General features: G+C 38.7%; 3 protein-coding genes across 4 annotated transcripts; 2 read left to right on the top strand and 1 right to left on the bottom strand.

Annotated features, from left to right (window-relative positions):
- Positions 1 to 12,477: 12,477 nt before the first annotated feature.
- On the bottom strand, positions 12,478 to 78,555 carry pdss2 (prenyl (decaprenyl) diphosphate synthase, subunit 2). The gene is made up of 8 exons (XM_041813362.1): positions 78,090 to 78,555; positions 57,543 to 57,677; positions 45,592 to 45,790; positions 26,233 to 26,307; positions 21,785 to 21,958; positions 20,398 to 20,529; positions 17,042 to 17,077; positions 12,478 to 12,858 (listed from the first exon to the last, which is right to left on the bottom strand). Exons 1-8 carry the CDS (start codon positions 78,335 to 78,337, stop codon positions 12,703 to 12,705), a joined length of 1,155 nt encoding a protein of 384 aa, XP_041669296.1. The 5' UTR covers positions 78,338 to 78,555; the 3' UTR covers positions 12,478 to 12,702.
- Positions 78,556 to 92,144: 13,589 nt separating this feature from the next.
- On the top strand, positions 92,145 to 189,009 carry sobpa (sine oculis binding protein homolog (Drosophila) a). Its single transcript, XM_041813384.1, has 8 exons — positions 92,145 to 92,240; positions 124,304 to 124,424; positions 127,687 to 127,896; positions 135,598 to 135,749; positions 140,210 to 140,233; positions 166,321 to 166,416; positions 178,992 to 181,038; positions 188,890 to 189,009. Exons 1-7 carry the CDS (start codon positions 92,145 to 92,147, stop codon positions 181,035 to 181,037), a joined length of 2,745 nt encoding a protein of 914 aa, XP_041669318.1. The 3' UTR covers position 181,038; positions 188,890 to 189,009.
- Positions 189,010 to 216,650: 27,641 nt separating this feature from the next.
- rock2a (rho-associated, coiled-coil containing protein kinase 2a) lies at positions 216,651 to 288,144 on the top strand. 2 transcript variants are annotated; one of them, XM_041812208.1, is made up of 32 exons: positions 216,651 to 217,524; positions 250,276 to 250,357; positions 250,461 to 250,561; positions 250,726 to 250,863; positions 251,044 to 251,304; positions 251,509 to 251,653; positions 253,336 to 253,474; positions 255,901 to 255,992; positions 256,176 to 256,335; positions 256,458 to 256,512; positions 259,137 to 259,225; positions 259,335 to 259,383; positions 259,772 to 259,907; positions 262,435 to 262,526; positions 264,052 to 264,298; positions 269,980 to 270,086; positions 270,335 to 270,494; positions 270,635 to 270,795; positions 270,999 to 271,183; positions 271,281 to 271,350; positions 271,682 to 271,785; positions 273,686 to 273,872; positions 274,012 to 274,105; positions 274,196 to 274,290; positions 276,398 to 276,589; positions 276,694 to 276,862; positions 278,488 to 278,558; positions 278,642 to 278,730; positions 278,838 to 278,916; positions 279,019 to 279,283; positions 279,904 to 280,117; positions 285,793 to 288,144. In XM_041812208.1, exons 1-32 carry the CDS (start codon positions 217,426 to 217,428, stop codon positions 285,794 to 285,796), a joined length of 4,131 nt encoding a protein of 1,376 aa, XP_041668142.1. In that variant the 5' UTR covers positions 216,651 to 217,425; the 3' UTR covers positions 285,797 to 288,144. The 2 variants fall into 2 exon arrangements, with proteins under 2 accessions (XP_041668142.1, XP_041668143.1); XM_041812209.1 differs by having other exon boundaries at positions 217,485 to 217,524; positions 250,276 to 250,371.
- The last annotated feature ends 214 nt before the right edge of the window (positions 288,145 to 288,358 follow it).

Raw genomic sequence — 288,358 nt, 5'->3', positions numbered from 1 at the left:
GGCTGAACAAAACTTTATAACGCTGCCCCTTCATCCCTTTTAATAGTTCCACCAAATAATTTTCCCACACTATTACAAAGCTTAGAAGTAAATGCGTCAGATGAATAAAGTGATGTTTATTCCCCCTATTTTTAAGGTTTCTTTTGTTCTCAGAGTTGAATAGGGTGGACACACTATCATTATGCAAGTAGAACTACTTTAAAAGTAAGAAATTCTAACAAAATAACAACAAAAGATAAAATCATGCTGACTGGGTCCCACTAGGTAAATGCCATGTATGCCAAATGACCAGTCCAAGCCTGTGCAGCCGACAAATCTGCAGCAACTGTGTGATGCTGTCATATCAATATGGACCAAAATCTCTGAGGACTGTTTCCAGCACCTAGTTGAAACTCTGCCGTGAAGAATTAAGGCAGTTCTGGAGGCAAAACAGGGTCCAACCTGGTACTAGCGAGGTGTACCTAATAAAGTGGCCAGTGTGCTACTGGAGTACAGTGAACTCACTGTTATGTTCAAGAAACCAGTCAGAGATGATTTGAGCTTTGTCACATGGTGCAATATAGTGCTGGAAGTAGCCGTCAGAAGATGAGATCACTGTGGTCATAAAAGGATGGACGTGGTCAGCAACAATACTCAGGTAGGCTGTGGTGGTTAAAAAAATGCTCAGTTGGTACTAAAAGGCCCAAAGTGTGCAGAGAAAATATCCCCAAAACCATTACACCACCAGCACATGTCTGAATCACTGATACAAGGCAGGATGGATCCATGCTTTCATGTTTACACCAAATTCTGACCCTACCATCTGAATGTCTCTGCTGAAACAGAGACTTATCAGACCAGACAATGATTTTACCATCTTCTATTGTCCAGTTTATGTGAGCCTGTGTGAACTTTAGCCTCAGTTTCCTGTTCCTAGCTGACAGGAGTGGCCCCAGTGTGATCTTCTGCTGCTGCAGCTCATCTGCTTTAAGGTTAGACGTGTTGTTTCTTTAGAGATGCTATTCTGCGTACCTTGGTTGTAACTAGGTTAGTTGAGTTATTGTTGCCTTTCCATCATCAGAACCAGGCTGCCCATTCTCCTCTGACCTCTGCTATCAACAAGGTGTTTTCATCCACACAGCTGACGCTCTCAGGATAATTTACCTTTTTCTGACTATTCTCTGTAAAGCCTAGAAAGCCTGTGTGTGAAAATCCCAGTAGATGAGCAGTTTCTGAAATACTCAGACCAGCCTGTCTGCTTCAGAGTCACTTAAATCCCGTTCCTTCCCATTCTGATTTAGTTTGAACTTCAGCAAGTTGTCTTGTCCACGTCTACATGCCTAAATACTTTGAGCTGCTGCTATGTGATTGGTTGATTAGCTATTTGTGTTGACAAGCAATTGATGCATAGTGGTGGCAGCACCATGCTGTGGGGGTGATTTTCAGCAGCAGGGACTGGGAGCCTGGTCAGTGTCGAGGGGTAGCTGGATGAAACAAAGTACAGAGATATCCTCAATGAAAGCCTGTGCTGTGGCTCTCAGGACCTCAGACTGGGCTGAAGGTTCACTTTCCAACATGACAATGACCCTCAGCACACAGCCAAGACAACACAGGAGTGGTTTCGGGAAAACTCTGTGAATGTAAATTGGCCAGTGGGTGTACTTCACATTAATCTGGAAAACCTCCCATATGAAGTGTTTGGAAGGTCAGGACTTACCAAAATAATTCTTGGAAGGTGGTTAAATGGATGTCTTTTCTGTTGCACTTATCACCGGCCAATCAGAGCGACAGGGCAAAATGAGGTAGTAGACATTCACAGCTGCAGTATCATAATATCGCCTTGCCTTGCAATACATCTAAACCCGACCTGTAACTCTCATGAACTCATGCTAAAGCAGGGCAGGAGAAGAGCAAAAACATCTCCATTAGGAAAAGCTTTCAGTGCTGTTCTTTGCTCTTCTTTAATAAAGAAATGTGGTCCAGTTCTCATGAAACTTTGCTGTACTACAATGACATCTGAGCTAATTGCTACTCCTGTGGCAGACATTACTACCAGCTTCCAATTAAACCCTGATTTACAGTGCTTAACGAATTTATTAGAACACCTGTCATATTTGTCTCAAAGACCATCCAGCATCATGATGTGCTTTAATGCAGACTCATTCATTTTCAGTGAGCTCTCCATGTTTTACCATTTTGAACAGGAATGACGAATTTCAAACTGAATTCACACAAATTTGAGCTGGCTCACTGGGGTTCTCTGAGAAGTCAGAAATTAATCAAGCATAACATTCAACCACTAAAACTAACTTTTCTCTTCAGGAACGCAAGTAAATAACTATAATTTGACATATTAATCAAGAAATAATAATGTGCTTTACTATTTTTTCATTTTTTTATAAATCAGTGAATTTGAAAATTTATGGATAACAATAATGATTATATTTTAGCATTAAAAATATCATTTGGGTTAAAGAGCTTCTACATATTGGTGTATTAACCATTGCAGAAACATAAAAAATGATTTTGGTAATTACCAATGCTGTTAATTTAGGGCAGCTGTTGCATAAACCTTGCTTTGGTCAGGGTTAGGGTGGTCTAATAAATTTGTTAAGCACTGTAACTACCGCCATTTGCTCCTCAAATTTGCTTGTTTAAATTTATTTAACCAGGAGAACCTCACTGAGATCAAGAATCTCAATTACCCTGGCCAGGAAAGGCAGCAGCACAATCAGAGTGACAGACATAGAACAGAGAAACTATTACAAACACAAATCACACAAATCAATTTCACAGAGCAAAAGTCATCAGTCAAAACATCTACAACCAGATGCATCATCCTCCAACACCTTTAATTTACTTTAAATTCTTTTTTTAAATTTAAAGAGCTCCCCTAGACACCAAATCTCCTGTACACTGTAAAACGCAACATCAGTTGAAACATTGAGTTGAATTAACTCAGTTTTTTGTAATCTGTTCTAAATACTTATTATAAACAAGTTACAAGTTACTTGTACTCCTTGGCCATAGCTTAAGCTCAATTAACTTTAATTTACTTGCTTTAAACAAATTAAGTAAATAGGAGATTAAAGTGGAGTTGTGTTTACTTAAAAATCCAAATCAGCGATTTCAACTAGTGTTAAGTAAACAGTACTCAACAATTTAAGTATTTTTGTTAGATTTGTCGTAACAAATTATTTGAGTTATGATAAATCTACAGTTTTCCCAGAATGCCTTTGGGCACTAAACCTTTATGCACTCAGTTCGCTGCTGCTGTCTTGGCCAGGACACTTTTGAAAAAGAGATTTTTAATCTCAAAGAGGCTTTCTCCTGGTTAAATAAAGGTTAAATAAAATAAATAAATAAAGTGCACCATGAGTGAAGTTGTTTTCTCATTTACATAGGGGGCGATGTTAAAATTATTAATGTCTATGTATGTTGGATGGCACACTGACACTAATAAAATTTCAACTGCTGGTTCAGCGGGTCACCAACAACCATTGTTGCAAATAGTAGCTCAAGTTAGTCCACTTAATGTGAGATGATAACTAAAAAAACTTTTACAGTGAGTACTATTTGATGTTTTAAGGTAATCAGTTGACTATGATAATTGGAGTGCTCTGAAGTTATCGGAGTTTACAGTGCACTAAAAATATTAAGTAGATGATTTAGCTTAAGTGTACAAACTTTAATTAACGTTTGAATCTCAGGTTTGAGCACCTAAAATAATTGATTTTAAACTAGGAGTGAATACTTAAATAGTTTATGTAGAACAAGTCCTGCACACTAAAAATAAACGTTTTTTTAAGTCGAGTGCAGTTTACTTGTTATTTTTGAGGTGAATTTCCATAACATTTTTAAGTAAGCTCAACTAATTTTGTTTTACAGTGATAGCAGATTCCAGGCTGTAGGAAACTCCTTTAACCGTTTCAAGATGGAATTTGGGCACAGAGAGCGAAAGTAAAATTTGTGACTGAGTCACAGAGCAGAGACAATAACTCCAGAACTTTTCACATGAATGTAATCGCACGAATATGACAGAAGCAGATTTAGAAGAGCCTGAAATATACGGATATGCCAATGCTTTTGTGTACGTGCGTTCAAAGAAGGTCACCCTACTCAACCATACAGAATACAATGATGAGTTAAGGACTTAAGACTCCATGGCACACAGTATCCAAAGATTTAATGCATTAAGAAGATGCACACATGTACAGAACATACGACAATCTGGCCAATCTGCTTCGCAAAGTTAGTAATTTTATGGGAAAAATAAAAACCCTCTGTATCCACCCTAGTGTTTGTGCATGCGTGTGCATAAATGAATCTGAGTGTAATGGAACCTATGTAATTCTCTCCACTGGACCCTGCTGTAATTACACCTCTCGTCGTCTGGGCCGGGCACACTGAGCTGTTACCCTCGCCATGTTTTGCATGTAAACTGTCTGGCCAACTTCTTACTAATGACACCCAAGACTGTAAGAAAAACTATTAGCAAACACTTCTCTTTCCTCTCTCTGCACTTCGTGCGACCATGTTGGCAGGGAGGAGAGTAAGACTTAAGTCCCCATTCTAGATTAAACATTTAACTCTACCACTGGAAAAAATGCTGTTTTCCTCTTCATGTCACAAACAAAAAAACTCATTCCATCAAATCCGGTTCTGCAGTGCCTGGTTGATTTCTACTGGGAGGGTCTAGGCAACAGTTTCATTGCTTGGGCCAGACCTCATCTCTAGAAAAAGTTCTGTTTAGTAACTATATTTGTCATTCTGGCAGTGCCCCAGCCTTCTTCCATGTTTGGTCCTTTTAACTTTCCATGTAACTTTCCTCATGTCTCCTCACGGCGAGAATAAATATTTCATGGAGAGCCTGAGGCGTTCCCTGGCACATGCTGTACCTTCGCTGTACCCAGGAAGCTCTAGCAGTGGAAAAAAAACAGAAGATGAAGTGGACCTACAGCCCTGCAACAGACAGGAGCTTGTTTTTTTGAATAGTTCACTCTGCCCCACCCTCTTCTGTTAGATATGTCATTTCCTCCTCCCTTCTGTCTCTTTCTCATCCCCTTTTCACCCTCACAGTCTCTTTCTCCACCACTGCTGGTCTGCCTAAAGGGTTTTAAAATGTTACTGATTCATGTATCTGATCAGAAGGTTCTCACTGGCATCTTAAAAAACATAAAAAAGCAGAACCATCTTATGAATAGCAAATATTTTTGAATGTTGTTTTTCAGAAGTCCATTTTGAAGCTATGAATACTTGATTTAAAGACTAGAATGGAGTAAAATCTGCTTTAAAAGGAGAAAAAAGAATGAAACTTCAAGTGCAAAATGGGGTTTTCTACAGAGTCCTTATTTCACACAAAAATTGCATACATTTAGTGGGTCTTTAGATCTGTAAGTAGGAGGGGTGTTGAGTTTGTTGCCACAGCCTTAAGCCTGGTTTACACCTCTGCATTTAGTCTATGCTATACATGCTGAAGCCATTACAACTGCACTGATGCTTTGGTGTGTCGGCAAGATTCTTATGTCATTTCCTAGCATGGGTGTGGCACAGAGGCGAAAAGGGTGCTGCACTGTTAACCCGAAAGTTGTTTGTGATCAAATAATTTAAGTAAATGTTACTTTAAAAAACTAAGGTTTTTTTTGCATTACTTAAGTCATTTCAGTGTATTCTACTATTATAATGTGACTGTAGAGTGTACTTGTTTTGAGTTGAATAAACTTAAAATTTATATTTTTTTTAACTTACACTTTGGGTTTACTTATAATATCAAATGCTTTAAGGTGTTGAATTCTGGTTAGCTGGTTGAATTCAAACTTGTCTTGGCTTGTTTGAAACAAAATTGTGCAATTTCCTTGTTAAAGCATCTAAGACAGAAGCTAAGAAGACCGGTTTCTCCCTCGCTTGGTTCTAAAAATCTTGCACCGTAAGCACAACATCCATTTTACTCAGAAACACTGAGTTGAATTAACTCAGTTTTAACCTGTTCTAAATACTTTAAATAAACAAGTTACCTGTACTTCTTTGCCATAACAGCTAAAGGGATCAATTGACTTTAGTTTATTTGATTTAAACAAATTAAGTAAAAAGGGAGTAAAATTAAGTTGTGTTTACTTAAAAATCCAACACAGCAATTTCAACTCTATTTTTACAAGCTAATAGAAGTTTTTTTTTAGTTTTGGAACCAAAACAGTACTCAAACAATGTACGTATTTTTGTTATCACTGAAATTATCTGAGTTATGACAAAGCTGCAGTTTTCCCAGAATGCCTTTGGGCACTAAACCTTTATGCACTCTGTTCGCTGCTGCTGTCTTGGCCAGGCCACTTTTGAAAAAGAGATTTTTAATCTCAAAGAGGCTTTCTCCTGGTCAAATAAAGGTTAAATAAAATAAATAAATAAAGTGCACCATGAGTGAAGTTGCTGTCTCGGTTACATAGGGGGCAACGTCAATGTAACTATTGTCAATGTGACTAACGACAATGAATGTTGGGTGACACGTTCCTGTCCTGCAAACTTAAATCTAACTAAATTTTGTTTTACAGTGTACACATTTTGAAAACAATTAGTTGACTTAATATAATTTTCCAAATTATTTTCAATTAAATCAACTTGTAGTTTAATGCAACAGACTTAAAATATTAAGTTAAATAATTATGCAAAGCAATTGACGTTGCAAGAGATTTTAAGTTAAATCAACTTGGCATTTAGTTTGTTGTACTTAAAAACTTAAGTTATATTCACTCAAGTTTACATTTTACATAACTTAAATTTTTAGGGCAACCAGTTTCCTCAGATTTTTTTAAAGTAAATTCAACTAATCCGGGCTTACAGAGTGATTACTCAGGCTGACAGTATGAGGGGGCCCTTAACAAGCCTGGAATTTTTTTTTTTTTAGTAATTAATGTCATTAATTTAATTTATATTAATTTTTCTTAATTTTACTATTTAATACTGATGAACTCTTGTTTTATGTTTCGCTTTTATACTGTGAAGCACTATGGTCAACCGTGGTTGATTTAAATGTGCTATATAAATAAGGTTGAATTGAATTGAATTGAATTAATTAGTCAAAGGCTAAGCTAAACTGAAGGAGTGAACAAACTGAACATTTTACCGTATAGAGTACAATAAAATACTGGGGAGCCCCTGCTCCTCTGATCAAAAAATGTCTGAATGATATAATCTCCCCATTGTGTGGGACAGCAGAGTCTGGAGTAGAGGAGCAAGGTAGGATGATGGAGAGGAAAGCAGGGGTGTAAAGCAAAAAGAGAATGATGGAGGAGAAGAAAGCAGGGACAGAAGTGTAAAGAAAAGGACGGCTATAGGTGGCCCTGTGTAATTGTAATTGCTTTGCCCTGCTTCCCAGTCCCACCAACACATTTCCTGCTTGTGTGTGTACAGGAAACCATGGCAACTGAACATAAGCGCACTATGTTGAAGTTGGAGCTGAAAAATATCTTAATATATTAAACTTCAGTTATTTCACAAAAGAAATGAGATACCAAAGATGTAAAGAACAGACTCAACTGAGGGAGAGGAGGACCACGAATGAGGAAATACACATCTGATATTTCTGGATGTCAAAAGGTGTATTTGACTAGTTGTATCAGCATATGCAGCCATTTTTCTCACACTACATTACATTATACCTGTAAACATTCTCAGGCCCTGGCCATCACCAGTGCTAACCAGCAGATCAGTCACAGGGCTTTCAGTCTGTGTTGTTTCAACTTTTCATTTTAAGGAGGTGCATGACATCTACATGCATAGGCCCAAGCATTGACTTCAGGGTGAGTGGATCTATGGCATAGCTTCAACATAGAAGCATAAATCAGGCTTTAGCATGCTAACATGCAACACACTAAGATATTAAAGCTACTGTAGAGAACTTTCCATGCTCAAAGCAGTACCTCATATCTCTTCACTGATTTTTTTCCTATTGGTGGTTTTGCCTAGGAGGCCTTAAGACAGGCCTAGCTAGTATATGGTCAGCCACTTCCCTCTGCAGGGGCAATGGCGTGAGGCCTGAATAATTTGACTTAGCCCAGAATATACTGTAAGATGTATATCTACTCCACAATTTCATTTCGTTTTGTTTCATTGCTGCTCTCTCTCGCTGCTTAACCACTCACTACACACCCCAGAACAAAAAACAACAGGAGAGGTGACATGTCAAAGTGTTATGACTGCATGAAAAAAACACAACTTAGAGTCATCTGAAACCCCCCCAAAATAGTATTTGAGACACTGAAGACACGTAACATAATCAATGGATCTACTGACTGATTAGCAAAAATCACATGAATTATATTTGCCCCAAAACCACCTAAAACCTTCCTCAGAACTTTAAGCATGTTGTGATATGTTGACAATTTTACAATAATTCTTTCTGGACTTTCATGTACTGTCATTTAGGTAGAAAGGAGAGTTTTGGAAAAGTGGTTATACATATAAATCCTATATAATCTTTCACAATCTCAAGTGTTTCACTCATTTTCAACCAGGGGAGAAATAACATATCTTTGAGTCTATATTTATCTAATGGGGGCATAATTGTGCATACCATGAAGAAGGACATCAATCCAGGGATCATGAGAAATTTTTATTCAAAATCTTAAAAGAAATAGGATGACTACTGTCAAAAATGTTATTGCTCATCATGTCATATTTAAAAACATTTTTGTCTGGACCAAAGAGATGGACATTTCACTTCCCAAGCCCACACCATTAGGCTTAAAACCATCATGATAACCAGGTAAATACCAACCTTTAACTTGTTCAGCACAGTTTTCCAGTTATTTAGAGAGAAGATTCCATCTCGGAACATAAAATAAATGCAGCCACATTCATATCCAAAATAAAACACTTTTTTCCTGTGGCAAGTATCAAAGAATTTCTTTCATGGTGGTATTTCCAACCCATGACGCTTGCTTGCGTCAAACTTCTGCCTCAAAGTCTCATGAAAGATGTCCTGATGTGGCGCCGTCACCTCTGCTCTCTGGACCTACACTGACCCTGTTGTTAGCTCTGTACCCTCAGTCCTCTTTCTTCATCCGTCTGTCTCCTGAGCTGTCCGTCCTTCAGGTGCGGCCTGGATGTGACAGACAGCTGCCAGCAGTGGCACGATTTCACACCTTGGCTGCCCCCCCCTCCCCTCCGCAGACAGCAGCCTGGGAAACCACAGGCCACCAGGCTGGCGCCAGCCTGCACGGCTTAGAGCAGGGCAGCCGGCCCAATCAATACCTCTGCATTTCCTGTCCATTTGCTCAGGTCTCTTCATTAATAATTACTGCTTGGCGGAGCTTCAATGCGCTCGCTGGCTGGGCCGAGGGGAGAGGCTGTGTGACCTTTCCCCGCCCCTGGGTTGACTTGGATCAAATACACAGGGCATGGGGACAAACTAGGGCTGGACAATAAATCCAAATCTTAAGACAGATCAATATTGTTTTGTTTTTATTGCTATAATTAATATTACAAGCATAATAAAGGTTTGATGTTGAATGAAATTTTAAAAAAGATGACTGATCTAACGCTCAGTGAAAGATAGTTCACAATGAGAACCACTAACAGTAACATACTTACTGACAACAAGAAAATCTATTTGAAGTGTTTGGGCTAAATGGGGGATTATTGTTTTATTAAAAATTATGAAGCATGCATATCATTAGTGAAAGCAAATGATATTGACATCTGTCTGATACCACCGCAACAAAAATAGTACAAAAGGAGTTCTGAACACTCAGTATTAGATGTTTTTCTGTTCCTAATCATGAGAAATAGCAGGCATACTGTTTTTATTGCACAAATAACATCTGCAAACATGGCTGGAACAGGCAAAGAGTGTTTTCTTCGCTCCTAACCAGTTCCACCCACTTTTTAAAATGGTGCTCACGCATTTGTGCAATTCAGATGGTCGCTCTTCTAAGTAAAAATAATGACTGAAGATCAGTGAGATTATGTACGTTTTGATACCACTGATCATTAAACAACTGAGATTTTATCTATTTGAAATACCTGGTATTTAAGGAAAGAGTTCTGACATTTTCATTGGACATAAATGCTGTTAATGTTTTTGTATAACTTAGACAGTGTGGAGCAGTTTGTCTTCTATTTTTTGATTGTCTAAAACAAAAAAGGCCAGCGTTGACTGGGTAAGACTTCTATTTTTTAGCTAGGGTGTCAAACAGATTCAAGTCTTGTTTTAAGTTTCTAGAATGTAAACACTGAACAGTGAACATCCTCTCTGCCATGAAAGGTTGTTGCAATAACGTGCTGTACTAAATCATTAAAATAAATGGATCTAACGAAACAAAATAGGTAAATATATAAAATATATAAATGATAAAATAGATAAAAATAATAAAATACCGAGTCAGATAGATTATGTAACAAAAAAATATATACATTAAAGCAGTCTTTCGCAGTTGGACTTATTTTCTGTAATGTAGGAAATGACAGAAAAGCTATAAAGTCACAGAGAAATAGATGGTATTTTGGGATATTTCCAGAGGGGTAAAATAAGTAACACATTATTTTAGTTGACCCTAATTACCAAGTAATTCCTAGTAATTTTAGAGTAAATAAAAACATTAATTTTATAGTATGATTATGTAGTAATTTCTTAAGAATAAGGTGGTAAATACCTAGTAATAACTTGGAGTCTTACCAAGTAATAACTCAGAAATATGACAATATCATGGCAGTATTTACCTAGTAATAATGTATCAAGTAATTCCTCATGAAATTGTCAGGATTTTCTGGTAATTACGTGGTATTTTACCAAGTCATTTCTCAGAAAAAAAGATAATTTTCTATATAAGTTGCTCAATAATTCGTAGGTAATTTCTTTATCTTGGCTTACTAAATTAAATGGGTCTTTCTGATATAATTTAAAGTAACTTTTAGGTAATTTCTGAATGCCTTCATTTATAACTTAAAAAACAAATTCCTTCATAATTCATCAGTCATTTTTAGGTAATTTCTGCATATCAGCCCACTAAATTAAAGTGAGTAATCTAAGTAGTGTCTTAATGCCTTTCTTTGTAATTGTAAGCTAATTTCTTGGTTATTTCTAAATACATTCCTTCATAATTCCAATATAGTTTTAAGTAATTTCTTTATGCCTTCCTTTAAAATTTTAAGGTCATTTTTTTGTTATTTCTGAAAACATTCCTTCATAATTCCCAAGTAATTTGATATGTATTTGCATATCAGCCCAGTAAACTAAAGTGAGCCCTTCCTCCATAATTCCCAAATAAATCTTATATAATCATAAAACAGGCTTGTATTATGTTACACTTTAGGTACAATACCAGGCTGATTTTTTATAAAACATGGACATCTTTTGGGAATGATGGGGGATAAGCTCACTTTAGATAAAAAAAAAATCACCTAAAAAATTATCAAGCAACTTTATATATATATATATATATATATATATATATATATATATATATACTTACTTAATGTTACCATTCTTGTTGTATTATTCTTAAGAATTAACAAGATAACTATAATTTTTACTACAAAACTACTGTCATTACTCTAAAAATAACAAGTAATTACTGGGTAATTAGGGCCCATTAAAATGAAGTGTCAAAGGAAAATATGATATCTCACTAGACCAGATGTACGCTTTTATTTTTTATTGTAAACAGTTCATTCGTAATTGGTGAGACTCTGCCAAAAAAGTAATAATGAAAAGGACCTTCTTTATTGGGGTTTGCAGAACTTTTGAAGTTATGAAAAGCCAATCCAGATTTTGTGCAGTCTGGGACAAAAAAATTAAACATGGCCTCCAGCTGCAGCCTGGAGAAAGGAGTAAATGATTCTACACATGAGTTTATTCCACCACTGATTTGCGATTTGTGATGTCTTTAAAGAAAAAGAATCAACATATATATTCTGTACTCCCATTCAGCTAAACATATTGAGATTTGATTTTTGGTAGTATTGCCCAGCCCTAGGACAGCCCTCATAAGGTAACATAGATGACATTACTCCTGATTCCAGCCTTCTCCCCACTGTTGAGTTGAAACTGTGCCAGACACCACAAAAATACTTAATTTTGCAGCTGTGCTTATCAGCAGGAGAGCATACACGGTAGAACACGACTTTGAGACATTTTCACAACTGGTTTAGAGCTGCTCTTCAATTTGGCAAACACCCACTACATCCAGCAGCTATGATTTCAGCACCATCTGAGGTGTGCAGTAATGAGCAGGGTGAACCTGGGTGATTCTCAAAAATGAAATTTTGTTAGAATAAGTGCTGCTTGGTGCATCATTTGCACTTCATGGCACATTTTCCAGATGACAATAACAATTCCTCAGAACATCTTAAATTACGTTCTGCCTGGTATGTGCCTTTGCTGATAAGCGAGGTAACAATAAAGTGCCAGGATTTAAAATGCAGCTTGGCATGATATTTTCTCCACACAGGAGAGGAAGGGGATGTACTAGAGCCAACACAACACATGACATGATGCTGAAGTAATGTGTTTTTAATTCTTTTTTTAATGATCACTTAAAGATTGAGTCATTTCATTTCTGATGCAAACTGTCACCACAGAGCAGAGCGGTTCTTCGGACAGAAGTCAGCCCCGGTTCAAAGGAAGTTCATTTGTCTGTGACGTGTTTTGTGATCCTCCTGCAGGCTCTGCAGGCGTTTAGAAGCAGAAGTATGTGTGTGTGTGTGTGTGTGTGCGTGTGTGAGTCCAGGTCAGAATTTGGTGATGGCGGAGGCGATGTTCTCCAAGGCAGATCTCGCCTCGGAGGAGGGGAAAGCCTGGATGGCCTCTAGAGCCTTGTTGCCATGGTAACAGCATAAGTCCACCGCTGTGCTGACGCCTTTCTCTGACTTAACTGCTGCCAAGAGCTGTCGAGGGATGAAAACACATGTTAGTTTGCCATGTTTGTGCCACTCTGTCCAGCTGTCAACTCAACATCCTGTGAGCAGCCAGAGAAAGTTAGTGCACTCACACAGTACAGGCATAAAGATGGGATGTAGGGACTAGAAGTATTTCTTTTTATGACAGAAGACAGAGTGTGTCATTTATTTTGCATGTAAGAGGCAGGTAACTTCATTTATCTATCCACCATATCTGAAAACTCTCACCTCTCCTGGTGTTGCAGGTGTCTGGGTTTAGATATTTACATTTGTATTCCATATTACAGCATGACAGTTACTGTGTTCAATGAACTCAAATCTATTTAATCCCATCAAAGGAAGATTTAATCTCTAGACTACCATTTGAAGAAAGTATATGGTATATACTTTTAATACATAAAGAGATATCAAGTCAAAATGGCCCCACACAACAGCTTATCTATACAGACAAAAAGTGAATTTCGGCATCTCCTTGTTCCTCACTGCTGTTGTGTTGGGACATCTTTTTGCTGAGGGCGTTTTACCTCATGAATTCTGGAGGTGGAAAGCCCCGCAGGCCTTTCTTCTCAAAAGAAACTGCAAGTGTCGAACTTGGCATCAACCAGGCTGCTTATTTAATTGAAAAAAAAAAAAGGTTCATATTCACCCCCATTTCACCCCATCTTATGTGCAAAACTTCTAAAAAATGTGTTCTTCCCTCAACCTTTCTTTCTACACACACATCTGCATGATTTCTTCCTTCTATACAGCTTAAATCTCCATCTTCTGTATTCTCTTTGTAGAAATGTTCAAGTTTAGTACACCAGAAATAGTGAGCACTCCAAGTGTGATATTTCTAAATTTAAAAAGTACAGAAAATTATCAAATACACATGAATAATCAGAAAATACATGTGAATAATAAAGACTTGGTCTACATATTTACATACAACTAACAGTGACAACATCTTTGCCAAAGACACAAATGAGCCAAAAATCTAGAAAGTAATGGACTGATTGAAATGAAATAATCATTAACATCTTATTTATATTTTTATTTGAAATGCCTTCTTTTTTAACTTTGGGTTAGTTAAGCTTTTTCCAGTGTGTTTTGACACCAGAGACATTTTTACACATCACACAGTCTCCCATGGATGTATTCTACTGGTTTTCAGTCTAAGGCCAGGCCATTCAACTGGAAGCCCTGGGGCCAGATCAGGCCCCCAAGCTCATTTTTAGTGGCCCTTTAAAGATCCAGTATGTAGAATTTTGGCCCCTAAAATCTATATTAATTTAAAAAGTGACATTCCTATATTATATAATTTTAAACTGAGGTCTTACAGTATCTCAGATATTTCCTAAACCCCCTTCTCTTTTCTAGTTCTAAGCATTGCTCCTTTAATGCAGGACTTGCTGGTTGTACTGGCCAGGAAGCTAACAGATGGGTACAGTTTTTGGTAAAAATGGGCCACAAAATAATGTTGCCTCAAATTAATGCACTATCAAAATTTTTTGAAGTGTCAACCCAGAAAGCCTCTGAGTTTTTCTCACTATTTTACAGTGTAAGAGCATGCAGCCAGTAGCCAAAGCATGCTGGGAAACCCTCCAATGTGACTTGATTAAAACAATTCTGCAAAGAAGAGTGGGCCAAAATTCCTCCACAGACTCGTTGTGAAAGACTCGTTGACATTAATCACAATGTTTGCTTGCTGTTGCTGCCACCAAAGGTGGAACAACCAGTTATTAAGTTTACGCGGCAATGACTTTTTCCTTAAAAATTAGGACGGGGGTGAATACTTGTTCACAGCATCATGTCATGTCTCTCAGGCCCTTCTTATGGATGCTTCTTCAGGAGTGGCCCACATTCCAAACTATTTGAATAGCCCTGGTCTAAGGGGTTAACAAGGTAGGCACATGAGGTTTACATGATTTAAATAGGGCACTTATGAGTTAACGGCTTACAAAGATCAAAGGGGAGGGAGGATTACAAAGTGTATTCTTCTTCCAACTCCTGATTTTCTTTTTGTTGTTTCTGAATAATATTTTCTGTCTCTTGGCTTAATTGTTTTGCTATGAAATTCACTGAGATGGCGATTTTGGCTTCCCACCGGCATTTAAACAAAGTAACTAAGAATAAATGATTACTGACGTGTTGCACTTGCTCTGTCCAGGTTTTATTATGTGTGCTAAATGTTCGAGAAAAGGATGCCTTCTTCTTCTCCTTATATTCTGGCCATAAGAGTTCATCAACACCTCCTAAAAAACATGGTTTATTTATTTATTTTCATTTACTATTATCATGATTATTATAATCATTATCATTATTATTGTTAACATTATAAGTTATATTTTATATCACTCAAGTACTTTGATGTTACAGTTTTTCAATTTCAAGCAGATACTTTTGTCCAAAGCTTGTTTTCTTAAGGGGTTCAGAATTTTTTTAACATTTGGTTCATATTCAGTCAATTCATGTGATTCAGATGTTGTCAAATCAATGAATAAATATGTTTGATTAATATGATCTCAATAATAATCAAACAATAGTGGTAATGATTTCTTTCTTTCTGTGGATCAGAAGAATCAGAATATGTGCGTACATGCATAAACGCGTCTGCATATCTAAATTCTGTGCAATAGGGCTATGTGCAATCACAACAGCACTTAAACTAAAAAGGCTAAGGGCAAATGTGCAATTTCCTTGCACACATTTATGATCATGTGCAATACATCAGCACTTTAGCGCTATACCACCATTTGCCTTATGCACTTTAATACCTTTAACATGTTAACTGCAATGGTCCTTTATTCCTGGTAAGACTTAAGCAAAGTCATATGGCCACCTTCTGTATTTTTATAAGTGGGTCTTTGTATAACATGCACTGCTCATGTTGTTTGTTCTCTGCATGTTGTCTGATTTTATCTATATTTTTATTTTCATCTTGTACATACTTGATGTATACTTCTACATATACACCATCAACCTGCCTGGGACTACAGATGGAAATCTGGCACATTTCAGTGCCAGTGTTCATTACAGTGCACTGTCCCCTACAATAAATGATTAAATCAATAAAATAAAAGAATCAGAACTGAGGCAGCCACTACAGTGTCAGTGAGAGAGAGAGTGGGGAATAATACAATAATAATACAATAACTTTATTTATTCCCACAGGGAAATTCAATTCAATGACATGCTGGAAAGGAGCCAGAAGCCAGGCTTGAACCCAGACTGTCTGCTTGGAGGACTATAGCCTCAGTACTGGGGGTACGACCCGGCTATAGGTCCATTAGCGCCCACATTTTGGTTATTTAATTCAAAGCCCATGCACTGAAATTCACACAATAAAAGTGCTGTGAGAGGTCATTTTGTGCCATTTGTTTAGGCTTTCTGTGATGGTAATATTGCAGCCGGCTAATTTGCTCTAAAAAGTATCTTTTTAGAAATGTTCTGAATTACACACGGAATATAAAACAGTAAAAAAGGGAGTTAGTTTAATCATGTATGGTTATGTATCCCAATTAATTGGATGAAAGCACATGCTTAATTATTTAGACAATTAGTGAATTCCAAAACATTTGCAAGGTTTTTCTAATTTCACTTTCCTGCAATATTAAGGCAAAGTTTGAAACTCCTGAGCTCAAGGTCTTTCTTTCCTCTCCTAAATTTCATCCCTCGCTCTCTCTGATCTCAGCTTTCCTCCCTGTGTCCCCTCATCTCTCCCTCCCTTCAAACTTCTCCTCATGTCCCCTTTTCGTCAGGTCTACTGAAGGAGATTCTCTCACAATGCCACTGTCTCAGAGCCTCGGTGTCTCCTCCACAAATAGGCCTCGGTAAATAATCCTTCCTGCTCCGGTTTCAGACGGGACTAGATAACCCCCCAACACCATCAGACCCCCTACTCTGTAGCTTCAGGCTCTTCTTGCACCCCTATCGGCCCCCCTCTGCTCTCACTCATTGACTTTGGAAAGCTCATCTCTCAACTTTGATATAAGTTACAGTGGAAAGACGTCCTGTTTCTCTTTGATGACTCGATCAGATAATGTGCCAGAGAGTAAATAGATGAATTCAACAAGAGAAGACAAAGAAAATGCAGCTTTTTACAAACTTAAGTCAGAATTCTGGATGATAAATCAAAACCTTCCTGAAGGGAAAGTCATGAAAAGTGTATTTTATAAAAAAGTGGGCTTACCTGTGAGTAATCCAGTTGGTTTCTTTGTGTTTGTGCCTTGCAGAGATTAGAGAAAAGAGAGTGATTATTAGTCAAATCACAAAAGTTTTCATGGTCACCTACACTCTGTGATGAAAAACATCTTATTTATGAACTTCAAAGGTAAAACTGAATAAATTCAAAGAACTTAAAATATTCTGCTCAGAGTAGAAATAATGTGAAATTACAAACTCTAAAAGAATAATGCTGCTACAGAACTCAAAGAATGATGTCCCTCAAAAACAAATGACAATATGCTAAGAATGCAGAAAAGCTTATTTAAAAATACAGAAAATAAATGAAAAAGGGGTTTTAGGATGACCATACATTCACTTCATTCCATTTTTTATTTTCAACCTTTTCAAGGCTGGAATCTTAAAAAATCTTGTAAATAGATTAATTGAAATATTTTGGTTTGGAGCATGCTTATAATCCAACTACACCCCACAGGTCAGCACTAAATAAATGCCAGCTTTTCCCAGGAATGAACTAAACCAAACACAACATTCTAACTGAAGGTCTAAGGCCATTTTAGCTGCTGTATAAAGTAAAATTCTGCTTTTACTTAAATCAGGGGTGTGCATTTTTTCCACTGAGGGTCAAATACAGAACTATTAAAAAAAGTCTGAGCCACCTTCATTTACCTTTAGTGTATGAGTAATCTACTGTAGGACATCTGCTTTGATTTGAATATGCTTAGAGAAAAACACAGCCATCGTCACCTTTCCCTGAATGGCTGTGAAAGCAAATAGCCAAACATTGTGAAGAATTTTTTTAGGTGGCCAATCAGATATAAGGGGGGCTCTGGATGGCCCTGGCTATTACTGGATCTGCCCCTGGTCAGGATGAACAACAATTACATTCAGCAGAGAAGGGAAATGCTGACTGCTCATCCCCACATTCTGATGCAAAACAAGAACAAACAAAGCCACCGGACTTCAGAGGAGTGTTGATGCAAAAAGACGACTAGCGTGATATGCATCATAAATCTGAATTTGAGCTGGAGCAGATGGAGCAAATGAGTGCTATTTGTGGTGCTATTTGCTGCTGTAAGCCTTTTGTCTATACTAAATATTGCACCATGAAGTTATATATCAATATTCATATAGTTTTATGGTAAACATATATGTTGTCATCTTAATTTAGTAATAAAAAAGGCATGCAAACAGCTATTGTTGTCGAAATGTTTGTTTACAGATGTCTGTGTAGGTTATCATTCCTCCAGGTCATGGTTATCTAAAGCTTGGTCCAAAGGTGGCAACTGGACATGATTGAAGTTCTTGAAGATGTTTGACTTCTTCTCTGAAAGACTTGCATTTTGAGAGGGTTACCCTTTGATTAGTGTGAGATTTTGAAAAGACCTAGCAGACTACAAGAACCATCTCTGCTTCAACCTGAGATGCTGATAGCAGAAAATTGTCCCTGACAGTCTTTGCAGTGGGTCAATGGTGAAAAGACATAGAGCCAAGGTATTAAGAACTGAAGAAGACTTTTAGAGTAGAGGTAAAACATCTTGAAGAACCCAGTCAAGGACCAAACTTTAGTTTGTTTAAAGAATTAACAAAGCAGCACTGCTACATGTCAAAACTAAGAAGTACAGCACAGTCACGCACGAAGTTCATGTTTCACTTTGGGCAATACTTAATTATATTCTAAAATTTCCTGTGTGCCAATTAAAAATGGACCACAGGCCACTGGAAGAAATTCAGACCAGTTAGAGAGCGGTTTTCTCACACATCATAAATAAGTATGCGATGATCTCCTACGGAACTCCAGGAATAGTAGCTACAGCCATGTGCAGTGCTAATTGGGATCCCAATAAACAATAAATAATAAACTGATACATGACTACAGAAAAACAAACAAGGAGTGAAAATGCCTTTAACAGCTCATTTATGCTTTACCTTTGAAATGCATATGGATATGGACGGACCTTTCTGACCATGCTCCGTGTTTATTTTGTCTGTTTTACGTCTTTTCTCTGACAAAACGTAGCAAAACCACCACCAATCTTGGGGGCAGTGTTGAGCAATGCAGCCAACAGTTTAAACCAGAATAGCAAACACAACAAAGAAGAATCATTTGAATAAAGCTGTAACTTAATCAAGTTCCTGAGGAAATATCCCGGAGTCAGTGAGTTGCTAGAAAATATAAACTTATCAACGATGTTAGCTCACCACAAAGATAAACAACACAGGTGAGCAGAAGACCAACCGTTCTTTCTTCAGCTTATGGGACGGACAGAGCGGCATGAATGTAGCTCAGTGAGAGACAGCGATCCCTAGTGGATTCATTTTACAGATGCACACAAATATGAGGGCAATAATGGGTGGAACATTTAAAATGCACAGATCTATTTTCATACGTGCGTAGAGTATAAATGAGCCTTTAAACTACTGTTGATGACTTCAGTAAGCTAAACCTTACAAACTAGTGTGCAAGAATAGCAGAGAGAGATATTTTCATACTGTGACAATTACACACTGCACACCTCAGGCCAACACTCTCCTGTAAATATTGCCAGTATAAGGAAGAAAAAGAACTTTCCCTAAGTTTTTTAGCATTTTGGTTGGGGCCCTTAATGATTCAGCTTACATTTTCTGGTCTGCAATGATGCCTATCCCCAGGTCGATAAAAAACATTCATACTTATTCTTTAAGGTTTTGTTTCTTACTGTTATAGATCTCATGGTCTTCCCTGATCAGCTGTCCCTTCTAACCAGTAAGAAGCCTGACATCCTCAGGCAGGAATCTCCTGACTGTTCACATCTCAAACTTAAAAACTAAAGGCCATCAAGCATTTTCTGTTTGGGCACCTCGGCTGTAGAACGACTCGACTCAGGATCTCAGACGAGCTACATCATTCTTTTTTAATCACTTATGAAGACATCACTTTAACCAAAAAGGCTTCCTTTGAATTCTGTTTAATCTATGGTGCTTTATTTATTTAAAGTGATTATTTAATCAACCACTGCTTGAGGTTTTTATCTTTTGTGATCTTATTTCACAATAGTTCGAAGTGGTTCCACTTTTATTGTTTTATATAATCAGTATTTAAATTTGTTCTTATTCTATTTGATATATTTTCCTTTAAAATCCCTGTTTTATTCATTTATTTTTTTGATTATTATTTCTGGGCTTTGATGCTGTTTACAGCACATTGGTTTTGATAAATGCTAAACTAACATTTTAAATATTTTTACTCAGTATTTTTATTACGGGACTTGTCAGCTGAGAAATCCATTTTTATGTTTAAAGAGAGGACAATTCACAAGTGGCTGAAAGGCTCATTCCTAAACACAAAGAATCTGCTAACTGGTGTTATAGTCCATGTTTTACCTGCTGTAGCTGCTGATGCCATCTCTCCTGGCCAACAATCTGACGATGGAAAACCACCGGGGCGGCACTCAAACTGAACGATACAGGCTCCCCCATGCTGCTCTTCACAAACGGCTGCAGGTCAGAGTTCAGCTATAGAGGAGAAAGTTTCACTCAGACATCAATCAGGCAGATTTTTTTAACTGTGTTACTAAAAACCCAGTGGTGACACCCTGGTGAACAGGTGTTGGTGTGTGCTGCTTTCCTGCAGACTGAGTGACCCTGTTAATGAGCAGCATGATGAACAGTTCATGACAGAGCAGGCCTGATGAGGATGGTTCTCCTTCAAAGACCTCATTCCTGGTTCCTCTCCTGCTGAGATTGCCTGTAGCTGCAGAGGCCTGCAGACAGGCAGCTACAGGGAGCCTCAGCATGAGAGGACGTACTGACAGCACAGGGATGTGATGGGAGCATTGTGAATGACTTTCGACCAGCACTAGTAACATTCAGCAGGACGCTCTGAGCCTAAAAACATGGTTAAGCATCTACACTGTGCAGCAAAATTACTTTAAATACTAATAATGTAGTATGGCATGAAAACATCAACTTGGCTCTACATTTTGCCTCTTTTGATGGAATAAGAAGAAACTTCAACATAAAATACAGTGAATATGTCATAACAACGACATCTTAAAAGGGAATGATTTTAACACAAAAAATTGAGTTCCTTGCTTTTTCTGCATGTTTCATGCAAAATTTTTCCAGCTTTGGAAGTCCTCTATCAGCACCACTGATCTATTAAATTAAGGTTAAGAGCGGCATGTTTGAACTAAAGAAAACTACTCTTGTAAAATTTTAATGAAGCCAATCAGACTGAAAAATAAAGGTTAACATTAGGTGAAAAAAGCAACTAATCAGCACCCTGCTTAAAGCAGATGTATTTATATTCTCATATTCTACTAAATCAAAGACAATCAAAAGGGTACAGTGGTTCAAGAGGGACAAACTTTACAAGTGAGAAAGATTTAAAATTGTCTTAAAGACTTGATTTTAATCTCTGATAGCCTGAACATGAGAAAACACAATCTTCTGAAAAACATAAAAACTTTGTTTTACTGTGTGTAGTGAGAAACAGTATTAAAATGGATCAAACAAAGAGTGTTCCTTTAAATGTTGCTCAAAGCCTATAAGTTGCCGTGCTAGCTAATTTCTTCAGGTTCATTTGTAGTGCATCTATTGGATTTTAATCAGCCTGAAAAATGTTACATAAGCCCTGCTGGCACAAAGGTTTATTGAATTTGGGGCTTCTATGTCTTGAGCTGGGTGGGCTGGGATGATTTACTTTCCTGTTTCTGCCTATCAGTCATGTTAGAAAAGCTATAGTGTTGGATAGTCAGATCAGACTTACCTTGTGGCCCAGTGACAGGTGCTTGCCGTACTTGTAGGCCAGTCTTTGGGACTCCTTGTCATGTTGGGCAAGCTCCATTGCAGCTTGACAGCTCTTGGCCAGCAGTGCCCCATGGGACAGGAACGTCTGCTCCTCCCAGGATGTCACATTCACGCCATCCATGAGACTGTTCTCCTGTTATTTAGAAAAAAAAAAACACTTTAAAGCCTGAACTTTTATGGCCTTTGCCATTTAGATCAAAACCTAAAGAGCATGAATTTACCATCAATGTACACGTCACATCTACAGTTATTTGAAAAAATACTGAGTGTTTTAAAAAAGTGGACATAAACATGAATAAAGTTCAGTTTTACTTGAATAAACAGAAAACAGAAGATACAAAATTTGTCTGAAGCGTACAGGGATACTGACTGAATACCAAGACTATCTTTACATTCTTCTTTCTTAAGATTTTCTCTTTTCGTGCCTTTTTTTAGGTCCAATGTTGGCACAAGGAATAATTATGTTATGCTTGTGGGGACATTAGGGGCCCTGGGCTAGGGTCAGAAACAAATACTAAAGATGGTTAAAGGTGGTGATGCTGTTTGGGCTACATTTTCCATTAATAGGTATGATAAAGAGTGTTTGCGTGTTGGTGTGGCAGGCTGGAAGAGCTAGCATGGTGGTAAATGGCTCTAGAGAATCAGAGCTCACTGTCCAGCCTTTATGAGGTGTCATAGGACCTACTGGATAAAACACCACTGAAGAGAGGTTTCCCAACCCCAGCGATGTACTTGCTCCTGGTTCCCAGCAGTCTACATAGATGTCTGAACCTGGAGCTTGTATGTACAGAGCAGGTCTGTTAAAGCTGGTGATGCTGTGGTAGGTAAGGTTCATGCGGCAGGTTATGTAACTCATCAGTAATGCACAGGAGTATAACTGAGATGAGGGTCCTCTTCACTGAGCCTTTATTCCTCCATTAGGGGACAAGTATCTTGTTCTTATTTCAAATGATGTCTATTCGGATCTCATCATGAAAAACATATTTAGTCGGAACTACATTCAGAAATATAATTATCATCTTCCTTGCTGTGCACAGAAGGCACCATTTTTGGACCATTTTTGACTAAATCAACTTAATCAAGAGAGGATTTCAAACTCTTAACTGTTTCTGAAAGCATGGTGACCAGAGAAATTTCTTTGTAACCTGCCTCAAATCCAAATCCTCAGCTGTTCTTTTTTTTTTTTTTTTTGGGGGGGGGGGATTTAACGCAATCATTCCTAAGTATGGGCTTACAATAAGACATTTTGAAATGAAACCACATCTCTCAATATCTGCAACCACTGGAATGAATTCCATTACAGTGCTGTTACCTTTATCTGTGGAAGAATATTTACATTGAAATGTTTTCTGTTTTTTTAACCATTAAAAAAAAAAGAAAATTATTTTCAATGCAGTGTTTGTCACAGTGCTGCCTCTTATGTCCAGTTGTCTACAAATACAATAATGTCTAAAATTAACCTTTTTTGACTTCAGTTGATGAACAAACAGTGTCAAACATGATTGCAAAATATGGCAAAACTTTAGTGGTGAGGTGATACAAAAGCCTACATCTGAACTCTACAGCTGATCTAATATAATAGCAGTGTCATTTAATGGTCATATCCTCGATGACTTGTGATTATTTGTTGGCTAAAAATATGTTTGCACATGGTAAACTAGAATGGCCATCTAAAGCGGCAGACCCACACCTAAGCAGCGCCACCGGGGAACTCACGCTACCATTGATTACTATGGTGTTCAAAATTTCTAAGTCCAAGTGTGCGGATCATGACCAAAATCTAATCGATTCTTCCCTGTCACTATCCCAATATTCCCTGAAAGTTTGGTGAAGATACGACTTTCCATTCTCGAGTTATCTTGTACACATACAAACGAACGAACGAACGAACGAACGACCAAACAAACAAACAAACAAACAAAGATACGGAACCCTTTACATAACCCCCTGCTGATTTCATCGGCCTGGGTAATGAATAAAACAGGGATTTTAAAGGAAAATATATCAAATAGAATAAGAACAAATTTAAATACTGATTATATAAAACAATAAAAGTGGAACCACTTCGAACTATTGTGAAATAAGATCACAAAAGATAAAAACCTCAAGCAGTGGTTGATTAAATAATCACTTTAAATAAATAAAGCACCATAGATTAAACAGAATTCAAAGGAAGCCTTTTTGGTTAAAGTAATGTCTTCATAAGTGATTAAAAAAGAATGATGTAGCTCTTCTGAGATCCTGAGTCGAGTCGTTCTACAGCTGAGGTGCCCAAACAGAAAATGCTTGATGGCCTTTAGTTTTTAAGTTTGAGATGTGAACAGTCAGGAGATTCCTGCCTGAGGATGTCAGGCTTCTTACTGGTTAGAAGGGACAGCTGATCAGGGAAGACCATGAGATCTATAACAGTAAGAAACTAGAATGGCCGTCTGAGGCGGCAGACCCAGGCCTAAGCAGCGCCACCGAGGAACTCACGCTACCATTGATTACTATGGTGTTCAAAATTTCTAAGTCCAAGTGTGCGGATCATGACCAAAATCTAATCGATTCTTCCCTGTCACTATCCCAATATTCCCTGAAAGTTTGGTGAAGATACAACTTTCCGTTCTCGAGTTATCTTGTACACATACAAACGAACAAACAAAGATACGGAGTCCTTTACATAACCCCCTGCCTATTTCATCGGCGTGGGTAATAAAAGCTCAATTATAGATTGCCATCATTTACAATGCTGTGAAAAAGTATCCACCCCCTTTCTGATTCCTGATTTCTCTGCATATTTATCACACTTAAATGTTTTGGATCATCAAGCCAATTTTTATATTTAACAAAGACAACACAAGTAAATAGAAAATACAATTTCTAAATGATGATTTTAGTCATTAAGGGGGAAAAATCCAAACCTATCCGGCCCTATGTGAAAAAGGAATTTCCCCCTGAACCTGAACCTTGTGCCACCCTTGGCCACCCATCGCTGTAGAGGAATTTTGGCCCACTCTGCAGAATTTTTTTAACTCAGCCATATTGGAGGGTTTTCCAGCATGAACTGCCCATTTAATATCACACCACAGCATCACAATTGGATTTAAGTCCGGACTTAAACTTGGCCACAATAAAACCTTGATTTTGTTTATTTAGAGCCATTCAGAGGTGGACTTGCTGGTGTATTTTGGGTCATTGTCCTGCTACTTAACCAAAGGACGCTTGAGCTTGAGGGCATGAACTGATGGCCGGACATTGGTCTTCAGATTTTTTTGGTAGACAGCAGAATTCCTTGTTCCATCAATCACAAATGGTCCAGGTCCTGAAGCAGCAAAGCAGCCCCAGACCATCACACTGCCACCACCATGTTTGACTGTTAGCATGATGTTCTTTTTATCAAATGCTGTGTTATTTTTACGCCCGATGTAGCGGACCACACACCTTCCAAGAAGTTCAACTTTTGTCCGGTCAGTCCACAGAATATTTCTTCAAAAGTCTTGGGGATCATCAAGATGTTTCTTGGCAAATGTGAGACAAGCCTTTGTGTTTTTTTTTTGCCAGCAGTGGTTTTGGCCCTGGAACTCTCCCATGGGTGCCATTTTTGCCCAGTGTCTTTCTGATGGTTGAGTCATGAACTCTGACCTTAACTGAGGCCAGTGAGGCCTGCAGTTCTTTGGATGTGGTTCTGGGTTCTTTTGTGACCTCCTGGATGAGTCGTCGTTGCACTCTTGGAGTCATTTTGGTTGGCCATCCACTCTGGGAAGGTCCACCACTGTTCACAGTTTTCTCCATTTGTGGATAATTGCTCTGATTGTGGTTCGCTGAAGTCCCAAAGCCTTGGAAATGGCTTTGTAACCTCAATCACTTTGTTTCTCATTTGTTCTTGGATTTCTTTGGATCGTGGCATGATGCCTTTCTTTCTGAGATCTTGTAGCGTACTTCACTTTGTCTGACAGCTTGTATTTAAGTGATTTCTTGATTCAACAAATCTGGTGGTAATCAGGCCTGGGTGTGGCCAGTGAAATTGAACTCAGCTTTCCAAGAACTGTGGTTAATCACAGTTAACTCATGATTTAACAAGGGTGGGGCAAATACTTTTTCACATAGGGGCCAGATAGGTTGGGATATTTTTCTCCTTAATAAAAAAAATCGTCATTTAGAAACTGCATGAAAAAAAATCAGGATTCAAAAAGGGGGCAAAAACTTTTTCACGGCACTGTATCTGGAGTGTGCACAAAAATAACTTTATCGGAAGTTGCTGAGATTGTACTGATGTATTGAGTATAATTGACTCCTGAATATTTTGTGTGTTTTTTTTTTTTTTCTTGTGTATGGCTCGTTGCCTCCCCATAGACATTTTTACAGAATATACAACTTCAATGTCACAAATCAAAGTTTGACTTTAGAGGGAAAAAGATGCTTTACCTCAGGATTACTGGAATTTTCATAGTAGATTCCTTGAACTAAATCTCCAATGGCACTAGAGATCAGCTCAACAACCTGAAAGTAGAGCAAACACATGAGACATATGGGTTAAAAACTCATTATGAGAGAGACAAAGCTCAGTAATGAGTTTGATCAGCAATCATCATGTCCATCAACAGACACGTGTCCTGTTTAAGTGTCCTTGGACTCAGGCACTGAACCGATAACCTACTCCCTCATTATAAATTAATCTGCCTAAAATGTAGATGTAAATGAGGTTGATCAAAACTGACATGCTACTCAGTTCACCCGTGACATTTGTAATTAAAAACCATAATTTTCCCCTGATTGAAGCACGAGCTAACAGCGCTCTCATCTGAACAGCTGGTTTGGTGAATAAATCAGAGGTGAGATGAGGGTCTGAAACCAGGTGAACTGCTGCAAACTCAGCTGCTCATTACGGGGCCGTAGGGGAGCTCCCGTTGATTTCATGAAGCAGATCAAAGCTTCCTTTCATTCATTATACTCTGTATTTATAGAAGAGTCCGGCTGATACAGACGGATAAGGTGTCTGTCCACTCTGTGGGGCTGAAATGGAGCTAGAAGACAGATGGTGAGAAGAATTAAGACAGTGTCCAGAGGACGGAGGAGTTAACAAGGTTTGGGAGAGATGATCTGACATCAGGGTCCTCTGAAGTCTCATTTTCCTCCACAAAATTCAAGATTAGTTTCACTTAATGCCTTTGGATATGCATCATTATTCTGTTGATATCTAAAATATCTCATATCATATCAAATATGAATCAAAAGTCAAAGCATTGCTACATTTGGCTGTTATAAAGATGATACAGCACGACAAACCTGCTTTTTGAGCGTTTTGAGACCAAACTTGAGCTCTTTTGTCAGAGATATCGCTTATGTTTGGGAGAAAGAACAGAGAGGCGCATCGCCCAAAGACCACCGTCCCTGCGGAGAAACACAGCGGTGGAGGTATCATGCTGTAGGGATGTTTCATTGAGTCTGGAACCCGGAATTTCATAAGGTGGAAGGAATCATGAAAGAGGAAGGAAATGTTAAGATTTAGTAAGAAAACATCAAGCAGTCAGCAGCAAAGCTGGGTCTGGGTTGTCACTTTGTCATCCAAGACGATGACGACCCAAAACAAACATGGTTCCTGAAGAACTACCTCCAAAAGACTAATGGGAATGTTACTGACTGGAGAAATCCCACTAAAAATCTGTTGGGTGAGCTGAAGACCAAGGTCCGTGTCAGAAGACCATCAAATCTGGAAGAGCCGAAGAAGAATGGTCTAGGATTCCTTAGGAGACATTTCTGAGACTTGTTGAAAACTAAAACAAATGACTGCAGGCTGTTATCCAGCAAAAAAGAGACACAGTTGACCGTTAGTGTCAGTTGGGGGTAATAATTTAGACCAGGGACCCCTGAGGGGGGGTGCCAAAGCTCTCCGGGGGGCTGTCTGACTGACGTTGTCAAAATTAGATGTTTATTTAAAGAAAAAAAAAAAACAAGATAAGAAACATAATGTAAAATGGCATATAAGGACCAACCTAGACTGAAATGAAAATATAAGGAAAGTCTAGATTTCTAATCAAAAAGGTCAAAAATTGTTTGGGGAAAAAAATCCAAATTTTTGAGATTATAAAGCCTTATATTTACAACTTTCACAGTTTCAAAAGTCAGGAATTTACATGAAACCCCTCCCCCAAAATTTCAGAGTTTAAGTCTCAAATTTTGACATTAGAAACACTAAAAGTTTTTTAAATCATAATTTTACAGCAGTGTTGTGTCAAAAAAATTTACAAGAAAGCAAACTTAAAACAGTGGTCAGATTTTGACTTCTGGGCTTTACAATCTGAAAAATTCTAATTCGGGGTTTGGGGACATTCACCGCTTTTAAAGTCATAAAAATTGCCTTTTTTTTCTTATAAATTAAATACATTTTTGAACTGGATTTTTTTTTCTTGAATTTAGCATGTCTTTTTTCCTATAGTGACCCTAATACGCTGTTGTAATAATGGATAGTTTGGATACAGATCTTTAGTCAAAAACAAGTCTATATAGGTCTGTTATGTTGGGATTTTGTCAATGGCAACAATTAGAAACAATGTGCACTTTACCCAAGTGGCTGCAAGGGGGGCTTAGCTTTCTTTGATGTGAGTAGGGGGGGCCCTAAGGAAAAAAGGTTGGGAACTAGAGGTTTAGACCCTGGTAGTTTTTGTTTTTTGTGAAATAATTTGCTTTCTGTGCACAAAGTAAAACTAGGATGTTTAGAAAAGCTGTGTGAAAAGCAACCCAGGTCTATGTTGTTGATCCGCCTAAGTCTGAAAACGGTAAACCTGACAGTCTTTCACAATCCGCACTTCTTGTGACGTCATATCAATGCCTACCCCTCACGTTGGCACCCCCCCACAGCCACAGCGGTATGCAGCTGTACTCATACTGGGCACCCCGTGAAATAGAGGGGTGTGTGAAGGAGTTCATTTGCATTTAGAAAGACAAAAAACAAAACAGACTGGTTTTAAGAGACAGTTTACAGTGTCAAAAAAACTCCTCATGATCTTGAGCCATATTATCTTTTGACCACAACACAGATGTTTCATTTGGATCACAGAGGGCTGTGGTAAAGGTGGAGGAGAAGTATGATACAAAAAATGATACTTGATGAGGGCCCATTTGGGAGGTGGCTGTTATTACTGAGTTTAGCCAAAATTATCTGAATCATTAGAAAAAGAAGAAAATCTGATTTTGACTGTAGACCTCTCCAAAACTCACTTTTTTCACAGCCAGTGTTGTCTTGTACTTCTTTACCAAGACTTTGTCAATATATAATTGTTGATTTGGTTTTATTTATTCATGTATTTAATAATTTCTAAATTAAATGATGTAGCCTATTCATTTAACTATTTCAGCTGCCAAGAACATTGTACCATTTTTTAAAAAGTGCTTCATAGATAGTTTTTTTCTCTTTTCATTAGACAAAAAGATCTTTAATTTTAATATTATACTGATATAAGCTGTCAAACTGGGCTTTATGGATGTAGAAGTAATGATTTTTGAAGGCTGCAGTTGCCTGTTTCCTCTTACAGGGGGCATGCATGACTGCATTTCAGCCTACAGAAACTCTCCAAGCCCCTTATCAGCTCAGATTAGAGGATGCCTTTTTTCTATTGATTTTTTAAAGTCCCACTTGAATGAATGAGTAAAAATCTGACGTCTCTCTCTCTCTTTCATTCACAGCCTTGGAACAGCGTAGATGAGCAAGCAGAGACTGTGCTGTACAGTTCAGATGAATGAGGTTAAATTTCGAGCTCCTTCAGCTCATCCCAGACATCCTTGGTTCATCAGAAAAGTCTGGTGACGCTGGCCTGCTCCGTCAGCCTCGCAGTGCCCTTTGGGTAACTGAATCCACCGGGGGAAAATATTGAGGAAACCCGAGCCGCGCCCACAGACCTGGAAGGACAATGTGCCTACAGTATTACCAGATGTGGTGTCTCTGCCTGCCTTGGGAAGCGGGGGCCAGTGGGGGTCTTTTTTTGGAAAGTATCAGATAAGCCCTCCCCCTTACTCCATTCCCAAATCCAGCCAGATCGTGTTTTGCCGACAGGTCTGCGAGGGGGGAGAAATCGGAGCTCCATGGTGAGATTATTTTACAGTTTATACAAGTAGCAGCATAGGTTTCCTCTCAAGGCCACGATACATAATCTCCCCAGCTTTGAGTGCCTTTAAAGAAAAACGGCGGGTTTATGAAAGAAAAACTTTGAAAGATGCAAGAAGTCTTTCTTTGTCATCCTGTGTGTTTAAAGGTTGTACAGTGACCAAAAACAGGCTGATGTAAATAAAAATAAATATATGAGCCAATCAGCTGTTTAGTCAGTTTTTCATACTAGCCTCAAACTCTTCAGTTCACACTTTAAATGTTCTAATAACAGAAGAAATATCAGACATGCTGGGGATTTTAAAAATGATTTTATACACCCTAGGGGTTCTAAACTGCATTGATTCTCAGTTATCTGTGCACTTACTGAGGGAGGGGGGGTTCAAATGAGTAGATGTTTGTAACCACTGGGATTCTAAAGAAAGATCTGACCAATTTACTGATTCATTTACCAATTACTGAATATGAAATGAAGACAACAATTTTGTGTGGCTTGGCCCAAACTATTCTCTATAGGTCCAAGATACATTTTTGACATTGAAAATATTATATCCTGTGCAGTCCATGAGAAAGTGACAAAAAAGACATGAGCTATTGAGCCTGTGCTCAAACAGTTGATGCCAGTGTTGACACATGCATCTTCCCGATACATTCTGCAGATGCTGCAGAATCGATATAAACATAAATGCTGTGATGGGAATTTAAAGTCCACCGTCTTTAAAGGCACAGTTCCCAAAAAAGCCAACAGATGGCAGCAGATGCCAAACTGCATGATGCAGCACATGCCTCACACCAAAACAAGTTACAGGTACTCACACTGGTAACATGGATCAAAAATACTGCTAGCAAGACTAAAAGCAAAGCTAATGGATTATTTTGCATTTCTTCAAACACCAGAAAGTCATGGGCTGGACATGAATCCTTCAAGCTGTGCAGTAAAAACGGTACAATCCTGCTTCAACACCAGTCATCATCAACACACTAGTTAGCGGTTAGCAACAACTACTAGGCCCCCTGGGTTAATATGTGTCATCCCAAACAGCATTGAATGATGCTAAAATGTAATCAATTTTCTAAATGGGACCAGTAGATGATAAGAACTTCTATTCCTTATTTGAACAGATATGAGCTGGAAAGCGCTGCTGATAATGGAGGCTTCAGACAGCTGCTTAAGAAATATGAGTAACGCTGTTTTATCACTCATCAGCTTATTACAGAAACTGCAGAGCCTCCGTTCTAAGCTGATGTAAAACAAAAAGTCTTTCTTACATGCAAATGTCTATATAGTAAAGTGAAACAGAATATAATGATATAAAAAGTCTGAAAACAACAGGAAGAGAGACAACAGAAAGAGCCATTTCAAGTTTAAAAAGTTTAATAGTACTGTGTTTGCATTTATAGATAGCTTGTTGAATATAATAGACTTAATTTACTTTGATAAACGAGGATGTAAATGATTGCAGTGTGTAGGACCGTTAAAACTAAACCTTTTCTATTATTGTCTATAATAAAGAACAGGAGCTGTGCTGAATTCTGTGCAGGAAATATTTATCAAGACATGTATTAAGACGCGTATCATTTCATGAGGCTGTGGGAAAAACCTCACCTTACGAACTATCATCAGATGAATATTAATTTCTGATTCATTTCTATTAACCGATATCTACATACTAATGCTGGTAGCAATTCAGTCATGGACATTGTTCCTCAACTCCAACTTCGTTCTCACTTGTCAACAGCGACCTCCACACCTGAAAAACAAAGCCACTCCACTAGTGTAAAGAAACTGCTGTTCCTTAAATGTCCACTAGAGGTTTGCTACTAAAGTCCAATTAACAACTAACCTTGCAAAACAGATGGAGACGCCTGTTTCCTTGTTTTTCACTGGTGAATCTATCTTGCAAAGCTCCCATCTGAACTGTTTTGGCCCGGTTAGAAAGTGACAGGACCAATCAGCAACGAGGGGCAGTACTTTCATGCGCAGCAGAGTCATGACATAAACATGCAGCGACAAGAGGCCGGTGCAGTTATGGAGGAACAGATTAGTGTGGATGCTGCTAAAGCACCACTTAAATCGGAACTTGACGATATTTCTTCGTTAAAAGAAGAACAAAGAACAGCAGTGTTTTGTTTTCTTATCAAAAATGACAAAAACATGTCTACAGCCACCATGGTTCACGTTACGCAGCTCTCTATGGAGTCTTACTCCTTTGGTAGAGGCGCAGCTTGTTAGCGGCTACGTCACATGTTTTGTTGCTCTGATTGGCCCGTAAAGATGTGACAGACAGAACATTCATCCAATCACCCTCCGAGTTGTTTTTCAAAGGCTCTACCCTTTCCCAAACACTGTCTATGAGTGGGTTACCAGACGGATGTGTGAGACAGATCCATCTTGTGTGCCAGGTTACCAACTATGACCACTGATGTCGAAGTTACAGCAGCTGCTGAAAACAGAAAAAGCTTTCCTGAATCTCACTTTGTACATTTTTCAAAATTGTGTCAAAATATTTTCATCAGGTTGTATTTAAATTAAAAAAAAAATAGCAAAAAGAACACAAACACAGCCATGGACACTCTTAGCTGGAAGTCACCAGTTTACAGGGTCAGTGGGTCATTTCTTAAAGATGTGCACAGCTGTCATACCTGACGGAAGCAATTCAGAAAATTTTCAGGAAATTTGGGCAAGTGTGAATAAGGCTTCATATAGGCTTAGCCTAGCAATGTTGTCACGCAATAACAGTGGAGAAAGATAGTTTGTAGTATCAAAGAATGGCAGGTTTTGCCACCCTCTCTGCAACTTCCTTTTGTGGTCTGTTCTACATCATAAGAATAGGCTGGAGGTTAATAGTTTGGTAGTCAGAAAGGCTTTAGCATACTTTTCAGCTGGGTACTTTAAAATCTAGCTCAGTTTCTTCCAAATGCACCCAAACTTGAAGTTGATTAGAAAAAGTGTGTTAAGATGTCCTACAACAGTCAACAACACTTTCTGCTATCAGCTGATAGTGTTTAACTACTTGTCAGTTAAGTGTGGGTTTTATGAGAACCTCAAAGTGTTCCTCTTCATGTGGCTTCATGTGTGAGATTCACATTGATTTCTGCCAACCTTGCATGTTATGTAGTTGAAAGCATCAAAACAGGCATAAGGTAACCCTAAAATTGAAGCTATTTTTTAGGAATTATTTTACTGCAGAACATCTCTTCTTAGAATAACATCTATTGTATGAAAAAACCCAAAAGGAAACATGCATAAGGGTTAAAATTAAATGAGATTTGGTCAAAATCTTTCTACTACTTTCAGTAAACTTTGGTCAAAACAACCCCACTCCGGGTGGGTTAGCTAAGCACAATGATCTTTTTTTTCCTCTTTGCAGTAATCTCATTTCCATCCTGCTCATTAATGAGTAAAAAACAACTCTGCAAAAACACTGCTGAATATGAGCGCACTGTGGTTTGCCCTCAGTTCATTTTGTTTTGCTAACCTTTTCAAACATGAGTTACTGGTGGGTATCGGATGTCCATCTCCTTATTACACTAAAAACTTCCTTTGGTGCATTTCCTCTGGTTTCTTCAGATTACATTAATGTCGTCATTGTTGTGAAGAAAAATAGGAGACAGTTTTGAGAGATTTCATACCACTTTTGACTGGTATTTTCTCATATACACCACAAACCAAACTGGTTAAAAGATATTCAGAACTTATTTGGAGGTGTAGATGGACACTGGATGTGATGAACTCATCATTAAATCAAGTCAACAGCAGATACGCTGTTCATTCATTTTTGCTGATTATAAGGAGAAAAACAGAAATGCACAACTGCTATTGCAATCTCTTTCCCCGACATGTAGAATCTGCACACAGGGGTTGAGATTTTCACTATACTAAGTTTTCTAGTTTAAATTGTAGTACATTTCAGGTTGAGCAGTACCGACCAATCACATATCAGCAAGACTTGGTGTATACAGGCATTTAGCCATAGTTGTCAACTTCTCGATATCCAAACCAGTAAGATATGAGTGACTTTATGGTCACTCTACTCTTTCCCCATACATCGGTTCCACCTTTTTAGCCATTGTTAGCTCTGACGGTGGCTTTAACTCTGGTTTAAAAATGTCATCGGCTCATAGAAGCCTTTTCCCTCCACAAAAATTAATAAGAGCATATCTCCTGTGACCAGTTTTTTATTAGCAGGTTAATCTTCTCTGGTATCATCACAAAGCTTAATGTCCCTTGAGAGTTACCATAGCTTTTGTTAAGCAGTTGATATTAATCCATCTCCCCAATGTGCCAATGTCCAATTCAAGGTCATTTATAAAACGCATTTTAAGAACAACCAAAGATGGTCAAAGTGCTGATAATAAAGCAAGAGCCGTGGCTGGAGGAGGAATACTGTTCATTATTTTCTTATTATTTCTCACCAAGTTTATTCAGTTGGAAAAGTTTGATAAAGTTTGAGTACATACAGTGCTTAACAAATTTATTACACCACCTACCCTAACCAAAGTAAGGTTTATGCCACAGCTGCCCTAAATTAACAGCATTGGTAATGACCAAAATCATTTTTTATGCTTCTGCAATGGTTAATACACCAATATAGAGAAGCTCTAACCCAAATATTTTTAACGCTAAAATATAATTATTATTGTTATCCATGAATTTTCAAATTTACAAAAAAACAGAAAAAATAGTAAAGCACATTATTATTTCTTGATTAATATGTCAAATTATAGTTATTTACTTGTGTTCCTGAACAGAAAAAATTGTTTTAGTGCTTGAATGTTATGCTTGATTAATTTCTGACTTCTCAGAGAAGCCCAGTGAGCTGGCTCAAATTTGGGTGAATTCAGTTTGAAATCCCTCATTCCTGTTCAAAATGGTCAAACGTGGAAAGCTCACTGAAAATGAAAGAGTCCGCATTAAAGCACTTCATGATGCTGGATGGTCTTTGAGACAAATATGACAGGTGGTCTAATAAACTTGTTAAGCACTGTATGGAGCACTAAACCAGTCAAAATATTGCTGCTTTTAAAAAAAAACATAACATTTTTACTTTTTAAGAATCTGCAAAATATTTCCTTGTCAAACTTTATTCTTCTTAATTGTAAGAAAATCCCTTTTTATGGGTTTATTCTGCTGCATTGAGCATTTAAGTTACAGTATTTACATTCAGTCAGCTGCACCAGATGTACAGCCCTACTACTGGAAAAAAAGAAATCTTAGCATTACACTGAAGACTTAAAGGGGATATATTATGCAAAAATCACTTTTTCAGGCTTTTCTAACAAAAATATGTGCCCCTGGCCTGTCCACAAACCCCTCAAGTAGTAGAAAAATCCATTCTGTCCCACTCTCTTTCTCCACCTTTCAGAAAATGTGTGCTGAAACAAGCCGTTCTCAGATTTTCCCCTCATGATGTCATGTGGGGAGTTACTCCCGCCCCCAGGTTCAGGTGGCCCTTTCTGCTTGGAAGAATGTTCCGTCCTCCTCTCCTGATCGATCAGGAGAGCCACATCCACTGAGCTACATTAATTTCCTGAAAGGGGCGGAGTCAGACAGCTCATTAACATTTAAAGCCACAGACACAGAAACAGCTCGTTCTGAGCAGGGCTGAGAGAGAGGGGTTTTTAGACATGCAAAAATCCAAAACTGGAGTGTTCCTTCCGCAACAAAATTCCCAGGCATGTTTTGAGGACCTCTGAGACCAAACAATCTTAAAAGGGTAAAATATTTAAGCCACACAGAAAAGTGAATCTTGCCTGGAAGTTGTTTACCATTAACATAAAAATAAAGATAAATTCACCTCGATTTCCAAAAGTCTGTATCAAATAATGAAAGATGATGATTTTCAGTGGGTACAGAGATTGCTATTTGAAATTTGCCAAAAAGAGACAATTCTTTCCCACATTACTATTATAGTAATAGAGTTAAAACAGACTTTATAATGACATTGTTGTTGTTTATAAGTCCTAATCAAGCACTTGATTACTGCTTACATAATTCTAAGAAGAAGTCTCCTGGCTGCCACAGATCAGACACGAACCAGACTGTGCTGAATAAGAAGCGGCAGGGAAAGCGATAAGGGCTGGTCCCACCAATGGTGCGGGGGGGGGGGGGGCAGAGATGGTTATTTTGATCCACTCGGGCAAACCGCATTCTGACGGAGTGGCGTGGTGACAGCATCTGTCAGCGGGGGGTTACCAGGATACACAGTAGATATGATCTGTGGTGCATTTACAAGACCACCACGCATGCAAACAGATACAGACACAGATCAAAAAATGGAGCACTCAAAAGGAAGGATTCCCATGTCCATTCTGTCCCCCAACCACTTTCTGTTTAATACGTGACGAGCCATTGAGTTTTATAGCAGAGAAATTCAAGACTAAAACTTCAATCAAAGATGGCTAGAAATCATTTTGGAAAAGAAGCTCACCAGTATCTAAGAAGCTAAGCTTCTTCCTTGTTAGCAGAGAGGTACACTACCAGTCAAAAGTTTGGACACACCTTCTCATTCAGTGTTTTTTCTTTATTTTTACTACTTTCTATATTGTAGATACATACTGAAGACATCAAATATATAAAGCAAATAATATGGAATTATATAGCAAAGAAAAAAGTGTTCAATAACTCTAAATATGTTTTATATTTTAGATTCCTCAAAGTAGCCACCCTTTGCTTTGTTGACGGCGTTGCAAAGCCTTGGCACAGGTGTGCCTTGTCAGGGTTCATTAGTGGAATTTCTTGCCTTCTTAATGGGCTTGGGACCATCAGTTGTGTTGTGCAGAAGTCAGGTTGGTACACAGCTGACAGCCCCATTTGACAACTGTTAGAATTCATATTATGGCAAGAACCAATCAGCTAAGTAAAGAGAAATGACAGTCCATCATTACTTTAAGAAATGAAGGTCAGTCAGTTTGGAAAATTGCACAAACTTTGAATGTGTCCCCTAGTGCAGTCGCAAAAACCATCAAGCGCTACAATGAAACTGGCTCACATGAGGACTGCCCCAGGAAAGGAAGACCAAGAGTCACCTCTGCTGCTGAGGATAAGTTCATCCGAGTCACCAGCCTAAGAAATCGCAAGTTAACAGCACCTCAGATTAGAGCCCAGATAAATGCCACACAGAGTTCTTGTAGCAGACGCATCTCTACATCAACTGTTCAGAGGAGACTGCGCGAATCAGGCCTTTATGTTCAAATAGCTGCTAGGAAACCACTACTGAGGAAAAGCAACAAGCAGAAGAGATTTGTTTGGGCCAAGAAACACAAGGAATGGACATTAGACCTGTGGAAATCTGTGCTTTGGTCTGCCGAGTCTAAATTTGAGATCTTTGGTTCCACCCCCTGTGTCTTTGTGTGACCCAGAAAAAATGAACGGATGGTTCCTACATGCATGGTTCCCACCGTGAAGCATGGAGGAGGAGGTGTGATGGTGTTGGCGTGCTTTGCTGGTGACACTGTTGGGGATTTATTCAAAATTGAAGGTACACTGAACCAGCATGGCTACCACAGAATCCTGCAGCGACATGCCATCCCATCCGGTTTGCGTTTAGTTGGACCATCATTTATGTTTCAACAGGACAGTGACCCCAAACACACCTCCAGGATGGAGGCCTGGCTCTCAGTCTCTGCTCTAGTTCATCTCAAAGGTGTTCTATCAGGTTGAGGTCAGGACTCTGTGCAGGCCAGTCAAGTTCATCCACACCAAACTCTCTCATCCATGTCTTTATGGACCTTGCTTTGTGCACTGGTGCACAGTCATGTTGGAACAGGAAGGGGCCATCCCCAAACTGTTCCCACAAAGTTGGGAGCATGGAATTGTCCAAAATCTCTTGGTATGCTGAAGCATTCAGAGTTCCTCTCACTGGAACTAAGGGGCCAAGCCCAGCTCCTGAAAAACAAGCCCACACCATAATCCCCCCTCCACCAAACTTTACACTTGGCACAATGCAGTCAGACAAGTACTGTTCTCCTGGCAACCACCAAACCCAGACTCATCCATCAGATTGCCAGATGGAGAAGCGCGATTCGTCACTCCAGAGAATGCGTCTCCATTGCTGTAGAGTCCAGTGGCGGCGTGCTTTACACCACTGCATCCGACGCGTTGCATTGCACTTGGTGATGTATGGCTTGGACGCAGCTGGCCATGGAAACCCATTCTATGAAGCTCTCTACGCACTGTTCTTAACCAATCTGAAGGCCACATGAAGTTTGGAGGTCTGTAGCGATTGACTCTGCAGACAGTTGGCGCTGACCCCGCTCCATCATTTTACATGGCCTACCACCTTACGGCTGACATTCCCAATCACTTCCAGTTTGTTATAATACCACTGACAATTGATGGTGGAATATTTAGGAGCAAGGAAATTTCACAACTGGACTTGTTACACAGGTGGCATGGCAGTGTCTTTTTTTTTTTTTTTGGCTAGGAACGAAATCTAAGAACACTCAAAGTCACTCTTAGAAACATTTGACAGTAAGAGTATAAATTGTACCTTTTATCAGCACTCAAATACCAAATTAAGAAGCAAAACAACATGATTTTCAGTTGTATTAACTTAAATTTTTATCAATTTAGCACTTTGATATTACTGAATACCAAAGGCAAGGCAAGACCTTCATATTGTCAGATTTTAATTGACCATAAAATGTTTGATCTGAAACTGAAAAATGTAAAATTCTGAATATAAACTTGGCATGTTAGTAGGATTTTTTTTTATGATGATTTAGCTTATTTAAAACAATGAAAACCTACCTTCACACACATGTATTTAAATAAATTTCATCATTCAGCAGCATCAGTTATTAGAGTAATTTAGGTTTCCATCAAATGTTATTTCTTGTTCTGATGATAGCACTGTTTGAACAGGTGATATATGTCTGTAACATATTTAAAGGCACTCACATAGGTGTAAATGATAGAAAGAGGAATTTCTCTATGCTGATTAGTTTGCATGTGCACAAGCTTTTAGCTTATGAGTGCAAGTAAATAACTATAATTTGACATATTAATCAAGAAATATTAATGTGCTTTACTATTTTTTTCTTTTTTTTTTGTAAACCAGTAAATTTGAAAATTCATGGATAACAATAATAATGATATTTTAGCATTAAAAATATCATTTGGGTTAAAGAGCTACTACATATTGGTCTATTAACCATTGTAGAAACATAAAAAATGATTTTGGTCATTACCAATGCTGTTAATTTAGGGCAGCTGTGGCATAAACCTTACTTTGGTTAGGGTTAGGGTGGTCTAATAGACTTGTTAAGCACTGTACCTCCTTCAAAAATCCTGACTTTATACTTAAATGTTTCAGATCATCAAGCAAACATTGTTTTTTGAATAATTATTTCATTTATAAAAGGAAAGAAACCATCAAAGCCTACCTAAATACATATTGCTATATTTATTTGTACTGCTATTGACATTTCAGAAGCTCTAACTGATTTTGATTATTTTTTTATGTTTTTTTATTTTTTTTTTTAATTTTTTTTTTCCATTAAATGGAAGGGCGAACCGGAGCACCCGGGGAAAACCCTCAAGGAGTTGGAGTTTAGGTGGTGGCTCAGGAGGTGTCAGAAGGTGAAGAAGAAGACTTATGCTCCTCCTTTTTCTTCAAACATTCTCGTGTCCCCCGTTCGATGGTGTGTCCAAACATTCTGAAGCATGAAGACCAGCTGGAGCCTACTGGTCTGCATTGTCCAAGCATTTTGAAGCATGCAGACCAGCTGGAGCCTGCTGGATCTGCAGCGTCTTCCTGGATCTGTTGTGCAGGTTCATGGGGGACAGGCCTTTCCTGTTGGGTTGGCTCAGTCTCTTGCCGCTCCATGTGTTTCTCTCTCTCAACCCTGAGCGCTGTGGAGAGCTCAAGATTGATAGAGGACTGGAGTGTGAGCTGAGCTTTTAGTTCCTCAGTGGTTTTGGAATAGGTCTCCTCTTGCAGGATCTTTGCTTTCAAGAAGTCCATTTCCTCCGCCATCTTTCTAAAGGAAGCCTGCTGTTCCACCACCAGGGCCATGGCTGCTTTCCGCTCTTCATCAGCCTGAACTTTCTCCTCAAGTTGATTTTGGAGAATGCTCATCTGATGTCGGGCAGCTGCAACGTCTTCATCATATCTGCGGCCCAGTTCTTCATGCATCATGATGATCCTGCCCTGTTCCTCCAGGAGAAGCTTGTTCTGGTCTTTTTCCTGCTGGAGATCAGCAGCAAACTTCTCCTGGCTGATTCTTTGTTCCTCTCTCAGCTCCTGTATCTCTTTTTGAAGAAGGCTTTGGCCACTAACCTGATTGTTTAGGGCCTCCACCTCATTGAGAAGATAATTTTCTTTTTTCTCTGATTTTTCTCTCAGGGCATCGATCTCTTCCACCATCTTTTCATGATCAGCCTTCAATTTCATGATCACTTTCTGGTCCTCCATTGCCCTGTCCTCATAAGTCTCGATAACCCTCCTCAGTTTAGTGAGATGGATATCAGCCTGATGTTGGACAGCGACAACATCTGTTTCATACTTCTGACTGAGTTTTTGGTATGAAACCTGGAGGTTCCCCTGATCATTTTGGAGACAGCTGGTTTTCTCTTGTTCCTGCGCTAGGTCAGCAGCAAACTTCTCCCGTTCACATTGGAGTCGCTGGTTCTGCTCCCTTTCCTGCGCTAGGTCAGCAGCAAACTTCTCCCGTTCACATTGGAGTCGTTGGTTCTGCATCCTTTCCTGCGCTAGATCAGCAGCAAACTTCTCCTGTTCACATTGGAGTTGCTGGTTCTGCTCCCTTTCCTGCGCTAGATCAGCAGCAAACTTCTCCCGTTCGTGTCGGAGTCGCTGGTTCTGCTCCCTTTCCTGCGCTAGATCAGAAGCAAAGTTCTCCGGTTCACATCGGAGTCGCTGGTTCTGCTCCTGTTCCTGCGCTAGATCAGAAGCAAACTTGTCCATTTCACGTCGGAGTCGCTGGTTCTGCTCCCTTTCCTGCGCTAGATAAGCAGCAAACTTGTCCCGTTGACGTCGGAGTCGCTGGTTCTGCTCCCTTCCCTGCGCTAGATCAGCAGCAAACTTCTCCCATTCACATTGGAGTCGCTGGTTCTGCTCCCTTCCCTGCGCTAGATCAGCAGCAAACTTCTCCCGTTCACATTGGAGTCGCTGGTTCTGCTCCCTTTCCTGCGCTAGATCAGCAGCAAACTTCTCCTGTTCATGTTGGAGTCGCTGGCTCTGTTCTCTTTCCTGTTTGAGATCGGCAGCCATCTGGTCTCGCTCTCTCTGGAGAAGCTGGTTCATCTCTTGCTCCAGCATGAGATCTGTTACAAACACCTCCCTTTCCTGCTGGAGAAGGTCGTTCTTTTCTCGTTCCAGCTTCTTCTGATCCTCCTGATGACGACGGTCTTTGAGGCTGAGCCTACTCTTAAGCTCTTTCACCTGCCTCAAATGTTTCCGCTCCCTACTTGCTAAATTTTGCTTCAGGGTGCAGATCTTTTTGGTCATGTTTTTATAGAGAGCTCTCCGCTTTGCCCACAAGGTTTGGGTGGCCCTCTGACTGTCCATCGTCCTGTCCTGGGTATTCTGGACTTCCTTTTCCAGTTGCCATTGAAGTTTGTCAACCTGATGTTTGTAAGTAGTCACTGTTGTTTCAAACATTTGGTTGACTTCATCCAATGAAACCTGAAGGCTGTCCTTTTCTTCCTGGAGAAGCCGATTCTTCTCCCGTTCCAGTTCAAGGTCAGCAGCCAGCGTCTCCTGCTCCTTGTTCTGGTGTGGAGCCATTTCTACAAGGAGGTCGTCCTTCAAAGCTGGGGCTGAGATCTCATCTCTGTCCTCCAACACCCTGTCTTCTCCGGACTTTACCTCTTCCTGAGGTTCAGATTGAGGGATTTTTACCTCCTCAGGTTCACCCTCATCGACCTTCCGTTCTTGATTTTTCTGGGCCTTTTTCTTCTTTTTCTTCTTATTTCCCTTGTTCTTATTGGTGGCCATCAAAATCTCCTCCTCCTCCACGCTGAGCCAGATTCTTGGTTTGGTCTTCTGGCTGTCACTCATCTCTTCATCCGAGACTTCGTCCACAATGACAAAGTCCGGTTGGTGTTTGTCTCTCATCACAAATTTTTTCATCTCGAATATAAATGTTATTTAAATGACAAAAAATGGGTAAATTCTGATAATCTGGATTAGAGACCGTATCAGAATAATTGTGAGCACCTGACTTGCAGATTTCAAAGCTCTGTCTGAGTAAAATCACCTCTGACTCTGAAATTATCACAATGAATAACCAGTGGATTGTTTGTTGGTGTTCTAACATTAAATGGCTTGGATGTCTGACACCTAAGCCACGGAATGACATCAAAGCCATGGAATGTTAAAACATTCCATGTGACATCACACCAACTGACCAATCAGCAGTGGCCTAGAGGAAGTCCCACTTCCTGATTCTTCCAGAACTGGAAAAATACAGTAATAGGTCTATTTTGGTCCCAAACAAATGGCCCTGAAATTAAAACTAACCTGTGACATGAAATAAAGCTTTGCTTTAATTAACAGTCCAATGATCAAACATTTTCTCTCTTTCTGTTTTTTTTTCTCAGACTCACTTAGAAAAGTAAATAAAATAAGTAAACAGTCATGGGCTGCAAAACATGTATTTTAATCTTGTAAAAAAGGCAATCTAGATTTATTTTGGGATATTTTGGTCTTCTTTCAGGGTTTTTTTTTGGTAGTAATTATTACTTTCCAAATATATATTTTTTCTTGATCAGTTCTGTTGTGAAAAAACAAACATCCATACCATTAATTAAAGCAATGGGCCTTAGTTTTCTATCATTCCTTTCATAAAATGTCCTCCTTTTCTAAAGTTCCTACTGAGTTAAGAAGATTCTGACTTGCACCAAAGTTTTCTTTCTGTGATTTTTTTTTTGGCTGGTGATGGCTGAAAAACCTTTGGCCCGTCTTGATCCATCATTCATCATTCAGTACTGGAGTTGGAGGTACTGAGCAGCACACTAGGGATGCACAGATGCGTCAGTTTATTGTCAGTATTGGCTAATAACAGCCTTTTTGACAAACTCTGGCCTTTAGCAAATAATGAGGGGAAGGAACTTATGTCTATAGCAGGTGTATACCAGTTGTGGCATATCAATTTAATGGTGGCATTTAGCACAACCCACAGCTGATTCAGAGAAAGATTATCACTGGGCAGAAGATCTGACCTGTTGGGCAAACTGTGTTTTGTTTTTGTGGTCAAACACGAGAAGAACATTACATATGATTGTGCTACACCAAAAGAAATCATTAAAAAAAAAAAAATATGCGCATCTGCTATCTTGGGATTTTTCCTCATCTGGGACAGCCACTCTTACAAATGGTGTTCCACAAGGCTCTGTGTTGGGCCCTATCCAAACTGTGTGTTTATGTTGCCTCTGGGGGTCTATTTTCCAAAAATATGCATCTTTCCACTGTTTTGTAACCTGGCATGCCAGATGGATTTGTTTCACACATCCATCTGGTAAACCACTCATAGACAGCATTCGGGAAAGGGCAGAGTCCTAAAAAAAAAAAAATTGGAGGGTGATTGGATGAACATTCTGTCTGTCACATCTTTACAGGCCAGTCAGAGCAGTACAACACATGACATAGCTGCTACCGTGCTGCTCCCCTACCAAAGGAGTAAGACTCCATAGAGAGCTGCATTATGCGAACTTTAGCCTGTAGACATGTCAGTACACGACTTTTGTCTTTTTTGAAAACAACTCACTGCTGTTCTTTGTTCTTCACTGAACGAAGAAATGACATCAACTTCCGATAAAACTGGCACTTTAGCAGCATCCAAGAGGTCTTTCGCCATGACTGCACCTGCCTCTTGTTGCCGTTTGCCTGAAAGTACTGCCCCTCGTTGCTGATTGGTCCTGTCACTTTCTAACCGATCCCAAATGGTTCAGACGGGAGCTCTGCAAGATGGATTCACCAGTGAGAAACAAGGAAACGGACGTATCCATCTGCTTTGCAAGGTTAACTGTTTTGCAGATAAAGTTCAAATCTACATGCCGCTGAGATGTAAAAATAGGGGTAACCCCACAGCCTCTATTTTACGGATTTAAAGATGTTTAAACATGAATGACCTTGAATTTTCTAAATTTGAATGACAGCAACACAGAGGTTAGCCTGATCTGTTAGCGAGTACTCTTTGGCCACTAGTGAACTACTTCATACTGACGCTCCAGTCAGAGCTCAAAACCAGGGGTGATAATGCTTTAGTAGTAGCTGCCCCAAAACTGTGGAACAGCTCACCCCTTCATATAAGATCTGCCCCAACACCTGAACATTTGAAATCACTGTTGAAAACTCATCCTTTCTATTTGTCTTTTTTTTCCAAGATGAGATTGTTTAATCCCAACAGATTTTTTAGATTTTACTGTTGCAATTATTTTATGATATATATTTTAATGGATTCAATTTATTTACTATTATTTTTAAAAGATTTATTCTTATGGGCGTGCAGATGGTCAAGTGGTTTAAGGCGAACAGCATGTAGGCGGGCGTGGGGTTCGAACCCAACCTGTGGCTCTTTGCCGCATGTTTCTCCCCTCTCTCATCCCTGTTTCTGAGTCTATCCACTGTCCTCCATTATCTAACAAAGGCATGAAAAGCCCAGAAAATAAATCTTAAAGAAAAAAAAAAATTTATTCTTGTTTCATGCTTTGCCTTTTATACTGTGAAGCACTTTGGTCAGCCCTGTTTTTTTTTTAAATGTGCTATATAAATTAAGTCGAATTGAACTGAATTAAATCAGTTAATTTGTTATTGTAAACACTGGTATCAGCATGGGCCCTGATTTTGTCATTGGTGCATCTTAACAGCACACCATAGAGAATGTAGAGGCTGACCAAAAGGTCTGTGTGCCACATATTGGTATTTTATAGTTGTATTTAGCAAGAACTCGAGCACTCCTTCATCATGTTGTGAGCATACTTGAATAATAAGACTACTAAAAAAAAATCCCACCTCTGGCAGAAACATAGCAAGTTTTATACTTACGAGGACATGGCATTCATATTCAGTAGTTTAAGAACAGCCTTTTGAATCTGTCCAAAACTTTAGAATAAGGAAATATGATCAGGAATGTGTTACATTGTCATTGTGCACATGATAGCTAAAGGTTGGGTATGCCATAAAGGATGGAGAAGATGCAAAGTTGAAAACCAACTCTGACTTTAGTGCAGTAAACACAGATTGGACACCTCAAATACTTGGTTATATACTGCCTTCAAATAGAACTAATAATCATGAAGTAGTTTTGTGAAGTTGTGTACTGAGAGGCTTGGCCTTAAGTGGTATCTGCATGGGAACACTGCTGCTCTGCAACATCAACCAATGCTGCTTGCGCTTGTCCTGGTTTTCTTTATGAAAATGTTAACATTACATTATTTTTTGTGTTAAAATGCCACAAGGAGGAACAAGACACAAGAAAACAAAGGTAGTGATCTAGAAAAAATATATCTAAGTGAATTTTTATTCCATACATGGCAAAACTGAAGTCCATAGGCTCTGCCAATTGTGACAATCCCTAACACGTCAGAACTTGTGAGCTTGAAGCTTTCAGGAAAATTCTACTTATAATGTAAATACCATAAGAGGGGGGTGTTTTATTGTCTGTACCAATACATTATATATCACCGGGCGTTAGTAACTTATTGACAGGCATCTTACCTTTGTGTTATTCAGCTGTGCAAGTCCCGTACAAGCATTGGCCAAGAGGAAGTCCCCACTCAGTACGGCCATCTTATTACCAAACTGCATGTCCTTCATTGGGCCGTCTGAAACTGTCCACTCCTTCAGATTGACAATCCCACGATGCACCAGGAAGGCCGTGTGGATCAACTCTGTGATTTCTGCCAAGTTCCTCTGGCTATGAGACACAGAAAAAAAGAGGAATATATTTGAAAATCACAGCTTTTTTTGTCAACAGCTTTTAAGAGAGGCGTTCCAGAGGCTTGACAGTTAGAGAGCTTTTTGACAGAAAGCTTTTCATTGTCTTTATGCTGCTGAAATATGCAGGTTTGACCCGTTTGAGGACTCATTCAGAGCATCATGTACAGGTAGGCTTACCAGAAGGGAATCAGACAAAACAAAGGAAGAATTCAGCTTCTTTATTACCCACTAGATATAAAGAAAAGACTTTTAATTAGCTGATAAAACTGCAGCATTCAAACAGTGGAGTCTTGTTTTTTATTTGACTAAAATATACAGCAGTACTGCAAACACAGCCTGCTGGGATTATCACAGTTAATTAAACTGCTCACTGAAACATTCATTGACTAGAGATGGAGAAAAATATGAATGTTAAAATGAAAAAAGATTTAATACAAATAGTCTTATTAAAAATACTTCAAAGTCAACATCAGCATACTTTAAGTAAGATATGTAAGACATCTTTCCACTCAGCGTGTTGGAGGTTGTGTAAAAGAAAAAATTAAACTTATCATTATCAAATAACAGCCATTCTTGATTATGAGAGAAAAGACATAAAAGATGTCTTTGAATAGAGCCTTTCAGCGCAGCCTTAGGGAGGATATAATCAAATGTTGATTCAGCCATTGGTGGGGGATAATTAGGCCTCTCTCTCCATATGGAAGCAGCTCGCCACGCTGCGACAGGAGGGATCCATCCAGACGGGGTTGGGTGCGCTGATAGCCACTTACGACCTTCTTTCAGCCGCTTTGAGAACCTGATGAGCCAGTCGTCTGCCTTACGCTCCAAACCCTTTCTATACACACACACTCAAGCACACACAGGTCTTGTAGCCAGGTAATTGCTGTGTTCGATGTCAGCGTGGAAAAGATGTGATTAAAATTCAATAATGTCATCTCTTCGTCTCTCAATCACACCCATTGTCTGGTTGGCTTCTTTGCTAGGTGATGCAGAGTAACAACACGTTCACCCCGAATGGTGGTTAATATGTTCAGGGTTTAAATAAAAGGAAATTAACAGATTGGCACTTGTGTGTGCTCAAGGTGCCTCAGAGTGATTGATACACTCGGCAGGTTTCAAGAGGAGAACTCATTGTTACAAGAAGAGGAAAAACCAGAAGACGCTGTGCCTGACTAAATGTCACATATGTCACTTTAGATTTAATATCAAGTACAAAGTCAGCCTTAGGGCGATTACTTACTTCCTTAAGAATAAGCAAACAAATAAACTTCAGAAAACCCACCAACTACAAAGAGAAATGTTAAGAATATCACTAGGCTCTCTATTGTTTTTAAGTACATAAAGTTGTGTCCCAACTACTGAAACAAAACAAAACCACCCCTATTACAATGCAAAAACTGATATGACGCTAACAAAGTTAACTAAATATGATCATGAACCTTCTACATGGAGTTCTCTGGAAACTCCATCCGGGCTTTCATGTGTTTTGCATTGAGGAGAGGCTTCTGCCATAAAGCCTAGATCAGTTGAGGGCTGCAGGGATGGTTGTCTTTCTGGAGCTTTGTCAAATCCCCACACAGGATCTCTGGAGCTCAGTAAGACTATCAGGTTCTTGTTAATCTCTTTTACTAAGACCCTTATCCACCAATCGCTCAATTTGGCCGGATAATGATTCTTCCATTTGAAAATAATGGAGGCCACCTACTCATGGGAACTTTTAGTGAAACAGATTTTTTTGTAGCTTCCCCAGATCTGTGCCTTCCACCAATCCTGTCTCTGCCTGGCTCTTCAGGCCATTTCTTTGACCTCATGGCTTGGTTTTTGCTCTGATATGCACTGACAGCTGAGGCCTTCCAGAAAGCTGTATGCCTTTCCAAATCATGTCCAATCAGTTTTATTTTACCACAGGTGGACTCCAATCAAGGTGTAGAAACAACTCAGCATCCAGATATTTGGGAGGAACTGAACCTGAAATTTAAAGTGTGTTTGCAAAGGGTCTGAATATTTAAGTGAATGTGATATTTCATTTTTTATTTTTAAATAATCAGCAAACATTTCTAAAATTCTCTTTTGACTTTGTCATTATGGGGTACTGTGTGTAGATTAATGAGAATATTATTTTTCTTTCCAAAGGCAGCATCAGCCTCCAACAAAAAAGTGACAAAAGTTTAAATACAAAAGTTTTTGTTGTCATTTAAACTTATGGATGGTATTGTGTCTCAGGGCTCTTTGGATCACTGAAATCAATCTCAGACACCTGTGATAATTAGTTTTCCAGGTGAGCCCAATTAAAGGAAAACTACTTAAGAAGGACATTTCACATCATTATTGCCTTGGACAAGGTATGAAAACATGAGATATTACATGAAAACTTAAGCATGGTCATCATACTGTGAAGAAATTTGTGTCTGATTCAGGGCACAGACAGGTTTGTGCAGATAAAGGCATAATGAGGAAGGTTTTTGCCAGACAAATTCATCAGATTAAGAGAAATGGTTACAGTGAGTCCAGAAATACATGAAGACTCATTTTAAAACAGTCTTGTTTACTGATAAGTGCCGTGCAACCCTGGATGGTCCAGATGGAGGAGTAGTGGATGGTTGGTGGATGGCCACCATGTCCCAACAAGGCTGGGACGTCAGCAAGGAGGTGACGGAGTCATGTTTTGGGCTGGAATCATGGGGAGAGAGCTGGTAGGCCCCTTTAGGGTCCCTGAAGGTGTGAAAATGACCTTGGAAGAGTTTCTGACTGACCACTTTCTTCAGTGGTAGGAAAACACAGGAAAGTCTGGATCAAGCAGTATGGCAGACCACACAGTCAGGTGAGCATGAAAAATATCAAGAATGTCTACTTTTGTTCTAAGGTAGTTTTGGTAAAGCGTTTCAAATTGCTAAGTATATAACCTCATACCGTACATTAGGTAACGTCATGTAGAACACCGCCTTGCTAAGTAACATTACTGTAAGATGTCTAATCAACACATTTTGCAACATTATGGCCAACTCCAGCTTTGTAACCTTAGTTCATCATATCATCTTTTCAACTTAGCATTTCTGCTCTTTGACAATCAGAAATCAGTGTTTACTGTAGTCAAAGGTTGTAGCTGAAGGCCAAACAATTAAAAATTTGGGCAACGTGCCCAGTGCTCATTGTTTAACCAAGTTCGATAAGGGGTTGGGGCTTAGCCATTTAAGTTAATTCTTATCTCACGAAGCACCCGGCCAAACAACATGCTTCAATAAACAAGCTGTCAGAGAATTCAGTGTTGAAAACACCAGAGACCCAGGTTTAGCTAATGTTAGCTCAGCAGACAAAGAAGGATCTACTCCATTCAAACAAACAACGCTTGATTTTAAAGCAAGCTTACAGTCTGCACAACTTAGCCCTATCCCTATGTTTTACATGTCCACGGCAGAGGTTACGATGAAGTGGAAGGGGAACACGACCATCCAGTGTTTGATCTTCCAGAATGCTTTGCAAATCATTTCAAGATTTGAAATTACAACAACAATCTAAAATCACAGTTTAATGTTGTTTCAACATTTATTATTGCATACTACTCACACTCAAAAGTATCGAAAATGGGTACTGTTGTGTACTGGTATTGCTTTACAGGCACTGGGAATCGGTACGCACCGGTTCAAATGTCAAAGGTACCCATCCCTACTCTCCACTGTCTGATCTGATTGACTTTACATAGTTCTAAAGCAAATATCAAACTGTAGACTGATAGCGGTGCATGCCACTCTTTCCACATTCTCCTCTCTCTCTCACGCTCAATTAACAAACAATAATTCACACCTATCATCCTAAAGAGAGACTTTTCTTGTATCAGCAGCAGAAGGTATAAATCCCCCCAGCCAATCGCACCCTGTGAACTGCTTTGATGTCAGCACAGCGCACCTGGAGGTGGAGCTGTCTCGTTTTGACCCTGCTCTAGAGCAGAACCCTTTGGCTCGGCCAAACTGGTGATGGAAAAGTAAATCAGCTGGTTTGGCTCGGTGCAGCCAAAAGTCATTAAAACTTCCAGTTTTAACACAGACCTACTTTTATAGATAAAATTAAGATTTTAACATTAAGATTTTAACCTAACAACAGAAAACTGAACTTTTTATGTACTGAAAAGAAAACAAGTGAACAGTGAAAAGTAAATATCTGATAACACATGGTTCAGGTGACTTCTGACTTGTCTACTAAGTTGTCTGTGAGTTTTTAAAGTGAAATGAGACGGTGAGGATCAGTTGTGGACTTATTCTACATCACTGTTGCTGCAGACAGCCATTGCAGTGGCCTAACCAAGGTCTGCTGAGGCAAAAATACAGCATGCGATTAACCACAACTAAAAAATATATCTGCACTAATTGTGGATCGTAGTTGATCACAATTGATGTGATTAATCTTGAGAGTCCCACTTCTAATATTTAAAAAATATCTCAGGGCCATCTATCGAGCTTTGTCTGCTCTGAGGTCCAAATTAGATTTGCACATTTAAACTAAAATCATGAGAAAAATCAGTTGATTCTTTTTGGAATCACACTGGTCAAACCACCAAACCCGAGTTCAGAGAGTTAACCAATTAACCTGAAATTTTACATAAGTACGGACAAATGGCACAAAGCCAGAAATAAAAGCAAATCAGTGGAGCCCCCATACAGACACATCCCAAAGCTTTGCCTCCAATCTAACAGTCCTGATCAGCAGCAGTGGAGTCTGGGGAGGAAAAAGGGGGACAAGGGGGCCGATGTATAAATAGCTTTGGTGCCCAGTTGCATAGCAACCGATGCCATCTCGCCGAGGTGTAACGCCCATTACCACGCCCCTTGTCCTGACTGTTCTGTTCCATTTTCCTCCCTCTGCAGACTGCCTCGCCATCAAACACAGCCTCGCAGATCTGAGTGTGGCCCTGTGTGTGATTTAAAGAGGGGACCTGTCCATCAGACGGCCTGCGTGATGTGTTCAAAGACATGCCGTTCATTTTTTTCACAAAGAATCAAGGTGTGCTGTGACTCTGTTGGATTGTATGAGAACATGTGCTTAAATACCTGTGTATCTATCTATCTATCTATCTATCTATCTATCTATCTATCTATCTATCTATCTATCTATCTATCTATCATGGAGGTGCTCTGGTGAATCATCAGTGTCAAGCAGCAGAGTGGGAAATGTTTTACAAATGCTGCCTGTCAGAAGGGAGGAGACCATCCCCCGGAGGTTTCAATCACCCCCCACCTTCACCCCCCGAACTCGCCCCACCCTCCCTCCCTCCATCTCTTCCATCAGAGGTGCTAATGAGCCCAGGAGAGATGGGGGGATTGCCGGGAGGAGAGACAGAGCGAGAAAGATAGTGCAAATGAGGTGATCAAGTCATGCTGTGAGTGTGTGTGTGCGTTTGTGTGTTTGGGTTTGGACTATCCATCACCCACCAGTGAGGGAATGCTTCATGTTGGACTCGGTGATCCAGTGTCACAGTGATGTGAGCGCCAGGTTGTGACAGGAGGTGAGTGTGTAATGACTCGTCCTGTAGTGACTCACAACCTGTCGACATGGCTCGGCCTCGCAGCCTGAAGAGTACCAAACTCGTGCCTTTCATGGTGCACGGGTTACTCCAATTAATTCTAATATTAGGATGTTTTTGCACAGACACGGCTCCACTACACACATATGCCCCGTGCCAGCAAGCAGCAAGAAAGAAACCTTTCAGGCACCCAGCACACAGCCATGCCAAATACAGCAGTCACTTCTGGAAACCACTTGGCACACACCCACACCCTGTTCAGAGCTGCATGCTGGTAGTTAGCACATGTGAGACAGCTAGAGAGGACCTTGGGGTGCTACCTGAAGCCTTTTACTGACAGAAACTGTTGAGTAAATTAGTTCAGTATGCTAAGAAAGAAGCAAAGTAACATGTTAATTACTCAGTAGTTTAATTTCTACTACACAATACCACATCAGCAAGTACTAATGACAGAGAAAGCTGAGGTTGATGGGAATGCTGTACAAATTGCTGCTGTTAAAGGGCATTTTTAAACCTGGAGTGTGTTCATTTTTCAGCAGTCTGCCAGCTAAAGAAATCTACTGCAGAAAATGTTTTTTAAGGAAATCAGACTCCAAAGCCTATAAACTGCATCTGGATTTTAGATATACAAAAATTCCCTCGAAGTCATTAACCACAACACAGTAGAGCTGATGTTTTGACCTTACATAGAGGCCAGAAGGAATGTCAGTGTCAAAGTTACAATAGTTAGAAATTTTCTATTTGGTTTTTGTTAAAATTCTGTCCCCACCTTTTTGTTTTTTTAATTAGTAGTTTTTACTGCTTGTTTGTTAATTTACTTTCATAATTTTGTAATTGCTTCAGTTTATCTTAACTTTCATTAGTTTTAGTGTTAATATTAGTTTTCATTTATACGGGAAGCTTGTCAGGTACAAGAGAGTAGAGTGCCAGGAAAGATAATCATCATACTATTTTAAAAACGTATTCAAATGGGCTACTCTCCACTTCTTAATTTGTTTTGTAAAAAAAAAAAAAAAAAAAAATGATGTTTGAATACAACTTAATACCTAAAATTATAAGTGTGTGGAGTTTTTACCAAACTAATTGGACCATTTCACGCTCCCCAGGTTTGGGTGGGTGAAGAAAGGGCTGGGTGGTTCAACGAATCTACTTTGACCTGAGCTTTTGTTTGGAATGCATCTTTAGTTTCTCCCACTTATTTTGGATAAGTGGGACCGGATCAGTTTAAAAGCTCAGCCTTCTTTTTGAAGAGGAATTAGTTCTGTCCAAAAATCATCTCTACAAATCTCCTATTTGGTCCCGTTTCTGCAGAAAATGCGGCTCTGGATAGGTTTTCAAGCATCCGTTTGGGCTGTGTGTTAGTGAGTTGGTCAGCTGTTGGGGGTCTTCAGTTAGTAAGAAATGATGTTAGTCATTAAGGCAGGCATGGGGAGCTATTTCTCTTGTTATTTCAATGATGGACCACAAAGACTTGTTAAGCCTGGGCATAAACTAAATTTCCACTAAAATTTCCTTTTTCCATGTGTACTTTCCTTTTCAAAATCCACACAAATTCCCTAAAATATATATTAAAAACCTCCTAACATTTCTGTGAAAAATTGTAAACAAATTTTTAAAGTATCCTAGAAAAAGTACCCTGAAATTTCTTTAAATCTTCCCTAAATGTTTCAGTATACTTAAACATTACACCTAAACATTAAAAAAGTTAAATGATATTGAATTGAAAAATTGAATGAAAATTCCTGAAAGTTTCAATGAAAATTTCACTTGAAATTTCAAATCAGATTCCTAAAAATGTATAAAAACATACCCCAAAGTTCCATGAAAAGGGCAGAAAATTCCTACACACATCCAAAAAAAATCTCAAAATTTAAAATGAAAGTTCTTAATGTTTTACAAGGAACACCACCAACCCTTAAATTCATAAATAAATTCCCCAAATTTCCATGAAAACACCTAAAAATTTTAAATTTAAAAGTTGTAAAAATTCAAAACAAAATTCCCTCAAAAATGTATTTCCAAAATTTTCATGAAAATACCTGATATTTTCAAATTACCCCAAACATCAAAACAAATTTCCTAAATTCCTAAAAGATTTCAAAGCAAATCCCCCCATATCTTCCAATGAAACTATCTAGAGCCTGAATACTACTGTCAGTCTAATGAACTACTAATAACTGGTACTGATAAGTCCTAGAAAAATTTAGATCAGTTGACCCCTAGTCATTACTTTGCAGTGGTTCCCAAAGTGGGCCATGGGCTGTGGGCACCCCAGGGGGGCGCGGCAAGGCCAGGCTAAGCAGCACCAGCTGATGACTTCAGCTCTACAGAAAAGAAGTTTACTGAAGTCTCCTCAGGTTCAACAATACTATTGCAGTTCTAGTCCAAGACATTGTCAGCATTGGAGTGGAAAAGGAGTAGTAGTTGCTAAGCACAAGAGCCTTTCCTTTGCCACACTTTCCTTTTGCATCATCCTACCTGTGTGAGGATGCTGCAAAAGGCTGTTGCCTCACAAAATCAAATCATTGCTGGACATTGAAAATGAACTGAGTGGCAGTCTCACAGCTGCACCTGAAACACAAAAAGATCTGCAGCACCAAATAAGCCCACAGTAGTCAATACAATTATTGCAGGACTGGGTGTATAAATCTTAAAGATGCTCATTAAGAGTTTATTTTAGGTTTTATGTTGTGGTAAATTCTAAAAAAACGAAATTTGTTTGTAAAAATTGAGAATAACAATGTGTTTGTCGTACATTGACAGGTTTTTACATGTGGATATGTATGGTGAGGGATGCGTGGGCTGAAAATATTTTCATCTGCCAAAGGGGAGCCCAATAGAAAAGTTTGGGAACTACTGTTTTATAGTTTGACCCATGATATGTTAGCATGGAGAAGAAGGGGCTTATAATTTATATTCCTGCCAGTCAGCAGGAAGGGCACTTCATATTTTGGCTTCAATTCCTACAGGCTGTTGCACAGTCTATCGTAATATACAGTGTATAGGATGAGCTAATCCCAGTACAGTGAGGCAGCACAATAAAGGCAGGATCAGGAAAATATAACACATCCTTTATTAGGGTTTCAGATATTTCAGTGTGCCCTACACTGTTGGCAAGTCTGCCATTGCAGAGCCTGAAGCCATGCTACTAGCATGTCTTCAGGGGTGAGACAGAGCTTAGTCCGTATTCAGGTGGTAAGGCTGCTGTATTTTAGTTTCCAGTCAAAGCAGGAATCACTGTGTGGAGATTGCTGAAAAATAATCAGCTGTTTAGTACGTTTGCAAAATTATTTTTGACATGCTTCAGGATAATACAACTACATCTGATGTAGCTATAGGGCAGTTTAAATGCAGAGGACTAACTTAACAGTGTACAAAGGGAGGCTTGGAGGGAACTATAAAGTACTGTTCCCAATTAATAACAATGTAATTTATATAAAGGTAAATAAATAAAACCGTCCCAACTTGAAACTATGTCTTTTGTTCTCTCTTCATTCCATCATATTTACAAGATGATGCAGTGCTTCTTTTACAGGAATTGATATGGACAATAACCACAGAGGACAAGATAGAATTACCTGATGCACAGATTTTATTTCAATATTTATCCTTCAGGAGCCGTGTAACAGGGACAAAAGCAGAATCGCCTTTCATGGTCTGCTTGCCATGCACATTTATGGCTCTACAATGCAATTTTATCCATGTTTACTGCCCACTGTTGTCTCCAAAGCAGCTCATACATGAGACTGGAAATGTGCGGAAGCCAGAGATATTGTGTGTGGTTATAGATAGGAATAAACAGCTGGGGATTTAAATTACCAGCTTGTATATTAAAGAAGCTTGGCGGAAACTAGCTGTGGCACAATATGGCCATTATTCCAGGGATGACACTGTATGACTGTGATTAAAGTTGGTGGCCTCAAGGGGATAATATCTTTGAATGCATTGTTTTTCCAATTAGCTCCCTAAATTACCACTAAAGCAATAGCGACCAATTAGATTTTGCATAGTTAGACTGGCTTTTGGGAGCTCCCTGCAACGTAGAAAAATGTATCACAACCCCGTTTAGGATGAAACTCACAACATTTTACCGTGCAAAGCGGATTTTAAAATCTGAAACCACTAAAGAATTACTTTTTTCCATATCATGTACTTTAAGAGAATGAAATATCTAAATTCAACATAAATATTGGCTGATGGCATTGAAAAACATACAGTAAATGTCTTTTTTAACAAAATGTTAAGGACATAATTTCAAAATAAACTACATTAAGACAGAATGTAAATCAAACTGTCACTGGAGTCAAGAGATCTATTTTATTTCACAGAAATAAATCTCTGTGAAAACTTAAGATAAACCTGCAATTATCCTTAACTCAGCGTGTCTTTTTGCATTGAAGCCAATCTATTCAAGTCTTAATTGATTTTCAGCACAGGCACACTTCATTCTACTTACTTAAACCCTCAGACCACTTTTATTCTCAGCTAAAATAAATGTATATTAGTAGCACTGTAGATCAGGTTGGTTCAAATCTCCACATTTATGGACAAAATATTTAAATTCTACATTTTGTGTGAGAGACAAGCAGGTACTAGCCTTCTGGTTGAAACCAGGCGACTGCAACTGAATCTTTGTAATGACTGATTCGGAAGCAGCTGATGTATGCAGTGCCAGCTTTTTTAACTATAAATTTTAGCCACTAGCTGAAGTTCATGGACAACAGTGAGCTCCACCACTCAGAGACATCTCTTTGATTACCTAGGATTCTGGAAAGTGCAGATCTTTTCCCCATGATGGACAGTAAACCCAGTTTTTACTCAGACAAAGATAATATGCAATTCTGTGTCTACCGGTCCACCTAGCATAGATTCTCAAGTAGGTCTCAGTTAGTTTACCTTGAACGTAGGGATGAACAATAGTGGATGTTTGCAGATATTTCAAAACTTAAAGTAAACTTAAAATTTGCAAAATGATTAGCAAAACATTAACTCCCATTAAATATGGCTGCTATTAGTGTCATGTTCATTCTTGAATGTACTTCCACTCGGTAAAATCGATAACAGACTACGTGAGTCAGAACACACAGGGTCCAGATTTTTGGAGAGACTGTAAAAATAACCGGCCAAATGTTTGCCTGTGCAACCTTTTATTGTAAAATGCTAGTTGACCTACAACAAGTAATGTACTTCCATCGTATAGAAAAGTGGTTTTCAACTGGTGGGCCGGGATCCCAAAGTGGGTAGCTGAGCTCTTTTCACTGGGTCGTGCTTTGTTCCATTGTTTAAGTTTTGATGCTAGAAAGGAAATACAAATTGCTTTTCCCAGAAACTTTAAGTAAACTTCTCAAGTTATATTTCAGAAATTTTCAGTGGAAACATCAGGAAATTTTCTCTGAAAGCCTTTCATCTGATATTCTACTCAGAATCTTTCAGAAAACGTATTCTTTATACGTCTTATTTTCTTTATTATCTTTGTTCTTTCACATTTCTACCTGTGGTCTAAACAACACCATCTTTTGTTAAAAAGTCAGACTGATTGTCAAATTCAACAAAAATTTCATTATGGAACTTGTGGTAGATCCCAGGGATAAACCAGTAGAGAACCACTTGTATAGATGTGTACCATGGTGGATTTGTGGGCGCTGCCATTTTGGCTGCTCACCTTATGGTGGGATTAAAAACAGTAGATGCTGATAAAGGCACCATAATCAGGGGATTTCTACTTCATTTATGTTTTAACGGTTACTACACACTTTTAAAAATCACATTTAAGAATTTTTAAGACCTGAACTTGAATAATGAATAAAAATAAATAGCACTTTTTACACAGCAAATAGTCAAAAAGGAAAGCTATGTGAAATTTCTTAGAACACCAGATAAGGGCTTAATTTTCTAACTCAATGTACTGTTTATGAAATGTCAAATGGTATAAATGCTATGATTTCTGGCACATTTAATGCCTCTATTCTATCAGTACAGTATACCACAAGGTGATATTTATCACAGCCCATTTTTGCAGATTTGCTGAGCTGATTCTTAGAGCTTAATTATTAAAAAAAAAACAAAAGAACAATTTTTGATATCACCTTGTCAACTTCTGTTTTTTCTCCAGATTTGTCTACAGCCACGGGAAGTTAGGATGCTACCATTGCACCTTGTTGCTTTTCAGAGCCCTTTTCAGTCATGCAACCCTGATTTTTCTGGTATAGTTTACCTTGGGTAGATGCCGCTGACCATGTCCTGGGATAGGAGATCAGAGGCTGCGTGACTCGGCCCTGCAGCTTTTGACAGCAGCAGTACGATCAGTCCTCTCATCTGCAGGTTGTTTCTGCTGTCATAGACAAAACCCCTGCAGAGAAACAACACTAGATTATCATACAAATACACAACAAACATCGAAACCTTTCATTAAACAGCAAAGCTTAAAGTAATAGAGACACACAGTCCAAAAATTATGAAAAAAAAAATACTACTTCTACCACTTTTGATGAAATGCCATCATAAAATGGGTTCATTTTCCTAAACAGCAAATGTTTTCTCTTTTAAATGGCCGTGTAGCATTTAATTTTCTAACACCTTCCTCTAACACTTTCCTGCATTCATCACGCTTCCAGCTACACCTGCTGCTGGTGCCATACTTCAGCCCATTAGAGAACCAGTAGAGGCTTGAGAGCAGCCAGCATGAGAACCACTCAGTTCTAAAGAGTTAGGGAAAAACTTTTACTATAAAATAGAAAAAACTATGCACCTAAAACTGATTTCAAGGAAAGTCAAGCAAGAGGAACTCAGCGTGAAATACAAATTAAAAGGTTGGCATGGGCAGAAATTCTTTAAAGAGGCTGTAATAGTCTTACTGACTCAGTGACAAACAGTTACTCATTTAAGACCATCAGCAGACATGGAGAAACATCAGTGTTCAATGGGGCTGGCCATGGTCAATGATGAAAGCTCTGCTTTGACCTCCTGTCCACAGACTTAAAAACTGACTGGCTTAACTGATTATTCTGTCATGTTCTCAGGCTGGGTAGAAACTAGGCCTGGGTAAAAAGTAGGGCTGGGCAATTAATCGCAAATTAGATTAAATCGCAATATGGCCTGCTGCAATTTTGAAATCACAGAAGTTGCAATATTTTTTTTTAACTTGAAATGTGTCAAAATAACAGTTTAATAAATCAATTCTTGCAGTGGCAGAGATTTTATGCACATTGTGCAAACATTCAAGTGTAATTTTTTTTATAATCGTTTACAAAAATTCTCCTTTTTGGTTTTTATGTATGTTTTTCTTAATCAAAATGACTGACATGAAAATGATAATGCCCTTAAACAAAACAAATTACATCACATTTGCAGTAAGAGCAAAAATAGTTAGCTCATTCTATCAAAAACTGATGAAGCCTAGTGTTACTTCACAAAAGTCACACCCCAGTTGTGATCAGCTGGTAGCCAGCCTAACCTCCTCCACCCCAGCTGCCTCCTTTATAGCTTACAGTAAAGCTTGCTGCACCCTCAGATTCATGCTACTATGGATAAATTGCTTCTGAAATAATTACACTGTTTTCAATACACATGGTCTTATTTATGGAATTATATTTATTGCTTGAATTTGTCCACAAATACACAAGATTAACCCAAGAATAATCGCATATTAAATTGCAATCGCAATATTTGTGGAAAAAAATCTCAATTCGAATTTTTTGCTAATCGTTCAGCCCTAGTAAAAAGTCAATCCACCAATCAATGCTTGTTTTCTAATAACGATACCATTTAAATAATCAAAGATTGATCTATAACATAGGCATGCTTCTTTTCCTGATGACTCCCTCCTCTTGCTCGACCAGCCCTGGACTTACATGCCTCATATGCTATTTGAGATTTGACCTGCACTCCCCTCTGAATACGGACCCCTGTATGCCACAGACAGTAGTGTATGATGGAGAGACAGATAAAGTCAAGACAGTCCCACGCTGTAAAAAAAGGAATAATTCAGAAAAAGTAAAATTTTAAGGCAACCTTTTGCAGTAAGATTTTTTGAATTGTGTCAGTGATTTGCTATGTCATTGTCCTACGTGACATTTCATCGTTGTACCAATTACATTTATGTTGTTCTGTGATTGGTCACTATTATTAATTCTTCGTTTTGCCAATATAAACATGTTTATTTGCTCAATAGTGTCATTCATATAACTAGCAAAAGCTAATTAACTGCACGCTCATTACTTATTTACCTGCATTTCAATAAATATACAATCCTAAACGGTGTTTCCATACTTTTATTTTACTTAACTGTGTAACACTGTAACACTTTGGTGGTAACACTGTCAAGAATGACACGCTTACCCAGAGGAATACCACAACAGGTATGAGGGCATTCATTGTATAAAAAAAGGAACACTTGAAAACCTGGCACATCGTCCAGGACAACAGCCTCCTCCAAAATCACAGCATGTTCTGCATCATAGCTGATGAAGTTGGTGCAACAGCTTCCTCTTCACTTCACTTCACTCTCAGAAAAATGGTGCTCAGTACCTTTAAAGGTACAAAAGCTTGTCACTGTGGCAGCCCCCTAAAGGTACAAGTATAGGATACAATTTTGTACCTTTACATTTTGTACCCAAAGGTACATATACTGTACCCATACCCTTAGATTTTGTACCTTATGGGAACCAAATGATCTAGGTAAAGAAATGTACCTTTAAGAAAAGGTACGAATTTGTTCTTCTAAAGGTACCACCACAGTGACAAGGTATTTGTACCTTTAATGTGGCAAATTTGAACCCATTACAACAAACAGTCAAAAAAAGTTTCATAATATTTATTAACATAAAAATTATTACATTACACACTTTGACAGAGAATAGCAATATTTTGGCTATTACAATATCACTTCAATTATTAACTGTATAACTTCAACATAATTCACATTTAAAGTAGCATTTCAAAAACTGTTTTTAAGAATATATGTAAATAGTGCAAAGGCACACAAACCATTGATTAATCTTTTTTTAAAGTCTCTGTTGTTAAAGGATTTCCCAGGCAGCATCAATGAGTGTATAGATCACTCATAAAAATCACATATAATCTATTTTCCATTTTAAATCACACACACAATGCCATTAGGAGCAATGTAAAATAGAACGATGCACCATTGAGTTTAAACAAAGATAGAAGTGGGTCCATACTCTCCTACTGTGTTATATGTATGCTTCAGTACAGCAGATAAAATCCCAGTAATGGTCAGTGAAGTCCTTTAAAGAAGGTGTGTAATCTTCATGTAAGGTGTGTAAACCTAGGTGAAAACAATGAAGGCGCAGAGGGCTGCAGTTACCCAATCTTCAACTCCTGCTCCTCAGCACAGATCCATACAGTCCACCTTGACTGAAACTGTAACATTCCTGGTATGGACATCTTCTGGACATTGTTGATTGAGGGTAAAAGCTGGGTAGGAACTTCCAGTTCATGCTGTAAAAATACAAAAACAAAACAGAAGTCAAAATGATGTGGAAGCAAAAGTAGTAAATGTAAATAGCACAGACCCAGATTTATTGTCTAAGTTCCAGATCCTCAAAAATAGAGTGTATGTATATATTAAAAATTTCCAAGTTAGAGATACATATAAACATCTTCCCTTTCATTAAAAACTAACTCCATACCTGCTCCACTGTAATGAAATGGTCCTCAGTCCCTCCAGATATGGGCAGGACTAACACAGCACAGAGGTTAATATCTGTAAGAAACGACAAAAAAAGGTCCTTTGAGACATTCAGACTATGCAACACCTCTGGGGATTCCCAATAAATAACTGGAAGAGTGCTGAGCTACTTGTTCTATCAGCATGTATGACAAACTTAAATATAATTTCAGGACTATTATTTACTATACAAACAGACCATATTATCAATATGCTTGAATAATTTACTTATATCCAAAATGAAACCGCAAAATACCTGGTAGACCAAATCCCAGTGTTTTGTTGCCATAGAGTACATTTAGCCATTGGAGATTTTCATCCTCAGCTTGATCACGTTCAGATGTATGTGGTTATAGCCCTCTCACTGGCACTGGCACAGGTTCACAGCAAATGGATGGATTACATCAACCTCTCCTTAAAACTGAAAGAAGTGATAGAGGGAAGATTCATGACTTCTTTTCCACACCATCTTAACAAAGAGAGTAGGAACCAGATAATTTCAGAAACATCTTTCTTGCTTTCATTGCAGCATTATCTTGTACTGTTAAAAGTGCTAAGTTTGCTTACATAACACAGACTGTGTCTTTCAACAGATGGAAGCAGACTGAAGTACCACAACTAGTGTCACTTACATGTGAAGCCAGACTTAGGAAAGGGCATTTCTTCAGTACATCATCAATTGTTATGCCATCCGGGATCTCCTTTTACCACCTTGCAAAGGTCTGCAATACTTATCTTGTTGCAATTTTTTTTTAATCATTTTAAAGTGAAAGATTACAAGAACATTTTTATGATTATTATGGTAATAATCTATATTCATCACAAGGACATTTGTATCACTGACATAATTTCAATTCTTTGTTATTTTTATGTTGGAGGTTTTGTTTTAAGATCAATGGTAGATGTTATGGTAATTATTTAATGCCAACGTAACCACATGATAAACTGACTAATTAGATAACAATCAATACATGAAGCTATGAAATAACCATTGACAACCGAAAGCCCAAAACACACTGGCACTGTCAAACCCACATCCAAACGACCGCCCCCATTACTTTCTATCAGCACCAGAGCATTTTAAGCCACTGCTCTATTCCCGGGTGCAGCCGGCTGCAGCTGGCAAAGTGTTTACCTGAGAAAACCACTTTCGGTTACTGTTGTTGAAGTGTAAAATTGATGGCATGGCAATTGAGGTGTGTCATATCATATAACACAATGCAGTGGTCTGGTGTTGGTGTTTTGGGCTTTAGCCTTGTCCCAGAAACATACAGTTACATGTAATTGTGAAAAAAACATTTGTAATAAATACATGCAGCTATATCAATCCACTCACCCCTGGCACATATCTGCAACAAGTTCTTGCAGCACTAGGAAACTCTTGGTGTTTGGTACCCAAATTTCTTTTTACTTCCTTCCACTTTGTCAAGAGTTCAAGGTATCTAAAACAAAATAATAAAGCAAAATAAACATTCATTATCAAATGATAAAATAAATATATACAATAAGTTACTTGTGATGTTTTGAAATCACAATATCAAAAGATACCCATATATAGTTATACTGATCCAATAAAAAATGCTGTGGGTTAAGTTACCCAGCAGTGTATAAAAAGTGCTAAAAGTATGTGAATTTTTTACTTTCTATAACATCAATTAAGAATGAAGATTAATGACACAGTATGATGGATCTAGAATATCATTTTTACAAATACACTAGGAACCATTATAACTAATGTGTACATGTACTTTTCAGTGTTTTGCTGATCTTACCCCTACATCAGTCAGTTTTTTTTAAGTAGACATGCACTTGCAGTGGAATAGTTTAATTGTGTGGTGTAAATTCAGGGTTTGAATACTTACATATTTTAATTAGTAGTTAAAACAACAATAAATCCACCTTCTATTCAGATGAGATGATATCTTTCAATATATATAAAATATAGACAATATCTTTCCAGACTCAAGGATTTTTTTGCATTACAAATGTTACCCTTCTCAAGCCAACACTTCATGAAGAATTCCCCAGGATCTGGTCATACTGTCCTACAAATACTGTTGGCCTGAACTTCGCTTGCTTCTTGAATGAACCAGTAAAAGAGTTGTGACACCAAGTGTTCTGTGATGCCAGACTGTTGTTTGCCATCTACTCCATGACCTACAAGAATGATCACACAGAAAAGGAGAGAGAACTGTCATTTTTACAACACACATTAAAGGTTAATTCATCACTTCTTTCAAAAACGTAGGGTTAAACTGCCATGTACTAGTATGAGCAATATTTTTTCTGGCTTAACTAAACACCTAACAGACTTAACTGATTGGAACACTGTTGATCTGGCCAATAAATCAAAAACATGGGATATGGCAGCTTGCATTTTTAGCTGCTGTTGTGGTGTAACTGGTGATCGTGTTAACCAGTGACTTACTTGCTTTACATAAATGCATCACGGACTTTCAGCTGGTGCAAACGACTAAATCTGTCCCAACCGCTATATTTAGCCTAAAGTACACCAAGAAAATACTCTTCTGATATGAACTGGGTGAAAAAGGGAAAACAGAGCGAATTCGTGGGGAAAGTTTCCGTTATTAACATCCGTTTGGCTGAAAGTCACTGATTAACACGGTCGCTATTTACAACGTAACATCAGTCCGTGCAAATGCTACGTTTAATAATATTAAAAACAATCTGCGACCAATAAACAAACACTGCATGAGCACGGAATGGCAGGAAATTAAAAGACAAACGGCAACGGGTCCTTTTCTTCTGACAGTCTCCTGTTGGAGGCGGAGAGGGAAACGCACGGGAGCTTCACTCATTTAAGTCACGTTAGCCTAAAAGTAAACAAACAAGCCAACTGATAGCCTGCTAACGGTCCGATGGTCGACAAAACACTCCGATAAGACCCATATATTTAACAACTGAACCATTAATGCAGCAAAGAAGCGTTACATTTTATCAGCCTTCTACCTTACTGGTGTAGTTTTTAGCAAAGGGCAGAGTCAGCTCACCTGTCTGCATACACCTCTGTAAACAGTAACGGCATACCACTGCGATGACGCCATCACAACTACGTAAAATAACGTCACAAACGACCCAGATAAACTACAGTTTTATTCACTTTAAGACGTAAGAAACGTTTAACAACCGATTTAAAACAGTAACAACATGAAAGGGGATATTTTAAATAACATGTGAACCCCTTTACTCATCAGTTCTCTACAATCTAACACAATAATAAGTTAAAGCTCTCAGTACACCAGCTAACCAACAGTCCTTATAAACTGTCGGGACTTTAGAGGTACAGAAGTGGACCCTGAGAGGACATTTTCTGTCACACAGACACAAAGGTACAGAAATATACCCTCAGGTAGCATTTCAGTTAGCCAGGCTATGAGTTGGCATTTTTTTTAGCTTGCTCGCTAGTTACTGTTCCACCAAGCTACGAAAAAAAACAAAAAAAAAAACAAAACAAAACAAAACAGAAAACCTGTCGATAAAACTTAAAATCTACTGGTAATTGTCACAAAAGTCATACCTGCTGCCATGGTCATAACTTGTTTCTTTTCACTGCCTCAAGCTTAACGGCTGACTTAAGCTAATATCTAGACAATGCTAGCAAGCTCTTCAGTCACTCGTTTTTTTCAATTTAGATAAAAATTTGGCTGCATGGAACAGTTCAAGAATTAAATTCACAACTTTAAGTTTAAACTGACATTACCTTTGAATCTTGGTGTCGTCCTCCATCAAGTTTATTCCAGACTCCTCCAGAAAAGTCTTCCAAAAATTGCGCGCCAAGGGCTAAGGTCCAGTGAGGGAGAGGACGCGCACGCGCGTGCTTGTGCTGAACCAATGCGCATGTGTGAATTCATTCAACGTCAGAACTGCATTATGGCTATTTTTTCCTACTTTGTTGTGCCAACAACAAATTGCAAATTCTGCTAATTTACAATTACATATTTGGTCATTGAGGTGCACATTATTGGTCTAACATGTATTTTCTAGTTAAATAATAGCTATTTTAATTTTCATGTTAACACAATTAAGAATACAAACTCTGGTGAATAGATTGTCGTCTTTTTAACAGTGCAGTTTATAAAAGGTGGACATTGCAGCACCAAAATGCATGACCTGTATCTGAAAACATGTAGTATGGAAATATATTTTATTGACAAAATAACTATTGCTACTACCTAATTCTAATCATTAAGGCCAAAACACAATGGGCACGGGTTTAAATGATTGCCCCGATTATTTTTTATGAAGAAGCCCACACCGGCAAACACGTGAATGCCCCACAGCAGGCTGGCCACAGCTGGCAGGTGTTTTCCAGAGTGAACAGCTGTTTGCCCCTCTCAGCTGCTGTAGTAGCAGCTCTGTTAAGAAGCACAGAAATTTAGCACCATCTTTTGTTCAAGGTGTAGAATAAGTGGGAGGCCTCGGCTGCTGATAAAATACCACTGCTTTTATCGTCTTTTCACTTCAATGGTAAAAAAGACTTGAGCTCGTACAGCTCCTTTCTAGACATCTGACTAATCAATGCGCTCTTACATTGCAGGTGTACTCCATTCACTCCACATTCACACACTGATGGCAGAGGTTGCTATAGACCATCAGTATTAACTAATCCCATTCAAATGCCTAGGGGACACACCGACGTGTCTACAGGAGCTAAGGATCGCACCTACAACCTTTCAATTGCGGGACAACCGACCACAACTACTGAGCCACAATTGCCTGAAAAGGCGGTGAACCTGGCCATGAAGTGGCTGGCGGGAAGCTCAACTGTCGACGCGCTGCTGCCAGTGAGTGCTAGGGATGGCAAATGAGGTGCGCCATATGACGTGACTTACCCTAAGAGACTTGAGACTGACCTTGGAGCCGCAATAAGTGACTTGTGCTGATATCTGCCTTTAAAAAAACCATTATGGAACCTCATGTGGCAGCTCTGCTCCACTGAAGTTGCCACCAAAATTTACAGAGGATGTGTGGCTGCATTGTGGATTTAAAAACTATAAGGACTGAGACAAGATGGACAAAAACAAGGCCATATGCAAGATGTGCTACATTGAGGTAAAAGTACAGAAACACAGCTTGTCTGGGGTAAATTTTTAATGAACCTCTTAATATGTTTTAATAATTTGCCCAGTTGGAAGGTTCCTTGTACTATTTCCAACACAAGTTTGGTAATAATGTCTTTCATATGATGCAAGTTTATAACTAAAATATCCCTGGATGATTGATTTTCAGTTGTATTGAATCACAAATTGTGAATGGAATCAAATGGATTCAGGCAATCCATAGTGATACCCAGCCTAAGTAGAAACTGCACATGCCTGGCTTTGTGGAAAGTGTTAAATGGAGTTTATCAGAGTGATTTTGTGGCACCTACACTGATGCGCCTGAACCAAAACAATGATAACCTTTGAGGGCATAGGCTTACATACATAAATATGTATAAAACGCAGTTTGATTGGTTAAATCTGTTGCTTTTCTTTTACCATATTTAGCTGTAAAAGTGCTATAAAAATTTTGATGACTAGCCTGTAAGGAAAATTAATTATTTTGTTGACATGAAGCTTAATTAAGCACATGGCATCTAGACATGCTATAATTACTGTATGTCCTGTTAACAGTAAAATGTTAGTCATAAACATCTATCTAATGTTAATTTTCTAAATTGCCCTTATATCTATGATACATCTATGAGTTTCTTGCTGGAATTGTGTTTTCATTAACAAATATGACCAATACTTAATAAATAAATACATAAAAAGATAAATAAAAACACTAACACAAGTGAAACTTGCTGACACACGGTAGATTGTGCTTTAAAAAGTAAAAGCATTTTTGAGCTTTATTGTGCATGGTAAAAGAATATACAAGAGGAATATAATTGATCAGTTCTGCTGCAGGACTGTATTTTTCTTTTGGGTTGGGGGGGTTGAACCGCCCCCTTGCCAACAACCTTCTGACAAATTCACATTAACACACACACACACACAGAGCACACAGTGCAGTGCCTGCGTGGTGCACAGATTAAATATCTTTTTACTCTCTCTGGGGAGCGGTTAGACAGAGCACCTCTAATCCTGTCCCTATGGGAGCCCCGTGTGCCATGAATCACGCTCTCGTTAGGGGCTCGGAGGCAGACAAGCAGCCACGCCCCCTCCGCTCGATGCCCAGACACGGGCTTCACCAGCCCACCATCATCCCCGAGACCCCACCTCCACCTCCCCCCCCACCCTCTCTGACCCACCCCTGCACCACGGGGGGAGGTGGAGCAGCCCGAGACAGAGAGTGGATGTGGGAGATAAAGCATGAAGAGAGGGAGGGTATAGAGAGAGATGGAGGGAACAGAGGCCAGACTGAAATAAGAATGTGAGAAAAGATACCAGAAGAAATGCATGTGTAGTTCACAGTGTCTCTGTGCCGAAAGGAAAAAAAAACCCAGACAAATCTTGACGCTTTGTTCATTCCCTGAAAAATATTCAACACAGGGGGCTGCTATTCCCCCAAAAATTATAATCCACATGATATAACTGTTATGCTCTTTTCATTGGCTTTATCTACCATCACTGTAAATTTTTACTCAGTTGTCAAAGAGGAACTAGGAATCTGATGCAGTCATGAACACAGAGGCATCACCCATTCAACAGAAAACGACTAGAGAGCCAAAATGATGAAGCTGCTCTCCTCTTGGGGAGTCCGGGTAAGCAAGTGGCCTGAGGGTGGCAAATGATTAATATTTATGTCACTACCCACACCAGCATACATCAATCAATCACAACCGCCCTCCCGCAAAGGGGTGGGGCGAGGATGATGTGGAAAAGGAGAGATAGTGGGTGCTCCAGGGTGGGAGAGAGGGAGTGGAGAGAGAGAAATGGGCTGCTGTCATTTTTAAAGGGTTGTGAACAGGTCACCACACCTTCTGCTCAGCAATTGCAGTGCAGGAATTTGGAAACTTTAGCCACGGTATGCAGAGGCTGGAAATAATGCATGCAAATATATGAACTCATGCAACATATTGATCCTCTATCTTCCCTTTTACCCCTGAAGCACAGAGAGAATAAATGGATAAGTCTGAGAGGCCTGCTTTCCTTTAGGACAGAATCTTTATGATGCATGTTTAACCTATCAACCTATGAACAAGCGGTCTGTTTCAGGATCAAAAAGGGATTCTTTATGGTAAAGGGATGCATGTTAAAACACTGCAAGGATCCTGATAAGATATGCAGCTAACTTTAAATACCAGCTTTGTTCTTTCTATGAGCAAATGATTCAGTTCTCCCCAAAAGTTTGTCAGTTATGGCTAAGTCAACTGACAGTGTTTTGATGCTCTTCCCACGTTTTTGCACAGTTTGGGGCTCAGTTGTAACAGAGCCTAAAACATTAAATATCACAATCAGACAAAATTAAAAAGTGAATATCAGATTCCAAGGAGCTATGATTTAAAAAAAAAAACAATCATACTGAAGCACTTGAGGGCCTCAGCAATACCTACTGTAAGTCAACCAATCTCTACACATGGTTTGATTTGTAAAAAGAAAGAAATGCCCTCTCACTGAGCCAGTGCATGGAATGGAGGGTCCTAACAACAAAAGATAGGCAGTCTGGATTATTTCAAGCTTGTGGTGACAACTATTTCTATTACTACCACTTCTATTTATGCACCATTCATGTTTGGAGGCATGGTGATTTGATGATGAGTTTTAAAAAATGAAGCAGGCAGATGAAACAAAACATAGCGGGGCAGTTGATTTGTTGGCTACATTGCAAATACAGGGGGAACTTCTTGCAAAGCAACAAAACACTAAAAAACAGTTGGCAGCACAGAAATCATTTCCAAAGGCGCTTTGTCTGGCCTGTAAAAGAATATAGAAGAACATTTATCAGCTGAGTTAATGGATTAAAGATAGCTGGAGCTAGGATGTTGACACACACACATACACACAGCATCTTTTCTACAGGCTCCTAACTTTCACAGATCACACACCAGTGACTCCATTTTAACTGCATCTAAGGAGATGTTTTATCAGTTTTCAAAACTTTATGACATTTAAGAAACAATGCTAACAACATGAAAAACCAATGGACAACAGACAGGAGTGGACAGCTATAGTTGCTTTGCACATACAGAGCAGCGAAATAGTGGTTCACTGTGACAGCAGAGGGCGAGTGATGTTATCAAGTGGTACACAGACTAAAGGGCAGTTTGTGAGAACAGTTTCAGTTTGTATAAATCTATTTATCAGGGCCTGAGCACTGCAAGTGCAAGGCAAGTGCATCAGGCCTGATGAAAAAGGTGATATTTTTTCAGCGTTATCAGCTAACCTCCAATTTTCACATACAGTGACAGCACTGTGATCCGGCGGCGAATTCTACTGCGTAGCAAATCGCTCCCTCTCTAGTCTATCAGAGCATTTCCACAGCCGGCGCTCCAGTCTGGCAGCGGCGCGTCCCTGGAGCGCCCCACCGTTTCATTTCAGATCCGAGGCAGGTCTATTTTCAGCGCAGGCCACTGCCAAACCGTGTCAATACCTGTCAATCAGAAAGCTCCAAAAAGGAATTCACAAGTTTAGAATATCCTGTTCTTTTAAATACAACACAATGCATGGACTCCTGTTTGTAAATCATTACTATATCAACATTACATCATCCTGCAGTGAGAGCAAAGGGTCACCGAGAGGTCAGTGGGTCACAGAGCTACAACAGTGCAATTGACGAGGAAAAGTTAACTTTTTGAGGACATTTAGCCAAAGAATTTTACATAAAACCACAGATCCTTTGAGCAAACATTAACCTTTAAAGTTGTGCTTTGATTTGCAGCTAGAAGAGACCTTGATGATGAAAAGTTAACCAGATGTTGAAGAAAACGTCCCTGAGCCCTTACATTTTCAGACCGTTCAGAAAATAGGAAGTGCATAATGAGGGACGAGCCATGTACACATTCAAGTGGGAATATTTCGTACAGATCATTGTGCCTCCCTGTGGCAACAGGAAATACCATGTTTTACACTACAATTTATAGTGTTCTTAAACTATTCAAATATTCACGCCAAATTAGTGTAAGGAAGGCCTCAAGATGTTGGTTCAGCACTGTTTTGAAGAAACAAAAATGTGAGTTTTGGTAAGAGGGAGTGAGGTTTACAGCAATGCAAATATTGAAGTTTCCATGTTCCCTCGCCATAAATTTTGGACCATTATAACTCAGTCAAATTTAATCAAATCTGAACAGGATGTCACATGCTTAACGAGAGTACTGACCCAAACACATCGACCTATGTATTTATCAAAATATGCAGTGCCACTTTCTAGTAAGAGAAAGTAAGATGTATGAAACAGGAAATAGATTTTTCATGCACCTAATGCACTTTTTAAGATGTGAAACTTGCTAGCAAAAAAGCCCAGTGAGAAATTGAGATAAATGGTGTGTATTTTGTTGGTGGGCGTGGCTAAAGGCATCAGTGGCGCCCCCTACAATACCTAATAAAATTAGCCCCTGCAGCATGTTGAGCTTAAAATCTTGAAATTTCTGTCAACTTTCCTTCTCCACTCTATGGTGGGATTTTCTAGATGTAACATCATAGTGCCATTCTTGCTCTCTCCACATCTCTACCAGTTGCTCCTTGCCTCAGTCACTTAACATCAAATTTCCCTGTGTGCTATAACTGAATGTTGCGAGGGCTGACCTATACAAGAATGATTCCCAGTCTCATCGTCACAGAGTGGAATATAGGTTATAAATTTAATTCTGGTGTCAGATCAGAGCAGATGCCCAAAGCTTATCGGTGTCAGAGCTCAGAAAGATGGAACTGGTGAATCACTGCAATGATAAAAATAATACAAAAGATCTTTTAGTTCCAAATTCATCCATATCCACACTGTCCATTCAATATAAGGAAAGTCCATTTAAAGTATCTTATCAATGAGGCTTTTGAAGATGAAGCTTGAGGTTGCACATAGAAAAGGTAACAGAACCCCAGAAGGAAATACTAGACTGAGTCAAAGTCTCAAGGACTGTCCTTAAAGCAAGCAAAGTTTCCTCTCCAGGGCCACAGTCCCCTCGCTGTAACTCCAGACTTTGGGGCAAAGTTAGCTGAGCTGCAGTTTTTGAGAATGAAAGGAAAGGAAAAACCGAAACCCAACTCCACGAGGGTCTGCCTGTCTGCTATTGTGGATATTTTTATCTGCAGCGTGTCTATGGCGGAGACACAGAGGGAAATACGAACCAGCCAACCCAAGCTGACAGTGAGGAGTCAGACTGTCAAGAGGTCTGCTTCACCCCCTCACCATCACCACCTCCCTGCTACAACACCCAAATGGATTGTCATATCAAATTTAGGTGTATAGGTTATTACACCCTTGGGCTCCTGTTTCCAACACACCCGTCTGCATGGCGGTGTTGAGTTTGAGGACTCTCTTCCAGTTCTCTTTCCTTGGATCTCTAAGTTCCTGATTTCTTTGATAAAACAGAAGACAGGCCGGGCAGATAAAGTGATGGAGTAGATAATATTTGGCAGATGTGACCTGTTGTAGCTCCTCCTTCATCAATACTCAACTCCTGCTTCACAGTTGCATCACAAATCAGCTCTATTGACTTTGTGCTATTACAAATGCTGGACATAAAAAATAAGTCTCTTTAGGGCTGTAACCCAGTAAACTGCCGTGTATTATGCCCTTGCCTGCTGGAAAAATCAATTTACAGCATTTCCCTTAATCCCGGTATTTACATCAGCGAGAAAAAAAAAAAAACAGGATTTATCGACCAAACTGGGAGAGGTGGAACAAACATTAAGTGATGCACTTGAATAATCATGTCTCTTTGACCAGTTTGTCTTTGAAATTTTACCTCTAATTAAAGTATTCAAACAAGGAAAACACATTTCATGATGAATCTGAGCCAGAATGCTTGATAAATTCACAAATTCTTCAACACATAAATTATTGGGAAGTGGCTCTGATATTTATTATGGTCTGGTTTACATCTTATTGATCATCTGTTAAATTGCAATAAGATAACATTGCATCTGTCTGGAAGAAGTTATTTATTGCTTCTTTGTCAAGTCAAATTCATCTACATGGACCAATTTCAGAAGTATCCTCAAGGGACCTTACAATCTGCATAGAAAGCACATTTTATTCTCAGGCCTATTGTATTAAACATATTCCATCAAAGCTCATTGCTACAGCACAGTGTCTTGGTGCACTTCTTCAGAAAACCTGATTCTTGAAGTTGAGTCTGTTTTAGTGCTAGCACATTTTTCAAGTGTCTGTCAAAAGGGTACATATAAAAAAGCATATAATAGCCTCAGGTCAGGGAAATTTTGCTTTTCCTGGTGAGAGGAGCATCCACACTATTGATATTCGTGTAGGCCATTTTGTGTGTTGTTCTTCTTCCGCGCCGACTATCTCCTCCTTCATACTTTGTCTTATTCACACCGTTTAAACTTTAAAAAATTAAGTTTCTTCGTCATTCGACTGCTATGACTTTTTTCATTTCTAACTGTGGCGGCCGTCCAATTGTATTGTGCTGTATTTTGTATTTAATATTTATTTTACAAAAAAATAACATTTGTAATACAATTTTCAGATGTCTTTTGTGTCATTGAAGGCAAAATTATAACATTCAAATCACTGTTTTGCTTGATAGACTCTCTTCCAGAAAAATGCATTTTTCTCAGCTTTCTAGAGAAAAAGTGGTCTTTTTGGTGAAACTAGCCTCTATTCAACTTTGGATAAATCAAGAACAGAACAAGGCACAAACAAACGGTTTGTTCCATGATGAAATAGAGAGTTTCTTCTTTCATTTGAGCTATTCTGTGTGTTCAGAGTCATAGTACAAAATATTCTGTGGGTCTTGAAAGATGACTCCAAATGGCCAAAAACGCTGGCACAAGCCACTTCCCATTTTATAAGAGGGCTGGCACTCAATGAGTTCAGCTATTTTCAGTATTTTCAGCTATTTTTAGGCTACTCTCAGCTATTTTAAGCTATTTTCAGCTTTTTAGGCTACTTTCAGCTATTTTTATCTTTTTTAACTACTGAATGCCATTTTCAGCTACTTTTGTGCCATTTTATGCTATTTTTATGCTATTTTGGGTTATTTTTGTGCTTTTGGCTATTTTCAGCAGTTCTTCCACAATTCATCTCTCAGCATCCCTATGCAATTTCAGCTGAAATTGCAGTTTTAATCTAGTGTACATTGATCACTTAAAGGTGGTAGGCACACAATTTCAATAGGGATGCACGATATTGGATTTTTGCCATTACCAGTATGACAGTTTATAGATTCATTTTAGCTGATACCGATATCAATAGATATTTAAATATGTTTCTCATAACTAAAAAAAATCAGTCCTTTGAACACAATTTAAGGTTTGAGGATGAAAACAGAAACAAACTTTTTTTCTTAAAACACACTTTAAAGTTTAAAGAATGAGGATAAATAAAGATAAAGACCTCAACTTACATAGGTCTGTTGGCCAAAACTCCACTAATTTATAAGTATATATATGTCCAAATTTTACAGTGGATATATGCAGATATTCACAGCCAAAATATCAGCTCTAAATAACAGCAGAAATTTTGATATCTGCTGATATTTACCTTTTTTTACCTAATATATCAGGCTGATAATATCATGCATCCCTACTTTTTAAATGCTTATTAATACAAATATCTAATCAGCCAATGGTACAGCAGCAACAGATGTGTTTAAGAATGTAGACATCAGAGCTGAAAGAGAGAAGAAAAAAAGTTCCACAAATTGTCTTCATGTACAATAAACAGCAAATGTTCAATAAAAAGCAAACTAATGTAATTTTCAATCAAACATCTTCCTCTTTTTTTTTTCTTTATGTCACTTTTGGATTACAATCTAAACCCCCTCCTCTGTTCATCACACACTGGGTCCAGCCCTCTGACAGCAGCTGTGACACCCACACTGAGGAGGAGGAGCAGCTGAGTGAGGGTTTGTCATAAACTGCACAAATAAACTTTTTGCTTCTTGTTGTGTTACTTTATCATCAACCATTTGTAATGGTGTTCAAAGTTAAGTCTTTGAGACTCACCTCAATATTATGTAACTTCTCAGCCAATTAACAAGTTACGTCACGTGTTTCTGTATTTTGTACACTGTTTGGCAGTAACAGATCTGTTCATGCCGATAAAGCAAATTTGAATGAAAAAAAAAAAACAATGCTCACATCTTCAGCTGCCTGCTGTGATTCTCACAGACTGCAGCACAATCTTTAAGTGTGAACACCAGTGATATGTCTGTTCCATTAACTGACTAATTATCTTATTAATTATCTGATTAATTGGCCACAGCATTAATGAGCTCTGACAAGAAAGGCTGCTATAGCAACAACATAAGGAAGGAAATAACCAAGACCAGCAGTATCAATGTCTATGAAAGCTAATGAAATGTAGTGAACAATGTCTGTTTGATTAACAAATTTGAATAAAGAAAAAATAACATGTCAGGATTTGAGCATTTGTCCTATAATCTGATGAAAGCAATGAATTTCCTGCTAACACAGTATTTTTTTCAAATTGCTTCTGTAACTTTTTTCACTTTTAGCATCTTTACAAAACTGCTCTACTCAACTTTACTTGACTTATAATCAAACAGATTTAAACTGCCCTGGACGGGAGAACATTTAGCTCTGACAGTTTTTAGCTTACACCAGCAGCTGACAGCTGATTAAATACGACATCATTGTATGTGCTAGCCTTTTGTCCCTTTTTATAACGTTTTTTTGCAGAAAAATGTGACATTCTGGAGCTAAATGCAGCGATCTTCTTGTGTTTAAGAGCAAAACGAAGAGGCCTTATCTATGGAAATTTTGTTCCCTTTATAAATTTACTCTTAAAGGTGTCCTGATTAATCTTATTTGCCATTTACAGTTTTCAAAAACAAAATGTGTTTCTGACATTTAAAGACTATTTTTACCTTGTCTTTAATGGATTTTTTACTATAACTCATCACCACCAGCCCTTTATTTCCTGTATTAGTGTCTATTTTTATTCCATAATTTATAGTGCAGTTTATATTTTATGTTTATTAGCCTAAATAGAACACAATCTATTTCAACAACGCATTAATTTAAGTTTCTGTTAAGCTCTGCACGGCACAGCTCATTTGCATGTACCGTTCTCTGCTGAGCAGACCGACATTGGCTTTTTGAAAAGGTTATGCTGGTGGGGCAAATACGACTATGGCAATACAAATTAGACAATGGCAATACAAATTAGACTATGGCAAAATAAATTAGACTATGGCAATACAAATTAGACTATGGCAATACAAATTAGACTATGGCAAAATAAATTAGACTATGGCAATACAAATTAGACTATGGCAATATAAATTAGACTATGGCAATACAAATTAGACTATGGCAATACAAATTAGACTATGGCAATATAAATTAGACTATGGCAAAATAAATTAGACTATGGCAATGCAAATTAGACTATGGCAATACAAATTAGACTATGGCAATGCAAATTAGACTATGGCAAAGCAAATTAGACTATGGCAATACAAATTAGACTATGGCAATACAAATTAGACTATGGCAATATAAATTAGACTATGGCAATACAAATTAGACTATGGCAATGCAAATTAGACTATGGCAATACAAATTAGACTATGGCAATACAAATTAGACTATGGCAATACAAATTAGACTATGGCAGAGTGCAGTGGTCTAGGAAATTGACTGGATACTTGAACTTATATTTTCCAATATGCCTGTCAGGCTTTTTACTGCAAGGCTAGGGTGATAGCAGTGTACTTTGTTTACGCTTACACTACATGTATCTTATAATTTAGCAGCCCATCATCTTCCTACTAGTGGGCAAGCTAGCTTCCATGCTAACCTGTTGTGTTTTCTACTCTTCAGACAGGTCCTTTGTTTGTCACTGAGGTGGTGGCCTTGTAAGTGTGCCGTTATGACTGTTTCCTAGCACCTTTAGCAAGTTTGTTGGTTCAGCTCTGTGGGTATAGAAACATCACTGGAGATGTTGGTAGCCAGTTCTGTTCACCTGTTCAGTGGTTGTTGATGGTAGCAGACATGCTCCCTCTTGTAGCTGAGGCTTGAGCTGTATTAAACCGAATGGTTGACTGGAGCCAACTTACTGCCGTCTACTTCACTATTGACACTGAGCCTGCCTACCTTGCTCACAATGCCATCTTGAGAAGATCCATAAAATGTTTTAAATGATCCAAGCCTGCTTGATACCGATAGTGATCAGCCACTCGTACTGGTATTCTGGTATTGCACTGTTTTCAAGAAAAGGAACAGAAAAAATACTGAAATTATGGTGTTTGCAACCCTAGTCTGAGGTAAAAAAAGTAAGCACCATTCTAAATAAAAAAAAAACATCTCTGCAACAGTTAATGATATATTAGAATTATTAATTTGAATATATCTAGAAATTAAATAGGCCTACATTAAATATAAATATTCACAATGTGCAGCATCACAAGGATTGCAGTCTTTACACTTGTATCTATTAAAGTGTTTGTGATAATTTTACTTACAGAGCCTACATACCGTTTCGTTCTGATATTCAATTTCTTCCATTTTTGAGTGGGGCAAACAGAGTGGGGATGGGAGGGCTGTGGGCAGCCCTACAGCAGACAATGTGACTGGGAAAATGCCCAGTATTCCAGATTACCAGTCAAGCCTTGGACCCAAGTTTAGATGGTGTCAGAAGAACAGTATAAACTGAATATGTCATAATCAATGCCACAGTAGAAACAAACCACTGATAATGACTTATTGATTTCACACAACTGTTGTTTAGAAACATATGGGATGATGAAATGTGATATCCAACATGCATCTGCAGGAGAGGTCAAGGTTGTTCATGTTTGAGTGACTTGAATTAGTCTTGCACAATTAATCTAATAGCAGCTGCAAAGTTGGGCCATACAATTACAGAATTGTATAAAAAAAATTCAATAATTCTTGTATAAAGTATAGTTCAGTTTATGAAATGCCTGCAAAAAGACCTCTGTGTTTAAAACAGTTTACAATGTATTATCATTATCACCTCCGCCAAGGAGGTTATGTGATCGTGAGAGCTTGTTTATTAGTTTGTTAGCAACATAACTCAAAAACTTATGCACAGATTTTGATGAAATTTTCAGGATATGTCAGAAATGGCATAAGAAAGAACTGGTTAGATTTTGGGAGTGATCCGGATCACTGTCTGGATCCAGGAATTTTTTAAAGAAGCTTTACTATTGGGAGATAGGGCTAATGGCGGAGGTCTGCGCTCTCAGAGTGCTTTTCTAGTTATTATTATTATTATTATTTTGATATATGTTTTTCTGAAATTAGCACTGTAAAAACTTTAGGTTTAGTATCTTTTAAACTACTTCATATTTGTATGTTTTGAGTTGAGAAATAGACACTTCAAAACTATCATTATTCTCTGCACCGTCCTTGTGACCAAGCTCTCATGATACCATTTATGTATTATGTCACAATCACAACTGCAAATTGCAGTACCAGCCAGTATAATTGCAAATGCACATTTCCAAATCGTACAGCACTAATTTGACTTATCTCTACATTCTAAAGCCATCCTCTATCTTCACCCTCAGATCCCTCTTAAATTCATAGCAGCCAAAGTCTATAAAGTACACGAAATACACTGCAAGATTTGTTTATGGGCCCTTAGCACCCAAAGTCTACAAGGTGGACACATCCAAAAAAACACTGGCTAAATTATTATATTAACATAAATCTCCAATTAAAGCAAATCTATCTTTTAACCAGTTTCATAACTCCATGTCTATTAAAATTTAGACATTAACAGACATTTAACGTTTTAAATACCACTTTGTGTCCACAGTACCAAAACCATTAATTATAACTCCACTATATTTGAGTGAAGTGTCTAAAAATGCTTACAGCTTAATGACTTACTGACAGTCTGGATCATACCAACTCTGGTTTATTCAGCATGGAGGAAGACAGCCATAAGCAGTAGTGTAGAGGACACAAGGGTGATTTGAAGAGGTTGTTACAGCTAACTATGGGTTGTTACCTTGCAGTGTTGAGTAAAGGGTGTTGAGTCCCGACCAGCTTCCTCACGTGCATGGCGACATTGCTGAGTTCGTCACTGAGCAGGCAGCGGAGACTCATGAATGAAGTTGGATATCCGACTATTTTCTCTGCATCCGAGACCACTTTATTCCAGTTAGAAGGCCCGGAGCTGGAGAACAGGCTCAGTGTCCTCCGTCCCTGGCTGCAGAGAGCCTGACATGACCGTCTCGACCATAAAGCTGAAAACATTTTCTACGACTATATCTTGTCTTTCCACAGTAGCTTTGAACACCTTTCAAGTAATCGTTAGCATCCTTAAATGTCACCACCGGGTTAAACTGATAACGTAGCAGCAGCACATTTTCATTTAATATAAAATATAGTTATCTTATATTCTTAAAACTCTTAAATATTAAGGAATAACCGTTTCACAACACACGACCTGACACTGCGAGCCGCCATCTTTAAAAAGCGTCATACGTTACGTTGGAAAACGTTATGACGTCTGACGTCAAAACCCGACGCTCTCCTCCTAGAAAACGCCCAATTCAGCAATAGAAGTTCAAAATGTTCCAAAAAAAAAAAAAATTAAAATATGCATGCGTCAACGTATTTTTAAATAATGAAAGTGAGAAAATGATGGAGGGCATTTCAGTCAATCTCAGCTAGAAAAGCAGATTTATGATTCTGTTCTTTGTCAACACGTTCAGCTCTAATATAACATGACAGGCAGTCATTTAGACTTTTTAAAAAATATTTCCATTGCTTCACTCAGCAAAAAAGACAGAGCTAGCACACACTGTCATACTGTCCGCAGCTGTGAAAGCATCAAAAATGTCTAAAAACATCCAAATAGCATTTCCAGGGAACATTCAGATTCTAGTTGGGTGAGCGGGGCACAAACTAACATAGTAGACCTTTAATGGTGTTTAACGTTGTTAAGTGGAATGTGTTTTTAGTTATCTAACCACAACACCAGCAGGCCATCACCTGCTATTTGTTTTAAATTCAGTTTTGAATTGGTTTTGGCAGAGATTTCTTGGGGAAGTGTATTGTTATGGCATTACAGTTTTTTTCTTGATTTTTTATTTTTAGCACTTGTGTTTCAGTTACTCAGACATATGTAGAAGTATCTAATCCAACCTTACATTACTCTAATAACTATATTGTATTTAATATAGCACTGATTTAAAAATATGTTGTTGCTTAATAGCTAGGGTTAGGTAGACTAAAAACTTCTCACTGCGAGGTTAGTTTTAACATTGTGGTACAACTAATGCAACTTATGGTGCAGAAGGATAAGCAAATTAAAGAATACAATTGTACAAGTATTAAAGTCAATACAATGTTCCATACTATCTTCATATCACATATTATTTTTTTATTGATTTAAAAGATCTATGAACTAATATAATGATGATTAAAAATGCATTTAATATAATTCATGTATAATATACGCAAATAGCACATAAACATATGTAATAATAATGAGAACAAGTGCAATTTAATGTATTTTCTTGATTACAGTGTGGTTTCTCTATATTATTTATATACTTAAATATTTTATCAGTGAAAAAGTACTATCCATACATGCATAATATCCATCTATGAATAAATCTTCCCATACCAGAAGCTCGTCCATGGAAGGCTTACTTCTAACATTTCACTTCAGTCACTTTCAGTGCACTTTTCCAAAAAGCAGACAAACATAAAAACATATTCAGTTTTAATCTGTGGCAGAGATGAGGAGGTTAGTCTTAGACTCAAATATTCTTAAAATTATTGCACCCCCATAAATCAATGAATTAAAAAACACATCATAGTAAATTTTGCAAAGTTTTGTGCAGTTTGGGTTGTTTTAAAGGAAAAGACTGAAAAACTTTTGCTGCAAGCAAAGGAAATGAAATGGTCACACTAAAACAAGGGCTGAAAACAGATTATCCTTAGATTTGGACAAGCAACATTTAGTTTTACTGATCAAAAAATGATGTAAAATTTTCACTTGAAAAAAGTTATATTGAACTGTCAGATTTTTAGGTGTAACTATGGCCGATTAAGTAAAAAAGCTCAAATAGCACACACAAATATCTAGTTACTGTGGAAATCTGGGACAATTCATAGGCCTACACTAAAGACAATCACCACGAGGAACAAACTGTGAACAAATTACAGCTGCATGAAGATATTTTGGTTTCAGGAAACTGATAAAGAAAGAATAAATAAGATTAAACTTTATAAAACTGGCAGCCAGTGTTTTTTTTTTATTCTATTCCTGATGGTTTTTAAATAAGCGTATTTTGGCACAGACATTGTTCACTTGTGTTTGATTAAAAGACTGTCAGAATAAGATTTTTGTTTCTCCTGCTCCTTGTAAACATGAATTGAAGCATAGGAGTGATTCTTTTAAAAATTTCTTTACTGAAATATTTTGAACATTTTTATGGCTCGAGCAAATACAAAAAGGAAAACAGCAAGTGCAGTTTTAAAAGTACACCATAAAGTAAGATAGATTACAAACATTAATAATATAGGTTTGTAATGAGAGTTAATCCTTTAATTAAATCAATTTATTATCACAGGTCAAATTAAAGAGTAAAATATAAAACAGCCACATATATAAACACAAGACTTTAAAACTAGGTTGTTTAATTAACCTCTTTTGTCTTCCTCTCCTCTCGAACTGCAGTTGTTGACCAAATTTCACATCAACATATGCTAGTTTAATTATTTCCTATCTGTTGTTCATTACATAATTTAAAAAAGACAGATATCTTTGAAGACAAAACATTAAACTAAACTGTGACCATCTCTATTGAAATTGTATGGTATTTATTTGTGAGCGTTCTCTTGCTGAAACTATATACCAACATGTTGAGATCAATAATGTTCACTCCTGCCTCCCACAAAAGGGCAGAAGCTGTTTATAATCTTAGATTTATCTAACATAGGTAGAAGGAATTTGTTTATGAGTTCATAATTGTTAGTTTGGAAAGAGAACAGAAAAAGGAAAATGTTTAGATTGAGATTTATTCACGAGAAGGCAGAAAAAGTTGATGATCTGGTATAATGTTGAATAGTAGGTTTTACATTGCATTGTGTCACCGATGTTGACAGTTTTAAAAATGGTTTGATTTCGCCAGTTTGACTTTTACAACAGTTTTCATGTTGTGATCAATGGGGTCCATTTGTTTAAAGTGATTTTTTGCATTTATCTATCACAACACTCATCAGTAATACTCTTTTTACCAATCTATGATATTCAGAACTGTTGAGAAAACATTGGGGGCTTAAGCCCTGTGACCAGCCCGCCCACAGAATTGGCTGGGCACTGAAAAAACGAGCAAATGGACCCTTTCTAAATTATGATTTATTGATGATATTACTGTATGTAAAGGATTAGTAGCACTGGTGCTAGTGTCCTTGGCTGGCAGTTTACTCATTTAGAGCTGTAAAGTGTGTAAAACTATTATTGGGTTCTGATGCTCTTATTACTTTTTCACTTTTAGATCATTTTTCATCATTGTTTTCACCCATATTTATATTTATGTCAAACTTTCAAACCATTGTTGCCTCTTTTTACCAATTCTTCCCACCTTTGGTCTATTTTCTCTTCTTTTTTTACCCCCTTTTCACTAATTATGATGCCCACTATTGCAACTTTTTGCTTTTTTTTTGCCAATATTTGCCTCATTGTTGCTACTTTTTAACCACTTTTCACCATTCTATCTGCCCAATTTTGCTCCGTTCTGCCTTTTGTAGCCCATTTTTGCAGCTTTTATCCAATTTTTCCCTCTTTTAACCAACTTCTGCCACTCTTTAGCTATTTTCATAACTTTTTCCACAAACTTTTTGCCACTTCTTTGCCAATTTTCGGCATCTTCACCATTTTTTTTGCATTTTTAAAAATTTCCGTAGAGTTATTTCAGTTCATCCTACCTTATCTTCTGGCATCCTGACTTTTGTACACATCAGCTCAGCCATGAAGACTGAACTGTACGTGTCCTGATGGTTTATATCAGTGTACCAATCCACATAATCACCAAAAAAGGACCCTTTTTTAAAAATTTTTTTTTAAGAAACAGGATTTACATATTGAAAAAGAATATACTACAGCATGAATTGATAGATTAATCAAATTATTTTTCATTGTTTTGCTAAGACTGGTTATTATTTTGGTTGAATATAAGTTATGGTTGTCACAGAGGAATGGATCAAATTCCCTTGCTCTGCCGTATAGTCCATTTTCTCCAATGCCTCCTCTCTTATTCTTTACAGTAACTTTGTATAATCAACTTCTGATCAATATGTATCAGCTCCAACATGATACACTTGGTTTCAGCTTGGTTTCAGGGACAGCCAAGTAGTTTTGTGGGCAGACTATTGCAAAGCAACATGGCCACACCAATGCAGACGTATGTAGAGCTGGCTTAACTAACTGCTAGTTAACAGGGAATGAATCTGCTTATTAAACCACGCATAAACCAGCATAGTTACTAGATAACAAATGAGTAACCAGAGGAACCAGGGTGAGAATGAGTCATTATCTGGTGGTTACTCAGAAATTAGGATAGTACAGCATGCTAACGAGGAAACAAACAAGGAATTAACTCCTAGTTAACCCTCAGTTAACATGTAGAAGGTCAGTACTCCTCATATATGTATTGTGTACTCAATGATGACATAATTCTCAATCAGTCAATCAATGTGTGCATGTGATGAAATGACTAAAGTTATCCGTTCATGTTTTCAGTATTATGCAGTAACATCTGGAAAAATATTTTGAGGAGTTTAATTAATTTAAATTGCACAAAATGAACTGCCATCAAATCATTCAACGAGAAATTAATATTCTATGAAAACTACTTATCCAAAGAGTTTTGACTGTAAGGGTTCCATCCCAAGTGTTACAACCAACTAAACCAAACTGCTGTAGCTGGAGGGACGGATTAAAGAAGGCGAGCTGCTGGTTTGGAAAGCATGAAGAGAGCAACACTGTAACACACAAGTCGTCTCACCCTGACCCTCCATCACGGTTCACAGCTCCTGTTCCCCCGCTGATTTTCCGGCTCAAATGGGTGTCACAATGCCATGAGCAGCATCCCCCAGCACTCTCTGTGGCTTTCCACCTGCCAACTCATTGTTATTCCAATGGAAGTAAGAGGACAGCACACAGCATGGACAGGTAAATCCACGCCAAGAGCAAAAACATTTATTTAAGGGGTCTAAATCTGCTTCATGTGCCAATAATGAGTTTATCTTTTATCAGCAGCTTGTGTGAGATAAAATGCCCTGTGATCACTGTCAGAGCATTTTTACTGAACATTTTGAAAGAGCTCTGTGCATATATACATCTGAATGGATATGCTTGTAAGTACATGTTGAGATATGTGCATATGAGGCATAATAAGAAAGGTAAAATTATTAAATTAGCAACTTTCACAGCGCAAATTTAAAAAGTGCTGCTTTTATTTTAATTTGTCAAAAAGAATCTGGGCCACAACTTCAGAGGTAATCACCTTTTTTTCTAGTCAGTCAAAGGGGAGAGCTTTCTGGGGCCCAGCAAAAAGTGGGGGGCCCATGGAGGTCAGCACAATCACAGTCCATTGTAAAGTTAAGCTGTGATAACTTTTTTTAAAATATTGAACCTGAATATTAAACACTATTATCAAAGCAACATTTATGCTGGAGTGCAATAAAGCATTTTCAAAATGTAAACACCTTTTCTGAAAACAAAATTACCTTTTTTATTTGTAATGGTAATAATGTGGAGGGGCATGTCAACTAAACATTAAGGGGGAAAAAAGAATAATAGCAAATAAAGGTGGAAAATGGGCAAAGTGGATTAAAAGAGGCAAAAATAGGCGGAAATAAGTGGCGGAAAAGTGGTTAAAGAGGTCCAACAATGGGTAAGAATTGGAAAAGAGTACATTATTAGAGGCAAAAAGCATGATAAAAGTGACAAATGTGGTCTACAAAAGACAAAAAATGGACAAAAATTGGTAAAAAAATGGTGAAAAGCAGTTAAAAAGTAGCACAAATGTGCTAACAGTGGCAAAAATGGGCCATTTAAGTAAGGGAATTCAGTAAGGGGAAACATTTGTTAATAGAGGCAAAAATAGGTTCAGTGGGGGAACAGATTTGGAAAAAATGGACAGAAACAGTCATGAAAATGAGTTAAAAAGTGGCATCAATAAATAACTTGAACATTAGAACCCAATAATAGCTTGACACTCTTTTCAGATCCAAAATACAGTAGCCAGGATGCAATCACACATTCTACTGATCGAACACACATGCATCAATATTATAAATACATCACAATAGGGAGGGACAATTCACTGGGTTTTCAGAGGCCTAGCCAACTCTGTGGGCAGGTTTGAGACGGGGACAACAAAACGGTTTAGTCAGAGGACCTGAGGGGTCTGCTGATGGTGTGAGGACGGAGCAGGTTAAAGAAGTACCCAGGCACCTGATCATGCAGGGCTTTACAAACTAGCACAACTGCATGGTAGTGAAATGCTCCTGCATGGTATAAAATGTTTGGGCAGTGAAAGTACAGTGGTGGATACAAAAGGCTTGTTCTGTTATGAAGTAAAACCGTAACTATAAAAGGCAGGGGTACATCTGTTTTTAAAAGGCTCATAAAAATCTACAGTATCAAAGTCCCTGTGGCCTCACAATAGCTAAGATTGCAGTGACCTTTGACCTCCAAAATAACCATTTAAGCCTCAAGTTCAAGTGTTTGTGTAAACTTTGACAAAAATCCATCAATGCATTCTTGAAATCCGAGAGTCAGAGATCTTTGACCTATGATCTCTAAACTCTGTTTAGTTCAGTTTTGAATCAGAGTGGACATTTGTACAAAGTTTGAAGAAAATTCTTTTTCAAAATTGATTTTTGAAATGTCTCGTTCACAAGCAAGCAAATAAACATAAGGCCCAATTACCTTGATCTTTAAACTTTGACCACAGACCTCCAAAATATAATCAGCTCATCCTGGAGGCAGAGTAGATATTTGTACAAAGTTTGAAGAAAATCCCTAAAAGCATTCTTGAGATACCACACTGTAAAAAGTGGACTGGATGGACTGATGGAAAATCTGAAACATAATGTCTTCAACTCTAGCAAACATGACAAAACACGGACCTTAAAATGCATATTGAATTTAATGGAAGTGTTGAGAAAACAAAGTCAGTGTACTCTGAGTTGATCTGCTACACAGTGCTGCAGCAGCATCTCATTTCAAAGATGAGAGCGTCCAAGAAGCATGAATTATCATCATTCTGTATGTAGATATGTACTTTCTACATGTATAGACCATTTTCACAGCATTGTTTAGGCAAATTGAATTTCTCTGTTCCATAAAGTGTTGATTATACCCTGACAATCAACCAGCATGACTTCACCAGAACCCTGATGCAGCTCACTTGAATGGATTGGACAGAAAAATCTGTACTATGAATCCGTATTCCATATAAGAAAGACAGCCCATTTACAAAATAGCTTTTTGCTGAATCTGTCCCATTACCGCACTGCAAAGCCATTATTTTGGAGCATATTTTGTGTGTCTGTTATGTAACCATTCCATTTGTATGCCTCTGTGCTGGCAGTAGCTGAGGCCAGAGGCATTAATGCCAACAGTTGTCCTTCAGGGCAGCTATAAGTACATCCGTACGCATGTCCGTCTGGCCTATTGTTGGGAACACGATATCTCAAGAACACTTTGAAGGATTTTCCACAGAGTTACTACACATGTCCTATCTGACTCAAGGATAAACAACTGTTAATTTTGTCAACTAAAATATGGCTAAAAATGTTCATAGACAGACTTTTTCAATGGCAAAAACTAGACAAAGACTAACAAAAATAGATATTTGACGAATAAAACTGATAAAAAGTAAGTTTAGTTTTCGTCAAAATTACTAAAATGGGACTAAAATGTAAAATAGTTTTCACTGGACATTCAAAATCCGTGATATTTCTCCACTGTGGGTAAAACTGTCAAAAACACATCACCATGATTTGGTTCCAGATTTAGGCAAGAGAATAAATGCTTGGACTTAAAGTAAAGCTTAAAAAGTGAGGACTTTTTATGGACTAAAACTAGACTAAAATGTTTTTGAGTTCTGTTGACTAAAACTAGACTGAACTAAACGTCATTGTTTGGGTAGAAATAACTAAAATTTGACTAAAACTATAAGACGTAATCAAAAGACTAAGAGTAAAATTCAAAATAGCTGTCAAAATGAACACTGGGATAAAACAACCAGATTTTGGAGGCCATGGGTCAAAGGTCATGGTCATTTGGTGTCCTGTTCACTCCTTGCTTGCGAACATATCTCAAGAATGCTTTGAGGGATTTTCTTCAAACTTTGTGCAAATGTCAACTCTGACTGGAGGATGCACTGATTCAATTTTGGAGGTTTTCTTTCTTTCCTTTCTTTCTTTATCGGATCCCCAGTAGCACTAGAAGGAGCATTAGCAATTCTTCCTGGGGTCCAACACACATAAGGTCATACACATTAACACACAACACAACATTAACAAACACACAAACATGGCCAAAGCAAAAATAAATAAATAAATAAATAAATAAAATACATTCAAATAAAGTAAACAAAAAACCCCAAAATAATACATAAAATCAAAAAATAAAATAAAAAAAAACCCAAAATATTTTAAAAAATACATTTAAAAAATCAGCTTCTCTCAAAGTATAAAAAAACATATACATACAGAAGAGCAACAAAATGGCCATCCATATAAAAAGTATAATGCAACATCACGTTTTGAACTCATCAAACTTAATATCTTTCTACCATCAGATATCACATGCATGCACATACATAGATTTACATGCAGGTTAAAGGTTAACATCCATGGTCTTCATGGTAAGGGGTTTTAATCAAACAGCACACAAATGTCTGATCTGCCTTAAGGGTGAATCATTGGTTAAAGGTCACTGGGAAGTCATTGGGCCTCATGTTCATCATTTGCTTTTAACATTTTTAAAAATCGCATTACAACAAAAAACACCCCAGCCCTTCTTTTTAACCCTTTTTAACCCAGTTGTAAAGCTCGTGAAGGCATTCAGCTGTCAGGTGCTCGTTGGTCTTATAACCTTTCACTGTCAAAGAAGAAAATCTAAATGACAGTTATTTCTTATTGAGCTCCCAGATGTGTGTTAGCTGTTGTTGGTATAAACACCAATTAAACACTGCCTGGCTTAAAGTTTGAGACTGCGTGGCTTTTAATCTGGTCTACACATCTAATTTATTTATTTGCACGTTTGTCCCCAGTTTTCTTAGTGTCATGTACAAGTCAAAAGAAAAAGCTGTGGGATCCTTGCTCACATTTAATTAGGAAAAATGTATGCAAATGAAAAGTGAGGCACCTGAAGGCTTTATTATTGCTGTGCACATTGTCACCTGAGGGAAAATCTGATGGAGGAAAAGTAACACTTGAGGGCAAATTGAATCTTTATTTCAGGCAGGATGTTTTAAAACAACACACCTAATAAAGTTTCCATTGGCCTAGTAAGAGTATTTTTCTCACTGCAGTGATGGGTTTGTTTTAGGCTATTTTTCAGATTGCATCAACTTGCTTTCTACATTGTACCGACAGTGAATGCTGTAGCATATATTTGTATTTTTTATAAGTTAAACCTGATTTTGAGGCATGTTAATGTGTCGAGCTTGAATGTTGATGTTCTCCTGAACGCATTTATAACAGCCTGTGAGAGGTTATCAGCATGTATTGACTGGTAATTTGGTATTTACAGTGCCTATAAAAAGTGTTCACCCCTGTTGATGTTTTTTATCCTTTCATTGATTTTATAAATCAATCATGATCCATTTAATTTGATTTTTTTTTACAAAACATAATAATAAAGACAACCCCTTAATGTCAAAGTGAAAACTTGTTTCTACAAAGTAATTCCATTTAAACAAAAAAGCGAGGTAAAAGAGTGATATAAAAAGACACCTGTATCTGGAAGGTGCAGCTACTAGCTAATCGGTATTCCTGGCAGCCATTACACCATGAAGACAAAAGAACACTCCGAGCAACTCAGAGAAAAGGTTACTGAAAAGTATGAGACAGGGGATGGATACAAAAAACTTGCAAGGCACAGAACATCCCCAAGAGTTCAGTGAAATCAATCATCAAGAAATAGAAGGAATATGGCACATGTGTAGATCTGCCTAGATCAGGCCGTCCTCACAAACTGAGTGACCGTGCAAGAAGGAGACTAGTGAGAGAGGCCACCAAGACACCTATGACTACTCTGAAGGAGTTACAAGCTTCAGCAGCTGAGATGGGAGGGACTCTACATAAAACAACTGTTGGCTGGGTTCTTCACCAGTCAAAGAATTATGGGAGTGGCAAAGACAAAGCCACAGTCGAAGGACATTCATATGAAATCCGGACGAGAGTTTGCCAGAAGGCATGTGGGAGACTCTATGGTTCTTTTTGGCCATCAGACAAGATGCCATGTTTGGCAGGCACTAAACACTGCACATCCCCACAAACACACCATCCCCACTGTGAAGCATGGTGGTCGCAACATCATGCTGTGGGGATGCTTCTCAGCAGCCAGCCTTGGAAGGCTTGTAAAGGGAGAGGTTGAAATTAATGCGACAAAATAGAGGAAAATCTTGGAGGACTATCCTGTTCATTCTTCAGAAGAACTACAGCTTGGGAAAAGATCTATTTTCCAGCAAGACGATGACCCAAAACATAGACAGAAATGGTTCAAAGACAACAAGCTGAATGTTCTGGAGCGGCTGAGTCAAAGCCCAGACCTCAATCCAGTGGAGAATTTGTGGCTGGACTTGAAAAGGGCTATTCACTCCCACTCCCTGTGCAATCTGACAGAGCTTGAGCAGTTTTTCAAAGAAGAATAGAGTAAAATTGTAGTGTCCAGATATGCAAGCCTGATTCAGACCTATCCACACAGACTCAGTGCTGTGATTGCAGCCAAAGGTGCATCTATTAAATTCTGACCTGAAACTGGTGAATATTTGTCCATTTACTTATGCCATCTAATTACTTTTTATTTGATTGGCATTTCTTTGCAAAAATCTTTCACTTTGACATTTAACAGTTTTTGTTTTTTTTTCTGGGGGGTCATAAAGTAAAATTACATTGACCATGACTGATGTATAAAATCAATAAAAGGGGAAACATCCAAGGGGGTGAATACTTTTTACAGGCACTACTTATGTCAGATTTGGTATGTCCTGTCATTCTGTGGCATTGCTATGAGAAAAGAGGTGCTTCCAAATTTCCCGTTCACTTGCTCTGATTGCTTTAGTGCCACCCACCCATGCTACTAGCTGAAGTGCTTGATTGATGTGCAGCTTAACAGAAGCAGTCAACCAATCAGTGAGGAGCACCTGCCTGCACCTGCAAAAACCATCAGTCGATATGCAGCTTGGCTTTGAAAGCAGCTCAGAACAGTCAATAGATAGCAATCTATTGTTAACATTTGAAACTGCTCTAAACAAGACTTAAAAATGTAGTGTGCTACTCTTGGGCTCAATGCCATGCCATCCCTTACACAAACCAGTTGGGCTGTGTGGGCTATCCCAGTTCTTGTTTGAATGGAGGATTAGAGTCAAACAAATATTTTCCAGATTTCACCACTTCCCTTGTAACTCTGTTTCAAAGGTCAAAGGGACACCTGAGAACAAGGGGTAGGGCTAAGTGGTAGAGAAAAGGATGATTTAGGATTGAGCCTTGGTTTTTGAAAAATTTTCATAGAACTTGTGTTTGTTCAGAGGGACTTGTTACACTTTTTTATTAAAAAAAAAAAAAGATTTTGGGCTTCTTATGCTTTTAATTTGAGAGAAGGACTGTGGATAAAGTTGGAAACAGGGATGAGAGAGAGTGGGGGAGACACGTAGGAAAGAAGCCACAGGCTGACCCAAGCCCCCTCCTGCCTGCACACATGGGCGCCACCTGACCACTGAGCCATCTGTGCTCTGATTGGACATTCAGGTTGGATGTAGCTGAATAAAAAGAGCTCCATGAAAGCAGGATAAAATGTAAATGCATAATTTTTTTAATAGCGACAATATGAAGAGCACCTTTTATGCGCTAAAGGTCCCAAGTGGGAGTATTTATCTCTGCAAAAAAAAAAAAAAAAAAATGCATGGAAATCAATGTCACTGCTAATCATTGACATATCACAGGCTGTAATAATCCAAAACAAAAAAAATCTACTTTGCATGTAGTATATTGAAAATACTTCATATTTTCCATTTTTTCCATCTGAAAACATTTTAAAGGGTTAAAATCATAAAAAATTCAAATTATTTGATATCCATATTTAGGTCAGATGTAGCTGAAAAAATGAGCTCCATCAAAGTAGAACGAAAACAAAAAGAGACAATCTTACCAAAATTCCTGCCTAATGCATGAACTCAGCAAAATTATCGAAAAATGAAAAGCGCATAAAATGTGCACAAGTGTCCCAGAGGGTTAAATCTAATTTAGAAAAACATGGTCCAGATTGGATTTACAATTTGATCCGTTTTACAGAAATCCACCTGTTAGCTATTATCAGCAAATATGATGCATGATAGAGACAAACCTACTCGTCCCATCTTAATTACAATTGTTTTCTTTTGATTTTAGGTGTTTTAAAGCCTGAGAATCAAAACTAAAGACCAGTCAGGAAGCTACTTATTAGCATTAAACTTGGTGATGGAGAACATAAAATCCTCAGAAATATTGAGAAGCCCCTGACTGCAGTGTGCAGTTCGGGCGGTGCTCAACGTTCGGGGTGGGTCCAATGTTTGACTCCACCCATCTCAATGCGCTCAACGTTCCTGAGCTTCGCTCTCATTGTCAGATGATGATGAGGAGGAAGTATCGTCGCCATCAGCCTCTTCCAGTTCAAAAGACAGGTCGATGGCATGACTGTCTTTCATAAAAAAGCGTCTCCTCCCTCCCCTCATCAACACACAGCTGAAACCTTGTTTCTGTCTCTCCCCGCCTCTTCCCTACTCCTTTAAATAATAACTCCTAGTTAGCTAAAAAACATCTAAATTTCTCTCCCACTCATCTACATAAACTCCAAATCAGTAAATACCTTTCTAAATACTGCTAACTCGTGGGTGGAGTCAAATGCTGGATTCAGCCAATAGCATGCCGACGTTGAGCTCCAACTCAGCCAATGAAATGCTGACGTTGAGCGGCATTGAGCCGATCTGCACACTGCAGTCAGGGTATCTTGGAAATATTCAGCTAAAATATCTCAATCGCCCCCTTGTGGCTGGTTATGGCATAGGCTCGTTTTTAGGGGCTAAAAATGACAAATTTAATTAGAACAAAATGTCTATGTATTTTGTTTTATTTGATAATCTGGTACCAAGGAAAAGCTGGCCCTTGTTCAAATGTGGTTAAGAACCCCTGGGATACAGTTTAATACAATTCATTGATTGAAAATATAGCAATAATAAATGTGGTGTGCTGCCCAGCCCTAACACAGTCTTCACAACTTCAGGCAGTGGAACTTCCAAACTTGAGAGAGCACTCGGCGACAGAAGCAGAAAAGTCAGTAAAAGCTAAATGCACATTCTCCCGTCATCAGTAGGCTGTTAGACTCCCCTGAAGAACAAAAGCGTTTCTGGGTGATTGTGTGGGCACCTGTTTGCTGCTTCAGATGGTCGGCATGAGGAAGCAGCGCTAAGTGGATGTGACTGCTCTGATTGCACTCCCTGGGAAAGCGAGAAGAAATAGCCTACCTCTGATCATCAACGCGTCATATAATGTTTCAGCGCACGCCCCTCCCCCTGTCTCGTTTTTTCCCCTCACTCAACCTCTCCTTTGACTCACAGAGGCGGCTCACCACTGGTGCACGGACCGTGAAAGATACGGGCAGAAGATGGCTGACTTAGCCGGGCACCGCGAGCCCTCGGCGGCATCACCAGCGTCACTCGGGCCGCTGAAAAGCTGCAAGACATCCGCCGTCTGGCGACTGTAAACAGCTGCCTCTCTCTCTCAACCCCCTCCTCACCGCAAATATTGACAGAAGTATCACAGAGAAAACATGGCAGAGATGGAAAAAGAGGGCAGACCTCCGGAAAATAAAAGAAGCCGAAAACCAGCTCACCCGGTGAAGAGGGAAATAAACGAAGAGATGAAGGTAAAGAGGCTGTGTGTGTGATTACGCGTGGAAACAGAGTGGTTGTGAAGAGCATGCGTGTCTGTTGAAGCACTAACAAGGCGTCCTCCGTGGAAATATACGATGCACTCAGGTGAAATTGGCTGCATGATAGTCAAACTTTGATTTATGATTTTTCTACTCAAGTTCTATTGTCATGTATCCGCGCTGAGTGCCAGCCTCAGCAGCGCACCCTGCCAATACGCCTCCTGCACAATGGATGCGGCACCCATTCACTGCTGCTGGTCTACGACTAAGTTTTGGATCAGTCAGAAATACAGTGCACGTTCCTGTCGCTTCATGTCATAATTTCTCCGTTTATGTGCCCTGCCTTTCATGGCTTGCCCAGAGTTAATGGAAAATCCGGTGCGTCAGTGAAGGCGTCAACAGTGCCTCTACTATTACTATTAATACTGTTACACTACGGCGCAGCGAAAAGAGCCAGTGTGCATAATTAGTATAAATCAATGGGGGAACACTCGCCTATCCAAGATGCTTCTGCGTGGATTTGTGCTCATGCATGCGTGTTTGTGTGTATGTGTGTATATGCGTGTGTTGCCCAGCTGCCCAGAGGCGTGTGATCCAGATGTGCGTCTGTGAGCTTTACGCACTCGACAAGAGCACATTGTCTCGGCCTGCACGGTTCTCTCCTGTAATAATCACACGCACGTTGTTTCTGTTCGTGCTTTTTGCTCTCTCTCTCTTCTCGCTGCACATTGTGATATTTGAGCTCCGCGCGGTTCATTGTGGAGAAAGAAAAAAAAAAAGTGCTCCTGGCATTGGTGTATGTGAGGCACAGGCTTTGTCTTCATCTCGTCATTGTTTGTACACATTTGGCCGGGGACACTCAATGTTGGGCTGTTACGGGTGGAAATGCAGGTGATCACAACGAGGACAGGAGAAGAAATTTTGATTTTTAGGGGTCTTTAGAGGGGGAACAAGAGATGGAGGCTTAGAGCTGAAACAACCCTGGAATAAAGCATTTTTGTGCTTAGAGCTGAGCTGCGTTCATGTGAATCTGCTTGTTTTATTTTACAGTTAAATAGAAGAAAAAGAAGCAGGTTTTATTGATGAAAATCTGGATGCTTTGTTGTTGGGCTCAGCTGTAGATGCTTCTATGATAAGAGGCAGGAAACTACAGTAATGTTGCTTTATAATGTAGCTTATTAAAAAGATGCACAGCACTCATTCAAAGCTTTTTTAAATCAGAGCCAGGGCTGGGTGATATGGGCCAAAAATAATTCCTCAATATTTTTTTTTTTGTTTAAGAAATTGTAATCAGCATACCAGAATTATTAACTTTAATATAATTCTATTTAGTGATGCAGGATATCTTAAATGTCGATATTTCCAACCACATTTTAGCTGATGCTGATATATACACACATCTTTTATCATGAAGAACACCAAACCTCTTGTTCCAGGAGAGTCTGAGTCAAGCAGAGCTGAGAGAGGAGACAGTCTGGTGATTGTTTTATACTTGGGGCTTCATTCAAAATGTCCAGGGCTCACAGTGGACCACCTTCAGAGTGTGGCACCCTGGGCCAGTATTCCCAACCTTTTTGTCCTTAAGGCCCCCCGTACTAGTATCTAAGAAAAGCTGAACTCCCCAGGACCCACTTGGAAAAGTACACATCAATTATAATCGTTTTTATTGACAAAATCTGAACATGATAGCAAGCTCCTTAAGTTCATGTTTAAATCTTCGATCTACCTTCAAAAGTAGGTCTGTAGCCCAACAGGGAGTAGTGTTAATTTCGTTGACTAAAACTATGACTAAAAATGTTCGACAGCCTTTTTCCCATGACAAAAACTAGACAAAGACTAACAAAAATAGATCTGTTATGACTAAAACTAACAAAATAATTTCAATAATTTTCATTTTTGACTTAAACTAGACTAAAATGTAATGGCGTTTTCGTCGGATCTTCAAAATCCATGATATTTCTCCACTGTGGGTAAATCTGTCAAAAAACAATGCAGCTGTAGCTATTCTGCCTCTCAGCTGTAGAAAGCAGGGACCCCAGGTTTGAAAGGGTGTATAGATCACATTACCATGGTTTAGTGTCAAATTTAGGCAAGAAAATAAATGTCTGGACTAAAAGTAGACTAAAATGTGAGGACTTTTATGGACTAAAACTAGACTAAAATGTTTTGAGTTTTCATCGACTAAAACTAAAAAGGATGGAAATTACTAAAATGTGACTAAAACTAAAATGCATTTCATTCAAAGACTAAAACTAAGACTAAAACTAAAAATAGCTGCCAAAATTAACAGTGACAGGAGGTCAAATACCCTTAGTTTAAGACAGTAGAAAAATCTGAAGTGACACAAAAACAGTTAAAAATGCAAAATAGTGGCATTTTTAAATGCAAGAAAAGAGTGTAATTAATCGTGATTAACTACAGAAATTCTGAGATTAATCACAATTAAAAAATGTAATCTTATGGCAGCCCTAATATGAACCAAACTTTGTATTTTTGAGATAATGAAGTCAAAAAAGAAAAAAAAAAAAATCCAACCACTGTTTTCAGTTTGGTTTTGTTATTTTATAATTTTAAAAACTTGATTTTTATTTCTAAAGTCAAAAATTCAAAACTTTTTAGACTTGAAAATTTCAGTTAGTTTTCTCACCACTTTTAAACCCAGAAAAATTGTTGCTTTAAACATGCCATTATACATTATGAGTCATGATTAAAAAAATGTACATCTAATTTTGACAGTGTCACAGCAGACAGGGTGCTGTGCCACCCTGGGAATCTTTGGTGCCCCCTAGGGGTGCCTGGACCCCAGGTTGGGAACCATTGCCCTAGGCAACAACTGCACTTGATGGTGCGCAGGTGCATAAGCTAGGGATTTACAAATATCTCTGCATTTTAATGTATTTTTGAACCTTAATTTAACCATTTATGAGCAATCATTTTACTATGGTTAAACCAACTTTAGTTGCATTATTATGCAGCGCTGGACTAAACCATTTTAGTTGCTTTTGATTCAAATACCAACTCCTGAGAGAAAAATGAATAAAAACACTATCATTGCAGGCTTCACAAGGGCCCCTCCCTACTGTGGGTAACCAGTACCCTTTCCCCCTGTGCTACACCCATTAGTATATGTATACATATTACTGATATTTAAGGCTGATATATGATTCATACTACTGATATTTATGATTAATATATTGGCTGTAAATATCAGCAGAAATGTTCTTATCTGCTGTTATCAGTATTCAACCATTCAGGGTAATATCTGTCATTACTGATATCTACCGATGATATCATGAATCTGTAATTCTATTAAAATTAAATGATATCAAACAAAAATAGAAACAAAGTCCCTGTAACCTAATACTGGTAGAATTATGTTTTAAATTACAAATAATGAAGGCAAACTCCTAAAAGTCTGAATTTTACATTATTTCCTTTACACTTAAATATTCTGTGTTTCAACATGATCTAATCTCAATTTTCTTAATGACTGGTAGTGGAAAAAAGTGCAAAACTTACTGAATTTCAGCCATATTCTTTTAAAGATATATATTTTTTATGTCTTTATTTGGAGAAGAATTATGAAATGAGTCAGAAACAGGGATGAGAGAGTGGAGGAGAGAAAGGAGCCACTGGCTGGACTTGAACCCGAGCTACCAACGTATGTGAGACATCTGCACCCCAACTTCAGCCATGTTTGTACCCAAAAGAGAGAGGGCACTGTCAAAGTTGCACAAATACACAATTGATCAGGTGTACCTAATAAAGTGGCCAATGAGTGTAAGTAAGTAAAGTTTGTGAAAATTGGTGGAACAGGCAAGCACTGAGAATTTTCCCTGGCCAATAAGCATATTACTGTTGGTAATTCATTTTCAAATATCAAAAACTAACTCCTACACACTAAAATTGCAAAAAACATTGGAAAAATGTATATATTTTGAGATAGTTTAAATTTCCTATACTCTATTATATGTTACCATGTGATAAAATCTCCAATATTTAAAAACAGGTGGTATCAAAAAGAACAGAAACCTAATGATCAGTCTTATATTTACCTTAAAAGAGAGAGAGCGTGCTGTTTACATTGCAGAAATATGTTGACAGCATTTTGAAAACTGTGTGGAACCCTTGCTCCTCAACGGTTTCACCCACTTTTCCAAATGTTGCCAAAATATTGGTGAAGTTTTTCATAACTAAATAAAGATAATCTTGGATGTTTCAGGGCTCTTTTTGTGGATGTAGCATCATTAAGTCATTAATTTAGTATGATTTTTCACATTATTTTTTTTTAATTAAGGCTGTTTAACCATACATTTTTATTTAATTCCAGAATACAGGTAGTACATTTCAGTTGAAGGCCTGTTGATGGCATTTTGAAATTGGACTTGTTGCATTTAATTTTAGATTTTTGGACTGTCTTGAACTAAGGGTATTGGCATCCATTTGTTTTGACAAAAATAGCCCCCAAAAAAGGAAATTTTACTAGATTGAATATTATGGCATGAACCTAATCACAAAAAGAAAACTTGTAATGGATTTGAAAGGATAAAAGGGAACAGTAAAAAGTGAAATGTTTGATATCACAAGGTATGGATGAGGCTTTGACTCATCCACTGAGCTGCTTGTGAGTTTTTTTTTTAAGTGAAATGAGACTTTAAGGAATAGTGGTGAACTTATTCTACATAACTGGCTGACAGGGAGACGTGTGCTAAAAGGGACAATTAAGCATGATGTTAATATAATAGAAACATAATGCACTAATTGTGGACTTTAACTGCATTGCATTTCATGCATCAGTGCTGACAGCCATAGTAATGATTATATATATGCTCCTACATAAAGACATAAAATTATGATTTTGCATTTACACTAAAAGTTGCAAGTATTTAAATTGCAACCAATAAGCAAACCACTGTTCGGGATTTTTAGTGTAAATCTTTTTCCAGCTTTATCTATATCATCTATTTCCCCCCAATCTACATCTACATCATCTTAAAAGCTAAATAAACTGTATATCCCCTGCCTTATTATACAGTACTAAATCCACCCATTTTCCTTTTCTTGCCCTGCTGCAGCTTGAACAGCTGTCCTTGTTTCATAGAAATACAATGAAGGTCTACTGAGAGGGAATTTCTATTATGAGCTGAATGTTTGAGGAGTGGATGAATTATTTTTTCTTGATTCATTTAAAAAATATGTTGTTCATTTAGTAAAGGATTACAGCTCATCCATCCTCCTGCTGTCTGAACCTGGTGACCACAGGGAGGGATGCAGGGTGATGGGGGGTGTTAATCAGGACCTGTCCATGGAGAGATGTCCTTACTTTTTATCAGGGGAGCACTTGAGGTTGTCTCAGTGGAGCATTTAGAAGAAAGGAAGTCTTAAAGTGCCATTTCAGATGTTCTCTGGGCACATTTTAGCCAGAGATGAACAATACTTGAATAAAGTGTTATTGCAATATATTTGCTTTTTCAATATTTAAAGCTGTATGAAACAATTATGGCTGTCAAATAACTAATTTTACATCACAATCACTTGCTGAATTGTAATCATTAATGCCATGTTTTTAAAGCAATTATTTTGCATTTCAAGACGCACATTTCCCAGTCTGTATTGACAATGTGAAGTGATTCTCAGCAGTGTGTTGATTTGGGAATCAAATGAGGTGTAAAAGATGTTTTTTTATGATCTTGACTGTTAGTATTGATATTAAAATGAGTGCTGCATTGCTACACATTTAGCCTGAAAGCATGACTCATAGGAGACAGCTTCTAAGTGCTTATTCTGTCAAATACAGTGTTTAACACTGTGATAAACTAAGAAAGGAGTGCATGGACAAAATGACTCACTGATGTCAAGAGATCAATGTGACAGCTTTGCATTTTCTGGGAGTTATTTTCTATGTGTAGGTAACCCAGCTAAAGCTAATAGTTAGGATATCTTTTCATCCAAAATAACAGTTTTGTCTTGTGCTTTTACTTTTTAATTTTTACTTTCTTTTGCCAAGAATACTGAAGTTCCTGTTTGGAAAAAAGTGATTTTATTTTGAAAGAAAATAATGTACTTCTGTTAAATCAAACATATGGACATTAGCAAAACCACATAGAAAAAGGAACTCTCCATAGATAAAAAAGGAAAAGGGAAACGGTGACACTCATGTTGACACTCAGAAAGGCAGCAGTGTCCTTAATTTCCATCCCTGTGAGCACCAGAAGCCACTACTGTGAGAAGTATCTGGCAGTCGCCTGTACGGTAGATTAACTATGCTGTGCCAAAAATGACAAAGAGTATGCATTTTAAAAACTGAGTTAATTATAGACTTCATTCTCAACATCATTAATGTGTTAATGCTGACATTTCTCAAACAATACAGGAAGATAAACCAAATCCATGCAGTTGATTTTGTTGGCCTTATGGGTAATTAACATTGGAATAGTCCAACCTAACAACTTTTTTACACCCATGCAGTTTTTTTTAATGCCTGAATGTTAAAAAATGCCATGTGGGGTAACATCATTATATGAAGTACCATGATCCAGTATTAAAGGATTCATGTTAGCTTGAGCTTTTGCAGTTTGCAACATGTTTAAAGTCCCTGTAAAGTGATATAAAACACCTTGAAGTGTGTAAAATTAAGCCTCAAAATTATGAAAAATGAGGCAGTAATATCTGCACTAGGACGGTGTGGGCGTGTCAGTTGAATGAGCTGAAGCCACACCCACTAACGGGAAAAGATTCTCTCAAATAAAAAAATGCTTCTGATCAGAGCCCAGCAGCCTGGATCTGTGCCAGAGCAGAGAGAGAAGTGGGGATTACATTTACTGTTTTCTGGTACGTTTATTGACCCAGTGTGGCTGATAAATTCGGGAAATTTACCCCACAGTGAACAAAAACACAGAAGGTTACTGGCTCTTACCTTTCAATGAAGGCTGACTGTACAGAGATGAACTGCTTGGGGATTTTATATTGTTGTAGCATCAGGGGGCGGGGTTTGGTGATGTCAGGAGCTCCTATATTTGCCCTGCTCAAATAAAACCAAACCAGGAAATAGGTGAACAACTTTCTAATTGTCTAAATCAAAAACTGTCTCTCCCAGATCTCAGTGTTTTCACATGTTTACAGCAACCATATTTAAAGATATCCAGAATATTAAGACATAAAGTTTGGATTTCACTTACAGGGACTTTAACTTGGAGCCAAAATAAATCCAGAAAACCTCCTTTTCATCTCTAAATTATCACCACCGAGGTTAGCTGCTGGCTTGCTTGAGTTTCATCAGACTGCATTAAAATGTTATGAGAGAATGGCTGTAATACTGATCTGCATTTAAATCAATGTACACATGCTGAGTACAAAAACATAGCTGTTTTTCTGATTTTGGATTCAGGCTTTTGTGCTCAGGTTTAAATTTGTAATATTCTCAGAGAAAAAAAATAGGCATAAATCTCTTTGGACTGACCAAAAAATAATCAAACATCTCTTATAATAATACATCAGATCGACTTAATAGTTGAATGATGTCAACAATCAGTCAAAAATGATGTTTTCTTTGGCAGAGCAGTAAGTTTTCCTTTTAGTTGATAGAGTGACAAAGTTCATTAGTTTTGCTTAAGTGTATTGATTTCTCTGCCAATAAGGTAAACATTTTATTTAATAAAAGCAACTTCATTGAACTTTATCTGTGCAGTGTTCAGTCATCATTAAGACTTTGGATCTAACTAGCTAAAAAGTAGTTTGTGTGATTTTTGAAATTTCAATACAAATATAGTACATATAGCTCTACACTAATGATGTGCAAGTTGAATCCCTCCTATAAAATGTCCTGCATCTCTCATCAGCACGAGGAGGAGATACTGAATGGAGCAGCAGATGTGGTTAAGGTGTCAAGGCACTTTTATAGGCTAAACAAGTTCGATTGTAGCTCATTACGCAATCTTGAATTTCATCTCCTATTGCACACAAGCACACGTTCACACACACAAGTGTCTGTCTGCAAATTTAATTTGGGAAAACACTGATCCAGAAATAGAAAGTAGGGAAGTTACAGAGAGCTGAAGTCTCTCTTCAAGTATCTTCATATTACTGAAGCTAAAGAATCAGGATGAAATGTTCAGGTTCAAGTTCAAGTTACTTTACATGTATCTATAAGTAGATTTGTTTTGCAGCCTTTAAGATCCGTCCATTATGACTTAACCACTATAAACTATAGGGCAGATGTGACATGAAAAACATAACTAAACACATTAAAAAGGATTCAAACAATAAAAGTGCTTAAAAATGCTTAATGTTCCAATCAAGGCATATGGCAGGGAGAGATATCAACCAATAAAGTCATTTAATAGGATCACAAATAGGCTAATTAAACCAGGATAAAAGCAAGTTTGGGACTTAAATAATTCAACATGCACATGCTAATACTGCTGCTCCTTGCTCAGTTCAGTGATAGCAGCAAGAACAAAGCTGGTTTTGTGCAGTTTTGTTCTGCACTTTGAGACTAAAAACCCCCGTCTGGAGGGAAGGAACTGGAAATCACTCAGCAAAAGGTGGAAGTCACCATCTTAATGAGATATATCTATCTTCTGTCAAGATGCTGGGTAAAGCTGTGACTCACCAGTCAGCCAAGTAGACCATCTAACTACCTGATTCATGGAACTAGAGCAGTGGTTCTCTGGCATTAAACTTCTGGTTTGGGAATTTGGATACCAAGTTAACTGCGCCAATGCGTGTTTACTCTATGAATTAGCACTATGTCTTCAGTGGTGACTTAGATTCCCTCACTTACCCTCCTCTTATACAAATAACAGCCCGCACACCAAATCCATTGCTCTTAGGCTTTCAATGGTTCATTTTGCCAATTGAATAGGGATCAGTTAGCCACAAACTAAATCACAAACATACTTCTAAATGAAACAGTGATGTGCTTTTTGTAGAAATGCACTGATTGTGAACAATGGGGCCAATATGTGTTTGGTGTAACATTCCCACTATGCCAACATTTTTTCTTGCGTTTGACCAAAACTTTTAAACAGACAGGAGTTTGGCCACTAGTTGACATCTGCCTAATTGGGTTAGGTATACCAGATGCTAGCATTAAACTGATGGATAAACACGACTACTGACTTCTGCCACTGGCAGATATTTGGCAACAGGGCTGATTAAGGCATTACCAATGGATGCTGATGCATTCCTAGTATTTATAAATGCTATAAATACTGTGTGTTAGCAAGAATCTGAAGATGTGACACGTAATGCTATTCAGGGGTGCCAACATACTGTAATATATTGCAATACTTTGAGCAAGGTGATCAATGACAAAATATTTATGTATGTATATATAATTATATTATGTTTGTGGGGGATAGGAGCAGCTCTTGATTGAGAGACAGTCTCCTTCTTCCCATTTTGTTGGTATTTTAAAGACATAAAAAGGCTAAATGGTACCAAATGAAGAGCAGTTTGAGTGGCCAAGACTGACTTTTACTGAACTGAGCAAAATGATCCTGATCTATAAAGCCAGAACCCCCATTGCAACCAGCAAGGCAGAAAGGATATGAAATATGAAATAAAGCCATGCTTTTCATTCACTGGTGGACTGTTGGCCTTTACATTAGATGACAGGGTGGTCTTTAATATGTGCTAGAACAGCTACAACGTCAGCACTACCAAACCAATCTGTATGAAGACATCCCAGAACACCTTCACAAGCAGTCAAATCATCTTCAGCACTTATTAGGGTATATCATAAAGAAGCATTCAGAACTAGAAAAGCACTCTGAGACCTCCGCCATTTGCCCTATCTCCCAATAGTACAGAATCCTTTAAAAAATTCCTGGATCCAGATGGTGATCCAGATCACTCCCAAAATCTAATCAGTTCTTCCTTATGCCATTTCTGACATTTCCTGAAAATTTCATCAAAATCCATCCATAACTTTTTGAGTTATTTTGCTAACAAATAAACTAACTAACAAACTAACAAACCCTGCCAATCACATAACCTCCTTGGCGGAGGTAATTACCACTCTGTACCCAAATGCCAAAACTGATGTTAATCTATTTTAATGTTAAATATAAACAGGGTCAGGGCCACTGCTTGGGACCTCAGACCAGTTAGAGGCCCAAACAGGCTGAGTGTTGGCTAAAATATTTATGCAAAGTTTGCAATGACAGTAGGAATCCTCCCTAAAGGGGCCCCATGACTCAACTCATTTTCATTGTACTGCTCAGCTTAGTTTGCATTAATTCTGTGAAAGTCACTGCAGGAAATTGAAGATATTCAATGTTTTTATTTTGAAAATAATACTGACCTGACCTTTGGAATCAATCAAGGGTCAAAATTCACATGTTTGTTGCTGTCATATTATCTATAACATAATGGAGACAATTGCTGATTGGAGGCGCTCACTTTGTATCTAAATGCCAAAAGTTATGTTAATCTATTTTAATTTAAACTATAAACAGGGTCAGGGCCACTGCTACTGCTTGGGGCCTCAGACCAGTTGGGAGCCCAGACAGGCTGACAAACTTAAAAACCACAGTATTAGCTAAAATGCTTGTGCAAAGTTTGCAATGACAGTAGGAATCCCCCCAAGGGGGCCCCATGACTCAACTCACTGTCTTTACACTGCTCTGGTTAGTTTTCATTAATTCTGTCTAAGTCACTGCAGGAAATTAAGGTTCTCTATGTTTTTATTTTGAAAGCAATACTGACGTGACCTTTGGAGTCAACAAAGGGTCAAAGTTCATATTTTTGTTGCTGCCTTATTATCTGTCATAATGGTGACACATGCTGATTGAAGTACATTTTTTGACAGACTCAAGAATTGCCACTGTGGGGACTTCCATCTTTAAAACGAAAAAGGAGAATACAAGAGTGTTTAAAGAGTTTCCTTAATCGATCAATATGCTGGTAAACCTTTTTAATGTTTACTGTTTAAAAGCCACTGAAGGAGGCCTCACTGTCAATTTGAATCATTGATGGTCCCAAGGTATGGATGCATTTGATGAGATATGTCATGATGTAATTGTTGGGTTTAAACTATTGAAACTAAACATCTGGAAACACTATTGCTTTCTGCAGAAAAAGTTTACGAAACACTATGCCATCTATGCAGTAAAGTGAAGCTTTTTTAAACCTTATTCTGTACAATATAATGGACAAAACACTTCTGTTAAGGATAAAAAGCTCCAGTTTGTTCCCTTTTCTCATCTTCAATATTTCAGACCAATGCCAGAGGAAAAAACACACGCGCACAGACACACAATGTGCCCTTGTGAAGGATCATACTCTGAAAAACCAAACAGTCTGACAGTGTTTCCTTCATCTGGCTGCTTAATGTGTGCCATGGTAAAATAAGCCCCGGTGAGTAATCAAGGAGAAGAGGGAGTGGGCATGGAAGGGATGTGAGAGGCTGGAGAGTGGGCTAAGAAACAGAGGAGAAAGGAATGTATACAGCGCGGGGCTGGCTAAGCTGTAAAAACTGTAATCTGAGTGTCTCTGCTGGATCAGATATCAAGGAAAGTAGAGGAAAATGAAAGCAGAGGAGAGGGAGAGGCCGAGGAGGGAGAGAGAGAGCAGGGGAGTGGAAAAGTGGAGAAGGAGAGGGAGGAGGAGGTGAAGGGAAACTTGGCGTGTGGATTCGGGAATGTTATCACGGTGTACAGTGACCTGCTCTGGTTTCTACCCGCAAGGTATCTGATTCCCACCACCATCATTACCACAGACCCTACTGACCATGAAGGGTCTTACTGAAGAGAAACAAGGTGGAGACTGTGGAGAGGCAGGATTTAAGAATATTTTTATCATCATCTGCTGCTGAATACATGACGGAGAAGTGCCAGCTGTGAATCTGAACTGAGAGTATTATCACTAATTATCCTGTGAAGACTCTTCAAAACCACCAGCTCATCTTTTACTGTGTTTCTGAATAGTACTATAAAGGACAAAGTGGATTTTCATCTTCCTGAAAGTTTTGATAAAATAAAATCACCATCAATGGAATAATTTTGTAGAAAATTCCCATTAATTTCCCAACATTTCATGAAGATTTCTGAAACATCTAAATTGCCTGAAATTAACATGAAAACTACATTTTCCAAGGACCCCCCCCCCCAAAAAAAAAATTACAAATACATTATGAAAATTTCCATGAAAATACCCTAAAATCCAAAGCTAATTTCACCCAAACCTTCAAAATATGCAAATATTCCCCACATTTTCATGAAAATACTTTAACATTTCCAAGCAAATCCCCAAAAATATCCAAACAGCAAATTCTCCAAACATTTCAAGCGACTCACTTGAACTTCAATGGAAATTCTTGACAATTATCTCAAAAATTGCAGAATGATAAATATGTAGGAAAGCTAAATTGTACATGCAGGGTCTTTAGAGGTTTAACAACAGAAATCTGTTCAGATGAGACTTTAATGCTCTAAAGAGAGGCATGTATTCCAGACATGCCTTTAGAAAGTGTTTCTCACATTGGGTTTTATTATTGCTTGTGCATGCAAGCAGGAGGCATGGAGCTATACTGGCTTGTACATGAGTAATTCAGGTTGTAGTAGCTAAATTTGTCTAAGGATAAAAAAATATTGTTTACAGCCAATATAATTTCCATAACAAGACCGGGCTAGCAAAGCATTTTTGTGTTTATATGAGCCTTGAAATTGCTCTGTCATGCTGCTATGACAAGAGGGAATTAGAGATGAATCACCATAATGCACCCACATACAACCTGGCTTTATACATTATCATGGCGATGAAGATACAGCACAAAGCCGTTCATGTGCGATACTGTCCCTCTTGCAGAGACAGATTTATTTTGCAATAACTTGAGAAATTAATTACTTTAAACTGAGTAATCATGAGAACCGTATTCTTGTGGAAAGGTAAAAGTGTGACGCAAATCTCCAGAGCTAGAGCATGTAGGATGTGCTATCAACAAGCAGCATAGCTTCAGTAAAATAATTTCTAGTTTGGTTATTGATTCAGATCGGTTTATCTTCACACTACTTTTATCTAGTTAGTTCAACAATTAAACAGCATTTCTAGAAATAAACAAAACAAAAAGACAAATGTGTGGAGCAGTTGTACCCAAGCATCTCTCATGATTTTAATAATGGAGTCTGGCGCCTTTGGTATGAGGGACTGCATTTGGTTTCAAAATAGAATTTTACACTTCAGCTGTAAAAACGGTTTATGTAGAAATCATCTGCATAATGTTGTTAGACTATAGACCAGTGTTTCCCTACCATTTTTCCTTGGAGCCCCCCCTACATGTACCTGTGAAAACTGGAGCCCCCCAGGACCCAAGGGAGAAGTGAAAGTGGCACACTGCTGCAAAAAAATCAACATAGATTTTAACTGTTTTACTAATGAAACCTTAAAAAAGAGCTATGCAGGCTCTTCTTATCTAACCTTGCAAAGCAGATGGATCCGCCTGTTTCCTTATTTTTCACTTGAAAATCCATCTTGCAAAGCTCCCGTCTGAACCGTCTGGGCCAGGTTAGAAAGTGACAGGACCAATCAGCGTCGAGGGGTAGTACTTTCAGGCGCAGCGGAGTTGTGATGTAAGCAAGCAGCAACAAGAGGCCGGTGCAATTATGGCAGAAGAGCTTAGTGTGGATGCTGCTAAAGCACTAGCTTTATCAGGACTAGATGACATTTCTTCATAAAAGAAGACCAAAGAACAGCAGTGAGTTGTTTTCTTTTCAAAAATGACAAAAGTCGTGCACTGACATATCTACAGTCGCCATAGTTCAAGTTATTCCTCAATAGATGCGCAGGCGCAGCTTGTTAGCGGCTACATCACGTGTTTTGTTGCTTTGATTGGCCATTAATAGATTAATCTTTTAAACATGCTTGGACTTACTGTATTAACCCAGCTTCATCCTGTGTCTTTACGAGTGTAAAGTTATGGCTCCAAATGTTTCTATAAACATGTTCCATCCGCTGAGGATATACACTGACAAAATACATCTACTTTCACCCAATAAATATAAAACTGACATTAGACTGCTCTTTCTGTCAGCGGCTGGGATGGTAGACTCACCTAGCTGTGACGTCACAGGCATACCCTCTATAAGAACAGTAGTACGCTGTTAGTGGTAAGAACAAGTCCTGTGGTTTGTCCTCTTTTTTTTTCCATCCTCCTCTTCCACTTATCTGAGGTGGTAGGAGGTTGAGTAAGTCAACCCAGACATCCTTCTCCCAACACTTTCTGTCTCCCGCTGGAGAATCCTGAGACACTCCCAGACCAGAGGTCTCCTCCCAGTCAGGTGTGCTCGGAAAACCTCTAAAAGGAGGCATCCAGGAGGCATTCTGATCAGATGCCTGAACCACCTTAATTGACTTTTTACTATGCGAAGGAGCAACAGCTCTACACTTAGTACCCTCTGGATGTCTGAGCTCCTCACCCTATTGCTAAGGCTGAGCCCCACCACCCTTCAGAGAAAACTCATTTCAGTCACTTGTATCCACAATCTTATTCTTCTAGTTATTACCCAGAGGTCATAACCATAGGTGAGAGCTGGGAGGAAGACAGACTGGTAAATCAAAAGCTTTGCCTTCCGGCTCAGCTCCCTTTTCACCACAACGGTGCGGCACAACGCCTGCAGAACTGCTGATGTTGCACCAATCTGTACATCAATCTCACACTCCCTTTTACCCTCGCTCGTGAAAAAGACCCCAGGATACTTGAACTCCTTCACCTGAGGCAGAGACTCACTCCCCACCTGAAGGAAGCAATCCACGGTTTTTCCGGCAGAGAACCATGACGTCAGACTTGGAGGTGCTGACTCTCATCTTTTGTTGTTGACTTTAAAAACTGTACATTTAACACAGTTTTTACTCTTAATGGGACCAAAATGGAAAACGTCAACTTTGACTCCATAGCAACTACTTTCCTAAAATGTTTACATTCACTGTGATAAAAAGGACTGACATAAAAATGGTTTGTTAAAGCATAGTTGTAGGAGTCAGCAAACAGCCATGAATATCCACGATTCTTGAAGACCCCATGGCTTTTGAGGGAATTTTCCTTGTTAGCTGATGCCAATACCCAGTCCAACTGTCTAACACATCTTCTGCCCAGTAAAAAATTTTTTTTCTTGGAATCAGCCATGTGTTGTGCTAAACACTAGCATTAAACTTATACAACACAAAAAAATCTTCTACTGTCGTCAGTTCACATCATTTCCCGATGGGCGATGTTTGTTAAACTGATGAATCTATGCGTCCCTAGCACTTACCAAAAGATAAGTGTGTCCACAACCAAATCAGAAATCATCTTCTTTACATAAATCCTAATTTGGCAGCTCTGAGCACAGACTGCCCTTTTGGCTGACCTCAGTTCTGTTATGGGACTTTAGGATGAATCCAGCAGCTAAAACGAGATGCAGTCTGTGTTAAAACAGATCAAAAGGCTTTACATGCAATGTTACATGCAGACATCTGTAGCTGCCTCTGTGCCTCCAACGCCTCTTCCTCCCCAGCTCAACCAGAGCCAAAGTTGGTGCCGCTGCTTTCATCAGCCGCCAACCAGGATTAGATTCCACTCTTAATATTACTCCCACTTTCTCAAAGTAGTGGGGTGACAGAGAGGACAGGACTGTAGGACTGAAAGAGACAGACAGAGAGAGAAGCTGTGTTTTCATCTCATATGTTGATGTGGTTATTTAACAGCTACATCCGTTTCACTTCAGACTACATTCACATTGGTTCTACTCGTTTGTTTAAAAGGGGGGTTGTCTCCTTGAAGGCTTTTTTTAATTCCTTGTTGTTTGGTAAATTACATCAAATGTTCTTTCCAAGGTTTGCATGTAAATCTGTCAGAGCACTGCCAGTTTGGAGTTAATTATGAAGTGATGCTAATGCCTACAGCACGGGGGGGGGGGGTAGTCTAGTAGCATGTAGGAGAATAAAAATGGAGTGAAAGTCGTCATTTCCCCCCAAAGTATCTCTATGGCTTAATGACCTCATGCTTTTCTTAAACCTGGAGAAAATGAAGTATACCCCCAAGGGGGTCACCTGGAAAAATTGAGACTGCTTGGAGCCCTGTGATTGACAATCTAGCAGAACTGAAGACATTACAGGTTAGATGAAATACTCACCAATGATGCACATTCTGTCAATACATGTCAATACATTTTGTTTAAATAGAGGCTGTACTGCATTACTGTTAAATCAACATGTTATTTTGTACCTCCTCAGACCCAACCATAATATAAAGAAGGAAGAGCGAGTAATTTGTCATTTAATTTTGCCAATAGGCTATATTTAATTTCTACTGTAGATGTATGGTTTTTGAGTTGGTTAGGACTGGAAGGAGTGTTTTTTTGGGGGGGGGGGTCTATTGTGGGGAACAAAGTAGAAGTATTACTGATGTTCACTATATTTTACTGTACTGCGCTTGTAAAATGAATAAATAAATCTATCAGAAAATAGATGCATGTCTATGGACACTCTATAGTCAAACACATATGTGCAGCACTTACACCTGTAATGGACTAATCCAATCAACAGCAAAGTAGTACACATTTCTCTTCAGTGTTTGTATTATCATAATTTATGTAGGTAGAAGTGCAACATTTGAAGGAAAACTTGCTTTAAATGGGGAGAACAGAGCATGAGTTTTGTCTCATTCCAGAGATGCTGAACTCTGCCTATGTTTAATCAGATGTTCTTTACATTTAAAGCAAAAAAGAGAACCTTTTTCTTATCCACCTTTGACAGTTACTTCATTGGTTGAAAGTAAGATATTTTGCCAATTGTTATACTTTGCCTTGCTATGACTCTGTGCTACCGAGTCTTTTCAGGTCATTAGTTAAGTCAGCTATAATAATTATTAGCTATCTTCTACCAGCTGCAGGGAAGAAAATTCAGCGCTGTCATTTTTGGCTCATATTGGCCCCTTACAACAAAACAAATATGATATTAACTGTAAACACTACTTCCTTGCCTTTAAACCCAATGTCACTAACCTTGCTAAGCACATGAATACGCCCATTTCCTTGTTTCTCACTGGCGAATCCATCTTGCAAAGCTCCCATCTGAACCATTTGGGCCCATTGACAGGACCAATCAGCGACAAGGGGCAGTACTTTCAGGCATGGCAGAGTCGTGACGTTTGCAAGCAGCAGCAAGAGGCCGGTGCTATTATGGCGGAAGAGCTTAGCGTGGATGCTGCTAAAGCGCAAGTTTTATCAGAACTTGACGACATTTCTTCGTTAAAAGAAGACCAAAGAACAGCAGTGAGTTGTTTTCTCTCTTTAGAAACGACAAAAGTCGAGTACTTACGTGTCAATAGTCGCCATGTTTCACGTTATTCCTCGGTAGCTGCGCACGTGCAGCTCGATAGCTGCTACGTCGCGTGTTTTGTTGCTCTGATTGGCCTGTAGAGATGTGACAGACAGAACATTCATCCAATCACAGTCTGAGTTTTTTTTCAAAGCCTCTGCCTTTTCTCAAACGTTTCCTACTGAAGCTTTCCCAGATGGATATGTGAAACACATTCATCTGGCATGTCAGGTTACAGTGTCACTACTTTATACAGCCATTTTGGAAAATTTTTAGGGTTTTCAACTTTTTTTCTTCTTTTCACAATTATTAAATTAATTTTCCCTTAAAATATTTCAGTTCTTTCTACTTACTTTTCTCTACTATCCTGACTTTTGTGTACATCAGCTAATGGTTTATATTCCATCCACATGGTTAACATTACCTAATAAAGGGTTTACATTTTGAAAAAAGGCTAGATACAATTATCTATTTTTTTTTCTCTGATCATATTTGTTATGATTCAGGTTAAATATGAAATATAGTTATCACAGATTAACTTTATTGTAGACTGTGATTTTTCTGACCTTTATGGGCCCCCCATTTGGCTGGGCCCCAAAAAGCTCTCCCCTTTACCCCCCCCCCCCCCCCCCCCCCCTATGGACAGCCTTGGGTGTAGGGACTGATGCTTCCACTCCTCTATGGGCCAGTGCTTAGCGAGAGAGAGAAAATAAGCAAAAATAAATCACATCGTCCCCAAAACACGTCAGCCCACTGGGAAAATTCCCTGTATGCCAGATTGTCAGTCCAGCCCTGACCAGCCAGGACCCCTAGTGATGTTTTTGGCCGCTCGCTTCCACCCACAGCGATGGTCAAACTGAACATTCCTGTAAGATTCGTGTTGCACATCCAATGGAGCCCTCAAATTTGAAACTCAAAATAATTTTGAGAAAGGGAAAAAGACAAGAAAATGGAAAAAAAGCTAACCTTTTTGGAATAAAGTTCCCCCTTCTGGCTGGCTCCAAGCTCCTCAAATTAGAAAACTTCTTTGTTCATAAACTTTCTCACAGTCATTAAAACCTCAGTTCCAAAAAAGCTGGTTAACACAAAGACATATCAAGTGTTAAAAAGAAGAACTTGCTTGCTCATAAGGACTTAGATGCCAGTAACATGTTTAAATGGTTGTCGTCTGACTCAACATCTCACAATTAATGAGGCAGACACTTTACAAACAGGGCAGGTCTAGACAGACTTTCTATTTTATTATTTATAAAGACTCAACATTGATCCCCACGAGCCCAGCACATTAAGCAAAGGAAAACCTTCCCTGACAGAGAAACCTCGAGCAGAACCAGACTCATGTTGAACAGCTGCTGAGGATGTGTTGGGGTTGTAAAGGTTAGGGAAAAATAAAGAGGGAGAAGAAAGGGATGCAGAAAGAGAGAAGATGAAGATGAAAAACGGAGAGATAAGAAGAGAAAGATTCTGAAAGCGAGAATATTTGCAGGGCATCAGGTTTTTGGTCACCTCTCTTGTTAAGGCCCCTCTCCCCTGATTGGTCAGGTAATCAGCTGTTGGAGGAGTTCTGGTTGTGTGAAGGTGTGAAAGTGAAGGAAGTCTGAATATTTTCCCAATGCGCTGTATATGCATACACTCTACGGCAGGGGTGTCAAACTCAAGGCCCATGGTACAGTTACACCTGGCCCATCAGGTCATATAATATTTTTATTATAACTGGCTCACTGGTTTGAGGTCTGCAGATTTCCTCCAGTTTAAAAATGTAAACCAAGCCCTGATGATTTTAAATATCCTTATTCTGTCACCACATAAGAAAAAGTACAAAAATAAAATAACTAGTTAAAAGTCAGGAATGTGGGAAAATTAATTTCTGTATTCATTTCATATTCTTGATTTTGCATCTCAATGTTATCAAGCAAAGTTATAGTTTTGACTTTTCATTTCATATTTTGACCTTTTCAATTCACATTTTTGACTTTTTATCTTCTTTTAGAGCCTCAATTTTGAATTTTTCAAGTAATATTTTGACCTTAAACTCATGATTTTGATTTATTTTTCTCATGTTTTGACCTTTTTAGCTCTTTACTTTGACTTTTATCTCATAATTTGGCCTTTTGTATCCTCAACTTTACATTTTAAGTAATATTTTGACCTGTAAAACTCATGATTTTTAAATTTTTATCTCAAATTTTATCTCATCTGTCTCAGGTTGGAGCCAAATTCAGAATTCTGCCCCTGCTGTGATTAAGTTTGACATCTCTGCTCTACGGGATGGGGGAGCTATAACTTTTTCTTTTTGTTTTTAAGGATACAAGTCATGCTGCTTGCATCTAAGAAAAATTACAGACCCACTTGAAGTAAAAAGGCATACATTGCCGCCAAAAACTATTACACATTTTCAGTGTTTTATGGAATAAAACTCAAAGAAATAGGTCTATGCATTGTTTCTTGCCTTGTATAAAACATTTGATATATATATTTCATGATAGTGGTTCCTCTGTGAAAATCCAATTTTGACAGCTTCAGAGCAAACAAAGCCTTAGCAGAGATAAGCTGTGCTTTTATGAAGGTACCATCAATGCTGAAGCATGTATTCACGTATTGGAGCAGCATATGCTGCCAAATAGACAAGATCTTTTTAGGGAAGGCATTTGTGATTTGAGACAATGCCAGTTAGCGTTACAACAACATGGTTCTGTGTGAAAGAGTCCTGGCTGCCTGGGTGCAGAGTTGTCATCTACTAGAAATGTACATATAAAATGTAAAATATGACGAAGGAAACCCTGAATTGTTCAAAATGCAAATCTTTCTTTAAATGTGAATGGGAAAACATTACACTTTTAAGCGACAGAAACTGGCCTCGGCTCTTGAAATGCTTACAGTATTGTTTTAAGAAGTGGAGATGCAGTCGGCAAACCGTTATCCAAAAATCTTTGACAATTCTCAGGTTCACCATTGACATGTTATCTTGTTCTATTGTCGAGGACTGGTGGCGTTTCACTGTATTACACATCACATTTTGTATTAATTTACATTTCACTTTGTCCAAACTTTTGGAAATGGAGTTGTATTGTAATTGTTTGCAGCTCAGATTATGCCTGCAGTAATAGTAAAAGTATATGACGTTTAAGATATTTCCTTAAATGAGTCAAAGTGGTGGCTCAAGGAGGAGAGGTGTTCACGAGAGTCTCAGGGATCTTGACATTTGACCTTCAAAACGGGTGCTTTCATATATGAAAAGAAGAGACACATGTTAGACACATGCACTCTGTTGTGTTGTTCTAATGATGCTATCCATGCCTTTATTGTTCTTACAGAACCTTTTCTTGCAAGTCTCAGAACTGGTTGACTTTCTGTGGACTTTAATGATTAAATCCACACCAGTAACTCCAATATAGAACATGTTTTATCCATTTTTTGATCTTTTTTGTTGGTAGCAGCTAATGCTGTCCACCATATTATCTGTTTGTATCCCACAATGCATTGTGACTGGGCTGTGACAACCAATGGTAGGCTGTTCTGTCGTCATGTCATGTTTTGCCAAACAGTGCGTGAGCACTAGGACTCCATTTTTTAACACCAGATTTTACCTGGGTTTACGGTATTACTACCAGGTTTCCAAAACAAGTGTCTCAGAGTGTTTTTGATGTAAACTTTTTACAATAGCAAGGTGTAAATGCAGCAACCAGTGACCTTGACCTTTGGCTTGCCACTATGAAATTCTAACTAGTTCATCCCTGACTCAATGCTGACATTTGTGCAAAGTTTAAAGATAATCTCTCAAAGGGTTTTTGAAAATTTCATCCATAAGCAATGGATGAACATGAAGTCCAATGACCATGTCATTCAACCTCAAACCTCCAAAATCAAATCAGTTCATCCATTCAATGAAGAAAATCCCTCAAAGCAGACATACAGAGGTACGGCCCTGAAATAGAGCACCTTGGGCCCCTTCATGTCTTCTGCATGGAGGCATAAAAACTCACTAAAAGATACCACTGTTGTGTGCAAAGCCAAAGAGATGTCAAGAAAAATATGATCTGCCAAACCTACGCAGTGCAGAGAAAAGGCCTCAAGAGCAAAAGGAGAGGTTATGAACGTGAACCAAACACTCAGATTTTTCATGTATTCTTAGTATGACTCTCAGCGTTATCATGCATTCTTTATTCAATTCTCCTAAGGCTGTAAGAAATGTGCAAGACATGAACCTTTTCTAAAGTTGCAATAAATGCATACAATATCTAGGACCACTCACGTTAGTAGACAATTTATTACAGGTTATCTGAAGTTTATCAGACTTAAATCTTTAAATACAAACCACAGGACACTGTGGCTACATACCAATATAAAGACCCAAACTTGTCATTGTGTTTTGTATGATTGAGGCCTTTATTGACCACATGTAGACAAATCATTGGCATCCTCAATTATAGGGCAACTCAATCCGCTTTCCTCATTCTTGTATGATTTTATTTATGTGCCAAGTGCTGAAAGTCTTCACTCTGTGACTCAGTCACATGACTTACTTTTGCTATGTGTTCCTAAAGTGTGTCTGGAAATGGGGAAAGGAAGTTTCAAATCTACTGCTTCTGCAGCCTGGAACCTGCTGCAGAACACTTAGTGTCATGGGGGAGCCAGTCTCTTAAAATCTTTGAGAATAAGTTAAAGTTGTTGGAAGAAGAGACATCAATTTGTAGATGACTTTCTGCGCTATGACCCCCTGAGTGTTTATGATTAATGTTACTATTGTAACTTATTTTCTTTACCAGGGCGATACGATTCTTGATCTCAGTGGGGTTTTCCAGGCCAAATTAATTCAAACAAACCAAACTTTCCATTTCCCCCCAGAAATAACAGGAATAGTTAGCTAACCCTAATGCTTTTTAATGAGATTGTATGGCCATAAAATGTGTTCTTTGTGTTCTCTGCAGACAGTGTGGTTGTGTCTTCAGCTGTAAAAACCTAAGTTTAGCTCTGCTCAGGCAGTGGCATCAAATCTGACTCCCAGGAACCTTCAGGCAGCGTGCACTGCTGTCACTCAGCATTGTTCAAGCACAAGTGTTGTTCAAACCCGAGCTGTCCTCATTAACAGGCTTCACTGCTAAACCATCATTGTTGAAACCTTTGAGACAAGCTCAGATTGTAAGTGCTTTAATCAGTCTATAATGCTCTTAACAAGTGATGCAGATCCTTTCATTGTTACATGCCGCACTGTCTTATCTTGAACAGTGAAGGTTTGCATGCTTTGAACTGAAATGTTCCCTGTTGCTGCAGACATGACTGCACGGTATCACAGACAAAACAACCGTAGTACTTTGACTTCACTTGTCATTGACCTGAACTGTGCCCTGCACCTTTCTGCCTCGTCTTCCTATTGACTGCACCACCACAGTGGGATTTGATAACATGCAGATCAATAACTCCCGTCTTTCTTCATTAATAATGTTCCCAAGTATTTAGACCAAGTCCCCACAACAAGTGTGGCCAATCACTATTAAGATTAGCAGAAAGCATGCTCTAGATATGAGGCAAAGCTGATTCAATGTCAGTGCTTCAATAATGAGATAAAAACGCAGTAAATCATTTTTTTCTCTAAATTGCTGATTGCAAAGGGAGCGTGTTGAAGAGTTAGGTCAAACTTGTCTTTTGTCACTCTCTTCTCAAAGTCAGACCAGTGGTTAATAGGATTAGTCAGTATCCAGTTCTCAGTATCGTTAAACCTACCCCCAAATTTTTTATGTGCTGCTACCATACCGTGATTAAGAACCACATTAAACAAGAAGCAGAACACATACTCTACATTTGTTTCATTAAAGGGGCTCTATGTAAGATTTTTGCTTTAAGACTTCCCACTTTTGAGTATATAATGGTGCGCACTTTATCCCGATGCGAAGAATGAGGCTCTTTATGTCGTCCTTGTTTGCCTGTATAAGCCTGTGGAGTCGTTTCTCTGTGAAGAACTCGGGCCGAATTTTCCGCCAAATCTCAACGGAAGTGACGTCGGGTACTAGGTAATGCGCGCACCCCGTTGCTCTGTTTATACTTGACAACGGCGTGTTGAATGGAGAAGGCTGCTTCCGCGAGTCAACGACCGGCTAGCTCAGCCCAAACACCCACACAAACCCCGCGAAAACATAAAAAACTAAGACAGTTTTATCTGCTGAAGCCCGTCAAGCTAAAAGAGAGTGTAACCGACGCAGGGGGAAATCGAGGATTTATCGGTGGAGCATTTGAGAAATAGAGGGAGCTTAGCTCAGCGCTCGGGATAAATACCTATCCAGAAATGGCCGTCTTTCTGTGGAAAAGGTAAGGCATCACTCTGGACCATGAAATACAATGTAGTGTTTTATGTTGTATAAACCACATGCTACATCACGTTAGCTTGCTTACAAAGATGCTATCCAAACAACGAGAATGTCACGTTACTCAGTTACTGTTTTCCGGATAATATTTCATCTTTTTCTTGCTTCCTGGCGCTGGACTCAACTTATTGAGTTTATATTTTGATACTTAGTTCGTAAAATATCTTAAACACATAATGTCAGCTATCTGATATCCGTGGTCGAGGCACCATTATCAGAGCTAAGCAACGTTAGCCCTGTTGCTTCTGCTCTAAAACGCGTCCCATTCAATACACATCACACATTACACACGTAAAAAGACAATTAAATAGTCAGTGCTGCACTAAGTCGCTAAGTTGTTCATTCATAGAAATGGTCGCGAAAATATCGTCCTTTTTTAATAGCCTTTGTGCCGTGTCCGCACTAGAGGTTCAAATATGCTTTATTCATTTTAATTTTTAGGAGGTGGAACTTTTAAGTGTTACTTCACTTACCTCACCTCAAATCACCTTGGTCTGCGTGTGTGTCAGCTGATAAACTGGAGGCTCGTTCATGAGCAAGGAGCGTGCCGTCGTGGACGAGCAACACAATGTTGTTGTAGTTCGCCTAATGGCCGGCGGTGTCGCTACACTGATATTTTTCTAAATCTTGCATAGAGCCCCTTTAAATCATTTTAGAAAATTCCTCTTTTACAGTCTAGTGCAAAGTGCTTTTGAAAATTCAATAGAGGTTTGCTTGCAGCCTATGTTGAGAAAAGGCGTTGGACTTGGTGACTAGAGATGCCTTCTGGAGGATTCTGGAGCGTGACAGGATCCCATGTTGCTGTCTGCCCTTGATCTGGTTGTTATGGAGAATTGGCCATCAGTATTAGCTTCTTTACTACAAAGTAAACAGCAGAAGGTCCAGCAGTAACTAGATGAAAGGAAGCATATCGCCAAAGAGGCGGCAATGCTCCTATTAACCTTTTAAAGCCTGATACCTTAAGTAATTAAAAAAAAAAAACAAATTTTCTGGAAAGTAGATGTTTAGAAACATTACAATATCATTTCACATATATTTTTTTGTATCAGATATGATACATAAGGCATTATTGGCAACCAATAATCCACTGGTGTTTTTTTTAAATATATATAATCAGTAAATAAGTGAATTATTAATCATACTGATTAGATAGGGGTCTACCAAAATTGTGTATCAAATATAATACACTTGGCTTTAAAGGTTTAGAGGTCAAATATTATGCAAAATACACTTTTTCAGGCTTTTCTGACAAAAGTATGTGCTCCTTGCCTGTCTACAATCCCCCCAAAAACCAGAACAGTATAGGGCTGAAACAGAGGGGTTTTTAGACATGCAAAAATCCAATACTGGAGTGTTTTTTCAGCGACAAACTTCATAGGCATGTTTTTGGGACCTCTGAGACCAATATAAATTTGCCTTAAAGGGGTAGAATATGTGACCTTTAATAAATCAAGTCTCCCACTTACACATGTATCATGTCGAGTCTGTATGTGGACTCATTACCATTTGAACGCTCTCACTTAAACTTTTAAAACCACTGTGAGCAATATCCAAACTGCTGTTTTTTGTTGTTGCTCTGTGAACTGAATTTGTATGGACCAACCTGCAGACTCAGGCAGTCTTCATGCTGGCTGACAAACACACCACACTGTTTTAAGTTGTTAGAGGAACGTTTCTTTCTTGTCTTTTTAAGACTGCCGAGTGATTTTTATTTTTGAAATACTCCTAAAATACACAGAGATCTTGTAGCCTCAATCTATCTGTTCAAATTAAATTCTGTTTTCAGAATCTCTCTCCACCCACAGGAAATCACAAATCAATAGCCGAGGCCTTCCTCCAGCAGAGAACACTGCAGAGAAATCTGGACTCTTCCAATTTAGAGCTTTAGATTTCAGCTCATCCTCTTGGTAAAAAATATCATGGACCGGTTCACAGATGTGCATTTTACACATGCACTTATTGCATGGCAGTGATGTCCTGCCATCTGAAAAAGTGTGTGAAGAGGTGACTATAGAAAATAATTGTTGATGATATCAAGTGTTCAGACAAGTGAAGATGTGCCACACATCTCAGCCTGATCTCATTGTAATGAAGTGATGCAAAATCACCCCGGCAATGGCAGACTTCCACTTCATTAGAAGTCCTGTCCTGAGCAAAACACTTTTAACTCCCTGAATTAACATCAAAGATCCCTCAGGTCAGTTTGGTCCATAGTATTTACAAATGATTAAGCTAATTTGAAGCAGATACATATAGCCATGATCTGAGCTGTCAATCATGGCATTTCACATAGTTATATTATCAAATAACAATTTCTAACTAATCTCAGAAAAGTGAACCCTGAGTAATAAATTGTCATGATAAGACATATCTTTAGTGATGAAATTATCATTGAAAAATAATTATTTGATGTATTATGATTATATAATTTGACCCTTCAACAGTGAGGATTTGGCAGATATTTTGAATTTAGCGGCAGGCCACTCACGACATGATAATCATGCTGATTATCAGCCTCAATCCCCCCTCCTGACCAAAGTCTGCAAAGGTCCAATTATCGGATGATACATAAGATTACTGTGACAGATTATCCCGTGCTGCGTCAAGGGTGACTTTTTCCCCATCGTACTTGATTGGAGGCGCTCTGGCTTGAGATCTTAAATATTAAAAATGCTCAATATGTATGACGGGAATTCTTGTTTTGTGTGGCAGCACTGTAGATATACGATATAATTTCATTTTGTTGTGGCGCTGATGTGGGGTGGGCACTAAGGACAGCCTGGCAGAATGGATTGGAGCAATAGCCAATCAGGAAGCAAGCTGGCCAAAGGAGGAAGTTTAACAAAAACAAAGCCAGGGCAGTGATCGTAAATGTGAAGCGTAAAGTCAGACTGACATCAGAAATAGACGAGCAACTTGTTGATTTGTTGGAACAAAATGAGCATTTAACAATGTGTACTGTAAAACAGTGGTTCTCAACACAAGGGCTAGGACCCCCGACGGCAGGGGTCATTAACTCCATTTTTACAAGGGCCAGCTTTTTCTAGACAGACGCTGTGGGGGGCAGCCTAAAACGAAATCAATATTTTGCTTTAATTAAAATATTTTTGTACAAAAAAATTCAAAATTAGTGAACTTTAAGCCTTTAACAGTGAGACCAGTCCCTATCACCAATACTGCAGGCAGCCACAAGGGGGCGATTGAAATATTTTTGCTACATATTTCTTGAGCCCTCATGGTGTCTATCACTGAATTTGATGCTAATATTCTTTGTCATGATTGGCCAAAAACACATGCAAGAAACAGATCTTCTGTGGAGATTCTCAGGAAGGGAAATTGCACGGGCATTATGTGGAAAATTGATACGAAAAACTGCAGCTTAAGATAAGAACAATAAGTTCACATTTACCATGCCAAATCACAAAAATACTTGTGTGCTTCTTGTTTGATAGGTTGCTAGGTTGGAGGTTTTATTTAACCTTCAAGAAAAAAGTTAACAATAGCAGTCCATTGTTGATGATCACTGCCCTAGGGGGTCGTGAGACACTGAGAGGGGGATGCGAGTTGCCTTGCAAAACCGAAGAATACTTTTCAATAATTTAAAATAAATTTTTAAATCAGAAGTATTTTTGACCTATGTTTGGAAAAAAAAAATTTATATATACATGTTGTACCCTTAAAAAGGAAGTATTAGCAGTGAGTAAAGAACCAGGAAAAATGCATTGCTGCCTTCTTCATTTGTCTGTATTAAGTCTTAAACATGAACATTTACAAACACAGCATCACAGTAGCATGATATTCATCATCTGTGCTGAGCTAAAACGATGTAAGTTCATAATAGAACAGAAAAGTACCATACTTACCTTAAAAAGGGAATATTTAACCTTGCAAAGAAAATAGATACGCCTGTTTCCTTGTTTCTCACTGGCGAATCCATCTCGCAAAGCTCCCATCTGAACTGTTTGGGCCCGGGGCAGTGCTTTCAGGCGCGGCGATGTCGTGACGTAAACAGGCAGCAGCAAGAGGCCGGTGGAATTATGCTGGAAGAACTTAGCGTGGATGCTGTTAAAGTGCCAGTTTTATCAGAACTTGACGACATGTCTTCATTAAAAGAAGAACAAAAAACAGCAGTGAGTTGTTTTCTTTTCAAAAACGACAGAAGTCGAGTACTTACATGTCTATAGTCGCCATGTTTCGCGTTATTCCTCAGTAGCTAGCGGCTACGTCACGTGTTTCGTTGCTCTGCTGGCGTGTCAGGTTATTGAAATATTGAAAGTGCATTAATATTAGTTGTTTTTTTTTTCATTTGTATTAATTTTACAGCATAGCTGAAAAAAAGTGTGGCGAGATTACAGTTTTGACTGAAAGTAAAGACTAAAATATAAAATTTTATCATCTAACACTTGACTTAAATGTTTTAGAGTTTTGAGAGGGAAATATTCAATATATAGGGGACAAAGCTAAGAGTAGCAGAAATGCAGATGCGCATTTGATTTTTTTTTCCTTCAATGATAACTTCTACATCTTCTGTTTGGATGTGTATGTCTATATTTTTGTGTTAAATTTAGTTCACAGCTCAGAGTGGAGAGTGAGATGTTCTGGGTGGCTCTGACACACTGACGTATTGACAGGAGCTGTTTTAATTGACATGTAACAGCTTGAAGAGGTGACTGATGAGTGAAAGCTGCCATGATGAAATAATGAAGTTAAGTGGACTGGCTGCAGTGATGAACTGACTTCTGTCTTGTCAGATTGATCTAGAGCTAGCACGCCATCGAAATGTGGATTACAAGCAGGAGTGATTCTTGTCATTTGGAGGCCCAATGCAGAGACTAATATGAGAACCCCACCAATCAAGCTGAAAGCAATCATAGCGAGTGAACATCTTCTTTCTTTGACCAAAGCCAGAGAACTACGGGACGTACACAAATCTGATATAAAACTAATGTTAAGCCAAATAAATACCCAAATACCCAAATAATGCAATATCCTTTTTTGCAATGAAATGTCAGTTTTTAGTTTTAAAATTCAATTTTACCACTTAGAAATGCACAAATTTGCTGTTTAAGTATGTACATAGGGATCTACCCAAATATAATTTACTTGAAAATAGACTTTCTGGGCTTCATGACAGACCTATCCACACAGATTCAGTGCTGTGAATGCAGCCAAAGGTGCATTTATACTGACTTGAAGGAATGAATATTTATACAAGAACTTATTTTACATTTAATGTTATCATTTAATTGACATAACTTTGTAGAATTCTCTTTACACCTTGACATTAAAGAGGTTTTTTGAATTTTTTGGGTCAAAAAAGCCAAATTATATCCACAACGATTGATTTATAAAATCAAAAAAAGCAAAAAACATCCAAGAGGGTGCATACTTTTTAAAGGCACTGTTTGTACATAAAAAAAAAAAAATAAACATCTTATTCTGGATCATGATGATGCACATCTACAATGGCTACATCTTAAAGCATTTTCAAGCATGAAGCCCAGATATTTGTCTACCTCTGCCTGCTGGTCAAACCACCTACAATCTGTTGGTGTGTGCATACCCAATACTTTTGACAGATAAATTGAAAATTATCCATATCTGCTTCTCATTAAAGAACTAAAATATGCAAAAGTTTTCAACAGTATTAAACAAACTTAGACCTACAGAACAGAGGATCGGTTTGTCTTCAAATCTGATACTTTAATTACCCATGAATAACATTTTACCACACATAATTACAGCTGATACATCCTACAGTAAGCCAATGCCCTTTTTTTCTTCTCTTGAAAAAAATCTAGTTTTAATGCTTTATAATCAGAATGTAGCTGAAGCATTTACCATACAGGGATCAGTGAATGAGTTCTGCAATTATACAAGCTGTGAAGTGGATGGAGATAATGGGCTGTATGCATTAGCAGGGTTATGGTTCTGTTTTAAGCACAAACCATTATTTACTGCTTTGTGGGAAGCTTGTACAGAGGAAATGGATATAGATATAGCAGTCTTGCAGGGGTGACTGTGGGAAGAGTTGGTCATCTTGCAGCCAGGAAGGTTGTTGGTTCAATCCCCAGCTATTGCTATTGCATGTTGATACATCCTTGGCCAAGACACTCAGTCGCTATTTGCTATATTTCACAAAGTGGCTTGGTCAGTGCGATTGTTCTGAAACAGATTTGTCATTCCTGTATGTGTCTGCTGAATAATTAGAGCTACAATATTTAGACGTGTTTCTCTGAAATGAAAAAATTTAAAATGAATACATCAAATATTTCCAAAGCCAGAGAAATCCCCGATGTTTGTAGTTGCCACAGGATGTCTTCAGCTATTCGGGCAGATTGTGGACAGGCCAGGGGCACATATTTTTGCTAGGAAAGCCTGAAAAAGTGATTTTTGCATAATATGTCCCCTTCAATGTGCAAGGATGGTTAAAATTTTAACTCCTTTTCATATGAATGATGTCAGTCTGTTTGCATGTGTTTTGCGTGAAACACATGGAGCTTGTAATCAAACAGAAACTCAGACAAAATGTGACCAAATCCAGATAAAGTTCCTGCAAGTCGGCATTCCGGTGGTTGAGAAAAATGGATACAAAGTCATTTTCTTCAAAATGATCATTTTTCGTTTTTTCTCATTTTATGCAAGTCCGACATTTAAACAACTCATTCGATGAAAAAAGTAACACAAATGTGATATTTAAAAGCGTTCATTTTGTGTTTAAAAATGCCCTCTTTTCGTAGTTTCAGCGGGGAGATTGAGGGGAGGGGAAAGCGAAATTGCTGGGTGATAATTGGCCACTCAGCCTGCTATTGTCCCCAGTTTCGCCCATTGAGATGGACAATAACAAACACTGCATGGCTCAAACTCCAACCCCCGTCGGCACGTAACTACAGCTGTTTCTAGTTATCACCTTTATCAGCAAGCCTCAAGATGAACCCTGCAGCGAAGAAAAGTAGAAGAGACGATGAAGAAGCAGCAAGAATTATCAACAGACTCAGGATCACTCGACAGTGAAAGTTTGATGAAGGCGGATTTCCTATGGGAATGTTTTGATGAGCGTCACCAGTCGATTCAGAAGCTTGGTTTGGGTGGACTTTATGTAAATGTGGCTCTATTGTTCATGCCCATCACCTGGCCTGCCTGAAGGTAGGAGAAGTCCTGAAACTTTGAGCCTGGTTTTCTCTGAACAAACAGGAACTAGAAGTTAACATTCAAATGAGCATATCTTTGTGAAATATCTTCAGATTAAGGTGTATGATACACCAGTAGAAAGCTTGGAATATACGCTTTCATGATGTGTAAAAAAACTCAAAAATGACCTCGGACGACTTGCAAGAGTTTTTACCAGCTTTGGTCACAAATGTCTCCATCTCACAGCCCTCTCGCATCACATCATAAATCCTCTCTGAACGTTTCAAACTGAGAAGTTGTGCAACATGCTTGTATGGAACAAGCTCAGCTGTTGTATATCCATCTTTCTAAAATGCCCTCTAAATATTAGCGACACATGACACCACAGACATTAGAATTTAAACCAGGTTCCACTCTGTTCTCAAGATAGGAGCCTGCTTGCTTTGCATCTGACCACTCCTCTGATGGTGTAAAATGAACAATAAATGTCTATTGCATGGCCTTGTTGGGTTCTCACCTTCAGGCCATCCAGGTTCATTTGACTGCTTTGTAATATTTGGATTGAGACATATCAATACTGTTTTCAACCAGTCAAATAAACTGTTTGAAAGAAGAGAGAGCTTTGAACGAGCTATTAAAGCATCATCATGACTCAATGTCTTATCTCTGCCCTCACTGTGCCTCTTCTCTGCTGTGGTTTCTTTTGTGCCGTCATAACTTCTCTATATGCTGGTTGGAGTGCCGTGATAGGCTTCTTATCTCAGTCTTTATTGCGCTCCGATAACATCCCCCGCTCTTATTGTGCCATGAGAGGGACCATTAGTTTGGCTGGGTGCAGACAACGCAGCACTGGGACAGACCTCGACCCAATTAGGTTGACCTGCACTGACAAAGGAGACCTGGAAATAAAAAAATGAATGGTTTTCTCAGGAAGCAGCTTTATATTTTGCACTAGTTTGTAATATGTCTACCTAATTAGTGGGAGGAATGTGGCATTGTGGACAAATTTAAAAGGCTGGTTTTAAAGTCAAGGACTCAGGAGAAGCAGTAAAACAATGAACCATAGTTGCATTTTTTTCCTCCTGATTCTCAACTTTTAAGAGTTTTGAAAGGATAAAATGTGTTTCTATAGAATATTATTACATTATCCATTAATTTGCTACTATTTAGTTCCTGATATCTGTTTATCAGTACTGCAGCAGTGTTTATCTTTGAGACAGAGTGAAGTGAGAAGATCCTTGTCTTAACATTGAAATGTTTGTTTTACAGAGTTTTGCGGAGAACACCATGAATGAGCTGCTGGGCTGGTACGGTTATGATAAGGTGGAGCTGAGAGACTCAGACAACCTGGAGATAGGGGAGACTCCACAGCACATCTCTGTCCTCAAAGGTATGAAACGATCACTGCATGTACAACATTTTTTATTTAAATTAATCAAATGGTGCAATCATTTTGGGCCTTACTGACCTGGAAGACATGTTGAACCATTCCCAAAAATGGTGGAAGGTTGTATAAAATTGCAAACAGTAATTTGCAAGTCGTTTGCAACCTTAACTAAATTAATAATAGCACAAAGACAACATACACAGTGGTTTAATGTTCAAACTGACTAACTTGATTTTATTTTTAAAAATATTTTTGATGGCGTCTGCACCAAAAGTTTGTTATGTGGTCTGATGAGTCCATATGTCTACAAGAAATGACCGTCCAGATTGTTAATGCAAAGTTGAAAAGCCAGCATCTGTGATGGTGTGGGGGTGTGTTAGTGCCAGTAGTATGGGTTACTTGCACATCTGTGAGAGCGCTATCAATACTGACAGGTACACTGGCTTTTTTGATTAACATATGCTTTATTTAGAAGGAGTGTCCCTGCTGATTTCAGCAAGAACATGCCAAGCCAAATTCTGCAGCCTGACTTCACAGTAAAACAGTATAGGTACTAGACTGACCTGTCTCCCATTGAGAATGTATGGTACATTACTAACAAAAACAGAAGCCCCACACTGCTGAGTGACTTAAGATATACACTATATTGCCAAAAGTATTCACTCACCCATCCAAATAATTGAAATCAGGCGTTCCAATCACTTCCATGGCCACAGGTGTATAAAATCAAGCACCTAGGCATGCAGACTGTTTCTACAAACAGAGGTCGCCAACTGTCTGCAGAGTCAAGCACTACAGACCTCCAAACTTCATGTGGCCTTCAGATTAGCTCAAGAATATTGTGTAGAGAGCTTCACGGAATGGGTTTCCATGGCCAAGCAGCTGCATCCAAGCCATAGATTACCAAGTGTAATGCAAAGTGTCGGATGCAGTGGTGTAAAGCATGCCACCACTGGACTCTAGAGCAGTGGAGACGTGTTCTCTGGAGTGGCGAATCGCGCTTCTCAATCAGACAATCTGATGGACAAGTCTGGGTTTGGTGGTTGCCAGGAGAACAGTACTTGTCTGATTGCATTGTGCCAAGTGTAAAGTTTGGTGGAGGGGGGATTATGGTGTGGGCTTGTTTTTCAGGAGCTGGGCTTGGCCCCTTAGTTCCAGTGAGAGGAACTCTGAATGCTTCAGCATACCAAGAGATTTTGGACAATTCCATGCTCCCAACTTTGTGGAAACAGTTTGGGGATGGCCCCTTCCTGTTCCAACATGACTGTGCACCAGTGCACAAAGCAAGGTCCATAAAGACATGGATGAGAGAGTTTGGTGTGGATGAACTTGACTGGCCTGCACAGAGTCCTGACCTCAACCTGATAGAACACCTTTGGGATGAATTAGAGCGGAGACTGAGAGCCAGGCCTTCTCATCCAACATCAATGTGTGACCTCACAAATGCACTTCTGGAAGAATGGTCAAAAATTCCCATAAACACACTCCTAAATCTTGTGGAAAGCCTTCCATATTAAACCTTATGGATTAAGAATGGGATGTCACTTAAGTTCATATGCGAGTCAAGGCAGTTGAGCGAATACTTTTGGCAATACAGTGTACATCAATCAAGAATTGGAAAGAATTCCCCTTTCAATACCTCCAAAATTAGCGTCTCCAGTCCTCAGATCCTTAACAACCCTGCAAAGCAAATGGATCAGCCAGACTCCATGTCTGTCATCAGGCCAATCCATCTTGCAAAGTAGAGCCCTGCTCACCAGTGTGCAGGACTTTTTTCTTAATCCTGCCACCGCCTGCTCCAGCAGTATGTGCCATCTACTTCTGCCTGCCCCCGCAACAGGTGTGTCCAATCCCCTCTGCATCCCCTACTGATTCTAACAATCCATGTTAAACATTCAGAATAACAGACAGTGTGTCTGCGCTAGCTTGACAAAGTTTCCACCCCAAGTGAAGGTGATAACAACCGTAACACTCACATCTTCATCATGCATAAAGCTGTACCTTTTGACTCATCTACAAAGTTTTAGTGCATGCACTTTATCGTAGTGCTTTAAAACAGCATCCGACCATTTAGCTGAGCAGAGACAAACCCAGATTTTTAACATGTTTTTGCAGCACCAGCAACTCCAACTGAGGAACTGACAAATTAAAAATGCTATTCAGCACATTTTTTTATGAAGATCTTTAAAACATTTGAAGGTTTCTATGAAGAGTTTCTCTAATTTTGTTTGACACTGTTTTGAGGGGAGCAGGCTACAGGATGTCCTGATAGATAGGCCACCAATCACTGTAGGCTGTTTTCATTAAAAATCTGGAATATGGTTGGTATTGACTTATCAGAATAAATAGGATTTTAGTCACTGATCACCTGTGGTTAATACTCAATGTCTGCATTTTAGAGAAGCGCGATGTGTGCTGTGTAGTCCTGTCTCCTACCATGTTCAATGCACTGATGTCACAGTTTACCTGGTGTTGGATTAAATGGTGACAGTCCAGATAGAGCTTTGCAGGGTGGGCTTTTGAAGACTATTTCGGCCAATAATCTCACGTTGTAGTTTAAGCATCTATTATGGCAACATAACATGTTTGGCGTCAGGCTCCGACTTATTCACTTCTTGTAGATTTTTACTTGCATAATTTAAGGAGTGATAAGATAACAGGTAAAACCCTCAGTCTGAGCTAACAGGTGGATGCTGGAGGTGAGTTGAATGCAAGAGCACAGTGTTGATCGAGGACAATGGAAATCTTGCAGCTTAAATAGACCACTAATTTAGGAGGATGTGATTTGATTAAGATGCATGTCAAACGTGAATCATTGCGCTCACCAGCTTCGTTTCATTAATTTCAGTTAAGAAAATAAAAGAATTTACTTCCCCACTCCTTTGCTGAATACAAGAATTGATTGAACATGAATATCAACAGATTTTTTCATCATTTAATATTGAATCCTTTATGGCTTTCCTACTATTTTGTCTTCTCCTCTTTGAAGGGCTGTGTAAAAAAAAATATAAATTGATTATGATCTTTATAGTGACAGTTGTACCTACATGCTGTAGACACAGACTTTATTGTCACAGCTTTACTTCTCTATTGCTAAATTAGATATGAAATTTGGGAAGCTTAAAAATCGTATCTTTTTAAATCTTGCCTCCAGTTAAAGTGACTCTTTCTTTAAGATTTTCTGCCTGAGCTACAATTGTGTTGTTTTTGTGTGTTTCGTGGCATCTGATGGTTTCTGTTTCCCTCAATTTCAATTTTTTTTTAGAAAACTTGTTGCCAAAAATGCCAGCTTCAACAGAGAGTGGCGAAGGCTCTCCGGACCGAGCCAACAGCTCCCTGTCTTTGCCAGCATCCAGGAACGGAGTCACAGAGCCCTCCACCACGCCGTCCACCTCGACCCCCAGCAGCAAGGAACATGGCAGCATGCCCATCATTGTCCCCATGATCCCCCCGCCTCTGATCAAGCCTCCTGCAGGTAGGGAGCACTGACATCTTTTTGGAAAGACTCAAACTGTAAAAGAGATACAGAAAGTAACAGACTGTCAAACAGGAACATGGAGCTTCTTTTTTAACAGAGCTGCAACTGTTTTTGTCTTATCTTTTTGGTTTTCTTAACATGGCTACATTTTAATAACAACAAAGATCAAGGTCATTTCAGCACATCACAGTTTGCTGATTATATTCTCTGAAACACTCAATGTCAAAACTTCTAACGAGAAAGAGCTGGCAAAGATTCAATCCACAGATGTTCTCCTGACAGACTACATCGTCATGAAAGTATAAACCTGCTTGCTGATTCTCAAGCACTTAACAGGAAATTGGATGTTTATGCAACGGGTAAACTTTCTGTTTTGCTAAGGCCGGAAAGCCTCCAAAGCAGGCAGCGACAGGCGACTAATGAGCTAGCTACCTGCTGTACACCTTGTTTTCCTCCACCTGTCTAAGTGTCAATATAACCCCATCAACCCTCTGAGGAAAACGTACCCATTCCTCGACCAGACAGAGGGCTTCATTATCCCTTACGTCTGCTGTGGCACAGGAGGTTGGTCCGCCCCGACGGAGGGAGCGAGCCGCCTTGGCATCGCCCAAGAGGAGTCCCCGCTGGCCCTGCCTAGGCGTGGAAACAGATGGTGTGGTCCCACTTAAAGCCCAGCACCAACGCGCCACCCGGTCAACACCCCCTTAAACTCACCACCCCCCACAAACCCTCACACATATGCTGAATTATTCATGTGCCCCGCGCAATCCGACAATGGACCTTTTGAGGCGCAGGTACGGCGGATGATGGTGGCATTTAGCATCCAAGCTGCATAATTACTGACATGTTTTCCCCCCTCATGCAGATGTCAGCATTTTAAGTTGATCTTGTTAAAATGAAAAAGAAGCTAAGACAATTCATGGCTAGAAGTCTATTTGTAGAAAAAAATGTGAAAATACTGTAAGAGGTGTTGCTTTCCTTCAGTCTTGCTCATTACTCTGAAGAACACACACTATTCGTAGCTCTGATCCACCCACCCGGTCAGCTCTCAATCAAAATTTGTCTTCTTTTCCTGATATCACAGCAGAAGCCAGCAATCCAGACAGACTCAAAAAGGCTGAGAGACTATAAGGCTGAGAAAGACATAAAATATGCATGCTGGGTCCACTGTGCTATCTTTAGGACCCAGGGGAGTTGTTCCCTTAATTGTGGTAAGTCTTTACTCAAAATCTGACGACCCTGAAGATCCATTAAGCTCAACAAGGGGTGAAAAGCCCGGCCAGCATGTGATAAGGAGGTGAAAGACTAATGGGCCTGCGTGTTTTTTCGCCCTTACACCCGCACAGACATAATGTGATAATTGGGAGATACAGGAGGGAATCTCGGAGGATCTCTCTCATTGCAACAGCAATGGTACTAAAAGCCTGGAGCTCATTGCCAGCAGTCACAGTTCAGTATGGAGGAGACGTTTTGCCATCACAGGGGCTCTGTTAAAAGATTTGTTGCCCACACTGACCGCATCCCAGTACTGCAACAATATATTAAACACAGAGTAAAGTCAGGGTGATTGGAGCCATTATTGCATGTGCCAATGTGCTACAGAGTGCAGAGAAAAGAAAGCAAAAAAATGTTAGGAAATGTGATTAAACAATCATATTTATTATGCTATTAGCAAAAATAAATAAAGGATAAAGGAATAGTTTTACCTAAAGTTTACATGCATCTCTTACAAATGAGAAGAAGAAGGAACTTTGCATACATTTCATTTAATTATACAAAATTCAACATATAAACAATAGAACAGTAAGTTATTATTCTATAAGTCATTTAATAGTAATTGGACTTTAAAAGGGATGATCACACCTGATCCCCATGCAGCCCAACATAGCTTGAGCAGTTTTGCAAAGAAGAATGAAGTAAAGTTGCAGTATCCAGATGTGCAAGCCTTATTGAGACCTATACACAGACTAAGGGCCGCGATTGCAGCCAAAGGTGCATCTACTTAAAGGTCACATATTTTACCCTTTTAAGGCAAGTTTATACCAGTCTCAGAGCTCCGCAAAACATGCCTGTGAAGTTTGTTGCAGAAAAAACACTCCGGTGTTGGATTTATGTATGCCTAAAAACTCCTCTGTTTCAGCTTTGCTTGGAACAAGCTGTTTATGTGTCTATGCCTTTAAATATTACTGAGCTGTTTGACTCCACCCTGACTCCGCCCCTCTCGGTAAATGTGTGTTGCTTAATGGATGTGGAATCTAAGAGGAGGATCAGGAAAGGGAGGTGGAACTTTCTTCCAAGTGGGGAGGATCAACCTAACTCCCCACATGACGTCATGAGGGGAAAATCTGAGAACGGCTTGTTTCAGCACACATTTTCTAAAAGGTGGAGGGGGATTCTGATTCTCCGGGGGATTGTGGACAGGCCAGGGGCACATATTTTTGTTAGAAAAGCCTGAAACGTATATTTTGCATAAAATATGACCTTTAATACTGACTTGAAGGGAGTGAATATTTATGGAGTCACTTGTTTTATGCTCTATAAGAGTCCAGAGTTCCCAAAACTTACAATTGAGAGTAATATCTCAATTTGTCCAATGATGCAAACTTAGAGAGGTGGAGAATAAAATGCCAGCACTGCAGCTTCACATAGTAAACATATTAGCTGGTATTATGGTATTAAGCTTTTTCACACTCCATGTTTCTGCACAGGTCACATGACTGAAAGCTATCAATAAAAACTAAGGATGTAACTAGGTGGCTAATCTTGAATCTAATTAGGCACAAAATGTGACCAAATACAAGAAAAACCTGCTGAAATCTGCAGGTCCGCAGGTAAAAGATGTGGAATTAGTTTTCTGAGTGCGGCTAATGATAGCCATGCTAGCAGTACTTCTTTGCAGGTTCAAACCCACATGCCTGTGTTGAATGTGGTCACATGATGCTTTAGTTGACTGGTAATATGTACGTTTGAGATGACACAGCCTACCTGTAACCTATCTCCAGTTTATAGATCAAAATACCAGACGCTCTCCCACAAGATGCTTTCAATGCCATCTGTTAACTGTGTCTGTTTACATCAGGGTGGTAAATCACAGATACAGTCAGCATCAAGGGCAGTCTCCATAACACCTCACATCCACTTTGCACTGAGGAGGAAAGCAGACCATTAACTGCAGTGCTGAAGAGCCACTGTTATGCACCACAGATAAACCTTTAAATCGGAGTCTTTTATATTTTAGTTTGATAATTGCCTACTGAAACACAGAGCTGTGTAGGACAACACCATGGCTGCAAGCCATATGGTAGGAGGACAAGATTTGTCTGACTTTGGAATCCAAAATGTAGTCAGCATTTCCTGACATGTAACTTGAACATCAGGTTGACCTTCTCCAGAGTTGGATTGTTACAGTGATACCACGAATGTTGGATTAATTGTTATTATGTTTCATTAATCAGATCTACAGGAATGCTATTTTATCATCTACAGGCCACTCAGCCAAGCAGCAAAAGAAAACTGTGAAAGGCATGATGGGCCACTGAATGGGATTTTCATTAATATGTTTTTTTACAACACATTTACAACTGTATTCTGATAAGTTAATTAATTAAAGACAAAAATTCACGTAATAATAATTAAAGGTAGTGATAATTAAATAGAGGACAATACAGCTTTTAAGCATTAGCATCTGATTAAAATCATTGCATATTTAGCTTTGCACGCTAGAGGAAAGGATTCTTCTCCTCCTAGCTTGACACGATGGTGAGTACCTATTGTAGCTTCATGACAGAAGCCAAATTTTAGGCAAATTTTGGCCAAAAACTGAAGCTGAAGAAAGGCATAGATATGGTTAGACACCTGCGGGTATCATCAAATGGGAAGATGGATTGACACAGTAGGACCTGACCTATTACTCTGATTTAATCAGGCAATATAGCCTATCAAAAATAATCGCTATTGGCCAAAAGTTGGCTGATTGACGCCAATATTAACACTTTTATTTTGACTAATAATAACAATGCAGGGAATAATGCTGCTTTCAATTGTACTCGGAACTTGGAAAGATCCGGGTTGGAAATTCCAACTTCCGAGGAAAATACGTTTCATTGCATAAGCTCGGAAAACATGGCCAGCCGCAGTAAGCTGATGTTTGTGTTGATGTTTTTTGAGGGTCAAAAATTACTGTTGGGGAAATATATTGGCTACTTGAGGAAGAGAGAGAAAGAAAAATGTCATATATGACTTGAACGCACCCGCAAGGGAATCCTGCATGCATCATTGAACTTATACGGGCTGTGCAGAGGCCTGTACTGTAGTAACACAAATGCTAAATTAGACGACACATAAAAGTAAAAGTTGAGGAGAAAGTGACTCTCACTGTGTGCAAAGCCATTTTGCTACGTCATTCCGAACGACTCGGGCTGCTTGGATCCTACCTGAACTCCCAAGTCGGAGTCCCGAGCTCAAGGACCGTTCTATTTCACTTGTCCGATTCGGAGGTTGGATTTATCCGAGTTCCGAGTACAATTGAACCCTGCATGTGACTTGGTTTTTCTCAGACATGTTGTCTGTGTTCATTATTTATCCAGTAGAGGGCGCTCTGACTCCTTTCATGATAGATCCTCCTAACTGCTACAGCAGCTTGGCTAAGCTTCAGATTTGTTTAAGAGAATGGTGTGCCTCAATGGTAAGTTTATACCTAGTTTTTGAAATTAACAATAACACCACAAGTTTGCTGTTTCTATTCAACCAAACTGTCCATGAGTCATGACGTGACTCCTTGTGTCGGTCACGCTTATCTGCCAACGTTAGCAGGCTAAAGCTAGGATTAGCTAGCTTAACATTAGCTAGCTATAAACTTTAGCTGAGTCACTGAGGACACAATTAATATAATGGTACGATATCTCACAGTGATATTTTCAAATCATGTTTTACCAGTGAGTTTTATGACAGTGATTATACACTTACCTGTTACAGATAATGATATATTCATCATTTGTAAATACACTCACTGAAAACTTTATGAGACGCATCTGTGAAATGTAATGCACAGCATTAACAACATCTCTATTTCCCAGAGGTTACTGTCATTTTGCACATGATAGTTATTTTTAATCAATAAAAATATTTGAAAATAGTAAAATGTTCTGCCTTCAATTTATATCTTTGTAATACATGTCCAAACTATATTCAAGGGATCAGGAGCAGCTATTTCTTTTATGTATTAAATAATCAAAACAATGTATGTAAAAAATTTAACTGGCGGCTACATTGGTGATCTGACTTTTGTATTCTGTAATATCAGTGTTAGCGTTGACCCCCAATAATCCATATTGGTCTGTCGCTAGACACAACACTGGTAGTTCTCTGGATGTATTGCATATTGCCAGGGGCATAGAAAAATTATCTGTAGAAAAAATGTGACATCTACACCTTTAGGACGGAGAAAGAGGTGGATGCTGTGATTAAACATGAACTAGGGTTTCTTCCAGGCAGGTAGTAGGATGCACGAGTCCCTGGTCGTGCAGTGGATGTCCCACGGGCCTGAAAAACTGCCAGTGGTTTCCAGGTACAGTGCTTAACAAATTTGTTAGACCACCTGTCATATTTGTCTCAAAGACCATCCAGCATCATGAAGTGCTTTAATGCGGACTCTTTCATTTTCACTGAGCTCTCCAAGTTTTACCATTTTGAACAGGAATGAGGAATTTCAGACTGAATTCACCCAAATTTGAGCCGGCTCACTGGGCTTCTCTGAGAAGTCAGAAATGAATCAAGCATAACATTCAAGCACTAAAACTCATTTTTCTCTTCAGGAATGCAAGTAAATAACTATAATTTGACATATTTATCAAGAAATAATAATGTGCTTTACTGTTTTTTTCAGGGTTTTTTGTAAATCAGTAAATTTGAAAATTCATGGATAACAATAACGATTATATTTTAGCATTAAAAATATCATTTTGGTTAAAGAGCTTCTACATATTGGTGTATTAACCATTGCAGAAACATAAAAAATGATTTTGGTCATTACCAATGCTGTTAATTTAGGGCAGTTGTGACATAAACCTTACTTTGGTTATGGTTAGGGTGGTCTAATAAATTTGTTAAGCACTGTATGTTATGGGCAAAAAGGCTTACTTACTAAACTTATACTCATGACTGTAAGTCATAGTTCATTCAGAAACACTCTCATCACATATTTAAACTTTTTATGGCAAAACGGATATACTTTTTAACCTGGTGAAGAAGGCTCTGCTCAAAAGAAGCTCCCTTGGTTAGTCAAGCAGCATGCTTTGACTTTCCAGGGAGCGCATGGCGAGAAACCCCCATATAGATAGCTACATTTTTGACAATTCGTATTAAATACAATAAAATTAGTTCAAAAGCAATTTATCCATAGTAGCATAAATCTAGGCTAAATGTGAGGGTGCAGCATGCTTTATTCTATAAAGGAGGAGGCTGGGTTGGAGGAGGTCAAGCTTTGGCAGCAGCAGCAGCAGAGTGGTGCATCAGCATCAATGCAGGCAGGGACTAGTGAGAAGTACGTCATATTTAAATACACCCATATTTAAATACACCACTGTGTTGAGTGAAAGAGCTGTGATTGGCTGTGGAAGCTGGGAGGCAATAATTGGGATTGGTTGGTTGTCAGCTGGGCGTATGACTGCTGTGTCCTACATGAACTTATGCTAAGCTTCTTTGTAGGATTTCTCATTGCACACATCCCCAGTGAAAACCAAAGACTGTATAAAGTATCAGATAAAGTCTGAGTGATGTCAGCCATTTGGTCACTGAAGGGGGTTCAACTAAAAGGCTACAAGAGGACGCTGAGGCGGTCCTTTAGCCTCCTGACAAACAGCTACACCCTGCTGGCTTTCACATATCTGTCATTCCCCTGGTAATGCATATGTTGTATTCTTCTTGAGACTAAAACAAACAAGTTATGAAAAAAATTCAGCCCCGGTACAGTGTGTACCTTTAGACCTGAACTATTACAAACTAAATTATTCTTGAACCAGCCTCAAGGGGAGACAAGAGTACCTGCACATTTCTGCCCTTCTGCATTGATTCAGTTTTCAACCACAGAAGATGTCGCTAGGTAAAAACATGAGAAATAGAGAAATAGAGAAATGTAATTACAGTGAAAGAAATGAATGTTTTTGTGCAGAAATGTATAAGGTCAGAAAGATGTGGGGGCACTTTTTTAATTGAATTTTTGAAAGATGATTTCTTTTGATCAATCAATGTAAAGAGGCCAACCTTCTACACAGGTCAGGCAATTAAACAACCAGCTTTAACGAAAATGTGCAGAAATATTCTCACGTAATTATCATCACCAAGGACTACAGATTTAACTGTTTTTATAGATATTTTTTGTACTTTTATTCTGGATCTATGTGACTGTCTCAACAAGAAAAACTGCAAATTAAAACATGAAATCGGAGTTCTTCTCTAGCCCACACATCACACTTTACAGACTACAGGGAATGTTTTCTTTACATATTTGTAGAGTGAATATTTTGCTATGATCTTTATAAGTTCTTCCTATGAGTTTGGCTATAAGCAAACCAGACAACAGCATTAAGAGGAAATTTTAAACTGTATGGATGTATTTAATAAAGACATAGTTTTTACATCTCATTTATCCAAACAATAAGCCCATTCTGCGTCCTAACTTTCTGTGTATTTTCTTTCCAGATGAAGATGCATCTAATGTGCAGATCATGTGTGCCTGGTGCCAGAAGGTCGGAGTCAAACGCTATTCACTGAGCATGGGGAGTGAGCTGAAGAGCTTCTGCAGTGAGAAGTGCTTTGCCGCCTGCCGCAGAGCCTATTTTAAGAGAAACAAGGTAAAAGTGCTCACATCTCATCAGCCTGATACTTTGACAAAAGATCTTTGAAAGGCTTGGCAGATACGGCAGATACAGTGTGTCACAAATCCCCTGACAACTGCATGTGAGGATAATTAATGAGTCCTAAAGGAGAAGATTAGAATCAAATCTATGAGCTTAAAATTTTAATTTCTGGAAAGATTATCATATGCTTCCATTCTATGGTTGATGATTTGATAGGCTGCTTTTGTAACCTGGTTTTTAAACTGATACAATCCTTATTGTTTTGATTATCGGTAATATTGTGAAGTACTGTAGCTTTTGAAAAAAATAAGATCTTCATTCAAATTTGTAACCAAAGCTGCTGCAATTGAAAGAGAGACACAATTTTCTACATTGCATAAATGACTTGGCAACATTTCAGAACTGAAACAGCATACGTGTGCAATTTAGAGCGTGTGCGAGAGTTTGCTTGCATTTTGTGTTAATTAGAATCCTGATACTATACCCAGTATAGCTTTGGTAAAGACACAGGTATCAAAATCATTTCTATTTTTACTTGAATCATATCAAACATCCTGTTTAGACAATCATTAACAGAGATTTCTATCTCTATTCGGGCATTCAGATACCAAGTGGATCTATTTTGGATCCATTTTGCCTTTTTAAATCTTAAAACAACAATAACAACAAAAAAGGGCTAACTCCTGTGGTGTATAAAAAGAGCTAGATCTTAGAACCAGCCCGTCTTCAATGAAGCATCATGATTCCCTTGTTACCTGTCGTCCACACTCTGGGGTTAAATTATGCCCATATGTGTATTTCAAGCAGTAACATGAACAGTGGCTCGCTTAAGCTTTGTTAGCTTTGGCTAAAGCTAACATAGCTACACTAGTTACAAATTTAAGTGTCACTTCTTTTTGGGAGATCCAGACTTTTTTGGGGGGCTCAGCTCAGTGATAGGAGCAAATTTCTGGCTCCCAGATGGTTTATAACTTGGAACCATTTTGCCTTTGTATATCTTTAAAACAACAACAACACAAAAACGGGGCCAGCTCTTAGAAGCAGCCTGTCTGCCAGTGACACATCACAACTCCCTCATAACTTGTTGTCTTTCATTGAGTTGTCATTTCAGTCTAACCCCACAAGATTCATTTGTTTCGTAGCATCTCACTGCGTCCTTTGAAAACATGTTTAAGACAACATGAGATAGAAAAACTGTTAAAGCTAGCCTCTTAGCTTGTGGCTAGTTCTCCTTCATTCATTCTTTTTGCCATCAGCCTCACTGCACACAGCAGGAGAGCCATGGGGAGGATGTTTGGGCTGTTGTTTCCATGCAGTCAAGTGTATCCCAATATCAAGTTGCCACTGAAGACATATTTTTAATGCATAGTGTGAACCAACATGATAGAGTGCAGTCACTTGGTACCTGAATGCCCATAATGTTAATCTATGGTAATGCGTTGCCTGAGCAAACTTTCTTTTTTTTAGTTCAAAAATCTGATATTGTGACAGCAGCACTGAAGACAGAGAAATCGTATCAAAACACATCTTTATTGCACATTCAATAATGCATGAATCCAAAGCTTGTTTTGTGACAGGGCAGAGTTTGAGTGAAACAATTTCTATGTGAAATGGTGTAGATTTTTTCTTTCACTTAGGACAAGTTAAAAATGTGTTGAAATAAGGTGGTAGGTTAGGTAGATCTACTTAAGTTGGGCTTTTACTGGTAAATTATAAAACGTGTATTAATTTAACACAAGGATTGAAGATATGATGTATAAATTGAAGTTTACAGCCCTGACAGAACTCCTTCTCACTGAAGACCAGGAAAAACAACTGTTTCTATGGCAGTATGCCTAAAGGTTAAGACTTAATGAGGTAACATTATTTCCAAATTCAATCTAACAGAGTGATTGTCTCTACTGAGCAGCATTATTGTATTTCATCTAAAGGGCAGCCTAAGAAGTTGTATCAGTTTATTTCAGGGAAAGTGGAGCTGTTTTGGATTAGGTTGTCAACTACCTAACAGAGGAAGCAAAGGAACCTAACTTAGCAACATCAGCTATCAGTGTTGTATTTAAAAAAAACAAAAAAACAAAAATCATGCTAGACCTGTCTGGTATGTCTATGTCTAATACATGGAACAGAGAGGTTAAACAATCAACTTAGTTTTTGTTTTTTTGTTTTTTTTTTTCATTTTATGTATGGAGGTATTTACATGGACACAGATGCCCCCCTTTTCACTCTCAGTCATCACGCTGTTTAAAAACAGCCTTCAATGTATGACTAAAATCTGAATTTTCATGCCTGAAATCCAGAACATAATGATTGAACTACATCCAGTCGCCAGTCAATCATAGGACTGACTTACAGAGCCAAACAACCAGGTACACTCCCACCTACGGCAAATTTAGAGCCATCAATTAACCACCTAACCAGCATGCTTGGTGGGGGGAGGAAGCCGGAGTACCCACCGGGAACCCAGAATAGGATCAATCTGAGACACATGGTCATACAGTAAAGTAGTGACAGTACTTTAGTATGACATTTTATATTTATTCCAATGTAATCTTGATTTGTATTCACAAAGAAGTACGGGCATTTATTCATGGAGCAGTGACTTCAATGTCACACTCATACCTGCTGCTCATAGTGAAGGAGACAAAAGGGAGAGGCAGACTGAGATCACGCAACAGCATACATGTAGGCTAAATAGATACATGAAAATCAATGATTGTACTGTTTAAAGCATTTTTAACTACATCAAAATTGCAATTTCAGCTGAAATTGCGTGGAGATGCTGAGAGCTGAATTGTGGAAGAACTGCTGAAAATAGCCAGAAGCTCAAAAAGAGCAGAAAATAGCATAAAAATAGCATAAAATGGCGTAAGAGTAGCTGAAAACGGCATTCAATAGCTCAAAAAAGGATAAAAATAGCTGAAAGTAGCCTATAAAAGCTGAAAATAGCCTAAAAATATTGAAAGTGGCCTTGAAATAGCTGAAAATAGCATAAAAATAGCTGATTTTGGCCTAGAAGTATCTGAAAATTGCATTCAATGGCTCATAATAGTATGAAAATAGCTATATTTTAAAAATGAGAAAAGTTAGAAATGAGAAAAGTCATAGCAGTTGAATGACAAAGAAACTGATTTTTTAAAAGTTTAAACGGTGCTGATACGACAAAGTATGAGGAGGAGATAGCCGGTGCGGAAGAATAATAATAAACAAAATGGCCAACGCAAATATCAATGGTGTGGATTCTTAGCATTCCCATTAATAACAATCAGCTGGAGCTTGTACTTTGCCACCTCCCTCCGTCAATAACAACTTTGATATTATAAAGTTCCACTTGCGACTCCTTTATTCTGACATGCAAAGGTCTTTTTGCACATTGACAGTTTAGAAATAGGCCATTAGGCCAGTAAGTTTTTTTTGTTTTTTTTCAGGATTAAATCTTAAGTGTCAGTTTCATTTGTTGCTATGAATCATCGCTGTCTCAGGAAGCAGAAGGAGAGGGGTGAGGGAGCACAGAGCTATAAGTACTAGAGACGATTCAATGACAAATCAGTTTTAGTATGTATCTATAGATCTATTTCTTCACAATCTAAAATCGTCCCATCTCGCGCCCCTACAGAGAAGTAAAGGGATAAGATGTCGTAGCTCCGCTGTGCCATCTTTATTGGATGTTATTGCATATATTCATTTTGTGACTGCATGCACCAAACTGATGCGGAGCAGGACGAATAAAAATTCTTGTCTATTTTTGGTTTATTTGTTCGGGACAGTGTGATAGACAAACTGGGAACAGCCATCCCATCAAGCATCATAGTGTTTAAAGTAATCATCCATAGAAGAACTTTAACACATTTTATATCAATATGAACACCACTTTCAATTTATGCATAAGTCTAAATTTTGTGATGACTGACACGTATAAAAGGGAGATTGTTGTCCATGTTCATACATGCTATGAGATTGTGAATATTTCCACAAACTGCTCTGAAACCCGGCATGCAGGCAGCCCAAAATGTCGGCTATGAAATGTTACATCATGTGTTAAGCTCTTATAAAACGCACATTAACGTCTGCCTCTGACAGAGCCCAATTGTTCATGGCATTTTGATCGTCTTTATAAAGTGAGCAGGAGTTATTTTTTTATCGGTTAGCTTCAGTAATTATTATGACTCAAGACATCCAAAAAGTCAAATAACTAAAAATCTTCTTTTTAAAAATGTCAACTTAAAAACCCCCTTCATTACTTTTCTCTTCTGACTTGAATACAAAATGCTAAATTCAGCCAGCAACCATTAAGAAGAAATCTGGGCTTTTACTACACCTCCAGGCAATCATCTCTTAAATGACTCGGTCAGTGCTGTGAATAAATTGAAGGCAGCAGAAATCAAAGTTGTTGTTGTGTTCTTATTTTCCTCTTTATGACTGTAGTTAAACAATCTCCTTTCTGTCTTGTACCAAAGCTGGGATATGTAAGGAATTACGCTGTGAGTATGATGTGTTTTACTCTCCTGCTTGTCTGTCCTGAAGTCAGTTATTCATCTGAACATAATCACGTTTTAAGCACTGCACTGGCACAGGAACAAAGACGGGGTGCACTTAGAGTATGTCTGTTCATTTCAGTTAGTGAGATCCAACTTCTTTTGTTTTCTGACACTTTTTCCCAAAGCATGAGAATCAAGCTGAGCCTTGCGTCTAATGTACTGTAACTCATACTGTTTGTTTTTCATTTTCTACCTGAACATTTGAGCTCATTTACCTTTAGAGTAAGTTTGTAGTTTTCATCTTGCTAAATGTTGAAGCGATGACAGATGATCTGTCCTATGTGACAAGAAGACTGTGACATGTTGAAAGCTCATGGGAGAATGATTGACAATTTACAAAGCTTCATGTCAGATCAAAACAAACCTTTGAATGGGTTTTATTTTGATGTCTGAGCTCCACATGAGGTCAGGAACAAAAGTTATGTTATTTGCAGGGGCGCTACAAGGATCTGTGAGCCCCATAAAAGGATATCACATCCACCCCACCATAACAGCCTAAACAAGATTGGGTGGTATTCATATTTGATACTGTCAAACCTTACCCTTATTTTCCTGGGGTATACAGTGTCTTTGCCGACTGTTTAAAAACAAGCACTTGCTGTTGTGCATGCACAAGCACAGCAAGCAGAGCACGCTTTCATCCAAATCTTATAAAAAAGTCTTTCAATGTTAAAAGAAGGTGTCGTTTATTACAAAGCTTGGAAGGGATTTATAATATCAGTACAGTGTACATTTAAGGACATCCTCAGGTCTCGAAGTGAGTTGTCAGGTGTCATGAAAAAGCTTCATGTCTCAGGAAAAAAGGCGTCAGGAAAAAAGGTGTCAGGAAAAAAGGTGTCAGGTCTCCAGAAAACACCTGTATTCCTGATACCTTTTTAGCTGAGATCTGATGCCTTTCGCCTGATGCATTTTATTCTGAGACCTGTCGCCTTTTTTTCTGGTGCCTTTTTTCCTGACACATTTATTCCTGATGCATTTTTTCCTGAGGCCTGACGCTTTGTTTCAGGAAAAAAAGCACACTGTTTTCCCTGAGACCGTACGCTTTTTTCCTGAGACCTGATGCCTTTTTTCCTGAGACGTGATGCTTCTTCATGTGACATCTGACACCTCACTCCGAGACCTGAGGATGTCCTAAAATGTACACTGTATCTCGGAAAATGCACATCAGGTCTCATGATCAGGTTTTAGGAAAAAGGGCCTCAGGGAAAAAGGCGACAGGTCTCTTGAAAAATAAACCTTTTTTTCCTGAGACCTTTTTTCTTGAGACCTAATGCCTTTTTCCTGATGCCTTTTTTCCTGAGACGTGATGCCTTTTTCCTGGCGCCTTTTTTCCTGGGACCTGATGCTTCTTCATATGACACCTGACAACTCACTCTGAGGCCTGAGGATGTCCTAAAATGTACACTGTATTGCAGCATTGTTTTCACACTTTACAGGTGAACTATTTTCATCTTCTTCCCAAAGGAAATATGAGAAAAATTATTCCAAAACTAAAATGCCAACCTAAAAATGTTGGGTTGCTGTGTGAAATGTAAATAAAAACAGGATGCTGTGATTTTCAAATCTCATAGACCCATGTTTTATTCACAATAAAACAGAAACAACATCAGATGTTGAAACTGAGACGCTTTATTCCTGAGACCTGATGCCTTTTTTCCTGAGACCTGATGCTTCTTCATATGACACCTGACAACTCACTCTGAGACCTGAGGATGTCCTAAAATGTATACTGTATCTCGGAAAATGCACATCAGGTCTCATGATCAGGTTTTAGGAAAAAGGGCAACAGGAAAAAAGGAATCAGGTCTCTTGAAAAATAAACCTTTTTCCTGAGACCTTTTTTCCTGAGACCTAATGCCTTTTTCCTGAGACCTGATGCCTTTTTTCCTGACGTCTTTTTTCCTGAGACCTGACGCTTTTTTCCTGAGATGTGATGCCTCTTTTCCTGACGCCTTTTTTCCTGAGACCTGATACTTTTTCATATGACACCTGACACCTCACTCTGAGGCCTGAGGATGTCCTAAAATGTACACTGTTTTGCAGCATTGTTTTCACACTTTACAGGTGAACTATTTTCATCTTCCTCCCAGAGGACATATGAAGAAAAATACTCCGAAACTAAAATGCCAACCTAAAAATTTTGGGTTGCTGTGTGAAATGTAAATAAAAACAGGATGCCGTGATTTGCAAATCTCATTGACCCATGTTTTATTCACAATAAAACAGAAACAACATCAGATGTTGAAACTGAGACAATTAACCATTTCATGAAAAATTTTAGCTGCTTTTGAATTTAATAGCAGCAACACAAATAAAAAAATAGAGACAGGACCATGTTTATTATTGTGTAGCATCCTCTCTTCTTTCAACAACAGGCTGTAAATGTTTGAGAAGTGAGGAGATCAGTTACTGGAGTTCTGGGTGAGGAATGTTGTCCCATTCTTGTCTTATGTAGGATTCAAGCTACTCAACTGTCCTTGCTCATCTTTGCCAACTGCGCACTGATAACAAGCTAGATGGTTCCTCTCCTCTTCAGTGTGTTGGACATGGCGTAAATTGGTTTACAAAAAGAGCTTTGAATTTAGATGAATCTGACCACAGAACAGTTTTTCATTTTGCCCCAGCCCTTTTTAAATGAGCTTTAGAGTATTGTGGATAGCATAGTGAACTGTGTAGACAATGATTTCTGTGAGTATTCCTGAGCCCATGCAGAGATTTCCAGTCCAGAATCTTACCTGTTTTTAATGCAGTTGTGCCTGAGAGCCTGCAGTTTTACATTGAGAAGGAATTTCTGAAATTGTTCCACAATCTTTATCTAACTAACCTGTTGCCAATCTATCTAATAAGCTGCATAATGTTCCTCCAGCTTATTTCATTAGTACCGCTTACTTTTCCAGCCTTTTGTTGCCCCATACTTTTTTGAGATGTTTTGCTGTCATCAAATTCAGTTTGCACATCTGAAATTATGTTTATGCTGTCTTGTGAACAACAACAACAAAAAAAAACAGTTAATGAGATTTGCAAAATCTTGCCTTCTTTTTTTCCATTTTACACAACGCCCTTACTTTTTGAATTGGATTTTGATATTCAGAATCTAGGTATGTGAAATAAGGTTCCGTGTGCTTTCAAACAGATAAAGATGGGCCTTACTTATTCTATTATTATTTATTTATTTAGTGCAACAACGGTGAGCCACATGTACACGTATATAAAGTTAAAGAATACCTAATTGCATAAAATAACCAACAAGCAGCGATTAACTTCATCTGCATTTTTACATGTATCAGAGTTTAAAGGTTGGAAAGGTGACTCTGAATGTGGAGGCGAGATCATTTGCTTTATTTACAATTAGAAATCACTGCACACAAAAGGTTTGTATTTAAATAGTATGGGGTTACTGATTTGTATGAATTTTCTTACTCTTAAATTTCTTTCTAGAACATGAAAATTCTTTTAGAAAACTTGAAAAGAGCAGTTATAGTTTGAGCATAGCAGACGTCTAATTCTTATTAAGCCTACATCATGCTCTGACTTTATGGCTGACTTTTTGTGAAGATTGGAGCTGGAATAAATGTGGATGGCAGTTAAGGTACATGAAGGTGTGGAGAAAAAAATGTGTGAAAAATAAATACAAAGGCTCTTTCCAATTCTCTACACTCTCCTCTTTAATAAACCTCAGACTTTTTGTTAGACATTTCAAAGGCTGTTCTCTCACCCTGCTGACAGCCTTCATGTCAGTTAGAGCTGCTGGAAATTCAGAATTTCAAAGCCAGATCATATCAGACAGAAAAAATCCTTTACTGTATTAGACTCATAGTGTGATACTACCACTACACCCCAGAGTTTAAAAATCTTGTAATTGTGTACATATTTATTTTGAAGTTAACAGTCTTACACTTCAAACTCACTTAGTTCATAAAATCAGTCAACTTAACAATAAAATTAGACAAATCACCCCCCTTGTGTAGCTTTTGTTTAAATCACACCTTTGAAAATGATGCAGAGATTTTCCCTTCTCCCTAAAAATTCTTCTTCTTCTTTTTGTAATCATTATTTTTTATTGCCTCAACATTATGATTTATGATATTTAATCAAAAATGAAAGCATAAAAGGAGATTAGACACTGTGGACAATTGAAATCATTAGTTGCTGACTGCTTTGTCTTCTGTTGATGTGAAATAAGAAATATTTGCTGTAATAATTCTCAATAAAAATATACATATATGCTAAATAGATATACACTTAATGGACAAAGGTATTCAGACTTTAATATGGAGTTCTCCCCCCTTTCGCAGCTACATCAGCCTCCCCTTCTTGGAAGACTTTCTGCACAATTTTGCAGTGTTTTTATGGAAATTTGTGCTCTTTCATTCTGCATTTATGAGATTGTTAGAGAAGAAGGCCTGGCTTGCAGTCACTTTATCCAAAAGAGGCTTAGTGGGGTTGCGGTCAGGGCTCTATGTAGGCCAAGTTCTTCCACACCAAACTCATCACACCATGTCTTTATAGTCCTTTGTGCACTGAGGTACAGTCATATTGGACTGGGCCTTCCTCAAACTGTTGCTACGAAGTTTGAAGAGTAGCATTGTCCAAAGTGTCTTGGTATGCTAAAACAGTAAGATTGTCCTTCTCTTGAGATAAGGGGCCTAGCCCAAACCCTGAAAAACAGTCCCATACCATTATCCTTCCTCCATCAAAAGTCACAGTTGGCACAGTGCGGTCAGGCAGGTAACTTTCCCCAGCAGTCCCCAAACTTATATTCACTCATCTGACTGCCAACGAAGAGTGTGCAACAGAACTAGAGGTGGGAGAAAAAAATCTATTCTTAGATGCATCATGGTCGGAAGTGAAAGATTCTGAATTGATTTATAAATTCCAATAACCGATAATAGATAAAAATTTAAATATTTGATACTTCAGGATAACAGGAACAAAAAAGTGGAACTCTGACACACAGCGTGTGACAGCAAGGTTTAGATTACTAGTTGTTCATCAGTGAAAAAGGACATTTTTATGTTTGTAATTTCAAATATGTTAAAAGGAAATGATGCTGCTACCTTTGGTTCAGTGCAGTTGTAAATTTCCAGTTTACACACATCTTCCATTGGAGGATAGTGGAAATTTAATTATCTCTTTTTTCTAAACATAAATGTAATGTTTGTATTATGTTTGACTGTGAGAACAACAGAAATGCAACAAAAACCCCAAGTGCATCAAAATGCAGTAATCGATTAAGAATCAGATCTTAGCCCTATGAATTGTAATCAAATTGAATTGTGAGGTGCCTAGAGATTCCCACCGCTAAAATCAAACATGTTTCCACTGCTCCACAGTCCATTGTCAGTGTTCTTTAGACCACTCCACTGGACGCTTGCCATTGGACCCATTCCATGAAGCTCCCACTGCACAGTTTTTGTGCTTACATTAATGCTAGTGGAAGTTCTTCAGCTGTTGAATCAGCAGAGTGTTGGTGACTTTAATGCACCATGTGCCATAAGCGGGGCACACCCCACAATCTAACCATGTCGATTTTGTCACCAATGGCACTGAAGATCAACAGCCAAACTTACCGGTGTTATAAGGTGTGTTAAAAGTGACTTCAACCTCCTCTTTCTGCTTGGAAGACAAAGAGAGCAGCTCCCACTTGAAATCATAAATATAAAACATTGTTAATATTTCTGATAAGAAATCCTGTTGTGGGATGTGAGCACCAAGGACAGCTGAGCAGGGTTGTGAGAGGGAATGGAACGATGACCAATCAGGAAGCAAGCTGACTGCAGGAGGAAGCACAACAAATACAGCTGTGGTTACAACTGTAAATATAAAGTTAGATGGTGGTCAGAAATGAAGGGCCAACTTGTTGATTTATGGCAACAACATAATTGTGTAAAACAACCCATTATCCATCTGACAAGGAGAGGAGCTGGACAGTCAGATGTACCAGGAAGTTAACAGCTAGCCACATTTAACTTACTTTAAAGCCGGATTTGACTGTGCCAGAGTTCCAGTTTTGAGAATGTGGTTTTCGTTGAACAGAATCTGTTAGTGTGTGTTGTGCTATGTTGGTCAGCTGGTTTTTATTGGTCATTATGTGTTGGGTCTCCTACATTCTCAGATTTTAAAAATCTTTCAGTGTGTGCCATGCTCTAACAGGTTACATGATTTGCTATGTTAATTTGAAAATATTACCGAGACTCTGCAATCCAGCAGAATCTTCGAGAAGTCCAATTTTGTGGTTAACATTGTTGCAGCGTTGCCAATCTCTCGAGTAATTTCCAGTTAGATGAATGTCCTTTCACTTTCATTTAGAAAGAATATATTAGCACAATTCAGGTAAAACTTCTTTTCTAAATCCATTCATTAGATTAACAGTTATGTGCAGACGGCTTAAACCAAGGTCATCAGTCTTGCACAAATTTAGAGCCAAAGAAACCCCAAAAATTGCATACTTAAATTGCAGTCAGAAGCAAATAAGCCATGTTGGATACCTCCTTCACCCCTCCGCAGAATTCACATGTTCCAGCATCACAAACACAGGAAAGGCTTTCTCTGCCACAGCGGCTCAGATTCTATATTTTGTCTGGCTCTGGTACATTCATGCAGGCCATTTGTGTAAGTGATACCCACGTTTCTTTTCTCGTGCACCCACAAGGTTGGCCACAACAACACGGCCTGCAGGCTCCTTCTTTTTCAACCAACAGGAAAAAAAATTGTCATGGCTGAAAAAAAGTATCTCATGTCTGTGTGTGCTGTGGATGAGGGAGAGGAGAGGTGTGGGAGGAGGGGGGATGCAGGGGGCGGGCAACAGCTCTGGCATTATGTTGCATGAAATATCTTCAGCTGCCTCATCCATGAAACCAAATCCCCTCCTAGGGTGACTATGGTCGCTGCTTTCTCACATCTCTGCATAACCCTTTTATTATGTAGTGTGTGCCTGTGTGTGGGGACATATGATTGATAGTTTTACTCAGGCTAATCACTTCCTATGTGCCTGTTTACTGTTTGCTTTAAGCTGGATTAGTTTAAATGGAAGGTGCTGCTTCCTGTCGCTTGTAGTGCTCAATTATTCTGTCTGTCAGCTCCCTCTGTCTGCTTATTTTTATTCTCTTTTGACCGTCCACTGCAGATTCAGAGACATAGCCTGCCCCTTTTTACTTTTCTCTTAATGCACTGCAAGTTTGAGTGGAAAGATACCAACTATGGAGAAAGTTCGCTGTGAATTAAATGCTCCAACTGGGGGATTAAAGTGTATGAAATTTAAATTCAGGGTGGAGTTTTGCTTTCAGCGAGTAAAAGCTGCTCAACTGTCACGCCTTTACATGCAGCTGTACGCTTTCTCCCTCTATCCTACACCCACACACACACCGATAAACATGCTTTCTCATTGGACACAGTGCCAAGATTAAGTTAGGTAATTAGCAGTGATGAATTACCCTCTGTGAGTGTGAAGCATGGCTGCAGAAAGGTGTAGGCTACACTACAGCACGATTTACTCTCACATTAAGTTCTTCAAAGATCTGCTTTTCTCTGACATTTGGTTCAAGTTCTGCAGTTTTTGGGTCTGTAGATCACTGAAATTTTATTGGGTAGGACAGCTGAGGAAAAGCAGAAAGTGTCTGGAGCAGGGATGCAGGCCTGTAGTCAGTCCTGTAGATGGGGTTTCCTTTATCCCATAAAGTGGACTTTTAGGAACTATATCCCTTAATAGGGCCAGAGTACTGGAAGGACTCTCTTGGAATGCATGAACTATGACTCTTTCTCAGCTGAAAAGAATCAGAAGAAGTTTTGGGAGCTCTAACATGGCCCAAAACCCATCACATTAGGCATGTGCATGACTATTTTATATTATTTTTAGTTGGGTCACAGACTTGCCTAAAATGGCTCAATAACCCACCCTCAAAGTTTTTAAAAAGAGGTTCTCATACAGCTTTTTTTAAAAACCAAAAATATGAAATTTAAGGAGTTACTGCGGCTTAATTTGATCTGCAAAAAAAGCCTCTTGGACATATAAATCCTAACTCTAACAGGAAATCTGCAAACCCACAAGCCATAGACTTATCCGTTGCTAGGATGTATTTCACATTCATCTGGGAAACCTCCCATAAAGCATTTGGTAAGGGCAGGACTTTTAAAAAAATTCTCTGAAGATGATTGGACAATCACTCTTTCTGTCACATTCAGGCCAATCAGAGCGACAAGACAAAATGAGATTGTAACCATGCACAGCTCCAGTGCTAACCTTAGCTGTACAGGCTGGAGCTGCCATAGTGTGCGAAGGGCGGAGCTTGTCATTGGCTAAAATTCATGCCAAAGCCTATTGGCATCTTCTGTCTGCAAGCTTTTCATGTGGCTCTTTGCTCTTGTTTTAATAAATCAGAGCTAATCACTACAGAGCTGGCAGCTACTGTTTAAAACCAGTGTACAGTGCGATCAACCCGCTCTCATAAAGATTGCAAACACATGCTGAAGCAGGTTGGCAGAAAAGCAAAAACACCTTTTCTGCCATGAAACACTTTCAGTGCTGTTTATTTCTTTATTTTTAGGGCTGTCAAAAGAGTAAACTTTTTAATCACAGTAATTTTTTATTTTTCACCCGTCTTCAGCTAAGGGTACGAGACTTCCAGTTTGGATAAAGGCCTGCTCTTATAGGTAGATTGAAGATTTGAACACAAACTTTACCCTGGAAAAAGGAGCTTGTTACGAACTGAAAAAAAAATAAGCGAGCAGTAAAAAGGTAAATGTTTGAAAACAAGTGGTTCACATGACTTTTGACCTGTCTGTTGTGCTCTCTGAGGTTTTGTAGTGAAATGAAACATTGAGGAGCAGTGGTGGACCTAGTTTACAACACTGGCTGCAGGATGAAGATGACGTGGTTTAACCAAAGTGTTAAGAAGTGACAACAAAGCCTGCAATTTATTACAATAAAAATAAATGTGCAATAATTGTGATTAATGCAATTAATCTTGACATTTATTTATTTCATAAAGAAATGTGGTCTGGTTCTTATAAAACTGCTGCTATTCAATAGCTACATCCAAACTAACTGCTACACTGGCAGTGGCCATTGCTATCAGCTTTCAGTACAACTTAACCCCTGTAGGTCCTGCCTTTTTCTCCTTAAATAATACTGATTGGTCTGAACTGTTTGTCTGGCTTAAACATTGTAGACTGAAGCTTTGCAATATGAATTTGCCTGATGATAGACTGGGAGTCTGGCCAGTCCATATGCTTTGCAAGGTTAGAAATCTGCTATTCTAAATAGCCAAAAAAGTACTTCTTGGTCAATTTCCAGGGTCCTTCTAACTCACAATTTCCACATAAGACGACTGTGCCGTGCACCGAAGCACCGCGGGTTTGGTCCGACCGAAGGCGAGCGACATTGCCCACTAGAAGCGAGTCTAGAGCGCTGCAGCGCGCAGCCCTGATCAGCAGGAAGAGATCACGGAGGAACTGCGAGTTTACACAGGAATCGTATGTCAACAGTGGACTATCTTACCTTTGGGGCTTAATTTATCATCTTCTCCAGTATAAGTCCATGATATTATTGCTTCTGCCATTGGGTGAGTACATTAGGAAGTTAAAAGGTTAATGTTTGCTAAAGGATCTGTGGTTTTATGCAAAATTCTTTGGCTAAAGATCCCCAAAAGTTAACTTTTCCTCATCAATGGTGCCATTGTAGCTCTGTGACCACTGACCCCTTTGTGACCCTTTGCTCTCGCTGCAAGATGAGACATAATGTTGATATAGTGATGATTTACGGTCAGGAGTCCGTGCATTGTGTTGTATTTTGAAAGAACTGGATATTCTCCGCTTGTGACTTCCTCTTCTTTCTGATCGAAGATCGACAGGTATTGACGCGGTTTGGCAGCGGCTGGTATTGAAAATAGACCTGCAGCTTATCTCGAACAAAGCAGAGCAAAGTGTCGGTCCAGGCACGCGCTGCTGCCGGTCTGGAGCGCTGGCTGTGGAAATGCTCTGATAGACTAGAGGAGACAAGATTTGCTCTGCAGTACGATTCGTCAGTGGTTCGCGGTGTGTTCACTGTTTGTGGAAATTGGAGGTAAGATTATCATGTTTTCAGAATGTTGTTCAGCAACCCACCACTAGATCTAATCATGGATCTGTGGTCTTCACTGGTCTTTAGCCATGATGTAACCAAAAGTGAATATTTTTTTAAAATCAGCCATCTGCGTGTATCAAAATGAACCAGATTTCAAACACAACCCTTTTTTTTAACCAGGCTGAAACACGTTTGACTCTGCTGTTAGATGGATATTTTAAAGTGGATGTTAATGGGACTTTGAGGGTGTTTTACAGCCAGCCTCGAGTGGACACTTGAGTTTTTTGTATTTCAACATTGGCTTCATTTTTTAACACTTGCTGTTTGATTCTCATTTATAAAAGCCTAGTATGTTTAAGCAGAAGCTAAGCTGGGATTTATTTCATGGGTGGCTAATGTGCTCTCAGGTTTGCCATGGGTGCACAAACATTTGTAAGCATAGAGTATGAAATCAGTTTATCTGATCAGGATTAATACGCTAATCAAAGTCAAAAGTGTTCAGAGTCTTCACACTGTTCCCATTGTTTCATACTGCAGCTGATGAAAGAAATGTCACCCAGCTAGAACAGAAATATTTGAAATATGTAACTTCACTCTACTGCTTTCTCTATTTTAAATATAAGATTCCCCTTCACATATTGAAAACAGGAAATAGAACAATGCAAAAAAAAAAATATATATATATATATATATAAATCTGTATTTTCAATGACAGTTTTCAGATCAGTCCAGTTTACCAGAAAGTGCCATGATCCAGCAAAATGATAATCTTGCAAAGCAGATGGACACGCCCGTTTCCTTGTTTCTCACTGGTGAATCCATGTTGCAAAGCTCCCATCTGAACCGTTTGGGCCCGGTTAAAAAAGTGACAGGACCAATCAGCGACGAGGGGCAGTACCCTCAGGAACGGCGGAGTTGTGACATATCAAGCAGCAACAAGAGGCTGGTGCAATTATGGCGGAAGAGCTTAGCGTGGATGCTGCTAAAGCGCCAGTTTTATCAGAACTTGACGACATTTCTTTGTTAATAGAAGAACAAAGAACAGCAGTGAGTTGTTTTCTTTTCAGAAACGACAAAAGTCGTGTACTGACATGTCTATAGTTGCCATGATTCGCGTTATTCCTGCGCACGTGCACCTCAGTCGTGGCTACGTCACGTATTTTGTTGCTCTGATTGGCCCGTAGAGATGGGGCGGACAGAACGTTCATCCAATCACACTCACACTCACAATCACAATCACAGTTTTTTTTTTCAAATCCCCTGCCCTTTCCCAAATGCTTAGTATTGAAGGTTTTCCAGATGGATGTGTGAAACACATCCATCTTAAGTGTCAGGTTAGCTAAATAAAACATGCAGCTCCTAAAGTTTGGAGTGAACCTGCTGCAAACTTTCCAGCACTCAGGCAACAGTTGCATGTTTTTTAATTAAAAACCAGAGCTATATCCACATTGAACCAGTCATTTTCTGAGCTGTGTTTCTCCCTACCTTGCATCTATCCTTCCATCCAATTATCACTGTGCCATCTGTTCTGTGTGAGAGAGAGAAAAGTGATGAGGCTGATCTGTAAGGTAGTTTGAGGAAAACTGCTATCAGAAACCAATGTGTGTTAAAATATTCTCAATGTTTTCTAAAGCCATCAACATATTTTTGATAGACAGCTCACTGCTCTAGGTTTCTAAGTTGTGAAAGATGTGCCAGGTTAAAAGTCTGCTGTGATGAGATAATGTAGGCCTATTTGTCAATTTTAGCTCTGGACAGTGTAGCCAAACTCAGCCTCTGGTGACGTTAAGTAATGCCTACAAGGAGGACTAAAAAGGAAATAGTTGCTCTGTGAAGATGTATCATGTTTTGCGATGCATCATTACAAATCACACAGAAGTTTTTGTTTGTCATTTTATCTTTAAAGGTTCCAGGTAAGAGTGCTGGGCACCCATCCCTGTATTTGTTAATCGTTAATTATCAACATTTATTTTATTTTTTAACATGAATGTAAATTTGAAAATTGTTAAACAAAACCTTTAACTTCTGGTTGATTAGGATTCAGTTAGCGTCTTTTTGTTTCTTGGATTTATTTGTATTATATGCAATGCTAACCAGATCACAAGTGCTCCACTGACCTGCAGTCTTGGAACTTATGCTGAGTACTTTTATTCTGGAGTCACTGCTTTTTAAAATGACTTCCTGTGGGGGCACTTTTGTAACAGTTTATAAAAATCTGGAAAAAAATTTTTTCAAATGCATGAAGATCAGAGTTGTTGCACATGAACCTAATCAAGGCTGTGATAGCCCCCTTCAAGGAAATCCAATTTGCATGTATTATATTAAAAAAATATATATTTTTTTGGTTTTAGCATTATAAACATCAGGGTTTTCTGCACTATAACTGGCACTGAAAGGACTAGATTCCTAAATATTAATCTAAATTTGATATTTAAGATCAGGTCTTGATTTTATCAGATTGTCTTGATCGGATTGATTTTAAAAATAAAAAAGAAGTTTAATGTAACATGTGTAACATATTAATGTCTGTTATTTTCATTCTTTTTTTATGTGTGCTGACATTTTTTTGTCTAAAACACCCCAGGCCTAACAATTTCTTTTACACGATCTGAGGGCCAGACATGAAACACAAGGGACAAGGATTACAGAATAAAACAGGAAACTGAACAGAACAACCACAAGGAAAAATACCAGAACACAGGGAGGGCTGACAAATAAATGATGCCAAAATAAAACGTTAAATACTAGAAATACAAACTAGGGAAAAACTATTTTTACACAAGGAGAGCAGGAACAATGGAGGTTTAAATGACGGTATACCAACAAAGAAATAATGCACACACACACATAAGGCAGATATAAGCACAAAGAAGCAGGAAAACACTGGGAGCCAAAAAAAAAGGGGGGGGGGGATAACTAACAGTAAGCAAACAAAGAAACGTTATAAAGAAACACAAGGGAACTAAAAAACAAAACTGGAAGCACAAAACGCTGAACTTAGCATGAAATGCACACGCTAAAATTCACTGAAAATCACAACAGGGTTCCTACACAATTAAAAAAAGTGACTTAGGACCTCTTTCAGAATTACCTAGGAAAAACAAATACTTTTTGCACAGCATACTGTAAAATGAATAGATAAATAAACAAAGAAGGCATGTGAGTTTTATCAGCACAATGGACCAGGTCAGAATTTTCTGATTTAATGAACTGTTTATGAAATATTAAATGGTATAAGCCAAACTATTTCTATTTTTATTATTTGATGCATGTATTTTATCTGATGATCTTCATCATTACATATTTTTGCTGTTTTTGCTGAGCTGATTCTAAACAGTTTGATTTGTTAAAAGGGAGGATAACACTTGTGTTGGGGAAGACCTGTCAGAGTGAGGGTGGGCTTTACACATTTTTGGGTGGGAAACTTGACAGGTCGTAGGTCGCAGAGCTGGACTACTGTTTCACAACAGTACAAGGCTTACTCTACCACAGTGAGTCATATAATAGGGAACCCTGACAGGCATGTTCACAAAACACAAATAAATAAATAAAAACTGTAAATGTTGTTAGACTTCTCACAAGCAAAAAGAGTTTTATAGCCCTCAATTTCAAAAATCAAATTCAGAACTTTTTAAGATGTTTCAAGGATCTGCAGGAACCCTGCACAAGGAAAGGAAATTACAAAACAACATGAGACACCGGGAACAACCAGACAAAAACAGACCAGAAAATAACTAAACATAAACTCATGAAAGATGCTTTTAAATTATTAGAAATATGAACTGTAACCACTTGTAATCTGGACATTTTAACATGTCTAATAGATTCTTTTTACATCAATTTGTAAAATAAATTGCTGTTTAAACATGAACTCATGATGTGCACTCAGTTAACTGTCAACAGAAATACTTGATTTAATGCTTAATTTCATGTTTTACTGAATCCATCTCTGGTAAAATGTGAAGTGCTATTTTCACTCATTCATGACAGCATGACACCTTTTGTCAGTCAGTTTTGAGTCAGTATGTGGCCAAAATGTTGTCTGTAGAGTTTTGTATGCAGTTTTCATGCAAATGAGAAATCTGAGGGATGTTGTACTGATGTAGAAAAAAAACAGCAATATGCATCTGACCCGGCTACCTCAAGTACTTTTTCCGTCAATTCAAAGCGGCAGCTGGTCAAAGGTCAAAATTAACAGCATTAGCGTTATTAGCATAAGCGTTAATTTTGAAACATTTACCTGAAATTTCCATAAACAGCGGCTGCACCGCGATCTGTCGATGAATCGTACTGCAGAGCAAATTGCTACCTCTCTAGTCTAACATAGCATTTCCGCTGCCCACGCTCCACTGGGGATATGCTGCAGGTCTATTTTCAGCGCCTGAAAAGCGTAGAATATCTGGTTCCTTCAAAATACAACACAGTGCCTGGATCGTAAATCATCACTATATCAACATGACGTCTCATCCTTCAGCGAGAGCAAGGGGTCACAAAATAGTCCGCTGTTGACATACTATTCTTGTGTGAACTTGAAGTTCTCCCGTGATCTCTGAACGCTGATCAGGACTGCGTGGTGTGGCGTAGTGCTCTAAATACAAGGTCGCTCGCGGTGCTCTGGTGCACGGCACAGTTGTCCGTATGTTTAAAAGTGCGGGTTACAGTACAGTGATGTGAATCAAAGACTCAGCTGTTGTGGCCTGTGGCTCCTTTCCTGCATGTCATTCCCCACTATCTCATCCCTGTTTCTGACTACCCCCTCTCCTCCTCTTTAGATAAAGGGAAGAAAGAAACCAAAAAAAATTTAAAAAGATCATAAAAATCTAGATGAATCGCTTGTAAGCTTTTTCAGGCCATAATTGAATGCTGCACTGTAGCAGCGTTAGCCATTTTCATTATTATTGTTTACTTTTATTTACCAAGATTTAAACCAGCTTAGTAAGGCATTACATACTGATAACCAACAAGCGACTTGCAGTCAAACTTCATATTACATTCATCATGCTGTACGTTCTACATTCTAGTATTAGTAGGCAGTTTCAAGTATGTGAGCTCCTGTGAATACAAGTCTATCAAATACATCATACTTTTCTTGCAGAGGTCTAAGACAAATGGTGAATTACGTGATTCTGTGAGAAGATATGGCATTTTAAATCCTGTACTAGAACTCATACCAACTTAGAATTGTTTTACGGCCTATTATGTCCACATTTAAAGGCTAAAACTACTCAAAATGAGCCCTGATAACGCAGAGACCATTGAGCATACAGCTATCTTTATCATGAACCTAAAAACCTTGCCTACAAAATGCATTGAACATAATGCATGATGCAGAAAAAGTTTGTTTGTTATGGTAGAAAGTACATCGCCCCCACAAAGGCCACAGGGGCATTTTTCCTTCATTTCTGAAAATAAGCAGGACCCTTATATACAAGTGTACCAAGTTTCATGCTTTAGTGGAAAAGTAAACATCATTTCTGCATATCACCTTGAGTACAATTATCTTTGGATATCTTAAAACTTCTCAAATAAATGTCTTAACGTTGTCTTCTGTTCCAGAGCATAAAATCATTATGCAGGCAAGGAGGAGACAGCTAGTGTTTTACAGGTCGCTCCTGCAGCAGTACAGGGCTTTTTGTTCACACCATGAAAATCCCCCCCGGAGACCCCAGACCTCCATCAGTGTCTTTCCCCGGGAGCTCCCTTCAGGCGCGAGGGGGCAGAGTGCCGCTTCATGTCAGCCCAGAAATGTCACATCACCTCAAACACACTCACACACAACTGTCTCCTCCAAACACCGCCCTGTGGTTGCCTCCCTGCTCCACGGTTTCCTTTGCATCTCCATCGGCTGCCGTGGAGGGCACACACTCAAAACGAATGAGAGAGAAGAAGCTGTCTGGGCGTGTACGTGTGCGTCTGACTGTGCGCTGTAAATGTATGACTGTTGCACCTTGTGGAAAATTTTGTGTGCGTGATGAAGTGTGTAATGTGTCTGCATATTGCAGCTCAGGCTCACTGGTGGAAGCCTTGAGGCCTGCCTGGCACAGCTTCAGGGCACAGAGAGGAAGGTGATTATCTCATAGCTGCCAGCCATTCAGCTCAAATAAAGACAAAAGTTACTCCAGCTAACTAGGCGTAAAGATTGTAAAAGTGGAGACACGCACATGAACTCAGATGCCATTGTCTCTATTATTAAACTTGTGGGTGTCATAAAGTAGACTCAACTAGATATGCGCTCCAGTTTTGATTGTGTAGGCCTGTTACAAAATTTAGGTATAGTGTGATGATAATCCAAAACAAGATTTATTCTTAATGCCCGTGTGAAGTTCCAGGAATAAGATGCCAATTTAAAATTCACAATCTGTTCGCTCAGAGGTTATCCCAGGGAAAATTATGGATGAAATAACATTCACTACATCTTTACATGTCGCCCTCAACCGATATATGACCTCCAAAATCAAATAGTTCTTCTTTTAGTCAAAATTGATTTTTGTGTAAAGTTTAAAGAAGTCTCTCAAAATGTTTTTTGGGTTAATGGTCCTTAAACACAGGAGTGACTTTGACCTTTTCTTTCAAAAATGTAATGTGTTCATCCTTAAATTCAAGCAGACATTTTTCCAAGATTTAAAGATAAGCCCTTAAACATTCTTAGGAAATAACATTCACAACCAAGGCATTAACATGAGGCCAAATGCCAACGTTGGGGGGAAAAACAAAAAATCTCAAAGCATTTTTACAGGATTGTTTGTCTTCAATTAAGTAAGAATGGCCGAGGTGGATGGACAACCTTGAAACGTAATGCCCCTGGCCTCAGCTTTCGAGGTGCAGGCAGATTATCATCCATACCTTTAACTGAGTTAGGTTTTCTTCTGATAACAGTTAGTGCTGTTAATTGATTAAAAAAATAATCAAGTTAATTCATCACAGCATTTCTTTAGCTTTAGTAGTTTTAGAATTCTTAAACACTCTTATTTTGAAGTGTTTATTTATATTATTTTAACTTTATGTACAGCACTTTGAAAGCGCTTTTTACTAACAAATGTATTATTGTTATTATTATTATTATTATTATTATTATTATTATTTATAAATAAATATTTAAAATACTAGCATTTACTTGCATTTTTTTTAGATAATTAAGTATGTAGGATAAATATATATGGTTTTAAATTAAGAAATATTAAATATTAGTCATATGATCAAATTGCATTATTATTTTTTTTACCCGCTAAGCTTTCCGGATTAATCCCGAGCGTTAATGCGTTTATATTAACAGGCCTAATAACAAATAAAATTTTGTTTTATTTTGTCAAGATATTGATTGTTATCTCAGGATAGCCACTGAGTCACTTACTCAAGATCTTTAAAAAATGAAAGAAATGAACTTGTCACTGGGATCTCGGTATTTTAATCCAAAGATGATAAGATAAAAAATGAAGTATTTTCTAATTAATTTAACACTGAATGATCATAGTCAGCTTCTTTTTTGGCATTTTTTACTGCTTTTAAATTGGTTAAAACCTGTTGACGGATATGAAGGGTGACAAGTAGCACTGATTTATGAAAAAATAAAATAAAATCATGAAAAGATACACGGTTTTGGCCCGACGCCTGAAATATGTTATCACAAATATGTGGAGTAAATTAACTGTAAAAATTAAGTGTGCAACAGCTCACAAATCTCACTGAAACAGTCACTGATCATCAAATCTTGGATTTCTGTCCCTGGTTAAGTTTGTCTGATTGATGTAAATTTAAAAATGTTTTGAATATAATTTACTACTTCTCAATAACCATGACAAAATCTGTGCATTTTAACTACACTATAAATCAAAGTGCATCACCATGTAACCTAATAGAATATCACATCCTTTATCGTCTTCATTAAAAGCTGTAATGGTAATAATAATAACAGAAAACAACAACAGTTTCTTCTTTTTTTTTCTTTCTTAATTTTTTGACAGTACTTTAACAATGTTGAGCACATATCAAACACAGCATTCATTCAGAGCAAGTGGGGGTTGGGACCCCCAGGGGGGGGTCACGAGACACTGAAGAGGGGTCACGGGATGCTTTAAAAAAATAATAATAATAATTTTTTAATGATTTAAGTTGTATATTTGATCCATTATTGTTACAAAAATCCTTAAATGAGTTTATTTTTAAATAAAACCATAGTTATTAAATTAAATCTGTGCTTAAATATACGTAAATTGTTCAAAAACTCCCTATAATGTAAATTTGTACAGTAGCATCCTTCCACCAAATGGCTCTGACTTTGATTCAAGTGAGGAGCAGAGGTAGTATGTGCCCTGACTCCCTTTGTTTAAAAATGAAGGAGTTAAAAAAAAAAAAAAAGAAGAACAAAAGAAGGGAATGCATTTAAAAATTGGTAAAATGACATCAGTCATTTGGAGCCACTCATTTTAGGAGACCTGGAACAATTAAAAATATCTCACAGAATTTGTTCCATAGTTGCCGCTGGCCTTTAAGGCAACACAACAGATTTATTTAAGCATTCTAAGTTTCTGCACAAATTCATCTGTATAATAAATGTAAATTCACTATCAATCAGATAACCCTGATTAGGATTTTTGCCAAACTGAGCAGTGATATATATCCTACAGCCCATACGGGGATCTGATTTAAATCACAGATCAGCTGTGATCAGTTTCACCACTTGTATGGATGTTTGAGCTCTTAGGGCTCCCATGATGTCAAAATCTGACAGATCATCTAAATTCATCATCTGATTAACAGACAAAGTCAGAATATTCTGCCAACTATACCAAACAACCCTTGTTTTTTCATTTTGTGCATGTGTGGGCAGGTAGTCTTGAAAATCCAAGCACAAAGATCATGTCCTTAAAAAGTATTCCTTTGCATGTGTGTGAAAATCTCCACAGTGTACTGTAAACACAATCAAAATGGTGTTTGGCTAGCTTTTCAAAACATGAACAATAGAGACTTTTCTGGAAGAGTGTTTTCTCGCCTGTCACATGTGCAGACTGCACCTTCATTTCAGTGTTTGGGATGAGCTCGGCCGCTCTCGTCTGTGTTTGTCTTTGGATTTTGAAAGCCTGCCTGCGAGCGTCTTTGCTTTGGGAAAATGCAGCTCTGTTGGCAGGTGATGGGCACACACACCTGGACATGTATCTATGCCCAGATGGATGGTAGCACGGTGGCAGCTGGTGTGACGTCCCCTCAGGACGGTGAAGACGCCAGAGGGGGAGCTGGGCGGCCGGCGTCCTGCTCTTTGGTTCTTATAAGGAACTTCAGCTGGGTGACAGCTGCAGTCTGCTGGCATGATGGAGCAGTAGGACGGAAAAAAAACACCTTTAAACAGAACCACACAACTGGCAGTGATACTGCATTTCCTCATTTTATTAAGACAAGGTTGTATCTGTCATTATGAGCTCAGAAATCATATCTCAAACATTTTTAGCTAAAGAGCCACAGGAAATGTGTCTTGATTTCTTTTTCTGTAAGGAAATCTGGAAAAACATAGATGGATGTCACAATACTAATATTATAACCTTTAATATGATTGTAGAAAAATCTGGGACGGTCTGGCTGCAGACTGGAGCTCTCAGACATCCCCCCTTGCAGACCACTACTGTGAGATGGCACCTCTGTCAGGACAGAAATGCTGAAACGTTCAAAATAAAACGTACAGTTAGGTTAAGGCAGTGGTTTGGAAACTATTTTTTACAAAAGGCACGCCTGATATCAAGCCAAAATCTTAAGGCACACCATATTCATATGTATTCAGAACAACCAAGATAACACGTTACGGTATCTTTACTTCTTGTGTAGTAGTTGCAATAATGTATGGCTGTACAAATTCTCAAGACACACCTAGACTTGCCTCAAAGCAAACAGGTGTGCCTTGCAGCACTATTTAAGAACCACTGGATCCAGGTAAGGGTTCAGATAACAAAAGTTAAAATAAAAAACACCTGATCTGCAAAATCTTACAACAAAACCTTTAAAAAAGCTGAGTACAGGAAAAAAGCTTGGCCTCCACTTGAAAGCGGCTAACGTAGCTAAGGCTAAAGTTAACAAAGCTACTTTAACTACATAAGCTACATAGCTGCTTTAGATCATGCTTGTGCTACGTTTGCTAAAATTAGACCCCTAAAAGCTAAAGCTAAAGCTGACATAGTTGCATTGGCTTTTGTAGTAACATTGACTGCATAGTTAGCATAGCTACATTGGGTTGTATTTATGAATCTTGCTTAGTCTGAAATGTGGTTATCTCATAAATGTAACTGCCAGACTTTGTTTGAGCATAAAAGTTGAATAAAAAAAAATCTAAAATAGGAAATACACTGTACCAGCAAATTACGGCACTTTCATTCTTACAGAGAGAGGCAGTGGTCTGCATGAGGGGTGTCTGAGATCTGTAGTCTGCAGCCAGACCCCTGTCAAGCAATAAAATGACACTATACCTAGTTAGATACCTTGGCAGCAAAAATAGCCAACCAATATTGGGCCATTTTTAAATTTTGATTTATAACGGTGGACAAACTCCTCCTAGAAAACCTGATGAATTAGTCAGATTCCACATCTATCATCAGGCAGATCCATCTGAGGATGGATATGCCAATCAACGTCATTTAAGGAGAACCAAGCTGTAGCTACTGGTGAGATTTAGTTCTACTGCAAGCCGATGAATTATGCTGGTGGAGTGATTTGCTTGAATGCTGCTACAGCAGTCATTTTTATCAGAATTGGACTGGTTTGGAATGGTAAGAGTCTGTCTCACCAACTGGCTCCACTAATAGTTCACGTAAATAGTGGCTACTATGTAGGGCTTAGTGATGTGTGAAAATAATGTAATTGCAATTTTTGCCGCAATATTGCAATTGAATATGCAATTATTAAGGTTCCTCATTTTGTGTGTTGTTCAACAAACATAAGCAAGAAATCATTCTTTATTCTAACAAGAACAATATTCGATAAGTTAAACTAGGGGTTAACAATTAACAAAATATTTTTCATAATGTGATTTTGGCTCATATAGCAAATTTGATGTCATTTGCTGTATTAAAGGGATGATCATCTCTCATATTGTTCTCATTTTGATGAAGAAAAATAAATACATGTGCAAGAAAAGAAGGATTTACCTTGTGTCAAACTGTTATTTTGACACTTTTTGGGTAAAAGAAATATTGTACTGTCTGCAATTTGAAAATTGCAGCATGCCATGTTGCGATTTAATCTAATTTGCAATTAATTTCCCAGCCCTACTGCTGTGTTTACTCAAGTAGTTCACTCTCCATGTCCTATTCTGTTATATACCTTGTGTTTTTAAATATTATTTTTAAACAAAAGAGAAAGAGTGAAGAGAGAAAAATCACTGCCTAAATTGCTCAGATATGTTGCTGATATTTGGAAATGTGGGTTTAAGTGGCAAGGAAACCCTTGCTTCTTGCTAGTTCCACCCATTTTTCTTAATGTTGCCAATGTTATTGCACAATTTAGATAGTGTACAGGAGTTTGCCTGCAGTTTTGATCATCTATCTATCTATCTATCTATCTATCTATCTATCTGAGATAGATATCTGTCTATCTCCTTTATGTGTGTGTGGCTCCCCCTGAGCGCCTCACGTCTCGCTCTCAGTGCCAACACCTCATTAGTACAATATGCAAATGAACTGGCGCCGGGCCAGAGGGTCACAACACAAACTGGAGACAGAATAATAGCACAGTGGAGCATCTTTATGTGTGTGTGTGTGAGAGTGTGTGTCCTTAAATGCCTGCCTGGATTCAGGTGGTGTGGATGTACCTGTCCGTGAGTGTCCGTGCACATGCTGAGCCGGCATGGTGTGTGTTTGTGTGCTGAAATAGGTCAGTCTACACCTACTGTTCATTTAGTGCACAGACAGCTCCCCGATAACCATGACCACACAATCTCTGCTTTTGTTTTCTCGAATTTTTTTGTGACAAAGTGAAAAATCTCTGCAGTTACACTGTAAAATACCGGTGCTGCTGTTGAACATTTCTGTCTGCTTCTGACACTGTATCCTTTCTGGTGCAAATGGCAAAAGCTTCATGAGACGTGAGGAAACAGTATTTGATTTTTGGAAATGGAAACCCTACCTGCAGGTGAAGGAAGCAGATGGAAGCAGAGGCAAACTCAATCAGTCTTTGGACGAAAAATGTAAAACATACTCCAGACTTGCCCTTTGGTATCATTAGGAGACTACAGACAGGAGGCCGAGTTACCCGTGAACAATCAAAGGTTGACGTGAGTAATTTAAGAAATATGATCTGACGGAGAGCTGCTCAGGCCATTGGCTCACCTGTGAACAGCATCGTCTCAGTGTGAAATGTCAGTTTGGGGTCTGTAAAACACCCTGATGAACATGTTTTACTGAGATTAAATCTCCCACAGCTGTTTAAGAATAGATCTAATTAAATGAAACACTATGGAGCCAGGCAACTGTACACACCTGCTTAAAGAGCACTAACTCCTTCTTCACCTGCAGTAAAGGACTCAGCAAGCCCTCCAGTCAGCTGGTTGATATGCTGGTTAAAGAGCTCTCGTCCAACCAAAACCTCATTGGTCAGACGATCTCAGAGAAGGTGCAGTAGAGGGAGTGAGAGAGAGGTTGATCCAGGTATAGAGTGGAATTGTGGGTAAAAGCAGTGACAGATTAATAAGATGTTATCTATGAGTGTCACAGCAGTTATGAGCATAAGAACTTGAAAATACAACCCTAATTTCCTAATAGTTCGGGGTGCTGTGTAAAATGTAAATAAAAACAGAATGCAGTAATTTGCCATTTCATTAAAATATAAACACATTTTTAAAAAGTAGTGACATGGCAAAAAAAGGTTGGAAAAGTAAGTGATACTAATGAAAAACCGCTGGAGGAGCACTTTTGCTTAGTAGGTTAGACCCAGTAACGTGATGGGCTATAAAAGATCTTTTTAGAGAGGTGGAGTCAAAAGTAAAGATGTTTTAGATGCAAAAAAAATGCATCTAAAACTTGTGGAATAATTTCACGTAAGTGTTCCTCAACATAAAATTGCAAACTTTGAATATCCCACCATCTACAGTAGATAATAATATCTGCAAAAGATGCAGAGAGTCTGGATAAATCTATGTGTGCAAGGGACAAGGCCAATGGTTGATACTGGATGCTTGTGATCCAGGTGGAACTGCATTTAAAACCGGCCCTTTTGTGTACTGGAAATCACTGCATGGACTCAGGAACACTTCCAGAAATCTTTATTGTTCAACACAGATAAACATTGAACGACAGTAATCGCCATGCCATCCACAAATGTGTGTTTAGTCTGTATCATGCAAAAAAAGGATCCAGCCCTGAACACAAACCAAAAAGGCCTCCATCATCTCTGATCCAAGGGTCATTTAAAATGGACTGAGGTAAAAAGGAAAACTGTTCTGTGGTCAGATTAATCAAAATTTTAAATTCTTTTTGTAAACTACTGATGCTTTGTTCTACCAACTAAAGAGCAGAAGTACCATCCAGCTTATAATCAGCACTAGATCTGGGTGATTATAGCAAAAATCAAAATCACAATTAAGGGAATTTCTTCTTACCTCAATTAAGATTAATAAATCAGAGTCCACCCCCAACCTCCGACTTGATTTGTTCTGTAAATATTTTTATCATTTCAAAACAAATAATTGAAAGGAACAATCACATTTTTTGGAACTGAAATGTTTATTTCAGTTTCTAATGAAATCCAAAAAGATCTACATTTCCATAAAATTTTAACATATATATTTTTTGTACCTCATTTGATACAGTAGGTGTTTTTGGTAACTGGTAGCTCACTCAAGTGCATTTTTATCTTTTATCAGATTGTATTCAGAAGTTTTTTTTTTGTAATTTATTGATCATATTAATTAAAGGTATCATAAAAGTATGTATCAAATATGATACAACAGGCTTTAAGGGCTTAACACTTTATGGATATTTATTGAAACAATTGAAATCAAAACACACACCAGTTGAAATGGTTTTTTTGTACAAAGTCAAATTTTCCAAGAGAAGTAGAAAAAAAACCCTTGTATTCCTTGCTAACAAAATGAATGATTTTTATAAAATAACTGCTGCTCATGTTGTACAGTTGGCTCCGTGTTTGAGTTTTAGCGGATTGGATGGGATGGCGTCACATGACTATTGCTTCTTTTTTTTTCATGGGTTTTTTCCAGCAGGCTACATGCCTTGCAGCGCCTGGCTGCCTCTCACGTGACCACAGAGCCTGTAATTTGTTTTAAGAGGATGGTGCATTAATAGAGAGAGAATTACAAGGGAAAAGACTGAAATAATTGACACAGCACCTTTATGTCATTTAAAGGTTTAAATGTCGGTTTTGTTTTTTTTTTTTTTTTTTTTTTTTTTTTTTTTTGATTAATTGCCCAGCTCTAATCAGCACTCCTGGTCAGTGAGGTAGAAGTGAGGTTGAACTGTTTTCTGCTCAGAGTTTTGTTAGTGTAGCTACAAGAGCATCTAATTTTTAGGCTGACTTTATTTTGAAATTAGTGCTAAAAGCACTAGCTGTGGACACAGAGCCTAAAGCAGAGACAACAGACCTACATACCTAACTAATTCTTTCTGTATCATCATCAATTCTTATTATCTGATCATTTTTATCATTCCTATTACTCCTAAAAGAACTGTACAGTCCTAGCTCAATAAAAGGCAGATAAAACTTGTTTTGTTTTGTTTTTTTTAATCAGTAGAATTTTATTTAGTGATGCAAGACGGTACAAAACATGTGATGTGCTGTGTACAAAATGAAATAAAAATAAATAACATAAAATAAACAAGAGTAACGAGAATTACAATGTGAGGAGACACAACAGTAATATGTGTAAACACGAAGTACAGGGGCTACAGAACATAGACAAAAACAATAGTAAAGGCAGAACATATCAGAAAGTACAAGTTTGGTGGTTTCAGAGTGTGTATGTGTGTGTGCAAGTGCAGTGTTTTTTATGTGTGTGTAGCTATGCATATGAGGGTAATAGATAGGGAAGAGTTTTCAATAGGAATAAACCATAAAACAAAAGTGGAGGTGCAGAGGTGGGGGATTAAAACTGTAAGAGGAAGTGTTCTTCTGAAACTTGGTTTTTAAAAACTAAATATCTGCATTTCAAAAAGGGTATACTTTTCATTTTATGTAGAATCAAATGTGTGTCTTGTTTTATGCTTTCTTCTAAATATAGACACAGTGAGACTACAGGTAAATTCTAGTAGGGTAAAGATGTGTTACCTAAGTGTTGGATTAAATCAGTTTGGAAATACTGGCATGTCAACATATAAACTATAAAATACATAGTAGCCTTATGTCAACATCTCGACTATCCAGAGAGTGACATTTTAATATTACATACCCTCACAAGGTCTGCATAAGTAGTTAAGAACAATCTTAAAGAACCTTTTATTCAAACAACTCAATTGTAACAGCAATTTTTCATAATTTGCTTTCTTTTTAGGTTTGATTTTCAATTTTGCATTTAAATGAATTTCCATTTAAGTCATGAATGAATTGATGTTTGCATTGAGCTTTGCTAATTCAGAGCCTGTTTAATGAAATAGACTTTTAAAGACTCCTCAGTGCATGCACACACTTGATCGACTGTCTATCTGGTTTGAAAGAGACTTGTCATGAAAGCCTACCATGTGTTTTAACTTCTTCAAGAGTGATATTTCTTCCTTTGTTTCCTATCTTAGCTTTAGTTGTTAAATTTCCCCTTTAAATCAGGAGTAAATGGATGTTTGACTAAGTTTGTCTTTAGACTCCTCCACCCCTCACATGCATGCACACTCACTCTCTTTTGTTTCAAACCACTGTTCACCCATTTTACACTCACCGTTTCTGTTCATCTTCCTCTGTGTTGTTTTCCTTTTCTGAGTTTTCCTTGTTGCCTCTGTTCACCTGTTTATTTTGCCATTCGTAAAGCGCAGCCATTATTTCTCCCCCCCAGGCGAGAGACGACGATGGCCTCGGTGGGAAATTACCCCAGCACAGCTTTACTCAGGACACGCCCAGGCTTGTCTTCAAGACAAACAGCGATGTGCTTGTAAGGACCATAACCATTCAACACCAGATAGAGTTTAAGCTTGATGGCTAATGCACAAAAATGTTTTGCTGTTGTTTTTTAATGTTAAAGTGTATAATTTTCTCATCATTGCTTCCTGACATGTCAATGGACTGGTTCATGTTTGGGCTTCACTGTAAAAGCAGATATTACTCATCAGAGGAGAGCCCAAAAATTAAGAGAAGAGAAATAACACTCAATTATAACACATTTATGTTTGAGCTTTTCAACTTTTTTCATACATTATCATTTAATTTGTTCATTTTCATTTCACATGATACTCAGTGACTGTGTCTGGGGTTTGTAGGATAAAAGTGGGTGTATAATTATTGCAATAACACATTTAAAGTTCAACTAAGGTCAATCTTAAACATGTACTGAATTATATTTGGAAATACTCATTGAACATTCTCATATTTTGCTCTTACTTAATTTTCAAAAATGTGCCTACAAAAGAATGAACAACTCCTATCACTACAACACAATGCATTTCTGATAAAGGTGCTGCTAAGCTGCATCCAGGATAATCTTTTAAGCCGCCGTTGTTTACAGCAGTGGTTCTCAACCTTTTTAGTCTGTGACCCCAAAAAATAAAGGTGCCAGAGGCCAGGGACCCCCGCTGTACCTGAAGGTGGTTGAATACAGCCATGCACAAATAAGAATAGTCATGTGCAGATAAGGCCATCCCTAAAGGGGGACGAATGGGAGAGCTCTCTGGTGCCCAGCCAAACTGGGAGGCCATGGAGGTCATTTATATTTAACCTGAATAATAACCACTCTTCTTAAAGAAACAAATCTCTTTTTAATCATTTGTATAGTATATAGCCTTCTTAAAAATGTAAATCCCTTTTGTTAAAAGAAGGATTAAAATGGTTTAGAAATTGCTAAAACAGATTAATAATGGCAAAAAATGGTGGAAAAGGTGGTGAAGTTGGATTTTAAAAGTAGCTGAAATAAATGGGTTGGGAGTGGCAAAAATTAGACAAAAATGGGTTAAAGTGGCAAAAATGAGCATAAATGTGACCAAAGCTGGTAAAAACTCCTGCAAGTCATCCGAGATCATTTTTGAGTTTTTTACACATTATGAAAATGTAGATTCCAAGCTTTCAAATGGTGTATCATACACCTTAATCTGATCTTATTTTACAAAGATATGCTCATATGAATGTTAACTTCTAGTTCCTGTCTGTTCTGAGAAAACCAGGCTCAAAGTTTCAGGACTTCTCCTACCTTCAGGCAGGCCGGGAGATGGGCGTGAACAATAGCGCCACATTTACATAAAGTCCACCCAAACCAAGCTTCTGAATCGACTGGTGACGCTCATCAAAATATTCCCACAGGAAATCCGCCGTCATCAAACTTTCACTGTCGAGTGAAGTTTCACTGTCCTGAAGTTGTCCGAAGTCTGTTGATAATTCTTGCTGCTTCTTCATATTCTCTTCTACTTTTCTTTGCTGCAGGGTGCATCTTGAGGCTTGTTGTTAAAAGTGATAACTAGAAACAGCTGTAGGAAATGCCGAGGGGGGTGGCGTTTGAGCCATGCGGTGTTTGTTATTGTCCATCTCAATTGGCGAAACTGGGAACAATTGCAGACTGAGCGGCCAATTATCACCCCGCAGTTTTGCTTTCCCCTCCCCTCAATATCCTTGCAGCAACTGTGAGAATAGGGCATTTTTAAACACAAAATTAACGCTTTTAAATATCACATTTGTGTTACATTTTTCATCGAATGAGTAGTTGAAATGTCGGACTTGCATAAAATGAGAAAAAACGAAAAATGATCATTTTGAAGAAAACGACTTTGTATCCATTTTTCTCAACCACCGGAATGCCGACTTGCAGGAACTTTATCTGGCTTCGGTCACAAATGGTGGTAAAAAGGAGTTAAAATGAGGCTGAAATGGCTTTAAATAACAAATATGGATGGAAATTTGGTGAAATGGGATGAAAAATTAATATAAACTTGCAAAAAAGGGTTAACTGAGAAAGAAAAAAAATACAGATACTGGCAGAAATTCAATCAAACAAGCAAAAATGTGCATATCAAATAGTGAAATTGGGTTAAAATGGGAAAAACTGGGTGTAAAGTGGTAACAGTGTAATTAAAAAAAAATTCTTAGTTTTTTTTAGGGCAACTGGAGACCCCCTCTCGGTGTCTCATGACCCCCATTGGGGTCCCGACCCCAAGGTTGAGAACCACTAGTTTACAGGCTTGCAGTCACTTCAACTAAAGCACATAGATAACGCCTCTTTCCCCACAGATGACACTGATTGGTCAATTCACTCTCAGAAACAGGTATATCAGCTGGAAGCTTAGCACGTTGGCGCCTCCTGATGGCAGACGTGGAATCTGGCCCATCCATCGGCTTTACAAAGTTATGGATTGGACAAATGATGGGCACAACAGTTTGTGTGATTGTGCTGGTAAACTCACAGTTTCAGTCAATACATCTGATTTAATTAGTGTATTTTTACCAAAATCTATCTAAATCCAAATGATCTAGTCCTGCAACACTGGGCCTCATTTATAATAATAATCATAATTAGTGGTGGGACTCGATTAAAAAAATTAATCTAATTAACTAGAGGCTTTGTAATTAATTAATCTTAACGTGATAAAGTCCCAGCCCTAATTATAATACAATCCTGAAGGCCAAAGTTGCACATTCACATTTTTTTGAAAGCTATGTGAGATTATCAATACTGTTTGCATTCATGCTAGCTCTTCATGTCTCTAAATAGGAAGAGGAGTTGTGGGCAGTTCACAGGCATCTTGTGTGTTTACTGCATCCAAAGTTTACATGTGATAATCCTTGTTGTCTCCATAGGATTACCGACACAAGTAAAGACTCCAGGAGAAAAAGTTCAGCACATAATCCCCCCAGAAACCTCAGCATGTTGTTTTTTACGCTTTCATAGTTTTACATGGATTAAAGAAATAAGAGATTAAGTGTTAATCACAGACTTTTAAAAATGTTGGAACAAAGATTTTGTAATGTTTGGAGGGTCTTGTGTGTTTCAGTCTTTGCAGTCGTACCATTTGAGGGATTTTATGCAAAAATCAGCAGCAAACTGCAGATTGCGGCATCATACTGTAGTTAGAGCTCAGGAGAAAGTAGGCCATACTTCTGTCAATTATAGTTATCATTTTCCAAATGCACACACTAGACCAGGGGTCTTCATCACATCATTGATTTTCACCAAAAGGTTTACAGAATATGTAAGGAAAATCTGATGACAATTAATGCACCTCCTCCCACCTCGATTTACAGACATCGATGTCTCATCCCTTCCAATTTAGTCTTAGGATAAGCCTATCAGCCGTCAATAATCACTCAGCTCTCAGCCACTTTCTTTTTCAAAGCAGCCCTCAGATGAAGAAAGGTTGGAGATTCCTGCGCTCGACATTTCAGCCAAACCACAAAGCCACATGCCTGCCTGTTTGTAGTGACGGCAGACAGAAGATCCCACAGAAACCTACATTATCCAATGGCCAAAGCACAGCAGTCTTGTCCACCCATTCAGGTTCACAGCTTTGATTATTATTAGTCTGTTATATGTGCTGATATACGCCTCACAAATTTCATGACATAAGAGCATCTTTCAGAATTTTGAGCTCTGCTGTGTGATCATTGGGAAAAAACCTAATTTGGAGGCACAAACTTCTTAACACCCATTTGTTGATATAATGTACTGTCAGGCTGAGATAAGGCTCACAGGTTCTGCTGAACCACAGATCCACAGCTGTGGAGAAGTGGGTAACATCTGTTGCCTGGGCCACCTCAACTCTGGTAGGGAGTTTTGAGCATAAAATGTGCGCCCAGGCAAATCACACTTTGAGTCTTGTGTCTTGAGATTTCTCAATCAAAAACATTTACTGGGCCGTGTTTGGTGATGCGTTGTTTTACTGCTGATGTATTTTCCATTTTGAACTGTTTGTTGTCATAAGGGATTGATTTGGCAAATGAGTGCCAGGGTCAATAGCTTTGAGGCTGGATCCTCAGATGTTTTATTTGGTGTGGGTGTGCAGATTTTAGGGTGTTCTTGGTTTTGTAGTGGATTGCGTTTTAGGTGGTGAAACGAATTTGTGGTACTACTTCCTGTGTATTTGTATGCTTAGCTCAGTTTACTGGATGGGCGGGAGAGTGTGCTGTCTGCTGTGAGAGAGGCATTAGGAGACAGTGGGAGAAGGGAAACTCCAGAGAGATGCTGACAGCTTAAAACTTCCATGTAATCAGTGTAGCCAACACCTCAGTAAGGAAAGCAGCTATTGGCTGTCCTAAAAGTCACTGTAAGTCGCTAAAAGATAACTGGTAATTGTAATATACGCTGTAGGAGAGAGGAATAACATCGTGGGAAAGATAGCAAATGAGTAAAAAAAAACTCAAGATATGTTAAGAACTACGAATCAAGTTTCTTCTGTCAATTCTTGGGTTTTTATGTCATAATTCCAACCCTCCATGTTTTTCCAGGCATGGCACCAACAAAAGTGATGTAAAAGAGACTTTTAGGCTTTTTTTAAACCATTTTTTTCTTTAAATATATTTTTTAGTTTAGGTCTCTTAAATTTGGTTTGGTTTTAAACTTTCTGGATCACTTAGGAGCCAACGACAAGTCTCAGTAAAACATGAACATTTTGAACAGTAACGTTTTTTTGTATACAATCTGCATGAACAATCTAAACGGGCCAAAAAAAGGGACATTAGTAAAAACAACTGTCAAGGTGGCTTTGCAGCATGTTTCACTTGCTTTCTGGATGTGGAGGGGCAATGGAATAACCTGCTGTTCGCTGAGAAGAGTAGAAGAGCAATACATGTTTTAACATCAGAGTCTCCAAAAGTCTCCAATAACACCACAAAAAGTTGCTAGATTTGTTCTAGCTGCTTTTTAATGCCAGAGGGGACTGCATTCTTGCTAAATATAGCGACAAAGTTGCTAAGTTGGCATAATCTGCACTCGGTGTCGTGATACTTTCATTTTATACAAAAGGCACAATACATCTAGTATCCTGGATATACTGTCCACCTCTACAACACAATAAAAACCAGGGAATGTTTGGACAAGTAATCACTTGCGACAAGCCTCAAATTGGGTCACGCCCACTCAGATTGGGTGAAAATTAGGCCTAACATTGTCTTTTGATTGGCCAGCTTTAATGTAAATGTAGTGAGTAAAAAAGAGAATAGACCTGTTTGTCTGGTAATCAAAGTTTTGACTTTCAGAGATGAGAAAAGCATAAAAAGAACACCAACAGAGATACATCAATAATGTCCACTCTGCTGCTGTGACAAAAATACAATCCACAAAATCCATCTCATCATTCTTACATGAACTTTTTCTCTCACTGTGCTCTGAAATATGGAGCTATCGAGGCTCACCTAGCTGAGTGAGAATGGTCTTTCTATGTCCCATCTATAATGACTGATGGCATGATGGCTGGTTTTGATGAGAGCAGCCTCAAAGGGAGTTTTGGACTTCTTCTGCATGCTCAACTCTCTAGCTCAATACATTTTTCTCCTTTCAGGTAATTAAACCCATCATGAGATATTTCATTGAAGGAGGCATCTGCAAACAGATATTTTGGCTGATCAAAGTAACAACTCCACATGTTGCAGATGGTCTCTTAAGGCTGCCAAAGTTTAATTTTCTTGTGTAAACTTTAGCGTCGGCTTTATTCTGTTTTCTTTTTCCAATGAACCAGGTGCTGAAAGATTGGAGTGTTTTTCTAAATCATATACTTTCTGGTCCAAATCCAAATTGCGGTAAGCACAGTGTTTCCGTCTGACTTTATCATATCATACTAAGACTTCATTACTTAAGATTGGATCCTAATGCTGTTTGGAGTAAGAGATAAATGAACCTAAAGCCAAGTGACTGTCCCGCTTCAAGCACCTGGTTCACTTTCAGGGGCTTAATCCTGGTGTTTTGCACTCAGTGATTAAACCAGTAATTTGAGAAGTGTCAAAAGAATTACATTTCAACCTTAACAGGAGGATATACAAGCTGCGCTTTTACTGCCTAAACCTCTTCACCAGCAGAAACCTCTTCATCCTACATGCAAAACCACTTCAGGCACCATGAAACCCTTCAGCCTCTTAACCCTCTGCAACCTCCTCTTCTTCCTCTTCATTATCTAAATCCTCCACATTCCTCTGCAATCTCTATAACATCTGCAATCCTGTCCTATTTTCACGGCTTGAAACTTCTGCAACACCTTAGTCCAACACTTGATCCTTCCTCTCTGATTCTGTGAGCTTTAGTATCCCCTTAAAATGCCCCATGATCATCATCTCAAAGAAAACCTCACCTAAGTTGTTAATGCAAACTCTTGATATCATCAGAGTGCGAGAGGAGGAAGAAAACAATGCCTGCAGAGGTGATCACACTCGTTTGGAGGCACGATAATCGTTGTAATGCAAACGGTTAAACTGCACCGCTGATGCTGGTTCGTTGGCCACGATGGAAATAAATGACCATAATTACGTTCAACTGCAAACATCTGTGTACAGAGCGGAGGGAGAGAAGGAGAGGGAGGGAGGGAGTCAGAGAGAGAAAGCACAACTCCATTAGCGTAATGCGCAGTGAATTTCACTCACAGTGTAGAAAGTCGTTAAGTGCTCTCCATCTGTCTTTCTGAGTCCAGGAAAAATTTTCAGCACATTTATTATTTAGAATATCCTGGGCTTACCATTATCAAGCTTAACTTGTGAGAGCACCTTTTTGACTTTTACTCAGTCACGGCTCATTGAATTAGCCAGGACTAAATGTGGAGTTAAAACACGGAGAATTCAAGGGACTGATCTCTGAGCCCTGCCAGCGCTGCGGTTTAGCAAAGCAGCTGTTTTGTAGTCCGGTCTCTGATCAGTTCTTACTGAGATTACTTTTGTTCTGAACTCGCTTGTCCTCTTCTTTTTTATGCGTTCGTTTCAAAAAGTCCTTTTGACACAGTATTTTGATGAAAACTTTCTAAAACTACAGAGTAAAGTCTGTCTTCAAAACTTTTTTCTTTTTGAAAAATGTTCAGTTTGATTAAAACAAATTTCATGATGTTCCTTCAGACATGCTACATGCACGTAAGCCAGGAAGTCTGTCATGTCAGAGGCCCTGTTTACTTTTTGCATCAGCAATCTTTTTGAGCAATCAGATTCTAAGTGAATCGAGTTCAGCACATAGATCCGCTCTATACATTTGAACACTTCTACACTTGACCAGCTGTTTTGCAAACAAAGCCCATGCATCATCCATGAACTAAGAGGCTAGAGTTACCTCTTTAACAGCTTTTCTACCTCATTTGCAAAAACGCTCTTAAAGGACAGTTTAGCAGCTAAATCTTGTGAGGTTAATGCTAGAATTGCAACTCAATTGAAGCAGATTCCTGTTTGAGAGACTGATTTTCTTCTCCATTTGTGCTGATTTTTAAAGGTAAATAGATCCACACAATGCATTAGTAATATTTCTCCAGCTATAGCCTGATATATGAACTAACTTACCCACCTCCTATGTCAATCCTTACATCTTTTTCCGTGGCTCTCTTGCCATGGCCTGGTATCCTTGCATGTTGTGTTAACCATGAGCTAAGACACTAGTGGTGCCTCTGTTTTTTTCCTTGAGATTTATTTTTGGCCTTTTTAGGCCTTGGTTCCCAACCTGGGATCTGGGACTGGGTTGGGGGGTCTGTCTGCTCTGAGTTTGTTAAAATTAGAGTCATTCAGACTATCTACAATCATGTTAAACACATGGAGGGTTCATACACAAGTCTTTTGGTAATAACACTTTTGTTTTTGGTTATTTTGTTTGGCTTTAAATGATGAAAGCAATTCAAATTGATGTTTTTTGACAGCAGTAAGGCACTTTTGTGTGTGTGTGTGTGTGTGTGTCGTGGGTTGCCACAGCTCTTCTTAGATATGTGAAGGGGAGGCTCAATGGAAAAAAGGTTGGGAACCACTGGTATAGAGGATAGAGGATGAGTCAGAATCAGGAATGAGAGAGTGAAGAATGATGGGGAAGGAGCTGCTAGTTGTACTTGAAACCAGTTTGCCTGTCCCTTGTGGTGCATCTTTAACAACTTTTCTCCCTCCTGTTCATAAACATGTTTTTAATGCAGGGTGGCATATAAGTCAACAAAAATTTTCTGGGGTGCGGGTTGGATTGAAATGACAGCTAAATTTAAGACGACAAGTTAGGAGGGCGATGTGTCATGCGTGGATGAGATGATTCTTTTGTGAACGATGGTGTCAGCTCCTGTTTGAAGACTGTTTTTTTTCTGTTTTGGTTGTTGTTTTAAAGACTTAAAACGGCGTAATAAGACCAAGTTTAAATTGTTTGGAAGCCACAAGATCAGCTGTTATTACTGAGCTGAACCAAGTCATCTGGATCTCTAAAAAGAGCCATAATACACACCATTGTAAGCGAGGCTGAATAGGCATAAATAAAACCATGCTTTTTGTTTACTGGCAGAAATAAAGCAGATCACGTCAGCTGACAGGATGGTCCTTGATGTGTGCTAGTACTCATTGTGTCTACAAAACCAATCCAGTCCAGATGAAGCATCCCAGATCAGCAGATGTCAAACTGTTTTCAGTACAAATTGAGGTGCGTCCCCACAAGCTGAAGATATCTGGATGGTATCTGAACGTCCAAATTGAATATATATCTCTTTTAATTTGTTTCTAAGTGGGGTAGGAGTGAGGGGCTGCACACAAAACACCCAAGAAGGTGGAGGATCAATGCCTTGCTCAAGGGCTCATCAGCAGTGCTTGGGAAATTGGCTTGTAACTCTCTAATAACCAGAACAACTCCATACTTTCAACCTCTGACCTTGTGGTTCTGAATCTTAATATCAACAGACAGAGTTACTCCTGCACATAGTCCACTAAAGAATCTGATCTTTTACACATTACAGCTGCAGAGCAGCATGCTACGCATTCTTCTGAAAATAAGTCCACTGCTGCAGTCCACGTCCTCTCAATTGCTGCCAGACTGGATCCTGCCAAATAAAGCAATGTTGCTATGCAGTGTGAAAAAGAAGTTTATCCACCTTCCGGTTGCATCGCTCAACTTATTAACATTCAGCTTGGGGGCTTAAGGGTCTGTGTGATGGATGGATGCCGTTGAGGGGTCTGACAACTGATTAATGCCTTAATTATCTCCAGCGAGGACCTGCCACTCCTCCCGGAGCTGACAGAGTGAGCTGTGTGTGGCCTGACGAGGAACGCCGTGTTCAGGGCTCGCCCACTGCTATCTGCTCTACCAGGGTCACATTCATTTTCCTCCTAAAGAAAAATGTGCACGTTTTGTGCTGAAAAGGTGTATAACTATGATGAAACAGCACAGCGGGGTCTTGTGGGATCATTGCCACTGCAGTGAAGTAGAACAACAACTTTTCAATTTACCCTGTGCATGTTGAGTTCAGGTGCTGGTTTTGTCTCTGCACACTGAAGGTATGCCGCCTGAAAGCACAACCTTTAATGAAAATCACAGTTTAAAATTGAACTGGTGAAATTATTTTCATTATGTGATGATAAAGACATTATTAACTCTAAACAGCATTTACAAATCCATCTGTGACCCTGTGACTCTGCAGTGGCAATACAGTAAAACATGAAGATAAAAAAAATGATTTGGAGAGACCTGACGTGACAGAATTCAAGAGCAAACTGGAAACATGCTAGTGTTCCTAGACATCCTAGTCTTAATAACAAAAATGAGAAGTTATTATTTTTTTATTTAATATCAGTGGTCATATATTACCAGGAGTGAACAGGTATACACCATCTGACTCCCACATCATCAGAGGTGATGTTATTGTCACCTGTGTTTGGAAAGTAAAGTCACTGGTTGATCTGTATTCCTGGCTACCATTACACCATGAAGACAAAAGAACACCCCAAGCCAATCAAAGAAAACTTTTAGTCGGGGGATGGATACTAATAGATTTCCAAGGCATTGAACCTGTCCCGGAGTTCTGTTAAATCAATCATGAAGAAATGGCAGGAATATGGCACATGTTCAAATCTGTCTAGATAAGACCATCCTCACTAACTGAGTGACCGTGCAAGAAGAAGACTAGCGAGAGTCCACCAAGACACCTGTGACTACTCTGAGGAGTTACAAGCTTCAGCGGCTGAGATGGGAGAGACTCTGCAGACACAACTGTTGCCTGAGTTCTTCACCAGTCAAAGCTTTATGGGAGAGTGGCATAGAGAAAGCCACTGTTGAGAAAAACTCATATTAAATCTCAACTAGAGTTCACTACAAGGCATGTGGAAGACTCCATGGTCAAGTGGGAGCAGTGCTTTGGTCTGATGAGTCCAAAATTGTTCTTTTTGGCTATCAGGCAAGATGCTAGGCAGCATCATGCTGTGGGGATGCTTCTCAGTAGCTGGCCCTGGAAGGCATGTAAAGGTAGAAGGTAAAATGAATGCAGCAAAATATATTAAATTTCTGGAGGACAATCTCATTCAGTCCGCAAGAGCACTACAGCTTGGGGGAGGATTCATTTTCCAGCAAGACAATAGCCTGACACATACAGCAAAAGCTATACAGAAATTGTTTTCAAGACAACAAGGTGAATGTTTTAAAGTGGCCGAAACCTCAAGCCAATAGAGAATTTGCAGCTGGACTTCAAAATAGCTGTTCATGCCTGGTCCCACTGCAACCTGACCAAGCTTGAGCACTTTTGCAAAGAAGAATGGAGTAAAATTGTAGCGTCCAGATGTGCCAGCCTGATTGAGACCTACGCACACAGACTCAGGGCTGTGATTGCATCCAAAGGTACTTCTCCCAAATACTGACTTGAAGGGGGTAAATATTTTTGCAGTCACTTATTTTACTTTACATATTTTTGTTTAATTGAAATTATTTTGTAGAAACATGATTTCGCTCTGACATTAACCCCTTAAAGCCGGAAAAAAAAAAAAATAATAGCCAGAAAATTCTAATTTATTGAGACTGAAATGTTCATTTAACTTTCTACTGAAATTTTTAAAAAAATCAAAATTTCCATAAAATTTAACAATTATATTTTTAGTATCTCATTTTATTCATTAGGGTTTTTTTGTAACTGATAATCCACTTGAGGGCATTTTTATCATTTATCAGATTGTATTCAGAAGTTTTTTGAGTAATTTATTGAGCATATTGATTAGATAGAGGTATCATACAAGTATATATTAAATATGCAATAACAAGCGTTAAGGGGTTAAAGAGGGTTTTCTGAGTCTAAAGTACACATTTTATTGACCATGATTGACTTATAAAATCCATAAAAGTTTAAAATACTCAAGCTCGTAGGTGAGTACAGATGTCAGATCATTACTTAAGATATACCGTTAATGCATAGTATAGGTGCATGTACTGAAATGCAGTCCCTACTTATCTAAATCCCAAAATGCATTTTTAAAGCAAAATAAAAAACAGTGTTTTGATCGTGGATAGAATTTCTCTCCAAGGCTCCTTGCCAACCTTACAACAGCGTACATGTGCAGGGTTGGTTTTGGCCACAGTGGAAGGGCTTGTAGTGATTCATTTTGACAGGGCCTAGAATTCCTGGTGATACCCTGACTGTACATGTTGAACTTTGGTTGAAAAAAATAACAAAAACATGCAGTGGTGGTTGTCCCAGTTGCATTACATTTTTTGATTTTTCTAGATAAAGTGATTTAAAGTTTATTGATGCAACATTGTATTTAAAATGACAGTTCCATAAATGGTAAATCCACCTTTTTTCAACATTAACCAAAATATTTAAGCTGTCATTAAAAAAAAAAAAAACATTTCTAATGTCTTAAATAGCCACCTGCAGAAATAGCAAAGTTCAATGTCCTTATATAGCTGTGTCTGCTATCATAATTGGTTAAATGAAACACCAAGGCTGTCATTTTTCTTTTAATTAAGTTAGAAGCATTTTTTTTTTTTCAAACTTCAGCTTGAATCTCAAGACTTCTTGTCACCTAATAATAAAATGCTTTCAATCTAAAACAAATCAAAGCAGATTTTAATGTGGCTCCTTGTAGGATGAAAGGTTTTAGCATCTGTCTAGCATTACTCAAATTTCTGTCCCGTTTTCACACATTTACATATTAAATGTAGGAGGTCGACTGAGGAAATAATCTTTTTGTCTTGTTGTGCTGGGGGCGTAAGTCTCATAGGGATCCATAGTTAAATGAGACGGAGAATGTCTTTATTGCCAACAGAAGGTGTAAATGGGTATTCCCCGTTAGGACAAAGTCACTTGAATAACACTTAGCAGCAATATGCCATCAGATACACATTTACCTCTCAGTAAGGAAAACACATCCATTTAGACAAACTAACAGACGTGCATTTACAAACAACCTCAAAGTCAAGTGTCTGCTCTCTACAGATCCTTCAGAAGTATTTAGAAGCAGTCTCCAAAAAAAGTGTTTATATCCAGATGGTTTGTAGGCTGAGCTTCTGCTTGCAGGGTACTTCAGTGGAAAGTGTGACTGTTTTAAATCAAAAACAAATTAGAAGTCTTTGTATGCAGTGTGACAGGTGCTGATGAAATGTGTGTGTTTTGTGTGTTTTTGTTGCAGGTGTGTGACTGGTGCAAACATATTCGCCACACTAAGGAGTACCTGGACTTTGGTGCTGGTGAGCGGAGGCTGCAGTTCTGCAGTGCCAAATGCCTCAACCAATACAAGATGGACATTTTCTACAAGGAGACGCAGGCTGCACTACCTGGAGCGTTGTGTAACCCAGGACACCCAGGGGCGGGTGGGGAGGGAAAGCTGGAGTGTGGCGGAGGGGTACAGCTGCTCACTCCTGAATCTTGGGGGACGCCGTTAACGGACCTCCGGCGTAAGGCTCCCTCACCAGGGGGCCCCTCCACCAACCCCGCTTTGGCTCCTTCTACTTCTTCTGCCACATCCCCCTCAGATACCGCTGCTGTCTGCTCCCCATCCTCCTCCTCCTCAGCCAAGATCCCTACACCCAGACCCCATGAGAGCCCCACTCTTCCCCCTCCACCTGTTCCTTCCTTGCACCCACCTGTCGGGGTTCCCTCTGGTAGCCCTCCCATGGTGATGACCCCTCGGGGACCCATGCCTCTGCCTCTGTTCATGGAGCACCAAATGATGCAGCAGATCCGTCCACCATATCTCCGCCAGTCTGCCCATCCTGCAGGGCCCAATAGCCCCTTATCAAACCCTATGATCCCTGGTATTGGTCCACCGCCTCCACCACGGAACATTGGTCCAGCATCAAGTCCCATGCACAGGCCCATGCTGTCTCCACATGTCCTCCCTTCAACCAATCCAAACCCTGGTATGATGCCCCCTCATCCTGGTATCCCCATGTCAGGCCTCCCCCCTTTCCCCCCAGTCAACATGATGCCTAACGGACGCATTCCACTGCCCCCAATGATGAACTTTGGCATGCCGTCCTTGGCGCCATTGGTACCCCCACCAACTCTCTTGGTCCCTTACCCTGTCATTGTACCCCTCCCAGTCCCAATCCCTATTCCCATCCCAATTCCCTTCAACTCTAAGAATTCAAGGGACCAACCAGAGAACAACGGCCCCATCCGCGGTGCTCCAGAGTCCGCTGAAGCTTCAGCTTCTGTGCTCCACTCTCCAGGTTCTTCTGGTGAAAGAGGGGAGCAGAAAGTAGATTCAGCAGAGCATGTCTGTCCTTTACGGTCAGAGAGAAGCAGGTCAGCGATGGTGGACTTGACTGTGAAAGCAGAGGACAATTCAGGCAGTTTGTGTCTCAACAGCTGCCCTGGTATGATGGACGGGGTGATTGACCTTACTGTTGGTCAGAGGTCTTGCCAACACCAGGTGATTCAGAGGATGCTACCCGGGGTGCGGGTCAAAGTAGAAGCAGAAGTTGAATCAAGATCTCCACCAGCTGCTGGGGTTGGGAGGGAGGGGAGGGTTAGTCATGATGGGGGGGAAGGGGGCCTTTCACAGGGTCTCCTCAGTGCTACAGAACTGGAAGGGGCCACACAACCAAACACACTGGAATCATCAGGCCCACCATCCAGTAACGGAAGTCCTTCTTGTAATGCTAACCCCTCAGGGAGCCAGCTGAATCCCTGTAACTCCAGTCCACCACCGTTACCCAGCACAGCACGGACCCTTCCCCACCCCCTTTCCCAGCTACAAACTAACCCTGCTGCCCCATGTAATGTCATAGTCAATGGTACTGGATGGCATTCTCTTCTGACTCCTGCCTTTGAGTCTTGCCCTGATCGAAGAGATGACAGCGCTGCAGTAGAGGGAGTTGCAGAGGAGCAGCCAGCCAATGGTGAGTTGGAACGTGAAGCACTTAAAGAGAACAATTGCTCAGTTGGAGATTGGGAACAGGGAAAACGGGGCCTGGTGCAAGACGAGATGGCGGACACAGCGGTGGGCAAGCCGGACCCCGACTCCAACTTGGAGGAGGGTGAGCACGCCTACGCCCTGCCGCTGCTATCTACAGGAGGCTGTGTGGTCATACAGCCTGTGCCAAAGCCCGGCGCTGACAAGACAGCTATCCTGTCCTGCTCCATCAGTGCCCCTTTATCATCAGCCGGGAGCCCCGAGCTGGAGCCACCATTAAAGAGGAGGTGTCTGCGAATCCGCAATCAAAATAAATGAGGTGTGTTTCACTCAGTGTGCTCCCACAAACACTTTTGTGCCCACTGTGTATTTAAGAACAAATTTATACCAATTTATTCAGTGACATTTAATAATTCACAGTGGGGTTACCATCAAATAATCAGGGAGGTTCGATGATTTAAATGTCTTTCACTCCCCCAGCATGAACTGTTCAGAATTTTTCTCCTCAACTCCAAAATGTGTTTTAACAAGTTGTGGAAAATTCAATCTTCGTTTTCTCATGAAACAAGGACATCAAAATCACACCATGAGTCAGATTGCTTCATCAAAGTTTCACATTGATGTTTTTAACAATGCTCAAAACTCTTAAAAACATCCCAAAATTCGCAGCAGGAAATAGTCAGGAAATTCCCTGCAAGCAAGAAGGCAGGGATAATAAGTTTTCATGACACCAACATTGCACAGCTGGTGCAGTTGTGGCTGCAGAAGTCACATTTCAAACTTGTCAATTTTACAGCAGAAACAAGCCTGTTTACAGCCAGCTTCATAAACAGATTTGGCCTGAATAGCTCATATTATGACTGGCATACTCTTTAAGGGCTGTGAATTTTTTATAACTCATCTGTTTTGACTTTATAGTGGATGAAATGTTTTCATATGCATGGTTGGCCTGACTGGCTGGCTAACACAGGGTAGCTGGTTGTCAGGAGGCTAAAAGGGACCATATCAAGACTCACCCACTTTTTAGGGGGTATCTGGAGTATATAACTACCCACAAAATGTAAAATAAAAGCCAACCAAGTCTTTTGCTTGTGATACGCCTATGTCTAGAAACACAATATTAGACACTATGTTCAGAAACAACGCTCAATGTTACATCACAGTGAGTAATTATAATAAGACCCCCCCACCCCACCCCCCACCTGCTATCTCTGCCCATAGATCTCCATCAACAGCCATATAAGTTGTTTCCACTTAGCGGTCTGGTTAGGTTTCGGTATGGCAGGGTACGTGTTTTTTTGTTTGTTTTTTTTTGCCATAGAGCAAAAGTTGGAAAGGGTCCAAAAAACCCCAACCAGTACCGCTCCACTTTTTGGCACTCTTCCATAGGGGTACCAATCTTACCTAGCCGTCCCAAAAAGGTGGAGCTACACATACAACAATAGGGGTTTCACTGACATCACACCAGTGCGTGACAAGACTGCTCGGCTCTGGGCTGCAAAACACGGAAATCTTTGAGAGGAGTTGGTGAAAAAGGAAGAAAACAGACTAATCATTGCTTAAATCAATGATATTTGGACTCATCATGATCCACACTGTTTCCTTGTCTGTGGATATTGATATCTGGCCACAAATCAAGTTTCCTGACATTTGTCTGTACCTGAATCTAAGTACCCAAAGCAGAGTCTGAAGGCTCACATCAGCCTGGTCTATCCATGATGGATGTGAAACTAAATTAATGGAGAAGTTTTGTGAATACAAAGCTTTAGATCAGTCGATTCACTGTATTGTAACTAGTTGTTCATCTACTTCTTACATTAGGTACCTTGTGAAAACATTGCTCTGTGGCTGTTGAACATAATCGTAAAATTGCATTGGTTCAGCCTTCCACTGCAGCCTATTTTAAACAAGATTAGCGCACCCAGGATTTCTGACATGATCTTGTTTGATTTTAACACCAGTTAAGCCTTTAGTTTCTTTTTAATGTGACTTTTGTATTATGTCATTTTAACTTTTTAAGACTAGATATGTATATGTTATGATACGCATATTAACGTACTGTTACGACTCAGAGCATATCTATACACGTATTCCATCAACTTAGGATCTGCACTGACTGCAGTTAACATGATAAAGATGTATTTATCTTTTTAAACGCACTTTCAGCTGAAATAAAGCTGTATGATGCTTATTCCCTACTGGTTTCTGTCACTCATCCTTTCCACAACTCAGCGGCTGGACCAGCAGACTCTCGCTGCATGTGACTTCCCATGCATGCCTTTACACCCCGCCCACCAAGTGAGGGTACGGGTGTCTGTGGAAACGCAAACTATTTCGGTGTTTCGCGTACCAAACCATACCAAACCAAACTCATTTAAACAGGAAATTCTGGTGGACACATGGCAATAGAGTCACGCAGCTGTGCTTGTGGTGGCACACTCCTTGGAAAAGAAGGGGGGGTTGATGGAGTTCATTTGCATTAAAAGAGACACTGTCCGAAACCAAGCGTTCCAAAAAAGGATGACTAGAACTGGCTTATACAGGGTTGAACACTTTTCTGGTACTTGATATTATATTTTTCACTTAGAGCACAGGGGACAGTTCTGATATGTCACCTTTGAGACCCCCCTCAGCTCCAGTCTTTTGCGTGGTGGTAGATGGCTGAATGTTAAGTAGACAGCATTTTCAATAGGGTGACAGCAATTCATAGCTTTCAGTCCTATGACCAAATTTTTTTGTCAGTTTTGACCCTCAAACAGCACCTGAGGCAATATTTATATCGCTAAAACTAGAAAAGTCCGAGCCTTAGCAGTCTTATTTGTCACGATTTGTTGCTCAAGCCCCCATAGATGAATAGGTAAGACTTAGGAGATGAAATTTCAGGAGCTTATATGTGAATATAACAGGATACCTACTTTGTAGAGCGCTCTCCTATGACAGCATGAAAGAGCTCACACAAGCCTAAATATTGACTTCGAACTGAAATGTGCTTCAGCCAATGTCATGCATGTGCATTTGTGCTCTTTTTGTGGTAGTCATTTATGACTTCTTACCTGTGTTTAGCCCCCACACTGCTATTCTGGACCTCACACATGCTGTACATCTCTTTATGAGGCTCTGTATTGCTCACGATTTACAGAAAGATCACTTGTTGCTACCTTTACTGGCAGATTATATCAGTGAGCCTCAGAATGGAAATGGGAAGTCTTTCGTGTCAATTGATGTATTCAACACATTAATGGCAAATTTAATGATGCACTCCTCGGGCTGTTCATTTAATGAAATTGTATTCAAGAGCAATTGAAGGCCAATTCAAGTTGTGGTAACACGAGGCGAGTGCTCTGAATCAGAGTAATTAATAATGACAAAAGATGGAAATCAAGCCCTGTGCACAGTGAGAACTGCTCAAAGCAGCAGCTGCTGAAATGAATCACAGGGGAGATGGAGAAAATGTATGAATTTGAATGAAAAAATACTAGTGATGCATGATATTATCAGCGTAATATCTGTATCAGCAGATAATAGATTAAAAAGTTAATTATTGATATTGGTAGATAGGAATGTACGAAAATGCTTCAGCTTATAAGACTGAGCATCCCTGATGCAGTCAGTCATTCCCTGAAGTTTAAAAAGTCTTCTGTAACAAGTGATGCTTTTAGTCAGGACTGCAGCACTTTAGTTTTACTCTTCAGAAGAATGTGGGATTTTCTTGTGTTATTTGAGTGTTTTCTCATGGCTGTGTCAGGGAACCACCCTGAAAACCTGTTGTTTTACTTGGAGAAATAATTTAGATTTAAAAGTATAAGCTCCTTACATACATTTTTTGATTTTGTGTTAAAGGGGACATATTTTACCCTTTAAAGACAAGTTTATATAGGTCTCAGCGGTCCCCAAAACAGGCCAGTGCTGAAAAAACACTCCAGTATTGGATTTTTGTACGCCTAAAAACCCTCTGTTTCAGCCCTGCTCAGAACAAGCTGTTTCTGTGTCTGCGGCTTTAAATGTTACTGAGCTGTCTGACACCGCCCCTGACCACACTGCTCACAGGAAATGGATGTGGCTTGACACTCAGCCTGCCAGCTGAGAAGAGATCAGTGGGGAGGTCCAGCCAAACCTTGGGTTGTGGCTAACTCCCCGCATGACATCATTAGGGGAAAATCTGAGAACGGTTTGTTTCATCACACATTTTCTGAAAGATGGAGAAGGAGAGGATGAGAGGGAGTGGATTTTTCTGGTACTTGAGGGGATTGTGGACAGGCCAGGGGTACATATTTTTTGTTAGAAAAGCCTGGAAAAGTGATTCTTGCATAATATGTCCCCTTTTAGATCTCACAGTTTCATAGTGTTGTTAAAGTGCTGTTTCTAGCTCTCAAAAGAGCTGACAGAACAGAAAAAAATCTTCTTCTAATGTTGTATGTCAGTTAAAAAAACAAATACGCGAAAATGGGTGAAGTCAAGTTTAAGAGGCACAACAAAAACAATGAGCATCAGTATTGGTTAAAGTAGTTTAAATATCGGCATATCAGGTATCAGCAAAAATCAAATACTGCATATCCCTTTTAAAAAAACACAATTTTTTACAACTGATAAGGGCAAAATCTGCTAACTGTCAGCTTTCTCACTTGTGTGCAGCATCACAAGGCATCCGTTATGAATTAACTAAAACACTATGTAAAATTTATGCCACCAGAGAGGCTGATAATGAATATTTTATTCTTTATTTGCCCACAAGTGTTCTCAAGCTGATACAGATTACGTGCACAAGAGAATTCCCCCAAAAATTTTCACAAGAACTGCAGAGAAAAATCTTTTTCTATCATTTAATTAGCTGTGTATGTACATCAAAACTTTAATGATGCGGTTCTCCCAGCTGTTCTCATTCAGCATCTCTCTTTTTTAAGGTAACAAGACAATCATGACAATTTTAGGCCCAATTTCCTCTTCAGACCAAACTCAGCCAAGGCCTGATTATCTGATGATTCTGAAGATGATTTTGACAGATTTTCCCTCTGGTGTGAGGAGTGTTAAGAGTGATTTTCCTCTCCTAAATATGCTCAGAGGACATTTTGGGCCACTCAGATTTAAAATGATTAATACTTAACGTCCAGTATTTAGAAAACCTGTCAGAAACACTGGTGTGTGGGGGGAACTGAGCAGGTATTCTGTGGATTGTTGCAATTTCTAACATAATTTTCTGTAAAGTAAACACACATTTTATCAACCTTATTCCTAGCCCCCATGATTCCTTGCATGATTTATAGGTGTGACTTCTGTCACTGAATGAGGAACCAGTGTTTTCCATCGTAACAAGACGCTAATTCTTGGTTTGATGTTGATTCAGAGATTAAAATGTGTGGAAGTCATTTGTTACACCTCAAACAGAACATGATCATTCCTCTGCTTTCTACTGTTGAGGGATGAGAGGACAATAGGAAGAAATGGCCTCAGATAACACAAGTACATTTAGCTAACTTCATTAGCTCTGTATTTCCATAGTAGAAAGGTAGGTTGTGGGTTTTTAAAGAACCTTATTCACCTTTTTTAACCCTCCTGTATCACTCTGGATATTTTTGTCCTAAAAGAGTGAATTTTTTCACTTTAATTTTGTGATAATTTTGTCTGTGCCACTTCAAATGGCATGGCTTTTGTAGGAAATTAGCTTTCTTGATAATTTTGAAATTACACTCTTCATTTTTGAAGGGCCTACAGTGTTCTCTGTACAAATTTAACCACCCCACTGAGCAAAAATGTTCACTGTGAAAAACATGAATTAAAAATTACATTAAAACAATTCTTCCTCATTCTTTTGATTATTGATTATTTTCATCAACTTCAGTCCTAGGGAATATTTTGACCCTTTAAATGTCAGCTTGACTTTCAAGAAATCACTGTTGTTGTTTTTTTGTTTGTTTGTTTGTTTTTTGAGAAAAAAATTATAGAAAATGTATTATTTTCCAAAAAGAAAATATATAAATGCCAGGCAGCTGGGTGAGTTTATTCAAGCATAGTCCTGGATCTGTCAAAGATAAGTAACAGCATTTATTTTGATGCATTATTGTTTTTTGCACAGTGTCTGATTTAAAATTTTGCTCCCAAATAAGCAATTTGTGGACAAACATGTCCAAAATTGCTATAAAAGTACTACCAACTAATATTTGTCCAACTTTTTAGGCTTAAATATTTCGCTTAACTTTATTCCTAACTAGGATATTCCTAAACAGGATTTTAACCCTTTGAATTCCAGTTTGAATTCACAGTGTCACTGTTTTATATGAAAACACACGGAACATTATTCACTTTCTATATGATATGATTCTTTTTAAATTACAAGGATGTGCAAATATTTGCAATAAACCTAATTTTTATGCATACGTTTTTTCTGTAGTGTGCAGTTAGAAATTTTGATCCCAATAAGCTGATTTACTCCCATTATAATCACATGTTTTAAATCTCTCTGCCATCTGAATAAAACCATGCATTCTGTAATGTCAGGGATTCATTTTGAAGAAAAACAGTTAAATTTATTTTTCTCTTTTTCACCTAGATGGCGCTAATCTCCATTTATTAGCCTATGCATGAAATACATGTCATTTCTTAGTGGTGAATAAACTATACAATATACTATAACAATGCTATATCTTCATTTTACTGGAAAAATATTTTAATTTAGCATTGGATTTATGTAATATTACAATGGCTAACACTGAGAATCATCTAGCTACTGGCACTGACAGGACCTTCTTTTTTTTAAGTCTTTCTATTTAGCACAGGATTGCTAGAGCCTACTAAGTGAATGGAAATTTTGTCCATGAATGTCTTATTAGGATAGTGTATTTGAATGATGCCGGAGAATTAAATCAGACATGCAGCCCAGTCAGAGCGTCAACATCTCTCATCCTAGGTTTTAGTCTTGTTGCACTGCTAGCTGCTGGCTTACTGTGTTCGTACTATGAAGTACATGTGCAGCATGCAGAAAAGTGCAAACAGCTACCATGGCTCACTGCTGTCTATTTCAAAACAGGCCTATTTAAAGCTCAACATTAATATTGAAATGGATATTTCTTAAAGTGTAATCCCACTTTTATTTCACAAATGAGTTGCTCATTCAAGATGTGTTTTGTTGATACAGGATTCACATGAGTCCTTTCAAAACAAACATATTTTTTTCACTTGTACTGTGTTACTGAAAGTTCCACCCATGATCATTTTGATCAGGAGAGACTGAATACAAGTTAAAAAATCAAGTATTTTACAGATTATAATGAAAGAGAAATGTGCAATGTCTTTAGACTCTATCCTGGTGACTTCATGTACTTGAAGGGGTAGTGAGGCAAACAGCAGGTATAGGATAACCCCCCTGTGGAGGTTAGAAACTGATGGGATGTAGGATCAGACAAGGAGTAGACTTCTGAGAAGCTGAACCCAACCAATAAGGTGGCTTTGAAAGGAGCCTGAGGTATGCAGAATCAAATAAGCAGAAAACCTGTGAGGATCTGGACTAGATGCTGAATGGAGGTAGCTGGGGTGGAGGAGGGTTGCAGTGTCCACTCTGAAATGACAGGCTGACTGTGAATGAGAGAATGACAGAATAAGAATATGACAAGTGCATGATAATTGATCAAATGAGGTTAGCTTAGTACTTAAGAGAGTGAACGCCCATAACCAGCTGACCACCAGAGCGGGAGAGATATGAATGAGTAGTGACTACTGAATGAGTAAAAAACAGTCTTCCTGCTTGAGCTCCATATCCATATCAGTCCACATGCTGGTTTTCTTTTTTGGTATTCAACTTGACTCAGGGCACACAGTTGTGCTGATAATCACTGCCATGTTTGTGAAGTGCAAAAATATGCAACATTCAGTTTTTAGTGCCTGCGGCAGCCAGATCAGGAATGTCAAACATGTTTGGCATTTAGGATTCAAGTTAAGGAAGGCTCTTACTCAGTTTAGAGCAGTAAAATTGAAGAATCTGCATTATATTATTAAATATTATCTGGACAAAGAATTGGTGGCAAATGGAGTCATGGTTAGAAATCATCATGCATGTAGCCAGCCTTACCTTTAAATTAAATGTGGGATTTGTTACTCAAGATTTAACCTGAACTGAAAAGAGTTTTTGTCTGCTTTCCCTGGTGACTTGCCTTAATTTTCTTCCCACTCTCTTCCACAGATGGATGCTCCGAGGACCACAGTGCCATCAATGACACTCACTTGTCCACCTCCCAGTCCCAGCCTCCAAAACTCCTCCACCAAGCATGTGCACACAGTCAAAAACAAACAGTAACATTTCCTGGTCCTCTCTCATCGTCCAGTCTACCAGCACCACAAATCGCCTTTGCTGACAGATGAGAGTCCGAAATAACCCTGTTTTTGTGTATCATCATCAAGTAAACAGGACTCATTTTGACACTAAACTTTTACAGACTTGATGTCATGGCCAGCAGTAACCTTTGGACTGCATATTCCTGCACTAGGAGGACTTTACCCCACTGCTTCACTCCTCATTTAGAGACGTGCACTCTTAAACCGTAACCACACTCCCCTAACAAAGCGAGAGTATTGTCTTTTATTACGGAATGCACTATAGGGTCCAGTATTCAAAGATGCTGCTGGGAAAGGAGTCACCAAAAAAAGAGATTTCCATCCCTAAAATGCTCCTCTTCTGTCCGACCTGATGCCTCACCACAGGTTTAAAATATCTGCTCCAGTAAGTGTGTATTTTTTAACACAACTTGTCACCAAGACATAGAAGGGTGTCGAGAAAGTGTTGATTTTAAAGCCACTGAGAGGACAAAAATAGCAGAAAAATGTCTTCTTGGCCTTTGTTCATCTACAACCAGCAAAAACATGTTCTTGCCGACCTGGCACAAAGTGTTTGAATATGTGGAAGCTGAAAAGAAGCACAACGAGTATGATAAGTGTTAATATGATGTGCCTGAAGGGCAATTTAAAGAGGTTATTTCAATCACAGGCAGGGCCACAGTCCTTGGACATGAAATTTCAAATTGTGCAGAGAATTATTCCATCTGATTCAACAAACTTGAGGATAAAAAGTAATAGTGTGTGGGTGGACTCATGCAACCCCTGCCATTTTTCTATGGCATTGATTTGTTTGCTCTCAAACTGTACTGATTTGAATATATAATGTTACACATGAAGGAAACAAAGTTTTCATGATAATCGTTCCTAACAGACACTTTCATAACCCTGTGAACACCATCTGTAAGTTAAAAGACATGCTGGTAACAGTCAAGGCTTACTGCACCTCCAAATGAACCAGGATGGCATGGCAGTGTAGAAACTCTGCCAACCTGCAAAGGGTAGTCGCTACCGCAGGCTGGTTCTTAATCTTTTCTATAATACATAACTTGTGATGTTCCTGTAATGGGTTAGTTTGAGACTGACTGCACTGACTTTAGAGGGGCAGAGGGAAGCCAGCAATTTCATAAATAATTCTTCTGGGACCTGGAGGGAAACTGGTGAGGTAACACAGCAGAAATATTTCCTCAATAAATGCACTGAAGAGAAACTCATTTTGAAATAATTTGAGGCAGACTTAAAGCATTGCTTCTTTCTTGTCTGCCAGTCCTGCTAAATTACTTAATTACTCACAAGTTTATTGCCAACTTTTGTTTAAACCCACAGTTGTCCTTGATTTACTCAGTACGTTTACATGTCATTGGAAAAAGTCAACTCATTTTATCAGTCCAACTAAAAAATGGCTGAATTTGGCTGACACATCTACATAATGCATTTGGAGATTGACTTACTCGATATTCACCAAGCAGCATCTAACCTGAAATGCCAACAGACTGATTCACATAACCATTTCATGGGACATTTTTTACATCCATTTCCATACAACAACAACAAAATAAAGAGGATTAAGAGGGCAATTAAGCAAACATTTTGTCCGCCACGTTCATGACAACAAAACATATGATGCAGTAGGAGTGCTGGCCACCAGGAATAAACTCCACAACACATGCTTACAAGGCAGCCACTGGCAGCTGTTGTACATGACTCTTCACTACCATTGGAGCCAATTGGTAAATTAATTTCTCACCGATGCCAGTCAGAAGAAGAAGGAAAACATCTTTTCCACTAAGAAAAGCCTACAGTGCACTTATTTGCTCTTCTGCTAGAACTGCCACTGCATCCATTGTTTACACTCATATCAGCTTGAAGATCTGCAAGATGGATCTGCCTGACGACAGGCACTAAATCTGGCAAATTCAATGGATTTGCAAGATCAAGCAGCGGTCCTCAGGATTGCCTAATGAGCCAGTGCAGAAGTGGGAAACACTGCAGTTCCTTGAGCATATCTTGAGGCTGGCTGCAGAATCAATGAAAGACAAATACGCACCCATGTTTAAAGCCCATTTTTTAATTAAAAATCAACATTATTACACTCTAGTTTAAAAAAAAAGAGCATTGGTCATAATAGTTCACATCTTTAGTATCTGTCCAGGATTGCTTTTGTTATAAATCAACCAGGTAACTTATAATTAGGGGCATAGCTGATATGACTGCAAGCCAGTGCATTGTAGCTGTTTGTCAGCCCACCTTAAAGTCCCTCTAAAGAGATTAAATAAAGCTTTATTTTAGGTTTGCTGTATGATAGGCCACTGTGTTATGAACCACCAGGCTAAATTTCAGTCATGAAAAACATCTTTAAGTTTATAAAATTAAGCTTCAAAATCATGAAAATTAAGGCAGAAGTATTTGCTCTAGGAGGGTGTGGGCGTGTCAGTTGAATGAGCTTAAGCCACACCCCCTCACCAGAAATACAATCATCTTGAATTAATAAAAAATGCTTCTGAACAGATTGCAAATGCCTGCAGAAGCTGGGGGTTGAATTTACTGTTTGGCACAAATCCCTTGTTTTTGTGCTTGTAGGCCACCTTCACTGACAGATTTGGGAAAAGTACCTCACAATGAACAAAAACACAATGTCTGTTAACTTTCAATGAAGGCAGTGACTTCAGTTTTATTATTATTAATTGTACTGTTGTAGTATTAGGGGGGCGGGGTAATCCCCCATCAAGACTGCTGATGTAATGGCCTCCTATGTTTGCCCTGCTCAAAAAAAAAAATTCAGCCACATGTAGATCTCAGTGTTTTCACATGTTTACAGCAACCTTTTTCCAACATATCTAATGTGTTAAGACACACATTTTGGATTTCACTTTACCGGGACTTTAACTTCTACTCTTTTTCTGTTACGAAGCAAACCAGAAGTTAGATTAAGACAGCATTTTAATGTGATGACTGTCATGGATGGGCTCCAAAAGACCCTTCCAGTAACTAATGTGTGGAGTCCACTTTGCCACACCTCCACTGGACTCAAACTGTACCAGCAATGTTGTGCATGCTCCACAGTGTCCATGCTGGACCCTGGCCCAGAATTGAAGCATCAAAAATACATAGCATATCAGAATTATGATGTTGTCTGCCTTTTGTTATCACCATTAGCTAAAGTGATAGCATGTGCCGCATTTGTACACAAAGCAATACACAAGGTACATTTGACATAAACAGGGTCGTAAAGTTGTCAGTATTTTTACTGTTTAGTGTACAGCCACTTTAGATGAAGATACTCCCATCAAGTTATCGATAGAAGTCCAGTTAAATTGGCCTACTCAACGCTTTAACCATACCTCAATCTAACCAGTCATGTAAACGTACTGTGGGTCAACATGTGCCGCTTCTTATGGCTATCTAAGTCAATACAACACAGCTTTCCCATCCAGTTTGATCTGATCCAGTGGTCAGCTTAAGCCAGTGAGCCAGGACTTTGTCAAACAAAGCCAGCATTTAATTTACACTCCTATGGAGGAGGTGCATTGCGAATGTGCAAGACAAGGTATTATCATATGCCAAAGGCCTCTGGTGTGTTGAAAGAAAACATGTCACCTTGTTTTTGGAGGAAATGGGACTCAACAGTAAAGATTTGAGCAGATAATTTATAGTTGCCACATAAGTAGCACTTATTTTTAAAGAGAAAAGAAGATGCAGGAGAGTACAAGTAGATGTCAAGAGCAGTATTACTGTGACTGTCTTCTCTTTATGTTTTTCACAGAGCATAAAAGTTTGTGTCAAAATACAACCTTAGATTAAAACGATGCGTCATGATCCTTAATGATCTGCAACCTTAGGCATGCATATCTCTTTTTACCCCTATTCTAGCATACAGTTTGTCATTCTCTTAAGGTAGCACATTTTATAATTCATTCATCATCCTCTGTCCAAGTAAGGCCCTAGCATTTATTTGTGCACATATCTGCACATCATAACCATACCTATGGTACACATAAACACTTGAAATCTTTCGACCTGTGTTAGAAGCAGGGTCAAGCAGAGAAACCAGTTAGGATTACAGTGTGTTGACTCTGAGTAAGCAGTGTGCCACTCGATCTGTTGCCTGTTAGTGAGGCATTTAGGCTCTGCTTGCTGCTTGCCAAGGCCCGTCTTTGGTGTCACTTTAAGCATTTCCTTGCCCTCCGTGTCATTTCTCTCCAAGCAAAGGCAGCTAAAATGGTCCTTTTAAGGTGCCTGTGTTGGTCTTGTTTGCCTTTTTCTGACTCTGATTTTCATAATTAGACCTTTTCCTTTTTCTTGCAGTCACAGTCACATCTGAAGAAAAAAAAGATGAGGGAATTATATCCGAAATCCACCCTGAAATCTCCCTGTTGAACTACTGGTTTTCTCATTCAGAGTTGTGCTCACGGCAGAACAGAAACTGTTGATGCAACATTAAAAGTAGACACGGCAGTAGTTTGGAGTCTGTGCTGAAGACTTATCTAAAAAATCAAACCAGGATGCAGCCACAAAGCAAGGATTTAAGAGGCCCAGTCATGTTCCTAAACACTATGACTAGAGAAAAAATAAGGTCATTGTATATTTTAAATTATTTCTTGATTATTTTAAATGATCACATTTTATTTATACAGGTCATTGTTCTGTAATACTTTATAGAAACCATCCATCCGTCCATTTTCTATACCACTTATCCCATTCGGGGTCACGGGCACAGGAGCCTATCCCAGCTGTCACTGGGTGAGAGGCAGGTTCATTATTCTGTAATACCTTTTAGAAACCATATCAGTATTATATTCTTCATGTTTCCAAGAGTTGAAGTCTCCCTGGATTTCAAAAACCTACACCTCCTCAATGCTAACCTGTCAAACTGAGCCACTGGTAAAGCAGAACACGCTTTATTTCCTCTTTTTTCCTCTGAATAATCCAGTCACAGGGAGTCTTCTTTGGTTTCCCGAAAAAGGAGTTACTAGCATGTAAATAGCCCATGGTTAACTCATTTGTTTGTTTCTCCAAGCTACCACATTAGCATGTACACATACTGCACCAAGCTAACAAGGCAGCTAGCATTTTTAAACCTGGCAGACCAACTGACCTTGTAAAGGAAAAGAAAGATGTCAGCGCTGTTATCAGATGACATGTAGACTGATGAATGTTTGTCCTGTTAGCAGTGGAGACGAGTGATGGCTATGTGGGCAGATTGCCATTAAATGTACTGAGCACATTGATGTCAACAGAGCATAAACCTTTAGAAGTCCGAGTCACATTTCCCTGAATGCCACCTTTAAATCAGTATGAACTTTGTGTAAATATGTACACAGCTAGAAGCAGGAAGGACTTTTGTATGTGGAATAATGAGTAAAATCAAAAGATGTAAAAATGTGTCAATTCAATGTGAAGCTTGAGCTAGCAATTGGTTAGCTAAGCCAAGCATTAATGCAGGAAACCTGAGGATGCAAGCCTTTCTTTATATAGGTAAAATGAATATATAAAAGGTCTCTTTAAGGTTTTTTAGTAAGCTTTATGCCAAGCTAAGCTAACAAACTTATTGATGTATAGGATAAGAGAGTGTTGCCCAGACGACGGGGATTTTTTCCTTATATTTTCTCCCAGGAGGAGGCACGCTAATTTTTTTGCTGACCTTTTCCTTAACTTCCCTCTATTTGAGTAAACCATAGATTTTATGTTACAGTGAAAAGTTCTTAAAGCTGGGCTTCTCTACCCTGTATTTACATGTAGCATTTAGAATTTACTCGCATCAGTAATGACTTTGACTTTCTCTGCTTTCACATCTAATAAGCTTCTTGTTAGCTGCTACTGCTTGCTACTTTTCTTCTTCTTGTGTTTTGTTGTGCAAGCTTCTCCTTTGGTGGTGTTTTGTGCCCTAACTTCTCCTGGAAGGCATGTACCGCCTTCCATCTACCTTCACATCTGGTGAAGTCAAGAGCTTAATCCCTCATCCAATCCCCAGCCACCATTGTATTGAGCGAGCAAGCTTGCTGCTTCCCAGATAACAATGCTAGTTTGCTTACTAGCTTCTATATTTGGCATGTTTGTTGATATTAGCTCCCTTAAGTCAAATCTGAAAAATGTCACGAATGAAAACAAATAAGACAACAAAATCAACCCAGTTGAATCTCTCTAGCAAATTAAGAGAAGCTTGTTTATTTGGTGGGCTTCTAAATGCTTCCTAGTAACTTATTGGTTATTATTGAAAGATTTAGCGTAAGGTAGCTAATATTAACTAGGGATGCGCACGGTTCATTTTTAAAATGGTTAAATTAATTTATCAAATTAGCTGACGTGGGATTTATGAGTTGGTTAAACTAATTACCATCATTTTTTACAAGCACAGGCCTGAAATCCTGGTCTAAAATGCTTTTTAAACTGTATTGAACCTCCTGCCACTAGAGGCCATTGTAACTTTAGTTAATGGCCTCTGCCTTCCTGTCTGGCCCAAGTTTGCGCTGGCTTAGCAGTTAGCGTGTAGCAGGAACGGCACGGTAGGACCATTTTTTAAACTAGTAAATGGAAATAAAGCGGTGTGTAGGCTGTCGGGGGTTTAACTCATGTGTAACCACTCACCCAAAGTGAAAAGAGGCAACACATCAAAGCAAGATATTAATCTGCAAAGAAAAACCAAAGCTGGAAGCACTAGCTGCTAATGTTAGCCACGATGTATAGAGTATATCAGGCTAACGTCACACCCGCTGACGCAATGACCCTGTGAGGAATTTGACTGTTTTCTAGGGATTTTCTCCTCTTTCGACTAATGGGTTAAATTAAATTTAAAAGAGTGTTTAGCCAAAAAGAGAAATAGACACTTAGGAACATCCTTAATATTAACAAACTTATGCCTTATATAGAAGCTAGCAAGCCAGCTAACATAGTTGTCGGGGGAAGTGGCACTCTTGCTCAGTACGACGGTGGCTGGTGATTGGATGAGGGGTTAATTAGAAAGCAGGATGTGCCTACCAGGCAAAGTTGAGGACCCAAAACACCATTGAGGCAAGCAATACCAGCACCTGGATTGGGGTGCATACGTACCCCCTATATGCCCACCTTTTTTTCTTCATTCAGACATTTTAATCGTGATTTCATGCACTGAACCTTGACTTCCGAACTGAGAGCTCAGGATGAATAAAATCCCGTTGCACCCCCAGAACAAGCTCTTTATTTTTGCAAACGCAAACTTTACAATTGGCTAAAAAAGTCAGACATTAAAGCAAGAAAGGAGCAAAAACCGAATCACAACTTTTGAACCCAGATACTTTTGAATGTCAGCCAGGATGCTAGAACCAACACTTCTGATCCAACACTGGGCTTACTGGGCTGTTCAGTGGCTTAGTCATTTGTGGGCAACGTCATAGTTTGACGTTATCATTGAGGAGGTAGCCTCTCTTACCTGTTTAGTCGCCAGTCAGCAAGGGGAGCACTATCTGTCCTAATATACGGTCTATAGGATAAACCTCTTACCCTTATTTTACAAGAAATCCGATTCTGTTTCTGTCAGTCAAAGCAGTTTGTTGAAGCACAAACCAAACTCTGTCAACCACATTCAGACACCCAGGTGAATTAAAAAAAACAACATGAATGATATGTTTGATCCTAATTCACTCCATGTTGTGAAGGCATTGCACACAGTAAACGTTTCATGTCCAGACTGATGTTGAACACACGGGAGCCTGGCTCTAATGTGGAAATCATGCATTGCTGATTCGTACGTGGTGATGGCAAACAGACTTGTGACAAATCTCCAGCATTCCTTTTTTGATGATGGACTACAGGCCGGGTCAACAGCCTGAAATTATGCAATGACAACTTATCTTCAATCCTAATATGGACAAGAGGTCCACAGACAAAATAAAACATGACTACGTGTTACTTTTCAAAAACAACAGAGAAGTTGCCTTAACTCTTGCTTGTATAATCTCTACAGTTAAGACAATGATGCTCGCTTGTAAAGAAGACTCTCCCTTCTTTGTACAAAATGAAATATACCAGAAACAACAACTTTGTTATCTTGCTAGTGTCAATGTATAGATGATCAGCTTTTTTCTGTAACTTGTATGGACCGTCACATTTTTGCTAAGAAGAAACCCTCCTCCCAAAGTCCTTGTTCCGTAACATCCAATCTGTTCAACGTTTTAACTCGTGGTGGACTGTCAATCTTTTTGTGTACATTTTATAGTATTATTTATTGTTGACAAGTTTTGCATTTGCAAATAAAAAAATGAAGGTGGTTTGACCTGAGCATTCAATTCCAATGTAAATGCCTGGTGAACAGTGAAATGCTTTTTTAATTATTAAAAAAGGAGAAAACAGCGATGAGAGGAGATGATCTTCTGTTTTTTTATTATGACGTTGTAACATGTACATAACATGTGGCCAAAGTTGCTTTGGAAAATGATCATTTTTTGTGTTGTAACAGTATTTGTTTTATTCAGTGAATTGCTCATGAAGACAAATAAATAAGAGGCACACACAACTCTGTTTCACATGGGTCATATCTGCTCAGTCTTGGTATACAAACATGGATCCTGCATACATAAATCATCACTGCAATTCAAGAAGCATTCAGAACATCAACTTTGTTTTTTATCTTGAGGTTTCTCCTTTATGTTTGACTCTGTTACATAATTTAGAGCACAGAGCAACACTCAGAATCAGTGCGAACGTGTGAAAATCACAGTTAATAATGTGGATGTGAATTTCAGAGGCGTCACGGTGTTAATGAAAGGAGAAAAAAAGGCTGTGTTGTTCATTAAAAAGCAATATTTCAGCTTAATACCTTGATTTATTTTAAGACATGCATCCCTTTTTTTCTCATATGCAGTCACATTTTAAAACAAGTTCATTTTATAATTCAAACTGTGAAAATTGCCCATATTCAAGATTCATCATACATTGAGTGGCTCAAAATTTCTAGTCTCCTTTGTTGTAATCTTTATAATTATGGGCTTGAGGCTCCTTTTGCGTGAATTACTGCAGTGCAGCGTGGCATGGTGGCACTGGTGAACTCAGTTGGGGGGGCAATCACCATCCCTGTGCTGTAGTGTTTGATAAAATGCCATGAAAGGGCCCTCTTGGATGGTTCATAGGTGACATGATGAAACGCTCTTAAACGGTTCCCTTCCAGTGAGCAATACGTGATGAAGAGCCCTTCTAGTGAAGTGTGCCCTTCCCTTCCCTGACCAAGCTCCTCCACATCGCCAGAGTTGTCTTTCTCCAACTTAAAGCTGATAAAGACTCAGCCTAGGAATAGATGTAGGGAAGACGCTTGCGCTGCTATCCATTGAGAGGGACGTCCTAGCCGACCCAAACAAGATCACTAATATCTTCAAACACATGGCCAAAATTCTTCAACAGGCTTGAGCTTGTATAGTAGTTTTCTAGTCATCTGAATAGTCAAAGTGCTTTTACACCACAGGTCACACCTACCCATTCACTCCATATTTACATCTGTGGACACTGGCCATCAGGTTGGCTAATCCAGTGATCCTCATAGTCGATCGTGGGATCCAGCAGATGACTAACCGGACACTCCAGATGGATTTGTTTCACACATCCATCTGGAAAACCTTCAATACTAAGTGTTTGGGAAAGGGCAGAGGCTTTGAAAAAGACTCGGAGTGTGGTTGGATGGACGTTCTGTCTGTCACATCTTTACGGGCCAATAAGAGCAACAAAACCTGACGTAGCCGCGAATGAGGTGTGCGTGCGCAGCTACCGATAAATAATGTGAACCGCGGTGGCTGTAGACATGTCAGTACGTGAATTTTGGAAAGAAAACAACTCACTGCTGTTCTTCGGTCTTCTTTTAACAAAGAAATGTTATCAAGTTCTGATAAAACTGGTGCTTTAGCAGCACCCACGCTAATGTCTTCCACCTTAATTGCACCGGCCTCTTGTTGCTGCTTGCTTACGTCGTGACTCCGCTGTGCCTGATATTACTGCCCCTCATTGCTGATTGGTCTTGTCACTTTCTGACGGGTCAGATAAGAGCTTTGCAAGATGGATTCAACAGTGAGAAAACATGGAAACGGGTGTATCCATCTGCTTTGCAGGGTTAGCAGATGACCAGCCCTGCAGAAGAAAAGTCACCTCAGATACAATAATATTATTAGAGTTCAAGTCCAAGACATTGAAAACATTTAAGACTGGAGGGGAAAAGGAGTAGTAGTCGCACTTTTCCCTTATACAACATCCTACCTGTGTGACGATGTTGCAAAAGGCTCTTGCCTCTACAACACAAAATCAAATCATCGCTGGACATTGAAAACTGACGGAGATTGGCAACCTCACAGCTACACCCAGGATGGAAAAAGCACCAAATAAGCCCACACTTGTCACTGAAATTATTGCAGGCCTGTGTGTACACATCTTAAAGATGTTCATTATATTTTTATTTTGAGGGGATTGTTCATCTTCAGAGACAGATTTTTAAAATTCAAAGTTGTTAGGTTTCATGTTGTGGTAAATTCTAAAAAAAAAAGGGAAATTTTTGGCAGAAAATATTGGGGCTGGAAATATTTTCATCTTCCAAAGCCAGGCCTGGTAGAAAAGGTTTGGGAACCACTTGACTAATCCCATTCATACGCACCCATACTCATTGAAGCGGTGAAGTAGTTGGAGCAAATTGGGGTCCTCTTTCAACGACATGTCAACATGTGACTGCAGGAGCTAGGGATTAAATACACAACCCTCCAGTTGTGGGACAACTGACCCTACCTACTAGTTATAACCAAATAATAAAGCTTTTAAATGTAAGAGTTTCTAACTATTTGATTGACAGCTGTTTTTTTTTTTGTTTTTTTTTTGCAATGGTACCCCATTACACACAGCAGGTGCTCTGATTTTTGCTCCCTGCCCCTTAAACATCCAAAGTCTGCCACTGTATGGGCATAATTATAGCTTTAAAGGCTTTAGAGTATACACACCAGTCAGTGTTTATGAAAACATTTAATCATGATTAATCTACAGCATTGTCCTTTAAGACCTGATACCTGCCTTTATCTTATGAATCCATTTCAACAAGCAACAAACTTGCCATCGTTCTTGAATAAAGTGTAAGATTTAAACAAAAACACCCCCCTAAAAACAAGTATGACATATAGGAGCTACCATTAAAATGCATTCATGCTAACAGCTCTGGAGTTAATAAAAAATTAATGCACATGTAATCACGTGTTTAAACACATTTTAGAATATTAAATAATTAATAACTAGATAGTCTTTGGTTTAAACATTGATGAGTGGGGTTTAAGTGGCTTTAGGAAAAATATTAATTATAATATGAAACCAATACATGTAGTTTACTGATCATTAACCCTCCAGAAATGAATGTAGTTGTGATTTATAAGCATCTTAATAACTGATACTGTGCTGTGTTATTCTGATAGATATTCTCACTTTCACAAATTGTTAATGTTTGTTAATGTAGCAAATCTTGAAATAATCATCAGATAACGTGTTTGTTCATGTGTTCAGGTTAAGGTCATGGCTCTGCAGAGGAGAGATGACAGCATTAACTAGTCTCTAGCGCCATCTTGTGGCTTGGGAAAGAACTGTCCCACTAAAGGTAAGTTGAAAGTCAAGTTTTACTTTCTGGGAGGTTAAATCATGAAATAGACCGTTTTTATGAACCAACAGTAAATGCACCAACAGTCCCTAAAACACACTCACACTAAGGAAATCAGTGTTTAACTGACATTGATATCTCATTGTTTTAGTCCATGGGCCAGACCAGATATCAGTACCACTCAAAGGTTTGTAATCATTTTTGAAAAGGTCCATGTCTGTAGTTCATATTTTGGCCTGATAGACTTTCCTGAGTGGTAGCTGAGTCATAGTTATCAGCTGACGAAGTGGACCACCCCCTATTGAAAATGGCCCTGTAGACGCTGCTTTAGACCAAGGTTAGGTACTTAAAACTAACTAAATAACTAAAACTAAAATTCAAAAAGCATATTAAATAACTGAAACTAAAGAAAAACTAAGCTTTGCAAAACAAAACAAAACAAATAAAAAAACAAAAACAAATAAACTGACCTGATTGAAACTGAACATAGAAAGTAAAAACAGAATAAAAATAACTAATGAAAAATCCCAAACTATTAAAAGCTCACTTTAGACTCATGGCAAGGGCATTTTTCAGTGTTTTTTGATATTGTGATATTGAGTGTCATTTTAAAGGGGACCATCCAAGCTTTCATTACACCGTCAATTTCTCTCTGACAAATTATGAGGGAACTGCAGCTCTTCAATCAGTCACATTGTTTTTTCACAATTTTCACCTGAATCATATTCTATCTTTTAAGTCTGTGACAACTAGGAACAGCAGGGACACAAAACTCAGATACTGGAATACTAACATGGATCTAAGGATTCAGGAAATGCATATTACACCCATAATTTTTCACAGCGAGTCATAGATTAGACTAATGCCATGTGGAATCCTCTCAAATATTCTCACAGTACAGATGACTGGTATGTGAGACAGCTGAAAGAAATTAATGCCATTTGTACCAGTATGCTTTGATTTGTTTAATTTATATTTTCAAATAAAATGTTTTTTTCCATGTTTGATTGAAAAAGTATCAGCATATAATAATAAACATAGTATTATTGTAATTCAAAACAGAACACTTTCACACATTTTTTTTTTAATTTTTTGAACATTTAAGATAAAAAACAAACACACGACAGCAAGTACTGGAATGAGTGGGATACAAACCATATGGGATCAGACAATATGGACAAAATAAAACAAGAGATTATTATAATACCCCTATAACAAGCATGATGTATAAGTACAGGAGGTCCTACATAGACATTTCTACATCACAGCGATTGGATATTAAATGTAGTTCAGTGAATCCATAATGTAGGAAAGGCAATGAAACAATAAAATAAAGTAACATTAAAATAACATACACATTAGAGAAACTTAAGGATTCTGAAAGACACAATACGGGTGGGCGGGTGGTGAAACACATCTTCTTGCTAAGAGAGTAAGCTTGCTTAAAAGCTTATGCTGGACATTTGTCTGAGTTCCTCACTTGCTGTGTTTAGAAGAAACAAACTAGGATTTACCTGTGTTGTCTTACTAAAAATAAGATTTAATTCCTGTGAAACCTTATCCCAAAAATTATATACTGGTCCTCAGGACACCTCCACATGCAATGAATGTAAGAACAGACCTCTTTCTTACACTTTATGCAAAGGGGAGACATCTCAGAGTAAAAGGTATGAAGGGATTGGGGTGTACGTTGCAATCTGTGAAGGATTCTGTACTGACTCTCTGTTAGCCTGTTGCGTTAAAAGATTTTCCCTACAGAGTCTACAGCATCAGACCAAGCCTCCTCCCCAAACTTAATCTCAAGGTCTTTCTCCCATAAACTTTTAGTTCTGTTGATGTTTAATGTCTTGAGGGACTGTAACTTCCTACAGGCATGGGATATAAATTTTTTACTGAGGCAAAACTGTAACAAGAATGAATCAATATCAGAAGCTTCAGGCAAAGTTTCAGGTAGGTCAAGGCTGCTGATGAAATGTCTGACCTGCAGATAACTGTAAAAATGTTTAGGCAAGGCAAGGCAAGTTTATTTGTATAGCACATTTCAGCAGCAGGGCAATTCAAAGTGCTTCACACAGGATATTAAAATACAATGACAAATGGAAAACGAAACACAATAAAAAATTTTAAGAGAAAAATAAAACAAATTAAAAAGTGATTAAAAACAGCAAATAAAACCCAAAGTTACAGTTACAGTGCAGAGTTGTAGTTGAAATAAAAAAAGGAAAAAGTGATACAGTGTTTTAATCAAAGGCAGCAGTGAACAGGTGTGTCTTCAACCTTGATTTAAAAGAGCTCAGACTTTCAGCTGACCGGATGTTTTCTGGGAGTTTGTTCCAGATACATGGAGCATAGAAACTGTATGCTGATTCTCCATGTTTAGTTCTGACTCTGGGGACACAGAGCAGACCTGCACCAGACGACCTGAGTGGTCTGGATGGTTCATACTAAACTAGAAGGTCTCTGATGTATTTTGGGCCTAAACCATTCAGTGCTTTATAAGCTAACAGGAGTATCTTAAAGTTTATTCTCTGAGAGACAGGGAGCCAGTGTAGAGATCTCAGAACAGGACTGATGTGGTCCACTCTCTTGGTCTTAGTGAGGACTCGAGCTGCAGCATTCTGAATCAGCTGCAGCTGTCTGACTGACTTTTTAGGCAGACCAGTATAGACACTGTTACAGTAGTCAACTCCACTAAAGATAAATGCATGGACAAGTTTTTCAAGGTCCTGCTGTGACATTAATCCTTTAATCCTAGAAATATTCTTGAGGTGATAATATGATGACTTTGTAATTGTTTTCATGTGTCCTTTAAAATTTAGTTCTGAATCCATGACAACACCCAGATTTCTGGCCTGGTCTAAAGTTTTAACTGAAGTGACTGAAGCTGCATGCAGATTTTTAGAGATTCCTCCTTGGGTCCAAAAACAACTACCTCAGTTTTTTCTCTGTTTAACTGAAGAAAATTATGGCACATCCACTCAGTAATTTGTTTCATGCATTTAGCAATTATGCAGTGCTTTAATGGGGCCATGGTCACCTGGGGACATTGAAATGTAGAGCTGTGTGTCATCTGCATAGTTATGGTAGTTTATTTTGTTGTTTTCTATGACCTGTAGAAGCATGTAGATGTTAAACAGAAGAGGCCCCAGGATGGATCCTTGGGGGACTCCACATGTAATGTGGAGGGTATGTTACAGTTGAAACCAGAAGTTTACATACACTATATAAAAAGGCACATAAACGTTTTTTTTTCTCACCGTCTATCATTAAATCAGATTAAACTTTTCCTGTTTTTGGTCAGTTAGGATTACCAAAATTATTTCTATTTTCTAAATGCCAGAATAATGAGAGAGATCATTTTTTAGACTTTTTTTTATTATTTTCTCGAGAGTCAGAAGTTTACATACATTTCATTAGTATTTGGTAGCATTGCCTTTAAACTGTATGACTTGGGTCAAATGTTTTGGATATGCTTCCACAAGCTTCTCACAATAGTTTGCAGGAATTTTGGCCCATTCCTCCTGGCAGAACTGGTGTAATTGAGCCAAGTTTGTAGGCCGCCTTGCTCGCACATGCCTTTTCAGCTCTGCCCATAAATTTTCAATAGGATTGAGATCAGGGCTTTGTGATTGCCACTCCAAAACATTGACTTTGTTATCCTTCAGCCACTTTGTAACCAGTTTGGCAGTATGCTTAGGGTCATTGTCCATTTGGAAAACCCATTTGTGTCCAAGCTTTAACTTCCTGGCTGATGTCTTGAGATGTTGCTTCAGTATTTCCACATAATGTTCTTTCCTCATGATGCCATCTATTTTGTGAGGTACACCAGTCCCTCCTGCAGCAAAACAACCCCACAACATGATGCTGCCACCCCCATGTTTCACAGTTGGGATGGTGTTCTCAGGCTTGCAAGCTTCCCCCTTTTTTCTCCAAATGTAACGATGGTCATTATGGCCAAAAAGTTCTATTTTAGTTTCGTCAGACCACAGAACATGTCTCCAAAAATTAAGGTCTTTGTCCCTGTGTGCATTTGCAAACTGTAATCTGGCTTTTTTATGTTTCTTTTGGAGTAATGGCTTCTTCCTGGGAGGGTGGCCTTTCAGCCCATGTCGGTCCAGGACTCGTTTGACTGTTGATAATGACACACTCTTACCAGCTTCAGCCAGCATCTTCACAAGGTCTTTTGCTTTTGTTCTTGGGTTGAGATGCACTTTTCGGACCAAATCACGTTCATCTCTGGGACACAGAACCCGTCTCCTTCCTGAGCGGTATGATGGCTGGACATTCCCATGGTGTTTATACTTGCATATAATTGTTTGAACAGATGAACGTGGCACCTTCAGGCATCTGGAAATTGCACCCAAGGATGAACCAGACTTGTGCAAGTCCACAATTCTCTTCCTGATATCTTGGCAGATTTCTTTTGATTTTCCCATGATGTTACACAAAGAAGCAGTGTGTTTCAGGTGTGCCTTAAAATACATCCACAGGTGTGCCTCTAATTAACTCAAATGTTGTCAATAAACCTATCAGAGGCTTCCAAAGACATGACATTATCATCTGGGCTTTCCCACATTGTTTAAAGGCATAGTAATCTTAGTGTATGTAAACTTCTGACTTTGAAGAAAGTAATAAAAATTGTCTAAAAAAAATTATTCTGGCATTTAGCAAATAGAAATAATTTTGCTAATCCTAATTGACCAAAAACAGGAAAAGTTTAATCTGATTTAATGATAGACGGTGAGAAAAAAAAGTTTATGTGCCTTTTTATATAGTGTATGTAAACTTCTGGTTTCAACTGTATATTTATTTCTGACTTGTTCAGATGATAGTAACTTATCAGCTTCAAACAGATCTCCAACAATTCTAACGCCACAATCATACCAGTGTAGGAAAATATTTGTACCCGAACCAGGAGGAAAAGCTAGGTTGTGAATGATAGGATGTAGAACAGACGAGGACCCCTTCCTCTGAATAAATTTAACAATCCTCCCTCAGGTTTTAATTGTATTCATCAAAATTGGGCTGCTTTTACCTCAGCTGGAAGAAGAGATGATTTATTTGTGATGAGACCAAATAAAGATAAAGAGGGGCATTGCCAGGTGTCAATATGGGTCTCCTGCTTGGAATCAAGAAAATGTCTCAGCCAATCTGACACTATGTACATGTGGCATGACCAGTTATAAAAAGTTTGGAATTGACAAATCACCCTCTTGGCAATTGCAGTGTTTTAAGTCTGAGACGTGATTTTTTTCCCATGCCAAATAAATTTCAAAATAGCTTTATCAATGTCAGTAAATGCTGATTTATTAATCCTCAGTGGGAGCATTTGCACTGGGCACAGGATTCTTGACTCTAATTAAACTGACTACCAAACTAAGAGAGAGGGAGGTCAAACCACCTGAGTAGATCACTTTTAATCGCAGAAATAATGGGAAGAAAATTCAGTTTGAACAAATTACCTAAATTGGCTGAGACTCTGACACCTAAGTATGTAAAGCCAGAATCAGAGCATTTAAATGGAAAGTTCAACAAGGTACTTTTGTCCCCAAAGTCCCCCAAAGGCAAAGCTTCGGATTTGTCATAATTAATTCCCTAACCAGAGAAGCTGCCAAATGCATCTTTAATTTTAACAAGGGCAGGAATAGACGTTTCAGGCTGAATCATAAAGAGGATGACATCATCCGCATAGAGGGCTAGCTTATGAATAGTTCCAGCAAGGCTTACACCGGAGATACTTTGGGATTTCTTGGATTTCTGCATAAATTGGTCATAAAATGTGTTCTGATCTTCATCTAAGTCACAACAATAGAAAAACACAGTCTGCTTAAACTGATACCGTACAAAAAATATGTTTTCATGTTTTTATTGAACAAAACATGTAAACATTCACAGTGCAGGGTGGAAAAAGTATGTGAACCCCTAGGCTAATGACTGGTTGACCCTCCTTTGGCAGCAATAACCTCAACCAAACATTTCTTGTAGTTGCAGATCTGATCTTCACAATGGTCAGGAGGAATTTTGGACCATTCCTCTTTACAAAACTGTTTCAGTTCAGCAATATTATTGGGATGTCTGGTGTGAATCACTCCCTCGAGGTCATGCCACAGCATCTCAATTGAGTTGAGGTCAGGACTCTGACTGGGCCACTCCAGAAGGTGTATTTTCTTCTGTTGAAGCCATTCTGTTGTTGATTTACTTCTATGCTTTGGGTCGTTGTCCTGTTTCATCACCCTTTCTCTGTTGAGCTTCAGTTGGTGGACAGATGGTCTTAAGTTTTCCTCTAAAATGTCTCGATAAAATTGGGAATTCATTTTTCCGTCAATGACAGCAATCCGTCCAGGCCCTGAGGCAGCAAAGCAGCCCCAAACCATGATGGCCCCTCCACCATATTTCACAGTTGGGATGAGGTTTTGATGTTGGTGTGCTGTGCTTTTTTTTCTCCACACATATCGTTGTGTGTTCCTTCCAAACAACTGAATTTTGGTTTCATCTGTCCACAGAATATCTTGCCAGTAGTGCTGTGGAACATCCAGGTGCTCTTTTGTAAACTTCAAACATGCAGCAATGTGTTTTTTGGACAGCAGTGGCTTCCTCTGTGGTATCTTCCCATGAACTCAATCCTTGTTTAATGTTTTACTTATTGTAGATTTGTCAACACAAATGTTAGCATGTGCCAGAGATTTCTGTAAGTATTTAGCTGACACTCTAGGAGTCTTCTTCACCTCATTGAGCATTCTGCGCTGTGCTCTTGCAGTCATCTTTACAGGACGACCACGCCTAGGGAGAGTAGCAACAGTGCTGAACCTTCTCCATTTGTAGACAGTCTGTCTTACCGTGGACACATGAACATCAAGGCTTTTAGAGATGCTTTTGTAACCCTTTCCAGCTTCATGCAAGTCAACAATTCTTGATCGTAGGTCTTCTGAGAGCTCTTTTGTGCCGGGCATGGTTCACATCAGGCAATGCTTCTTGAGAACAGCAAATTCAAAACTGGTGTGTGTTTTTTATAGGGCAGGACAACTTTAACCAACACATCCAATTTCGTCACATTGATTGGACTCCAGGTTGGGTGACTCCTGGCTCCAATTAGCTCTTGGAGAAGTCATTAACCAAGGGGTTCACATACTTTTTCCACCCTGCACTGTGAATGTTTACATGTTTTGTTCAATAAAAACATGAAAACATATCATTTTTTGTGTGGTATTAGTTTAAACAGACTGTGTTTGTCTACTGTTGTGACTTAGATGAAGATCAGAACACATTTTATGACCAATTTATGCAGAAATCCAAGAAATCCCAAAGGGTTCACATACTTTTTCTTGCAACTGTGTCTTTAGAGCACCCCTGTGTAATAAAATCAGGCCCAAGTCCGAATCTTTCAAGCACATCAAAGAGGTAGTCAAACTCCACCCTGTCAAACGCTTTAGCTGTGTCCAGAGCTACACATGGGATTGTTTCTTGAGTTTAGCGTGCGTATTGTGTCATATTTAGAAGGCGCCGAACATTTGAATGTGAAAACCTATTCCTTATGAATCCTGTTTGATCTGATTTTATCAGGGTTGGGAGCTGGACCTCCAACCCCCTGGCAAGAAGTTTGGACAGCAGTTTACAGTCCATTCCTATCAAGCTTATTGGTCTATATGAAGAGCAGCAATCTGAGGGCTTATTCTTCTTTAATATGAGATATTAAGGTTAAGTGTCTGAGGTAAAGTTCCCAGTTCAAAAGATTCTGTATACATTCTAGTGAGTGAAACCACTGTTTTTTCAGCTATTTTCTTATCAAATTCAGTGCAGAACCCAAATCAGTGTTTCTGTTTAAAGGTTTATTTTCTGAAGGTTTCTGATTAGGGAGACTGGTAGCAGTTGGGGGAATCAGAATCAGCTTCAGCTGCTCAGACTGGTGATGTTAGCTGCTGTTGCTGCTGTACAGTAATCCTCAGTCTTGGACAGAGTGATAAAAAAAACTCTTAAACCTTGTGGTGAGTCCTTTTAGTTAAAAATATTAATCCAACGTTGAAATCTGTGTTAACATCAGCGAGGTAACGCTGACTGGTGAGCTAAACGAGGGGGCATAGGTAAAATTATGATGTGTTTAATGACAACTCAGACTTTAGAGTATCGAAGGGGGGACAGAGTTAAGACATTTTTATGATATGTTCAAATATCACACAGAAAAATTAGAATTTTATTTTATAGTGACAAATCTGAATAAATCCAGTCATTTTAAAGGAGAAATATTTAATATAAGATAGAGGTAAAGCATGAGTTCAGTTAAAGACATGTCTCATTTTTCCACCCTAAATATACAAATAGTCCTGTTAATATAACAAATACTGTCACTGAAGAGTGTGATCATTAAGGGGTATTATTCAGTGTATCAATATGAATAAAAATCAATGATCCTCATCCTGGACTGGAATGTTTTTGCATTTTCATCAGCTAAAACTAGACTAAAACTATGAAGGGTGATCAGGACTAAAATGTGACTTAAACTAGAAGTATTTTTGTCTAAAGACTAACACTAAAAACGGTTGCCAAAATTAACCCTGTCCCTAAGTCTACTCCACCACGGGGTCATAGATTTTTGGTTTTGTTCGCGCACAACTGCTGTGAACAGCTCCTCAAGTCTTTTAAAATAAAAAGTTGAAGAAATTCATACATTAATGAAACACATCAGAGCAGCCCACCTGGAAAGCTGGAATGGCTTAAAAAGAATTATTAATTTAACCTTATTTGGCTCTAAGTTTTAGGTACTGGGGACTCGTCTAGGACTCAAACATGGGTAATGGGACTCGACTCGGACTCCGACTTTTTTTTGGTGGCTCGGACTCAACTCAGACTTGAACACTAGGGACTTGGGACTCGACTTGGACTCAAGGTTTGGTGACTCGACTACAACACTGGGTCCTGGTACCATCAAAAGTTTTTATTGAAAGTGTATTTAACTATATGAAATTGTTTGATTTATTTGCCATTTGCTTTTGGTCAGAAATGATCAAATGGAAATTGGATGGATGGAAAGATATTTTTACATTTCATTTCAAGCTATAGTAAAAATAATTAAATTTTATCACATTGTTATTAAAGATAAGAAACCTTTATTATTCAACACAGAACTGAACTTTTCTCCTGCTTTAAAGCTCCTCTCTGACCGTGACGCATACGTGCATCAATGCTGTTCCTCTCTCTCTCTCCTCAGCAGCTGCAGACTGTTAAAATATTGTTTTATTAATATTCCACTTCTATATTTTATCATGACAATACATCCTAATCATTAAACATCAGTATATGAGCTCATTATCAAAACATTTGATACTGCCACATTGTAGAAAATACTATAGATTTACTGTATATTGATATTTGACCGATCAAAAACATCCTAAAATCTCTTACATCCTGATAACTGATCAGCAGGGCCGTGAGAAACAGAGGCAGACAGGAGCCAGGAATAGAAAACTTCTACAGGAGTTAAAAAGACTTCAGCAGAAGAGAGTAAAGCTGTAAATTTCTCTGTTTCTATCATTTTATTTTTACAGTAATGAGTGTTAAATCAGCTGATTACATCTTTCCCACGTGTTAACACATTCAGATACTCCATTATTTGAATAAATAATTATGATGTTTCTAACAGTGTGATTTCCTTGTAATGGGCTGTTTTATTTGTGCAGGTAGAAGTCCTTCAGGAGAGCTGACTGTGATTAGGTTGATAAAGCATGAGAACAGAGCATGTGTTTTGTCTCATCCATCATTAAGCTTCCTGCCTTTTTATGTGAAACTGCAAACTTTGTTAATGTCTGTTTTCACCTGCGGACAAATGCTTGTAAGTTAGAATCACAGTTTACGTTTACATTTCAAAGGATTGTAAATCCTTTGAAATGTAAACCTTGATTATATTAAACAGGATTTCCAGACATCAGAATTGTGGCTGGCTAAAACTGAGAGTGGCTTGTGAATTGAATGAATGAATGGTGAAATTCATGACTTTAACTGTGAATGTTAATTATTATAGCTGTAGTCACTTGTAATGATATTAGGGGTTAGAGAGGTGATGCCATGGTGCTGCCATGTGGACGTAGCGTATGTGTCAGCTGTCGCCCACAGATGATGAAATAGGTGCTCAGGGAGTCGAATGTCTGCTCAGGAGTTTTGAAAACTAGAGGGAACATTACCTTTCTGTATCTTCTCCACTTGTATGCATGTCGGCTAGATCGACATTTCTTTCTTTGATCCTGGGCTGGTCTTTGCGTCTGGCGGGGGCTTGTAGGACTCCAGGTAGCTTTTGTGTCTGACAGGGCTGGAGGGGACAGAATGGTGTCTTGAGATAGTATCAGTCTCCCTGATCACAGCGCTAGAGACTCTTAGTGATGGAGCAGTGACTGGAGCACACAGGGAGAGAGGAGAAGAAATTCAAAGTGAAGCTGCAGAAACAGAAAGAGACCGAACATCTTTTCCTAAAACAGGAACCAGAACCACACTGTTCTTCTCAACACCAGCAGTTTGGACATCAGAGTCAGAGGATATCAAAGAGGAGAACCTGGAGAACAGCCCAACAACTGATCCAGGTCAGTCATTTCATATACACAACAAAAACAAGTATAAATGAAATGTGGAGAAAATGTCTTAGAGAAGGTAAGAATGGACTTATTTTATATATATTTCACTATTTGAGCTACTGCTGATCACTGGACAAAATGAGGAGTAGGAGCTTCTAAAATGTTAAACTATACCAAGAATCGGTTTAAAATAAAGTCAAGGAACGTTTATCTTATTGAGACAATTTGTTTATCCATACCATATTATTTTCTTCCCATTCAAAGATCATTTCCAATACTAACCTTTTGACTCCATCATCTGAGCTGCTTCTGTTCTCCTGAAGAACAAGGTGAGTATCCGTCTATTCTTTATGTACAACACTTAAACTGTTAGGAGTCTCTGGGGGCTGAGGCTGATCCTAGCTGTGATTAGGTGAAGGGCATACAGGTGAGTATGACTGTTTACTGTAAAAACATTTAATGGTTTTGTTTTCATTCAGTCATTTAAAAATATTTTTTCTGTCTTCATAATCATCATTTGTTATCTTCTCTCAAAAACCTGAGCAGCTGCTGTAAACTGGACATTCACCACTAAGGATCACACCAACAAAATCTTAAATCCTCATATTTGCTGTCTTTATTGTAGGGGATCCACTAGAGGGACACAGCTGACCCATGAATGATGGCCCCTCAGGACCCTGCTGTTAGGAGGAGGACAGGAGCAGAGAGAGAAAAGAAAGGAGACAGTTTGATAAGTATTCACAAAATACTGAAAAGAAGCACAGCTATGTGGTTCGGTACTGCTTTTCAGTTCTGATAGATCACTTCTAATAAAGGTACATATGAGCATCTGAACTGAAGTCAGTGAATTTGAACAGTCTGAGATATGAAGACAGAGGAGTTGGTTATTTTGTTCATGAAATTAAAGTTTCTTAATAAATAAATTAGACTACAAATAAAAATGGCACTAATGATGCTCTTGTATATCATCCTTAAAAAATCAAATATTATTGCTGTGACTGATAAAAAAGACAAAGTTACCAAAAAAACAGACTGAATTGTATGCCAAATAATATCTCTTAGTTTACAATATAATGTCACTTTAATATTTTAATGATTGCTAATTTTATCAAGCATATATTGGTATTCCTCTTCTCTCTTGACGCTCTTTAACAAAACTGGAGTTTTTCATTCCAGTAGTTAGTGACGTATTTCTAATAGGAGAGGCGACCTGTTATGACAGACCATGAGATGGAGAGCTGATACGGGATGTGGCTCATGCCACAAAGTACTTAGGTGGCATTTTAAAGGAATAGTTCAACATTTCTCTATGAGCCATATTTAAACTGCAGCCTGTCCTGTATACATGTTGTTTTGTTTTTTTTCACAGTGAAGGACTCCTCCTGCATCTTTGAATCTGCTGGAACTACTGAGAGTGGACATCAGTCAAACATCACAATGATGACCGACCACATGATGAAGTTGAGAGGCCACCTGTGATGACTGACCACGAGATGTAGAGGAAAGGTGACCTGTGATGATCGACCAGGAGATGAAGAGGAGAGGTGACCTGTGATGATCGACCACATGATGAAGAGCAGAGGCGACCTGTGATGATCGACCATGAGATGAAGAGGAGAGGCGACCTGTGATGATCGACCAGGAGATGAAGAGGAGCGGCGACCTGTGATGACTGACCACGAGATGAAGAGGAGAGGCGACCTGTGATGATCGACCAGGAGATGAAGAGGAGAGGTGACCTGTGATGATCGACCATGAGATGAAGAGGAGAGGTGACCTGTGATGATCGACCATGAGATGAAGAGGAGAGGCGACCTGTGATGATCGACCAGGAGATGAAGAGGAGAGGTGACCTGTGATGATCGACCAGGAGATGAAGAGGAGTAACAAAGTAAGTGAACTGCATTTTAAAGGAATAGTTCTACATTTCTCTATGAGCCATATATAAACTGCTTCCTGTCCTGTATTCACGTTGTGTTTTTTTTTTTCTTTTTTTTTTTTTTTTTTTTTTGCATTGAAGGACTCCTCCTGCATCTTTGAATCTGCTGGAGCTCCTGAGAGTGGACATCAGTCAAACATCACAATGAAACATTTCACAAACATTTTAATGTGAGGATGCCGTAAGACTGCAGCAGCTTTTTCTTATAGCTCTAGTAGAGGAATGTCCAGTTCTTACAGCTTAAACTTTCTATCAACATAGTGCTATCAGGACCTTAAATTTCTTCTCTTTAATTTGCAAACATGCATTGATCAGCCAGAACATTCATCCTGGTATTCATCTCCATTTGATTTTTTTTTATACCAAATTTGTTGATATTTTCTATCATGAAATATACAAAATGTTTTTTATGATGCAAAGGGTATATTTTATCATTTATCCAATCAACAAGCCCCTTTGTCTATTTAATACACAGGTATGTAAGCTGTTCTACAGCCTTTACTGTCTTTATGTGCCAGACTCAAGAAAATAATTTCAGAGCAGGACTTTGCTGCCGCCTAGTGGATCTATCACAAATTACAAATAGTGCTTCTCAAATAAGAGGGCATAATAGTTACCGTACTTAGGTGAAATAATAGGGTTTGAAAACTCTTCTATTGTCAGTTTTAAGAGGGGTGTGTGATATGTTTGCCTGAACAACAGAGGAAATACAAAACGATTGTTTTGACTGTATAAACAGCGATTCTGCTCTCTGGTGTGTACTGGTTTAAAATCACTTCTTGGATGCATTAATCAATGCACCTATACTGGATCAGGAATCAAGGACTGTTGGCAAGAAGTAACTTAAAAATTGGTTTTACTCTGCTACCTAGAGCCATGATCACACATGATCTAACAACAGGGAAATGTATGCAAGCCTGTTTCTGCCTGCAAAGAAAGAAAAGAAAAAGAAACAGCATAAAAGTTGGGACATTTTTAATATGTGGAGTCATAGGAGATAAAAAGTTTAAAAGATAAGATGAAAAGTCTGAATCAAATTGGAATTTAAATTCTGTTTACAAAATAAATAAACAAATGAAAGATATGATCTAAAAGATATGAGATTAAAAGATATTTTTCTATACAAAACAACTGTCAAAGTATGAGATTTGAAAAAAAATAAAGTTATGAGATTAAGAAATAATAATTATTATGATGTAAATATTCACAATGATCTGAATAAAAGTCAAATAAAGGGAAAACAGATAATAATGACACAAAGTAATGAGATAAAAAGATATAGGAAAGGGGGTCAAACTCAAGGTCTGGGGGCCGAATGTGGCCCAAGATCTTAAAATCTTTCTATTATAACTGGCCCACTGGTACGAGGTCTGCAGATTTCCTTCAGTATAAACGTGCAAACTTTACCTCCATGATTTAAAATATCCTTGTTAAAATAAAAAAAAAATATGGAAAAGTAAAGAAAGAGTCCAAATAATTAGATAAAAAGTCAGGAAGTTTTTCAATTTTGCATCTCAGTTCTCACTTAAACTTATGATTATGACTTTTTCATGTTTTGACATTTTCATATCATATTTTAACCTTCAAGATTCACAATTTAAAATTCTTAGTCATATTTTCACCTTTTAAACTCATGATTTTGACTTTCTATCTCAAATATTTACTTTAAGAACAGGATTGTACCTTTAAATTTCTTGTTTTGGCCTTTTGAACTAGTAAGTTTGACTTTTTAGCTCAGAATTTGAGCCTTTAAACTCATCATTTTGACTTGTTTTCATCTCAGAATGATGAATGATTGGTGTTATTTTTTTTTTCATATTTTACCAATGGTGAAAATGAGGTAGACAGTTTATGGTTAAACGTTGACCTTGTTAGGCTCTTAGGTTAGGCCTAAATTCAGAATCTATTGACTTTGACACTTCTGGCCTTAATGGTCCGGCCCTCAGGACGTCTCATTGGAGCAAATCTGGCCCCGGACCCAATATGAGTTTGACACCCCTGATATAAGCCTACTTATGCACTGAAAAGTCATGATCATTAAGTAACAAGTGCATGAAAAAGAAATTGATGTTAGAGATAAAAGGTCAAAATTTTGAAATACAAAGAACTGAAGATGTGAAATAAAAAGCCAAAACTATGAAAGGAAAAGCCAAAAGTCTAGATCAGTGGTTCTCAACCTTGGGGTCGGGACCCCCTTGGGGGTCATAAGACACTGAGAGGGGGTCTCCAGATGCCCTTGAAAACTAAGATTTTTTTTTTTTGATTACACTGTTGCTACTTTACACCAATTTTGTCACATTTTTCACCCCTTCTCGTAATTTTTTCCCACCAATTTTAACACATCTTTGCCACTTTATACCTATTTTTGTCAGTTTTAAACTTGTTCCACCACTTTTTTTCCACCTGTCTTTGCCACTTTTAAACCAACTTTTGCCACTTAAGCTTAATGATGCCTCTGTTGACCCATTATTGCTGCTATTAGCCACTTTTAACCACTTTTTATGCCCATTTTTTCCCCATTTTAACCCAATTTCACAATTTCATATGTCCATTTTTAAGTTTAACCAGTTTCTAAGTATCTACCTATTTTTTCTTTCCCAGTTAACCATTTTTTGCCTGTTTATATAAAATTTTAATCCCATTTCATGAAATTTCCACCCATTTTTGCCAATTTAAAGCTATTTCAGCCACAATTTTACTCCTCTAACCACTATTAATGCCACTTTTTGCCATTTTTATCTAATTTTTGCCACTTCTAACCCATTTCTGCAACTTTTAAAATCCAGCTTCACCACCTTTTCCATCATTTTTTGTCATGTTTAACCCATTTTAGCAATTTTTAAACCATTGTAGTCCTTTTTTAACAAAAGAATCACATTTTAAGAAGGCTTTTTACTACACAGATGTTTAAAAAAGTTATTAGTTTCCTTGATAAGAGTGGGTTTTTCAGGTTAGATATGAAATGTGGATATCACAGCTTGACTTTACAATGGACCATGGTTTTAATGACCTCCATGGGTCCCCAGTTTGGCTGGGCGCCAGACAGCTCTCCCATTTTTCCCCCTTATGGACGTCCTTGTCTGCGCATGACTGTTCTTGACTGTGCATGGCTGTTTAACCACCTTCTGGCACCTTTATTTTGGGGATTGCGGGCTGAAAAGGTTGAGGACCACTGGTCTAGATAATAATTTGAGTTACGAGTCTAAATTATTTCTCTAAATCATGTGCCAACAAATCAGTTTTATCTGATAAAAAGTTTGTAAAAAAAATGAGACCGTAGATTTCCACCATTGTTTTCCTCCACCAAAGGTTACAGTTGCTTTAAGAGTATTTGAAAATTGTACTTTTTGTCAGTGAAAAGGAAAATTTGAAGTCAAAATAAAAAATATTGACTATTCTTTCTTGCTAACTGGCTGTTGTTTTCATTTAGCCTATTGAAAAGAAGACTAGTGCATACAGAGAGACGCAGGAGGTGAGGAGGTGCCTTATGGGTAATTGAGTCCTCGGTGTGTTGATGTCAGGGGGAGGAGGGAGGCTCCAGACTCAGTGTGTGTTGGTGTGTAGATGTGAATGTACCGTGAGGAATTTAGCTGCTGGAAGACTTTTCATTTCAAATAAAACTTCTAACTTTTGGTGAATAAAGCCAACACGAAGGACGAGTCGAAGAGCGCAAATGCGAAAATGCGAGAAGAAATCCAGGAAGAGAGCGTGTGCTTATTAAAAATTCAGCGCGGGAGAAGAGACGTTATCGCTCCTTCAGATGACTTGTGGCTGCACTGAGGATAAACTACACCACTAACGGGCTTCAAACATTATTGAATGGGGTGAAACGACGCGGATTTTCTCTCTAAAAGGCGAGTCCAAAGCTTTACCAAGCGACCAAAAACCAAAGGGAAGGGAAGGGGAAGAGAGGGGGGCAAAGAAAACGCCCTGCTGCTGCCTGTTGCTGCTATCTCCACATTCAAACTTTATCGCCGAGTTGGAAAAAATGCATCTTTCACTTAAAGAGAGGTGATAAACCGAGTGTAACGCTGTGTTCTTCAGCTCAAACCTTCACAGCTAGTTTACTGAAGGCCCAGCTCACTTGGCCAAGTTTTTGGGACGCGGGGAGTCTCTGCTTTGGGAATATTTTCTCTTCATTGTGCACACTATTCCTGTTGGAGGCTATTTGGGTGGGCTGAGAACCCAAGGCTGCCCCACTAGGCCCACGGCCATAAACCAGGGAAGGACGAGGTTTCACATGTAAAACTCAAACAGTTCGGGGAAAACCTCTTTATATTTACTAAAGTTGTATCGACCGAGGCTGCAGCCATGTCTCTAGGCGCTGAGAGGAGGATGGAAACCAAGCTGAAGAAGCTGGAGGACATGATCAGAGACCCCAGATCTGCCATAAACCTGGAAAGTTTGCTGGTAAGTCAAGTGGGATAGGGATGGGCAACTTGGACCAAAAATCCTATCTCCATATTTTTCAGTTGAAACATGATACAAAAACCTGTGGCTTTAAGTAAGGATATAGAAAATGGCTGCGACAATACCAGAATTATAAACTTTGACATGAGTCTAGACAAACAATAAAATTAAATCCTGTTTGCCACTATTGCAGCATAACAGTGGTCCTGGACACCCAATACTAGGGGTGGTAGAAAAACATCACTACAGCATAGTATTGCAATGTTTTGTCTGGCGATATATCGTATCGTCTCATCCACCAAGTACGGATTTTTCAAATCAATTGCTAATATGACCTGAAGTCTATGATAATGGAAAATAAAATCAATTGCAGGCGTTTGTCCAGTGAAGTTGGCAGAGGTGATGGTCATGGAGCAGTAGAAAGTTAGTCCAACCAACATGGCAGCACCAGTGGAAGGATATTAGGAATGCAAGCAGGGCATGAATCAGATGGACATGACACATGAGGTTCGCAAGAAATGCTACACGGAAATAAAATAACACAGAAATATGACAACATGAGGGCAAGGCTAATGCTAAATCAGCTCAACAGTTGAAAAAAATGGTATATATCGCAAGATATTGTATCACAATACTGTTTAAAATAGCAATAATATTGAATCAGTACCCTAGTGTTGTGATAATATCATATTGTGGGGCCACTAGTGATTCCCACCCCTATCCAATACTGGGCAATTTTTCCTTTCTCATTATCTAAAAAGCAGGAAATACTCATAAACGTTGTCTAAGTTGTACAAAAACATTGACAACATTTCCACATCTCTGGGATTGGACATTTTCTGTACTTAAAAACATCATGCACTAAAAAAAAAGGCAAAATGTTTATTATTTTATTGACTGTGGTATCCAAAAGTACAAAAATGTCATAATCATCAGTGTTATTTAAACAAAAAGCATAAATTGGTAACATTGGTTACATTTGGAAAATTGATGTTTGTTCCAACTACTTTTCCAAATGTGGAAGTATGTATAGGATTTACCTGCAGATTAGAAAAATACAACAAATGCTCCAATACCCGGTGTCTAGGACTTCTATTTTTGTTGCTGTTGTTTCCAAAAGGTCTTTTACTAATTCTATAAATAGTCCTAATTTGAATACCATTATTATCAAGTAAAATTATAGTTCCCAATTTTAACAACATTTCAAATTTACTATATGGGGATGTATGATATCGGTATCAGCAGACATAAAAAATGTTGATATTTACAAACAACATTTGGCCATATATTAATTGTAAATATTGGGCATACAAACAAATGTTTGTGGAGATTTAGGCTGGACTGACAGACCCGTATCAGCTGACTTCTTTTTCTATATCCATCATCATTCCTCACACTTAAAGTGCTTTAAGGGACTGAAATTTGTTCATTTTTTCATCCTCAGACTATTGTGTGTTTTAAAGACTAAAGGTTTAGGTCTGTACATTTGAATATCAGCATTGATATTGGTATCGGTTAAAGTTACAGCAGCGACATTTAGGATATCGGCTAAAATCTATTATTGTGCATCCCTAGTATTATCTTGTTGTCACAAAGCATATTACTGTTAGTTACTGAGGTGCATTAGGCCTGGTATTTGTTTATTTTTCTCGTCAACACCAGCATAAACTACATTACTATCTCACCTAATATTTCAGAATATGAATATATCTCTAAAACTGTGTATGTCACCCAGCCCCATGTGGGATACACCTCATAGATTATTGATGATGCCATGTTGACTGTTTGCTGAAACGCTAGACACGTCTGCACACGGATAGGTAATGTTATGCTGTTGACATTTATGTGTAGTTATCCTCTTCACTTCACTATTGTGACCTGCTGCTGTTAGCCTTGTATTAACCACCCTGGCTGTGATACTGTACTGTCATTTCTCTTAAATAATTGATCCCATCTACCCAAACTGCAGAGTTTCCACTCTGTGGTGAAACCATATCTCCTTCCATAACACCCATTTTTCTTTAAAAGCTTGCCAACATAACAGCCTCATGGTGTACATACTGTAGACAGGCCTGATTAATAGTTAAGACTCAGTGCAGACAGTGCAGTTTTGGGCTCTGTCAAGCGTGTCTACAGATTAGGATTAACTGGTGGAGAATGGCCCTCTTGGTGTGTATGGAGACTAATATTTCCAGCTAAAACTCCCTCATGGTAACAGTTGGGCCCACCAAACCAAGCCTACACACCTTTTCTACTCTTTCTGCATTTACAGGGAACAAAGTGGACATGTCGTCAAGCCAATATGAAATGCATTCTCATAGAAGAAAATCTTTGAGAGTTTTTTTTTTTTCCCCCAAAAAAAGTCCCCCTCTCAAAGAGCACTACAGAAACGTTAGTGTTTTGATTGGAGTTAATTTAAGATGTCTTGGCCATTTATTTCAGCTGCCATTTTTGAATCGGCACCTAAAATACTTCTTTTATGTTTTTTGGGATATTTTTTTAAACTTTAAGTTACTGAAGTACGACTTCATATGATGGGTTTTGCAGTGTGTTCATACAGTGTATTATATAACCACCATTATTGTAATGACTGATATAACAAGAAGTGCCAAAGAATAAAAAGTTGGGATCTACGGTCAGTTTAAACCAAAACCTGCCATAAATAAAAGCAGAGGCACTGTCTGAATGGCACAAATACAATGGCGAGGTATGTAAGTATAACCTTACCTGTACTCTTGGGTAATAAAAGAAGAAATTGCACAATACTGGGTGTCTAGGGCTTGGATTTTGTTTTGAGCTGAACAAGTACCAACATTAGTGTATATTTTACAAGACTTGTATCAAAGTTTAAAACTCTGGTACTGTAACAGCCCTAATATAGTGATAGAACAGCATGAGACATGGACTGATGTGTCCCTTCCTGTCAACAAGCCGCTGCTTTTTGAAAATAAACAGACTCATCATCAACTTAAAGTTGGGGATTTTTCCAATCACAATGTGAAAATGCCGGAAACTCTGATACCAAGTGTTGAAAACGGTGTGATCTTTGTTATTATGATGATTTATAGTATCAAAAAAAGAACCAAAGCTTAACAATGCTGCATCTACTGTGGATGACAGGGACAAAGGAAATGAATGAATCAAACATTACCCCAGTGTTAATGTTGTCAACTAAAACTATGACTAAAAATATTTGTTGACAGCCTTTTTTTCCATGACAAAATCTAGACTAAGACTAACAAAAATAGGTCTGTGATGACTAAAACTGAGAAAAAGTAGGTGAGTTTTCATCAAGATGACCAAAACAAGACTAAAATGTCATGTGGTTTTTGTCGCACATTAAAAATCCATGGTATTTCTTCACTGTGAGTAAATCTTTAAAAATGCAATGCATCTGTATCTGTTTTTTTCCCCTTGGCAGTAGAAAGCAGGGACCCCTGGTTTGGCAGGGTGCAGAGAACACACTACCACGACTTCACACCAAAATTAGGCAAGAGAATAAATGCTTGGACTAAAAGTTAAGACTAAAATATGAAGACTTTTTATGGACTACAACTAGACTAAAATGTTTTTGAGTTTTTGCTGACAAAATTAGACTAAACTGAAAGGGTAGAAATGACAAAAATGTGACTAAAGCTAAAAGACATTTCATCTAAAGACTGAGATTGAAATTAAAAATAGCTGCCATAAGTAACATTGCATTACCCAGAATTAGGAGCCTGTAACTTCTTTCTTAGTTGCATTTGTAGTGATATGTGTATGATTATTGTTTGATTATCAATAGAATCTTATTACATTTTAAACCTCTACAGCAATATACAGAAAAAAGCCTAAAGGGAACCGTTTAGTCGCTTTTACAGTCCTCCTGGGGATACAGGTGTCACTCATTTATTTTTTATTTGGAGACTTTTTATCAAAACAAAACTACAGGACATTCTCTTCAGCACTGGTTTATTGATGAAATAGAGACTGTGCATCTGAACATAATATCCATCCTGTCAATACATAGAAAAACTGTCATCTGGGTAAGCTGGCCTCCTAGTCCATCTCCAAACATGATCTGTAAGTTAAAATCCATCTCTTATTTTTGACTCATCCTCTGACTTGAATTCCTCCCACATAAACCTCAGAGGAGTGAGCTGATGCAGTTAAACATTTCTGAGGCAAAGTGTCAGAGGTTTCACTGATTTCACAGATTTTTAGCGGTTTAGCAGTAAAGGCGAGTGTCCCTGTGTTTACATTAAGGATTTAATCACTTCTTATTGATGTAATCAGTGTCAAAGTTGGGAATTCTAATCCATCTTCGCCTTCAAAGAAGGCTTTCTTTTATATAGTCTGAGTGTAAAGCTATCCACAGATTAAATCTATGAACAGACATTCACAACTATAAGTCTATAACTATAGCTATAAGTAATTGCGTTTAGGTTTCAGTTACAAATTTGGCTTCCTACAATCATGAAAACAAGATGATTGTGATAAACAAATATACTTTTATACCCATTTTGTCCAGAGGTTTGCCTCAGTCTTGTGATGTTTGGCTATAAAAGTAATAATTTTTGTTGATTCATTTTTATTTTAATAGATTGTTTTACACATCTACTTTTCACTTATTTTTATTCATTTATTTCCCCTTTTCAAAGTTTTAAAAGTTTTTGAACTCGATAAATGCATGTAATGCAGATGTAAAACCAGTGAGTAGCTGTGTTTAATAACTGTGCACTAAGTATCAGTCTAAATAATAGTGATGAGGATTTTTGCCATGATCATGCAGCCCTTATTTACAGCCCGGTTCAAAAATGATTTTTGTTGTACTAGTTAAAGCTGTTTTGTGAACACTGCATAAGGAAGGTGATATTTTTCTTAGAAATGATCTGTTTTGGTTTAAATGAGGAAACTGATTGATGCATTATTGGGGCATGGCTTGTATAACTGATGTAACGGCAAGCTGGCATGATGTAGCTGTTTGCCTGGGGGTTATAAGACCCACATCTGCTTGACCTCCATGTTTCTAGGTGGATCTAAGGGGCTGTCCACACAGAGGAGTTTAGGAGTATTTACAAAAATATTTCAGCGTATCGGCGTTTCATCCACATTTTTGATATTATCGGAACACCAACACTGAAGAAAGACTACCTTAAAACTGCTAAATCGGGTCTTATGACCACCTCACACCTAACAACTGAGACAACAGGAGCGAGCTGCGACTTTAGCAAGACTCTTATGATTTTACTCTGACTTTGTCTGTGACTTTGAAATTGGGGAAAAGTCTTTAGGTGTAAACACATTTTCAACTGGTTATGGTAGCTGATTCAAACCAAAACGTGCAGTTCTTCCTGCAGTTAGGTTGGATGAAGGTATATATCACTACAAATAAACCACACTAGAGTCCACAAAGAGCAAGCCAGACTCTCCTTTTTAAGCTGTCCCGGGACAGTTGATTGGTCTGTATCAGGGTGTGATTCATAGCTTTTACACCAGCGCAAACGAACCACACTAATTTGGCAAACAGATTTGAGTTCGTTTTAACAGAACCAAAGAGTTTAGTTGGGGAAATGCCCAAAAATTGGAATGCAATGCTTTCAGTTGAGTCTGTGGAAGTGTTACAAGGGTCTACCTCTTTATGCCCCCATAGTGACCTAAAGTTGCATAAGGCAGTTGAAAATGTTTCCATTTACCAGTGTATATAATGACACAAGTCTGACTGAAGAAAAAAAGGTCCTCTGACATTTACTGTTTCCTTTAAATAGATTCTGGCTTTAGTAACGGACATACCACTGTAGGAGTGAACATGAGTTTAATGAAAGCATTTCAAATGTCCTGACAGATAAAGCTTCAATATGTGGACACACTGAAGGTTTTAAATCTCCACCAACTCTGTGCCACAGTGCCCATTTTAGCTTTAAAAGTACATCTTTTTTCAGTGGCCGTGTTTGAATTTCTGAGCCTTTTAACTGGATGTGACAGAGGGCAAACACGCTGTCGTGTCTATCTCAAAAAGCATCACCTCACCCCTTTTAATGGGCCCCATCTAGCTGGGGGCCCCCTCTACATACCCTCTCTTGTTCCCCCCTCTCCAGCACTCAAAGCACTCCCGGTTTAGTCCCTCTTCCCTTCAAACATTCAGCAGAATAGTTGCTCAAACACCGGTGGTGTTTACTTCCTGCACGCGAGCTGGAGAGATAGGGGTGTTGAGTGTTGAGACAAAAGTTGAGTGGGAAGCATGCGTAGGAGAGAACAGGCTGCAGTTTTCCATTTTTAGCAGCCTCGGTGCTGTCGCGGGGATCAAGAAGTTTTCTGTGCAGGTTGGGATTCCAACACACTCACTCACATACACACTCGGGGCTCAGAATGTCCTTTTTTGCAGGTGGAATAAAAACATGCATACTTTAAGTGCCTCAATAATTGCTCACAGGCTCATATTCGGTAAACAATGAATCACAAATCCTTAACTGTTGTGGCGTAGCAACAGAGAGAAAGCACAGAGGAAGTTGCTTTATCAACTATTATATAATCTTCAAAGTAACAGCTTGGTGAAAGTAAGTAATATCAGGTTTGTGCTTTCAGCCGACTTGAACTCCAGAGTTTTTAGGACGTGCCAGGAGGCAGTGAGCTGAATACCTTGAGGATACGGAGAGCTGACAGTGAGGAATCTGCAGCATCTGTCCAGTAAACTCAGTGACCTTCCTGTAAAGAAAGCTGACCCTTTGGTTGAACTTAGAGTAGTTCACCTTTAAATTTCAAGTGTGCTTAGGTTTTTCATTCAGCAGTTATTTCATTTGTGCTAACACCGTAGACGGCATCTGCTTTCCAATGAAACAATACACTGGTAAAAATAACAAAAATGGCTCTTTCATGGCACCAAACACCAGATGGACCTGAACAATAGATCTGTCAGCTCAGGTCGGCTCTGACTGCAACATCGCAGCTCCTTGTCCAAAATAAGGGCCGGAAATGAGCGTCTGGAACGACAAATATTCTTGTAGTGTGACATAATCAACGACACGTCCAAGACATTCTACAACCACGATTCAGCAAGACTAGCATGCCAGAATCTTTTCTTTCGTCGTCATCAAGTTTGCTACCCTGACCTGACATCAACAACCTGAATCCTGATGCCTACCAATAGGAGAGCAGTTTCTCTCCATCTTTGTAACATCATTTACCAGAGTGACATTACACAAGTCCTCTCTTTTTCTCCCTCTGGGGATCTTATGTATACATACAGTGAAGCTTTATGTATTGGCGAGGTTATCTGGGCCAATTTTCTACTTCAAGTTCTATCTGAAGGAAGCCGGTCTATATTGTTGGGCACTTAATATGTCGGGACGAGTCCAGCATTATAATTGGTTCTTGTTGTCTTCTTTCAGAACAAAGGACCGTTAGCATCACCTAGAGCTCTTCTGCTGTAGCTATGACTGACTCTCTTTGACCCGCCTCCTGACAGCCTGTGAACTCACACACAGTCAGACACAGGAGACAGTGGTGACGTCACCATATGATGACTGGTCGGAGCTGTCGGTCAACACATGACAAGATTTTGGTTGCATAGTCGGACGTGGTGCTGTTATGAAAGACACCCCTACCCCCAAAAGAAAAAAAAAAGTTTAGTCAGAGCATTATTATTAATTCATAATAGGGTCTCTTGATTATGGCAAAAAATCATAATCACGATTATTTTGATCAATATTGATATAATGATAATTAAACACAATTAATTAATGACCTTAAAACATTTGCATTCCACTTTTCACAATACATTAATACAGCTGGGTGAAAAATAATAAATGTGGAAAATAATGATTTACAATTTAAAAATATGAATTAAAACAAAACAGAAACATTCTTTTATGGCCAAATAACATTTACCACATGGCAAAAGCTACAGACAAAGTGAGCGTAACAGCATGTGGCGCAGTTATCATTTGATCCTGATTGTTTAGTTTTTTTTATTGTGGGAAGCAAAAATTGTGGTTGAAATTGAAGCTCGATTGATTTTCTGAGCACCTAAATGCAGATCATCTTATGGTGCTGCAAGCACTGATAAAGCAGAGCTTATAGACATTTTTGATCAAAACAAGTAAGAGTCAACCGATTTTGGGGAATCAGGGCCGATACTGGTTTTTGTAGTTCATATGACTGATAACCGATAATTAAAACTGATGTGCTATTATTAATACAAGCAAAATGTTCTTTATGTGCTCTGTGAAGTAACAAAATCAAAGAAATATAGCAAAATGAGCAGTTTAGCACATGCTCTGTCAACATAAGAAATGGCACAAAGCAACACAGAAGCAGCAGGACAACAGGAAGTGACGCCATACGCTCACTGTGTCAATGGCACCCTGTCAGACGATGTTGAAGGGGGCATGAGATGAGACTGGAAAGTGAAAAGAAAACCAGAAGCAAGGGCTCACGTCACAGTAGAGGCAAAGTAGCGCTCTTTTTAACTAAAGTCATGTTCAGCGGTCTATAAAATAAAGTAGAGCCAAATGCTTGAAATCAGCCCTGGCCAGGCTGTTAATTGGTCGACTCTAAAAATTAGATATGGAAAACAAAAATATATATATGAGCCCAACAGTGATTGACTTTTCCGCTCCACTTCTGTTCTCAAGCCAAAATATTGAATAAGACCTTTTAAGTCATTTGATCAAGTCCATTAATACAGGGGTGTACAAACTATGGCCTGGGGGCCAAATGCACCCCGTGGCCCAGTTTTGATTGGCCCACATTAAAACATAAAGCTTGTGCTTAGCTGTATTGTACTTCTTGTTTTCAGCACGAGGCAGTACTACCATGTTAAATCTGTAAACAAACATTTTGACAAGGAGATGTCTTGATTAATAATATCCTGATGGATTATCACAGCAAATAGCAGCACTTTTGGGGGCAGAGCCAGTGGTAGCCAGGGCTAAACAGGGCCCCCTGAAATCTGATTGGCTCCCTAAAATCCTGAAAATGACGGTCTGTTTGCACTGTCAGCCATTAGCTAGCCATTTAGGTGTATTTAATCACCAAGCATGTATTCATTTATACTGGATTAGTCTTACTTTAAAATTCTCATAGCAAGGAATATGAGTGGCCCCACCGTGGTACTATATTTCTGTATGTGGCCCTCTGTGGAAAAGGTTTGGACACCTCTGCATTAATAGATTATGTAGGACCTCAGACCCCGTTAGTTTTGTTCTGACTAAACTCTCACTGAGCTTCAAACTCTGTACACTTCATATTTCATGGGGCCTTGAACTCTTGGAGGTCACTGACATGCAGATGTGGGCCAAGAGCAGTTATGTCATTGTTGGAGCATCTGTTTACCAGCGTTTCAGGGCTGTTGCAGTTATTTTGTTTGTGCAGTCACATTAAAGGTGCCCAGCTTACCTTTTTAGGTATATTTGCTGAAATGATCTTGTACTGTATACACAAATGAAATAGACAAATCCAATATCCAGTAATATTTAGTAAAAAGAGCCTTTCTTGAGATAAAAGAAGTGACGTTCGTTTGTTAGCACCTTTGCATATATGCTGCGTGTGCGATGGTAGACTGGCAGTGGCATGAGCATTACCCACCGAGGCTGTGCCTCGTCTTCATGATGTTTGGGCCAGTTGCACATTAACAGCTGGGTGACTGGTTGCTAAATCAACCCCAAGAATTATTTTTTTGGTTCAGAGGATTTTACCAGATTTTAAGATTATGCACATTACACCTTGTTGCTTCCTCTCTTGCACATTGTCTTCTTGATGCTAAATTTGGGAGGTTCCTTTGTTCCATTTAGAAAAGGTCTATCTTCCTGTTAGATCTTGACTCTATTTATCTGGCTTCCATGGGTAATCAGTGACTTTTTTACCTTCTGAAATCATTATCATGTCAGTTTAAAAGCCCTGTAGCAGTCAAGCTCTATGCTGTGGTCCTAACAACCATAAATCACTGTATTGCTTCAATCAGCTTTCAGTCAAATGTAACCCGAGGTCTCAGCAACCTTCCCGTGATAGAAACTAAAGCGATCATTACTTGGCAGTACACTGCTGCTGACTGAAGTTCTGGACTTAACTTGGCAGCTCCAAGTGCTGGGAGAGATTGCTGAGGACAAGCAGAAGGAAAAAAAAAGAGTGGGCATTTTTTTAGATAAAGAGAAGTATGGACACTTGATTTCAAGCCACACAAGCTGGCTCTCTGCAACCTAAAGGAAATGAGCTCATTGAGTAAATAGTTTGAAAGCTATATATGGGGCTCAGAATCCCTGTGAATGACTGCACTTTCCCCTTTCACTTTTCAGTCTTATCTCCTTTTCTCTGGCTCTGTTTGTCTCTCTGCAGCTCAACCTCTCTGCTGTTAAACACTCTGCAGGTAGTTTAACTGTGGCAGTTCAAAGACTTTGAATCAGATGTAGACCCGGTACCACAGGATTACTAAATGCCTGTTTTATCGTGAATGTCAGTGATAACTCAGAGGGATGTTTTACAGATAATCCCCTGAGGATACCCTTTAATAGGCATTTTTATACATATTTATACCTTTATCAATACTTCTAAACAATCCCTGACCTTATTCATACCACTGTTGATTCTTTTCTGTTGGAATAGAAAAAGACAGTTGTTGAAAATGAAAATTCAAGTTCTCTTCCACAGAACTGGTTGATCCAGTTTAAGGTTGTTCCTGGGTGAATACATCTGATTACCACATATTATATTGCCTTCAGCTGACTTGTCTAAAGTCAGGTTAACACATTCTGTAAACCAATTGCGATGCAACGATTCAAAGCTAGTTTTCAAAGTGTGACAAAGATTAGCAGTGCCAGTTCCAGCCTTCGATACTCTTTGCATGTTAACGTGTGCATTCCTGTGCTGAATATCGTCACTCGATGCTTCATTTGTGGCAGTAGTCATTAAGAACAGCTATGAAGTCTGATAGTGGTGGGTGGCTTTGCCACGGTTTAGACAGAGTTTGACTGAGACTATGGGTCTTAAATAATAAGAATTAGTTTAACTGACTCCTAACTCTAGTGCCATCTACCTAGAAAGCTTGTTCTAACCCTAATCTATTTCGTTTTGCCAAAAAAACCAAACATATTTCCTCTAGAGCTAAACAAATTTAATTGTGATTTTTTTTCACCCCAACATGCAATAGTGATTTTGTATGTGATTATTTTGTAAGTTCCACTTTTGACATAGTTCTCAACAAACCCAGTATTTTATAGATTAAACTAAGCCTGAACAATTTTTAGAAAATCAAATTGCGATGATTTTAACTTATTGCAAATTCTATTGACTGTCATATTGTATGGAAGGATGATTTTATGTCTTTATCATTTTTAATAAGACAGAAATATACAAAAACAAAGAAAGTAGGATTTTAGCAAACTATTCTAGAAAAATTGACACTTGAATGTTTGCCTGATGAGTAAAGCATAACATTTCTGCCTCAAAAAATGTTTTAAAGTAGTATGTTGTCTCACATTTTCAGTCTAAGAAATACCCTAGCCAAGTCGTTCCTGACGTGGGATGCTGAAACTTTTTGAAAAATACACTACAATCAAGACATCAGTTTGCTGAATTTTAAATAATTTTTGATTAAATGTATAACTTGCACACGCAGAAGAGAGAGAGAGAGAGAGAGGGAAAGCAAAAGCACCAAGAAGGACGTGAATCGTGAGGCCTGTAGATGTTCTGTGAAACCGTCGGCTCAATCAGAGAAGTTTATGAAATTCCCTGAAGTCTGCAGACACAAACTGAGCGCTGCAAGTCATGCAGGCAGCGAGTAAACTCGGAGATCTGCGTAGGTTCACTGGTGCAGCCATAGTGCCATATTTGCCATGAAGTCACAGCCTGTGGATGCGTAAAAAGGCAGGATGAGAGCCTGTAAACTCCACTGCATCAGCTTCTCTTCCCTCATGATTTTTATGCCTCGAATCGTGCATGTTACGTTATAGTAACAGCGAAAACAAGTGCATTGTGTGTCTAAGCGTACAGCATGGGCATATTTGGATACATGACTGATTAAGCGAAGCCTTGAGGCAGATAATTTGCCTCAAAGAATTTTTTTAATCGAATCACTTAAATAATTCGAGGAGTTGATTCAGCCCTAGTTTGGATAAACATTTTCTAATGATGTCTTCTAAAATATCTTCCCTGTCTCTGTGCTGTATCACAGTCATCATCATGTTTTGTTTTTAACGACTAATGAAGGTTATTGAGTATCTATTTGAATGTGAAGAGTGTGTAAACAACTTTATTTGACGGATTGACAGTGACCTTAGATTTCGTAACTGTGCCGGGGATTATTGTCCCTTACTCAATGCAGTATTGATAAGCTAAACAGGGGTGCAGGATATTGTCGGCATGATATTATCGGCAGATGTTTGCTTAAAAAGTCAGATATCAGTATCGACAGATATGAAAACTTCTTTAATTGACATATTCAGAGTATGTATCATATATCAGCCTTAAATAGCAGCAGTATAAACAACAGTTCCATCAGGTATAGGTGATTACCCACACTTGGGGAGCCCCATAGTGAGCCCTGAACATTTTCAGTGAAACCCAAAACGTACGGCTTCTCTCTCTCAGCTCCACTTGACTCAGCCTCTCTTTTGCACAGGAAACACTTGGTGTTTTTCTGCAAAAAAGGTGTGAAGATATCGGTGTAGTCTATAAGGAGTTTGGAAACATCGACATATTGGATATCTGCAAAAATTCCTTATCTTGCACCCCTTAGCTTTGTAGATTTGAAAAATGCAGAATCAATCCCTATAGAACAAGGTTTTGGTCTCCAGCCCTAGGATCAAACATTTATGTCAATAGCCATGACAATCTTTGGACATTGGTACTCTGCTGATGGATTATGCAGTCTTTCACAGTAAAAATAAAAACATGACAAAGATTGCCGCTTGCACTTCAAGTTATATTTTCAAACTTTGCATGCAAGGTATTGCCTTAGGTTCCAGTTCATGTCTTCAATAGACAGAAAAAGATTCAAAACTATGGCACTAAAGATCCTCCCATTATTCTCTATAGATGAGGAACTTTTAAGAAAAACTGGTGGTTACATGGTGTCAGCTATATAGAAGTTAGTGTCTGCAGAAAGCGCCCCTCACCAGGCATCCAAGGTTAATGTGAAGACAGACAGTCTTGTCTTTGTTTCTCTCATCCATCTCCATTCACATATTGCCTGTTTGTTCCTTTCTCCCTGTTTCGTCCACAGACCTCCCACCTAATGTTTACCACGTTTCTTCTCACCCAGCATCTCCTGTCTCTTTCCTCCATCCTCTCTCTTTCTTTTCCATTCTTCTTGTCTCCCCCCTCCTCCCCTCCCACTTCCACCCTGCAGCTCTTTAGGGAGGTGGGGATAACTCCTGTGTGTCTTGTTCTCTGTTTCTGTCCTGATGGTCGACCTGAGTGTCCACTTCGTCTCTGGAGTGCAGTTGTGTTGCTCTCAGGCAAGCAGCAGCAGCAGCAGTCCTGGCTTCAATGTGCTAGCTGGATAGAAACACTGCCTTATAAGGCACTGGGGACGGTGGCCCCGGCCAATTTTTTTAACTGCAAAACAAGTCAGTCTCTCTGCTCCACACCACCTCTGGTGAGACGATAGAGTCTCTCTGCAGCCTTTTTTTGGTTTTTGCTCCACTCCAGTGAAGAAGACCCGGCGTCATCCGGGTGTGCAAACCTTCAGTGTTCTGAAAATGCCACACTTCACTTGAAGTATCGTCTGGTCTTCTTTCGTGGTTTTCTGAGGAGACCAAGCTTTTTTTCAGTGCTACTCCTAGCCAACCAGAGGAGGTGTAACTATGATGCTTTGTCAGTTTAGTTTCCACTACGAATATCCACACTTTTTTTATTCACACTGCTGTGAAAAATTATGTGCCCTCTTCCTGATTTCTTAGTTTTTGTACAGTGGTCACAAAAGAAAAAAGTCCTAAAAGACAAAGATAGCGGAGTAATCACAAAATACAGTTTTTAAATGATTATTTCATTTCTTTAGGGAAAGAAAGCTATCCTACCTGGCCCTACGTATATAAAAAATTTAATTGCCCCCTGACTAGGGATGTTCCGATACCTTTTTCTCCTTCCTGATATGATTCTAATACCAAGGTGCTGGGTATCGGCCGATACTGAGTACTGATCCGATACCAGGGTGAACTTTCTGGACTGACTGTGCAGACTAGCAAATTATTTTAGACCTATATTTGACCCAGAACATGGCTAAACAAATAGAATCATAATGTACAGCATCTCTGTGACGCTAAAGTTGTTTTTATTGCTGATTATTGAGTTTTACTGCTAAATACTAAAATCACAATAATACAGGGGGCTGTATCACAGGCTCTCTCAATCTCTCTCAATTATCTTTATTCAGGCAGCATCAGGTGATTACCAAACAGCCTGCCACTGGCTGACAGACCGTCACAAAAGGAAAACAATATGGCGGTTAGCATTCGAGTGAGCGGCAATAAACGATCATAATATGATTAAAATGGGAAGTTTGTCACTTCTTGTCCTGTGTTGTCGCCAGGTCAATAAATTAGACACTAAAGTAGCCTGCTAGATTGAAGATACACTGGGAGAGAGTTGCAATCTAAACATATATAGGTGTCTGAAGATCAGTCACAGTGCAAAGCGTTTTTTTTTTTTTTTTTGCCCGTGCCACACTCTGTGCACACAGCTCAACTCACATGGATGTACAGGTTCACTTCTAAGGGGGCTGACATTGGATTTAGGAAAATGTACTGTCAGTGGGGCAAAATAGACGATAGAAATGATGATAAAAATGAGACAATGGCAGTGCATCATAGTCTGTAATTAATGGGAAGCCCTGTTCTTCTAAATATCCTCTATGCTAAAACGGCGCTTGATAATTTAAAAGGGTTAAGGAAAAAGCTTCTTGTTTTTAGTGTTAGTGTTTTCTCGGGTGCATAAGACCCGTGTCACACCTCACCTAGGTAGCCGGAGTTCAACCCTGGCATGTGGATTTTTTTTTTTGATACTTGTCCTTCCCCACTTTCTTATTTGTGTTTCTGATTCTATCCACTACCCTGCTCTATAGATGAAGGCATAAAATGCGTTTAAATAAATCTTTGAGGGGAAAAAGTTACTTTTTTTGACTGTTTCTCTAAATGTGTGCTTCAGTCTGCATTAAGTTTGGGTTTCAACCACTTCTAATTAGTCATCTAGAAACATCCCAACAAGTGTGTGATAATCTGGCTATTTAAAAAGGATTATTGTTGATCTGTTTCTTTCTTTAATGCTTTGGTACTTTTGATACTATCCAATGTAAAAATAATAGATACTAGGACAGAAAAGGTATTAAAGTATTGACAATTTTGACAACCTTAAATGGCATGCATGTACATAATGTGAACATTTTTTAAGGATACTGTCAAAGGAACAAAGTATCAGTGACTGATAGTTTTGGCGTCTGGTTATTTTGCTTTGAAAGGTAAAAGGATTCCCCTAACATGCTGTAAAACATTCATTACAAACAGGAAAAACCAATGTTCAGCTCACACCACATAGGTAAATAAACATACTTCACACAAGCTTGATCACACATTATGTAATGCCTTTGACAAATAGGACAAGACATGTGCCTGTTCAAGATCCACCTTACACGGATTTAGAGAGAAAAGCAAAATATGAAATTCTATACAAGCTAAAATGCTGCTAAAGCTTAAAACTATTATTGGAAACTAAGTAGATGTTACAGCGAGCTGTGTGATAAAACGTCAAATAAACTGCTGTGAATCTCATCCATTCTCTTAATACGACATTTTGTAGTAGAAGCAAAGCTGCAGAGTGACGTCTTGATGTGTTTTCACTGGTTCTCATGTGAAAGGAGATGTATGCACCCTGAGATTTGTCTTAATCTGGTGGATCTTCTTGTCTAGACATATGGACTGTGGCTGAGATAATGTGGCTGTGTAAACTATGGTGCATCCAAGAGACCACTCAGTGCAGTTTGAGTGAAATCGTGTCAACTTGTGAAAACAAATGTGCTTAATAAAATGGCACACAGTCACTCTGCATGAAAATCAAGGCTTTGACATTTGGAGAACTTTATCTCTCCATGCAGATTTAGAACGTGACTCAGGTTACAAAAAGCCCACAGTGGCTTCAACACTTTTGAGTTAAACTCTGTACAGAATCTTCCCCGTGTTGTGTGAATATTAAAGAGTTTGATACCTGAGTCTTGTTGTATTTTTAGTTTTAAATGAGGGTGTGAGTGAGCAGAGCACAGAAGAGAACAGCAGTCTCCCACGCAGAATGCATAACCCATCCATCTGGCCTCAGCCTTATCATTCCATCACAACCTGCTGCTCAAACACAACCTCCCACACACACATATTATACACACTTTCTCTCACAGACTTGCATACATATGCAGGGGACACACATTAGCATTTTTCACTCTTTCTTAGCAACACAAGCTGCATTGTGAGCTACCAGCAACAACGGTGGGACAATACAGCACAAAACCAAACAGCTTTGTATTGTCGGTAAGTTCACACAGCTTTCATTTCCTTTAACAGACCCAAACAAGAGAGATAAGTCCAGCAGTGGTACAGTGCTGAGGCTGGCAGATATAATTCACATAGTTTGGGCCAATACTTGAAATATTTATATACAAATTGGAGAATGTTCGTGTGAAAGGGTTGGAAGTGAAACCCTCAATTGAAACTCAGCCTAATCACGTCATTCAAGCATGGTTGAGTTTTTATTATGAGCTGGCCTGGTAGTTTTAATGAACAGAAGTAAAACTGAGGTTCATTTCTTTAAAATTGCTGTTTTAATCAAAATAAACTTAAAAAGGATTTAGAACAGGATTGATGTAACTAGGGATCATGATAGCACCTTTTTCAGACTAAGAGTCTTCTATATTATTTTCAAGCTTTGCACTAGGGCTGGAAAATTACTCAAAAATTAGACTAAATCTTAATATGGCCTGCTGCAATTTTGAAATCACAGAAGGTGCATTTTTTTTTTACCTGAAATTTGTGTCAGAATAGCACTTTAAAACTTGTTTTTTGCAGCAGAGATGTTATGCATCACAGATCATGCAATCATCCACAGGCATTTTTTTAGAATAGTCTACAAAAATCTACTTTTTGTACATTATCCTTCCTAAATATGAGGATGTAAAAACTATAACTCCATTAATACAACAATCTCTATCTAACTTGCAATGTGGGTCAAAATCATGACAGTAAGATATTTTCAAAAACTTTCATCTCTAGTTATATTCAATATTGTGTTGGTTAAAATATAGAATGGTTTGTTGTTTGTCTTTGTAGGTAAAAAAAAAACATAATATAAACAACTTAAGAAGTAATCGCATATCAAATTGCAATACTGGGGAAAAAATCGCAATTAAACTATTTTTCCAAATCAGTCAGCCCTACTATGCACTGATTATCACAAAACTGCTGTAATATAATACTACTGATGAAGCAGACCATGTGTTGCATATGGTATCACATTCTTTCTAGGGATGTTTCTATGCATCTGTGCCTCCATTTGGCTAAACGCTCAATTAATTGCATTTAACTGACTACTCTCTAGTCCAGTCTAGTACTAGATTTCAGTCCTTATTATGTTACTTAAAGGGATTTTTCAACATTTCGGCAAATTCACCCACTGCCATAATTCCTATAGTCTTAGTAGTAGGTTTGTTTCCTTTAGTTGTCAGTGCAAGCTGTTTCTAGATCTGGGGGACTGATATACTAGCTGCACAGCTAACGCTATGTTAGCAGACAGAATCTTTTGCTTTCCCTCATCAAACTCATCAAATACACAATCCAGCAACTCCAAAACGCTCTCGTGGACAAGTTGTGACCTGAATATTCACCACGCTATGAAATAATCATGGAACATTACGAGACGGAGATGTTTTAAAGGTAAATGCAAAGCCGGAACAACACTCCAGACATGGCTGCTGCACTGTGTCACTCCGCCCAGTGGTTTACTCAAGAAATAGTTCCGAGTGTTTGCTTCATGTGTTGTAATGTTACATAATTATACATCATTATTTCATAGTGTGGTGAATGTGCAGGTCACAACTTGTCCATGAGAGCGTTTTGGAGTTGTTGGATTGTGTATTTGATGAGTTTGATGAGGGAAAGCAAAAAATTCCATCTGCTAACATAGCGTTAGCTGTGCAGCTGGTATATCGGTCCCCCCAGATCTAGAAACAGCTTGCACCGACAACTAAAGGAAATGAACCTATTACTAAGACTATAGGAATTATGGCAATGGGTGAATTTGCCAAAATGTTGAAGTATCCCTTTAAATGTCATCAACCATTTCTAACAGTGTTTAAAGTTAGCCAGACCAGCCTTTGGTGTGTACAGCAGCTCATAAGCTGCTGTGATTCTCACACTCTGCAGCGATCATGTGGAGCTGTAAAGCTGTACCATATATCAACAAGGACTGGGATGACCGGCTGCTATTAGTAAGAATGCAGTCACTAAAGATCAACTTGTAATTGAGCGTCTGCCTGGAGTAGGGGTGGGTAAAAATATCGATTAATCGATGCATAGCAATATTTCCCCCTCCAATTCAATATCGATTCAGCAAATCCTCTGAATCGTTTCTCCTCCTGGCCAGTGGGGGTCGCTGTGTGTGTGATTCGCGTTGTATGGACGGGGGCCACACTCGACCAAACAATAACCAACCATAACCATTATATGTGAGGTTTATCACAATTTCCAAGAGGAAAGAAATAATATGTAAGTTTATATTCACTTTACTTTTTCAGTGTTTATACAGAACTGTCATGTTTTTTACTTTTGTACTCCATATGCACAAATAAGTTTTATTGTGCAAATTTTTATTTTCAGATGTTTTATTGCTCAAAAATGTGAGGTGACTTACCACATATGTTCACATGGGCATGAAAGTAATTATTAGAAAAATGTCAGTAGGTTATTTATGTATTTCTACTTCTTACTGAATCGACATAGAAGCATTTAAATCAATATCGAGTCAAATCAATATCGAATCAAATCGCAACTTAAAGAATCGAATCGAATCATGAGGTTCTTAACAATACCCCGCCCTAGCCTGGAGTGTCATGGTGTATCTGTGACGGTAGCAGAACCACCTGTGCAGAAGACACAGACTCTGCTCAGTTCTCTGACTGCTGATGGTGTTTTAAGGCAGAACTCAATGTAGACTGGCGACTGAAATGAGAAAACTTGTAGTTCTGGTTTACATTTAACTACACAGAAGTTGCACTGTGACTTGCTTCAGGTCACATGACTTACATTAACAGTACTACTAAATGCCCACTTACATAGGTTTCATCTAAAACAAGTAGTCTAAAGAATTAGTCAAAGTGTTGATTCAAGAAATGATAGACTGATGATGCACTGATGCTAATTAAACATCATAGGCTGACGTCAGACTTGTTTACAGACATCGCCCATTCAGCAAATAACATGGCATTAGAAGAGACGGTGTTTATCTTTAGCACCTGATCAGTTTATTACTTGCAGTTTTTTAAGTCTACTTGCTCAGAATTGAATTCTTTTAATTGAACAGCAGAAGTCAGCTGTTGGACAGACTCTAATCTGTTTGCATGGAGCAATATCTTGGTGTTATTGGAGTCTTACATTAAGAAAGGTATCGCTGTCAACCTTGGATTTGACAGCCAGTGCGTCGCTGCGGTGGACATTATTGATGGAATAAACAAATTAGGCGTAACCTAATGCTGAGCACACATTTAAAAAGCTGAGTATGAGGTGAATAAAGAACACACAGCAGGACTTAATGTTCAAGACGTCTAGCCTGGCTGTGCATTTTTCCCCTGGCACATTCCTCCCTATATTTTATAATAAAGCATTGGTGCCAAGAAATGCACAGGGCACAGGAGCATGGGACAGAAATCTGTCAATGCAAGAGTTAAGACATACTCTTGTTATTCCCTGTGGAGACATTAGCTGTGCTATTTGTGGGCCTCTGCAGGATTCCTGCCGTTGTATCTTTCTTGGAGAGTTTACGGGCCCTGCCTGGCACGGTCCCCTCTCTTTGCCCGGCCCACCATTTATCCCCACAACTATTTTTAAAACGGCTGGAATTCAATCAAAACATTAACTTTCTGCACAATCCTTTTAAAGCCCAGAGCAGTGCTCCTTGTTTTCTGTTCCACATGCCGACTGATGAGATGGGTATGCAGGGAAGAAGAGGGGTTTTTTTCTTGTGAAATCACTGCAGATGAAGTGAGGGAGAGTTGGTGATGTTTGAGGCTTTGAATAGTTGGTTTATTCCCTTTTCAAGTTAACATCTTTACATTCCTGCACCGGCTGATCCACGTGGCGTTTTAGAGGGCGATAAAGAGTGGAAGCAGGCAAAGGGAGATTGACAGCTCTGTAATGTCAACAGCAGGTTGGGTAAATAAAATGGTAAGAATAGAAAGAGCTGAGATGGAGAGCTCGTAAAACTCCTGCCTGCTGCTTCTCTGCAACTTCAACTGGTTTCAACTCTGTTTTTGCTGGAGTTGCTTAGCAACCAGTCAAAACTCATTGGCTGGACTACAGTGGAGCAAAGATAATGCTGGAGAGCTATCTAATAGATACATAACAAGTCATACTGATAAGCTGGACAGATACTCCTATCAGCACAGGAAGACATTAGTGTAAGCCTGTCACTATAAGTTGTTCTGTCCCCAAATCCCTTTTCCCTTTTGATTTACAATCAGTGAAGTGAGGACAGGATGGTCGGTGGTTGTATCAGACAGATGCATTGAAGTTTAAACTGTCGATACAGCTCAACACCTCCCCAGACACTTTGTCAGTGATTTAATATTTATTAATTCAGTTGCTGTGAATTGTCCTCATGAGTCTGGTTGGTGGTTTGAACAGTAACACTAATGGAAGCAAATTGGAAGAGCTGCATGCAGCTGCTCCTCTTGTGTAACTCCAATACACCAGGCAGCTTTTTATTAATGTCCTACAGGGCAGAGCCTGACCAATATTAATAGGCCAATTACAGCTAAAGTGATGTTTGAGGATATTCTTATTAATGTGTGCTGATTAAAGTTGATATTCTAAAAGCTGTTTGGCATGCAAAAGTTACATGGGGGTGAAAACACTGGTCTGGAGTTGTTGGGAATATTGGAAAATCCACTGTATCTATCCAGACCTGCACAGCAGGAATCATCAGAAAGTCTCTGGTTACAGTGTAGGATATCATACCTACACTTTATACTAGCTGATTTTTGTACTGGTTGCATGAAGGTGATGTATATCACAAATTACTCAGTCCTGCAGACCTCCTTCAACATACCTAGTCAAAGGAAGCGGCAGCGCCTTGAGGTTTACAGCCTTTTCTTTCGTTTTTTTTCCAATTAGGGGTGGACAATTTGGAAAAAATATATCAAAGTTTTTTAAGGCCAGATCCAATCTCTATTTTATCACAATTATTTTATTCAATTTTTTGACAAAATCCTGAGGTAATGACCAGATAAACCAATCTTACTCCCCATATCATTTTCCAGATGCACAAATAAAAACTGTATGTGCAAGTCATGTTTTTTCCTCTTTTTCTTCTGCTTAAACCTGTTAGTGCAATAAATATTCTAACATTTTTCATTTCATGCTTGGCACCATCAGTTTTCTTGATCTGTTTATTTTCCTGCATTCTGATCTAATTTAAAGAACCAATTTCTACATTTACTGTTCCACTTTAAAATGATGATTTATGTCTCCTCTTTAACCCTCAGGAGTCCACGATCACACAGGCATGATCTTATCATCTGCTATTTTTGTCACATGATAGCCTGAAAAAAAAGCCACATTTTACATTGCAATCACTGAGTATAGAAAGCCTGGATTCTAAGCTTTCTTTCTGTTTTTTGTTTGGTGTCAACAGGCCAAGTAAAACAGGAAATATGATCATTTGCATTTGAGATAATACATTTTACACGTAGGGGACAGTGGACCATACTGTACAGGACTGGCATTGGTATTTTTTTTTTCATAATATCAGCTTTTTGTAATTTAGGTTAACCTTAAAAAAAATATAGTTTTTATTTCATAAAGTTGAGGTAGTGCAGAAAAAAGTGAGTGGTTTATATTGTTAAAAGAAAAGTATTAACAAAATGGCAAAATAGCTGTGGACCTCTAAGGGTTAAATCTATTAAAGTGTTCCACCAGGCACATTTTAACACAGTGATTTTCATTTTTAAGCAGGTGGACAAAAACGATCAATGTCAGGACATCAATTGCTCCCTCCAAGAAAAAGTGTTGATATTATGAAGTTTCAGTCGTGACTCCGTTTTCCTGACAGGTAAACATTGTGGAGAAGGGTGTAAATGAAAGAAGGGTTGTAAATACTCAATAAAACAATGTTTGCTTTAACAGTTACAACAACAGTATCTCCCTCTGCCACACTGACCACGGTGTTGTTTATCTCACTTCCCTGTTTAACCTCAGCAGACAGTTTAGGACGCTGTCTTCTGAGCTCATCAAAAAAAGTTTGTAGACTAAGTGCAGATTGTGCAAATAAATATTTTTTTGATGGGGATCATTAATTTTTATTAATACTGATACCCTTATCGATATGACTTATTAATACTTTTCTATAGTTTGGTGGAAAGACAAAATGAGGGCAAATATTTAAACTACAAGTGGTCTTAACTTGAGTTAGGCTATGATTCAGTCTGTCAGATCAATTTTATATCCCTCAAGAATAAACACATTTTCATATTCACAACCATATTTAATGAAGTTTCTCTTCAGAGGGTAAATTTTCCCATTTTTATGGGACGTTTGAATGCATCATGACATATAGAATACAGTCGTCTAATTTACTGAAGTTACCTGAACGTATCATATTTTCCGTCTTTCATGTCGTTAAGTTCACTGATTAACTTCAGTTTTGCAGATTCCACCACAGATTTCTACACTGGATTAATATTTTTAACAAACAGGACTTTATACAAAGTTTATGAGCACTTTTCAGCATTTATCTGAGCAGCTGAAGAAGAAAACTGTCCTGAAGCAGCTGAAGAGAGTGGTATGAGTGCATATTACTCTCAGGGCAGGCGGATATGATTGCGTGCGACTCTTAGGCAGTCTTTTTCCTCAAGTTGACAGTTGAAGGTACCACTGGTTTAATCTGATGCACAATATTGCTGTGCCATTATGTTTACCTTGCAAGAACTGATGTATTTTTTACACCAATAATACAGCAGGGTTTTGATCCCCACCCCTACTGATGGTTTAGAAAACCTCGATGCAGCTGCGTAGAGCTCAGTTAGAAATCTTTTCAAGGACTAAATCTTCAGTTTCACTTTCATTGCAGCCGTGGATCACTGATGCGGCAAAAAGCAGAGGGGGAGGGGGCATAGAACTAGAGGTAACAAAGAAGTAACAAAACAGCTTTAGCAGATCATCTATACCTTCTTTTTCTTCATGATCTGAGATAGTCCTATCACACACCCCTACCTAAGTTTATAAGATTGTCTCTCCAGCCTTCAGTTCCCTTCTTTTGAAGTTTCATTTTAAAACGTCATATTATTGAACCTACCTTTAACCCATCATGAAGTTGACATCCTCATGTCACCTTGTGTGCTTAGCTGACCAGCTTTTATATCGCCATTTTCAACATAGACTTTAACTCTGTAATGTATTTGATAAGTGGAACTTTCTACAGAGTCCGGGAGATCTTACCACGGCTACTTTAAGTTAAGAAGGACGACAACTGACTCGCAGCATCAGCTGACAGGCTCACCTTTTTTTTTTAAGCCAGCCGAAAACTTATCTGTGCCAAAATGATTTCCAACATTAGTGCCCAGTTCTTGCTATGGTATGGAAACAAGTATTGGTATTTTTTACCTTTTAAAGAATCTTATCTTTTTTAAAGTTGAAAAGTCTAACATTGTGGCAACCAGAGCTGGTATGTACACCTTTTTTTGACAGATATTTTAAACTGGTTTCATCATTTAGTTAGTGTTATTACGCGTGCTTTGACTCTGTTACTTCTAATGGAACTGGCTGGTTAGAAGTTATTGTATTGCCACATATTGTTCAGTTAAGTACCAGTGAGCTGATATAGAAAACAGGCCTGTGTGAGAACCTTCAGTCAGCTCAGAATACCAGCTGCTGTGTTATGGATTATGTTTCCCCTGTATAATAGGTACGGATATCCTTCTCCTTATAAACCAAATAAATATAATAAAGAACCACTCCGAGGCTTCATTGACACCTCTAGATGCTACTTTGGCTGCCTGTCTTGAAAAGAAAAAACTATTGTCTCAACAGGATTTCACTTCTTTGCTGCACTGGCCACTGGCGCCTCCAGCCGTTACCAAGGCAACATGGATTCTTTATTTATCCTTCCTCCACATCTTGTTTAATGGACTGATGTTGAAATGACAGAGAAAGGAATAATATGTCATCAAAACTTCCAGTTTGTTGATAAATTGTTTGCTACATGCCTGTAGTGAGTCCAAGCGTTGCAGCAGTGTTGACTTTACATTTCTCATGGCAACTGTTGCTGAACAAATTTAGCTTTTTTTGTGTCCATCAAACTGAATTCCCACTGCATTAGAGACTTTATCCAACGTACTTTAACATCATGAACATGCCTGGTTATTAATGAGTCTTTGTGGTGAACATGCACCTCTAGGGCTGCACGATAAACTGCAGTTTTTGTCTCCATCCATTGCTTTGCAGTTTTGTTTGTAAAGACAGGATTGACTGATAGACGAGCACGTAGGCAGCAGCTTCTGTTATATCTTACAAATTGTTTAGGGTTTACCTGTTTGCTTCTGAAAATCATCTGGAGCCTTGCAGGTGGCTGGAGTAACTTTCATTCTCGGAGAATAAATTTGCCAAATTTATCAAAATTAATTTTCACAAACACTGAAAAGATCATCCTGCTGCAGTTGTAATCATAAGTTGCTATGAAACAATGTGTATAAATAATAACAGCAATAAATCTAATATTCAATAAATATGCATGCGTTCATTTGTTATTAGAACAAAGGTCTCTGTGAAAATTGGATGTTTATGCAACTAAAAGCATGATTTATTAGAGTGCTATTACAAAAATGTAGTCTGAGGTACATCTCTTCTGCTTGATGCACAGTGACAGCTTCCTCTTGTGAACCACAGTCTAACAGATGTACTCTTGGCATCGACCACTGTGACGGAAATGAGAATGACTAATGAAGCTGTGTAGAAGGTCGACATGTCCATCATCCATCCCATCGATTAAAGATGCATTTTTAAGACATAAATCATAAATCTGTCTCCCTGAAACTTGGAAAAAAACAGGGTAAGTGATTTAAAAAAAATCAAAAAGAAAAACAAAACTGAAATCAGCAACTGTGGTTTGTGACATTGTCTTGTTTCCGCTTTAACTCGACACACCCACAATGTAACGGTAACACAGCTACCACAGCAGCAACGCCTTTTTAGCTGATCTACAAGAAACACTGAGGCCACAAGGACTTAGAGTATGTGTGCAAATAAATGTCATTACATGCTTCAGTGTTGATTTCAGATTTGGATAACTTCAGAGAGGCTTTTGCTTTTATCCACACAGTAAACACTTAGAGCATACTAGGCAGGGTTAAAGTCCTTGAAAATCCTTGATTCTTAAACAGTGTTTTCAAGGTTTGAAAAATGTTTGGATTTCATTTTTGATTTTAATCCTGTTTTCTAGAAGAAATAAAATAAGTAGAAGTCATTCACATAAAATGCTTTGGTTACAAATGATGTGCAATTTAAGTGCTTTTGACTGCTGTAATTAATCTATTGAATAAGACCTTAAGGAATGATATTTATCTTTATTTTTGTGTATTTTTCTGGATCCATTACTCCCCAAAGATCATTTTTGGCTGTGCTTTGTATAATTATTTCATTTACCACAGCTGTGAGATGCTGCAAAACCCTATAAATGCACCTTGAATGTGCTTTTAAAGTGCTGGAATTCTACCTTGTAAAATGTGTAACCCTCACCAGTGGTTGGAAATAGTTTTTTAAAATATATTGATACATCTATCATGATGTAGGGTAAGAAAATACCATTAATATGTAGTTTAATGTAGTTCCCAAAGTTCCCAAAGAGGTGGTGTATTGTAGGGATGGGGATGAAAACCAGTTCTGCTTTTTTTGAAATACCCAAAAATCAATTAAGTTTTAGCTTATCGATACTGCTATTGAGTCTCACAAATAAGGCAAGAGAATAAATGCTTGGACTGAAAGTAAAGACTAAAATGTGAGGGCTGTTTATGGGCCAAAACTAGTCTAAAATGTTTTTGAGTTTTTGTTGACAAAAACAAGACTAAAACTAACAGGGTAGAAATGACAAAAATGTGACTAAAACTAAAAGACATGTCATCTGAAGACTAAGACTAAAATTACAAATAGTTGCCAAAATTAACATTGTTGTACACATTGGATAAAGAGTTAGGGATAGACTCCGCTATTGTAAAGCACTGCGGCAGCAATTTTCAAAAAAAGATGCAGAAATGGTCAGAACACCAGAAAAAAACTGGAACTGAATCTGATTTGGACGAGAAGAGAAACCTGATCCACGATCCCTGATCAGAGTAAGCACTCTTAAAAGCACTTCTCTGTGCTCATATTAGACACGATAGCACAGGAGATATTTCATATCTTGCTGTTACTGCTGTCACTGGGAAATCACGATTTGATTGCTGGCGCAGCGTAAACAGACATTTGAAAATGTCTGTCTTGGCAAAGCCAGCATCACATGACAAGTTGGCCGTATGATGCTTTGCTTGAGCGTGACAAAAAAGTGCATGCACTGAAACTTTTTAAATAAGTGAAAAGGCACAGCTTTAATTCTCTCCTTATTGTGTTGTTGGCTTATCATTGCACATACATACCAGCAAGCAGAGATGCTGAGCCATTGTGCAGTTAAAAAAACACCCCTTTCTATTACCTTACTGTCTGTGAGAGCTGTTGGAAGCGTGCTGCAGTTTTTATAATGCACAAACTCTCCAGAGATCAGGAAACAATTTAACATCGTAAGACTTTAAAATAAATGATGAGTAAATACGGTCAGAAAACTTTACTTTGAAATTGCTATTACTAAGCCATAATTTTAGCCACCACTTTAAAAAGTACAAATACCTCTGGCTTTGAAAATATGTGGAGAAATTTGAGGTAGTGCAAAACCAATTTTTTAATTAATAAAGGCATTTCAGTGCCGAAATTGTACATTTCCCTGTTTTATAAATCTCTGTGTCACATTAGAGGCTTGTAGATTTAACTTAGAATCAACTTTAGTTTTGCTTTTCTATACAAAAATATATATGTAAAGATGCACACCTTTATCACCTTTAAGCTAAAATACACTGAGGTTTGATGTGTGGCCCATATTGCCCAGCCCTGCCACATACTGTACTGTACACATTTTAACACCTGTGGCTGGTTTGAATGTTGCAATGTTTTGTCAGATAAATGCAGAAGAGCAGTAGCAGAGAGCTGCCTCAGAGGAAATGACTTGCACACAGGGACTGACTTCATGACACAGTAAAATTATCCGCCAGCCCTGGGGTGGGGTGGATCATTTCCTGTATTGTCGTGCTCGTAGGGAGATCCTCGTGCGCATGCATGTGTACAACCCCTCTCCACCCCTAAGTGTGTGTATTTTTTTCCCTTAAATAGTAGTTTTGTGTGAGGTCAGTCCTTTAATGGGGAAGGGAAGTTGATATGATGAAACAGAGTGTGCACCTCGCTGCAGACTGACTGCAGCCGAGCGAAGAACGACGGAGAGAGCAGAAGGAAAGACAGATAAGAGAGAGCAGCAGGAAAAGACAAAAGACATAAGAGAACCAGTACAGAATTAGAAGTGAGGGAAACATGAAACAGACTGTGCCATCCTGTCTAGTATCATAAAGATAGGAGAACAAGACGAGAGAAAAAAGACATGTTTGATGGAAACCAGTTTAGCCCACTGGGTCAGAGTGGGGTTCTCCTGTTCTCTGCTGGCTTGGTCCACTGTTACAAAGTGCTTCTCATTGACCGTTCAGGAATGTGTGCCTGACAAAAGTTGATCGATGGCTTCCTTATTGTTACACACTGTAACAATTAGGGGTTTTGCATCAGTCTGTCTTTTGCTTATTTAATGGTTTCCCCACACTGCCCCTGGTCAGACTGCATGTTTCATGAAATGACTGCAGCTAGTCAGCTGCTGTTCAGTTGACCTAACGTGCTTCTGCAGAGCTGCAGTCCAGTTCCCAGCCTCCATGCCTGATTTGGCTGCTGTGACACAAAGTTCACAGGGTGGAGTATAGAACCAATTTTAACAACACATAAAGGAATTAGAAAAAAGATGCATGTTTATGAACTATCTCCCAAAAGTTCCCTTTCTTATATCCTATTTCTTCTTCTCATGTTCATTTAAGTCCAGGGCAGATTGATCCAATGTGCCCTGTCTCTGAGTAAATGCCTATGTAACATCATAAGTAAAGCAGTTTGGTGTAGCTATCTTAAGAAAACTTAGCTGGCTTAATAACATGGTCTTTATGATGATATATCAAAGAGTACAGTCTTGAGATAACTTTGTTTATGAACTGGCACTATTCAAACAAAGATTGATTGATGGATTAACACACCGAGAACCATCCTTTTCGACTGCCTAGCTGAAGGCAAAAAATATTATGAAAGCACAGCATCCACTGCATGTGATATTAACTAAGGATGTACCTAAGCGTCTAATTCCATATTCGGCTCAACGCTCATTTAAATTTTGTTTAATTCTGAAGTTTAAAGAGGAGTGAATCCCTAGAAAACAGTCAAATTCCTCACAGGGTCACTGTCTCAGTGGGTGTGATGTTAGCCTGATATATTTTCTACAGTGTGGCTAATATTAGCAGCTAGCGCCGCCAGCCTTCGTTGCTCTTTACAGATTAATATTGTGCTTTGAGGTGTTGCCTCAGTACATCTCCACTTCCAGTGTGATACTTAGGGGTTAACCAGTGTATTGGTTCAACATCTGTATCTTTGGTAACAGCCCTACTAACAAACATCAGCGCATTGGCGAATAACTTAGCTTGAACAGATGCCAGTAGCAACATTTCATCTGCTGTGTCACTTCAATGCTGCTTTCTAGTAGAGATATAGCATCATTTAAATGTTGTATCACTCTTACAGTAACCTAAAATATCACAGCATGGTCGAAATTTACAGAAAATGACTAAAAACTACTGAAATATCATTTGAAATCATTTAATCAAGTTTAATATAAAGAAGTCATACTGATGAATCAAATCAAATTTGTTCTGCGGTTTGAGCTTATGAGTTAACTAGCCTACCGCCAAAGTACTCCTTAGACCTTCCAGGTCTCCTTGTGTCTCTGTGATGGAGAGGTGGAGCATCAGTATGGAGATTATTAACAAAAGGGGTCTATTCAAACAGTGATCTCATGCTAACAAGATAATTATTTTGTTCCCAAGACTTACTATCTCATGGCTAAAACTTTCTTATATTGTGGTCAAGACTTACCTCGTACCCATCTCTGTGTAAACCGAAGGAGCCATGTGAATACTAGACGTTCCAGCAAAATAGAAAGCAATGTTAAAACAGTATGAATATCTTCATCTCCTTCAGAAGCAAGTTTTTTTTTCATTCATGATTCTTTTAGAAAGAAGAATGGTTTGACATCTGATTATATGTCCTACATTATAAAATGTCATAACTACAGATATGCATTTTTTGCTGTGCTCTGCAGATTTATGAGGTTATTAATCACTGAGTTGACATGATTGTGGTCAGTGCTCTTTTTAACAGCATGTGCAGGCTCTATGAGGCGACTTCTTCTTTCTTAGACAGACTGATGCCACAGCATCCACAGCCACTGTAACTGTGTGTTCATCATTTGTCTGCAGATGAATATCACAGAGAGAATCAAGGAGGCTGCAGCTGATGGAAGAATTACTCATCATGCCCTTCCTTCTCTGTCTAAATCTCTGTCTCTCAAAGCAAAGCCTTAAGCTGAGTGTATTTTCTTTGCTTGCTGTCTCTGTTTATTTATCCACTCTGTCTGCTTCATTACTGCTGAATGACACATTTGTGCGAAGCTGTTTCGTTTCCTTCAGACTTGTTGTGCAGCATATTGATGTATCACCATTTTGTCCTTCAGTGATGAAAAAAATTCCTGAATATAAACCGTCCTTAGAAATGCAGACAGTGAAGTCTTATGTGCAAGTCTTATGCTGCAGGAACCATACAAGTCCTGCACTAAGATGCTTGGAGAGTTACTTTTGCTTAATGTTTTTTTAAGAACAGTACATAATTCATTTCTATGTCTCTAGTGGTATTTTCAAAGTGTTTTTTAGTCATTTCAGTATTGAAAACCTTTCAACTATTGCATATTTCCTCTTCAGTTGGTTGATACAAATAAGTTGCGTATTCCAGGATAGGTCTTTGTCTGATTTGAGGAGAAAAACTTCTGGCTTCGTCTCTAACCAGCTGTCATGTTTTAACGCTCAAGAGTGATTCATGATATGACCCAACATTTATGATTAACACTCACTCATCCATGGAAAAATTGTGTCATGACTACTGCATGTGGCATCTCATTTCCTGATGCGTCAAATAAAGAAAGAAGCAGGAGCACTTAGAGTCCTGTGTGATTGGGAATGTCACACATTGTGTCATTTTATTCTCTGATTACAACACTACAAACATAATTAATTACTGGATTTAAGTCACACAGATTAGAAAGATTACTAATAGGAAACAGGAGAGTGCTCCTCTTACTATTTACAAAAGACTGGAAATTTCCTGAATATGGTTTACATGCTAGGTAGTGGTGTGACAAATGTTTCTAACATTCGTTGCATAATTTTAAACTTCAATTAATAGCCTGGGCTTGGAACAGGCATCAGTATAAGATGAACTTGCAATTATTTTCAAACAAAACCCATGCACAGCAAAGAAAGACACAGACCCTGTTTATACAGTATATTAACTGAGATTCATATTTCTTTTTGGCTGTCAGATAGCAAGTGGTATTCCTTACTACTTCATGTGGATGAACCTAGCGTTAAGCAGTCTGCTTATGGATATGGTCTTTGATGCCTTCATCTGGATTGGATTGTTTGTATACATGCACCTGGTACTAGCAAACGTTAAGACCACCCTGTCAACTGATTTGATCTGAAATATTCCACTGGTCAACAAAAATTCTGGCATTATCTAGAGGGCTGATAACCTTGCAAAGCAGATGGAGCTGCCTGTTTCTGTGTTTCTCACTGGCGAATCTATCTTGCAAAGCTCCCGTCTGAACCGTTTGGGCCCGGTTAGAAAGTGACAGGACCAATCAGCGACGAGGGGCAGTACATTCTGGTGGAGTCGTGACGTAAGTAAGCAGCAACAAGAGGCCGGTGCAATTATGGTGGAAGACATTAGCGTGGATGCTGCTAAAGCACCAGTTTTATCAGAACTTGATGACATTGCTTCGTTAAAAGAAGAACAAAGAACAGCAGTGAGTTTTGTATTCAAAAAAGACAAAAGTCGTGTACTGACATGTCTACAGTCACCTTGGTTTGCGTTATGAAGTTCTATATGGAGTTTATTCCCAAGTAGCAGCTATGACATCACGTGTTTTGTTGCTCTGATTGGCCCGTGCAGATGGATGTGTGAAACACATTCATCTGGCGTGTCAGGTTACAGGGCTGAAGGATGTCGGAAAATCTAATTGCGATGTTTTTTCCCAGCATTGTGATTGCTATTTAACATGTGATTATTTTTTGAGTTCTTTATCTTATGTAGTTTTCAATAAACACAAGTAATACATTATTCCATAGCCAATACAATAGATTAGGGTTGAACGATTTTGAAAAAAATGACTAGTTTTGATTATTTTTACTCTTTTGCAAATTTAAATGAATTGTTGTATTCTCAATGGAAAAAGAAAAAAACACAATAATGAGGAAAGTAGGATTTTTGGGTAAACTATACTAAAATATGACACTTAAATAATTGCATGATGAGTAGTGCATAATATCTTTGCTGCATAAAAAGTTTTAGACTAGCATTTTAACTCAAATTTCAGACAAAAGAAATATTACACCTCTTGGGATTTGTAAATTGCAGCAGGCCATATTACGATTTAATCTAAATTTCGATTAATTTCCCAGCCCTGATTATTCATGTCTGGCAGAGTGATGGGATCAAAGCTTATTTTTAGGGATGCGTGCAGTTAGAAGGATTTATGAGTCGGCCTGAAAGGCTGTACATTGTTTACAACATATGTAATTGTATCAATATTTAACATGAGAGAGGAAAAACTGTTGTTTTTTTTATTTTGACATTGGTTTCCATCTTTAAAGCAAGCACAAAATTCAGAGGCCTTTAATTGAGGCCAGCCTTTATTTATCACAGAGTGCAGAAACACCAGTCTGGTAAAAGGGACTGGGTCTTAGGATGGCTCTTATTTGAAGTTTTACGCTCTATAACCCTGCAGTATCACTTCAGGCTGCTGAGTTATGACAAACATCATGATCAAGATTATTTTGATTGGTGCATAGATTAAGAAGTCAGACCCATCAAACAAATTGAAACTTGATTAACTGCGTAGCCTTGGCATCACTGTTATATAATCTAGTTTATGGTGTGATTGTACACCCACTCATAAGAAACTGATACACGGAGTTTCTATCCATCGTCACTTTTTTAAACTCAGTGCATGAAAGCTTGAAAATATCTGTGGAGGATGTTGCTCTCTGATCCATGGTTTGTGTTGGTCACGACTGATGATTGATTGTTCTTTCTCCCTGTGTAGGACTCCATCAACGCCCTGGTCTTAGACTTGGACTACCCTGCACTACGCAAGAACAAAAATATTGAAACTTTCTTAAACAGATGTAAGTACTCAGATGTAAGTAGAGAAAGGGGAATGGGGACACTTATCTTCTGAAAAAGTTCAAGTTTTGTGTAAATTAAGTCTTTATTCTCACTTATGGTCAGATGAGAAAGTCATCGAACAGACTCGTGACCTCCAGATGAAGTCTGAAGACTTCGACAGAGTCAAAGTGATCGGTCGAGGGGCGTTTGGTGAAGTCCAGCTGGTGAGAATTTGTTTCTATTTTTAAGCAGCTTCATCTCATCCGTTACATTTTAATGGATAAGATGAAGCTGCTTAAAAATTTTGCATCGTCTGGAGAAAATCTATCCCAGGGTGCATGTTTTATTCTGTATTTTTTTCCAACTCTTGGGCCCTACTGTCTTTTAGGTCCGGCACAAGGCCTCACAGAAGGTCTACGCCATGAAGCTACTCAGCAAGTTTGAGATGATCAAGCGCTCAGACTCTGCTTTCTTCTGGGAAGAGAGGGACATCATGGCCTTTGCCAACAGTCCCTGGGTTGTGCAGGTAGGAAGGTGCAATTTAACATCGACTTTTACTTCCTGAAGATGTTCTTTCTTAGTTTGCATTTTCTTTTCAATGATATAGGAGTTAAACAAAACTGTTCAGCTTTGGTAAAAAATAGAAAATGGTGCTGCTGTTTTAGATGAGATATTCCATAGTTTAACTGTGTCTCATTTTCATCAGTTGTGCTGTGCCTTCCAAGATGAGCACTACCTCTACATGGTGATGGAGTACATGCCAGGAGGTGACCTGGTCAACCTGACCAGCACCTACGATGTGCCAGAGAAGTGGGCCAAGTTCTACACAGCGGAGGTGGTGATGGCCCTGGATGCCATTCACTCCATGGGCTTCATCCATCGAGACGTCAAACCAGACAACATGCTGCTGGACAGACACGGGCACCTTAAGCTGGCCGACTTCGGAACATGCATGAAGATGGACCATGTGAGTTTTTACCCGTCTATGAAACTTTAGTGCTTATTCCGTGAACTTCTTTCAGTTATTCAGGATTTTACCAAGGCTACCATTAAAATCAGACATGGTTTCATCCCTATTTTAACATTACACAGAAAAATCCAACCTTAGGCTCTGAAGTCAAAATCTACTTGTGGCCAGTGCAGGATATTGACTTCAGAATTTGTGTTTCAGACTGGCATGGTGCACTGTGATACAGCAGTGGGGACTCCAGACTACATCTCTCCAGAGGTGCTGAAATCCCAGGGAGGAGACGGGTATTATGGAAGAGAATGCGACTGGTGGTCTGTAGGGGTCTTCATCTTTGAGATGCTCGTTGGTAAGTGAACATTTCACAAGGTCACTGTGATATAACTGTGTTGTTACATCGCAGTGTTGCTTTTTTATACATATAAATTTGCAGTACAAGTCATTGTATTTCCATTCTTATACTGTTAATGGCTTATGTATTCGTCCAGAAACGTCACAGTTTGGTGCACGTAGCCCCATGATGAATACGTCCGCTATCATAATTTTGGATTTTTCATTAGTTTTTTGTTTTTTATTTTGTGTTAACTTTCTGTGTTCAGTTTCAATTTAGTTTTGGTTAGTTTTTACTGCTGGTTTGTTACTTTAGTTTAGTTTCTATTTTGCCAAAATGCTTCCTTTTAGTTCAGTTTTTATAGTTTTGGTGTCAGTTTTAGTTTTTCCTTTATAAATGTCAGGGCTGAGTGAACATCATACATTTTTAAAAACATATTCAAACAGGCTTCTCTTCTCTTATCATTTCATCTATTTAAATGTTATATTTGAATACAACTCCAGACATAAAACTACCACTGTCTGAAGTCTTAACCAATCAAATCAGACCATTTTACAATCCACAGACTTGGGTGTAGGTGCCAGTCAGTGTGGTTGTGGCAAAAACTAAAACTAAGGATATTCTTTTCTCTAATTTTATTTTATTTTGGTTGTTTTTTTTGTAAGCGCACAATACTGTTTAGTTAGTTTTTCGTTTTCTGGTAAAGCTTATATTTTATTTAGTTTCAGTTAACACAAATGGTTTGCAAATTTTAGTTTTAGTTATTTCTTTAGTTTTAGTTAACTATAATAACTTTCATCTGAACCACTGAAAAAAGTCAAAAAAGAAAACAAATGGGACAGTATTTATCTGCCAATCTTGGCGGCAGTAATGCTTCTAAGTGTCATTGCTAACCGCTATTAAACCTCCAATGAAGAAGAGAAAGTAACCGTCATATTAAGAAACACAAAGAAGAAATGTCAAGAGCGGCAGAGCAGCAAGACACGCTGCCCGTTTCTCCCTCTCCTCATCTCTGTGCTATTAAAAAAAAAAAAAAAAAAAAAAAACCTCTGGATATGAAAACAGACAGGGTTGGAGATCTTACTGCTGCTAACGCATTCATTAATACATATACACAGACCAATAGAAGTAGAGAACACCAATTGCAAATGTGTATTTCAGCGCTCTGCTCAGACTGGTTGTATCCTGTGTTTACGTGAGCTAGTCAGGGATCCTTCACTGACACACACGAGTCAGGATTTCACACGAGGAATCACTTCACCAGCTTTTTTGAAAATTCAAAACAGTGTTACAGCACTCTTCATTAATCATAAATATGAGACATTGCTCTGAAAAGCACGTATTCTAATTCACAAATATGTTTATTTTACGTTTGTAAAGCAGGAAATAGTGGGCTGTTTTCTGGTTTGCTTTCTGTTTTGCATTTATTTTTGTTTTCCTTTTTTGTCTTATGTTTAAAACTTCACACAGGCTGTACCAACACTGATAGTTTTTGATAACACTAGACAGAACAAAGTATTGATCAACTGATTCAGATTTATATTTCAAACATCTGCATAAAGTATTATCAGTGAACCAAATCTGAACCGGACCGTGACCTCTGTGAACTGTTACACCCCTAAAAGATACATTTAAATAAAGTATGTATTCCAGTAATTCATTGAATTTAAAGACTGCGATTACACTTTTATTGATGTTAGGTGACACACCGTTCTACGCCGACTCTCTGGTGGGAACCTACAGTAAGATCATGGACCATAAAAACTCCCTCAACTTCCCTGATGACGTTGACATCTCCAAAGATGCCAAGAATATCATCTGTGCCTTCCTGACTGACAGGTAAAGAGAGTTATACTCTTTTGCAGCAACATAAAGACATGATATAAAATGTTGATGCTATTTTGATGTGCAGGGCACACATATATTTTATGATAGGTTGGCTTGTGGTTCTTAAGGTCATAGTAAAGCAATGATGCTATGTTTTTTCTCATATTCAATGGTGACATTATACAAATCTTTCATACAACAGAAATCAAAATGATAAGTTGTCAGTGCTCTGACAGCAGTTAAGGGTCGTAGAGGCAGAACCCAGCTGTAAGTAGAGATTATGAAAAATGTTTTTGTCTGCACACTGACTTTGGTGTAGAATCAGAGATGATGGTTATTTCTGCCTTATTGGTCAAATAGTTTTTAATGTGCTAAATATATTACTGAAACTTGCAGTGTTTGTTGAACCATGGGTCACATTGTAGGACTACAATAAACCTGAACCTGTGCATGACTCTGAGAGAATATGTTTCGGTTATATCATGCTTACATGTTACTCACACTGTTAGAAATAAAGCCTGAAATGTTTGGGGCAAAGGATTGAGAGAATGCACAGATTCACTTCTTTTTAACAGTAAAGGCTTTGCTCTATTAATTAAAAAAAAGCTTTGAAAAACTCCTGGATAATTACAATGTGGAAAACGTTTGCACTCCAGTGTGCATAAAGCGTGTGCACAAACAATCCTGAAACACTATAAGAACTTTAAAATGTTAGATGTTTACAGAAATTTACAAGTGGCTGACAGACTGTGAAAGACAAATTATGTTCTACAGTGACCATGCGCACACACACACACACAAACACACCTGTGATCTAGTTCAGGTAAATGATTTGAGCTGTGCTGGTTTCACACCTGCTAAACATCATTGTTAACACCTAACAAGCATCCTTTCAATTTGGTGGTCAGTTTAAGATCCAAGATGTGTGCTTCCTCCTTCTGATCTGCCTTGAACCAGTCCTCGCCTTCAATCCACCTAAACAGGGTCCAGTTCATGATGAGAGAATAGATCCGCTAGAGCTGTGGTTCTCAATCGGTCCGGCCTCAGGACCTACCAGTCTGTCTTACGACAGATCGCGACCCAAGTTTCCTAAAAATTTCCAACAACGCATGCTTAGTTAATTGAATACGTTGTAGTTTGGAGCATGATTGGACTAAAACCTCTGATATAAAGAAGAAGAGGGACCAAACTGACAAATGTTATACCCACTTTCCCCATCATCATCCGTAAATTTTTGCCAATATTCCAGAGAACTTGTGAAATTACTTCCTTATCATGGGAAAAGGAGCCATTTATTGCAAGAAGAGGATATAAATTAGTTGAAATATTGATCAAACATTTAAATTGACGTAGTTTCACAGTAAAATGGGGTACAATATAAGGTATCAATGCACAACCTGGGGTACAGGTACCCCTGGGGGGGGGCCTGTCTGCTCTGAGGTTGTCAAATTTAGATGAACATATATATTTTAAGAATCATGATTAGAAATGTAATATATTGGGGCCAATTTAAAAAACTTGTAAAAATGAAGCGAATCTGTTGTTTTTAAGTGAAAATTAAACATTTTTTCAGGGAAAAATAAGATTATAGAGTTGCTTATTTGCAAGAAAAAAACTCAGAATTTGAAAGTAGGGTATTATCTTGCAATTTCTGAGTTTATAAAGTCTTAAATTTGGACAATAAGAACTCAAAAATTGAGTAGGAGGGGCCCTAAGGAAAAAAGTTTGGGAACCACTGCTCTAGAGCGGGGCTTCCTAACCATTTTTCCTTGGAGCCCCCCCCACCACCACCACCACCAAGAACCAAACAAAAAAATTATAGCGTCATATTGTTGCCAAAAATCAACATCCGTTTATTGTTTCATAGATAAAACCTTGAGGAAGAGGACCTTCACAGGTTTTTCCTACCAAATGACCGTTGTTCAAACTGTTTATTAAGTGATTTATCACAATTTTACTTAATATTTGTAAATCTAATCTTGACAAGTTCAGAGTAGACAAAGCCTCGTGCCCCCCCGAGATCTTCGGTGCACCCCCCCACCCCAGGGATCCTGGACCCCAGGTTGGGACCCGCTGCTCTAGAGCACCATGGAGAAACAGGCTCCTGTCTACCATTGTTTTTTTGTAACATCTGCCTAATGGTTTCCTGTCGCAACTACTTTCTTCTTTGTCTTTTGTCAACTATTAAGATGTTTTCAGAAGTTTCTAACTGCCAAGGAATGTTTAGAGCAAGAGCTGCTTTACCTGCACGCTATTAGTGGGTGTACTGCATTGCAGCAAACATGACCGATCACATCCATGATTGTACTAGTCTGTTTTTTTTATTCTTTTCCTGACAGTCACACATCAGATCCAGCGTGGTGCCTGAACACTTTGAGCCCTGTGTTAGAGTGAGGATCGATTTGATAATCTGTCTCCAACTCACTTTTTGTTTTTAGGGAGGTGCGATTGGGCAGAAACGGCGTGGAGGAAATCAAGCAGCATCCTTTCTTCAGGAATGACCAGTGGACATTCGACACCATCAGAGAAAGTAAGTATCATCACACAAGTAGCTGCACTGGAGCCAAAAACTCAAGCCGTTACATGGCTCATACACTAAACAGTTAGTTAGGCCTTTTTATTGGAGTGGACCTGAAAGTTGTTTTTTTTACACTGCTCTACCTTCTCCGAATATTCACACTTGTCATTTTGCTTTCCTTCTCTCACTCTTCAGCTGTTGCCCCTGTGGTCCCTGAGCTGAGCAGTGACATAGACACCAGTAATTTTGATGAGATTGAAGATGACAAAGGCGATGTGGAAACTTTCCCAACACCTAAAGCCTTTGTAGGAAATCAGTTACCCTTTGTGGGCTTCACCTACTTCAAAGAAGACCAGTAAGTCATTTCTCCCTCATGAATATTTGGACCTCAACTCTTCTGCACTGATCAGTGTTGAATTATACTTTAATTTTTGGTTTTTTTCTTTACTTTGTGTTGATTTTGTTCCCCTTTTTCAGGTTACTGAATGCTTCTAACAACACATCTGTGATTCATGATAATTCAAAAGGAGAGGTAGGTGATTTAGCATCGAGGTGCACCTTAAACAACTCTTATAACACTTCCTTTTCAATCTACAAAGAAAAATAAACGAGGTGTCAGTTTACCTGACCACACAAAACAGGCCTGTTGACACTGCGATCAGTCCAGCTCCATTCTCTAAGACATGAAGGATTATCATGGAAATGACTCAGAAAAGGATTTCTCCTCTGATCCCATGATTTATTTGTACTTTGTTAGAATTTCAGTGTTCTTAGCCAAACAGAAAGTCTTAAGCAGCTTTCTGAATAAGAAGTTAAGCTAAAAGCTAATCTCTGACTGACTTCAGGTCTAACATAACGGCCTAAACAATCTGCTGCCACTTTGAGAGAACATCAGAGGGTCTGGATTTATTTTCAGAGTATTATTCTATACGTTTACTTAGAGGGTTAATCACGTTTGTTCCTGCTGTAAGGAAAGCATCCCCTTTAAGTAGGTTTTAAGCCCTAGTCCTGCTTGTTTGAGATAAAACTTGCTGCTTTTAAAATATAGATAGAATTATGTTGATGTTATATTTTCTGATACTGGATCAATTCTGAAATGCACTGCATAAACATTGCATCAGCTATTTATATGCAAACACAGTATTTTATAATGGACACTGGCAGGAGTCTGTTGCTCAGACTTCATCAAAAGGAGCTCCATCATTTTGGCTGTTAAATTTACTGTGAGAGATCCAAGTTCTGATCCCACAGATCCGATTCTTTTCAAATGGTGAACCCTCTTCTACTCACATCCATGTACTTGGTGTACTGTGCTTGAATTATATCAAAATATCTCAGCACATATCCTCTAAATAGGGATGCACTGTATTGCATTTATCTGTTATGCTGACTTTTCCAGACAAAACGTTTCCTCACTACCATTATATACAGACTTTTGATTAGCAATTGCAGAGCAAAGTCACTTCTTACTCTCCAAACTGACCACTCAGTGAAAACAAGCCATGAGGTTAAACAAAAGACGGTTTAATACATTTAGAAAAAAAAATGTTTTTTGTTATTATTTTAAGTCTTAAATGACAAACAAGTGTTAAAGAAGAGCTCTGTGGCTTTGGGCTGAAACTGAAGAGGAGTAATGTGGTCGAATGTGGGGACGATGTCTGTTCCTACTGATTTTAAGCCACAGTGATCGCTCTGTGACAGCAGGAGCTGTTGTCTGCCTCTCTGATAATAGATTCTTCACACATTCACTAACTCATTTGATAATTATTGAAATGCACACAAAGAGTATTCAGTGTCAGTTTATGATATCTTCAGTCACAAGATGGGGCAGTTTATTTGGTTTGAACGAGGGTGAACAGACAATGGTAATAAATAGATTAAAAAGGTTAAAGTTAGTTTTAAAGTTAAACCTAGAATTTGGATATTAACGGCAATTTAAATACGGTTACCTGTATTATCTGTTATCATAAACATATCATTGATGATTTATTGTACGCTGCTTTGGCAATGCTGACTCATATTTTCAATGCAAATAAAGCTCACTGAATTGAATTCTTAACACTCACATACACCTTTAATTTTATCCATTATATTTATGATTTTGTAATGAAAATCCCTATTCAGAAGAGTAGTCATTTTTATTTCTAACTCACTGGCCACTGGATTTAGGCGTCTAATTATGTTAAACTGTATGGCTTTGATATTTTAAACCTTTAAATGGCTAAAGACCCTGCCTTTCCTATTTTTATTTAAATCCTTGTAATGTTTGATTATTAAGATGGAAAGAAAAAGACAGAACAGCAGACAAACAGAACTTGGAAAGTGAACATTGAATTTTTTGCAATATGTTTATGGAATTTTCTTGATTTTTTTAAAGCACAAGCACACGTTGAGGCAATGATCTCATAAATCAAGAAGTATACACAACAAACACATCAAATTAAAACAAACAAAGAGATCAAGTGTATACAGTTATAAAGAAAATACAGGTAATATAACAGGTTACTAGAGTAGTAACAGCAGGGCTGTCAGACCTTGTAAAACTGATCTTTCTTTGCATACAAAATGCTTATGAGATATTCTAAGGGAACCAGTACAGACACAACCTTTAATTAGCATCAGAGCTTAGATTTTGACATGAAAATCCCAAAATCAGAGACATCATTTAAATTTTTTAAGAAATGTTTTGCCCAAATGAAAAAGCATTTCTGACCAATACTTCTTCAGTACCAATATCTGTTTTTCATTTAACACACAGAGAGGAAAGTGATAAATCTAAAAAATGTCTGCGATTTGGAGATATGAATTCGATGTATACCTTTCATTTTTTAGGTTTATATTTTTAACATTAAAATGTGAGCCAATGTCAGATTGATTAGATGCTTATGTTTTGTTTGAAAGGCAGAACAAAATTATAAATGCAGGGTTAAAGCAAAAAACAAAAAATGTATTTTAAAGGCGTACAATAACCTCAGACATCAGAGGGATGTGTTTGAAAAATTAATGACAGAAAAATTAAGAAAAAAAACTTCACCTAGTCTGGCTTTTTTTTTGCAGCAATGTAAATCTCTCTGTTTTTATTAAAGATTGATTTAGAAAAATAAAGCAGAAGAATATTAGGCAGTATGATTTTCACTGATTGTTTTCTGTCCTCAGTCTGCAGCACTCCAGAAGAAACTGCGCCACCTGGAGGTCCAGCTGAACAATGAGAAGCAGTCCAAAGATGATATAGAGCACAAATACAGGTTAAAAAAAAAAGAAACATCACGTAACAGTTCCTTTTTCTCTCGTTTCAACCCTTGTCGACCTGGACTTTGTTAATCACAATATCCTTATCTTTTTTTCTCGTTGCAGAGCCACCACTTGCAGACTTGACAAAATCTCCAAAGAACTTGAGGATGAGGTAAAAAAAACTCAACCTACAACAGCAGTGAACATTTGAACTCACAGCACAACTTTTATTCTGTATTGGTTCCTGCAGTGCTCTTGATGATCATACATTTCCACATTTTCTGAGTTTCACACAAGCTATTGACGTCAGAATAAGGATATTTTTAGGTATTCACTTGACCATGATTGGTTGAATATTAGTCTTATTCAGTGAGGCTCAGCTGGAGTGCCTGCTGAATTTTAATAGCTGTATTAAAATGTCCTTTGGGATTTGGTTCTCTTAATACCCAATTGGATTCAAAGGAATCATTTCCCGTAAAGCAAGTTAGAGGATTGCAGCACCATGAAACCAGCCTAAAAGTCCTTGCTGAACTAAGTATTTGATGATTAATTATTTTTAGGTGAGCAGCAGAAAGGGTCTGGAGTCAAGTCTGAGGCAGCTCGAGAGAGAGAAAGCGCTGCTGCAGCACAAGAGCTTGGAGAGCCTCCGCAAGGCTGAGAGCGAGGCTGACAAGAAGCGCTGTCTTGAGAATGAAGGTGACATGAGACACAATGAACCCATAATATTTGATTATTATATTTTATTATATCTTCTTTTTTTTCTTTTTTTTTTACTTACAGAGGAATTTATATACATTGTAATTATGTTTTTGTATCACATTTTTGCTGAACTTCAACACATTCAGGAATACTTCCTCATTTGTCTGATGATCACAGTTGAATTTGTGAAGTTTGGAACCCAGTTAAGCCTAACTTCTTCTGTGGTTTTCTGCCTCAATTAACCTTTGTTTTCCTTTTAGATTTGAAAAAAAAAAATATGACAGTTAAGAGACAGACTGCCATAATGTGGATAATACTGCCACCAAATGGACAAATTGACTCTTTACTAGAGAGTAAACACACTCAGCACAGATCTAAAGCCCTCATCTTTTGCAGTGTTCTTTGGTTTTCTTCTTTAACATTACCACTACTAACAAATAACTTACTAACAAAGAAGTTAATAATTTAATGTGTGAAGGACTCTGTTCATAAGATGTTGGTGCATTCAAAGAATGAAAGAGTAACTAAACCCTAAGAGCATCTACCCTGGGATTTTAAAAGATGCCTTAAAGACTTCATGGACAGGACTGAGAGGGGGAATGAATAAGACATGCCCACTCACCTTGTCCTACTGTCACTACATCATACAGTCTATGCAGCTTTAATGTATGTAATTACTAGTCATAATGATATAACTATCTTAGGCAGACTTACTATTAGCTACCTTAGTTTGAAATGATGGTTTATGGCTTGTAGAAGATTACTTCCCAACTAGGCTCCCTGGCATCCCTGGACCCACATTGCAAAAAAAGTGATTTATTGCTGTCAAAAATACACATCAATTTGATTTTTTTTAGTGTTCCTAAAGACCATTGTATGAACTATTCTTAAGTGTTTTATTTTGATTTTTCGTAGTATGAGTGAGCTTATTTTAACAACCTCATAGCAGGTAGATCTTTGCCCCCTTCACACAAGGCTACTACTTTATGTAAAATCCAGTTTTGAACCACAAACAAACTAAAGGCAGCCTTACACCTAACAACTTTTCCTCCGATTTCAAAGTCCCAGACAAGATTCCAAAGTCGGAGTGAAATCATAGGAGTCTTGCTAAGGCTGAAGCTCACTCCTATTGTCTCAGTCGTTAGGTGTAAGGTGTTCATAAGACTTGATTTTAGCAGTTTTAAGACAGTCTTTCAGTCTTGGAGTTACGATAATATCAAACATGTTTGATATTGTCATAAGTCTTAAGTGTGGTTGAATACACATTGTGTTTATCATCCACAAACAATGGGAGCTGGTGTTGTGCATTAGCACATTAATTCACTTCATTCTTCAAAGTATGAATGTGAGCGTAGATCAGTCTAGAGTTGATGAATGTCTGCTCAGAACTCAAGAGATTGAAAAACTTTTCTGCTCAGAGCTGCAGTCAGATTTCTGCACCTGTGTGTTTGTGTGCTTTGTCTGTCAATTCATTCCAGGCTGACATGACAGGTACGGTAAACCTCCAATGGGATTTTCAAAATAAAAGCCTGTTTGTTTTGTGGTGAGACGACTCATATTTTCATACGGTAATTTTTCTGAAGTATTTCTGGGATAGTTCCTTGGTTGTTGCAGTAACATGCAAAGTTACCTCGGTGTTTAACTTTACTTTCATTTCTACTTGATGTAAATGATTTAAAAACATTGGGTTATAAGAGATAATAACTCAAATGCAATCTCCCTCTCCTGCTTCATCTTGTTGTCTGCTCAAAAAGTGTTGTGAATTTCCACCAGATGCATGATGGGAAATAATCTCAATGGAATTTTATTCTAGTCTTGTAGTTAGTGACCCTAAGTCTTTGCAAAGTCTTAGTCAACAGCTTGCCGACAAATTGTCTTTAGATGTGAGAAGGTCTCAGGTATCAATCTTTTTAGAGTCTTTTACGAGCTTTAGCAAAGTCCTCTGGTGTAAGACCAGCATAAATTTAGGTAAACAATTGTCTGTGGTTTGGTAGAAGACACAGTCTTGGATGTCATAAACCTTGTTTCAAGAAAAACCTGTTTTATTAGTGATCTCAGGAAAAGAACTTTATTACCCACAGTCCTAGAGTGTCACGGCAACATCTCTGATCCGTGGAGCCTGCTATCACATGTTCATTTTGGTTATCAGCTGCTTCTAACTGAAGTTAACAGCTGTGGAAAAAGTCAGCATTTACTGTTGAGCTCTGCAGCGATGAAAGCTAGCTAGCATACATGTCGCCTTGCACTAGATCGGCCATTCTTAAAATTCCCTGTAGCCGTGTTTAAATCTGTAGTGGGCAGTAACTGAATATTTCTAACAAAAAAATTGAGAATTAGATACTTTGTACTTAAATGTTAAGATTTGGAAATGGTCAGTGACCCTAATAAATTCAGTGGTCTAAGGGTTAAGTTGCTCTTTAAATCTTCCAGTTGTGAACAGTTAAACTTTGGCCTCTACATTTCATTTAACAAAATGAGTCAGCCCACTTTAACACATGGTTTTACATTCTTCTGTTTTGTGCAGTCAACAGCCTCCGAGATCAGCTGGAAGACATGAAGAAAAGAAACCAGAATTCACATATTTCCAATGAGAAAAACATCCACCTGCAGAAACAGGTCAGTCACCAAATACCAAGTTTTCTCTTAAACCTGAATGTATAAAATGCCGCTCATATTTGTATTAAACTTCTAGATTTAGTGAGTCACAGTTTAGAAAAGAGAGTGGAATTCTTTCATTGTCACATTGTCATACAGTAATGGCTAAAAGTGGAAGTAAGTGGAGAGAAACAAGTTTTTTTTAGGCTGATCAGATCCCTGCTGTAAGGGGGAAAAAATCTTTTTTGTGCCGCTGGATGTCAGAATGCTTAAGACACCCTTTAAAGTAGAACGCAGACGCTTATGGTTGTGTGAATGTAGTGGTAGCAGTTGTTCTTACAGTGATTTACTTTGTTCTAACACAGTGGATCTCAGCTGGCCTCAGGACCCATCCCCACCTTTATAATGACAAATCATGACTCTAATTTAAAAAAATTGGAACAACTTAAATTCATATCATGAAGAATGATGCAGCTTGGATCTGAGATAGTACAAAACATTGATGTATGTCTTCCCCGACACCTTCACAACTCATCTTAGTCTTTTTTTGTCCTATGAGGGCACATGTATTTCCAGTATTGTGTGTCATATTTGAGTCAGGCGTTGCCAAGCCCCCAGCTTAAAGTCAAACATTACTCTGCTTCTTTTGTCTTTAATGGAAGATAGTAATTGGCCTTAGCTGTTAGGGGTTTAACAGTTCACAGAGGTTGTACTTCATTCTGTGTTTTTTGGTCATGTTTTGGCACAAAACGGGAATATAAGGAACATGAAGCCCCAGATTTGTAATTCTCGGTTTTCCTCCTATATTTTTTTTTTACTGACAGTGGTTCAGCATACAGTTTATCTAGTGTAATTTAGAATTGCTTGTACTAGTTGGTACAGCCTGTGATGTATTAAGTAAGAGTTAATGCCCAACTTATAAGCACAATGAAAAGAATTAATAAAACCAGTAATTTATCATTTGATGAATGCGGTCAAAATAGAAAGTTTTACTAAAGCAACAATTCTTTTTTCCTTGCAACACCTGAGGGCTCGACTTGTAACTGGAATAGTCATTCCAATCCCATAACGTTCTTAGGGAATCTAAACGTAGTTCAGTACTCCAGTAAATAGGACGGGCCATAGATATGAAGTCACAACGGAATAAAAAATCTAGTCTGCTCAGTGCAATTTCTTAACAGATTTATCAATGAAAGGGCTAATGACTTTTCTTTTTTCCAAGCCACATCTCCTCAACCCTCTAAAAAAGCCTCCACATCACCCAGGAGTCAGGAAAACTTCAGCTATTGCTAGGAGATAGCTTGTCAATATAAGACAACTTGTCTTCTGCTGCCAAACAATTAAAATAATTGGGGGAGGTGTCCAGATGGTCCATAACTTTCTGATGTGAATTAACCTCAAACTACAGCTTGCTTACTTTCTACCACTATTTGGGTTCCAGTCCGCCCCCAAAACACGTCGTCTCTGTCTATGAAAACACATAAATAATCTTTTTGGCAATTAATCGCACAAAACTGGAGACTGATAACATTTCTTCTTCCATCAGCTGGAAGAAGCCAACACCCTGCTGCGAGCAGAGTCCGAAGCGGCGACAAGGCTCCGTAAAACCCAGACTGACAGCAGCAAGCAGCTGCAGCAGCTGGAGGCAAACGTGCGTGAGCTGCAGGACAAATGCTGCATCCTGGAGCGCAGCAAGCTGAGTTTGGAGAAGGAGTGCATCAGCCTGCAGGCGGCACTGGAGACGGAGAGGAGGGAGCACAGCCAGGGCTCTGAGACCATCAGTGACCTCATGGGTGGGTGATACACAAATACATAGAGTATTAAAGAGAAGGAGCTAGGAAGATTTCTAATCAGTAAACATGTTTTTACACTATGTACGGTTTAAGACTTTATGATGTTCCCTAATATATTTAATTTGGTCAGCTTGAAACCCTTGCAAAGTCAGTAAATTGGCCAGATTCCTTGTCTGTCATCAGGTGGATCCATTTTGCAAAGTTCAGTCTGATATGTTTGTTCCCAGTCAATGACTGGACCATTCAGTGTCATTTAAGGTGAACTAGGCATTAGCTACTGGCAGGGTTTAGTTGTACTACAAGTCTGTAAACAATGGCAGCCAGTGAAGAGAGTAGTATTGATGCAGCCATAGTAGAAGTTTTAGAACGGGAAAACATCACTTCATGAAAAAGAAGAGCAAAGAACGGCACTGAATGCTTGAGTTGGTGTAAAAGATGTTTTTGTTCTTCCGGCTCCACTGATAATGAACAGTAATAGTGGCTCTTTATGAGCTTGCATTATGTTCTGTACTCCTCAGTAGGAGTGCATGTCTGCTAGGTTGTATGTTTTGTTGCTTTGATTGGCCTGTAAGGTATTCAGACAGAACATCTGGAATGGCAGGTTAAGTTGTAATGTCAGTTAGATGCCTTTTTCGTGTTAAAGTTAGAGTACACTTATTTGCCACTTTATTAGGTACACCTTGCTACTACGGGGTTGGACCCCTTTGCCTCCAGAACTGCCTTAATTTTTCCTGGCACAGTTTCAACAAGGTGTTGGAAACATTTCTCAGAGATTTTGGTTCATATTGACATGAAAGCATCAAGTTGCTGCAGATTTGTCAGCTACACGTCCATGATGTGAATCTCCTGTTCCACCACATCCCAAAGGTGCTCTATTGGATTGAGATCTGGTGACTGTGGAGGCCAATGGAGTACAGGGAGAGTACAGTGAACTCATTGTCACGTCTGAGATGATTTGAGTTTTGTGACATGGTGTATTATCCTGCTGGAAGTAGCGATCAGAAGATGGGTACACTGTGGTCATAAAAAGATTGACATGGTCAGTAATGCTCAGGTAGACAGTGGCATTTAAATGATGCTCAATTGGTACGAAGGGGCCCAAAGTGTTCCAAGGAAATATCCCCCAGACCATACAAGGCAAGATGGATCCATGCTTTCATGTTGATTATGCCTAGTTCTGACACTACTATCTGAATGTTGCAGCTGAAATCGAGAGTCATGAGACCAGGCAACTTTTTTTCCAATCTTCTATTGTTGAATTTTGATGAGCTTGTGCAAATTGTGGCCTCAGTTTCCTGTTCTTAGCTGACAGGAATGGCACCCAGTGTGGTCTTCTGCTGCTGTAGCTCATCTGCTTCGAGGTTCACCATGTGCTTTCAGAGATAGCATTCTGCATGACTTGGTTGTAATGTGTGGTTAGTTGAGTTACTGTTGCCTTTCTATCATCTCAAACCAGTCTGCCCATTCTCCTCTGACCTCTGACATCAACATGGCATTTTTGTCCACACAACTGCCACTCTCTGGATATTTTCCCTTTTTCAGACATTTCTCTGTAAACCTTAGATGATGGTTGCATGAAAACCCCAGTAGATCAGCAGTTTCTGAAATATTCAGACCAGCCATTCACAGTCACTTAAATCTAACTTCTTCCCCATCCTGATGCTTGGTTTGAACTTCTTTTTTTTATTGTAAGTCAGGGTCAAAATATTAGGATACATTCAACAAATACACAGACTATTTTTCCATAAGGAAATATTCATAGTTCATCCAAAATTATTGTACATCATCATTAAATCCATCTCAAAGATAGCATTTCATTACCCACATAAACACAAGTGATCATGGAAGAGGATTACGGCCACTGAATTTTTTTTTTGAGTTGTTCTAATTTTTTTTCTAATTCTGAGATTAAATCTCTCAGAATTTCTCAGAATTATGACTTTTACTACTCAGGATAAAAAAAAATACTGTGCCTCAAAAAAAAATTTCAGTGACCCTGATCCTCTTCTGTAAGTAATCCATTATGCACTTGACTGACGATTACACATATCAACACACACGCACACCATACAGACACTCACACACAGACATGGGATAATTCAGGGGCTCCTTAAGAGTTCATTGAAGTTGGGTGGCAGCTCCATTTAGTCTACAGAGCTTTGTAAATAGTGCTCAATTTACTGCTAAATTTGTTATTCTTATATCTTAAATTTCATTCATACTTTCCATTTTTAAAGTGTGGGTGCTTCCTTGTTTTTCCAATGTTGCAACACAAGCTTTTCACAAACAATGATATATATATATATATATATATATATATATATATAAAAGATTTTCCATCTGATTGGATATTTTATTTTGCCACAATTTTGAAAGAGACCAATCACTGGGAAGAATTGCTTCTTATCATTATAGGTTTCTGAGACCAGTTTTTCAATATTATCCCAAGATTCCCTTATTTTGACACAATACCAAAAGGCATGTATAAGGGAGTCACTCTGAGCTCAGTTCAAACTTCAACAAGTTGTTTTGACCACGTCTACATGCCTAAATGCTTTGAGTTGCTGCCATGTGATTGACTCACTAGCTATTTGTGTTAACAAGCAATTGAACAGGTGTACCTAATAAAGTGGCCAGTGAGTGTAAATATCCACTTCTGCTGCTTACAGTCACCACAGACTTTGGAATAACTTTACAGCAGAGTCTGCTGCTCGAGAATGCACAAAACTGAATCAGTTGCAGACAACTGAAGAGTTTTTTTTCAAGGGCAGAGTCCAAAGTTTGATTTGCACATGCAGTTTTTTGACCTCTTGGTTGACCTGAGAGAACTTGTTGGGTGCTTATCAACTACATGTGCTCCCGGCAGCAATAGCAACTTCTAACGTTGTATACAAGTTAAAATATAAAGACATTTTCATTTGTGAATAACAAAAATTTAAATTAAATTGATTAGGTATGTATAATAGTTTGAGCTGCTTCGTTTAAAGTATTTTGTTTGATGCCAAATGTAGGAATTCTTGATGAACTGAATAGTATTTTTAGTCCTGTAACAAGCCCTGAATAATAATGTGGTGTCTCAGCCAGGCTGCCACACGGCTTTATGGCAGATTTACAAGGGCATCCCCCGAGTACGGTGATACACAGAAACAGAGGACACCAACAATGCTTTCAGGTCTTACTGAGGACTTTTCACTGCAGAATCCTCTCTGTTCATTTGTTAGATTTTTTTTTTTGTTTTAATCAGTGCTTATATTGACACAAGTTTGTCTGGAGGTGCTTTACAGAGAAAAGTAATTCAAACAAAAACAAATTAATTTGATATGAAGAGATACAAGGCTTAAGTCCCCTTTGTCACACTGTTAAAACAAATCTACAGAGCTTAAAATAATGAGATGGTGTTCTCTTTGTAGCCAGAACTTTAAATAAAATAACAGTCAGTAACTCTGCTCCAGCTGGTCAGTGTTCAACAGAAGCAGAGTGTGCTTGTTCTCTGCTGCTTTCAGCGTGTTTGTTTAACTTTACGAGGGAATATGTTAACATCATGGCCAATAATTCCACTTTTATCTGATTAGCGCTATGCTCAGTTTATTTAAAAGCTTTTATCTGGTTGTGTTAAATGAGCTAAGGTCATACTGGAAGCAAAGGCAATAAATACAGACAGGTACCTTCATTTGTTTGAACGTACAAAGGCCTCAGCTCTCTGTTATTCAATGCACAGTATGCACATTTCAGAAGATGACATCCAGGGTAGCAGGGACTCATGGGATTGATCTACCTCCAAAATGAAGACATACTGATGCATGCAAGGTCCTTGTTGGAGTTGGTGACTGTGCAGATGCCTCTTGAAAAATAGAAAATGAAAATGTGTGAGAACACTGCCTTTAAATGAGTACCTGAATACTTACATTCAGTTCAAATTTACAGTGCTGTGAATAAACGGATCATCAAACCAATTTTAATATCTCACAAAGACAACACAAGTAAATACAAAATGCAATTTCTAAATGATGATTTTATTTATTAAGGGAAAAAAATCCAAACCTATCTGGAAATATGTGAAAAAGTAATTTCCCCCCTGAACCTAATAACTGGTTTTGCCACCCTTGGCAGCAATAACTGAAGTCAAGCATTTGTGATAACTGCTGATGAGTCTTTTGCATCACTGTGGAGGAATTTGGCCCACTCTTCTTCACAGAATTGTTTTAACTCAGCCATACTGGAGGGTTTTCCAGCATGAACTGCCATTTAAGGTGACACCACAGCATCTCATTTGGATTTAAGACTGGACTTTGACTTGGTCTTAATTTTGGTTTTTTTGAGCCATTCAGAGGTGGACTTGCTGGTATATTTTGGGTCGTTGTCCTGCTGCATAACCCAAGAGCACTTGAGCTTAGGGCATGATCTGATGGCCGGATGTTGGCCTTCAGGATTTCCTGGTACACAGCAGAATTAATTGTTCCATCAATCACAGCATGTGGTCCAGGTCCTGAAGCAGCAAAGCAGCCCCAGACCATCTCACTGCGACCACCATGTTTGACTGCTGGCATGATGTTCTTTTTATCAAATGCTGTGTTATTTTTACTCTAGATGTAACAGGCCGCACACCTTCCAAAAAGTTCAACTTTTGTCTCAACAGTCCACAGAATATTTCTCCAAAAGTCTTGAGGATCATCAAGATGTTTCTTGGCAAATGTGAGACGAACCTTTGTGTTCTTTTTTTGTCAGCAGTGGTTTTGGCTTTGGAACTCTCCCATGGATGCCATTTTCCCCCAGTGTCTTTCTTTGGGTTAAGTCATGAACTCTGACCTTAACAGAGGCCAGTGAGGCCTGTAGTTCTTTGGATGTGGTTCTGGGTTCTTTTGGGACCTCCTGAATGAGTCGTCGTTGCACTCTTGGAGTCATTTTGGTTGGCTCATCACTCCAAGGAAGGTTCACCACTGTTCCCAGTTTTCTCCATTTGTGGATAACGGCTCTGACTGTGGTTTGCTGGAGTCCCAAAGCCTAGGAAATGGCTTTTTAACTTTTTCCAGACTGATAGATTTCAGTCACTTTGTTTCTCATTTGTTCTTAAATTTCTTTGAATCGTGGCATGATGCATTTCTTTTTGAGATCTTGTTGTCTACTTCACTTTGTCTGACAGCTTCTATTTAAGTAATTTCTTGATTCAACAAATCTGGCGGTAGTCAGGCCTGGGTGTGGCCAGTGAAATTGATCTCAGCTTTCCAAGAACTGTGGTTAATCACAGTTAAATCATGATTTAACAAGGGGGGCAATTACTTTTTTACACAGGGCCAGATAGGTTTGGATTTTTTTCGCTCAATAAATAAAACCATTATTTAGAAACTACATTTTGTATTTATTTGGGTTGTCTTTGTGAGATATTAATATTGGTTTGATGATCCAAAATTTTTAAGTGTGATAAATATGTTAAAAAAAAAAAAAACAGGAATCAGAAAGGGGGCAAATAGTTTTTCACGGCACTGTACATATGGCAAAGAGACTTCTCGTATGTATACAAAAGTGAGGAGATAAACAGATATGAGAAACTCTCCAAACTCACCCTTCTGATCTTATGTGGAAACTGAAATCAGGCTTTTCTTAAACACATCGCACATGTTTTAGGCTTTTTCTTTCTTTCTTCTGATACATGCATCTTTAACAACCCCTCTTTTGTCATTTAGGGCGAATTTCTGGCCTGGAGGAGGAGGTCCGTCAGCATAGACAGGCTCTGTCCAAGACTGAGAGTGAGAAGAGACTACTTCAGGAAAAACATACAGACATGGAGAAGGTACACTGTCCTTTCAATGGTTTTATAATGTTCTTCTCATCAAGTTTAACCTCTTGTTTTTTTCAATGGAAAGGGTAAATCTAGATTAGATTTTAGGCTTGAAAACTCCATGAGTGACCAAAATACACAGATGTTAAAGCACTCTTTTCATGAGCTGTTTTGAGTTTGCATCATGTGGCTGGATTTTTGTTTCACTGGGATTCTTTTTTTTATCTTGAACATCTCTGCTCTTGTTTTTCTCTGTGCAGGAGATGAGCAACAAAGAGATTGATTTAACCTACAAGCTGAAGGTGCTGCAGCAGGAGCTGGAGCAGGAGGAGTCCTCCCATAAGGCCACCAGGGCACTGCTGGCAGACAAGAGCAAGATCAAAGTGACTATCGAGGGCGCCAAGTCAGAGTCAATGAAGGGTAAGACCTGCCCTCTGGGGGGTGGAAGTCTTTTCTCACATATCTTTCTATTTATTTGAACTGCCTCTTCGTGCTTGTTTTTGCATTGTACAGTAAAAAGAAGGAAACTGAATTAATGTGATAAAATAACTCCCATTCAGAAATGGAGCAGAAGCTGGCAGAGGAACGAGCAGCCAAACTACGGCTAGAGAACCGAATCCTGGAGCTGGAAAAGCACAGCAGCATGATGGACTGTGACTACAAACAGGCTTTACAGAAACTAGATGAGCTGCGGAGACACAAGGATCGACTCACTGAGGAGGTGAGTAACAGTGAAGTTAGTTCAATTTTAGATGCTGATTTTAGCATCTTATGCAACAATGTGTTAACTCTGAGCTGTGAGGAATAACTGTAGTTCAGGAGCAGTTTAAAAACACACAAATTGACAAAATCAAATTCAGTGCTGTAGAGGTAGAGCTACAGCTACTTTGTTTCTACTTCTCTGTGTTTAATTTGCCCCTTCAGGTGAAGAACCTGACCCTGAAGATCGAGCAGGAGACCCAGAAACGTAACCTGACTCAGAATGACCTGAAGGCTCAGAACCAGCAGCTCAGTTCTCTGCGAACCTCTGAGAAGCAACTCAAGCAGGAAATTAATCACCTGCTGGACATTAAACGCAGCCTGGAGAAGCAGAACCAAGAGCTGCGCAAGTCAGTAAAAATTTAATTCCTGAAATTCACACTGCATGCTTCATTACCAGAAATAACGAGGGTGATGAGTAATAAACTTTATCCTTTTTGACAACAGAGAACGTCAAGACACAGACGGGCAAATGAAGGAATTACAGGACCAGTTAGAGGCTGAACAGTATTTCTCTGTGAGTCTTCATGCTGATCTGTCTGCTTGCTGAGTGTGGGCTGTCAACAATCATCAAAACATTAGTCTTAATGTCATTAATGATGTGTGCTGATAAATAGATGAAGAATTCACTGCTGAGTGGATGTCTTTGTGTTTTTTATTCATTTACCCTATGAAAAGTACCAGTATTTGTTAAAAGAAATGCTTACTTACTCTGATTGAAACTAGGTTTCTGAATCCTGAATGCTGCTGATCACTCTGGAAAGCTTTGGCTTTCATTTCGTCGTGTTGTGATGTTTTTACAGATGAGTAACATTTTTATTTGGCCTGTTTATTATGTTTTTTTCCAGACACTTTATAAGACCCAGGTCCGTGAGCTGAAAGAGGAGTGTGAGGAGAAAAACAAACTCTGCAAAGAAGCACAGCAGTCTCTGCAGGAACTACAGGAGGAGAGGTGGTTTGATTTAAAACTAATTCTTTCCTTTGAATTTGACTTTAAAGGAACAATCCAGACATTTTCTCTCTTTTTGTTTATTCCATCGGCAATAAGCATTAATTGAGGATGTTTAACAGGACCACTCCAATTAATGGCAGAACAATCAGTGGTGCACGTTGATACTGATGTTGGTGTTAGACTGGAGTTATAACTGCTTAAACAATCCCACAACATTTGAATTGACATGAAGAGGGACAGTTTGTGCAATTACACACAACTGCATAACTTTTTCAATTAACAAAATCGAACAGCTACATCATTACACAAATCTAACATTAACTCGTGTCCTGGGAGCCAAAAATCAGAGGAAGATGAGCTGTAAAGATTTACTGAGTTACTATATGCTGCTGGATGACTACATTGTGTAATGTATGTGTAATGAATCTGTATTAATATCTGTGAGAATTATTATTGGTAGCATTCATAGTAATGATTCAGACTCATATATACTCTAGCTCTTATTTGTGTGAAACATGGGTGAGACGTGGAGCAGGCCAGTGTCCATTAAGACAGCAATTTTCAATTTAGTTCATGTCTTTAGAGTGAAATGCCTTCAAGTTTTCAGTCACATTTAATAATTTCTACCCTTTGTAGTTTTTAACTAAAGAATGCTTGAACCCAGTTTTAGTCCTTCAACTTTGTTTACTTTTAGTCAAAATATGTATTCTCTTCACCTGTATCTGGTGAAAAAATCCCACGTGTGTTTTCTATGCATCCTGCAAAACTTTACAGCTGAGAGGCAGAAAAGCTGCAGATTTATCCTACCTGACAGCCTGTGCTCTCTCTCATCATGGATTTTGAATGTCCAGCAAAAACTCAATTACATTTTAGCTGTATTTAGGGCCATTCCCATTTCTACCCCTCAGCCCTTCCCATTCGTCTACCCCTTCCCCCTTGAAACAGAGGTGAGGGGGAGGGGTGAGAACCTTCCCTTAAGAACCAAGACGCCACTTGATTGCTGTTCATCATCACACATTGCCGATAAACAGCTGCATCATCAGAGGTGACAATAAAGCTTCGAGCATCTCGATCATACTATGGCTCTCTGTGTTGATCTTCTCCATTTATTTATACTGTTAATGGCACCTATTTATATACAAAAATCACAATAAACTCCCATCCCCAGTAGCTAAAGATTGAATATGAGAAAACACAACTGTTGTATAGTCATTTATAAATGCCAAAATATTTACATTTACACGCATTTACATTTCGCAAGTGAACACAGTGCATGGTGGGAAATTCATCATACCCCTTGGTTTCAAGTGTGGTCCTGAAAAATCTTCGTTTCAAGGGCTGTGTAACCCTTGGCCCAAGCCCTCGATTCAAAAGAGAATTGGGACACCCCTTCACCTAAATGTGCAAAACCAAGGGTTAGGTCTAAGATTAGGGTTTAGGGTTAGAAATGGGATTCACCCTAAGTCTTCTTGACAAAAACTAAACTTACTTTTCGTCAGAGTTTTTTTAAACAAGAAAAATCTACTTTTAGCTAGTCTTAGCCTGAACTTTCTAATGCAGAAAAGGTTGGTGACTAACATTTTATAGTTTTAGTCAACAAAATTAACACTGGAGCAGGCTGGGGTGAAGCAGTGATTTTAGAGGAAGCTGTGAGCATTTCCTCATATACTGACATTACCAATGAGTCTGATGTGCACCAGTTGATAGTCAGAGCCCTTCATATATGTTTAGGTTGTTTGCACAAGATTGTGGGTACAGCATTTCAAATATTAAAATCCTCAATGTAGGGGCCCAGGTGGCTTAGTGGTTTAAGTGCCCTGTTTACACAGTCGGCATGGGTTTGAATCCGGTTTGATTAACTGCTTTTTAACCCTTGAATTATTTTCTAACGTTCTCTCAGGGACTCGTTGGCGGCTCAGCTGGAGATCACACTCACAAAGGCGGACTCAGAGCAGCTCGCTCGCTCAATCGCTGAGGAGCAATACTCAGACCTGGAGAAGGAGAAGATAATGAAGGAGCTTGAACTGAAGGAGATGATGGCTCGCCATCGTCAGGAGCTAAATGAGAAGGACATCACCATCAGTTCGGTGAGTTGTGTAGACTGTTACTTCCATGGTGTTGTAATATGCAGAAAGGGATGCATCTGAAAGGGCTTTGATTGGAGGCAGTTTTAACAACTTTTTTCTGACTTGAATGTGAACTGAGGTATTTCCTGCTGTTTTTCAGCTGGAGGAGGCCAACAGAACCCTGACCAGTGATGTCGCAAACCTGGCCAATGAGAAGGAGGAGCTGAACAACAAGCTGAAGGAAGCCATCGAAGGTAATGAGATATTTTGGAATCATGAAGTTTCATCTGCAAGCACATTCAAGATTGGTTTTTATAATCTTGTTTTTTACTTGTTTTTTTAAGAATCAGAGAAATCGAAGGATGTGGAGCAGCAGATCAGCCAGATGAAGCAGGTGTTTGAGAAGCAGCTGCAGTCAGAGAGGACGCTGAAAACTCAGGTGTGTTGGTTTAAATTTCAGCAAATTGACACATTAACCAGCACTGATTTTACCATGGCTGAATCACAAACTCCATACTCATAGACTGTTAAAATAGTCCTTTTTGATAAGGAAGGTTTTTAACTAAGTGATATGACCTGGAGGTATTTTGCTGTTGGACGTGATTAGAGCTGTTTGAATTCTCTCAAAGATGAGGAAAAGAGGTTCAATGCTTCCTCTTTTAGAATATGATATACTGGACTATCCTTTACCAAAGGAGAGAAGAAAACACAACCCAAATTCCCTTCTACAACTTCATTTAAAGTGATGCACCTCTTGGTGTGTATAGTGAAGAATAGTATGGTGTAAGGTTAAAATATCAAAGCTGAAATACGGTCATTAGCTATTTTTGGTTGATAAAATTATGATTTTCGGGTGTGGAGTGTGTGTATTTGCAGTTTAAAGAACTTCACACTTTCACAAGTGAGAATACAGACACTAAAGACTAATAACTAGATTACCAGCTTGGTAACGAGATAAAATTAAAGCTAGACCTGATAAAAACAATAAAACAAAACCAGTAATAGTGAATTTAAAGATCTTAATCAACACAGAGTATGCATCAGGTGACAGATTCACATTTTGTTGTCCAGCAATGGTCATTTTATTTTTTACATTGTAAATCCATGTCACATCCCCCTATTGTAAGTGCAGACTGATACCCCTCTCATCATAGCTTTTTTTTAAATCCTTTTATCCACACCTTTCCTTTACCCTGTCATGTTATTCATCAAGGTCAAGAAAAGGTTGACAGGAAAGGACTTAGGGAGGCATTTTTAGACTTTTTAAACAGACCCTTTAAGGCAGTTTCCTGTTAAGCTGATGAGTGTTTCTTGCCATCCCACTGTGAAATTGTAAAGTCTGTGAGGGCTCTGGTGCAGACTTCTCATTGGTTAATCACTTGCTTTCTATGATTCTGCATATGTGCAGACTTTTCTGTAGTTTTAGCCAGAGTTCACTGTAAAGGTCTTTGCAAACTGCCCAGCTCCCCCTCCTTTTTTCTCCCCCTTTATCGCACGTCCCTTGATTTGCCCGTGTATTATCAACCATGGCATAAGGCACAAATTTGTTCTCACAGCTACTTAATGAAGACTGAATGTTGCTCTCCAACTTGCCACAGCTGATCTCTGTCAGGATGGGTGGATCCAGGGATTTTTAAGGAGTGACAGAGCCACAAATGCAACTTCACTGATTATTTCTGTCACAGTACCAAACAATTTGCCACATTCCACGAATTTTCATGGTGGATACAAATAACAAGCAACTGAGTCAGTGTGCCATGTTTGAGTGCAGGAGGTTTTTTTGAATTAGGGATCTGGGGGAAAAAGCATCCTAAATAACTGATAATGAATTGGTGACATGAAGGACATAATCATTTGGCTAAATTTAAACAAATGCTCCTAAATTAAAGTGTTTTTTTTACAATGCCTTTTTAATCATTTATATAATTGGGAAACACAAATAAGAATAAATATTGCTATGTAGCCTAGTTTTAGTCTAAAAAGTTGTTTTGGTTCTTTACTAAAATTTTCATTATATTTAGTTGTTTTTTTTATTTTCAGTGTGCTCAGAAAGATCAGCACAGTAATGAAGAAACAGAAATGGAAACATGAAGAATTTTTGTTTTAACTTTATTATTATTATAATTATTATTATAGTTATTGTTATTATCATTTTTATTTTATTATCATTATTATAATTATTATTTTTGTTAATGTTATTATTACTAATTTTATTATTATGCGGCTCGTTGAATGCAATGTTTGATGTTACAATAGTGTTATATTCTACCTCCAGCCCTCATGCACTCATGCACTACACAGCTAACACCATAAAAGTCTTTGAGGGTTCAGTGCCTGGGCTTTAGGGTGGAGATTGGTATCAGACTAATGTGTGTGCTTCTTATAACTCCCATGCATTATTTTGTACACCATATAGTTGAGAGGCTTAATTGAAAGATGAGATTAAGAGTAAAACCCTGAGATTCATTTTCATTATATCCTGAAAATTTCACATTAACTCTTAAACTCTATATGTTATCTAAATCCTGATCCTTGTTACTCTACAGGCTGTCAATAAGCTGGCAGAGATCATGAACAGGAAGGAGGTCCGTGGTGGAGGCAGTCGCCGTGGAAATGACACAGACATGCGACGTAAAGAGAAGGAGAACAGGAAGCTGCAGTTGGAGCTTAGGTCAGAGAAGGAAAAACTCAACAGCACCATCATCAAATACCAGAGAGAGATCAACGAAATGCAGGCGGTGAGTAAAACAGCCGTACAGTGAGACAACACTCTGACTGCCCTCCTCTCTGGTGTTGTGTTTAATCATTCACAATTGAACCTGCTTATTTTTTTTTTTATTAGCAACTGGCGGATGAGAGCCAGATGCGTATCGAGCTGCAGATGGCTCTGGACAGTAAAGACAGTGACATCGAGCAGCTGAGGAACCACCTGCAGACACTCAGTGTTCAATCGATGGACTCTGCCAGCGGCGGTAGCGGGCCAGAGTTTGATGCTGACGATGCATTCACAGGTGAGGGCCAACAACAATTATTTAGTTTACCTTTCCAGCATATCTAAATGCCAGCCCTGTTGGTTAAAGGCATTACAGGGCCTAAAATCACAATAGCCATGATACAGGGATTGTGTGATCATTCATATATAGCAGGATAATTACATTATAATTTGTTGTGATATATGAGTGACTGAGGAATCTACTGGAACATGTCCCAATAAAGGTAAAGTGCAGACTTTATGTATTTGCTGCAGTTTGGATCCAGGTTCACCGCATGATGGACAGCCATCTGCTGACGCTCTGGTGGGGTTTAATGGGTATGGGGAAGGAGGCAGACAGAAAAAAGTGTCATCAAATAAAATCATTAAATTTGGGCATTTATGACCAAAAAGTGTCTTTGTCTGAAACCACTTGACATTTAATAAACAGAACATTAAATCAGACATTTTAGCCTTGGTCAAGTGTACCAAGAAATGTCCTTTGCCTTTCATTTTTGACTGTTTACTCACAAAAAGTTATGTTATTTTTTTCTCAGTTAGGTCTTTAAAAGGTCCCAAAGGCCTGTCTTTGAAGGCCACGTTTTTGGCATTTTGGAACTTTCTGGAATTTTAAAATTGACATATACCCCTTTTCACCTTGTTCTAAGTCAGATCCTAAAATTAATGTTACAAGCCTTTGAAAGCATTAATACGTTTTTTTAGGTTCATCACGTTGTACTAAAACTATAGTTAACTGAGAGATGATCTCCGTGATCCTGGCCGGTAACTCTTTAAACTTATACAGCCTACAGAATAACCTCAGATCAATGTTTTTCATTCATTTATAATGGTAACTAATAACAGGATCACATGATCCAGCCCGCGCCGTGTCATTTACTAGCATAAAACAGACAGCATGCAGAGTTTTTTCACGGAGGTGAGAGGGAAAAAGTTTGCTCGTCAGGACTTAATGACCAGCAAGCATCACCTTTTATCACCTCTCCTTTCTGTCTGTCTGTAAGAGAAGCTAACGCTAACATGAACACTTTAAGGAGATTATAAAAGGAGAAGATACTATGCAGCCCATTTACTGACGGGTGAATTAGACTGACCATGGGAGTTGATGCAGTGAGGGAGGCAGAGCAGAGACACTCAGGGGCGCCACTTCATTACAAACAGCCTGCAACTTTGTGACGAGTTGATGCGTTGTTTTTTAGCTTTAGTGCTGTAAAATATCAGAAAATATCCCACTCTGCGTAGCTTTGTGTGCTTCTTTACCTGTTATTTCTAGGGCTGCATTGCTCCTGTCCACAGCAGCAAGTCTTTCTCAAGCTGCACACTTCGCTTCAGCCCCCTGACCAGCATCTTGGGGGGGGGGGGGCGGGGGGGTTAACTGACCAGGGTGATCTTAGTCGAACAAAAGCTTTTCTAGCAATTAATCAACAAATCAAATCGAAGCTGTCAGCCCTAGACCCACCACTATCTCTTTAACTAATCTCAGCCCAGATGTCCAAACTACTCTCAGTTATGTCTTAATTTAATGTAAAGCTGTCCCTCGTTATTCCTTTTGTCCTTTTAGCTTAAAAAGTTCCCTTTTATGGCATGACAATCCCTGACAGATTATGCTAGCACACTTAAACCTCTATGCCTCTTTCTCCCACGCAGAAACAAGGCTGGAGGGCTGGCTCTCTCTCCCTGTCAGAAACAACACCAAGAAGTTTGGATGGGAGAAAAAGGTATGAAAAACTAAGCTGCTGCAATGATGCAAACAGTTTATCTTTGTTAGAATTATCTTACCATTTCTGCTTTTCTGCTTTAGTATGTTGTAGTGAGCAGCAAGAAGATTCTGTTCTACAACAGCGAGCAGGACAAAGAGCAGTCCATTCCCTACATGGTGCTGGATATTGAGTACGTTTGAAGCTCCTCTAAGAATTATACCAGTTTAGATGTCTCTCTGGCTGTTAAATCCTTTTGGATGAACTGGTTGTGATATAATTTACTTACTTTCTTCACAGTAAACTCTTCCATGTGAGGCCTGTTACTCAAACAGACGTGTACCGCGCTGACGCCAAAGAGATTCCCAGGATATTCCAGGTGCGCCAGATCATTCCCATAAAGTTTAACATCTCGATTATCTGTTGGTGCTTCTCTGTGGTGTGCAAAAATTTTACTCTTAACTCTCTGTCAACTTTCCAGATTCTTTATGCAAACGAAGGTGAGAGCAAAAAGGAGCAGGAGTTTCCTGACGCGCTGGCCATGGGAGAGAAGTCCAGCTACATCTGCCACAAGGGCCACGAGTTCATCCCCACCCTCTACCATTTCCCCACCAACTGTGAGGCATGCACTAAACCGCTGTGGAACATGTTCAAACCCCCGCCTGCTCTGGAGTGTCGGCGCTGCCACATCAAGTGCCACAAGGACCACATGGACAAGAAGGAGGAGATCATTGCTCCTTGCAAGGGTAGGGTGCTTGGATGTAATATGAGGGTCTATGGAGGAACATATTTGTTTGTGTACCTGGGTCCTGTTGAACACATTTGGTCTTAATAACTAATAAGTATGATGGCTGCAGCATGACCTTATAGGATGTTCCGGTCAAAGTAACTACATGTCATGTTTTTGCCATTAATAAAGTCAGGGTGCTATAAAGATGTTTAACAATGTTATGCAAAGCATTGATACAGAAATAAAGCAGTTTTTTAGTTAGATCTGTGCTATGAGCAAAACCACTCTGCAAACAGCCAACAGAGTCGATAAACAAACATGGAAATTCAGACATGCAGGGCAAGGGATTTGCTGATATCAGTCTGCATTCACCAATTTGTGTGTGTTCTAACTGCACACAATACGAGCAATCATCAGCGACAAACTGTGATTACATCTGTCCTTATTAGGAAAGCTGCTGGAATCTTTTTGTACTTTCTCTGACCATGTAAAAATAAATAATAAACAGAGCCCAGGTTACATAATATCAGGAGGTGTTTTTAGTACAGTTTAAGTGTGTGAACGTCCAAAATGCATATTTTTTCTACTTCTAATGATGCTTTTAAATGTAATACTGCATTTGTCTTCCACTACCAGTGAACTATGATGTGTCTACGGCCAAGAATCTGCTGCTGTTGGCTATCTCTCAGGAGGAGCAGCAGAAGTGGGTCAGCAGACTGGTCAAGAAGATCCCAAAGAAGCCACCGCCAGCGGAGCAGTTTGCACGCTCCTCGCCCCGGGCCTCCATGAAGGTCCAGCCCAGCCAGTCCATGAGAAGGCCCAGTCGACAGCTCCCCACAAGCAAGAGCAGGTAGCACATCAACAAGAGGTCACACCTCAGGATCTGATTAGAAGTTACATATGCATACATGTCAGATTTGGAGAAGTAAAGTATTCAACTGATTATGGTACTTCAGGATTGTGTCGTTGTTAATTACACTGCTTTGTAATATCAACATGTTAATGGAGTAAGCTCCAAAGAGATAATGTAAAGGTCACAGATTATGCAAAATACACTTTTTCAGGCTTTTCTAACAAAAATATGTGCCCCTGGCCTGTTCAGACCCCCCTGTTTTCTCCACCTTTCAGAAAATGTGTGCTGAAACAAGCCTGTCTCAGATTTTCCCTTCATGATGTCATATGGGGAGTCAGCCCCGCCCAGATTCATTTGGCCCTCCTACATTGGAAGAAAGTTCCACCCTCCTCTCCTGATCCTCCTCTCAGCTGCCAACTGAGGAGGATCAGGAGAGTAACATACATTAAGCCATATCCGTTTCCTGAGAGGGGCGTGGTCAGGGGCGGAGCCAGACAGCTCGGTAACATTTAAAGGCGCAGACACAGAAACAGCTCATTCTGTGTAGGGCTGAAACTGAGGGGGTTATTAGACAGGTAAAAATCCAATACTGCAGTGTTTTTCCAGTAACGGACTTCACAGGCATGTTTTTGGGACATCTGAGAGGAATGTAAACTTTTATTAAAAAGGTAAAATGTGTGACCTTTGAGGAGAATGTATTTTAATTTGAAAAATTATATTCCCATTAACAGTCATCAGAGCCTCGGCAGTGTTTAGCTGTGTTTTATAGTTGTTTTCAACCTTGTAGAATATAGATTTGTAAAATCCTTTGGTCCCCAAATTGTCTGTTCAAATTAAGATATGCTTTTCCTTAAACTTCTGGTCAATCATGCTCTGAAAGGCATCTAAATAGTTAACTCATTTTCACAAGAGTAATGATATACTAGGGGTGTACTGATCCAATCCTGACTTAGATATCTAGATCAAGTATCCGTGACAAAGGGCTGATCCTTGAGACATATCTGTATAGTTCAGTTTTATGCTGTTCTGTGTTTTACAGCAAGCATTTATACATGCTATGCCACTCTCCTCAGTGTGCTGGTAGGCCCCTGCAAAGCACAGGCCTACTAGCACAACAGACACTGAGTGATGCCACTGCAGGTGGTGCAGACTGAGGCAGATGTATTAATTTCAGTTTATCTGTATTTATTTAAGTTGTTTTACCAAGCTGTGAATCCTGATGCTGCCTTAAATCATCTTCTCAGTGAGTAATATTGATTATTATTATATTAATTCTGGGATTGGATCAGATTTGATCAGATTGAATCGTATCAGCAGATACCCCGGAGCCCAAGCATAGGATCAATATTAGTGAAAAGATTGGGTCGATGCATGGTTTGTCACGTCTGTATACAATGCATATGAAACCTCAAAGTGTTAAACTCACAAAATAAAACAATAGAGTGAAGCTGTTCTCCTTTAGTACCGCTGATCCCGTGTTTTGATCCCAGTGAAGCTGAGTCGAATTTAAGAAGTGTTTTTGAGGTGAGGGAGTGAGCAGCTGTGAAGCTTTTCTCTCTGAATACATGATTAGTCTGTCGAAGATGAGAGCCTGTTTTCAGTCCCCCTCATATTGTCTAGCTCGGCTTACATAACACCTCGATTACTTAATCATGAGAGCCGTAGATAATCCCATACTTGAAAAGAATAGACTTAATGCATACTCTTTATGTGCATTTGCTACCCATGAAAACAAATCTCCCCTTTCAGATTGGAGGACTTGGGTCTTCAGGACTGGCACTGGGCGTTGGATGATATCGATGATGATTGTTCCTCTATTCATTTCTGATGAGCACATATGGTAACACTGAGTGCCGTGTGTGCTGTGTAGTGCTGTGATTTCTGTGAGCGGGGTTTCCATAAGGTTTCTGTTTATAAGGCTAGTCCTAATTTGCTCTGATTTTTTTTAAAGACACATGAATTCTTCGGATCGTATTAAACCTTCTTTAAAACATGTGAGCAGTTGCTTGAATTGAAAATGGCAGCAAAAGTCTTGTGTGATATTTGTAAAGCTGATGAAAACAAAGGTGCTGTTCTTTAGTAACATCCCCATGTTTTAACATGTCTCTCCTGTCATGACCTAATAACCTCTAACCCTAGTCCTCGCAGGTCAAATGGCTTCAAAATGAGGCGAGAAGAATCCCACAGTACACACTGGTATTCATGATGACTCCTCCCACCTTCTTCTTCTTCCCTTGCCCAGACGTTTCCCTGCAAACGCCTCAAACTCTAAATGTGTGTTTGTTTCCAACCTAAATGTGTCTTTTTGCACAAAATGTTCAGACACAGTCCTGGTTGTTGGTTTGTGGTGGTAGTTGTGGTCACACATGATGGTTTCAGTGCATGAGTTTGTTTAGGAAAGCCTGGGATCCCCTCACCGCCACTGGGTGTTTTAAAATGACGTACTGGGTTAAAATGGGAGTTTGTCCATTCTAAGCTCCTGTGGGGAAATTTAGGTCGTTGTTAATTTTGGCACTCCCTGAGGATAAAGTGATACGTTTTATGTCTACCTTTATTAAAAGTTAACGATCAGTTAAATGCTGGTTTTTTTTGTTCATTGTGAGTTAATTTGCCAAATCTATCAGCCACAGTGTTTTATGGATCATTTAAAGCATCATAACAGAAATTTGAGCCAGAAAACGGACTTTTTCTCTTCTTCAAAGTTTAACAAAAGGTCAGGAGGCATTGTAGTGATGTGAGAGCGTTCCTCCATTCATGTTGTAACATTTTTTTAAATTCGATAATGCTTCATCTTTCATGAATTTGAAGCTTAATTTTATAAACTTGGAGATTTTTTGACTAAAATTTGAACTAGGGGTTCATAACACAGTGGCCTGTCTTAAAATAAACCTAAATACAGATTTATTTTCAATTTACAGCATCTTTAAAGATGATAAGGGTGATGTGCTTTTTAAATCAAACCATGAGACAAAGAAGAAATGAAGCATGTGAGCATAGTTTAATTTTTCTATTTATTGCTATAATCCTTTTATCTTTATTCAATTTTATGAACCCTGATTTATTATTATACACAAGCTACACAGGCCGTACTTTGTTTTATTATTTGCTGCGGGCCAACTATAAGTGGAGCACGGACCGTATTATGTCTTTTGGCCGTAGTTTGGACACCCGTGTTTTAAAATACAATGCTGAGACATGCAACTCAAATGCAGCCAGGAGCATCACACATTGCATGAGACCTTGCACAACTGAACTTTACCCGCATTAGTTACCTATAACAAGTCGCAGTTGTGGGCCAAGCTGGTGGCTGGCACAGTTAATATTTTTGTTCCATCATTAGGTCATAATCCTACTCTTGGTGGAAAGAATAACACTATTGTGCTGTTGTAAATAAACCTTGTTGTGTACTGGTTTGATTGAAAAGACTCCTCAGTTAGATAGATATACAGTGACCTGTGGAGGTGGGCAGCATGACTCTTGGTCTACTTGGCTACTTTCACCTTTGCTCTAGGCCAGTGGTTCTCAACCTTGGGGTTGGGACCCCATTGGGGGTCGCGGGACACTGAGAGGGGGTCACCAGATGCCTTTAAAAAACCTAAAGAATATTTTTTTAAATTACACTGTTGCAAATTTACATGAATTTTCCCAAATTTTAACCAGTTTTCATCACTTTTTAACACCAAATTTGCCAATTTTAGCAAATTTTGCCACTTAAAACCCGTTTGTGTCAATTCTATGACCTTTCCACCACTTATTTCTGCCTGTTTTTGTCACTAAACCAATTCTTGCCTCTTTCTGCCCATTGTTGCTTCATTATTGCCACTTTAAACCACTTTTTACACCCCTTTCTGCACATTTTAACCAGTTATCTCATTTTTGCCAATTTATATCAATTTTTTATCCTAGTCCACCTAATTTCCCTCAAAATTTTGCGCTTTAAAACCATTTCAGCCACTTTTTAATCCACTTTTACCACTTTATGTGCCCATTCTTGCCAGTGTAATCCATTTTTGGTTATTTTTCAGCCCCTTTTGAATTTTTGCCACTTTTAACCCATTTATAGTCTTTAAAAACCAATTTCAACACCTTTTCCACTATTTTTACAATTATTCACTAATTTGAGCAATTTTCCACCCATCTTAAATATGTTTTTAACAAAAGTTATTTAACTTTAAGAAGGCTATTTGCTACACAAATAATAGAAAGAGATATTTTTTTCTTTAGTAAGAGTGGTTATTATTTAGGTCAACTATAATATATGGTTTTCACAGCTTAACTTCCCAATGGACCATGATTTTGCTGACCCCAGTTTGGCTGGGTCCCAGAAACCTCCCCTTTTATCCCTCCCAATGGACAGCCTTGTCTCCACATGACTATTCTTGAATGTGCATGTCTGTGTTCAACCATCTTCAGGTACAGCAGGGGTCCCCGGTCTCTGGCACCTATATTTTGGGGGTCCTGGGCTGAAAAGGTTGAGAACCACTGCTCTAGGCTATGAGCAGGACTTCTAACTACCCATGGCAGAAACAAACAGTGATAAAAGAGCTCACAGAAACTTCATCTTGTGGACTTGGCTGGATACAATAAATATCTTTGTGTAGGCAGACACCGTTTTTTTCCCTCTGGGGACCCCCTAAAACAGACTGTCTTATAGACCAGTGTGACTTATATTCTATTTTACAGTTTTAACTTCATCTAAAACTAAATGTGCAGCAGCAGTTTCATGCATAAAAATCACTTTCATAGTAGTCAGTCCTTTTGCTGATGGTCTTGTTTACATTTATAGGTCAAATAGCAGCATTAAAATCTATTTTAGAGTTTTTCATAACCAGCTTAATCTCCTCACAGGAGCTTCAAATGTTTTTCTATGATGCATTTTAGGAAAAAGTCTAATTATGTACTGTTATGTAATTTAGAACATCTCCTCTGAGTTTTCTTTTTTGTTGTTTAAAAAGTTGAATAATACAAAAATACAGGGTATAAGTAGCATGCAACCATTTCTGCCACGTTGATTGTCCACTAGAGAGAAAACAAGTTTATTCTTTGAATATAAACTGTCCCTCTGAGGCAGTGCTTCTCAACCTTAGAGCCCCTCTCTTTGTATCTGAAAAACAAAAGCTAAGCCTCTCTAAGGACCTAGACAGAGAAAAAAGTGATGCATTGCAGTCAAAATTAGCATAAATTTGAATTGATTTCATGAAGCCTGCAATGCAAGTGTAGCTAACCAAGTAGCCTGATATTTTAGTGAGGAAATGTGATATTTTTTGACAGTTTGATCTACACTTGCAGACCCTTGAATAACCATAAATAACTATCAGGTCAGGGTTTTATCTATAGACCTGTATTGCATTAACAGATAAATGTCTTAAAAATTACTAGATGTTATTTTAAAGAAGGAAAAGATGCAGTGCCAGAGTTACAGTTTAGCTGCCATACAAAAAAATATATTTGTTTGCAGCAGTACAGCAGAATCCTCAAAAGTGTATCATTAAGTGTCATATATATGTAGAATGAAGAAGTTATTTTATTAACATTGCTTGGTAATGTTCTGTAACGTGGCAAAACAGTGATTTGTTCAGGATTCGTCAACAAGCATTCAGTTTCTGTCTATTCCTCTTTATATAGCACAAATATTCACCAACACTAATCTTATTATCTTTCTCTTTTTTCAGTTAACCTTGCTGTGGAGTGTGGTGCATCGTCAACATGGTGGCGGTGGTGGATGCTTCCTCATTCAAAGACAGTACACAAAGCTCTGTTTGCAGATCAGCACACTGAACTCCACATTGCTTTCCCACACAACCCCACCCTGTCGTGCTGCAGCCTGTGACGGTTACAACATGTGTTTTAGTCCTCTTTAGCTGAACCCCCTTCCCAGCTATCAAACTCGCCTACAATCTCTTCAAGCAGCTGGATGACTTGCAAGCATATTAGCCCGAGTCTTCTTAGGGCCTTTGACTAGAGCAATCAAGTGTCTCTGGGGGTGTGGAGCAGCTCCTGTAGAACAGAAGAGGAGAGGAGAGCTCTTATGAACCCGACCAGGGCTGGCAGGAAGGGGACTCACTTACCTCAACACTTCCCACCAGGACTGTCTGACTGAAGGACCCAGCATGAACACTCATCCTCGCACCTTTGGGGATTCTTGTGGCCAAATTAGAAGGACATTTGTGTGTTTTAATACATGTGACCAGTATGAAGGGTTTAATAGGGTAACACTACACTCAAAGATAGTAAATTGTGTAACCGGTTAGCTTAACACAGCTGAGGTTGTTGAGCTTATAAATTAACTTATCCACACTATTAAACATGATTGTAGCTTTTTGCTTAGAAAAAAAATCTGCATTCAGATGCACGTCCACACGGGTCAGAGAAACCTGGATAAGGCACTGAAGGAGCTAAGAGGGGAACTCGGAGAAGTGGGGAGGAGCCAGTACGTTTACATGCTGCTGGGTAAAGTTGAGTCGGAAAAAACTGGACTTTTAAAATGCATTCAAACATGTTGATTTGATCTGAATGAAATTTCTCTGTCAGACTAACACCACAATATCACTATTGTACTGCCTCACAACAAGAAGGTTCTTTTAAATCACAGTCCATAAACATCCTCATTAGGCTGATTGGTGATACTAAATTGCCCATAGATGTGAGTGTGCCTGCTTGTTTGTCTTAGCCCTGTGATTTACTGGTGACCAGTCCAGGATGTTCTCCACCTCTAGCCCAGTGAAAGGTCTGATTGGCTTCTTTTGACCATGCTGGCCTAGGCATCCTGTGTATACTCCAGTCTTGACTGCATTTTGATATCATTATGAGCTGAAGAGATAGCAAGCTTCACATTTGTACCTAAAATAAAGCAAAGATTGTGTATGAGGCTGTAAAGTTGTCCTTGTTTTTACCATCCAACATATAGCCAGCTCGCAGTTTGCTAACTAGTTAGCAAGGACAAAAGGAAGAAGGTCCACAGTAGGTGGCTGAAACTGGGTATATTGTGATGTAGTGTAGCAGAGACGGACAAGCTCGCCTCTCGCCTAAGAGATGACTAAATATCTTAATGAAGCTTTACTGGGCATGTAAACGTACTGTCAGGTTCTTCCAGGGTTTGAGCAAATAAATCCTCCAGTTCCTCTTATTCAGATTACTGACTCAGGCATGCTCTGAATCAGCAGCTCACTGTCGTATGCAGAAAGTAATGGTTTTATAAGTGATCAGAATCCTACTCTGAGTGGCATTAGATGACATGAGATCCTCCCAATCCCATAATCTTTCATACCTGCACTGTCAGATACGAGGGTTAATGTTTACTGAATTCAAGGGGTGCACCGTTAATGCTTTTCTGATCCGAGCTCGGCTCCTTTTGTTTGTTTGAATGTACATCTGGGCTTTACCAGAGACGACACACAGGCATTGTATTATTCTATCCAAATATACTTGACTGAAGCCCCCTTTCATCACCAACTACTCTGAGTGAACGTGCATGTGTTTGCCTTTTCAGGCCTCACACTTCAGTGCTGTTAGCTGAGAGCCTCTGCCTAATAGAAGTGTAGTTAGATGTTGTTTCTATGAAGATGAGGGCAGTTTAATCAGTGAGAAGCAGAATCAATGAAGGTATGCAATCATAGCCCATAAATCGATATACTGAGCAGCACTATTCCATTGAGCGTTTTTCTAAAAGTGTTTGTCTTGATATTTTTGTATTAAAAGTAACCAGACTCAGTTTGGGCACATCGTTGTGAGTATGTGGCTCATATAGCAGGAGGAGAGTAACTATGTGTGCGTGTGTGTCTGGTTTTGTACGCGTGTGTGTACTGAGTGCTCTCCTTTAACCAAGAAGCATGTTTTATACATAAAAATATACACAGTATATATTTTACATGCCATACAGTGCACATTATATTATTTATACAGCCTTGTCCACTTTGTATTTAAGGGCTCTACATCCAGATTGCATGTTTGCTACCAAACAGCTCTATAATGATAACTTCTTCAACAATAAAGACATGGATGTGCTTTTTGGTTTGGGATTTTTTTTCTGTCTTTAAAATAAATGTCTTCAGACTTCTGACCCTTTGCCAAGCCATGCCCTCCTTAGTTACTGTTACTATGTTTGACAAGATCGCATGTCCATTGTACTTCCCATTTAAAACAGTTGAAATAACCTCCATTTTTACTCACTTTTGATGATTATTTTTGGGGCTTTTTGCTTTTACTAGACAGGACAGCTGAAGAAAGATAGGAAACGGG

The sequence above is a fragment of the Cheilinus undulatus genome, linkage group 18 (assembly GCF_018320785.1).
Source record: "Cheilinus undulatus linkage group 18, ASM1832078v1, whole genome shotgun sequence".
Lineage (NCBI taxonomy): Eukaryota > Metazoa > Chordata > Actinopteri > Labriformes > Labridae > Cheilinus > Cheilinus undulatus.
The sequence above is the reverse complement of the archived record's forward strand: the minus strand, read 5'-3'. Positions and strand labels throughout refer to the sequence as shown.

What these genes read in the sequence shown, in the direction of transcription:
- sobpa (XM_041813384.1), top strand. Translation starts at nt 92,145, where the DNA reads ATGGCAGAGATGGAAAAAGAGGGCAGACCTCCGGAAAATAAAAGAAGC. An exon ending in CCTATTTTAAGAGAAACAAG is followed by an intron (nt 135,750 to 140,209) that starts GTAAAAGTGCTC and finishes CTTGTACCAAAG; the next exon opens with CTGGGATATGTAAGGAATTA. An exon ending in GATATGTAAGGAATTACGCT is followed by an intron (nt 140,234 to 166,320) that starts GTGAGTATGATG and finishes TCTCCCCCCCAG; the next exon opens with GCGAGAGACGACGATGGCCT.
- rock2a (XM_041812208.1), top strand. Translation starts at nt 217,426, where the DNA reads ATGTCTCTAGGCGCTGAGAGGAGGATGGAAACCAAGCTGAAGAAGCTG. An exon ending in GATATAGAGCACAAATACAG is followed by an intron (nt 259,226 to 259,334) that starts GTTAAAAAAAAA and finishes TTCTCGTTGCAG; the next exon opens with AGCCACCACTTGCAGACTTG. An exon ending in AGAGGACGCTGAAAACTCAG is followed by an intron (nt 274,291 to 276,397) that starts GTGTGTTGGTTT and finishes GTTACTCTACAG; the next exon opens with GCTGTCAATAAGCTGGCAGA.
- pdss2 (XM_041813362.1), bottom strand. Translation starts at nt 78,337, where the DNA reads ATGTTTTCAGCTTTATGGTCGAGACGGTCATGTCAGGCTCTCTGCAGC. An exon ending in CACAGCTGAATAACACAAAG is followed by an intron (nt 26,308 to 45,591) that starts GTAAGATGCCTG and finishes CTCTACTTTCAG; the next exon opens with GTTGTTGAGCTGATCTCTAG. An exon ending in ACCTGTCACTGGGCCACAAG is followed by an intron (nt 20,530 to 21,784) that starts GTAAGTCTGATC and finishes TCTCCTCTATAG; the next exon opens with CTGAACTCTGACCTGCAGCC.